Source organism: Macaca mulatta, chromosome 17, assembly GCF_049350105.2.
Source record: "Macaca mulatta isolate MMU2019108-1 chromosome 17, T2T-MMU8v2.0, whole genome shotgun sequence".
Taxonomy (NCBI): domain Eukaryota; kingdom Metazoa; phylum Chordata; class Mammalia; order Primates; family Cercopithecidae; genus Macaca; species Macaca mulatta.
In genome coordinates, this window is record NC_133422.1 from 30,548,570 (window position 1) to 30,803,446 (window position 254,877).

The window sequence follows — 254,877 nt, forward strand, 5'->3', positions numbered from 1 at the left end:
GCAACATTTATTTGGAACTCCCTAGCCTTTTATTATAAAAAGAATATAAAATCAAAAGAGTAAAAATATGGCTTAAAATGTTGGGTAGATACATTAATAATGATAGCACCAACTGCTAGAACATCCGCTGCCATCTCACTGCTTTCACCCAGCAGAAGCTTGTTTCTTGTTTTTGTGAAGCCCCATGGTAGTGGTGGCAGGGCAGATGGTGAGGTCCTGGGCCACATGCAGTCACTCAGAAACCCGGATCCACAGAGGCTCTGCCGTCTTCAATACATGGCATTTCCAAGATTGCCTTGGGTGTCAACATCCATGTTGTATAGGAGGAGAAGGGAGAGAAGAGCCTGCTTCTTCTTTGCTGCTCACATTACAGCCATGGACAGGAACCAGCCACACGGCCACACTTAGGTGCAAGGGTGGCTGGGAAAGAATGCGTCATGATGTGTGGGGGACAGTGGCCATCTCTGCCAAGCTGGCAATGTCACCTAGGGTGGCCACAATCTCAATTTGCTCAGAATTCTCCAGTTGGAGCACTGAAAGCCCCATGTCCTGGGAAACCCCCTCAGTCCCAGGCAAACGGGGACAGTTGTCATCCTATTAGTCAAAAATGAATTAACACTTTAAAATCATAATTTTTGGACAAAATTGGTTTCATATGAAATCAAGCATTTTGCAGATACAAAAACCTGAGTAAGTGATTGGAAAATTTTAAGAATTTATGAAAACAGTGACCAGCAAGTAAAAGAGTTACATTTGGCTGAAAGTAAATTGGAAATAAAATATTATAAAAAAAAAAAACTTCCAAAGCTATTGAAAATCTTCAATATGTGAGTACACGTGGACACAAGGAGTGGAACAACAGATACCAGGACTTCCTTGAGGGTGGAGCTGGGAGGAGGGTGAGGATGGAAAAACTCTTCATCGGGTGCTATGCTCACTACCTGGGTGACGAAATCAGTTGTACACCAAACCCCAGGGATTCACAAATTTGCCCATGTAACAAGCCTGCACATGTACCCCCTGAACTAAAATAAAAGTTGGAAGAAAAAAAATCTTCAATATGCGAGAAAATGAGCAAAAATGCTTAATAACACACACACACACAAAATTGCTGAACTGCCCATCTAGTAAAATAAAACCATCAATATCTGGAAAAAAAAACAGTACTATTCACTTTCCCCAAGACAATGTGTTATTTTAAATGACGTGTTTCAGCCAGTGTTTCCACCCATTTGTTTGATGCCCCCTCACCCCGTCCCTGCTCTGTGTTGACTGTAGAGTGGGTCCTGATTCTCTGAGAAGCCCTCCCAAACCAACCCACCCACAGGTGACCACTACCTGACCTCCTCCTCAGCTCCTTTTTGTTTTAACATCTTTAGTCAGCTTTGCCTCTCAAGGTCTCGTTCTCCTCACCTGCATTATCATTTCTCTCAAGCACAAAGGCAAAGTGTTTAAGTGTTTCCTTGGGGTGTACTCTCCTTCCCCACCCTCCAAAATGTCTCATTCCAAAAAGCAACACAAAGCAAAGAAAGTCTGAGAAGATCTAGTTCCCACATTCTCCCCAGAAGGAAGAGATGCTTCATTGAATACCCTGTTTCCCCCAACCCCTCTACACACACACACACACACACACACACACACACATATCAGAATTAATCTCTTCCTCCTGGCCGGGTGCGGTGGCTCACACCTGCAATCCCAGCACTTTGGGAGGCCAAGGCGGACGGATCACGAAGTCAGGAGATGGAGACCATCCTGGCTAACATGGTGAAACCCCGTCTCTACTAAATATACAAAATATTAGCCGGGCGAGGTGGCGGGCACCTGTAGTCCCAGCTACTCGGGAGGCTGAGGCAGGAGAATGGCGTGAACCCGGGAGGCGGAGCTTACAGTGAGCCGAGATCGTGCCCATGGACTCAAGCCTGGGTGACAGAGTGAGACTCTGTCTCAAAAAAAAACAACAACAACAACAAACAAACAAACAAAAAAATCTCCCTCCCAGATGCTTATACTCCCTTTGGGCTTCCTCTGAGTGCCTTTCATGGGCTGCCGGGAGCATGTGACTTCCCCTTTGCTACTCCTGAACTCCTTAAGGAATTCCACGTTGCACCTTACCCCTCTCAGGAGCTCAAAATGCATTGCATTGTGTTGAAGTTTGACTTGAAAATGCTAGATGAGGAATGGATCCACAAACTTTAGTCTCATGATAAAATAAAATTCTCTAGGGAGGTTGGAACAGCTATAGAATTTGCATTTAAACAATTTGGCAATTTCCGTGAGAAATTTGAGCTCTAGAAGGCCACATGGACAAATCCATAAATTCTGGCTCTCAGCTTCAGCTGCTGGGAACCATAAAATTTTCATTCTTGTTTGTGGCCTTTCAGTTTTCAGAGCACTGACTCCAGCTAAATTTCCCGGGCACTGGGGTTTATCTGCTTAGGTCATTGCTGATTTAAAGAAAGTGAGTGGGGCTGAACCAGCTTTTGCTTTTCACAGCTGTGAACCACAGCTGTGAATCGCCAGGGTGCTGAAATAACAGTACGGTACGCTAATCCAATCTGTGCTTTTCCTGGGGGCTGTCATTACTGCAAAATGAGGTGAGCTGGGTGGATGAAAAGCTCTAAGGTGGCTACAACACTGTACAGTTAGAAGTGATGCAAAACCATGTGTGGGGCTTCATGAAGGGTTGTGATCAGAGGAGAAGGTAGCTGGGGACCCAGGGGCTATTCTACTGTGACCACAATATGTGTTATACATACACACACACAGATATACACACACACACACTATAGCCTCTATACATACTAATATACCTACTATATACAGTGGTATGTGTATATATCAGTAATTACTTTGGCTACTACTGTAGTTAACTCCCTGCTGTATTGTCAATCTGTCCAGTGTTTGGCTCCCCTATTCCTACCACACTGGCCTCTTTCAGCACCTTGAGTGTGTCATGCTGCTCCCAGGCCAAATCGTATAGACAGGCCCCTTTCTTAAAGCCCATCTCGCCATGATGGGAGACAAGCCCCGCTTACAATACCAGGTGCCATAGTGATTGCTGGAGTGGTATCTCCATTACAAGCCCTTTTTGGTATATCAATGAATCTCACTGTTGTTGACTGAATTGTTTCCCTCCGAAATTCATATGTCACCCTCAGCACCTCAAAGTATGACTGTATTTGGAGATAGAGCCTTTAAAGAGGTGATGAAGTGAAAATGAGGTCATTAGGCTGGGGCCTAATCCAACATGACCAGTATCCTTATAAGAAGAGGAGATTAGGACAGGAGACAGGTACAGGGGAAAAGACCATGTGAGGACCCATTGAGAAGCCAGTCATCTAAAAGCCAGGGAGAGGGGCCTCAGAAGAAACCAACCCTGCTGATCAATCCACCTTGATCTTAGACTTCTAGCCTCCAGAACCGTGAGAAAATAAATTTCTGTTGTTTAAACCACCCCATCTATGGTATTTTGTTATGGCAGTCCAAGCAGACTAAGTAAGACGCTCATATAACATGGAACAGAATCCTCTCAAGACCTCTACTTGCACACAGCATTCCATGGCCCCAGCTTCCTACACTTGGCTCCACTGGGCTGAGGGACACTCTGCTGTTTTACCTTGGGCCAGCTAATCGGCCCCGGCAGATAATCCAGACTGGTTAATCTCCGGTACCTGGCAGCCCACTTCTGTTCAGTGACCAAATATTAAGAGGTAGGGGTTAATTGAGGCTCCCTTAATCCATGCTGACTGCCTGTCTCTGTGTCTACATGGTACCGAAGGTTAAAAAGTATTAAGAACCTTAACCATGAACTTGAGGTTCCAGGGTTACAGACTTGATGCCCAATCCTATCCTCAAACATAATACTTGCTTTCATCCCTGGAGCCAACTCATGGATCTGAAGTTTCTCAAAGAGAAAAGCTTGTCATAAGACTGGTCAGCTGTCTCATATCAAGGCCTTTTATGGGGATCAATCAATGATTATTCATCAGTTACCCCGGGCACTGTGGGAATTTCAAGGAAATATTATACTTGGCTCCTGTCCTCAACATGGTGACTGTATAGTTGGGATTGATGTGGTTTAAGATCTTCAAAAGTTAAACAAAAATAAAGGAGCTGAGTAACTAAGCAAAGATCAGAACTGAAGCCTGATTCTGTCTCTGGTTAGCTGTGTGATCAAAGCAAATTCTTCAACCTCTGAGTCTCAGGGGCCTTCCTTGGCCCAATGAGGATAAGAGAACCTTTCTCACAGGGTTATGGTGAGAATGAAATAAAACACCATACATAAGAAGTACCCAGGGCAGAAATGGTGGCTCACACCTATAATCCCAGTGCTTTGGGAAGCTGAAGTGGAGCATCACCTGAGGCCAAGAGTTCAAGATCAGCCTGGGCAACATAGCAAGACTCCGTATCTACAAAATAATTTTTAAATATAGCATGGCATGGTTGTGAGTCCCTGTAGTCTCAGCTACTCCGGAGGCCCAAGGGGAAGAATCTCTTGAGCCCAAGAGTTCAAGGTTACAGTGAGCTATGATTGCACTATTGCATTCCAGCCTGGGTGATAGATCAACATCCTGTCTCTAAAAAAAAAATTTAAAAAAAAAAGTGTTCAACTAAGTGTTTGGCACCTAGTAAGTGCTTCGTTTTAAAAAAAGAAAATCAACAAGTGCAGGCCGTGTATGCAACAGCAGTGAGTGGGGGATGGTCACAGGACCTTGTTCCTAGTATTCGCTCAGTATTTACTGGGAACTTAGTATGTGCTGGAAACCTAGCTCTGTGTTGGGAACACAAGAAAGACCTGGTCACAAGCTGCTCCCAGTCCGGTGGAGGCAGGCAGGTAAACAAGCAATAAGAGACCAGTACTGAGTAGGACTTGGGGTTTGTATAATCCTGACTCAGCAAGCCATTTACTGAAGAGGCTAAAATGAGCCCATGAGGCCAGGGATCATTTTGACACACATGCTCAGAAGGGTGTATTGAGGTTCCCACCTCACTTTGCAGTTTGGTGTTTTGTCTATAATGGCACCTTGGGGGTCTAATCTGGGCAAGGGCAAGACCTGAATTCAGGTGAAGATAGGTTGTAGTTTTCTGTGGTCCATCTGGATTGAGGTAGGGTCCCAAGCAGACCCAAGGGATTTCTGGAGTCATAGTCCAGCTCCTTGACAAGGGCTAGTGTACTAGTTGGTGTCCTCCAAACAGAACCAATAGGAGATATCTATCTATCTGTCTATCTATCTATACACACACACCCCTATTGAGAGACAGAGATTAAGAGATTTATTATAAGCTACTGGCTCACACAATTATGGAGGCTAAGTCACAAGATCTGCTGTCTGGAAGCTGGAGACCCAGGAAAGCCAGCAGTGTCGTTTGAAGGGCTGAGAGTGGGAGAGCTGATGGTATCGATTTTGGTCCAAATCTGAAGACCTGAGAAACAGGAGCACCGCAGGCTGGAGATCAATGTCCCAGCCCGAGCAGTCAGATGAAGAGCAACTTCAACCTTCCTCCATCTTTTTATGATTCAGGCTCACGATGCATTGGATGATACACACCCACGGTGGGGAGGGCCATCTGCTTTATGCAGTTCAACAGTTCCAATGCTAATCCCTCCTGGAGATGCCCTCACAGACACACCCAGAAAGAATGTTGAACCAGGTGTCTGGATATCTCATGCCCCAGGCAAGTTGACACACAAAATTAACCATCACAGCTAGGTAAACTGTCATCACTTAGACCAAGCACAGCCAGAATCCAAGGATAGTCACTATCTCAGAGAGGGGCCTGTACCTGAGATGGAAGCTTCAGAAACCCTAGGAACAAGGAGCATGTAACAGGAGGAGGGGAGGCATTAAAGACAGTGGTAGTTACTACTTAGTGGAGAATTTATTCTATGCCAAGTGCCTTCCAGGGGTCATCTCTCCTGAGCCTCACAGCAACCTCAAGGGGTAAGTCTTTATTACCCCTGTTTTACAGATGAGGAATCAGAGGCTTGGAGAAGTTAGGAAGCAACCCAAGATCTCATAGCTAGAGAGATCAGCAACCCAGCCCAGGCCCGATTGTGAAGTTCACATCTTTAACCTCTCCACCCCACTGCCTACAGGCGAAGCCCCTGGCATTCAGCAAACAAGGGCTCCGTCCAGCAACGCTCTCAGGATAACTAGAGCAAGACTAACTCAATTCCTTACCCACGGTGGAAGATAGATTCTTTCTGTATTTACTGACCTGGTCAGCACTGGCTTCTGAGCCAGGGAGGCAGAGTTCACAGGTGCCTTGCTTCAGTTACTTCTGCTGAGGAGGGCTGGGGGAGATAGCGGTTAAGACTAACAGCAATAATGGTAAGAAGTGAAAAATTCAGGGCCTACATTTCCTCCATTCAAATCTATAAAATAAACATTCGTATGGCAAACTGTGTTTTCTACTTCCTACCTGGATGCTTTGATAAACAAACTCTAAATTGTCTTCTTTTTCTCATGTTTAGGAATTTTCCAGTGCTTCACAGTCATTCTGATCATTCTTAATGATATGGTGAACTCTGAGTAGAAATGGCTTATGATTCTTCCTGCATGTCATCATCCATGTAGATTTCATGAAGAGTTTTTAGCTGGAAGAAGCAAGCCAGAGAATGCATCTCGTAGTACCAGTCACTAGAAATGTTTATTTCATAAGGAGAAGTGTAATGTTCACACCTATGACACCAGTTGAAGTGGGCTTCCTGCCAGGGGACAGCCAACAACGACCAACACAGTAGATGTGAGGATGTCCCGTATCCAGATACCAGATCTAGCCCCTATCTTTGGTACCAGAGGGAGGGACCCAGGCCCTCCCCTCAGTCATTGTGACTAGACTCCACTGGGACCTGCATTTGAGGGACTGTCCAAACCCCAGCAAGAAGGAAATCAAGGCTTAGGCCATGCTGGGGTTTCAGGCACAGGCACAGGGCGTGGGTATAGATAGAGCTAGCCCATAGCGGCACTGGAGTCAATCGATGGCCAGTGCAGGGCAGCATGGCAGGACTCAACACCCAATTCCAGAGATAAGACAGCAGATCTGCAGCAGAGTCTGGACGGCATGGAGTAAGCCAGGTGTGCCTGGAACAATGGCCAGAGGAGACAGGTGCATGGGCCAGGCTCTTTACAGCAACACCCTCACTGCCCACATGAGGCTCCAGGCTGGAGAAGAGAGGCCTGTGAGGAAAGCCCCCTTGTTTACACACATCCCAAAGCAGCTCCCTGGCTCTCCCAGCAGGGCTGGACATTGCGGCCGCTTTGCAGCAATCCTTGGTGTTCCTTGGCTGGTAGAGACATTGCCCCACCTCTGCCTTCATCTTCTCGTAGCCTGCCCCCATGTACTATCCCTGAGTTTCCCCTTCTTATGAGGACACCAGCCATATGGGATTAGGGTCAGCCCCAGTGACCTCATCTTAACTTGACCACATCTGCAAAGACCCTGTTTCCAAATAAGAGCACATACGGAGGTGCGAGGGGTTAGGACCTCAACATATCTTTTCACGGGGGGCGATACAGTTTAAGCCATAACCCCCCTCTTTACCATGCCTTTGAGCAATTGTTGTTTCTCAAACCCAGCTCCCATTAGGTATTGAAAAATACCCATGTCTCTATCGCATCCGCAGAGATTCTGACTCAGTTGAGCTTGGATGGGGCCCAGGTATCAGCAGTTTCTAAACGTTCCTCCAGGGGACCCAAAAGCACAGCAGGTTTGTGTACCTCCATCCTGGGGGTGAAACAAGGTGAGCAGCCAGAGACAGCAGGGCAGAGTCACCAGCGGGAGAACTGAGCCCATGCTGGCAGGGGCTAGCAGCCTTGGGGAGAGCACTTGGATTAAAATCATCAGCTCTTTGGAGCAATATTAAATGATGGCTCTCAGTATCTTGGGATGAGGGAGTCCAGGGCTTTTTGGGCTTTCGAATCACTAAATAAAAAAGGCATAACTAATCTTTCTCTCCATGAAGATCCATTTGCCTGGGCCAACCCTGAGGAGAGTCCTGGTGTTTTTAGAGCATACAATTGCCTGCCAAGCTAAAAAGCCAAGGGTTTTAAGTCAAGCTGAATATTACAGAGAAGACTGAGGCTGGCTAACCTTGCTGCAAGGTAAAACAGGAGATCACAGCCATATGTCATCCAAGCAAGAGAAAAAGCAATGAAAATCTACACTCATGTGGCAAGCTCTTTCAACAGTCAGAGGCCTGATTATGTGCCAGTCAAAATAATTTTGCTCTATTTTTAAACACTGTTGACATGAAAACTGAATTAATAGGGGCTCAAATTTGAAGGGAGAAAAAGGCACCAAAATTCATAATAAACTGACAAGCTAATGAATGTATCTGAACAGAGGAAGGAAACCATAGAAACAGATTGGAAATCATGTGGATTTCATTCATATGAGGGAGAAAGCAATTGAAATATTCTCGTGCAAAATAATTAAATTTCTAATGCACCCAGAATGCAAGTTGTTCCAGCTCCCTGCTGAGTCCCATGGGAGATGCTTAACATTGCCTCCTGACCAATAAGAATGTCTAAAATGCATTCTGACAATGTTTTAGAAGAAAGAAAAGACACACATGCAATTGGATCATTGTCACTGAGCCTCCGTGGGCCTGAGCTTACAAGACCCTCAAATTCAGGTCCCAGTGGAGTCTAGTCACACCGACTGAGGGGTGGGCACTGTGGTGAGGATCGGGCCCACCCTGGCCTTTTCTTTCTCCCTGTGCCCTCCATCTCAAGCTCCAGCCTGGGCAGGTTCGTATTATACCCTGGGAATAACCAGGCCCCAGGGATGCTAAAGCCAGGATGTCTAGCCCATGTCAGAGCGGGTGGGTGGCACAAGACTTTAGCTTCCCTTCCATCATACCCCAGAGGCAGCTGCCAGCCTGGCCCCTGCTGAAAGCCACCTCCATGTCCAAGCCGAGGTGAGCAGGTGGTCTTAGAAGAATCACAAATTTTATAAGACTGAGAATGTAGATGTAATTTGGCTAAATCAACTTTTAGACAAGGTTTTCCAGAAGTACCTGAAATTAGCTCTAAAAGATATATTATTTTTGTTTTACAAATTCACGTTGGCTGGTATTAGTTAATATTATTTTGGTTACAAATAACAAAAACTCACTTAATGAGGGAAAAAAGAACTTTTTGGAAGGAGAATCTCAGAGAATTGGAAGGAGAGTTGAATAACTGGGGTTCAGAAAGGAATCCGTGACAGCTTGGGGCCCATAGTAGGAGACTCAGGTACTTCGCCCACTCCCAGCCTTTGGGTTTCTTACTTCTAATCAAGAGAGAAAAGCCTGTAAGGCAGTGTGGGCCAGGTGCTGTCTCCTGGCCAATTATCTAGGCCAGGGTTGCTGTGTAACAAGGTACAAACCTGGCTACCAGGGCCTGCCCCTGTCGATCTGAGCAGGCAATGGAAGGGCCTCTGCAGTTACCTCAACTGCTGTCTACCAGCCAGTAGGGGCTGGGAGAAAGCTGAGCGTGCCATATGCATTTATGCCCTTGGTCATGCCTGAGTTCTCTGCCTGGTGTGTGCCCTTGCCTCCCCACCCACTGCCAATCCTTCGCAGCAACTCCCGGGTGAACCCTGGTCCTGTCCCTCCAAGTCAGAACGAAGCGATTCTCCTTGAGGCTCCCGCAGGCCTTGCTTCTGCCCCTCCTGAGCACTAAGGACAGCCCTGTCTCACCCTTCTACATGCTCTTCTGCAGGCTGTCCTGTCCCTTTAGATTTACCCCCAACCCAGTCTCCACCTGCTCCATCCCACATGCAGCTCTGACGAGGGCACTCTACAGATCAGACACTTGAGGGATGGGATGCACTTTCCCTCTAAGAAAATAAGACCCCTCTCCCACCAAGCCCTTGCCTTGTCTAACATCCCCTCCCCTCCTGGAAACCGTTTCTTCCCAGCACTTGCTCTGCTGACATTAGGCACCCCTGCTCTAGGGCCCCAGGCATGGCTCCAACAGCACACTCGCCACATGATGGAAATGCAGTCTCCCTCCCGCTCAGACTTGATGCTACATGTGATTGCTTGATTTTTAAAACTCACTTGCACTTAGCCTAAGGCCTTCGCCCAAAATCTGTGCTGAAAAGGTAATAATTTTGGATGAACGGATGAATGAATTAATATATGCATGAGTGAATTAATATTTCTTGTTATAGTTAACTGATTTCAGGCTCTCTTCTCCACAAAGATGCTAAGTTTTCCAGATCAGACATGGTGTCTGAGTCAAATTCATTTTCAGTTTATACATACTAAGGAGTCCAGCAGTGCTTGTTCCTGTCCCCTTTCCACACGACTCCCTTTGTTGTGCCTTCAGCCCTGGAGCACTCCATAAATATTAGATGAAAGGATACTCTTCTGAGATTCTGTGACTGGTGCAGATGTGGCTTGTGTCCTTGAGGATAGGTCTGGGCTGGGAGCCCTTGCCTAATGCCAGATAGAAACAGCCTACGTGCTAGTATTAAAACTCCACAGTCATTCAGCTGGAGATTTTCCCTTAAGTCACAGTCATAGGTTCAGGAAATCCTTGATCACAACTTACCCAGGGAGGTGTTCGAATGTTCCCTCCCTTACCCCATACGGAGCAAGAACTGAGACTCAGGAGTCAGGGAACTGGGCCAGAGTCTCACCCTCTGCAGGACTTTGTCCGCACCTCCAGTTACTGTTCTCATCGCACCTGTCCTTTCCCTGCCATAACAGTAATTACATTGCTCTCCACACTATGATTCATGTGCTGACTATATGCCCACAGGACAGTGACTCCCTGTGCGGACAGGGATTATGCGCATCCTCTTCCCTGCCAACTCTCAGCACCATGCCTGGTACATGGAGATACTCAGGAAATATCTGTTTAATAAGCGAAAAAGAAGGAAGGAAAGACAGAAAGGCACAATGAGGGCAGAGGATGGACAGACCAACGGAGAGACAGAGGGGCAGAGAGAAGGCAGGCAAGAAGGAAGGAAGGAAATTTTTCTTACCTCAGTTTCCTCATCTGTGAAAATGAGCCAACAATTTCTGTCTCCCAGGGTTGCTAGGATGGTTAAACACATTGACTATTTTCTCCTTCTTCTATCTTCCTGTAACCGTTGTATGCACTATAATTACAAAACTTAACACAGATATTTGTTTGCACATCTGTCTCGCTGTTAAACTGTGAGCTTCTCTAGGCACGGGCTGTTTCTTCTTTCACTGGGTAAGCCCTGCATCAGCTGCTGGCACCCGGCACACAGTAAGCTCTTAGCACCACCTGTGTGCTTCCTGCCTTCTCCAGAGTACTGAGGCCTGCCAGGCACTCGCCCCAGGGGACCTGGCTGAGGCAGCCAACCCAGATGTCCACCCAGCACCCACCCTCCCACCGTGCCCCCACCAGCCCAGCTCCGTAGCCTCGGCTTCCTCCCTTAATGAACAGAGATGAACTGAATACCCTGCCCAGGCCTGCAGAGGGGCGCGCAATAGGAGAAGCAAAATGTGAGACCAGTGGGGAATCAGAACAGTGTTGTTGTTGTGGTAAGAACAAAGTGCCAGGACTCATGGGCCCACCTGCTATTTTGCATAAATTTGCATCCCAGACTCAGCAAGTTCTTCTCAAGCTTATTGTGCTGTCAAAGCACCCCTCACTGGTGGGCGTGGCCAGCCTCACTCTCACCCGGGGATTTCAGACCAGAGGGCCCTGCGGCTACCTCCAGTGCTTGGCTCACTCAGCCCTGACGCCCAGTGCTGTGGCTGTGGCCGTCCCTAGTAGGTGGAGGACTTCCCAGAACCGGCAGTGAGTTATGTTTCTCCAGGTTTACCTGGAGAAACCTTCCTATTGATGGCAGGTTTCGCCCTTGTTCAAACAAGTTTGCATTCCCAGCTTTTACAACAAGTAACAGCAGGATCGATTGGTCCCCCAGGTTTCAGGGGCATGGAGAAGGATCCGGAGGTTTCAGAAACTGAGATTCACCACCTGCACCATCCTTGCTATGATGGTTAATTTTATGTGCCAACTTTGCTGGACCATGAGGTGACCAGAGAGTTGGTCAGACATTTACTCTGAGTGTGTCTGTGAAGGTGTTTCTGGATGAGATGAACGTTTGAATTGGTTGATTATGGAAAGCAGACTGCCCTCCCGCATGTGGGTGGCCCTCCTCTCCTTTGGAAATCCTGAATAGAATAAAAGTTTGAGTAGGAGGGAACTTCAGCCTGAGTGCCTTGAGTTGGGACACTGAGATATTGGTGGTTTTCTGCCTTTGGACTCAAACTGAAACATTGGCTCTCTTCTCGGTCTCAAGACTGACATCCTTCAGACTGGAACTGCACCATTGGCTCTCCTTGGTCTCCAGCTGGCTGACTGCAGGTCTTGGGACTTCTCAGCCTACATAATCATATGAATCATATGATCCAATTCCTTCTCTCTCTCTCTCTCTCTCTCTCTCTCTCTCTCTCTCTCTCTAGCTCTCACTCTCTCTTCTGTGCTGTGTGTGTGTGTGTGTGCGCGCGCGCGCGTGGGTTGGTTCTATTTCTACGGAGAGCCATCTGTAATACACTTGCTGGGGAGAACATAGTGTGGTTATGGACAACAGGCTCAGGCCTGCCTTCCTGCCTTTCTGCATTCTCCTGAGGGTGCCACCACCCCACTGCCACCAGAGTCAGTGCTAGAGCACAGACACATGCATACCTTTGCACACACATACTTGTCCCCAGCCCTTCCCCCTCAACTCAAATTTCTTTCTTCCTCTGAAAGGGACAGCTTTCCAACAATACCCAACAAATATCACTGGATGAGGGGAATTTTAAGGACTTGTGGTTTTTCTCCTTTATATTGTTCTACTTTGTTCAAATATTTTTCTTTTTTTTTTATATGATGTTTGTTTGTTGAGACAGAGTTTGACTTTGTGCCCAGGTTGGAGTGCAGTGATGCGATTTCGACTCACTGTAACCTCCGCCTCCTGGGTTCAAGTAATTCTTGTGCCTCAGGCTTACGAGTATCTGGGACTACAGGCATGCAGCACCACGCCCAGCTAATGTTCATATTTTTGGTAGAGACGGGGGTTTCTCCATGTTGGCCAGGCTGGTCTCAAACTCTTGGCCTTAAGTGATTCCTCCAACGCTGCCTCCCAAAGTATTGAGATTAAAGGCATGAGCCACTGCACCCAGTCAAAAATATTTTTCAAATGACCACAAGGAACATTTACCTGACAGGATCGTTATAAAGATTAAATGAGATAATACTTGTAAAAGGCTTTGTGCAGCATTTCTCAATAAAAGTAGGCTCTTATTTTAGAAATCTAACTAAAAATAATAATACAGTTATGCACTGCCCAATAACATTTCAGTCAATGACAGACCACATACACGACAGTAGTCCTATGAGATTGTAATGGAGTTGAAACACTCCCGGCATCTAGTGATGTCATAGCCATCATAACATCACAGCATAACTCATTACTCTCATGTTTGTAGTAGTGCTGGTGTAAGCCAATCTGCTGTGCTGCCAGTCATATAAAAGTATAGCACATGCAATTATGAACAGTATGTAATACTTGATAATAAATTACTCTATTTCTAGTTTATGTATTTACTATACTGTACTTTTCATCCTTATTTTAGAGTGTACTCCTTCTACTCATGAAGAAAACAAGTTAGCCAGGTATAGCGGCCCATGCCTGTAGTCCCAGCCAGTCATGAGGCGGGAAGATCACTTGAGCCCAGGAAATGGAGGCCAATTTGGGTAATCTGGACAAGATACTGTCTCTACAAAAAGAAAACGTTTTTAAAGTCTATAAAACAGCCTTTGTCAGGTCCTTGAGGAGGTATCCAGAGGAAGGCATTGTTGTGATAGGAGGTGACAGCTCCATGCATGTTGTGGCCCCTGAAGACCTTCCAGTGGGACGAGACGTGGAGGAGGAAGACAGTGATATTGATGATCCTGACCCTGTGTAGGCTAAGGCTAATTGCAGGTGTTTATATCTTATATTTTTACAAAAATAATTTAGAGAGTAAAAAAAAATTTAAATAGAAAAAAGCATGTAGAATAAGGACATAAAGAAAATATGTTTGTATAGCTCTACAATGTATTTGTGTTTTAAAATAAGTGTTATTGCAAAAGAGTCAAAAGTAAAACAAAATTTAAGTTTATATAGTCAAAAAATTACAGGAAGCTAAAGTTAATTTATTATTGAAGATAGAAAAATATTTTCTAAATGGAGTGTAGCCTACGGGTACAGTGTTTACAAAGTCTACAGTAGTGTACAGTAATGTCTTAGGCCGTCACATTCCTTCGCCACTCACTCACTGACTCACCCAGAGTAAATTCCAGCCCTGCAAGCTCCATGCATGGTAAGTGCCCTGTACAGGTGCACCATTTTAAAATCTTTTATGCTGTATTTTTATTATGCCTTTTCTATGTTCATATTTGTTTAGGCACACAAATACTTCCCGTTGGGTTACAATTGTGTACAGCATTCAGTAGAGTAGCATGCTGTTCAGGTTTGTAGCCTAGGAGCAATAGGCTACACCATCTAGCCTGGGTGTAGAGTAGGCTCTACCATCTCGGTTTGTGTAAGTGCACTTTGTGAAGTTTGCACAATGATGAAATTGCCTAACAGTGCATTTCTCAGAACTTATCCTTGTTAAAGTGATGCATGATAGTATAAGTTTAAAGAACTTCAGGATTTACAAAGAACTTTCATATACATGATTTCACTTAAACACAAACTTGAGGCACACTTTTTATTTCTGGTTTACAGATTAGGAAACTGAGGCCCAAAGACATTAAAAAGACAGGGCCCAGGCAATTCAGCAAGGAGCAATGTGGCAGGGTCGGGATTAAGTTGTGGGACATGATGGGGCTCCTGCTCACTGACTTGACTTGTGGGGCCCCAGTGCAAATCCCCTGCTCCGTCAGCTCCTGCCACCTTAGTGGCACCACAGCGCACACCTGAGTCTCTCTGAAAAAGAAGCCCAGCATTCCCTGGCACTTTTCCCTGACTCTGGGCTCCCAGTTAACTCCTGAGTTTAGAAACCAGGCATTAGTTCCCCTAATCCCTACAAGCCCCTCCCACTCTGTGGAATCTGGATAAACCCCAGGCCTGAGAGATGCAGGAGGGAGGCACCTTCCCCAGTGTGACTGGCAGGATGCAAAGCCCCAGGGCTAGCATGGGACAGGAGGCTGCCTCTGGCAGGCAGGCAGGCAACCATCTCACAGCTGCCCCACCCGGCTGCTGGGCCAGTCCCCTTGAGCCTGGGATGAGGAGCCACAAATCCCCACTTTAACATGAATTCACCCAGGGCAAAGCTTCCTAAGTCTTTATTTTTTTCTGATTTGTACAATGGTTCAAATATCTGCTGTTTTCTTATCTCACAGGGAAAAAGGTTTTGAGTAAAAAATAAGATCTATGTGATACTGTAAACTCCTTGGCATGGAGAGTGGGATGATAAAGTGTCTGTTAAAAAGGCTACTGTCCCTTTCTTTGATTGATTCATTCATTTGTTCAATAACAAAGAATTAAGCACCTTCCATATGCCAGACTCTATTCTCAGAATTGGGAATACAGCTATGAACAAGAAAAAACTCCCCTCATCCTCATGGAGTATAATGTCCAGAAAATTCAAACCCCAAGCCACCAACAGTCAGTACAGTCAGAGCTCCATTATTCCTCTGAGTCTTTTCTACAGCATTTTTTCAATGGAGTGTTCCCAAATGAAAGCAGTGCTGCCCTGCTTCTAGGATGACAAGCCCGGTGTATTGGAAAATACAAATTAATCTCAATACACATTGAAACAAATAATAGGTACCAAGGGTAGTTCACTATCTAGTCTGTGATATGCAAAGTGAATTTTTGTAAAGGATATCTCATCCTACATTTTAACAGGCATAAATAAAAACCTGTTTGCTGTGCTTAAAACTGGTAAACAAGCTTTTCCACCAAAAAGATTCCTTTGCTTATAAACATGTTTTTCTCAAAAGTAGTTAAAATTATAAACGTGTTTACCCCATTCCCAATAAACATATGGCTACCTCCTTCAAAAGTGATAAACAGCTCTACCCCAAAGTCATAAACATGTTTTGGACTGTACAGAAAATTTATGGCATAAATTGGTAAGTTGTGATATAACTTGGAAACCACATATATAGGCAATGATGTAGTGGCTTAGGTAATTTTGGAGTACAACCAATATGGTAGATCCAACCACAAACCATTAAACTATGAGCAAGTTCAGAGTTTCCAGGCTCTGCGGTTAACACAGAGACCCGCTGCCAGACTGTGTGAGTGTTGATAACCCCCTACATCTTCCCGGTGTGTGCTGAGCTGGCTGCAGTTCACCACATGCCACCCATAAGGGACTCTGCCCAGGAGAAGATGGAGACCAAGATCTCTGCCAGTGGAGACCACTGGATGCATCAACCAAGAATGAGTGGCAGCCAAAGCCAAGGGGAAGATGGGCCACTCCCTGACAGGTGGCATATGCATTCCCCACTCAGCTCCCTCTTGCTGGCTCACAGGTGCCCCTTGGCTTGTTGAAGGAAATAAATAACTGAACCCTGTTTAAACTAGGCGGTGTTTTTGTGTCTGATGGTTCCCACTCATTGACATTCTTTTTAAAATCCTTTTTATTTTTATTTTTAGAGATGGGGTCTTGTTCTGTAGCAGACTGGAGAGCAGTGGCACAATCATAGCTCACTGCAGTAGCGAGCTCCTGGGCTCAGGCAATCCTCCCACCTAGGCCTCCCAAGCAGCTGGAACTACAGGCGTGCATACCACTCCTTGGCATGCTAACTCTAGGCTCTAGCTTTGACTAAAGGTATAATTCCTCAGAATAAAAAACCCATTTATACTACTGTGTGCATTGCCAATCCCAACAAAGAGGTTCTGGGAAGCCCACCATTCTTGAAATTTTCCATCTTTTATAAACAATCAGCTTTGGGCTCTGTTGGCGTGTAGCTGCTCCAAGGTGTAACACAGCGGGCCCTGAAGGTGGAACATTTTGCTCAAGGTAAGAACCCTGGGAGAGCCCCTGACTTGTCCACCAAGACCTCCATCCCTCATACCCTTGTCTAAGAGGCGAGCAGGACCAACGGTTTTCATCACCCGAAAGGGCAATCCACCAGCCTCCCAGGGAGGCCTCACTGTCTTCCATCAGCAACCTAGCTCTGACACCCTGCTTCTCAATTGGCTTGCTGGGTTCAGAGCACTGGGCACCAAGTCTGCGTTTTGGTGTCATTGCTATTCACACAGACATTGTGTCCAGGTTCCTGCATCCAGAAACATTCCAGAACAGTGCCAGCCTTTGTGGTTTCTCTGTGCTGCCTCTCCCACAGGACTCACTTCCCTCCAACCAAACCACATCACCATCACTCTTGTGACAAAAATAGAAATAACAAAGTTTAGAAATCTTAATCTCACAGCCTCCCACCTCCTCCCACCTCTGATCTCCTGTGGGGCATGTTCGCAGAATGTGTGTGCCGCAATTCTGCCTCTGCTTTTAAATTATCCTCCTTACCTTGTCCCTTAGGCCCTGATGCACTGTTCCAGGAATGGCCTGGAAAATGGAGGTGCAGCCTCCCTGGTACCCCAAGGGCAGAGCACGTCACACATCACAGTGCCAGGGGCCCACTTTCATTTGCAAAATGCTTTAAAACCAACTGTTGCTCTCTCCACCTCCTCCTTATCTTATTTCCCTCCTTTCCCAACTAAAAAACAAAACAAAACAAAACAAAAAATGGTCACCTTGCTTTATCTTCAACTTGAACTAGAATGGATCGTGTTGATGTATCAACATGGCATCCTGTCCCCAGGCTCTTCCCTGAAGTCTGCAGGGTCTGCCAGAGACCATGTGCCCCTCTCCCTCAGCCCTAATCTCTCCCTCAAGCAGAATTTGTTTAAAGCCACTATTGAAAGACTCACGGAATTCCCCCAGCCTTGCTGTTCTCACTCCCACTCATGAACTCCTGTGCAGCTTCATAGTGGCTCGTGATCTGTTTTCTGAGATTGTGACCTCAATGTGACCAGGAACAAATGTTTCTGATGTGTTTGGCTTGGGCCATAGCGTGTGGGAAATGAAAAGGATATACAGGAATACCAGCCAATGCAGTGGCTGACCTCAGCCCATGGCATCGCCTGGGAGCTCCCTCTCTGGGCTTCGGAGCTTCAGGGCCACCTGGGCATGCTTGTGACCTGTCAGTTTCTCCACTGTGTAATAACTCCACCAGGCGGCTTGCCCACATGCTGCCCAGCGTGTTGTCCAGTAGCCAGTGGAGTCCTATACTTTGTGGATTCACAGGAGGTCACGGAGTTTTCAGAGCTGAGCCAAAGGGCCCTTATGAAATAGTTCAGGCTACTTCAGGGATGGCAAATATGTTTCTTCTCACACACCAACTTTGACATATTGGAAGTGGCTCCCAGGTGCTACTGAGAAGAATTGCAGGTCATGGCCGAGCTCACTGGGAAGGACGATCATAACAAATCAGGGATGCCCCCACTCCTTGGAGAGAAGGAAAAACACATGCCCTGTGCCTACGGCCCCTGGGCTGCTTTTTCCTACTAACCAAGCTTGCCAATTTCTGAAGAGTGAGGCTGGCTTAGCGAGGACCAGCCTCACCTGTCTTGTTATCCAGCCTGGGTGCTAGGGAGAAAAATAGGGGATAACCCTAACTCTCCTTTTTTTTTTCTTCACTTTTAAAATCTAACTGTATAAAAGGCATCAAAGTGCAAATCATACAGAAATATATGAAAAAAATGGGATGGAAAGCACGACTTAAAAAACCAGAATATACCAAGTTTGATATATTTTTTCCATTTTCAACCTTAGTTACTTTCTGCTGAATTTTTTTCTGTTTTTAGGATTACTTGCCAAGCTAAATAATAATTGCTTTGAACTCATACCAAGGCCTTATTTGGAGCCAGAAAGTGTTTGAGGCAGAAGTGCTATTCACACTGGTTCACACAAATTCATCAATATCATGATGAGCCCTGAGCATGTGTCCCCAGCATTTGTAATGTCCCCGAAACACTTCTGCTATGGTCCTCCAAATTCATATGTTGAAACTTTATAGGAGGTGATTAAGAATTGAGGGCAGAGCCCTCATGAATGAGATTAGTGTCCGTATGAAAGGGCTCAAAGGAACTAGCTAGGCTTTTGTATCTCTTCTGCCATGTGGAGACACCTAGACACAATCATCTATGAGGAATGGGCCCTCACCAGACACCAAATTGGCCAATATCTTGATCTTGATCTTGATCTTGGACTTCCCAGCCTCCAGAACTGTGAGCAATACATTCATTTTGTTTATAAATTACCCAGTTTATGGTAGTTTGTTATAGCAGCAGGAGCAAAGACACCTTCCATCTCTTTGCCTTATTACTTAAGTCTTTTACTTATAGTTCACAGCATGTGGCTTCTCACACCACATCTACACTTTAAACTTCTCACAACCACAAATCCACTCTTTCTAATCAGGACCAAAATATGAGAATTTTAAAAATCACCATGCATGCCTCTAACATCTGCCCAACACTTTCTCTGATTTAGTGACATCCACCCTTCAAGACTGTCAACCAACCACCTGTTGATCTTATCACCTAAATTTCATTGACACTTGGCAGACATTTACCAGTTTACATTCTATAAATGTTAATAGAAATAAGTAATTCGTTAAGAGTTGAAAAGACTAGCCACAAACTGGGAGAAAAAAAATTTTAAAACCACCTACCTGAAAAAGGATATACATCCAAAATATACAAAGAATGCCTGAAACTCAACAATAAGAAAACAAACAACTCAATTAAAAAGTGGACAAAAGATCTGAACAAACATCTAACCAAAGAAGATATACAGATGGTAAATATGCATATGCAAAGATGTTGTCCCTCACATCATCTGGGAATTGCAAGTTGAAACAACGATGAGATACCACTACACACATATTAAAATGGCTAAAATACAAAACACCGACCACACCAAATGATAACGAGGATGGGGAACAACAGAAACTCCTATTCATTGCTGGTAGGAATGCAAAAAGGCACAGCCACTGTAGAAGACCGATGGGCCATTTATTACAAAGCTAAGCATAGTCTTACCATAAAGTCAAGCAACTGACTCTTAAGTATTTATCCAATTGAATTGAATACACAAAAACCTGCACACAAATGTTTATAGTAGCTTTCTTCATAATTGCCAAAACTTGGAAGCAACCAAAATGTCATTCAATAGGTGAATGAATAAATGAACTATAGTACATCCATATAATAGACTATTACTCAGTGATAAAAAGAAATGAGGTATCAAGCCTCAAAAACACATGGAAGAAACTTAAATGCATTTTGCTAAGTGAAAGAGACCAGTCTGAAAAGGCAACATACTGTATGATTCCAACTAAATGACATTCTGGAACAGGCAAAACTATAGAGACAGTAAAAAGGTCAGTGGTTCCCGGGATTGAGGGAAAGGGAGGAGGGAAGAATTAATGTATGGAGCACAGAGCAATTTTAGGGCAATGAAACTATTCTGTATGTTACTATCATGGTGGACACATGACATTATGTATTTGACGAAAGTCATAGAACTGTACAACAGAGTAAGCCCTGATGTAAACTGTTGACTCTATTTGACAATGTATCAATTATAACAAATATACCAAAATGCAATATGTTAATAATTGGGGAAACTGGGGACAGGGAAGAGGGGGTTTATGGGAACTCCATGCTTTCTACTCAATTTTTCTGGAAACCTAGCACTGCTCTTAAAACAGTCTATTAATAATAAAAAGAACATGGCAATAAGAGCACGAAGCATGGAAATTTAGTCAAGAATATACACAAGATCTCTATTTTTAAAACTTTAAAATTTTATTAAAACAATCTATGAAAGGAGATGATTTTAATAAATGGAAAGACATTCCATAGTCTTGGATGGGATAACTTATTAAGTTGTTAAAATTTTCCAGATTAATCAATAGATTAAATGCCATGATAATCCCATTTTAGTTGGATTTTTTTGAGGCGCTTAATAAACTTACTTTAAAATTGATTTGGAGAATCAATAAAAGTTTTTGAAAGCTAAATCAACTTTTAAAAAGAATAGTAAAGAGGGGAACTTGTCTATTATATAATAAGACATTTTTTGGCCAGGCACGGTGGCTCATGCCTATAATCCCAGCACTTTGGGAGGCCGAGGCGGGTGGATCACCTGAGGTCAGGAGTTCAAGACCAGCTTGGCCAACATGATGAAACCCCGTCTCTACTAAAAATACAAAAAATTAGCTGGGCATGGTGGTGGGCACCTGTAATCCCAGCTATTTGGGAAGCTGAGGCAGGAGAATTGCTTGAACCCAAGAGGTGGAGGTTGCAGTGAGCTGAGATCATGCCACTGAATTCCAGGCTGGGTGACAGAGCAAGATTCTATCTCCAAAAAATAAAAAAAGGACATATTTTAAAGCCATAGTTATGAAAACAATTTGGTAAAGAGAAATTGACGATGGAACGGAGTAGAGAACTGAGAGCATCCCCATGTGCATACGAGGATCTAACATACAAAAGAAGGGACACTACACATCAGTGGGAAAGAACAATATTAATAGAAATACATGAAAATTAAGGATTTCTCTTCAACAAAAGACATCATGAAGAGAGTAAATACATGATGGCCAAAAGGGGAGAAAATATTTGCAATATCTATAATTGGCAAGGGATGTATACTCTATATGGACTACAAATCAAGAAGAAAACAACACCCACAATATAGAAAAATGGATAAAGGGTATAAATAGGTAATTTCAGAAGAGGAAACACAGAAAAGTAACAAGCATATTATGAGATGCTCAAAATCACTGGTAACCCGCCAAATCCAAATTAACAGAATCAGATACGACTTTGCATCTATTAAAGTTGAAAAATAAAAGTGATGGGAAATACTTGGCAGAGATGCTGGGCTTTGGCGGGGTGCAGAAGGATGTAGATGTTCCAGAGCGTGGTGTGGAGCTACGTAGTAAAATTAAAGATATGAATAGTGTATAACCTCCAAATTCTCTTCCTGGGTAAACATCCTAAGGAAATTCCCGCACAGTCCACAAGAGCTGTCCAAGGGCTGTCTGCACTGGCGAGGAGTTAAAGGCGACCTGGATGTTCATCACTGGGAGAGCAGATAAAGAAAATGTGGCAGTTGCACACTATCGAGTATCGCCCAGAAGCTGGAAGCCAGGATCAGATGCATGCATAGCACCACACGGCTACATCTTAAAAAACGTAGCATTTACTGAAAAACATTAGGGAACATAACAAAATACATAACATAAAAGCAGGTATGTAAATGTAAAATGCATGCACATAAAACGACAATGTATCTTTTTCTTTTTTTCTTTTTTTTTTTTTTTTTGAGACGGAGTCTAGCTCTGTCACCCAGGCCGGAGTGCAGTGGCCAGATCTCAGCTCACTGCAAGCTCCGCCTCCTGGGTTCAAGCGATTCTCCTGCCTCAGCCTCCCGAGTAGCTGGGACTGCAGGCGCCCGCCACAGCGCCCGGCTAGTTTTTTGTATTTTTTAGTAGAGACGGGGTTTCACCATGTTAGCCAGGATGGTCTCGATCTCCTGACCTCGTGATCCACCCGACTCGGCCTCCCAAAGTGCAGGGATTACAGGCTTGAACCACTGCACCTAAGAGGAAACAAAATGACAAGCAAGAGAGAGCTGCTTGCATGGAACTATGTGGCATGAACTGAGGAGGAGGATTAACTCAACCCTCTGCACCTGAGACAGCAACAACTTATGTTAACATAATAACAAAGTAAATTATTAAACAACTTACTTTCTCCAAAGTTAGATTAAAAACTAGCTCTGAATTCAAGTTTAGAGACCTTTGTTAAAGTTTCCAACCTATTTCTTGCAGGACATTTAAAAACATACTTCCGGCTGGATGCGGTGGCTCACGCTTGTAATCCCAGCACTTTGGGAGACGGAAGCAGGTATCACTTGAGGCCAGGAGTTCAAGACCAGCCTGGCCAACATGGCGAAACCCCATGTCTACTAAAAATACAATATTAGCCAGGCATGGTGGCAGCCCCCTGTAATCCCAGTTACTCAAGAGGTGGAGGCAGGAGAATTGGTTGAACTGGGGAGGCAGAGGTTGCAGTGAGCCGAGGTCGTGCCACTGCACTGCAGCCTCAGAGACAGAGCAAAACCCCGTCTCAAAAAAAATAAAATTAATTAAAAAAAAACATGTTTCCGGATACAACAGCATAGATTCATAGTCCAGCCGGTTACATGACGATTCCCAAGCTCCTTCTTATGTGAGCATGAAAGGACCTCGATGGTAGTTTCTTAAGTAAGATGAGATGAGAGATGGGGATACAGTCCAAAGAAGCTGATGCTTTCAGCCTTTCCTGCTTATCAGGTGCCATGCTAAGGCTGTTTGCTGTCATCTTCACAGTGAGAGGGAGGTATTATACACCCACTTTGCAGAAGAGGCAACTAAAGCTCAGAGCAATTCAGTGACTTGCCCAAGGTCTGCAGTTAGTTTGAAACCAGCCCTCTGTGCTCTCTCCGGCACACCATTCTGAAAGGTATCAAAAAGTAGAGAAGCCCAGGTTCATTTTGAGTCTAAGCAGTGCATAGCTATGAAGAACTTGAGGGTCGTGTTGCAGCTATCAGCCAGGACAGCAGGAAGCCCAGCAGCAGCGCTTTGCCTTTGCCTTCCTGGAAGGACAGGTGGAGGCTCACCTGCACCATTTCCCATGAAGGACTTGCTAATTTCATCTGGCTCTGCAGCACCATGTGCTGGGCTACCTTGCATTGCCCTCTGGCTTGCTCTAGCTGTTCCCTGGGACTTCTTTTAGCAGTACCCATGTCTTCAGTGGGTGTGCTCTCTCTTCATGGCAAAATCCTCAAGGTCAGGGCTACAAATGGGACTCCCTCTGTACAACCCCAGACAGGCAGCCCATATAAACACAAAGGAGATGCCTACCTATTAATTATGTCCTAACTGAATTGAAATGCATGCTTCTATCCATCACATTAGTTTGGTAGACCTTTGGATTTGAAAGTAATTTGTTTATAAGAATCGGCTAGTGAAAAATGTTAAACCATAATTGTTAAAAGTGCTGGGCCTCATAGCAGTCTACCTACAGGTGATTCACCACAGCGTTCCTGGTAAATGCGGGCAAAGTGAACACACATTACGAGCGAAAGAGTCTGGGCTGGCCATCGAAAGACTTAGAATCCTACAGCCAAGAGGAATTTTAGGAGACCCCATCCCTTGGCTCCTGACAGCATCAAGACTGTGATGAAGGGCATATGCCTTAGCGTCAAGGTGGCCCTAGGTTCAAACCCCAACTTGACCTGGTGGGACCTTAGGCAAGATCTTAAGCTCTTCAGACTTAGTTTCTTCATCTGCAAAATACGAATGATAATACATTCCTCATAGGATTGCTGTGAGGATTCATTGCAATTGTGAATGGACAGGGTCTAATAGAGTAGCTAGAACACAGTAAGTGCTCAGTAATGCTCCCTATGTATGTTGTTAAAATTACAAATAAATGTCTCCAAGAATGGAGCCTCACTTAGCAGTATAATGAACATCCATCCCAGCAAGATAGAAATAAACATGATAATCTCTGCTTAAATGGTCAGAGGCCACAGTGACTTACCCAGGTTCACGGCCGAGTACATGGAAGAAAAATCACTTGCAGTTCATCTTTCATTCATTCACACTTTAAAATGTTTAGCCTATATAGAAAATATATCCTGTACGTTAAATTTCCCTAGCATTTTTCTGAAGGATGCTTCTTAAAAGCAAGTTAGAATGGTATATTCATAGAGTTAGAAAGAAATGTTTGTAGAAGTTACACAAACAATGTTTTTTTCAATCTGGGAAATCTTTTTATAAGCTTCTCTCCACTGCTGCCACTGGCAAATAGTGAATCAGCTGTTTCCCCCACAATTCCTGCTACAGGGAGCTCACAATGTGACAAGGCAGTCCTCACAAGTTACTGCGGCTCCATCACCATCAACATCTAAAATACGCAGGCAGTGAGCAAGACTCTAAGTCCCGTAGGAGCTGAGTCCGGGTAACTGGTTCACTGCCATATGCCCAGAACCTAGAAGCACAGTGATTTGTGACCAAGCAGGTGATCAAGATATATTTGTTGGATGGATGGATAGGTGGATGGATGGATAGATGGATGGATGCATGCATGCATGCATGCATGGACAGATGGATGGATGGACAGTCGGATGGACAGATGGATTGATGGATGAATGGATGAATGGATGGATGGACAGATGGATGAATGACATGCCCTCTCTGGGTGCTACAGAATAAGTTAAACCTGTTTATTCTCCTTTCATACTATGGCTTAGAGTCCAAGGCACTGAATCTAAAGTAAAGATTTGGGGATATTTTATGTGATGCAGTTATAGAATTGTAACTATCCTAAGACATGTAAACAATCCCAGGTTTGGGTGTCAGTAATAAAACTCCTTAAAGTGAATTACCCACTGATTACAGGGGTATGGGTAGTTGTCAAGTGAAAACAGTCCATTGATTTTCAAATATTAACACTTACAGATGCCTGAGACATAATTATTAAGAACTGCATTTAGTTCTTCTGTAATCTGTAACCAGATATAAGCTACCATCTATTTTGAACTTAATACAAGGCCTAAGTCCTTAATAGAAATGTATGTAATTCTGAATTGATCACAAGGACAGACTTTTGACAGAACCTGCTCATATTTTTCAAAAATATCTGTCTACTCATTGACAACATGGTCTCTTTCTCAAATTAGTTATTGGACTTACTAACTGTTGTATCTGAGAGGAACCAGATTATTAATAGCTCAAGTTATATATATGTTAGTGCATTCACTTTTATTAATAATAAATGAGGCAAGTCACCTTGCTCCAAACTGACTGTGCCATATCTTGCGTTGTTTTCTCTTTTGCAGAATTTCTTTTCATTTGCTGAATTAAGTCGTGCCCAATGACTGATTTATTGTTTTATTCACAAGAGGAGGGGGGAAGCATTAGGTACCTGGTACCCAGCAAAAGCCCAATAAGCAAAGTTATCAGTGGAATTCCTCAATGTGACAAAGGGCTGGATGAGGGGTTCCTTGCTGGTACAACCAGGTCACAAGCCTAAGAAGGCTTGACGGGTGTGGCTGGCTCCCCCCATGGCCCTGCTCTGTTTCTGATCTGGGCTTTGCTGCCCTGGGCTGGGCTGCTTCTCCTGGCTCTCTGCAGGACCTCCAGGCTCCAGGAATTTGGACCGAGTGGTAGAGACATCGCCGGCAGAGACGGCAATCGCCAGCTTCCTCTCTGCGCTGTCTTGTGATTCAAAGCAGATTCTGCTCCACTTTTTTAAAAGGGGAGCACATGAATGCTGGAGACCCACAAGAACAGAATTGAGCAAGGAAAGGTGCAACAGTGATACAAAAGTCCGTGAGTAAGTGGCTCATTCGAGGTGAGCCATGACAGGGATTTGTTCATGGGGAGCCCAGGGGCATCAAGGTCTGATTGCTGAGAGTGTTCTTGTGGGAGGTGGGAGGTTATAAGAGCTGCAATAACCCTGGGGCTTAAGAGTTTTGCAAATGATCCTGGGCTGGGACACAAACACACACACACACACACACACACACACACACACACATACACACACAGAGAGAGAGAGAGAGAGAGACCGAGACCTGTGTACCAAGGTCATCCAAGCACTGCATTTGTACTTGGCTGCAGGGAGGAAGGGTTGGAAAAAAGAGGATGTTTTCTATCTTGGACCTTTACCTAAAATAGGCACCATCATGCTCAGTGGCCTTGCTTGCAAACTTCTACAGCAGGATGAGCTGGAGAAGTGAGTGTGAATGTGAGCTGCAGGGTAATCCAGGAAGTGACTCTGGACCTCTTCTTACATCAGTCTGGTATGATACCACAGTTAGATAACTTAGCAAAAATTGCTGCTGGCTGGATGTGTGGCATGGTCATCGAAAACATTTTTTTGCTTTGCCTTTTTCTTCTTGCATTATTTTCTAGCTAATGATCTCTCTTCCTTGGAAGAGTACATTTCTGTGGTAGGAACTATCTTTGTGAAAATATTCTTTTTTAGAGACAAATTGGCATCTCAAGAATTCTGATATTCGAGGTACAATTAGTTCACGTATCAACATTTTAATGCACATTGGTATTCTCAAAATTGTATATACTACCATAGAAGAGCAGGATTTGAGTCACAGCCCTGTTTCTTTCCCCATATAAATGAGTCACTGAGCCTCAAAGGTTCAATCATCCCTTTATAGATGAAATGTAATAACAGATACTAGTGACATTGTTGGGACGATTAATTGCAAATGTACAAAGTCCTTTTTAACATAGTAGATAATTATTTATTATTATTCCTGATAGACACGGCACAGCTATAAGCTGGCTAAATACCAAGAACAATGAGTAGGATTACCTCTTACTATTCTTTTCCCAACACAATGCTTTGCTTCTGATCTGACCAGGGCTTTGCCAAAGTCACACATCCAGTAAGTGGCCGAAGCAGATCTTCAGACCCACAGTTTGGCTTCCAAAGGACCACAGTGAGTATTTCTAATGCTGAAACAAGAGGGTGCAGCTCTGCAGCCCAGGCGGGTGGGCCTCAGGGTGGGTAACCAAGACAGCTCAATGCATGTCTCCCTCAGCCGTCCCCAGCCCCTAAAAAGAGAGCTGGGGGTCCCAGTCCTCTGTGGGATACAGTCCTCTTTCATCACCAGTTTCCAGCCTACCCTGCATCTCTTCCCTCTGAATTGCAGAAACCCTCCCAGCCTCCATGCCACCTTTCCTGGTCACCCTCTTCCTCCTTCACTCTTGCTTCCTCCAAGCAAATGGCCACCTCCGTGAAGGAATGACATTGCTGAAGACCGAATTTGCACTTCGCCTCTACCAGAGTGTGGCCGCGTGTAGAAACGAGACGAACTTCGTCATCTCTCCTGCTGGTGTGTCCCTCCCCTTGGAGATCCTGCAGTTTGGAGCAGAAGGGAGCACTGGCCAGCAGCTGGCAGATGCCCTGGGGTACACTGTCCATGGTAAGAGGCCTGCCCACATGCACACTCACTCACCCTTCTGCTCACACTCACGCTCTCCAGCTCACCCTCCTGCTCACACTCACACTCACTCTCCAGCTCACCCTCCTGCTCACACTCACACTCACTCTCTCCAGCTCACCCTCCTGCTCACACTCACACTCACTCTCTCCAGCTTACCCTCCTGTCAAACTCACACTCACTCTCCAGCTCACCCTCCTGCTCACACTCACACTCTCTCCAGCTCACCCTCCTGCTCACACACACTCTCTCCAGCTCACCCTCCTGCTCACACTCACACTCTCTCCAGCTCACCCTCCTGCTCACACTCACACTCTCTCCAACTCACCCTCCTGCTCACACTCACACTCACTCTCTCCAGCTCACCCTCCTGCTCACACTCACACTCACTCTCTCCAGCTCACCCTCCTGCTCACACTCACACTCATTCTCTCCAGCTCACCCTCCTGCTCACACTCACACTCACACTCACTCTCTCCAGCTCACCCTCCTGCTCACACTCACACTCACTCTCTCCAGCTCACCCTCCTGCTCACACTCACACTCTCTCCAGCTCACCCTCCTGCTCACACTCACACTCACACTCACTCTCTCCAGCTCACCCTCCTGCTCACACTCACACTCACTCTCTCCAGCTCACCCTCCTGCTCACACTCACACTCACTCTCTCCAGCTCACCCTCCTGCTCACACTCACACTCATTCTCTCCAGCTCACCCTCCTGCTCACACTCACACTCACACTCACTCTCTCCAGCTCACCCTCGTGCTCACACTCACACTCACTCTCTGCAGCTCACCCTCCTGCTCACACTCACACTCTCTCCAGCTCACCCTCCTGCTCACACTCACACTCACACTCACTCACTCCAGCTCACCCTCCTGCTCACACTCACACTCACACTCACTCTCTCCAGCTCACCCTCCTGCTCACACTCACACTCTCTCCAGCTCACCCTCCTGCTCACACTCACACTCACTCTCTCCAGCTCACCCTCCTGCTCACACTCACACTCACTCTCTCCAGCTCACCCTGCTGCTCACAGTCACACTCACTCCAGCTCACCCTCCTGCTCACACTCACACTCACTCTCTCCAGCTCACCCTCCTGCTCACACTCACACTCACTCCAGCTCACCCTCCTGCTCACACTCACACTCACTCTCTCCAGCTCACCCTCCTGCTCACACTCACACTCTCCAGTTCACCCTCCTGCTCACACTCACACTCACTCTCTCCAGCTCACCCTCCTGCTCACACTCTCACTCCAGCTCACCCTCCTGCTCACACTCACACTCACTCTCTCCAGCTCACCCTCCTGCTCATACACTCACTCTCTCCAGCTCACCCTCCTGCTCACACTCACACTCACTCTCCAGCTCACCCTCCTGCTCACACTCACACTCTCCAGTTCACTCTCCTGCTCACACTCACACTCACTCTCTCCAGCTCACCCTCCTGCTCACACTCACACTCTCTCCAGCTCACCCTCGTGCTCACACTCACACTCACTCTCTCCAGCTCACCCTCCTGCTCACACTCACACTCTCTCCAGCTCACCCTCCTGCTCACACTCACACTCTCTCCAGCTCACCCTCCTGCTCATACTCACACTCACTCTCCAGCTCACCCTCCTCACACTCACACTCTCCAGTTCACTCTCCTGCTCACACTCACACTCACTCTCTCCAGCTCACCCTCCTGCTCACACTCACACTCTCTCCAGCTCACCCTCCTGCTCACACTCACACTCTCTCCAGCTCACCCTCCTGCTCATACTCACACTCACTCTCCAGCTCACCCTCCTCACACTCACACTCTCCAGTTCACTCTCCTGCTCACACTCACACTCACTCTCTCCAGCTCACCCTCCTGCTCATACTCACACTCTCTCCAGCTCACCCTCCTGCTCACACTCACACTCTCTCCAGCTCACCCTCGTGCTCACACTCACACTCACTCTCTCCAGCTCACCCTCCTGCTCACACTCACACTCACTCTCTCCAGCTCACCCTCGTGCTCACATTCACTCTCTCCAGCTCACCCTGCTGCTCACACTCACACTCACTCTCTCCAGCTCACCCTCCTGCTCACACTCACACTCACTCTCCAGCTCACCCTCCTGCTCACACTCACACTCACTCTCCAGCTCACCCTCCTGCTCACACTATCTCCAGCTCACCCTGCTGCTCACAGTCACACTCACTCTCTCCAGCTCACCCTCCTGCTCACACTGTCTCCAGCTCACCCTGCTGCTCACACTCACTCTCTCCAGCTCACCCTCCTGCTCACGCTCACACTCACTCTCTCCAGCTCACTCTGCTACTCAGGCTATCTGGGAGATAGGGAGCTCAGCTCCCTATGGCGTGCAAGTGGGGAATAGTGATCACTGGACAGGTCTGTGACAGAAGGCATTCAGACTTTGGAATAGTAGTGACCCTTGAATTTTAAGGTTTCCTTTTAACCTAACAGGTTTCGTGGCAATGTTTCAGTTTCATTTGACACGCCCTAGCATCGTGCTTTCCCAGGTGCCAGGCAGCGCTGGAGGCACTTACAAACATTAATTGAATTAATTGTCACAACAGCTCTGTTGAGGATAATTTTATTATCATCCTAATTTTAGAGATGGGCAAATAGGCACGGAGAGTTGAAGCAACTTGCTGAAGGTCACAGAGTCAATAAGCGGCAGAGTTGGGACTCAAGCCCAGGCTGCCTGGCTTCAGAGCCCATGCTTTTGACCAACCTGCTTTTATAAATCTGTGACTTCTAGCCAGTGCCAGATCTGCTAGCTTATTTCTATGGATTATGTATTTTAGAGCAGCTCTGCTGGCAGCAGCATGAGTCTTTCGAATGCCAGGTCAGCTTCACCTCTGCCTCTGCTCAGTGCCTCAGCTCAATGCTTGACCTCAGAACCAATCTACCAGCTCCAGCTAAAACAGACACTCACGCACATACTTTTTCCTTCCTAGACTAGTAGCTAGGAATTCAGCAAAGACAGAAAAAAAAAAAAAAGAGGCTATGAGCTCTGTGGCCTCACGTTCATTCCAAGTGGAATGAAGCTGTCCTAGGCAGGGTCGTCCCAGCCCACCCATTCCTCACCCTGGGGGTGGGCAGGGCAGTAAGGCCCCACCACCTATACCTGGGTGACACTGAGCACCTTTATTAATCTGTCTGGGCCTCTGCTCTCTCATCTATAAAATAGCGATAATAATAGCCCTCAATTCACAGGACTGTCAAAAGCATTCAGTGTGATCAGGAGTGTTGAGTGTTTAGCACAATGTCTATAAACACAGTTAACCTCCAGCATTTTTCACCCTGTCATTGCATATTCTGGTGGGTCTAAAAATGTTCTTCCTGTGTGCAAATATGCATGGACAAACTAGGCTAGGGCAGGAAAAGATTTCACACAAAAATTCACTTCAAGTCAACTTACTCTGCTATTGTAATATTTCTGACTAAAAGAATGTGGTCCCCTGGCCCAGAGAGGGTGGAAAGATGGAGAGGAGAGCTCTGTGACCATTCCTCAGGTCACATCACACTATGGACCAGGGAAGTGTTTCAGTTCTTCTCTGCAGACAGTCAATATTCCTAGGAATGTGATCTTAGAAATACATGTGACCTTCCTCGATAGAGTAAAATCTGATTATAAGTATGTTTTTATCCATTTTTTTTCTTACTACACTCAAATACAAGCACTTAAGTTAGGCTGATTCATGAGATAAAGATTCTGAGTCAATCTTTTGCAATTGTGGATTCTCAGAAGCAGCTTTGGTAGTGAACATATTGTGGACAAGTGATGTCTGCCTACTAATGTCCTCTGCAGCCTCGTGGCTAGGGGCCCTGGCAAGGGTAGACTCTGGGTTCCTGTGCCTCCAGAGAACATTAGCCAGGAAACTCGGGGGTCTGCTGCTGCCTCCTGGCTTGGCTTCTGCAACATGAAGGGTGTCAGAGGGGACAGACCCCAACTGAGTGAGAGTTTCAGCCCAGTGAAAACCAGCTGGAGCCAGGTAGTGGAGGAAAAGATACCCAGCATTTTGTCTCACAGGGAGGGTTTGTAGATAACTGCAGGGCTGTGCCTAAAAGGGAGTAGAAGTAGCCTAAGCAAGGGGGCTTCACTTCTGGAAACACTCAGCTTGCATGTGTCAGGAATGTGAAGCTTGGGGTATGCAACTGTGTCTGGACTCACCAGCAGGCAAGAGCCCTCGTTCCAGCCTAAGGGATGCCTGGGGGAGGATGGAAGCTGCAGCTTGTGAATAATAACATGAAAACAAAATCCACTATTGATCATGGAGAGAAGGACGCAATCTCCTGTATAAACAGTAAATAAATAGAAGTCCAGCTGCCATCCATGAAGGTGGAAGCTATCGACTCTCTCAAATGCTTATTATTTCCTTGACATTCTTGCAGCCTCTCACTGACATTAAAAACACAAGCTGTCTGCTGGGTCTTAGGGAAAGGGGGGATGGGAGGAGTTCTTACCTTTCCTCTGTATTTCTCAAATTGAAAGCATAGTTCTACACAAGGCTGAATCCAAATGTTACTCAGGCTCATGACACGCAGTTGTGGGAATGGATTTAAAGCCCTGAACAAGACATATTGACAGTACAACATCCTGGCCACCTACCATCATTGTCACTGTGACATTGCACATAAATCTCCTGATGTTGTGTTTGAAACCCCATCACCCTGCATGGTGGATCTGCTGTTTTCCCAGCCCTAGAAAATCTACTCCAGCACACATCAACCTTCCTAAGGCAGGAAATTAAGGAAGAACAACCTCTATTCATCTACAGGATGTTGGTAGTATTTTTCTATTTGACTTCATTGCAGCCTGATTTCTTTCAGATTCTAGCATGGTTTCTTCCCAACTTTTAATTGGTGGATCCAGGCTGATTCCTGAGCACATTAGCTATGACTTTTTCAAACTGGCTTTGTGTGGTAGATGAATTTTATGAGCAAGGGTGGAGTTGCTGGGGTTCCATCTCAATACAATGTGCGCTGGAGGTTGTGCTAACTCCTTACTCACACTCACCATTGTCAACTTATCCCAACTTGTTTTTCACAGACCAAAGGGTGAAAGATTTCTTGCATGCTGTTTATGCCACAATACCCACCTCCAGCCAAGGCGCCGAGATGGAGCTGGCCTGCAGCCTTTTTGTGCAAGTGGGAACACCGCTGTCCCCCTGCTTTGTGGAGCAGGTCTCCTGGTGGGCCAACAGCAGCCTGGAACCAGCCGACCTCGGTGAGCCCAACAGCACCGCCATCCAGACTAGCGAAGGGGCTTCCAGACAGACTGCAGGTAAAAGAAAACTGTCCATTTCAATAAGGCTAAGTCAGAGGGCTGCAGAGAAAGAGTCTCACCCATCACTTGTCAGAGGCCATGGTGCTCAGGCCATCTTCAATTTTAGCAGAAGTTTGTCCTCTTAGGAGATCCTACCCTTGAATGACAAGGGGACACTGAGTCCCTTTCTGCCACTTTTCCTGCTCTGACCCTCCCCCACACAAATATACACATGGGCACACATATACACACACATGAGCCACAAGAACACACAAGAACAAAGAAGTGTGCTCTTCAGAGCCTCCCAACTCAGAGGACCCCACAGGCTTTGTCCCATGCAACTGTTCGCCCACTGAGCTCTGCTGTCATCTATAATAAACTACCTGTGACAGCAAAATGCAATAGGAGCCAAAAAAAGGGTTTCCTGGGAATGTAGATTAAGGAAATAATTTAAGAAAAAGTTACACACAATAAGATGTTTAGCTCAGCGTTATTGAATAAAGAGACTTACAAACAGCCTCGCTGCCCTGCAATGAGGGGTGAATCAGTGTAGCACAGCACCTGCATGTTATGCAGTTGTAATTATTACAAAAGATAATTAAAATAATGAACGCTTACCGAGTGTTTAGTTTATTTAGTTAGCACTGCTCCAAGTTGATTATCTCAGTTCACCCTCACAATAATCCTAAGGGGTAGGCGCTATTACTCTCCCCATTCTATAATTGGAGAAACTGAGGCACAGAAAGCTCAGCCTCCTGCCCAGGGTCCACAGGCCAGAATTCTAACCCAGGTAGTCTGGCTCCAGCATCCTTGATCATTTCAAAAGTTTCACAGCAATGTGGAGAACATTCAAGACCCAGTGTTGATTAAAAAGCAGAATAGGATTGGGAGGCCAAGGCAGGCAGATCACGAGGTCAGGAGTTTGAGACCAGCCTGGCCAACATGGTGAAACTCCATCTCTACTAAAAAAACAAAAAATTAGCCGGGCATGGTGTCATGTTCCTGAAATCCCAGCTACTCGGGGAGGCTGAGGCAGGAGAATCACTTGAACCCGGGAGGCAGAGGTGGCAGTGAGCCAAGACTGTGTCACTGCACTCCAGCTTGGGCAACAGAGTGAGAGTTCGCCTCAAAAAAAAAAAAAAAAAAGCAGAATAGGAAGTGATATGTATACTGTGACTGAATGGAAAACGGTGAGTGTATGGACAAGGATGGCAGAATTAAATGCAAAAATTAACATCATTTGTGGTAAAGTTCTCTCTCTCGCTCTCATATTTTACCATGTCTTTTCAATTTACTTAAATATGTTTAATTCCCTGCTCAGATCCTTGTGCTGCCAGGGCATAAGGCCAGAGAAGCAGCTCCCAATGCAGGCTGATTGTCCTCTAAGAAAAAGGGGCAGTTGGCTCAGTTGCTCAGAGCACAAAGTCCAGAGCCAGGCTGCTTGGGTTCAAATCCAAGCTTTCCATGGAGCTGCTGGGGTTCTATTTCAATGCAATCCACATTGCATTGGCTAACTGGGTGGATGGTGGCTTCACCCCTCATAAGTATGTGACCTTGCCCAACTTCTCTGAGCCTCAGTTCCCTCACCTGTGAAATAGGGAATAACAATAGAACTGTTAGGAGGTGTTGGTGAGGATTTGCTAAAGCACTTAGAACAGAGCCTAGCATAAAGTGTGTGCTTATTAAACAAATAAACAGCTGGGACAAAAACTATCCCCTTAGGGGTGGTCTGCCTTCTCCTCTTTCTGGCACTGCATGAAATTTTAACTGCAGCCCTCCAAAGACCATACCTTGAATATTGTTGTCTAAGCAAAGGCTCAGTGAGAGATTCAGCTCAGCAGCAGGGCAGGGTGGGGACTGGGGGCGACATTGTGCAGGATCTCCCATCACAGCACATACTCCTTCCAAGGGTCTGCCTGGGGAGGGAATGTCTAATAATTCCTAGGAAATGGCCCCAAACAGAACCAGTAGCAGCATCCCAACCTGTTCAGAAAAGAATAAAAAGCAGGGTCTTCAGCAACAGCTGGTTATAAACACATATCGATTTGCAATTAACAGATTTTAATAAATATGCTACCAACTCAACTCCAGAGATGCCTCACTGCCCCCACCTCCCCTGAGTGGTCATGCAGGTGTCAGGACTTCTGAGTTCTCACTTCCATTTCCCTCTCCACACCCTCATCCCCCAGCAGGGGGTATCATTGTCACCCTCATATCCAGCCCTACAGAGCCTCTGACTCTGGCCCTGTGAGGGTATCTTAAAGACTCTATCTAGGTCTAGGATTTTTATAAAATGACCATATCACTCAACAGTCCCCAAAAGTTGAGAGCAGCTCCTGGTGCCTTGGGTCCTTGACAGCACAAGGAGCTGAGACAGGGAATTAAATATTCTTAAGTAAATTGAAAAGATATTGTAAGATGAAGAGAAACCACCTTAAGCAAAAAGACCTTCATTTTCACGTTTTAACTCTGCATTTAACTTTAGCATTTAACTCCTTGTCCACACATGCACTGGGTTCGGTTCAGTTTCAGTGCACATTTAACCCACGGCCCCCTTGCTTTCCTGCTTGCAGGTGAGGGCCCCAGTGAGGGCCCTGGTGGCTGGCCGTGGGAGCAAGTTGGTGCAGCATTTGCTCAGCTTGTGCTTGTGAGCACCATGTCCTTCCAAGGCACTTGGCGGAAGAGATTCTCCTCCACAGACACACAGATCCTGCCTTTCACCTGTGCCCACGGCCTCGTCCTTCAGGTCCCCATGATGCACCAAATGGCCGAGGTCAACTACGGTGAGCTCTGCCCCTGCTGGTTTGTCTAAAGGGAGAGGAAGCCCGGGCCGGAGGGCAGGAGAGAGGAGGCCAGGTCCCTGCTCCTAAGGGATCGGGATGTGTTTCTGCAGGGTCCATCTGCTGGACTGGGCGCACATGGTGGAAGGAAAGACTAGGGTGCCCGGAGACTTTAGAGAGGAGTGTTGGACAGTGTGCTCTGACAGGACGGTGAAAAGACACAGATGTGGAAGAGAAACTCAGTTTTATGCTTGACATTTCCTTCTGCACTAGTAGAATTTGGACCAAACTGCCACCCTGGCAGGCACAATAGGCCCGGATTGAATTGGCTGTTCCTTTAAGGCCGGGTACAGTAGTACCCTGTACCCTTATCCATGATTTTGCTTTTTGAAGTTTCAGTTATCCGCATCAGAAAATATTAAATGGAAAATTTCACAAATAATTCTCAAGTTTTAAATTGCACGCCCTTCTGAATAGTCTGGTGAAATCTCCTGATGTCCTTCTCTGTTCCACCTGAGATAGGAATCATCCCTTTGTCCAGCATCTCCAGGCTGTCTACAGTATGCTGATTAGTCACTTAGTAGCCATCTCGGTTATCAGATCGAGAAGACGTAGTATATGCAGGGCTCATTACCATACACAGGTTCAGGCCTCTACTGCGGTTCTTGGAGCATATCTGCCAAGGATAAGGTGGCACTACTCTATGTGGTTCTGCACGTGCCATCATCCCCCCCTACCCAGCCCTACAGAGCCTTTGGCTCTGGTCCTGTGAGGGTATCTTAAAGACTCTAGGTCTAGGATTTTTATAAAACGACCATATCACCCAACAGTCTTTGGCCTGAAACTGCCTCCTGAGGGTGGGGTGGATGCTCCGTTTTATTGTTTCCAGTCCTCTGAGCCAGCCTCTCTCAGGGTCTGGCACTGGTTCGTTCTCCTGGCTCGTGGGACAGAGCTGACCTCTGATCCACTGTACCCTCAGGTCAGTTCCAAGACACCGCAGGACATCAGGTGGGGGTGCTGGAGCTGCCTTACCTGGGAAGTGCAGTGAGTCTGTTCCTGGTGGTGCCCCGTGACAAAGACATCCCCCTGAGCCACACTGAGCCACACCTCACAGCCAGCACCATCCACCTCTGGACCACCAGCCTGAGGAGAGCCAGGATGGATGTGTTCCTGCCCAGGTGAGCAGCTGAGTCCCCCTCACAGGTGCTGTGCAGCCAGCAGTCAGAAGAGCGTAGATTTGCACACAGGTGGTCTGCCTCTAGGGTCTGTGCTTAGCCACTGGGATGACTTGTTTAATGTGTACCCCCAGAAGTTAGGCCAAGAGGAAGTGACCCTAGAGTTTGAGTCCATTTCAGAGCCACCGCTGGCTAGCTCACGGCACAGACTGAAATGAACTAACTTCCCAGAGTCTTCCCAGGACAAGATATTCTGCCTTCACTGGGCTGGACTGGAGCCCCCCGAGGACCCCTGATCCAGCCCTAGGCCACAACCAGTTTTTGGAGAGGAAATGCTCATGGTTCCCTTGTAGGAACGTTCCCCAAATCTTATCCCATCGTAAGAGTATACAACTGCCATTTTTCCAAAACCAAAGAGATAAGATGACTTATGTAACTGAGCAAGTACAGATAAAATTCTGATCAGATGCCAAATTAAGACATAAAAATATGACACTTTAAGTCTCTATGCAGAAGGTTCTCATTCTTTCTAAATGGAGGTGAACTCTCCTTTAAGAAGACCCAATAGGTACAAATACAAATCAAAAAGTGAAGTGGCAGCATTCTATTTTGCTTTTTCAAAACAAAATATATTAGCGAAACTCATAACTTTACAAAAAGATTCCTCTTAGGGCTTCTTTAAATGATGAGCTTCTGTGATATATTTGAAATCAGAGTACATTTATAACCATTTTTTGACCAGCATTAAGCAAGGAATGTTGTCCAGTAGCCACTAGCTGCCTTGGCCTCTCTCCACTGCCTGGGCTTCCAGTAGGCAAAGGCAAAGTCCTCGGCAGTACTCCCTCAAGGAGTTAAAAATAAATCTATGCACTAGAAGGAAAACATACAAAGAGAGACCCAGCAAGTTAAGGGCCAAGGTCTAAAGTGAGATCTGGCATAGCCCAGGGCAAAAGGTGCACTTAACTCTAAGGTAAAGTGTATCTCTCAAAACGAAATATTTGGAACCCAAACCAAAACACAAAGACTGAATATTTCAACAGATCTCTCAGGGAGGGAGCAGAAGCAACCCTAATCTTCCTATTATATTTGAGAGAAACTTGGCAAGGGAAGGAAGAGCAGCGTTCTATGTCAAAAGTAGAGAGAAAAGGAGGCTGCTGCGGGAATTTGCCACAACCTTTTTGGGTTTAAGAGACAGATGGTGGGCCTCATCTTGGAGCAGCTCTTCCCTGGAAGAGACCCCAGGGAAATGCCCAGCTCCACTGAGAACTCTCCACTGTCCTGATTCTGCTTTTAGAAGTCTCAAACCCTCAAGCAGTGATCCTGAAAAACGCTGGCAGGCGGGGAAGGCAAGCCAAGGCAGAAATCTTAGTAACACAACTATTAGTTAGCACTTAACCTCATTCTGATAATTTTTTAAAAAAAATCTCCTTAAGACTACCAAGACTGCTGTCCAAGGATAGAGGTTTTTAGGAAAATTAAGTTATTTCACAAGTAAAACTAACCAAGTTTTTATTTGTTTGTTTTTAAGCTAGCTTTAAATCCTTTGGGGAACAAAACAGAAAAAGTAAAAACTGTCTTAGGTCTAGATTTAGGTATAAGCTTTGGATCATGAAAGACACAAAGTCAGCTTTTAGGCAGGAATTTACCTCTCATTCTCTCAAATCACTCATTCTTCTTTTAGTATGACCTGCTCTACAATCAGCAGGCATTTTTTGTTTAACAAGAGCAAAAAATTTTGCACACTGTGGGTAGCAATGCAAAATTGTGTGACTATGAGATGTGCTTTCAGGTTACACATCACCAAGCAGTGCACTGGTAGATTCTGGATGAATTATGGTGTCTAGCTTCCAAAGTAACCTTTTATGTATAAATAAATAAAAAAGTGCATAGGGACTGTTAATCTTCATGAGGGATGCTTAGCATACTAAAGAAATAATCAAGAAAACCAAGAATGTGTTAAGGGTTATTTATAACCACAATCATGTGATGTCCCACAAGAAAGACTAATAATGTCAAATATGTATGTAATGAATAAAACATTTGATTATTAGGTCAACATAGAAGGCTGAACAGCGTTTTGATATTAGACATAATATATATCTTCTTAAAATCCACCAGATCCCACATACTCAAAAAGAGTTTTGCCCTTCCTCCCAGGAGCTGCTGATTATCATGGTGTGTGGTTTATGCTTTTCTAGGGGTGTTTCTTTTTTAAAAAATCAAGATATAATTCACATATTATAAAATTCACCCTTTTAAAGTACACAATTCAGAGGTTTTTAGTATATTCACAAAGTTGTGTAACCATCACTACTAATTCCAGAACCTTTTCATCACCTCAAAAAGAAACCCCATATCCATTAGCAGTCACTCCCAACTCCCCTCCCCACCTCCCAACAACCTCTGATACTTGCTCTCAATAGATTTGCCTATTCCAGAATTTCATGTAAGTGAAATTATACTATATGTGGCCTTTTGTGTCTGGCTTCTTTGCATAATATTTTCAAGGTTCATAGTAGCATGAATCAATACTATCTTCCTTTTTATGACTGAATAATATTCCATTGTATTGATATACTACATTTTGTTTACCTATTCATCAATTTATAGATATTTGGGTGCCTAGACACATTTTGACTTGTTTTAACTTGTTGGCAACTAGAAACAATCAAGTGCACATTTTTTGTGTGTATATATATTTTCAATTATCTTGGATATACACCTGAGAATGCAATTACTAGGTCATGTGGTAACCCTACATTTTACCTTTTGAAGAACTACCAGACTGTTTTCCAAGTCACTGCAGCATTTTACATTCCTACCAGCAATGTGTGTGGAATCCAGTTTCTCCACATCCTTGTCAACACTTCTTAATGACCATCTTTTTATTTTAGTCATTCTAGTTGGTGTGAAGTAGTATCTCATTGTGCACTTCATTTGCATTTCCCTAATGACTAATGCGGTAGAGCATCTTTTCACGTACTTGGAGAAATGTCTTTTTTGTAGAAATGTCTATTTCAGATGATTTACCCATATTTAAATTGGTTGTCTTTTTGTTATTGAGTTGTAATAGTTCTTTATTCTGGATACTAGTACCTTAACAGATTTACGATTTGTAAATATTTTCTGTCATTCTGTGGTTTTTCTTTTCACTTCTCAATGCTGTCCTTTGAAGCACAAAAGTTGTTAATTTGGATGAAGCTCAATTAATCTATGTTTCCTTTTGTTTCTTGTGCTTTTGATGCCATATTCTTTTGAATAGACACCATTGTCTAGTTAGGGTCACAAAAATTTAGGTTTATGTTTTTTTCTAAGAACTTTATAGGCTTAGCTCTTATATGTAGGTCTTTAATCCATTTTGAATTAATCATTGTATATCATATGAGGTAGGGATTCCACTTCATTCTTTTTTGTGTATCTATCCCTTTGTCCCAAAATCATTTGTTAAAATGATTTTTCTTTCCTCCACTGAATTTTCTTGGCATCTTTTTCAAAATCAATTGCCCATAAATGTGTAAGTTTATTTCTGGACTTTCAATTCTATCCTATAGTCATAGATGTTTGTTTGCCAGTTCCACACAGTATTCATTACTGTAGCTTTGTAGTGACTTTAGAAATCGGGAGTGTGAGTCTTTCAACTTTCTTCTTTTTCAAGAGTGTTTTAGCTATTCTGGGCCCCTTGCATTTTCATATACATTTTAGGATCAGCTTGTCAATTTCTGCCAAAAAGGCAGGAGGGATTTAGACAGGGATTGTGTTGAATCTATAGATCAATTTGGCGAGTATTACTTTCTAACAATATTAAGTGTTCTGAGCCATGAACTCAGAATATCTTTCCTTTAAGTTTTTCTTTCTTTCAACAATGTTTTGTAGTTTTCCATATGCAAGTCTTGCACTTCTTTTATTAAATTTATTCTAAGTATTTGACTCCTTTGAATTTTTACTTATTTTCAGATTGTTCTATAGTGTATACAAACACAATTGATTTTTGTATCTTAAACTTGTATGCTGCACTTCAGTGAATTCATTTATTAGCTCTAATAGGTTTTTTTTGTGTGTGTGTGTGGATTCTTTAGGGTTTTCTATGTATAGGACCAAGTCATCTGTGAACAGAGATAGATTTACTTCTTTCTTTCTAACCTGGATGCCTTCTATTTCTTTTTCTCATGTAATTGTCCTACTCACCCTCCAGTAGCATGTGAAATAGAAGGGGTCAGAGTGGACATTCTTATCTTGTTCCTGATCTTAGGGGGAAACCTTTCAGTCTTTTACTGTAAAGTGTGATACTAGCTGTGGGGATTTTGTAGATGCCCTTCATCAATTTAAGGAAGTTACCTTCTATCCAAAGTTTGTTGTATGTTTGATGTTTGTTTGTTTGTTTTTAATCATGAAAGGGTGTTGGACTTTGTCAAATGCTTTTTCTGCATCTATTGAGATGGTGGTGTGGCCTTTGTCCTTTATTCTATCAATATGGTATAGTATATTAATTGGTTTTCATATGTTGAACCCACCTTGCATTCCTGGGATAAATCCCACTTTGTCATGGTGAGATTTATATGGTGTTGGATTCAATTTGCTAATATTTTGTTGAAGATTTTGCATCTATATTCATAAGGTATATTGGTCTGTAATTTGTCTTTCTTGTAATATCCTTGTCTGGTATTGGTAAAGGGTATTTTTTTAATCAAGTTATTTTTGTAGCATTTCTTCTGGATCTGCCTTCATAGCCATACAAGACAATCACTCTAAGCTTTTATAGTCATACCTCACTTTTACTGCTGTTTTTAGTTTACAAAAAATGTATCACCCACCAAAAATCACATTTAGTTTCAAATAGCCCTTAATTAACTCTTTCTCAATATAATTGAAAAATAATTTAAAAATCACAATGGTAACAGTAAGTGCATGGGCTGTGCTGGGGATTGTTCCAAGCACTTTACAAGGATTCATTCATTTAATCTTTACAACCCTACAAACACGCATTACAATTATGGTCATTTCACAAATGAGGACTGAGACAAACAGAAGTAAAGTAACTTCCCACGGAGGTTACTAGTTATGCAGGTAGTTACTTGATCCAGGATTCAAACTCAGACATTGGATTCCCAAGTTCATGCTCATAACCACTGTTTCAGCAACTGGAGGTTTCAAAAAGGATGTGTTTTCAGTATTTAAGAAAATTTCATAAGAGATGGTCCAAAAATTTTTTTGAGAAATGTCAGCATATTTGGAGAAAGTATATTTCTTTTTTGGAAACTATTCTGAAGATTCAAAATATACCTTTATGAGAAAGTATGATATTTTTGGTTAAAGTATGAGTCACACTGTCTTGTATAGCAATGAAGACCTTTGATATTAAATGGTCTTATTCAATATTTTTACTCTCCTACAAGTTCTGTATTATTTATAGAAAAAGACCATCTAATTTTCATTTTGATCTTTTATATTCTCAAAGAAAAATAATATCAGCAGCTCTTTTAAAGGATTTTTCAACAGTAAACCTTTAAATGCCTTGTTCCTGGGGAAATATAAAATTGGTGTGCTGATTCTTTATGCTCAAAGGGTTTACTAGGAAAACCAAGGCTTTAAGTTCCATTCTTTTCCTACTGTGCTCCAAAGGCATAAACTGCACACGGCAAATATGAAAATATATTTTATCCAGTATAAACACTCTATTAAATAAAATACTCTATTAATTGTCAATAAGGCAATTAGTCAACAGCCTCTTTTCTGCACCTACTATAAGTGAGATGCCACACGAGATGGGAGGTAGCAAAATGTAGGTGATTAGAGCATGGACTCTGCACACACACAGGCTTGATTTGAATCGAGGTCCATCACATACTCATTATGTCATCTTGGGCAAGTTTCTTAAACTCTTTAAGTCTTGATTTTCCCATCTGTAAAATGAGGATAATAATAACATAGTTATATGAAGATGAAATGAGATAATCCACATAAAGCTCTTATAGTATCTAGCATAATGTAAGCACTCATTAAATATTAATTCTTATTAAGAAATAATAACAAATTGGAGCCTGGCACAGTGGGGCACACCTGTAGTCCCAGCTACTCAGGAAGCTAAGGCAGGTGGATCACTTGAGGCCAGAAGTTCGAGTCTAGCCTGGCAACATAGGGAGACCCCCATCTCAAAAAAAAAAAAGTGTTTAAAAAATGAATTGGGATAGCCACTCTTCTCAGGTAGTTTACAATATCATAAATGACGCTAATAGGAAGCAGAATGTTCTATATATCATAAGAGCAAAACAAGGTGTTAATGGGGCTTTAAGAACCAAAGGTAACAAAATAGCTGAAGAAAAGGAGGAGGAGGTAACAACTGAAAAATGGATAATAACTAAAAGATAATCAAAGTCAATGGGAAGACTTAGAATGAACAGCAGGAACAAGAGTACAGAGGTGGGGAAGAGCTCTGTGTGGTCAGATTAGGGCTTATGGGAAGGCACCATGGAAGATGAAGCTGGAAATAAATCTGGTGGAGCCAGCCTGACTTCCAAGTTAGGGACTTCGGACTTCATGTGGTGTGCACAAAAGCATATTGAGTGAGAATTTTGAAAGTTGATGGTTTGTTTTTGCTTTTCAGGTTTAGGATCCAAAATCAATTCAACTTAAAAAGCATTTTAAATTCTTGGGGAGTCACTGATCTTTTCGATCCACTCAAAGCTAACTTAAAAGGAATTTCAGGTAAAAATGGTTCTTCTTCCAAACTTTCTAGCCTTGTGTTTGGGGCAGTTTTATAATACTTTGATTAAGGGATTCTCGTTTCCACAGAGCCTTCAGTGGTAAACAATCAGAGTCAACATTATGTAAAAGATTAAGAAAGGTGCTCTGTTTGATATAAAAATGTGTTGCTTCTACTAACAGTCAAATTTGGGTCAGATCTTGTGAGGAAGGGATGTTTCTTCAGGCCTTAATCACGGTTTTCAGATACCACCTTCACCATGGGGTCAATGTCCACAGTACACAATAAAGAGACCCTCCCTCTAACCATCATGACTAGGAGTGGACCCAAGGCATTGCTGCAGTAATAGATTCTTCATTATGACCTCCTGCTGTTCCATCAGCTTCACAGGCACCCTTTGTTTCTACACCCTTTTCCTCTCTCCTTCCCTATACCTTCTCTGTCCTCTTCTAATAAGCTAGTCTTGAAACCTTCCCTCATCTGTCCAATTTCCTTTCTTCAAATTACCCAGGCTCTTACAACCTTGCCTTAAAATGTTCTCCTTTCCACCAACCATGTTGAATTTCTTTGCACATAGTTGAATTGCTACTACCAATCAATACATGCTGTTTGCTTATGATAGGGAATTTATATCAAATATAAACAGGGAGTGAATGCCAGAACCTATGTTCTACAATCCTCTCAAGACACCATTAACTAAACTATTGCCAACTGAGAGGCTCAGGTTTGTTTCTACTCTGGATATTAAATTATCTGTGCAAAGATGATACTGTAGCTGGTATTTCCATTGGCCTTGACATTTCCCTTACCTGAAGAGCTTGAAAATCACTATTTTGAATTCTAGAACATCATAATATGGACTTTTCTAAATTTTGGCTCAGAATCTTCCTTCTTAAGCAATCACAGGAAAATTGAGATTTTGACCCACAAAAGAAGTCTTGGTTTGGGCTTTAGATGTGACCAGATTGACAGAGTTACTTATCAAATAAAACACAGGAGTGAGAATCTATTATACAGAGTTTAAAATCTACCAGCTCTGTACTCATTGCCTGAACACGCGAAGAGATAAGCAAAGCAATAGTCAAGTTTGGGCATAGTGTCCACAACGATGCTGGGCACACAGTGGGATACCAAGTAAATATTGTTGACTTGGTCAAATGACTCAAACAGAAACTTTCCTTACTGACACAGGCATAATCTGACATTTCAGGGAAAGGAGGAATACTGAAGAGAAAAGATCAGAGGGCAAGGAAAGAGCAAGGGATGAAGAACTTAAGAGAATTCTATGTTTGATAATGTGCAAAATGTAACCAGTGTCTTCTTGCAACTCCAGAGCTCAGTCATGGCATCCCTGTTGTTGGTGGTGATTTTGAAAATCAGAGTTCAAAACTTTAAGACCATTCTTGACCTTTCCTTCTACATCACTATATTCAGTGAATCACTAGGGCTTACTGACTGTCCCTTCATAACTCCTAAAGCTCTCCCTTTTATGTCCTAAAAGTACATTCTAATGTGCCATCAACCCTGTGTTCTCAAACAGGACTGATCTTAACACACATCATGTAGCTCCCCTATTGGTGAAGACTTCCAAGGTCCACAAACTCCTCTGGCAAGATCTAATAAGTAACTTGGTTTTAAAAGTACCTTTTGATACCAAACCTTTTTTTTTTTTTTTTAAATGCAATTCAAATCTACTTATATTTGCTCAAACCAGCAGAAAGGTAGGCAGGCAGATCTGGCTTATTTAATAATTATCAAGCAATTATCATGTGCCAAGTGATGGCACATTTCCTACTGACAAAACGTGCCAGCCTGGTAATTTTCTCTCGTGAAGTTTTGTTCCTCTAAAGCAGGGGTCAGCAAACAATGGCCTACCACCTACTTTTCTAAAGTTTAATTAAAACACAGCCACTCTCATTCATTCATAAATCATCTATGGCTGCTTTCCTGCTACAACAGCAAAATTGAGTAGTTGAGATCTCAGACACCATATGGCCTGCAGTGGCTAAAATATTTAATATCTGGACCTTTATAGAAAAAGATTGCCAACCAAAGTATTGCTTCTTAATGTCCTTCTTTAAACATAATCAAGAGACTAACCACTTCTCTGCCCAAATTGGCTTTCATCTTAATATTCTAGAGACAGGGCCACCAAATCTCTCCAAGAAATAGTTTCCTCATTCTTAAAATGGGGGTAGCTACCACTCACCACACACCTTAATTGTAGAAACAAAATCATTTACATAAAGTATGGCATCAGCAGAGACCTTGCCAGAGAGTAAGTGATCAGAAAATGCTGGCCTCTCTTCTTCCAGTTTACAAGGGATTACCAAGCAGTTTTGTGCTATTGATGGAACTGCAACAACCACAGCAGACATTTGGCCTTTCGGTCCCAGAATCATTTTACTCAAGTTCTCTTTCCCCATTTACAAGTCACTCATCTCTTCCTTCTTGGCATCAAATATTTTTTTTGCTGCCTGAAGGACTCATTAAATATTATTTCAAGGCCCAACTGAAACCAGAGTGTAATTTCCCCCCAGTCTCCTTGATACTAGATGTTATGCAGCTTTTAAGAGTAATTCCCGTTTCACTCACACTGAAGATGCCAGCTAAAGGTACTCTTCTTAAGCAATCCCGCTGGCTTTAGGATCAGCAGGCTTTGATATAGACCCATGCCTCCTAGTCCACAAAATACTCCTTGTGCACAAACTTGAAACTCTGAAGAAACTGTCTTCTTCTTGGCTTTTGTAAGTAGGTAGTTTTCAATCTCTGCTCGGTAAGAAGTACAAGTTCTCTGTTACTATGACTTAAATGAACAAACTACCAGAGTTGTTTGGTTGAGTATGGAAGTTACATAAGTTAACTCATGCCACACCAGATGTCTGGTCAGAATTGCAATAGAAAGAGGTGCGGAGTGGGCTAGAGGAGACAAATGGAGAAAGCAACTAACCATAGCCTAATTTCAAAGGCCATTTCAGATTCTTCTTAGCACTCTCTCTCTCTATCCTGGGCCGGGTACTATGTCTCTCTCTCTCTCTCTCCTCCTCTCCCCAACACTTAGTGTTAGCAACTAAGTGACAAGATGAAAAAGATAAACTAGAAACAAGTTCTGGCAATAACATTTTAAAAGCCACTAACTCTGCCTACAGAAAATAATAATTGTAAAGACAAAACAGCAAATGATATGTTTATCCTGATTTATGAGAAGCTGAGGATTAAATGTAGGGACACAATGTTTATACAACATCATGTTACGAAGTATGACCAGCCACACCTTTTAAACTTTTGAGTATGACCAGCCACACACAAAGAATAATGGTCTCCACCAACAAAGCACTGAAACAATCATTTGGCTGAGACTTGCAGATGACCCATCCTATGCCATGCCTTTATGGTTCTACAAACACCAATCGGCATTTCCTTACAAGTTTAACAAGGTTAAAGAACATTAAGGCCATTTGTATAGTGGTAAGGGGTGTCTATTATTAATTCATCCAGCATTTACTAAACACATTTATGTACCAAGTATTCTTAATGTAAGTTGGGCAAAGAAATATTTAAAATGATTAAGACATCATTTACGCTTTCTAGGAGCTAATAGTCTAAAAAGGAAGATAAACACCCTAGAAGATGTTACAGAAGAGTGGAGAGTATGCCAGCAAGGAGGGTAGGAAGAGTATCACCCCTTTGCTTTGTATACAGAATGTATTGTAGGAGCAAGGGGGTTTATGGTGGGCTACAGTTTCCCACAGTATGTTCCCAAAATGCTAATCCTGTAAATCTGGGACAGAGAATGGTGTGGGTGGTTCCATGGTTTAACACCACGTATTATAATTGTCCCGTAGAGATCCACTATAAAAGTTAGCAGATTAGCAGCTCTAAGAAGTCCCCTACTGAAAACACGAGTGCAAAACTGTTTAGTATCTCCCACATATAATTAATCATGGAATCCTTTTATAGAATGCCACCTGTAAACAATCTTGAGAACAACTTTTGGGAAAACAGGGTGTATGCCCCTCAATGGCATTAAGCAGCTGTCAACACTTCAGGGGAGTAGAAAAAGACCAGGAGAATCCCTTTGTGCTTGACTTCTTCTAGGTTCATTAGTTGTGAAATATTTCAAAAGGTACTCAATAAAAAATAATAAGAATCTGTAATATAAGATCAAGCAGTAGGAAAAATGCAAAACCACAGATGACTCCCAAATTCTCATTTTTATCACATATGTTGGTCTTTTGAAATGTCAACTCTTACCAGAGATAATATTTAAAAGATGCTGATGCTGGGGCATGGCATGCATAGGCTATGGACCTTGGTTTATGGCTGTGCAAACATATGTCAATTATTGGACCACTCTTATAGTCTGATGGAGAGAAACCATTTAAATGAAACTCTTCAGTTGCAGTTTCAAAATACTGAAATAGCCTGGACCATCTAACCAGACTCATCCACATCAACTGGTCCCATTTCTCACACTGCCAAGGTGCCCAGACTAACACAGAGACATGTTAGCTGATAAGGGGTTTTGTAGTGAATCTCTGCTTATATCACCAACATTCATTTAAAATGTTCAGACACCATCCTATATGGTAATGAAGTCATGGAAATTAGTAAAACCCTCTCATGACTCTCATAAAATAACCATTCTTTAACCCTAAAGCTCTCTTTGTAACTTTGGCACTGCATTTCAGTTTGCTTAATTAGCTAGTAAGAGGGGATAATTATTAATGATAGTGAAATTTGTTTCTTAAAGACCCTACAGAAAAATACCAACTGCTAAAATAAATCAAATTCTTCACTGGTTTTAGGACAAGTGACACTAGTGAATGTTTCTATTGATTTTTACTTCCTCTGGCCCTTCCTGTCCCCTTCACTGATGCTGGAAAATACCTGTTCCTTACAGTGAATATAGCCAACTCACAACATTCTGTGCACACCTTACTTACAAGATGGATGGAATGCCGCATATTCTTTACCTTGGTCTGGTTTTATTCTCTCATGGCATTCATGGGCTATCTCCCGTATGTGCGTGACAAACACAAACCAATTTAAGCGTTAAGTCTAAGATGAAACAAAGCTCCCTCACATATGTGTTCATCAAACTGATTATTTTAACATTCATGCCACAGATACCTCCCAGTGGCATGTTGGAGTTGACTAGCATACACTTTCTGAAAGGTGGGAATGTTTGAGTGGAGTGGAGGGGTGGGATGGGAGTGGGCTTTCAATCAGAATATTCTCAACTCTGCTTTTCAGGTGTGTGATCTCAGATGAGTTAACAGCTCACTCTAAAATGAAAGGATTGGACTGAATGATTTCTTAAGTTTCTTTTGGTTCTAAATCTTTCATTTTTTACTGTGTCATCAAGTATCCTTTCGTCTTTGGAGCTGTTTAAAAATGGCTAATGATTAGCTTACAAAAATCAGCCAATTCCTCTAAATTATCACTTAGTCCTATTTGCTAAACTTATAATCTGTGAAACTTAGCACATAGAACATTTATACTAACTGCTCTGCTTTGTAGATTCTAGCCCATGAGGCATATTAATTGCATAACTGATACACCTAAGTATACAGAATGCAGTCATGCAACACTAGACACATTCATATTACTCTGAATTGTGCCTCAATAAAGCCTGTGATAAAATCCTGTGACTTTGTCATTTTAAAGTGGCTCTTAAAATGCAGTCCAAAAAGACACTCAAGGGAAATGATCTCTGAAGCTTGGTGAAAATGATTCCTGGGCTACAGAATCTGCATTTTAACACGTAGCTGGGTGATTCTTATGATCACTGAAGTTTTGGAAATACTGGCTGAAGGAGGGATTGTAGTATTAACTAGAAATCATTTCTGAAAATGAACCACCAAAAAAAAAAATGGGGCAGTGCTCTGAATATTATTTTGGGAGAGATTACATATATTTAACAAATTAAAAGCTTTGAAAGTTTGGTAACATATTGAACCTTAAGAATTTTCCAAACAGCTACCTGAGCCTCCAGTAAAAACAAAAACGAGAATTTTCCACTCTTTCCCTAGCTACACAGTAAGCAGCATTGGATACTATAAATTTTGTAAGTACATTTTTAAAGAATGTGTTCTAAATGTGTTAGAAAAATGTTAATGAGCAATTCACATTTCTATCATTTTCTGCGGTTAGGCCAAGATGGCTTTTATGTTTCTGAAGCAATCCACAAGGCCAAGATTGAAGTTTTGGAGGAAGGCACCAAGGCATCTGGAGCCACAGGTATGTTCAAACAGAGAATACCCAGTCACACTGCTCACCCATATCTACCTTTCTTAAATTTACCTAGTTGAATCTTCACACTTCTGAATCTTTCCATAACCCCCAAGTTCAGGTGTGGTATAGCACTTTTTAAAAAGGAACACTAAAGAAAATAAAAAGTTTTTGAAAAATGATGGGGAAGAGGAGATACCCATCCTATAAAAATCATTCTGAAAGTTACCTTCAATAAGGAATTTATTCCATGGAATGTGTTCAAAACAGGAGACAGGATTGGCTAGATGGCATCTTTTAATTTTCCCATTTGCACCCCCATCACAACAGTAAACAATGAAATGCCATTAGGATGCTTTGATTTCTTTTAAAAAATGGTATATAACTTACTTCATAACCAATAGTTATTTTCTTAAAAATGCACAGAAAATGCAATGGGATTCTTCTTTCTTTCCTGCAGCTCTGCTGTTATTGAAAAGGTCTCGGATTCCTACTTTTAAAGCAGATCGGCCATTCATCTATTTCCTGAGAGAACCTAACACAGGTATTACAGTGTTTTTGACAGGATTCAGATAAATTATTTATCAGTGTCTCTCTAGCAACAAGGGCTCATTTGTCCACTATCCCCTCAAAAATAAGCATTCTTTCTAGCTGTTTTTATGGTGCTTCAGAAGCTTCCCAGTTGCTGTCTTGTATCCTAAGAAAGGGAACTATTTCATAAGTACAAAGAAACTTATCCTCCATGTTTTTTACCTTCTCATTCTCTCAGCTCATATATAGTTAATGTAGATTTTTAAAAAATGCTATAGATTTCTACTTCTGAAGATACTTGGAAAAATTATGAAAGCAAAATAAATTATAAATCTTTCCCTTTTTTTCCCCTTTGTCCCCTAGCTTTCTTATCATTTTAGAGTTTTTTTTTCAGGTCACTAGAGTATACCAGAGTAGTCCTCTTGTGATCCTAGTATTCTAATGAATGCACCTGGATTTCTATACTGTTCTGTTGATCTTTCTCAAAAATCAAATGTTTGCCCTAGTACTTTTAAGTACTACTACATAACCTTATGGTAATCCAAAGATGGTGTGGTACCGGCAAAGCCTCAGTACATCAGAAGGACACACAAATATCCTTAGGCTTCGACAACATTGAACAGTCTTTAGATTATTTCTCTTAATGTTCTTCCTCCCCCACTCACAATTACTTAGCCTAGGAAGGAAAAGAGATTCTCAGTTAAGAGTTGTTGGCAAGTCTAAACAGTGTATTAAAAAGAAATAGGATAGAACAAGACTAATAAAATCAAGCAAAGGTGGATCTACTTTAACTAAACATCAGGCATTATTTTTATTTATGGAGAAAAAATGTCAGAAGTTAGGATAATGAAAATTATGCATAGTTTTACATAAATTGTTAAGGAAATACTGTCAACATCATTTTATCTGAGAATCATTTGCATCCTGCTGTACCTCGTGCTAGAAATCAAAGGAACATTTTTGTGACGAGAAAGATATAAATCATTCACTAGAAAATAATCTATTTGGGATTATTTGGGGAGAAAAAGTCCATCAACAGAATATGTCTTCCTAGTATTTCACCATGATCATCCCAACCCCATAATGATTAGATGAAAATATCACTTATCACCCAGAACAGGCAGCAGAGAGCCTTCTCTCAGAAAGGACACATCAAAAAAATGAAAGATCAAAAAAAGGACAGGTTCTACTCCCTAAAGAAACAAAGAGACAGGACTACATTTGAACAGAAAGGTCATTGCCAAAAGCCAATAGCCAATAAAGGTTGATAGGTAAAAGAGAGATTCTGATTTTGGAATTCAAGTGCATAAAAATGATGTAAAATCCTTAAACAAGGAAAAGACACACCACTATTTCAATGGTAGGCGTTTTCAGAACTGCCTCAGTAATCAGAATGAAAATATAAGGATAATCCAAAACCAGTTCCACAATCCACCGGAATTCTAATAGCCCTTGTGACTTTATTTACCTCTATCTGGGAGGCATTAGCTCACATCACACAACACAGTGGCTGCTTTTCTGGTGATGGTTATGGAAGAGTTTAGAAATGAGTCTCAGCCTTCATTATTCCAAACTGACAAATCTTACTAAGACCAACTAATGAATCAATCAGCAAATGGGAAACATGGGAGACATTTAAAAAAAAAAGATTTGAAAACCTCAAGATTAAACTTTCCAAGAATATCATTTGTCGAGCCATAAGTCATTCAGTGACATAAAGGGCCTAAAAGACATGATGTTCCCCCTAGATGTAATCCCCTTCCGACAGTAATTATACAATAAGTATTTTCACTAATTTAATATACCCATAGTTTTTTGTTTTTAAATGAAAAAAGTCTGAGGGAGATGGGATATTAACCTTTGGTTCTAATAGGTTTCAAACTCTCCTGACCAGGTTTTAGGATGAGGTGAGAACAGTGGCAGAGAGATAAAGGACAAAAAGAAGAGATGAACAAAACTGCTACTTTTCACCTCCCTCCAGGGTTCATTCAGAAAAATGTATTAAAGGTCATGAGCAATCTGTGAAAAAGAAAATAAAACTTTCTTATAAGGAAAGCTGCTAAATACTGGGATAGGCTGAATCTCTTTCCTAGATACTCTTGTTAAGCATGAATTTTTATCTGAATGACTTCTAATCCCTCCTACTAATCCCAGAATCTAAATACATATAATTTAGGAACAGACAATATATTCTGGATTTTGTGTAACTCTCATTGAATTTAGCAATGTGACTACAGGCAATTACCTTAACAATTCCACCTAGTAAATGTTATCTTGCATTACTTAAAAGTATTTTTATAGACGTAAACAAAGCTTAAAGAACTGCATATGAAAATACTATATAATATTAAATTCTTTTTCTTGACAGGGTTTGTCTTCAGTATCGGGAGAGTTTCAAATCCCCTAGACTAAATGCATGTTCTCCACTTTCATCGATGCTTTTCTTCATAAAGTTATAATTTTGCTATACCCTTGAAATTTAAAAAATGTTCTGATAAAGTGTAAAAAGCTAAGGGTATGTGGTTTTCAATATCATAAACCTAAAAATACTTCAGTTTTTAAATTTTATAAGTTTATTTTGCCTACTCTTAATCCAAATCTATTTTGACCTTCTTTTCTACCAGTTACCCCCAAACCACTAAAAGGCACAGCAGTGATCTATGAATGGTGAGTGAGTCAGGCCATAAGATCGCTTCCTCAGTAAGGATATTCTAGGCCATGTTGAATTGAGGGTGGAGAATGAATACTGTGGTTTTCCTTATCCTGTGAAACTCAGGGGGGGATGCAAAATGAGGAAAGTCATCTTAAAGGTGTTTCCTTTCCATTTAGCTTATAAATAAAACAGAGTTTAAGTGTGAGAACAGCAGAGCAGAACAAAGAGGCCTCCAATTTGTTGTGGGCTTTTGCAAGCATGGCATAAAACTGCTAAAGGCTAGATATTTCAGAGTATGTAGTGCACTCCAAACCTACCACTCCCTAACAGCTTCAACTTTGTGCCACCCACAATCCTAGTGAGAAACGAAAAGGTGTTGAAGGAAACCAATAATATCCAAAGTTGTCTGCTTTTTAAATAGCTTTTAAAGTATCTATCTGCCCCAGACAAAGTCATTCCCATAATCTAGGCAGAAATGGGAGTATGTTGGCATGGCCAACAAAAACTACAAACATATAGTAAAAAGGCAATGCAGATTATGTAACATGTAATTACAGTTAGGCTTAACAAACATGAACTTCAAGTGGTGTATTTTTCCAATGCTAAAAAGCAAGGCCTTTAAAATTCCATTATCTTAGGACGTTTTTAAATGATTACTTTAAATGTGATTATTTCCTAAACCACACAAGAGTAAAATAGAGCATTTATTGATGGAATAACAAAAGTGCTTTTCTTAAATATTCTTCAAAATACATTTGTACAACTTACAATAATATATCCAAAATAACTGTATATACAAAACATTACCTAGTTTTAATGTATGTGCTTTTTTCCCCAAAAATTACAAAGTAACTTCTTTTTAATTTTTTTTGGCAAAGTTCAACCTTAACAGAGGTGACAATTTTAAAGGTTGGTTTAAGAAAATAGAACCTGAGGGAAATTGACACGCAAGAGTCAATGACAAGCAAGAGATTTGGAGGAATATTTTTAGTTTGTTAAATAAAAATGTTTTTTAGAGTGATACTTTTCACATTACAAAAATAAACCAAAATGAAGAAAAGGTCACTGTAAAATGATGGAAAAAGGATCTGTAGATTTGCTTTTAGTATTTCAAATAGCCAACAATGCATGTCAGAAAATGAATGCAAGATCACAACAGTCTTGTATTTACTTTGTATTTGAAGAAGATAGTGAAATAAGTGGCCACATTCTATTTTCTTTTAATTGCTATTAATATGGTTGATCTGATTGGCTCTTCGATGAATTTCATCCAAGAAGTTCTCCAGTTGTTCTATTAGCATTCGTTTTTTAAACCTGTATGAAAAAATAAATAGTACTCTCAATTACTTTTTAATGAATAGTATATATCAGTATAATTTTTTTAAAAAAGGAGAGAAAATTGCTTGGGGAAGATTTTTCAAAGTGAAATGAAAATAGAAAAATCAATACTATGAAAATAGAAAATATGTTGAAAGATTAGCAAATTATTATACCAGTACAGTATTTTAGTTTGTCCCTAAAACACTCTATACCTAAACAATGGGAAAGAGGTTGTTCCTTCCACAACTGAAAAGAAAAAGGAAAAAAACAAACAAAAAAATCAAAAAACTAATATATTCAAAATATATTCAAGGGCTGCAAACACTCTGGTGAAATCTGGGCTCCCAAAGCAAATACTTCAATAGCTTCTTCTCATGCTCTTTGTAAGCTGAATGTTGAAAGGAATGTGAACAAAGTATGAATATAAACTCCCACAAAATGGAAGAAGAAATGAAAATTGGGCAGTAGCATTTAAAAACCATGGTATTCTATTATAATTTGAAAGCTAGCAAATCAAGGATAGACATCTATAATACAGAGTATAGCAAGCAGTTAAAGTTCAAGTTACAACTTTTAAAGATTTTCAGTAACAAATATGGGCAGACTAAAATTGCGTCTACATAATTGCCGATGGTTATAAGAATATCCCAAGACACTGGACATTTTATTCCTACTTCCTTGCTAGTTGGAAGCTAATATAAATAGCCACTGTAATACTACACAATTCCCTAAAAGGTGGCAGAAGTGAAGTACAGATACCGGGAATATAAATTCCTAATGAGGTTTTAGCTGACAGAATGTTACCATAAAGACCATAATAGGTTAAATACTCAAAAGTATATGAAAAGTTATAGCCTTATCTTGATCCTGCAAACTGGCCTATGCTCTAGCCACTCCAAAAGTATGAAAAGAAAAGAAAACTAGAAACAAAAACCAACTTTATCTAAAATCTTCACGTGTAGCATAGAAGAGACAGGGGGACAAGGTGTGTGTTTACATTTAGAAGGTCAAATAAGATAAGCCCCAAGTTTTCTTATAATACTAAAATCCCCAAAATATTGAAGGGAAAATAAAAAAATGTTTTTAAACTCATACAACTATGTTTTCCAGTTAATTGCACTTCTTAATTACCATTTATAACCTTTATCCACCTTCTTTATACAGTGATCCCTCTGTATCCATGGAGGATCGATCGATTCTAGGCCTCCCTATGAACACCAAAATCCATGAATGCTCAAGTCGCTTGTATAAAATGGCCCAATATTTACATGTAACCTGTGTACATTCTCCCATATGCTCTAAGTAATCTCCAGATTATTTATAATACTAACACAGTGTAAATACTATATGAATTAGACTGAATTATTTAGAGAATGACAAGAAAAAAAAAAGCCTGTACATATTCAATACAGACACAACCATCCATTTCCCCACCTCCAAATACTTTCAATCTGTGGTTGCTTGAATTCAGTGAATGTGGAACCCAGGGATACAGAGGGCCAATGTACTAATGATCCTGGGCTACTGAAACAATCAGAATAAGGCCCATTTGTCCAATTCTGGTCCCCTTAATTACGCTTTCCCATGTAAAAATAAATGACATTCAAATATGTTATTTTTAGTCACCAATATTAATGCATAAAGGAGAAAAATTAAAGGTTGCAAAATATTAATGTAAAGATATCAAAAAGCTACAGAGAAGAATAAACAAGAATTCTCCAAGTATCTAGTAATTTGCAGGGAGAAAAGGTTCATAATTCCTGAAGAATGTGTGTGTGGCTGTTTTCTAAGTGAACTTCTTTCAATAAACTAAAAAAGAGTAAGAATTTATTTATATGTTGGTATGCCATATACATTTATAAACAACACAAGTGCAAAACAGATACTGTTAAAATACTGCCTGTATAAACTGCGGACTCATTTATTCACCATTTCATTATATGCAATAATTTATTTACCTTGATGCTTCTTTAATGACATTTTGTAAAAATATTAGTCTTGTTTGTAAGCTGCCTTGCACATGCTTCAGTAAAGTGAAGATTCTTTCATATTCTTAAAGCAAAAGAAGCAAAAAGAAAAATTAAGTGCCTTTCATTTGTATTCTTATTCAATATTCTTCTTTTGCAATTTATTATATTAAGATATACTGAGACAAAAACATTCTACATAAAAATTTCACCACTCATTAGAGATTTTATATTTTAACATATATGTAAAAGTACATAGCAACAAAGATAAAACAACTAATCAAACACTGCTTTGTAAGTAAAAGTTCCTATTAAGTTATCAAACATAAAGCTTAAAAGGATGAGTAAATAGCTTTTTGGTAGTATCACTAAAAAATAAGAACAAGTGGCCTTTACAAAACTCCATCCTTACAGTTTAAAATTCTAACAGCTAACATGGGGTAAGTGGGAAGTGGGAGTAAAAACCAAACAGGTTAAGAGTGTTATTCCAGTTTAAAGTTTTCATATGAAACTCTGCAAGGGCTATAAACATCTAAACTCCAAGGACTGATTTGTACCCATTTCTGGACCACCCAGGTCACTGTACTACCCCAGGGCAAGTGATGTGTTAACATCCTCTAAATGAATGCCAATAATACTGAACTTTTTCCCACGAAGGTCTTTTGTGTTCATATACCAGATAGCTTTCGTAACTTTAGTTTTTCGGCCTAAACATATCCTATAATATCACTATCATAGTTTAACTATTAAACATAGTGGTAGGCGCTATGACAAGAACTTTACAGACATGAAGTAATTTAATTTTCAGTATATCGTTTGTGAGCTAGCTGCTATATTAAATTCCATTGTTGGTCAGAAGAATATTCAAGATTATGGGTTCCTGTCATGGTAGGAACTATATGTAATTTATCTGTACAGTGTTGCTCTGCTCTTAGTCCCTGCTGCCTACCATACCTAGTACCTTGGAAATAGAAGATATTCAGTGTTGGTCAGATGAATAAAGAATCTTAACTGAGATGTTGTTCAAGACAGATCTAGAATCATATCTATTCTTTTACTACAGTTACTTGACCTTTTTTTTTTTTTTTTTTTTGCTTTTTTGAGCACATACAGAAATCAGATCTGATGTTCGTCTCTTATTATACATACTTCTTCCTGGCTTTCGGATCTCTTTCATTATTTGTGCTTTTAATTCGGTATTGACCTCTTCATGGCTTCTGCAATGCATCAATTTCTTTCCTTTGTTGAGTGAAGATGCTGGTATGTTCTCTTCAGCACATTGTTCTTTATCTCTTGGCTCCTCATGATTTTCTAAAAATCCACCAACAGTGAGGTCATTGGTTCCTAAATGGTCATGACCAAGAGCCTCCATATGATTGGTTGGCCGTTCCAGTAAACCAGCTGGAGAAGATGTTGAAAATTCAGTATCCATAGCATTTGGTGTAATGTCTGATGAAAGTTGGTCTGCAACATGATTTTCAACCACATCATGTATTATTGAATCATTAGTGGTCTCTGAAACTAAAAACAAAGATATGGGGAAAAAATTATGAGGCCCAGTCTCAAAGCATACAGTAAATAAAGCTACAAAAGAACATTATTACAGCAAGTCACAACTGATTTCCTTGACTAATGCAAGTTAACAAATAATGTGATACAGTTCTTAAGCATTGCCAAAGATACAGTAGATTTCAATGTGACACATACACAGTATTTACAAAATATTTACAATTTTTGCCCTTAGAGGAAAAAATAAAGTCGATTTCAAGTAGTTTAGTTTTCTGGTTTATTCTATGGCAATTTTATTGAAACAAGTAGGTTGATACTTCAATGAAATATCTATGATCAAAATTATCACGGTCATCTATCTCTACCTTAGAGAGCCCTAACTCAATATGCCTTATACATCTGGTATCATTTAGAGGTAAAAGTAAATACTGGGTAGTTTTTACTTTCTACTTATACTTCTGCCTTTAAGTTCCAAATTCTGCAGGGAACATACCACCAAACAGGTAATGTTTTATAGTATACCCTTCTAACTACAGAATCTAGTCATCATTTATTCACCAGTGCAGAGCAACCTGGTGCCCACTTCAGTTCATTAGACTACTAAAATTGAAAGCTCGCAAGCCTTCCTCTTAACACCAGATTATGAGACTTGCCCCACAGAAAGCAGCTGAATTTTAAGTTCTCTGATTGCTTACCAACCTCCAGGATACCAGCTGATTTCATCTCTACTGTCCTCATTTCCTGTCCAAACTATTAACTCAATTTACTCATATTCCCCTATACATTCATTTCCACAAATCCCTCAAATTCCTGACTCTCTCCTAAATTTGATTCCATGATTTGCAAACTCCCCTTTACTGAATATTCTGTACAACTTATGCTTTAACTGAAACCCAGCTCTCCTGTATGCAGACTGCTCTCCTTTCCAGACCAAAAGTAGAAATTGCTTTCTCTTGCACCCTCTCCATAGGCATAAAAGGACATGCAGTCACTGAATCCTTCACTTCCTAGTGCTATTGCAAAATTACTCCCTTGTACTCTTGTGAGACTCAACCATGCCACTCACACTGTCTCTCCTTATCACTATCTTATGCCAACCTCCAGGGCACAAGCCTGTAAGACACTGTTGTCTCTGGCACTCAGTTACAGCCTTCCTTCTGTTGTGCTGAGCTCCTATCAACTCCAGTGGGGAAGGCGCCAAGTTCAAGAAGGCAAAGAAGAGATCTAGAGCCAGTAAACAAGACAAGGGGTTTTGTCGGGGGCTTACATAAAGGGGAGCGACCCCAGTGGTGGCAAGCTAGGCAGGAGAACCACCTTACGTACAGTCCAATGGCAGTGGGCTGGACAGGATAACTGCACGGCCCAGTGGCAGCAGGCTGGACAAAAAAAAGGCAACTGCTTGCAAAAAGTATGCAGTTTATATTGTATTTTCACTTAGCACTCTTCCCCCTAACAACCTCCACCTGGCAACCTTCATTTAACCCAAAACAAAGGGCCTCAATCCCCTGTCTGGCCTGCATTCACTTCACAATGGGCTAGGGGCTCAGATGTTCCTCATAGATAGGGAATGGATCTTTCGGTTAGCCACCCTATTCCCTAGCTCAGAACTCCCAACCGCCTGCAGGTGTGTCTGCACGCAGGGTCATTCTCAGGGTATGCTTCAGTTATTGCTATCAAGTGCATCTGCCATGCACATTCCACCCCCAGAGCCCTTGTCACTTCATTCTTGGTCCTTACTACTACTTGAAATGTGGTGTGTGGACAAGCAGCAGCAACACCAACAGAGAGCTTGCTAGAAATGCTCATCTGCCTCAGACTGAGTAAATGAGAATCTGTAGTTTAACTAGACCTCCCAGGTGATTCACATGCATATTCAAGTCTGAGAAGTGCTGTGGACTTCAATGTTTAAGCAGATCATCTGGTAAGAACCTGGCCTCCCCGTTCCCCAGCTTCTCTCTAAAGAACTTACATTTACACCTTCGCCTTTCACATCCAGACAAATTCAGAGATGGAGGAGTATAACCCTCGTCTTCAAAGTACTCCTGCTACTGCTCCTTAACTCAGCCAGACTTTGACTCCAGCAATTCCTCTACTTTCTTTCTCCTATTAACCATATCCCTTCTAAGCAGCCAATTCTGTATCAGGCTTATATCCGATGATACATCACTTTTACTAATGTCTTAATTTCTCTTGTTCTACTGTCTTCCCATAACATCTGCCAAGCAAAATCCCATCTCTTGACTCACTCTATCTGCTTGCCCCAGACTCACTCTATCTGCTTGCCCCAGACTTGCATTTGGAATCATGAGCACTGCTGAAGAAATAGGGTCCAGCTCTACAGAGTGGTCACAATCACCATCTCTACTTGGGTCCTAGGCACTGTCTAGCAATCTTATCACAACCTTTTCTCTCTCCCACAGAGATTGTTAAGCTCCCTCACTCTCTTCAAACCCCTGACTTTCCCAATATCCCCTTCCGTCTCAGCAGTATACTTCACCTTGTACCTCACAGAGCTCAAAAGAAAAGCAAAGCCATGATTAAGAGACTTCCTTTACCTCCCTCTTAACTAAATTACACCCTCGCCACCACGCTTCCCCCACATTCTGCATCAACTGAGGGAGCATTCTTCTGTGCTCTAGACCATTCCCTCTTGCGTTCTCAGTAATTTTGTGCTGAGTATGCCTTTTCTCATTTTCATTTTCAACTTCTCCCTATTTACTGGTTCCATCACCAGCACTGAAACATGCTCAAGCATCTCTGATCTTAAAAACAAAGAAAAATCACCATTTTCAAAACCCCGTGAACTCTTCCAGGTACCATGCTCTTTTCCCATCTTCCTTTTACAACTAAACTTAACTAGCTGTTTATACTCATACTCATTGTTTCCATTTTCTCACCTCTCACTCCTCCCATAACCCCTTATTAGGCTCTGCCCCTTTACCCCACAGAAATTGCTCTTGCTAAGATCACCAAAGACCACAGAATTTTTCTATTTCTCTTGATTGAACTGTTTTTGTTGTTGTTATTGTTTTGTTTGTTTTTTAAGTATTTGGGACAACTACCCACCCAATTATCTTGCCCTTTAGCTTCCATGACATTAAATTCTTCCCTATTTTCTCCTATCTCTAAAATTCTTCCTTCTCAATCTCCTTTTCTGCTTTCTTATCTTAACTTTGGCACTTTCGAGGTTCTGTTCTGAGCTTTTTTTTTCTTGTGTTTGCCTCGGTGAGATTTTATTCAGTGCAATGGGCAGTAATCTGCCTCTCATACTACCCCTCTAGCCCAATCCTCTTCTCCTGAGTCCCAAACTCAATATGCATCTTCTAACTTAGGATCTCCACTTGATGACCTAATATGCACTTCTAAACTAAACTCATTTATTATTTATTCTTCCACCCACCCAGTGTCTCTCAAGACAGACGCCTGACTCCTCCCACCCTGCTCTGGTCCCAACATCCAACCAGTAACCAAATCCTTTAGTGGTGTGTCCAAGTATTTCTCAAATACATATTCTTCTTCAAACCCCTCTGTCAGGTCACCAGCATCTGTTCCCCAGGTTTCCTAACTGATTCCTGTGCATGCACAATTATTTAACAACATCAAATATACAGTCTGTGTCCATACTCTCCAACATGTTTTCTGTTTGTGGAAAAGTTTGATTTTGTTTGATTCTGAGTAGAGTTAAGGCCTATACATTGCAACTGGCTTATGTATCTCTTAAACTACATTTGCATCTGTAAAATCCTGCTGTACCTCTTTTACTATGTATTTTTCTGGGAAAAAACCAACAGATTCTTTGTCCCACAGAGTTTTCTACAATCTGGATTTTACTAATTGTATCCCACATGTTTCTCTGCCCCCTGTATTTCCTATAAATTGGTTTGATTACATTGATGTTCAACTTTGGTTTTTGGGGTTTTTTGGTAAGACAACTTCAAAGGCAGTATTGGATACTTCCATCAGCAGTCATAAAATATTTTGTTTCTCTTCAGTTAATATGCTGTAAGTATGACCACTATCTATAAGTGATAAGTCCATTAATTCATTAGGGTTTCCCTATATTCATTCTTGCTCCTCTCTGATAATATTCCACACACATTACAGTCAACCTGGTCTTCATAAAATGCTAATCAGATTAGGTCACCTTCATTTTAAAACCTTTCAGTGGATTCTCACTGTTCTTTAGAATAAAGTTGAAAACAGCTTCCAAGGCCTTCCATCATCTGGCTTCTGTCTTTCAGTTCTCACATTACCTCATGCCCAACACCCTTGCTATACTGGAATTCTTTAAATTCCCTTAATGCCTTTCTCTTTATGCCACTGCACATACTATTGCTCTAGTATAAGCAAATGCACAGCTTTTGGCTTCGGCATTAACTTCCTCAGTAAAGTGCCTTGACTTCATTGACTTAAATCCTCTTGCCAAATGCTTCCACAATATACTTGACATCTTTTCTGTAATATTCAACATACTTCTAGTATCTGTTCAATGACTGATCTTCCTTGCTGATTATAAATGAGGGCAGAGATCACTCCTATCTTCAGTGGTATACCTCAAAGCACAGCATTATCCAAAACAGCATACATATTTAATAATTAGTTGACTTCAACTGAAATTGAAAACCATCTTTCTGTGGATAGTGATAATGCTCCTTTCAAAAGTATTATTTTGAAAGATTTGCAAATGATATGTTAGAACATTATAGCTAATAAAGCATCATAAATATAAGAAATGTTCAAATGTTCATTAAGACATACAAAAATGATCATATGCTCATTTAAACAAATATCTTCTCTACACATTCATTCACTCATTGTACTACTAATCAATTTCCTTCTATAATCTATAACAAAAATCTCTTCCTTGAAAAGGAAGCAGCAAATAATGTTTAAGAAAAAAACAATTCTTACTTTTATGAAGAGGAAGAGGTTTAATAAGATCTGGCTGTGCTTGAGTTGTAGGTGCAGGTGGTCCTTTTCCCCCGATATGATTGTTTACAACAGGATTCTGCTGTCTGCCTCTTAGTAGTGGAGACATACACCGACGTCTTTTAGGGATCCCTTGCATATTTGGTTCTCCAGGTCGTTTATGTTTATTTTGAGGTCCAGCCACAAATTCATCTGCTTCATCTATCATCATACCCTTTAGCAAAAAAGAATACAATTTTCTTGAATTTACAAACAATGTTTAAATGGCACAACCAGTGTCAATTCCAATGAAAGTAACTATATTCTAATTATGTTGACATTTATTAGATACTCTACCAGGAAAATAGCTTCAGCTTACTTTAGTCAAATTAAGAACAATAAAACTGACAATGCCTACCACAAACAAATTACATAACAGAACATTTCAAAATTACCTTCTTATCCAGCTTAAAGGGGTTGCCAAATGTATGCAACCTTCGCGGCTGATCAGGATCAAGTTCTCTTAGTGGAGAAGGTACTTGCTTGAGGTATTCCTGGTAGTTCCCCATTTGTGCTATAGGAACACTGTGCACTTGATCTTTCAAAAAGAACACAACAGCAACAAAAGTTAACCTCACTAAGACTATACTCCAATTATTTCTCAAATAATGTTTCCTTATATATGAATGCTACCTAGTGTTATTCTAGACAGTCTTCTTTACCAACATATTCTAAATTCGTTTGGTGCAATTATAACCACTGCGACAAAATATTTTAAAATAAAACTTAAAACACTGATTTCATCATCTAAACAAAACAAAAATTGCCATTAATTTCAGTACACAGAAAGTATGTGTGGCTGGGCGCAGTGGCTCATGCCTGTAATCCAAGCACTTCGGGAGGCTGAGGCAGGCGGATCACTTGAGGTCAGGAGTTTGAGACCAGCCTGGCCAATATGGCAAAACCCCATCTCTACTAAAAATACAAAAATTAGCAGGGCATGGTGGCACGTGCCTGTAATCGCAGTTATTAGGGAGGCTAAGGAGGAGAATCGCTTGAACCCACCCAGGAGGCGGAGGTTGCAGTGAGCCGAGATCACACCACTGCACTCCAGCCTGGGCGACAGAGCAAGGCTCTGACTCAAAAAAAAAAAAAAAAAAAAGTATGTGTGATCTTACCGTGAAAGGTGTATCTCTTCTCTTCTATGCTATTCCAAATAAACAGAATTTAATTATAGTAGAATTTGTAGAAAACGGAAGTACAGTATGGAAAAGAGAAGCCACATAGCTAACCCTTTTTATATAAAATTATTGTTAGAACACTTAAATCAGAGGTGGCAAAGCTTTAAAGTCTCATCTGACTTGATTTATAGTAGGTGCCATGGAAAAAGGTGAAGGAATTATCAGAACATGTCATGAAACTGGCCATCCGGAGTTAAACCATCAGATACTGGTATATCTCAAGAAAATGACTGAGATAAGAAAAATCACTTATTTTAAGTATACAGTTTGACAACTGGTGCGCGCGTGTGTGTGTGCATGCACGCATGAATGCATGAGAAAAGCTATAAAAGGAAACTAAACTGTTAAGAAAGGTTGTTACCTCTAGGGAAGAGAATTTGGGGCAACAGTGATGGTAGGAAGAAAGGTAGAGAGTCAGGGATGATTCACCTTTTACTTCATTTGAACTTACAATAAGAATGTTATACTACTATAATAATTCTTTGAAATTTACATCACCATGCTATGCTTTTTCAGACTATAAAGAAAAAAAACATTAAAAATACCAGTATTAAACTATGATCTAACCTTCATCCTGTCCTTTAAGAAATCTGCGAGTGCTCTTCAAAAGATTAGATCTCATTCTTGTTAAGTGATCCAAAAGATTTCGTCTTGGTATGTCATAAGCATTTCTAAATGTCTGTGGCTTCAAATCCTATTAAACAACATTCAAGGACAAATTTATTGTCAAACATAGAATTAAAAGAGACTAAAATCTCTAACCTGCAGCACAGGTTTGGAAATAAGATATATAAACTAGTTAGCTTAAAAAAAAAAATAAAGACATATGACATAATCTTAATGTACTGGTTCAGGGCCAAAAGATGAATATTTGGTAGTGAGATCAACCAAACAATCTCAATTCACCATCTAACTCTAAAGATTTTATTATATATTCTGGATAAAAGAAGTAAACTCATTTAAGTAAAAACCAATTTCCAAATTTTAAAAACCAAAGTTTTTTTAGAAAACAGCTTTAATGTGTGATTTATGTACCATAAAATCACCTATTTTAAGTATATAGTTTGATGTGTATTAGCAAATTCATAGTTGTGAAACCATCATCATAATCCATTTCTACCATCCCCAAAAGTTCCTTGTACCCACTTGCAGTCAATCACTATTCCTGTCCCCAGGCAACCACATGATTTGCTTTCTTTCTATGCTCCATTTTATAAATGGAATTTTGCAGTGTCCAATCTTTTTTACTTGGCTTCTTTCAATTAGTGTGATGTTTTTGAGATTCATTGACATTATTCGTGTATCAGTAGTTTGTTCCTTTTTATTCCAAGTAGTCTATTATATGGACACACCACATCTTCTTTATCTATTCACCAGTTGATAGGCACTTGGACTGTTTCAAGTTTTTGGTTATTATGAAAAATGTTGCTATGAATTGGCATACTAAGCCTACAAGTAGATGACTGATTGTACAACAAATTTATGTTTACCTTCTTAGGAAAATACCAACTATTTTGTATCAGTAATGTTAGGAGGGTTGCTCCACATTCTCATCAATACCTGTATTTTTTGTCTTTTAAATCTGTCATTCTAGCAGTTACGAAGTAGTATCTTGTTATGGTTTTAATTTGCATTTCCCTAATGGCTGATAAGGCTGAGCATTACTTCATGTTCTTACTTGTATTTGCATATTTTCTTTGGTGAAATGTCTGTTCAAGTATTTTGCCCATGTTTGTCTTTTTGAGTTATGAGTTCTTTATATATTTTGATACAAGTCCTTCATTTGATATGTGCTTTTCTCCCAAGCTGTAGTTTGCCACTTCATTTTTCATGTTTCTTTTAAAGAGCAAAGTTTTTTTATTTTAATGAAATTCAATTTATCAACATTTTTGGTATGTGCTTTTAGAAATCTTTGCTAAGTCAACATCATGAAGATTTTTTCCTATGTTTTGTTCTATAAGTTTATAGTTTTAGTTCTTACATTTAAGATCATGACCACTTCAAATAATATGAGGTAATGGTCAAATTCATTATTTTGCATATGGATATCCAATTGTTCCATTTGTTTAAAAGACTGTCTTCTTATCCACTAACTTATTTTTCTATCTTTGTTAAGAATTTACTGTGTGTGTGAGGGCCTACATCTAGACTCAATTCTGTTCCACTAATTTCTATGTTTATCCTTATGATAGCACCACACTGCATGGATCACTGTAGTAAGTTTTACAGTAAGTTTTAAAATCAGATGATATAAGTCTTCCAACTTTATTCTTCTAAAATTGTTTTAGCTATTCTAGGACCTTTACATTTCCATATAAATTTTAGAACCAGCTTGCCCATTTCTACAAAAAGGCTGCTGGGATAAAGATATCTGTAACCATGAGTACTCACAAAGCATTTTTGGACCATGCTGTGGGCCTAATAGGGTCATCAGTTTAAGTACAAAACTATAGTGAATTCTACCATCCACTATTGCAACTTAAAGCAATTTCTAAATCTCTGTTTTCTCATCTATAAAATAAACAAGCTGGTTTACTCTTCATCAATCTATCCATTCATTCACACACCATGTACACTGTTTTAATTCTAGCAGTGACAGTATAATCATTATTCTGCAAGGGTACAGAAGTACTCTTTAAAGTCTGGATAAAATGAATGTCAGAATTAGCAGAAAATGTGATTTATCCAGTAACAGAACAGAACAGAACTACAGTAGTACTAAATTCATATGATTATTACCTTATTCAGCAAAGCAACTTGGAATCCAGTGTATTCCTTCATATTAAGGTCTAGCAGTCTGTGAGGGACATCCTCTGAAATTCCCTGGAGGAGTTGTTGAAAATCTTTCCTATACGCCATTGATAAACCATGTGATCGGCTCCGGACTTTTATTCCAGTTTCCTGTACTACTTTTTTGCCTACAGATCCAATGACTCGATCAGATTCTATTTTGGCCTAAAGTAAAAATAAGAATTATCTTGATAAAATCTAAATTAATAAATCAGATACTAATGGTTATGATCTTCTATAAATTAAATATATATTTTTTAAGTATATAAGAAGTTAAAAACTCAAGTAGCATAGTTTATGTCAAGTATTGGGTAAATTAAACATAGTAAACAACAACATCTTATGATTTTAAATCATTACAACTCTAAACTTTTGGAACAGGACAAACACACTTTCAACTTATTGTTTTATTTATTAATACCCATTATACTTAAACCATGAAATGTAAATGCACACTAAATGAAATGTGTATTTCCAATTCAGGAGTGATAGAAAATTATTTTTTAAAAATCATCGTTACATAAGACATTTTTATTAGCACATCAATATGGCAAATAATTATGCAGTTCTTCCCTGGAAAGCAAGAAGCAATGTTTTGACTCCTCCCAAACTGCTTTTTGATTTGTAGTTAAGGTAGTGAGTCAGAAGTACTGGAAAAATAAAGTATTTCATAGGACATTAACAATTTCAGTCAGTTAAACTATATACTGCTTGACTACTATGGTATTTATTAATGTGATTTTTGGCCAGAATGACAAACTTCAGTGTTTTCTACAAACATTTCAAAGAAACTCCCATTCTGAAAGAAAAATCTACAGGTTTCAAAACATAAAGAAGTTTTTTTTTTCTTTTTTAAGGAAAAATGACTTTCTAATCTAAATTTCTCAAAAGATAAATAATGTTCACATATAGGAAGTCTAGGACCACACTCACGAAGCCATTTTCATAAATTAGGAATTATTATACAATTTTCTTTTTTCTTTTTTTTTTTTTGAGATAGAGTCTCGCTCTGTCGCCCAGGCTGGAGTGCAGTGGCACAATCTTGGCTCACTGCAAGCTCCACCTCCTGGGTTCACGCCATTCTCCTGCCTCAGCCTCCTGAGTAGCTGGGACTATAGGCGCCCGTCACCACGTCCGGCTAATTTTTTGGATTTTTAGTAGAGACGGAGGTTTCACCGTGTTAGCCAGGATGGTCTCGATCTTCTGACCTCATGATCCGCCTGCCCTGGCCTCCCAAAGTGCTGGGATTACAGGCGCGAGTCACCGTGCCCAGCCTATTATACAATTTTCAAATTAACATTTCAAACCATAGCACACCATGGGCGTGAGACAGAATTATGTAATATATGGCTCTAAAATGTAATATATTAATATAATGGAATTCCATTAGAACCATCAAGAACCAGCTTTAACCTGTTTAACTATCTTAGCCCAAACCATTCAAAATACTTAACGGCTCACTCTATTTCTTGATATTACCTGTTGACTCAGTTTTTTGAGGTATGAAATGACACTGTAACTAAGTCCATATTCCATACTGTCTGCTATTAGGTTAGGTGCTCCCATCATCCTAACAGCTTTCTTCAAGGGCTATAGGAAAAAAGAAAACATCATTCAATATTAAGCTTATTAAAAACTTATGGTTCCATGTATAGTCTGTCTTAAAATTTTCTCCAAAAAATTATTTCCCCTTCTTCTCCTCAATAAGGAAGTAACACAATCATATTTATGTTTCAGTAAAATGTTTGTCAGTGGGATGAAAGGCCATCTGAAGTAGTTAAAAAGGATTTAGAGGCCATAACAACTCCCCAAGACAAGAAGGATAAAATACTGGACTTCCTTGGTACCACTGGGAGATACTAGGAGATACTGGAAGAAATGGACAGAAGACACATTATAGAGGTAGCTCTGGGTAGTAAGTGAAAAACACTCAAGGAAAATGCAAGATTTCCACTTTGAGTAATTAGCTGCTCAACCACTCACTAGTTACATGATTCTAGATCAGATTATAAATAAGCTCTCTGTGGCTTAGTTTCTCATTTGTAAAATGAGGATAATAACAATACCTACCCCTTACAGGGTTGTCATGGGATTAAATGAGTTAATACACATAAAGCATTTTATAAAACCATTGGGTACAAAGTATTAATCATTACTATTATTATAATATGCTGAGCTGAAAAAAACAAGCTCTGAAGGAAACATAAGCAGGAGGAAAAAACAATCTAATATTTATTATGGATGTGGTAACTGAAAGTTACCTTTCAATTTTAAGGAGAGACTGAGAACTACTCTGTATGACAAAAAATATCACTACCAAGAGTGTCTAGCATATGTGAATGGGATAGAGCCAGAAAAAGGATGATAACCATTGACACATTAGAGTGTATAAGCACTGGTGTCAAACTGAAATCAAATCCCAGCCCTGATATTTAACACCTATCTGGCATGGCTAAATCCTCAGGGTTGCTACGAAACATAAATGAGTCAACATATGTAACAGTTCCTATTCAAAGTGTTTGTTCTTTTTTGCCCTTCTACTTGCCAGGCACTGTGTGCTAGACACATTCAATACAACTTATCTCTTAGAACTATAAAATGTCATGATTTTCAAAGCTCAAGAAATTAATCTCCTAATTATATTAGGGATGATTTAGAAAGATTATTTATAGCCAAATGCTATAATATTCCTGCATCAAAAACAGAAGTAATACATAAGTGATTTTAAGTACTTTTGTTAAAAGGTTACCTTTCACAAACTAAATCATGTATTTAATAAAATGCATGTTATTGGTTTTACCTACTATGATACACTAGTTTTGAAGTAATGAACTCCTCTAAAGCATATGGTTCTATGAGAATATACACTTATCCACCTTACAAGGTGTTTCTAGAGATTTGGGAAATAATACAACAAAAACTATTGTGCACCCTTAAAAAGAAATATAGTAGGCCCTACATATCTGTGGATTCCGTATTCTGTGAATTCAACCAACCACAGACTGAAAACGTTAGGAAAAAAAAAAATGGAACGTTGCATCTGTACTGAACATATACAGACTCTTTTTTCCTTGACATTATTCCTTAATCAATATAGTATAATAAGTACATACATATTAAGTAACCTAGAAATGGTTTAAAGTATACAAAAGAATGTGTGTAGGTTATATGCAAATACTACGCCATTTTATATGAGGGACTTGAGCATCTGTGACTTTTGGTGTCCATAGGTGATCCTGGAGCCAATCCTTCACAGATACTGAGAGACAACTATAATCATAAAACTATAATTTAAAAAGGTAGTACAACACTCGAGGTTAAAAGCCTAAATCTAAGCCAGACTGAATTTCAGGCCCCTCATCCCCTCACATGTTAGCTATGTAGCCTTGTGCAAATTATTTAATTTTTAATGCTTTAGTTTCCTCATCTGTGTAACAGAACCAATAATCATTTCTACCTCATAGGGTAACTGTATAAATTACTGATGTTGCTTAGGACAGTACCTGGTCTGAGTAAGCAGTACATAAATGTTCTCGTGATCATGATCATCATCACTACTCTGCAAATCACTGAAACCTCTCTTTACCTTTACATCTATAGTGGTCATTTGTATACTCAATTTTCATGTCATTTAATCTACAAAAGCAATAAATAAAAGTTTACAATACCCACAATAAACCATAAGCATAATATAATTAACAAGTTCTTCTTTTTTTTTTTTTTTTGGAGATGGAGTTTCGCTCTTGTTGCCCAGGCTGGAGTGCAGTGGCACAATCTTGGCTCATTGCAACCTCTGCCTTCCGGTTTCGAGCGATTCTCCTGCCTCAGCCTCCCGAGTAGCTGGGATTACAGGCGCCCGCCACCACGCCCAGCTAATTTTTGTATTTTTAGTAGAGACGGGTTTCACCATGTCAGCCAGGCTGGTCTTGATCTCCTGACCTCAAGATCCGCCCGCCTCGGCCTCCCAAAGTGCTGGGATTACAGGCGTGAGCCACTGCGCCCGGCCAACAAGTTCTTTTAAATAATATTCTTACCCCGAGATAGTAGGGAGGCATTGTCTTCAAATAACTTTCAAATGACTGTCTCCACTTCAATGTTGGTTTTGCTTTATGCACTTTAAACAAGTCATCTAGAAATGTATAATGTGAACAAACTATCACTACTCATTATTTTCACACATAGAAGTCAAGTCAAAGACGCTTCCTTTTTAAAGTCTGCCTTGTTATTTTTGAGAGAGTAACATCAGACTTTTCTTTAACATGAAAGGCAGTAAGATTTATGGTTTTGTCATTTTCTATAAAATGAAAAGATGTCAATTATGGTCTAAAAGTACATGTAGGAATTAAGTTAGAAACAGAAAATACACAAGGAAAATCTATGCTCTCCCTAGACCTAGACACAAAGCAGATTTGAAGACAGAAACAAAGCATGCATAATGTTTTCTATAAAATATATCTACTAATATTTTGGCTATAACTTTTAAATTTAAAGTGATTTCATGGAGCGTAAGTTTTCTCCAACAGCATTTCTCAAAAGTGATAGCTAGATGGTACCTAGAAACTAACTTTAGGCTTTTATCATATTATTTTGGAACAAACTCCTTTATTTAAAAAATATTTGCCAAATGAAAATTAAAGTATAGATAAATTCTTAGAAAATGCACTCAGATCTTGTTAACTATACTATGCTTCTACAAAATGTCTCATTTCAAATGGAAAGCCTACATTACCAATTCTGTTAGAAATCTAACCTGCAGAAAAGTTAGAATATTTAATTAAAAAATTTAAAATGTAATACCTTTGGCTGGGCACAGTGGCCCATGCCTGTAATCCCAGAACTTTGGGAGGCCAAGGCGGGCAGATCACCTGAAGTCAGGAGTTCAAGACCAGCCTGGTCAACATGGTGAAACCCTGCCTCTACTAAAAATAAAAAACTTAGCTGGGCATGGTGGTATATGCCTATAGTCCCAGCTACTTGGGAGGGAGGCAGAGGCAGGAGAATCGCTTGAACCTGGGAGACGGAGGTTGCAGCGAGCCAAGAATACGCCACTGCACTCCAGCCTGGGCGACAGAGCAAGACTCTATCCCCAAAAAGCTAAAAAAAAAAAAAACAAAAAAAAACCTTCATTAAATTGCAGACTAAAAAGTGTTACAGTATCATCTTTTAATTTACTATAAACACAAACAGGTTGTTATCTTTTCTTCAAGATGTTCAATATTTTAGAATATTCGAAATATTTTCATTGATTTCCAAAAGACAAGAAAATCTATAAGGAAATGCTCTTTAGGAGAACCTTTACATGCTAAGCCAAGGAGAATGTGACAAGAATGACTTACCTAAGAGGGGAAGAAGGACTGGATAATTGTAAGGCATCACAAATAAGTTGACACAGTTCAGTGCTGTACTGGCTTTCAAGTAACCAAAAGGATGACCAAGTTCACTATATTTTGCACTATTGCTCACGTACACCTGTTAGAAAGGAGCAATTAAAACTTTAATAACCTTTAAAGAATGTTATATAAACTACTGATTCAATTCAGCTTTTTAAGAAACACCTCATTTAAATTTTGGGGTCACTGTAAGTTGTTCAGCTCACCTGCCAACAAGTTTGAGGAGATTTCCTTTCCAGGATAAATTGAGTCAGTGGTGAAGGTTCCAACTCATATTTGTCAAAAGGAAGTTTATCAATAACCATTGGTTCACAGTCTGTACAGGAAAACTTCACTACAGGATGAGATGTACGAGGTGGCTAAAGGGGAAAGTCTTGTAATTACTATTTACATGAAATTCCAGAAACAAAACTAAGTATCCCTCATTATCAAAATTTACTCAGTTCCTCCATCTTGCTAATAAGAGTTTGATTTACTGTTAAAAGCAACATTAAGCTGAAAGAAAACACTTGAAAATGTAATGCTAAAGTTATTGCTAATATTCAAAAGAAAAAGACAAACACTTGAAAATCTGTAGAAATGAAAATAGTTTTAGGTCTTATGCAAAATTTAGTAATTGAGTATTCATTAATTTTTACATCCAAAAAATGAGAAATGTATATGGAAACTGTCACAAGTCTTCATTTGTAGCAATTTACTTATAGAGAGTAGTGACTTCCAACGTAATCATAGATATTGATCGGTTTTTGAATATACATTATATATTTCTAATTATATAAATTATAAATGTAGATGTGCATAAAAAAATATATGCCAAAATGGTATTAAAATAGGAGAAAAACAACCATAAATAGAACTTCTAATGCTTCCTTCCCTATTCCAGCAATTATTTTGGTAAACTCTATAGGATATACACCCTGTTCTAGAGGTATAAAAAAGAAATACTTTTTTAAAAAAGGCACGTTACCTCCCATCTACCTCTTAATAGTCCTCTTTCTAAAAATCTCACCAATTGTGAGATTTTGTGAACAAAATGAGCTATAAGGAAGTAATTTCAAATTTCATAGCTACTGGCTCAGTTACTGCTTATACCCTGGTGGTTCACAAATCTACTGTGTTGGGGTCAGATGGCTCTCATTTCTCTGCTGTATCTAACTATCTACTGGACATAACCTGAATCTTCCACAGGTCCCTCAGACACAATATGTACAATTTGTTATTTCTCCCCCAAGCTACAAAACCTGTTCTAAAAACCTAGTCATTATTCTTGATATCTTCCCATCATCCTCCATATTTAACTGTCACAAAGACCTGGATAAACCGATAACACAAATTCTAAGGCACTTACCAGAACACATAAACATGGTAGGTAGTTAGTCCTAGTTGCTGCCTTCTGTTAATACTAAACTCTCATCTCTCGAGAAATGTATCTTCTATTTCTTACCACTTTAATTTGGGCCTTCATCATTTCTCAGATTAGACTAGTACAACTGCCTTTTGCTTTGTTTAGTCTCTAATCAGCCCCCCTCTGATCAATCCTATGGCAGTGAAATATAAATAGGATCATATAACTTCCCTATCTAAAATTATTCAGTAAAAGTAACAGCCAAACACCTAAAAATAGTGTCTAGACTCTCAATATCACATACAAAGATCTTCAATGATCTGGTCCCTGCCTTCCCACACCACGCCATACAGACTCCACGCTTCTGCCATGCCAAGTACTTATTTTCTCCTTTGTGTATTGCAAACAAAGTTTAGAAGAATGAGTTGGCATGTAACAACCTCTAAAAGACTTCTTCCCTCATACCCCTTCCCACTCTGTACTCCAAAAACACACCAGGCTGTCAGGCCCACCTCCTCTGGCTCTGCCCCACCCCTCTATGACAGTTGGCACACTGTATTCTATGATGTGTACATGTCTGACCTGCCCATCGACGCATAATGTTCAAGAGGCGAAGCACTATGTTTTACTCATCTTGTGCTCCTGTGCCTAGCATGCACCTGATACACAGTTTATTCAATCAGTCCACGAAACACACTTATTCTGTGAATAAAAGTACTGAGATCCAAGATGGAAAGTGGAGGGAAAGATCCTCTAGAACTTGGCAAATAAAATTTTGCATATATGATTTTGTTTAATCCTCAAAACAACCCAGTAAGATGGAGCTATAAGCCACTTAACAGATGGGAAATTGAAGCTTACAAAAGATAACCAAAGGCACTAGTTAGTAACTAGTAGTGCTGTGATTCAAATTCACATCTTGTAACTTACATTTAACTTCATTAGCAATATTTCTTCAATATTACAATTTATGAAAATTTCACTTCCCCTAATATCCTTCAGTTACTAAAGTTTGCCAGTTCTTTCCAATATTATTTATTATTCTGTCTTCCATCATCATAATTCAACCACTTAAAATCTCTTACATGAACCATATCAATAGCCCTCTAGGTAACCTACCTGCCTTTCAGCTCATCTCCCCCTTCTAATTTTTCTGCATATAACCACTACCAAATCAATTTTTCTAAAGATGTCTGTTAAAAACATCTTCAACTGTTCTTTGAATTCCACTGTTAAAAAGCTAATATTCCTTAACCCTGCATTTAAAGTCATAAAAAATTTGGTTAGTTTAATAGTACTCTCAATGTCCTATATACATGTTATGATCCACCCATACTCAGCTACTTGTTACTCCTCTAAACATACCTTGTTCTTTTTCACTTCCATATTTTTTTCTCATACTACTTCCTTCTCCAATTGAAGTCCTACCCACCCTCTATGGCTTGTAAGAATTTGTGATAGACTGCTAGAGCAGCATTAATAGATAAGGGTTGTGATACTGGTTTTGGATTTCTTTCCATTACGACTCAGGTACTGTATGTTCTCCTGTACGTGTTAAATAAATACAATAGAATAAATAACCAACATGACAGTATTTCATACAAATAAGGTATCTGTTCTGTAAGAGTTGAAAGACCTCCAGAAGAGAAAGTAAAATGACCAAAGAAATTGTAAGTTTCTCCATAAAGCCTGACTAAAAAACTATGATGGTTCTATCAGAAAAAAGGTATGAAGAAGATACTTCAATGAAATTTAGAAAACCTTAACTTCATGCACTACTTTATTAAATCCCTAATGAATAAAGGAAATATCACTTTATAAATTCAAAATAAAAATTAACCTGAAGAGCTGATACAGGTTTGAAGTGCAAAAGGTTTCAAAAAGGTTTTGTTGTATGAAACATTACTAAAGACTGCTTAATGATCTCTGAAATACAATTCTTATTTTCTAAGGGTAAAATCAAGGAGAACCACTGCCATGCTCTCCCATAAAATATCCCTTAATGCCCTCAGATACTTGGGGAAAAAAATATGGAAAGAAAAGAGTACACTAACACAACTAAATGGATATTAATCTGTATAAATGTACCCTGTTATTTTAAGAATTATATAATGAATACTGATAATTCACCATGATCACTGAGCAAACTTCATTGTTCCTAAAAATAATTCAGGTAAACAAAATCAGAAAATCTGTTCTAGCTTAAACCTCCAATCTGCAACACTGTATATAACTAAAACCATACACATCAATATGAATTTAAGACTAAGTCCTAAAAAATTGCAGGCAAACTATTAAAATTATTTTCTAAACTTTCATTTAAATCCTAAATTGTGTCCCAGAGACAAATCCTCATTTAGAGTTCAAAGAGGAAATTTTGTACCCAGAAGCCAAGAATAAAAAACGTGAGCATAGTATTAGATTCTAAAGGAAGGAGATGCCTTTCTTTTTTCTATTACTTCATAATAAACAATACAGCACACTAAAGCAAGTAACAGGGTATCATAGCACTTTGAACATCTGTCTAATCCCCATAAATTAATCACAGCTTTCACAACAGAATTTAAAACTAATAGGAAAGGCAGCTGAATGGTTACTGTTACATAGTTACAGTCTCTCTGGTACTTACTAGTGTTGGCGAATTTTGATCTGGCCAAAAAGACTCTGGAACAGGCCAATGACCTATAGGAACCCCAGTTTTAGGATTTGGTCTGACATATATGAGTTTGTGACAGCTATGCCAAGGCTGAGATCCAAAAGGCCTTGATATATCTGGCTGCCCATCTACAGCAAAGAAATTAAGACAAAGAAAGCATGTATCATAAGTGGGGGATAAGCATAAAAAGTTAAATTATATCCATTATTACTTAATAAAAAATTCCTAATATTTGTTCTTTTCTAGGTTTTCCTATTTTTCTTAAATGGCAGAACGCTATGTCCGCTTAATATTTAGACTAGATTGTAATTCATTAAACAATAAGTACAAATTCCAACTATGAGTTCGCCAGTTCAAAGGAGGTCCGCAGCATCCTTTGCTTTCCCAACTGGAACACATAAAACATGCTTTACAGTGAATATCTGTTTGATGAATGACATGTTTTCTTCATCAGATGATAAGAGCAAGCACCCAATTTGCCACCTTTATCATCATATCCCAAATGTCAAAAACAGTGCCAGGCGCACAATAAATACTAGAATAAATAAGTATTGCAAATTGACTATTTTTTAGAAATCATTTTAACTGAAGCCTAAAAAAAACTTAATAAGCAAATCTAGACGAAAGCACCTACCTTTAATCTAAAATAACTTCAGCAAAACACCAACTATCTTCAACAATTTAGTGAACATTTACTAGTACCAAACTCTAAACAAAGCATTAAAATAATTTAAAAATAAATACATTGTAACAATTCAATTAAATTTTTTTTTAAGTCTGGTTTTGCTAAAGAAGACATGACACAACTTATTGTTATCACCCTTTCCTTCCCTACAGTACTCTCTCAGTGCCCCCATTCTTTCATTCATCTCTATGATCTTTCTCTTTTCCCAGGTACCTACTTTAGTGGACCACCTCTGCCAATTATCATTAAATGACTCTCTAAATCTTTGTGTGTGTGTGTGTGTGTGTGTGTGCGTTTTGAGACAGAGTTTCGCTCTTATTGCCCAGGCTGGAGTGCAATGGCGCCATCTTCGCTCACTGCAACCTCAGCCTCCTGGCCTCTGCTCCCAAGTTCAAGCAATTCTCCTGCCTCAGCCTCCCAAATAGCTGGGATTACAGGCATGCGCCACCACGCCTCGCCTGGCTAATTTTGTATTTTTAGTAGACACGGGGTGTCTCCATGTTGGTCAGGCTGGTCTCAAACTCCAAACCTCAGGTGATCCACCCGCCTTGGCCTCCCAAAGTGCTGGGATTAGAGGTGTGAGCCACCACGCCCAGCCATGACTCTCTAAATCTTGAAATAGGTAACATACAATGCAGAGGGTCTCAGCTATAAACCATCCATTGGTTGTACTATAACTCCTTATATCCACTGGCTATTGGAAATAGTTCATGATACAGAAGCTAAGAAAAAGCCATGTGGGACTCAGCTAGAGTTAGAAGAATCAAGCTTAATAAAGCCTGGTTCCTCATTTTTGACCCACATACACCATTTAGTTTCAATCAGTTTGATCCTTGGTCCAAAAGTAGCTAAGGAGTTAAACATCTAGGATTGAACACTTTGGGAATTAAACAGCATAGGAGAAGCATATATATGTTGACAGGCAATTGTATAATACTACAAAGAAATTATACATTTGCTTATCTATAAATACTTTAAAAGGCTTTTGACTCATCAAAATGTCAGGCAATAAACAATCATTAATACAAAAAGGTGATGCTAATAGACCACCGTTAGTTTACCTTGACTTTCCTATTTAATCTTCCCTCTTTACCAACAGCCTGTCTTAATAATTTAGTCTTGCCAATCTTAAGGCCAAATCACAGTAAGTTTTCAGTTCTAGTTGAATAAACAATAAAGCAAGTTTTGAATGTCTAAAACAAAAGTGCAATAATACCTTCTACGGGGGAAGGATCTGGTCCTGCTTTTTCAAAGTTTATTACCACCCCACTTTGTACTTTCTGCACCAAGGACTCCAGACACTGATTAAGCATTCTTGGAGAACACACAGAATATGAACGGCCTGAGATTTAAAAGAAAAAAAAAAAAAAGAAGAAGAATATAGTAAACTAGTTAGTTGCAAGAATTCCTATCTTTAGCAAGAAAAAAACAACTGTGGGGTTTCTGACAGTACTAATTAACAAAAGTTCAATGGTAGAAGTTGACTAATTTCATTATCTTATGAAAGTGCACAAAAAATCCTTATTTCCAACCAACCAACAATCCCATTTTGTGAGAGTATGTATTTTCTTCTAATTATAGGTATTTGGAACATAGAATTCTTGGTCTGAACAACACACAATGAAAACAAGTCACATATTTTATGTTTTTAAAAACATATACAAAAAACACACTATCTCCAATTATTATGCAATATAATTTATCTTTAACACATATACACACACACATCTAGTAACTGTCTCCCCAAAATCTTATTCCTGCTTAACAAAAGTATTATCACTAAGATTTACTGTGCACATAGTAGATATGTAATAACTACTTAACTAGTTCATTGGCAGTTTTTAAGTATTTTAAATATTTGCGTTTTAATATACAGATGGTAGCGTGTGCTTTTCTGAATTTCACTTAGCTTACATACTTGGGAATTACCTATCTTACGTGAATTCCCTTTTTGCACATTTTAACCTATACTACTTTTGGTTCAGAAGCATTAAATACTAGTGATTTTTTTAAAAGATACGAGTGAAAAGATTTTTTAAAGAGGAATTTTCAACAAAAATATCTAGACCTTAGCTATATAATACTTTATATACTAGACACATGTAGCTATTGAGAACTTGAAATATAGCTAGTCTGAATTGAAATGTATAGTAAGTATAAAATATACACCTGATTTTGTTGACTTAGTATTAAAAAAACTCAGTAATTTTAAAATATCAATCTCATACTGAAGTAATATTATGGATATATTGATTTAAGTAAAATATATTATTACAATTAATTTCATCTATTTTTAATTTTTAAAGTGGCTACTATGAAATTTTTAATTACATATGAAACTTGAATCAGATTTCTATTATACAGTTCTGATTCAGACCAACACTAAAAACCTAAAAACCTTGACAGCTAAAACTCAATCTTTGGCCAAATATTTTGCAGTATTATTTATAATAAGCTCAATATGAAGCCCTACTCTTTTACACATTCAACCAATTATTTCAGAACACAAGCTACATCATTACATTTGACACATCAAATTACTCATATCAACTTATATTTAAGGTGATTTGTTAAAGGCTACTCAGAAAAGAGAACATTATAGACAATGGTGATTCAAATCCTCAAAGTCAGCTTTACTTAGAAAAAATAAGTATCATATAACAACTGTATAAAATAATGATGACTGTAACCTTAACAAATATCTACCAATTACTGAGTATCTATTTGCCTGGCACTGTTCCAATCATTTTATGATATTAATTTCTTTAATCCTAGCAACAATTGTATGGGTTATTTTCCCCATTTTACAAATGAGAAAACTAAAGCACAGAGAGGTTAACTAACTTTTCCAAGTTAGCATAGTGATACAGCTACAATTCAAATCCTTACAGGGTATCAGAAACTATTCTGGATATCCTTTGTCCCTTGGAAATCCTCTGTTAATTTGAAATCATACTTAAAATAGAGCATTTATATGAAGTCATACTTATCTGAAAGAATTGGTAAATTTAAATCTTTTTTCTAAGTCAATTTAAGTATATACAAAAAGCAATCCATAAAAAGGTTAACCATCTTTACATGCAAAATATTAGAAGTTTACATAAAAGCTGAGTATCTTATTTCATGAAATTTAAGCATATTCCTAAGATGTCATTAAAAAGCAAAAGTATATAAACTATGACAATTATCTCTGCTCTCCTAAGTTGTGTCATCAATTATTAAGAAAACATAAGCAAATCAATCTTAACATGAAATAAAATTACTAATCAGTACATTTTACAAAAATTGGAGAAAAAGAATAAAATGAGTCATTTGGCAAATTAAAATCAATTATCTTAAAAGTTAAAGAGAAATAGCAAATTTTGCTTTCTTTACAAAGTGAGCCTATATCCTACGTAATGTTCCTCAAGCGAACTTATTGTCTATGTCAAAACTTACTCTTTGGAATATACAACACTTTGCGCTAATGCATAAAGTTTCTAGGATCACTACTTCTATTTGTGAAAAAAGTTATATTAGCATACACCTTCAAGTCAAGAAGCTGTCTCACTTTGGGTTATGTGGAGTCCACAAAAAAGCCAAACTAAATATAGTGAGTCTAAAGGTAGTATTAGCATCTTTGTCAAATAGAGAAGAAGCAAATGAATATTTCTAAGTTGGTCAATAGTCCTTACAGAGGCTAAGAAAGTTAAATGTATTTAATCTAGAAATATCTATAAATAATTTTTATAAAATACTTTAAAAATTCCTGATATATTCAACAACATGTCTATCAAACATTTAAAAATTTATTATCGTCCTTGCACCTCCCCCAAACCTGCTTCTCCCTAGTCTACCATCTCAGTCCTTGGCACAGCCATCCATCTCTAGTGGTTCAGAACAACTGAATCATCTGGGAACCATCCTTGATTGCTTCTTCCCTTATTGTCCTCATCTTTGGTTCTCTTTTACGTTAAGCCACCTCTCACCACCTCCAAAGCTAGAACAAAGTACTACTACTAGTCTTCCTGCTTTCATTCTTGCCACTCTGTATTCTCATCTAACAGGTGAAGTGGTATTTCAGAAATAGAAATCAGATGTCACCGCCTATAAAAAGCCTTCAAAAGGCTTCCCATCATACTTGGAAAATAAAAAAAACATTTATTGTAGCCTAAAGAGCCATTCAATATTTGGCCCCTGCCTACCTCTCTAAACCTAGCTACTATTCTATTCCTCCCTATGTAAGCTCCAGCCATGCCAGCCTTCCTGTCGCTTCCAAATATACAGAGAGCATGTCCCTTTCCTTGCCATTTCCCTCGCCTAGATATATGTGTAATTAACTCCATTATTCAGGTCTCTGCTCAAATGTTACCTCCTCAGAAGAAAACTTAGAATATTCCTTCTCTGCCTCAAGTTAGACTCTATTCCCTTACTCTGTTTTGTCTTCAAAGTAGGTAGCACCCTACTATGTACTACAATACTAGTAGGTAGTACTAGTACAAAATATCATTTATTTATTTTACATGATTATTATCTGTCACTCAGTACAAAGATGTAAGCTTTCTATTGTTCCTGCTGTACTCCGAACACCTAGTAACAGTTATTTGGTATAGAGTTACCTTTACCTGGTATCAAAATAAAAATGCTTACAATGACTATAATTATGTAATTAAAAAAATACATAGAAAGAAATATATTATTATTTTGGCAATACAGGTGAATTTTTTCCAATATTTCCTTAGTGAACATGAATTACTCTATAATGGGAAAAATAAAGTACACAAATACACACATGAACAATTACTTAAAAAAATTTTTTTTTTTTTTTGAGACAGAGTCTGGCTCTATCAGCCAGGCTGGAGCGCAGTGGTACGATCTCGACTCACTGCAACTTCCACCTCCCGGGCTCAAGCAATTCTCCTGCCTCAGCCGCCCAAAAAGCTGGGATTACAGGCATGTGCCACCATGCCCAGCTAATTTTTGTATTTTATTAGAGATGGGGTTTCACCATGTTGGCCAGGCTGGTCTCAAACTCCTGACCTCAGGTAATCCGCCTGCCTTGGCCTCCCAAAGTGTTGGGGTTACAGGCGTGAGCCACCGCGCCCAGCCAACCTCAAGTTTTAAAAATGCACAGGAATTGTTAGCAGTGATTACATATTTGGATAGTGCAATACCAGTGGGTATTATCTTTTTTGTTCTTTCTACTTTTCTGGTGTTTCCCAAAACTTTCTTTAGTGAACATCCTTTAAAAAAGAAAGAAAACACATTATTCAGAGATATGAAAAGGTGAGTGACATTTGAGCGGCTTACCTTATTGCTAGTAAGAGCATGAAAAGGGGCAAATAAACTATCACATCAGGAAGGATTTAGAATGTATATTTAGAGAAGACTTCCTAATTTCTTGTCTAAGATTTCTGCATCATTGAAAGATATCACCAAGGATGACTTTGGAACTTCTCCTCTAGAGATGTTCCTTTGAAAGAATAAGCAAAGTAGCTTTAATATATTACTGCCTAAAGGCAAGGATATAACTGCTACATGATATATCTCATGGTTCTTTTCAGACTCTTTGATTATACCACTCACTTCACTTCACACTGTGAATATTCCTGATCCTAGTGACAAAGTTATAGTATATTTAAGTCCCAAAAGTTCATCGTAATTCTAAGTTCAAATTAAGTAATTCACAGTAAGGAATTTCCAATGTGAGAATGTTATAGCCTCCAAGCCTTCCAGAATCTGTTAAGTAAAATCCCCAGTTAAAAAAAAAATTTTTTTAAATCAGAATTTTTAACAAGGGTGCCAGTTCAAAGCTGGAAACTGAAATTTCATGAATATAAATGTGCACCCTGCCACAGAAAAAAATACAACTGTCACCGAAAAATATTATCTATGTAAAGAGAACTGTTAGTAATTTTCAAATTTAGATGACAGGTTGTCCCTTAAAAAAAATTACATATATGCCTTTTTTGCCCTTTGTTAATTAAATTGTGAAGGCATTACAAAAGTTCACAAAAAGCATTTCTAGAAAATGAAAGCATTTAATGACATGAATAACAGTTTTCTAACTTATCTATTTCACACACCTGTGTAAGGTTAATCCCTTTTTGTCTGTGAATTTTGCAGATTTCCAAAACCCATAGAATTTTAGAAAAAATGCACCTAAAATATTAATTAGAACTTATATTTTCTCTTATGTAGCTGGCTATGATGAATCTCATTAGAGCACCAACTGTGTCTGCAGACTATGTCACAGGCCCTAATCGTAAGTAAAACAGTGGAATGCTAGACTTGCACGTTTTAATATCAAATACAGAATTTGATATTAAAATTACTTTAATAAAATTTTTAGGTGAGAACTGAAATGCTCCATGAAAGCAAAAATGCCATGTCTGTCTTACTGACTACTGAAAGCCAAAAGCATGGAACAATACTTGGTACACAGTAGGCACGCAATACATACCTATATGAAATTAATCCACCTGTTAGCTAATTCTACATTAAATGAGTTCTGAGTTGATTACATATGTATTTCACAATTTCCCTTGCTGTTCACTTAGCATAGTACCTATCTAATCTGATGTATAAGTGAAACAGAAGCTGGATAAGACCTCACTATCTGTTTCCTTTAATCTATCAATCTCTTTGCCTCTGGGAAAAATTGCACTTAACCAAGCATATCCCATCAAATATAGAGATGATCCTCAAAACATTTTTTGCAAAAAATAATGCTATGGTACTTCTAAATCATTGGCAATCTTTCTAGATAAGAAAATTACTTTAACAACTTCAAATACTAGCATTTTCTATACAAGTAGAAAAAATATTACCATTCCTTGTCATATCCAATAGTAACCACATTCTATTAAAATGAAGATCATAGACCATTATCAATAAATGTACTGTTAAAACCATATATGCCTATTAATTCCTAATATTAACTTGTTAAATAAAAACAAACATGGATGTTTGTTTTTGTACACTTTTAAAACATTCAGATAAAATCTGCTTTAAGTTACCGAATTACTGCCAGCAAAAAAACTTACCACCTGTCACTTCACACATTGGTGTGATTGCAGAGTCATCTAAAGGCACACCTGTCAACTGTTCTGATTCTACTGACATGGTGCCAGGCAACCGCAGCACTAATGCAAAGAGTCTCTGATCCCAACGAAAAGGTTCCTTGGTCAATTCACTTCCAGGCAAAGGAGAATTAAGAGGTAAATGAAGCTGAAAGTAGGGGGGAAAAAAACAGTAATAAGAATTCCACAGGCTATTTTTTCAAAAAGCCTACTTTAACTACACTTATGTTAAAACTCCATCAACTCTCCTATCACTTGAAAAACAAGCTCAAATATAAAAGCTTATTCAGACATAGCTAAAACAGCACATGATACTGTTAATTTTCTATAGACTGAAAAATATCTGTATTGTTGGAATGAATTTCAGATTTAGACTCAGTTAATTACTGGGTGCTGAATTGCTTCCCAATAAATCATTTCAATTATTCATTAAAACAACCCTGTGATAGATATGTTATTATTCTTTTCTTTTTCTTTTTTTTTTCTTTCTTTCTTTTTTTTATTAGGTGGAGTCTCACTCTATTTCCCAGGCTGGAGTGCAGAGGCACGATCTTGGCTCACTGCAACCTCTGCCTCCCGGGTTCAAGCGATTCTCCTGCCTCAGCCTCCCGAGTAGCTGGGATTACAGGTATGCACCACCTCGCCCAGCTAGTTTTTGTATTTTTAGTAGAGACAGGGTTTTGCCATGTTGGCCAGGCTGGTCTCAAACTCCTGATCTCAGGTGACCCTCACCTCGGCCTCTCAAAGTGCTGGGATTACAGGCGTGAGCCACTGTGTCCAGTCTTATTATTTTCTAAATGTAAAAAAAAAAAAATATACCTCAAAAACATGATTTGGCCTCCTGTGTCCAGAGTTAGTTCTTTTTTATTACACCACAGCAATCTGAAACATCTTCACAGCTCTTAACATTTTTAAATATGCTTCATTTTATACAAGATAAACAATCTTAAAGCATTTGTAGAAGAGTAAATTTTGTCACTCTAATTACATTTTAAATGTAGTGATTCTTACCATATCTGAGTAAATGTAGAGAGGTTTGGGAGGTTTTGTATGTGTTGCATGTTTTATTAATAATAGATGTTTCTTCCCTTAGACCTGCTAAGTTAGAATCTTTTCTGAGATTCTTAAGCATCTTACAAAGCTTTAAATGACTATAATGGGCCCTTCTATACCAACAGAGTAACAGTGTACAAACAGAATCCACATATTCATCTCAGTATCACTCAATGAGGATGACCAGACACTATGTTTCTCATGACATGATGCAGTACCACAACATCAACTATAAAGGATTCTTACTCAAAAAGAGGAAGAAAGAAAAGATTCAACCTGAATTGAATCAAGCCTTCAGTTCTACCAGTTTGCAGGGAATAGTGGGGATATAGGATCAAGTTAAACACCAGCACAAGGAAGCAATCAGTCAAATCCAGAGTGTAGGACATTATACAGGACAAATGACCTGGTTTCTCCAATAAATTAGTGGCATAAAAAAGCAAGGGAAGGGAATCCGAGGAGTTAAAACTGTTATAAAAGAGACAAAAGCAAAGATTTTTGAGACAATCAGGAAATTTCAAAATTACATTACTGGAATTGCTAATAATCTTTTAAGTGTGATAATGGTACTTAAGTATATGGTGCTTAGGAAAACAAAAATCCTTACCACTTACAGATTTTTTAAAAATAAAGTCAAGACTCAGTTTAGGGCTTTTTTCTACAAATACTGGAGTATATTTTCATACAGAACATGCTTTAAAATGATCACTTCTAAATTGTCATTTTTTATACTAATTTCTTCACAAGCAAGACCTAATTGTATTGTGTACAGCCTTTCTAAATCTCACATAGAGAAGACTTCCAAACTTGATGGGGGTTGAAGTCATTCTACACTAAAATAGATTCAAGTTTCTTCATTGACTTACATCAAACCATTAAAAAAAGAAATCCAATTCTATTCTAGGAAGAGTTTTCCTAGTGAAGCTATGTTATACTGGCACCTCTCTTCAAAAGATTCATGCCATGAGAATATGCTGCAAGACTCCATCAAGATCAGCCAAGATTTTGTGACTCTGGACAGAAGTCATGAGCTCTTTCTCTGGCACGTAAGGCAGAAGGCAGAAGCAACAGAGAAGGAATGCTGAAGAAATCTGGGCCAGGATATTCTCGAAGGTTTCCTAGCCTCACAGGCTCTGTGACAGTTGTAAACAGCTCAGGAACTCCAGGCCCTTACTGCTATTACCACATCCTGACAGAAGACAAATAAGCAAGCACTATTTACATCATCTCCTATTACCCCAGACCAACCAACCACCTTTAAAGTATTTGGGAAACACAGCTACCAAGTGCTTGGTCATTTTCTCTCTAATATCACAGAAATGTCAAAGCACCAGTGGTACTAGGTGAAGTTTCAACTGTTAATGCAGTTGCTTTGCAGAGTAATGGATACATGGAACTGTCTTGAGAATCTGGGGGAAAACAGGCACTGCGTGGACCACACACACACACACACACACACACACACACACACACACACACACACACACACAAACTAATCATGTAATGATGAGCATCTGCAACACAGACAATATAAAATGAAATAAATTGCCTTTGGCTGTACAATGCTGAATCTAGACTGAATTTCAAATATATTAAAAAAAACCCAGCAAGCATCACAAGCATATTCTAAGCATTTTATACATAGCTGTATCAATTTTATAAATTTTAGGCAAATTTTTATTTTTCTATTGCTTTTCATTTCTCCCTCCCCAAATCACCACCAACCTCTCAAAAAGAAAAAAGGGGGAAAATCCACTGTAGTTTAAATGAATTAAATAGAATAAAGAGTAATGGCAGGCAAACAGAAATAGGAAAAAGATTAAAATCTGAAGGAAAAATCTCAGGAGGATTGACTTACTCCAGGTTTAAAGTTTACAGGTGAAATTCCAGTAATGTCTTAAAAATCAAAGGGGGTGGGGAGGTCTTCCTGAATATATGGACTTTGAGAATCAAGGAAAATTGTACATAAATGAAGAAAAATATAGTTAGTCCCTAGAAAAATATGCAATAAAAATAGACAATTCCCAAAAGCAAAAAATGGGCAATAGATAAGGATACCTAAAAGGAAATCCATATGACCTATAAACATGTAGAAAGATGATCAAATACACTAGTTAACAGATAACACGAATTAAAATATTGATGAGATACCATTTCACACCCAATAAGATTAGCAAAAAACTTTTTAAGTTTGACAATACCAAGTGGTGACAAGAATATACAACAACAGGAACTCTCCAACACTTCTAGTGACCCTATAATTATATTACTGTTTGGAGAACAATTTGATAGTATCTGATATAGCTAAACATGAGCATACCCTAAAACCCAACAATGCCACCTCCTAGAAGAACTCTCATATATTTGTATAAGATGTTTTTAAAAAAAAAAAAAAAAAAAAGCAATTGACTACAGCATTATTTGAAACAGAGGAAAACTAGAAATAATTTAGAAATCCAATAAGGGAATCAATAAATAAGCTGCAGTCTGTTCACACACAAGTGAAATGAATACACTAGAACTCCTAACATCCAACATGGATAGATCTCAAAACAATGTTTTGTGGGTAATATAGCATACATACATATAAGAACATATATCCAGAAAGCACAGCTTAACAAATTTTCACAAGTTGAATGCCTTTGTGTAACTAAAATTTGTATCAAGAAAGGTAACTTTACTAACTTATGCTTCTCTCCAACTGAGTTGTTTTGCCTGATTATGAACTTTATAAAAATGGAGTATTGTCTCTTTGGTTTATGGCTTCTTTCATCATTGTAAAGGTAAGAATCACCTATATTGCTACACAGAATAGTAGATTGTTCATTCCTATTGCCAAATTGTTTATCTGTGTGCCATAATATATTTATTTTTATTTTTCAGAGACAAGTTCTTGTTCTATCACCCAGGCTGGAATGCAGTCACATGGTCATAGTTCACAGCACCCTCAAACTCCTAGACTCAAGAGATCTTCCTGCCTCAGCCTCCCAAGTAGGTAGGACTACAGCACGTGCCACCACACTCAGCTCACTTTTTAATATTTTGTAGAGAAGGGATCTCACCAGGCTGGTCTCAAACTCCATAACTATCCTTTTGAATTGTTTGGGTATATTATGAATAGTATAACTATGAAATTACAGTACATGTCTTTGTGGAAAATATATGTATGCATTTCTGTTGAGTATATACCTAGTTGTGGAATTGCTGGATATGAATATGTTTACTTTCATCAAATACTGCCAGTTTTCCAAAGTGGTTATACCAATTTATACTCCTACTAGCAATGTATGACAGAACCAGTTGCTCTGTGTCTCCTTCATCAACACTTAGTTTTAGCTGTCTTTTCCATGTTAGCCATTTTGGGGTGTGTGTGTGTGTGTGTGTGTGTGTGTGTGTGTGTGTGTGTGTAGTGGGGTTTTAATTTTCCTGATGTTTATGGAAGTGGAATACCTTTTCATATGCTTATTGGTTATTCCCACTTGCTCTTTTGTGAAGTGACTATTAAAGTCTTCTGCTTATTATTTTTAATTGGGTTGTATAGCTTTGTCTTATTGATTTGGAGGATTGTTAATCTATTCCAGAAATCTTTTATTGCAGGGATCCCCAAGTCTGTGGCCTGTTAGGAATGGGGCCGCACAGCAGGAGGTGAGCAGTGGGCAAGCAAGCATTACCGCCTGAGCTCCACCTCCTGTCAGATCAGCAGTGGCATTAGATTCTCATAGGAGCATGAACCCTATTGTGAACTGCACATGCAAGGAATCTAGGTTGTGCGCTCCTTATATGAGAATCTAAAGCCTGATAATCTGAGGTGGAACAGTTTCATTCCAAAACCATACCTACCTGTGTCCATGGAAGAACTGTCTTCCAGGAAACCAGTCCCTGGTGCCAAAAAGGTTGGGGACCGCTGCTTTATTGGATACATTACAGTATTGCAAATATCTTCTATTCTGTTACCTCCTCCATTATTTTAGTGGTATATTTTGATAAATGGAATTTATCTTATTTTTTCCTTTCACAGTTAGTGCTTTTGTCTCCTCACAGATAATGAAGACGCTCTCCCATGTTTTCTTCTAAAAGCTTATTATTTTCCCACTTAAAATCAAACCTGAAATACATCTGAAATTGAGTTTGCAGTATGGTCCAAAATAGGGGCAAAGACACATTTTTTCCCCAAATGGATATCCAATTGATATAAGCCATCCCTTCTATGCTGCACAAGAATGTTACCTCTTTCTTGTATCAGGTGACCGTACACGTGGTAGTCTATTTCTGTGTCAAAAACAGTATTACATGGAAGGAAAAAAAGTGCAAAATGGTGCACAGAATAGCATCTCTACACATTGTTAAAAGTAATGTTTAGAATAGTTTTACATATGTGTAGTAAAAATAAGAAAACGTGGACTAAATGACTATAAATCAAATTTGCAATTGTTGATTACGGGAAGGGAAAAAGGGAGGAAAGTGACAGTAGGGGAACAAGGGAGACTACACACTATCAATCTGCAATGTTCTGTTTCATTTATTAAATTTTTAAAAATCCAAAACAAAAAAGAATAAGGCAAATATGGCAGAAACTTTATATTCCTTATTCTTATCCAAAGTACTGAAACATATTAATATGAAGATAATTGTCAAAAGTCAGTAGTAGTTATCTATACCTCTTTTACAATAATGTCATTATTTTATACAAATCCAAAGACAAGAAAACTTACTATATGCCTCAACCCAACAAGAGAAAGATTAAATACAGTAATTACTAACTCCAAAGCTCAGACATTTGTAAGAATCCGTAACAAAGAGTTATTCTTGATCAGCCATTAAAATACATTGCAAGAAGGTAGACTACTTCCTGAAAACTATACATGCATTCACTCATCACTTTTTATGTACTACCAAATATCAGGCATGTTTAGGCTCTGAGGATTTAAAGATAAATAATAAAATACACCCAGTACTTTAAGAGTTCTAAACAGAAGGATCATGTTCCTGAAGGAATCTGTTTCAGAGCTGTATTTAAAGATAAGCCAACACACAGAAAGAAGAAAACTGAGAATCACAGTACTAGCTAACAAGATATTTAATAGGATTTTTATTTCTGAACACTGAATGGGATTAAGAGTTTCATAAGAGCTGTTTTCTGAGACTTAATCCCAAGAAACTCTAGTACGAGTATTCAAATGGAAGTGTCTGAACTAATGATGCTTTAAAAAACCTAGCTATTAATAACAATAATACTTTTATAGTGTTTACTATTAGATGCCACAAGTTATTCTAAACCCTTTATATATATTAACCCATTTAACCCACAAAACAAACATATGAGATAGGCACTATTATAATCCTCATTTACAAACGACAAACAGAGAGCTTCAGGACTTGTCAGAAGGTACACCGTAAGTGGTGAGGAGACAATTCAAACCCAGGTAAGTCTGGCTCTTAAACACTGTGCTCTTAAACACTGTTATTATATTGCCTAACCAGGAGTGGAAATACAATCTGCATTTTAAAAAAATCAAATGTTGAATTATTAATATAAAAAAACTAATTATATTCAATGAAAAAAGAAAATCTTAATTATAAAAATAACTTTTAGAAAAAAAAGTTAAATTAATTTCTATATCAATCTAGTGATTTTTAAGTCCCTAATTAATACATCTTATAAACACTGTAGGTTATTTTTATAATGCATAGCCCTATGCTTTTTCCCTAGTTACTCTTGATACAAAGGAGTGGCAATGTATTTTTCTCCCTCTTGCGTTTCCCTTCCATTTCTTAAAACACAGGCAATAACAATAAACAATAGCTAGCATATTCTGAACACTTATTATGTGCCAAGCACCATGCCATGAGCTTTACATACAATATTTACAACAAGCAAATGGGGTAGATACTATTATTATCCCCTTTTCAGAGATGAACTGTAATATAAGATTGTTAGGAGACATCTGTTTGGAGAACACACTCAAGTAACCCATGCTATATCATCAACTCTAGAACATCTAGGGAGGGAGGACTGCAATTTTAAGAACTGAATAAATCATGTGTGATTCAATAATATAGTAATTTTCCTATAACCATGATATTGTGAGCCTTTATTAGAATCTTATAAAATTATACTGGGCAAAGTTTCAGTCTAATGGACTAATAAGCAGAGAAAATTATTGTTTATATTCAGTTTATTTTTTGCTTGAATACAAGTGAGGTTTTCCATATTGTTATTTTAAATGATTAATTTTAGTAATATTGCCAACTCAAATATCTTATGTCAACATCTTGGTAGCCAACAGAAAAGGAAATGCAACTTCAATTTAAATTTGGGAAGACTGTCCTATTTTTCCTAGTTTCCCTTGCAGAGCCTTACTGCCCCTTCACCTTTGAGTCCTTCCTCAACTTCTTACCAAAAGAAAAGGAATAAAACCTACTTCTCCATTGGTCTGAAAAACAAATGGCAGATTAGGCAGGTGACAGTTATCACCAGGTATGCTCAAATTTTATGTACTTACAAAAGTGCAATTTCCTTTTTGATTGTTTTATATTTGATTATGGTACAGACTCTAATTATTTGTGACTTTGCTAAAATTAGACTAAAGCGCAACTTAAATTTTAATTATTTAGTTATTCATGGAGCACTGACCATAAACATAGCACGATTTCAGGACTTAATGTAGATAAATTATGCCCAATAAACAAGATTTGAGATTACATTTTAGCTAGCTCACTGTAAGAAAAGCTATTATAAAACCTCAGATAACCAAAATTCTCATACATTATTACTTATTTTTTAAACTGTAGCATGTAAAAAATAGAAACCAACAAACAGTAAAAAAAGATAAAAGAAGTTTATTTTTAAAACATCTTCAATTCAGTAATCTAAACAGATGTCTCCTAGCATACAACCTAATTGGCTGGATGAGGATCAAACCTGAGCCCACCATGAGTCAGGACTAATCTGTACCAACGCAAGATTTCCCCTAGCTGGGCACAAGATTTCCCCTAGCTGGGCACAAGATTTCCCCTTAGCTGGGATACACCTGTAATCCCAGCACTTTGGGAGCCCAAGGTCACGGATGACGAGATCAGCAGATCGAGACCATCCTGGCTAACACGGTGAAACTCCATTTCTACTAAAAATACAAAAAATTATCCGGGCGTGGTGGCACGTGCCTGTAGACCCAGCTACTCGGGAGGCTGAGGCAGGAGAATCGCTTGAACCCGGGAGGTGGAGGTTGCAGTGAGCCCAGATCGCACCACTGCACTCCAGCCTGAAGGACAGAATGAGACTCCACCTCAAAAAGAAAAAAGGAAAGAAAAAGATTTCCCCTTTCTTGAACTTGGAAGTTCTGCCAACTGGTTATATTACCAAAGTAATTCAAATGATATGTACTCTCATAATCATGCTTCCAACTTAAGTTTTAATGACCTATTTACTTCGCAGCCTATCCCACCAGTTTGGAAAAGGGAAAGAAGGATCTGATACTTTTGTTTCCCCCACAGCATTTGTCATATGAAATAATAAATGAGGTTCCACTCACACAGTCATAGTAAAAGAGATGCAAAGCTGGAGTTATAATCAGATCACAAGCACCTCTCAGTGTCCTGCCAATAAAAATTGTGCTCCTGGCCAAATATGGTGGTTCACACCTGTCATCCTAGCACTTTGGGAGGCTGAGGCGTGGAGGACTGCATGAGGCCAGGATTTCAAGACTAGCCTGGGCAACATAGTGAGACCCAATCTCTACAAATACACACACATGCACACACACACACGGACAACCCAGGTGTGGTGATGCACACCTGTAGTCCCAGCTACTTGGGAGGCTGCAGCAGGAGGACAGCTTGAGCCCAGGAGGTTGAGGTTGCAGTGAGTCATGACAGCACCACTGCACTCCTGCCTGAGTGACATAGGGAGACTCCATCTCAAAACAAGCAAAAACTAAACAAAAAAACAAAAAAAAACAAAAAACAAAAAAAACCCTGTGCTCCCTCCACCCCAACACACATACACATACACACATAGATACCAAGCTTCCATGCTAATGTAAGTCCTGAGTCACAGAACCAGTCTTATCTCCAAGAGCTGGAAGTCTTATTCTTTCCTTGTGTGTGTAACCAGTTCATCTCTATGGCCTTTGCATGTGCCCATACATAGAGAATACAAACACATGAGCTGCAAAGCCTACCTGACACCTTGAGCAAGGGGTGGAAAAACATATTCCATAAGCTCGCACCATAACAAACACTCCATCCAGCTCAATATATAAGATGCATACTGAGAATTTATATATGTACATACTTCCACTGAAAACATAACCTCATATATTCATTCTTGCTTTATTAAGAGATATAAAAAACTTGACCATATATTATTTCTCGTACTTTTTTACTTCATATACCAAATCATAACTTTTCTTTATAGTTTACTGCAGTGACCTAGTACCAATGAACTCAGCACAGTATCAAAGAAATAATTAGGTCATCATAAATACATATATTTTATTGTTAACATGTGGGGCCTTTTAAAAAAAAGTAAGAATGGGGATCAGAAATCAAGCTATAACTCAGGAGTTATTTAATGAAAGGCAACACATTAGACATTGTAATTTTCTACTTTCAAGACATGTAAGTAAACAATTATGTGTTATGATATACAACAATAAAAATATGCATAAAGTACAAAACAATAAATGATTAGGGGATAAACCAGGGAAGACTTCTCAGAGGAAGTAGCACCTGAGCAAGTGTGAAGAATAATAAGTTTACTGAGAACTTCATGCAAGTTAGGGAGCAATGAAGAGTGAAGATCATGATCAAACACACAGGAGACAAGAAATAATAATAAATATTGGGTTGAAAACTAAATTAAACTTCAGAACTAGCGGAGAATAAGTGCAAAAGAGGAGAGAAAGATTTTTAAGAAAGACTTTAATCCTCTAAAGGCGGGTTGGATTTTAATATAGAGAGATAGAGAAATAACGTCCAGGGAGAAGGAGTACATGAGGAAAGAAAGAGGAAGTGTTCAGGAAATTAGTAGCCCAGGTGAGGTCAAACTTAAAGAAAATGCAGAGGAGTAATTAGGAAATTTTCTTCATTCCCCAGTCCTCTCACTCAATGTATCTGTCTTTTGGAGTTATACTTAGCCTATCAATTATTGGATTTCCCTACTGTTAGTTTTTTTTTTCACAAACAACTCTCACACTAGACTCATCAATGGGTTTTGTTTCGTTTTGGCTTGGTTACTCTGGTAGATGGCATAGTACTCTGAAGTACTCAAAGGTATTCAGAGTCTAAGTCTTACTAGGCCTAGCAGCTTTATTTCCACTTCCATAGAAGCTGGCTACCATGCTTAAAGGCTTGAATTATGCTACTAAATGATGGAGACAGAAGCCACACGGATGAGAAGCAAAGTCCCCCAGAAAACAGGCAGTACCAAAGCCCCAGACATATAATTAAGACCATCTTGTATGTTCCAGTACTGGATAAGCCTGGGGCTTATGTAAGCAACTAACAAATTCTTAAGAAATAATAAACTGTTGTTTTAAGTCACTGAGTTTTGGGATGGTTTGTTACACAGCAGCAGATCTCTCCTTGAGTCATTAAATCTATTGGACATTTTCAAATCTGGCTTCCAAGCAGCATTCAAAACTACTTCCCAGCCTTTTGAAAGGAATCTTCCTTTGGCTTTCATGCTGAAATATTTTCATGGTTTTCCTTCTCTCCTCTGGCTGCTCCTCCCTTCCATCCTCACCCCTAACCTAGACACAACCTCCAATACCTAACTAGTAAGTGCTGCAAATCCTCAAGAATCAGTCTTAGGTCTTGCCCAATGTATAGTCTCAACCGTCAACCCTACTACTGTCAGCTTCAATTTCTATCAATAATCAAATAATAATAGTAATAACTTGTATGTTGAGCCTCTTTCTCTCTCTCTTTTGAGCACCAAATATTCTGCCTAGTGACACACCCTCCCGAATGGCTCAAAGGGTGTGTCAAACTAAACATGTTCAAAACTGAACTTAAGATTTTCCTCTACCCAGAATGGTCCTCTTCCAATATTCCCTAACTCAGTAAAATGGCATCATTATTTATCCAGTTTTGCAGGACGCCATCTCCTCCCTGTTTCTTACACCTCCAACTGTATTATATGTCAGCAGGTTTTACTGATTGAACCTCCTAAATATCTCTTGAAACTGAAACTCTTCTACCATCACCAACCTCCTTGACCAAGCTATTGTCAAGACTAAACAACAATGCTCCAACAACCACTTTTATCTCCCTCTCCTCCACCCCTATTTCTAAATAAAACCCTTGAATGGCTTCTTATTGCTTTTATATTAATAATATTCCTCAGCATGGCCTGGAAGCCCCTTGTACAGTCAAGTCCAACCTTCTTTTCCATCTTGTACTACGATCCCTCTTCTTTTATGCTCTAAGCCAAGCATGTCCAACCCGTGGTCCACAGGCTGCATGTAGCCCAGGACGCCTTTGAAAGCGGCCCAATACAAATTTGTAAACTTTCTTAAAACATTATGAGTGAGTGTGTGTGTGTGTGTGTGTGTGTGTGTGTGTGTGTGTTTAGCTCATCAGCTATTATTAGCGTTAGTGTATTTTATGTGTGGCCCAAGACAATTGTTCTTCCTTCCAAAGTGCCCCAGGGAAGCCAAAAGATTGGACACCCCTGTGTCTAAGCCACATTAGCCTTCTTTCAGTTTTTCATTCTCAAAATATACTCCCTTCACAAAAAAAAAAAAAAAAAAGCGTTTGGACATGCTATTCCCTCTGTCTGGTATAATCCTCTTTTCTATTTTTTGAGTAACAAATCCTACTCTCTTCAGATCTTGGCCCTTCAATGACCTCCTTGACCATATCTAATTCATTATAAGCTCTCATAGCACATATTCCTCCCTCTTGTAGAATGTATGATGACTGAAAGTTTACTTTCATCTATGTGGTATTTTGATTAATGTTTGCCTTCTCCAGACCCATGGGGCAGGGCTCCTTTTTGTTTTTGCTCACCATTTTATCCTCAGAACCTAGCATCCTATCTGGTTCATAGAAGAAGCTAATAAATATGGCTGAATGAATAAACGGATGGATGAATAAATAATGTGACTGGCTAAGTTGTGAAGGGCAATGAGCAACCTAGTGGACAATGGAAGGCAATGCAACATTTTGAACAGTAGAGTAATACACTCAAGTGGTATGCTTTAAAATAATTTTGCAACATGCAGGACAGACTGAAAGCAGCCAAGACAAGCTAGAAAGCTAATGCAATAATTTTAAAAAGCACTAGGATGATTGATAACAAAAATAATAGGAATGAAAGAAACAGACTCATAAAAGCAAAAATCCAGGGACTGATACCAAAGACAAATACAGAGGAAAAAATACAGAATATGGTATGTCCCAATGTTCTGTCTACCTCAACTATTATAGTATTAACATGTTCAAAATAACAACGTACTATAATAAAGTATGATTTTTAAAAAAGACTACAAAACTAAGTTCCAAATAGATACACACATACACCATAAGAGAGTTTCTGTATGGTATGGCCAGGCACAGTGGTTCATGCCTAAATCCCAGCACTTTGGGAATTGAGGCCAGGGTTTGAGACCAGTCTGACCAACATAGCAAAACCTCGTCTGTACTAAAAATATAAAAATTAGCCGGGCATGGCGGCACATGCCTGTAATCCCAGCTACTCGGGAGGCTGACGCTGGAGAATCACTTGAACACGGGAGGCAGAGGTTGCAGTGAGCCAAGATCGCACCACTGCACTCCAGCCTGGGCAACAGAGTGAGATTCGGTCTCAAAAGAAAAAAAGAAAGTACAATAACATTATCAATGCTAAAGTATAACTATAGATAATTGTTAAATAATAGCCCAGATTATTCCGAATCTACCATAAAACATTTAGACTAGAATAAACCATTGAGGTGGGGTTTTTTTGAGATGGAGTTTCGCTCTTGTTGCCCAGGCTGGAGTGGAGTGGTGCAATCTTGGCTCACTGCAACCTCTGCCTCCTGGGTTCAAGTGATTCTCCTGCTTCAGCCTCCCAAGTAGCTGGGATTACAGGCACCTGCCACCAGGCCCAGCTAACTTTTTGTATTTTAAGTAGAGACAGGGTTTCACTATGTTGGCCAGGCTGGTCTTAAACTCCTGACCTCAGGTGATCCACCCTCCTTGGTGTCCCAAAGTGCTGGGATTACAGGCAAGAGCCACTGTGCCCAGTCACTGAGTTTTATTAATAAGTCAGAAGGTTCATTTAAAGCACATTGGCAAGGAATCTTAAAAATTATAAAGGAAAAGCTTTGAATCATTTCAGAGCCATTATTTTTCCAGGTAACTGAGAGCACTTAATGCCTCAAGCACAAAAAGATCAACAGAAACTTTCTGTAATACGTTATATATGTCCCCATTTATGAAACTAGATTGCATTAAAAAATAATCTTTCTTGGTAACTCAAAGAAGTAGGGAGACAGAAAAAAACTTAAAGACCTCTTGACCACACCAAATATTGCCCATAATCACACAAGTTAAGAGATTGATAATTCATCATTTACTGAATGCTTATAATGTGACAAGGTTTCAGTGAGTTACCTTGCTTTAATCATCTTATTTAATCCTCCAACAGACCTATAACCTATAACTTAAATTCTAAGGTGTATCATCAATTTAATATATTTCTTTGCTTCCCCAAATTTAACATTAAATGTGCATAAAAATTTTTTCCAACAATAGCATAAAATGATCTAGGCAGCGGCATATCCCTTTCTTCTTCCATATCATAGCTTCATAGCATTTGAGTATCATAGAGTTTCGAGTCTAAGCCTTCCCCAGACTGAGTCTACTAATTAAATTCCTTTTGGCCCTTAGAAGTTAAGCAGAGCGTCAGGGTCATATTTTATAATGTGTGCTTAATGATCTTGACCTTTTTAGCACCTTTAGTTTGAAAAGTATAATTTCAACCGGGCACAGTGGCTCACGCCTATAATCACAGCACTTTGGGAGGCCAAGTTGGGCAGATAGCTTGAGGTCTGGAGTTCAAGACCAGCCTGGCCAACATGGTGAAAACCTGTCTCTACTAAAAATACAAAAATTAGCCAGGCATGGTGGCACATGCCTGTAGTCCCAGCTACTCGGGAGGCGGAGGGTTGACACCAGGAGGTGGAGGTTGTAGTGAGCCAAGATCATACCACTGCCCTTCAGCCTGGGTGACAGAGCGAGAATCCGTCTCAAATAATAATAATAATAGTATTTTTATTTATGATAAATATTTATGATAATTATTATTATTATTATCAAGGTATACTAAAGACTGAGTATTTCATTTGCACTATTAGAATACTTTATATTCTTATTTCAATTACAAACTATCAGCCAATATAACACTTATCTTTTAAATGTTGGTTTTGGAGAGATATTTGATTCCTCAGTAACAGTTTTTCACAGTCAGTGAAACAGTTATAATACCATCTCATAGCTTTGATAGCTTTATCTCTTTTCTCAGAAATTTGGCAAAGTCAACTGCCTTTATTTGTGCTGTCTGATATAGGTTAGGTAATTTATTATTGGTATTGTATTTGTTACAATGCTAATTCATCATAGGTAGTATTTTATTTTAATTTTAAGGAACAATTAGTGTTCCTTAAAATTAAATGTTAATGTTAACAAATTAATGTTAAGCTTCTGGATTTCAAGAACAAGACAACAATGTCCATTCTCACTACTTCCACCAGTACTTAATTTAAGCAAGAAAAAGAAATAAGAGGCAGACAGATTTGGAAAGGAAGAAGTGTAACTGTATATATTCAGTCAAGATGATTTTGTATGTAAAAAGCTTCAAGGAATCTAGAAAAGCTACTAGATAACAAGAAAATTTAGAAAGGTCACAGGATACCAGGTAAAGATGCAAAAAAATCAACGGTTTATGTACTAACAACAAATAATCAGAAGTTGAAAGTAAAAAGACCAATTAATAATAACATCAAAATAGGCCAGGCGCGGGGGCTCATGCCTGTAATCTCAGCACTTTGGGAGGCCAAGGCAGGTGGATCACAAGGTCAGTTGATCGAGAACATCCTGGCTAACATGGTGAAACCCTGTCTCTACTAAAAATACAAAAAAAATTAGCCGGGCGCGGTGGCGGGCGCCTGTAGTCCCAGCTACTCGGGAGGCTGAGGCAGGAGAATGGCGTGAACCCGGGAGGCAGAGTTTGCAGTGAGCAGAGATCACGCCACTGCACTCCAGCTTGGGCAACAGAGTGAGACTTTGTCTCAAATAATAATAATAATAATAACATCAAAATATATAAAATACCTAACATATGTATAAACTCCCATCTGAAAACTACAAATATTGCTGAGAAAATCAAACACTTAAATCTGAAAAACATGCCATGCTCATGGATCAGAATAGTCAATAAGGTAAAAAGTATCAATTTTCCCTCAAACTGATTTATAGATTCACAATGTAATTCTAATCAAAATTGCAGTAGGCTTTCTTATAAAAACTAATAAGCCTGATTCTAAATTTACATGTAAACTCAAAGGACCTAGAACAAACAAGGCAATTTGGATAACAACAAAGTTGGGGCCGGGCGCGGTGGCTCAAGCCTGTAATCCCAGCACTTTGGGAGACCGAGACGGGCGGATCACGAGGTCAGGAGATCGAGACCATCCTGGCTAACCCGGTGAAACCCCGTCTCTACTAAAAAGTACAAAAAACCAGCCAGGCGAGGTGGCGGGCGCCTGTAGTCCCAGCTACTCGGGAGGCTGAGGCAGGAGAATGGCGTAAACCCGGGAGGCGGAGCTTGTAGTGAGCTGAGATCTGGCCACTGCACTCCAGCCTGGGCGACAGAGCGAGACTCCGTCTCAAAAAAACAAAAAAAACAAAAAAAAACAACAAAGTTGGAGACTTAACTAAATGATTTCAAGACTCGTTATAAAACCACAGTAGTTGAGACCATGTTGTACTGCCAAAGACACAGGTATCAACAAAACAGAATAGCAAGTCCAGAAACAGCCACACAAAAACATGGCTAATTGACTCAACAAAGATGCTTCAGCAATGAGGAAAGGATAATCTCTCCAATAAAAATGCTGATACAATTAATTATCCATATGTCAAAAATAAACCTCAACACTTTCCTCCCATCATACACCGAAATTCTAAATGAACTATTACCCTCAAAGTAAAGGCACAAACTATAAAACTCCTTGGAGAAAATACAGGAGAAAATCCTTAGTATCTCAGACTAGGAAAAGATTTCTTAAATAAAGACACAGAAAACACAAACTAAAAGGAAAAAATAAATTTAAAACTTTACTCTTCAAAAGACACTCTAAAATATAAAAAGGCAGCTAGAGACTGGGAAAAAATATTTGAAAACCATATATCTAATAAAGAACTTGTATCCTATCCAGAATATGTAAAAAATTCTTGTAACTCATTAACAAGAAGACAGACTACCCAATAAAAAACAGCGAAGAGGTCAGGATGCTCACTTCACCAAAGAGATACAGATAGAAAATAAGCACATGGGGCTGGGCACTGTGACTCACACCTGTAATCCCAGCACTTTGGGAGGCCGAGGTGGGTGGATCACCTGAGGTCAGGAGTTTGAGACCAGCCTGGCCAACATGGTGAAACCCTGTCTCTATTAAAAATACAAAAATTAGAGGGGTGTGGTGGCAGGCGCCTGTAATCCTAGCTACTTGGGAGGCTGAGGCACAAGAATCACTTGAACCTGGGAAGTGGAGGTTGTAGTGAGCCGAGATCGCGCTACTGCACTCCAGCCTGGGTGACAGAGTCAGACTTTGTCTCATAAATAAATAAATAAGCAAGCACATGGGCCAGGTGCAGTGGCTCACGCCTGTAATCCCAGCACTTTGAGAGACTGAGGAGGGTGGATCACCTGAGGTCAGGAGTTCGAGACCAGCCTGGCCAACCTGGTGAAACCTGTCTCTACTAAAAATACACAAATTAGTTGGGCATGGTGGCGGGCACCTGTAACCCCAGCTACTAGGGAGGCTGAGACAGGAGAATCACTTGAACCTGGGAGGCAGAGGTTGCAGTGAGCTGAGATTGCACCATTGCACTCCAGCCTGGGTGGCAGAGTGAGACTCCGTCTCAGAAAAAAAAAAAAAAAAAAAAGAGAAGAAACACATAAAAAGATTTTCAATATATTTAGTCACTTGGGAAATGCAAACTAAAACCAAAAAGAGATAATAAAACTTTAAAAACTGAAAAAACTCAAGTGTTGGAAAGATGTAGAGTAACTAGGACTCTCATACATTCCTGGTGGGAACACAAAATAGTACACACACTTTGGTAAACAATTTGCAGTTTCTTATAAAGCTAGATATACACTTATCATATGACCCACCAATTATGCTCGTAGGTATACACTCGAGAGAAATAAAACACAGGTCTATAAAAAGACTTGTATACCAATGTTCACAGTAGCTTATTCATAATGGTCAAAAAACCCAAATGTTCCCTCTGGTGAATGGATAAGCAAACTGTTGCATAGCCATACAATGGAATATGGCTCAGCAATAAAAAGAAACAATCTACTGACATATGCAACAAGAACGAATCTCAAGAGCATTACGCTAAGTGAAAGAAGCCAGCCACATATTATACAGTGTATAGTATTTTACAGTGCATAATTATGTCCACTGTATAATTCCAAATTCTAGAGAAGATAAAACTATAGTGACAGAAAGCGGGTCAGCTGTCAAGGCTGACAGGAACTACAAAGGGGCGTGAGAAAATTTCTTTGGAGTAACATGTATTTTATATTATTGTAGTATTAAATACATGACTTACATTTGTCAGAATTCATGAAGTTTTACACTTGAAATTGCTATGTTTTGTTAGATATAAATTATACCTCAACAAAGGGGACAATAACAACAACAAAAATAAGCATATGCAAAATTTGAGTGTCATGTATTTCGTAGCCAAACAAGAAAAGGCTCTAGAATGCAAATGCCATTTGACTTAGGATCTAGTGTCTTATACTGTACCATGTTGACCCCTTTCTCAGAATACTTCCCTAAAGATCCAGGTGAGAATTCTCATTCTGAATCTTTCCACACGGACACAAAAGATGCATGCGCAGAGGTGCTGAGGCTCACAAGCGCACAGGTGAGCTCTCTCTCTCTCTCCCATGGGAGTACTACAGGTAATTCTTGGGAGAATAATCTGTATGTGCAGCTCTCTCCCTCTTAAGGCAACATAACAAAATGGAAACACCAAAGTGGTTTCATTATAAGGGATACCTGAAGTATTTTAAACTCTTGTTAACAATAAATTACTTGGCACACATTTCATAACATACCAGTATATCCACATTGTGGCTGAGAACCTGATCCAAACAGACTGGAACACCAGCAAATTCATTCGTTTACTCTTTCAATAAAAATTGATAAAGAACTAATGCTATTAAGCATGCAAAATTCTCCAGAGTAATTAAAGTTATTGACTTGGAAGAAACTAGATCAACTAGTAGGAAACCCTCAGTAGGTAACAATGAAATAAATGCAGAATTATTTATGTATATAATCAAATGCAAATTTTTGTGATATTTATAAATGCTTCAAAATTTTATTCAGGGTCTGAACATCAACTGTATGACATTTATGTGGCAGGCACTGGAGGTATAATGGTAATCAAAAAGAAAGGATAGTCCTTCCTTGTCATTGTGGGGCATAAAGGCAGTCAGACAGTAAGCAAATAAGCACACAAACTACTAGTTCATTACACACTATGATAAATACTATCAGAAAAAAGATCGTTTTTTTAAAAGGGTCAAAATAGAATCCTATGCACCAGCCTTGACAAACGCAGATCACAGCCTCCACTGGGTCCCTTACCTGGATATTTCTTTTTACTAAACCTCCACAGCCCATTTAAAACAATCTTCCCTGATGACACAAGTGTCTCTGTCTTCTCTAACCCCTGTAAGAAGAATTAGGAGTCTCTCCTTTTTGTATTGTGATAGAGAATAATAAAATCAGTAAAAATTTCTGAGCACTTGTCTCATTTAATCATATGACAACCACGAGATGTAGTTATTATCCCCATTGTAAATATGAGAAAACTGCAATTCAAAATGAGCAAAAAAAAATGATACCTCTAATAAGTTGCAGAACCAGGAATCAAACTTTGGCCTTTATGACAGAAACACATTCTTATGTGTTTCTTTATGACAGAAAAACATTTTAAGTACCTACCTTAAAAGTGAAATGCAAATAGTAGTATGGATTCATGACCTAACCTATTTTCTCTTTCAGAAAAACATATTTCCTAGCTCTGTACCGAAAAAGCCTGAAAATGATTAACTCAATGGCAATGCACCCTTTTCTAAAACCCATGCTATGGTCTCCATATACCATGTCCTAATACATGGAACCTGACCTGATTTCAGGTCTGAAGCAAAAATGTACAAGATAAGCTTAGAACAAGCAGTTACACTTGAAAGCAAAGAAGCTTTCAAGCTTACTTTCTTTACCACCTCTGTAATTTCTGATAACTGCCCCTCCACATCTAGTCTCTCCTTCTTCCTTCTACTAATTTAACCCCCCAGATTTTAACTGGACTCACAGTCACCCAAGCAGGGATTAGTTTCCACTCTGCCTTACAGCTAAGTGTGGCCAAATTCTAGTTGACTCTCATCGCAATTGTCATTTATGTTTTAGGTCATGCTTATATTAGGAAGTTGTGTGCCTTCTACACTCTTTACTCCTTCCCACAGGCTGAAATCCAGTTGTATGATGTGCTGTGAAACCAGCATCAACCATTCAGATAAAAGCAAAGACAGAGAGCAACAAAGTAGAGGAAACCTGGAACCCTAGACAATAGCTTGGAGCAAAACCACTCCACCTCCCTGACTACTAACCAGTTCTATCTTTGATGTGCAAGGAAAAGCCTTCTGTATTTTTAAACCAGCTATTTTTGTCCCAAATAGAGAAGCTGAACCAATATCCTAAAAAATATACCTTGCCAGAAGCTTTTCAGAATCCTTGAAGGCTCAACTAGATGTTTGTCAATTTGTTTTTCTTTGTTGCAGAAAATATGCACTCAAAGAGGCATTGTATATATGTTAAGGGTAGGAAAGCGCCCATTCTAACCAAACTAATGCTAAATCTTCCCGTGTTTTAATAAATAGAAAGTTGGTCCCTCCAACATCTAGTCCAACTCTAGTCCCAATTATTCAGATTTGCTTGGATAATGTAGATGGAAAAGAAGCTTAATAAAAGCTTTTTTTAAAGCAAACAAAATTTTAACATTTTTGGTAATTTTAACATTTTTGGTGAAACTTAGTGGGTATTTCTTAAATCCTATTTCTCAAATATAATACAGCCACAGGTCCTATTCATAACATAACAGATAATAACAAGAAAATACGTAAGTACTCTCAGGCCTTTATAGATTCATTTCTGTTTCTTCCTTCCATATATATATATATGTAGTTCTTCCATATATATATACACACACATACACACACACACACGCACACACACGTAGTTCTAAGATGCAAGACTGAATTCCTCAACTTCCTTTCTCTCCCTATGGTTTCACCCTCCAACAATCCCAATCCCTAGTTTTTTCTAATTATTTCCAAGAACAATTCAAAAGTCAAGAATATCCAAACTGAAATGATGCAGTAGAAAAAAGGTATACAAAACAGATCTGCCTATCCTAGAATATATAAGAAACTCACAATTAAAGAACCACTGCATTCTGTTATAGCAGCTTAATACCCTGACAAGTATGACTTTTTTTTTTTTTTTTTAAAGGAAAGGATGTACTAAATGGCACAGAACTCTGTTCACTTAAAAAAAATTCTCTAGGCCGGGTGCGGTGGCTCAAGCCTGTAATCCCAGCACTTTGGGAGGCCGAGACGGGCGGATCACAAGGTCAGGAGATCGAGACCATCCTGGCTAACATGGTGAAACCCCGTCTCTACTAAAACATACAAAAAAAAAAACTAGCCAGGCATGGTGGCAGGCACCTGTAGTCCCAGCTACTCGGGAAGCTGAGGCAGGAGAATGGCATAAACCTGGGAGCTTGCAGTGAGCCGAGATCCGACCACTGCACTCCAGCCTGGGTGACAGAGCAAGACTCCATCTCAAAAAAAAAAAAAAAAAATTATCTAAAAATCTCTCTATTTGAAAAATGTCAATCTCACAGAGAAGTTGCAGTGATTGTACTATGAGCTCCAGGGTCCCATTCATCTAGATTCATAGACAGTTTACATTTTGTCACATTTCTTTCTTTCTCTTTTATATAACAACAATAATAATGGTGATTGATATGGTTTGGCTGTGTCCCTACCCAAATCTCATCTTGAATTGGAACTCCCACAATTCCCACATTTTGTGGGAGAAACCCCATGGGAGGTAATTGTATCATGGGGGCAGGTCTCTGCCATGCTGTTCTCGTGATAGGGAATAAGTCTCACAAGATCTGATGGTTTTAAAAACAGGAGTTTCCCTGCACAAGCTCTCTCTCTTTGCCTGCTGCCACCCATGTAAGACATGACTTGCTCCTCTTTGCCTTCCACCAGGATTGTGAGGACCTCCCAGCCATGTAGAACTTTAAATCCATTAAACTGCTTTCATTAATTGCCCAGTCTTGGGTATGTCTTTACCAGCAGCATGAAAATGGAGTAGTACAGTAATATATAATTATTAATATTTGACAAACTATTTGAGAGTAAGTTGAGTCACCAAGACTTTTGGACCAAATGCACACACTTCTATGCAGATGAACATGGACAAAGCCACGGGAATGAAATTGTCCAAGAGTATGTCAGTAAATATGTAAGAAAATCTAAGACTAAACCAGTAACACTTAGGGACAGGCAAATACACTAAGGTCAAGGATGGAAAGTAAAACAAAATAAAAAGCCAAAGCAGAGCCAGGAAAGTGTAAACACAGAAGAGAAGCTTTAAAAAGAGTGTTCAATAGTGTTGGCAAAACATGAAAGAAAACCTAAAAAGCAAACTTGGATTTGGAAGATAAGGACATTATTAATGATCTTATTAACAAAGGTAGAATCAAAAGTCAGACTGTAATAGATTTAAAAGGAGGTAGGGAAGTCAAGGAGATAACAGAAATGATCTCTAAATTTGTTGCAAAAGGAAATAAAGAAGATAGGCACCAGAGAGGAAAACAGTGTGAGTGTATGAGAGTAAAGATACAAGTTCTTCCATGTTTTTCATTTATTTAGAGTGGCTGAACCAGGAAGTCAGAGTTGTACAATCACCACCACTGTCTACTTTCAGAACATTTTGATCACCTGAAAAGGAAACCCTTCTATATACATTAGCATCCTACCCTTACCCCAAGCCTCTGGCAACCACTTATTTCTGTTTCTATGAATTTGCCTATTCTAGATACTTCATATAAATGGAAACTTGCAGTAAGTAAGTAGCCTTTTGTGTCTGGCTTTCACTTAGCATGTTTTCAAGGTTCATCCATGTTGCACTATGTGAGATAATTTTATTCCTTTTTAAGGCTGAATAATATTCCATTGTATGGATATATCATATTTTGTTTATCCATTCATCAGGTAATAGATATTTGGGTTGTTTCCACCTTTTGACTATTATGAATGACATTAATACGATGTTCACTTACAGGTTTTTGTGTAGACATGTTTTCATTTCTTTAGGTATATACCCCAGAATAGAATTACTGGAGTTACCACAAGGTAACTCTACGTTTAACTTTTTGAAGAACCACCAAACTATTTCCCAAAGCAGCTGCATCATTTTACATCCTCACTAGCAAAGTATAAGGGTTACAGTTTCTCTACGTTCTCACCAACATTTGTTACTATCCATCTTTTTTATTATATGTCATTATAGTAGGTGTAAACTGCTATCTCATTATGCATTTCCCTCATGACTAATAATGGTGAGCATCTTTTCATGTACTTACTGGCCATTTGTATATCTTCTCTGGAGAAATGTCTAATCAAATCCTTTGACCATTTTTAAATTAGGTTGTCTTTTTATTTTTATGTTGTTATAGTTCTTTATATATTCTGGATATCATGCCCTTCACAGATAAATTATCTGCAAATATTTTCTCTCATTCTGTCACTATCTTTTCACTTTCTTGATAGTATCCTTTGAAACAAAAGTTTTAAATTCTGAAGTCTAATTTGTCTAGTTGTTCTTTGTGCTTCTGATGTCATGTCTAAAACTTGCCTAATCCTAGGTCAGGAAAATTAAGCCTATGTTTTCTTCTAAGTTTTAGCTCTCATATTTGGGTCCTTGACCCATTTTGATCTAATTTTTGTATATAAGGTGGAGGTTAAGTTTCCTTCTCTTGCATGTGCATGCATATTCAGTTGGCTCAAAACCATTTGCTAAGAAAATTATTCCTTTTTTTTTTTTTGAGACGGAGTCTCGCTCTATCACCCAGGCTGGAGTGCAATGGCGTGATCTTGGCTCACTGCAACCTCCCGGGTTCAAGCGATTCTCCTGTCTCAGCCTCCCAAGTAGCTGGGATTATAAGCGCATGCCACCACACCTGGCTAATTTTTTGTATTTTTTAGTAGAGATGGGGTTCCACCAGGTTGGCCAGGCTGGTCTCGAACTCCTGAGCTCAGGCAATCCACCTGCCTCGGCCTCCCAAAGTCTAGGATTACAGGCGTGAGCTACTGCGCCTGGCCAGAAAATTATTATTTTCTCATTAAACTCTTAACTCTTGCCAAAAATTGACTGACTATAAATGCATGGGTTTTACTGCTAGACTCTCAATTCTATCTCACTGGCCTATATGACTGTTCTTATGCAGTACAATACTGTTGCTTTTTTTTCTTTTGATCCCGCACTAGAGTGTGAAGAGCAATGGACCCAAAAACATAAAACAGTCAAGTCCTAGCTCTGCTTCTTAGGTAGAAATTAGCCTAAGACATTTTCCTCACGGTCACAGAATTGAGAATTACAGGAGATGTGAAATTACCTTGTAAACAATAAAAGTTAAATATTTAAGTTTACACATTTTTTTAAATGATTAAGCTCAACCTCATACATTATTTTGGTAGCCAGGAATAAAAGAAAGTAATATAGTAAGAGTCCTTCACAATCTGTTTCTAAGAACAGTGCCTAGGCACATGGTAGGCCCTAAATACATATTTATTGAATGAAATTAACCATTTTCCAATTGTTTTTTATTCTTTTTATTCATTTCCTATAACTGCTAAGATTATGAGGAAACAATTTACAAATTTAAAAGCATCCTATATCAGCGTTTTCTTTAGCATATTTCCTTGAAGAAAATAATCAAGTAAATTTCCCGTAGGCTATTTCTAACTTTAATACTATTATCCAATATAAGCAATGAAGAAGGTTCTCCTCATATCGTATTTATTAAGGAAAGGAAAATTAAGAAATTCTATGCAACAAAGCAGGATCCTGTCTCAAAAACAATTACTAAAGTCAAAGTGAATTCCATAAAACGTAATACCAACCTGATTATTTATTGTTAGTTCCTATTGTTACACTCTACAGTTAAAACGTGTATCCTTAGGAATGTCCAATGTACATCCAAAAGGAATTTTTGATTAAAAAATCAAAACTTTGTTTTAGCTTCTAGTAGTTTAAGGTCAGTATTTGTTCAGAGGAAAAAGCAATCACTTGACAACCTGCAATATGGAAATACTTTCTTCAATAAAGTTTTACCCAACAAATTGCAAAGGCAAAGTCCTTCTAATTTTTTAACAACTTTATTGAGGCATGATTACCTACCATAAAATTCATCCATTTTATATGTTCATTGATTTTTAGTAAATTTACAGTGTACAACCATCACCATCATGCCATTTCAGAACATTTCCAACATCTTAAAAAGATCCCTGTGCCCATCTGTAGTCAGTCTCCCAAACATGTCCAGGCAAGCACTCATCGACTTTACGGACATTCCATATAAATGGAATAATGCTATATGAGGTCCTTTGCATCTAGGATAATGTTTTTGAGGTTCATCCATGTTGTAGCATGTCACCAGTTCATTCCTTTGTTTCTTAATTTTATGTCTGGTATAGTTCAACCTACAATCATGTCCTCTTTTATGAGGAAGTGAAAACAGATGAGGTGCCAAAAAAAACCCTGCTCTTTGTACAGTCCACGCTACTGCCACTATCTTTCTAAAATGCAAATCTAATAACTTTCTCCTCTACTAAAATCTCTTCAATGGTTCCCATCCATCTATAAGGCAAAGTTCAAGCTCCTCGGCAGAGAATACGGGATGGGCCACGCCAATCTATCTAGTCTCATTTCCTGCTGCTGTTTCTCTTGAACACTTTGCCAGCTATCAATACTGAGGCACATATAGTTCTCCCAAACTCTCTTCAGTGACCTTTATGTCTTTGCATCCATCTACTTCACAAACTTGAATTAACCTTTCAAAATCCAACTCAAGACATTTCCTAGAGCCAGCTCCAGCCTCACTTTCTCAACTGTACCATCTTATCAGCTTGTGCTTTAATAATTTTATATCTCACACTATGCCATAACTGTGTATCTCATATCAAACTCATAAGCCAGCATCTAACCCTGTCTGAACTTCACTACTGTTCAATAAGCATCTGTTCACTTTAACTGAATACACTCTGACTACTAGTGGTGTTCCACCCACTTCATAAAGGAAAAATCAATTCTATAGATAAAGTCCACTCTCTAAAACTAATGTGAAAAGGATCTAACAAAAGTAGTATAATACAACTCCAAGGTCTAGAGCAGTAGTCTACAAAACAGGATATACACCAGCGATCAGCAAACTATAGCCCACCAACCAAATCCAGCCCAGAGCCTAATTTTTGTAAATAAAATTTTATTGAACATGGCCACACTCATTCATTTAACATACTGTCTATGGCTGCTTTTGTCCTCCAACAGCGGAGTAGTTCCAACAGACACCATATAGGCTGAAAAACCTAAAATGTTCACTATCTGGCCCTTCAAAGAAAATGTTTGCTGACCCCTAGTATAAATCATGATCCATGTTATACAAGAAGCAAAGATCAGAATTTCCTTTGTATAAATTTTTTCATCTCATCTTTTTAAAGTTCTATGTTTATATATGTTTTTAACGTAATAATATTAATACAGTAGTCACATATATAATTTCTAAACTTAAAAATATGCATACAATGGGAATGGTACATACCCAACTTTTTTTTTTTTTTTTTTTTTTACCAATACAGGTGGTTCAATTAAAAAAAAAAAAGTTAAGTCTTAGGACAAGCTTTAGCATTTAAATTTAGTAATCAAGGTTATTAGCAATCAATGTTATTACATGAATAACTGAGTTCTGTAAGTGCTTCAAATCACAGAGAAAGAGGCCTAGAATTAAACTTTTTCCAAAATACTCAAAACATCTCTGGAGAATCTTTTTCTGGTGCTAAAAATGTCATTGAAATGATGCAGGTAGTACTAATATTCTTCAACAGAATGCAATAAAATATGAGCTACATAAATCCAAACTTGGTTCAAAGGTAGCTATGTTTTTTAGAAAAGTTTATTATAACAGACAAAGCAAATGCAAACTTATCCTTCCAAACCCTGATAAATAACTGCCTGATAAATAATTGGTATCTAATAAATATACAAATCAAGAGAATACCTTGCTAGCTAAATTAAAAAAGAAAAAAAAAACTATCCATACTTAACAACCATGTGCAATGTTGTAACCAAAGTGTTCCTTAGCTATAATAGCAATGCTATTTCTGTCTAAGACAAGATACTAACCTAAAGCTGTGAAGAGCCCCAGGAAATACCAAGTCCCTCACTTATAGATCTTAAGCTTAGCAAGGTGGTTCTACTAACTCAAAAGTTGGGATCGGATAATCATCAACCAATTTATAAGCTCAAAGTTAAATTACCAATTGAACCTGGATTTATCAGGTTAGGGTTGTCATTCTGTGTTGAATCAGAATCTCCAACAAATAGTCATAGCCCCCAGAGAGAACTACACTCTACTCTGCTCACCTTTAAGGCTTTTTCTGAGGCCTTCCGAGATGACTAGCATCAGACTTTTGAGGAAGGCTAGCCATTAGACAAGGCTTTTCCCCACGATCTGACTGCTTGAAGTGACATCCAGGATCAGGTCGATCCTGTATCCAGGAATCATGACCCTCCCTGAGGCACCAGTCATCATGAGACAGTCAGTGCACTTTGGCACTTCTTGAAAACCACTGGGCTGCTCCTTTAGCTGAAAGGAAAAAAAACATCAAAACCACAACAAACAAAACAAAGGGGGAAAAATCAGTAATTCAATCTGAAAAGACAGAGCGTGGGGAAAAATATACCAAAATAGCCTTGTCTAGAACAAAATGCAGCCTTGCCTTGATGTAAAGCCCATAGTTTCAATGTCTTTGTAGTAACTACACTAAGGTTATTCCTAATATAAAAGTCTAAAGTTTGATATCTACGGTATTACATCTGAAAAGAACAAGTGAAAGTGGAAGTTAAATAAAATCACTATGGAAATACAGCTAAATAAGTAAAATCAAGGTATTTATAAATGACTAGCAGCCTAAGAGTTATTTACAGGAGAGTGCAACATCAGAAGACCACATACTCAACATTTTCATTCTCTCAAAATTGAAATCTAATGTGGAGAAGCATGAAACACCGAAACAGGCTAAGTTTAACAGAAAACTGCCAATCTATTAAATAAAAAATTAGGCTAGTGTCCTCTAACTTACTTGACATTAGTACACAGAGTAAAATGCACATACACACACTGCTCTTAAACTAGCACTCTGTAGAATTTTCAATGTTTGCTTGAAATAACAATTTTAAATGTTCATATCATATGTCCTTAAATTTCAAACAAACTTTAAAAGCTGATTTAAGGCTTATTTAAATCTGCTTCAAAGTAAAAAAAAATTTAACTATCAGAATCTGCTCATTTCAATTTTTAAATACAAAATATTTTCCTAAAACATAATGTTAAAAGGCAAGAAAAAAATCTTTGACGTAATTGTTTTAAATGTTAGATTATAACTCCCTTAAAACATCCTTACCCAAAAGGTAATGATACTTTGTGCGTCAATTACTTTACCTTCCTTTCTCTTTTATTTTTTATCACCCACATCTTAGTTAACACTACCAAATATCCACATAGATGCCCAAGTCGGAAAGTGGAAAATAATACTAAACCAGTATATTTTTACTTATTTGAGAATATGATTAAAGGTATGGATCTCTTTACCCAGAAAAATGTTCATGCACACAGATGGACAATGTGTAGACAGGATGTCAGGGAATCCACAGAACTCTCTTCAGACAAAGCATGGGCCCTAGGGTTCAGGACTCCTGTCAAATACTTTGCCTTTTTTCTCCTATCTTACAAATCATCTTTGAAAACCTGCCTAGCTTACCTACCAAATCTCTCAGAATTCTGCCTTCCTGTCCAGCACTAGCTAAGTTTTGGCATTCCCCATTATCTTCTAGGTTGTTACATGTAGTTTGCTAACTCTTCCCATCTTACCACCCTCCAGTCCATCTTTCACCTTGCTGGCACAGTAACCTTACTAAAATGCAAATCTGATCATGTGACTCACCTGTTTAAAATCTTCAATACCTTCCCTGCAAATGCTAACAGAATGAAGTCCTGTTTCCTTAGGGTGCTATTATCTGCTCTCTACCTACATTTCAAGCTTCTACTCTTCCTACCTATACTTTCCATACTCCAGGTGCACAATTTATAATCTCCTGATACACTGTTTTCAAGTCTTCATGCTTTTGCATACTGTTTCCACTTCCTGAAATGTCATGGCTCAATTCCTTACTCTTCCCTCAACACTTTACTCCTTTCTTTATGCTGTCTCAGAACCTTCTGTTTATTTCTGCCATGAGATTTATCTTAATGTATTTACAAATGTTTATTTACTTGCCTGTCTTCAAAGATAATACGTTTTCTAGCCTTGCTTAATTCCATCTGTGTGTCCCCAGTACCTAGAACATAAATATAGAACTAAATATAAATGTATGGAGCTGCCACTATTCTTATACACAGCCAAAGTTACTATGTATCACAAGGAAAACCGTTGCTGAATTAATTTAAAATATACTTTCACAATTCAACATCTAAAGAATTCATTCTGGAAAGGTATTTTTGCAGCAACCGTCTAGAAAATTAAGTGTAAGTATCAACAATTCTGTATAAACTGCTCTCATCTGGTAAGGTAGGGTATGTGGGTGTGGATGTGGGTGTGGGTGTGGGTGTGTGTGTGTAATGCTAATTACATGGACCTCTCTCCTCATACATGAGGTCTAAAGAGAGTCCTCAATACAGCACACTGTAAGCAGTAACTGCAGATTGACTGCAGTCAGCACAGAAGTTAATTTTGGGGGGCTATTCAATAACCTATTCTAAAATACCAAGCAAATTAGAAATTATCCTATTAAAAATATTCACAGAAGGCCAGTTCCATATCCCTTGGAAACCCATTCCCAAATTTAACAATTCTAAAGGTCAATAATTATTTTTATCCTAAAAAAATATTTTGATGGCCTTCTAAGTCAAAAACATTTCTAACTTTCTAACCTGTTTTGTTAAAAGTTGTTCATTTTGGCCAGGCGCGGTGGCTCACGCCTGTAATCCCAGCACTTTGGGAGGCCGAGGCGGGCGGATCACAAGGTCAGGAGATCGAGACCACGGTGAAACCCCGTCTCTACTAAAAATACAAAAAAAAAATTAGCCGGGCGCGGTTGTGGGTGCCTCTAGTCCCAGCTACTCGGGAGGCTGAGGCAGGAGAATGGCGTGAACCCGGGAGGCGGAGCTTGCAGTGAGCCGAGATCGCGTCACTGCACTCCAGCCTGGGCAACAGAGCGAGACTCCGTCTCAAAAAAAAAAAAAAAAAAAAGTTGTTCATTTTCACATGCTTTGTGTAGCTTAAAAAAAATTGTGGTTACATTGTGCTCTAAAACTATAGTTTCTAAATTTGACTGTACATCAGAATCACATGGGCTACTCTGAAAATGCAGATTCCCAGGTCCTTACCCAGATCAACTGAAACAAAATTTCCAGAATAAGAACAAAGGCATGTGTATTTTATAAGGCACAACAGGTGATTTTGATGCAGCCATTTTAAAACTACTGTTCTAAATACCACAGTACTTTATATATATAAGAGCTAGAATTGGATAATAGAAACATCTCTAAATAAAATTTTCCTTACATATGTAGAATCTCTTATTGCTTACTGGTTCTGACAGGCTAATAAACACAGGGTGAAATTGCTTCACCCTCTGAATAAAAACTATTTTGATGTATCTTAACAAGGAATTCTAGAAAGCAGATTAGTTACTGTAGCCATACAGCTTTGTTAGAATGATCAACCATCATTTCTTTTAAATTTCTCCATTGTTGTGTTTGTCTAGAAGTACTCAAAGAGTCTTTCTTACTACACAATCTTGAAGAAAAGCATATCAATAAGAGTACTGCAAATGTAAATTGCTGAAAATTTACTATAATATTAAATTGAAATATTTCATCAACTTCTTTATGCATTATTATAATTACATATTTTTAAACTACTAATAATTGCAGATGTATATATTCCTATAACATACCAGCAGTATCCAGGGGTTGAGAGAACAGGGCCAAAAATATGAGTAGAAAAAGAAATACAAATAATCTACATTCAACATATTCTTATTAAATGTTTTTAGAAAGATGAATTGACAGAGACTAACATATACAGTAGTGTTATGCATATATTTAGAACATCTGAATCCCAAATCAGTAAGACTAGAGCTAATCTTCAGATTGTTACTGAGTCCCTAGTAATATCACCTTGAAGAGGCTACTACAGGATAAACATGAAAATTTCAACACATGTAAACACAGATAAAACGTTTGATATTTTCTATCACATCACTATGGCATCCCTCAAAATTCCTTACAGATCTTTTTAAAAAAGAGAAAGTTCTCCAAAATTCTAAGTGTCTTGGGAAAACCAACTATTTTAAATATATGTTTAAAAGTCTTTATGCAATGAAATCAGAGTTTTGATACCCTTTGGCACATATTTTTAGTGATTTTAGTGAATAAAAACCCATTTACACTGCCTAGAATGATTCGTATGTCAAAGAATGGTGGACTTTTGAATCAATTTTTGAGAACCGACAAGTTGGAACAGAAGACCCCAATCTACAGCCATTTGAATACACAGCTGAGACTACTCATTCTCTTTATGAAGACATGCCCTTCTGAATATCTATCCCATGAAGTTGTAAAAGTAGTTGTCCTAGTTAGGCTTAAAAAAGCAGGGACAGCTAATAAGAAAGTAAAACTCTTCCCAACAGATTACTTTGGCTGCAAATATCTTCTCAATGTTAGCCTCCGCGGCAATCATAACGTTGGTAACGAGATGCAGAAGAACTCATCAGCATATAGAAATCTCAATATTTGAAAGACAATACTACTATTAGCACTTTCAAGGAAGAGAAAAATAACTGCTACACTATCCTGGAATGTCATTCATCGCTAAGAAAGTACTGGCAGGATTTCTTCTGGGCTCCTTTATTGAGCAATATTCATTAGCCATGTGTTCCTGGAATCATAGTACAGAATAGTTTTCCATTGCAAAGCAGTACTAGAGAGGATTATCTGCAGATAGCAGAAGAAAATCCTTTTCAATAACTCTAATTATAATTTGTTGATTCTACCAAAACATCTGATATATATATATCAGTTATATAACATAACAAACACTACTGAGTATCTGGACACAGGTATGTTTATCAACATCAAAGGTAACTACTAAGGAAATAAGTAATATAGTTTTCTCATGTTTCAGAATTCAAAGTCCTATCTAACACACTCCTCATAAGTGAAAATGCTGCAAACAACCAGTTTTATCAAATAGTTGCATTAAAAGAAAGGCCAAATATATACACATAAAATTCAATCCAAGCAATCATCAAAAATCCTAGACAGTTATCCAAAAATACTACACTAGAAACACATTCATGACACCTCAGACAATGGCTTGGACTTTGATTAAATGAGGCCCAAGGATATAACTAAAATCATAAATTAATGTAAAATGATCATATACAGCTCAAGATTTTCATTCATAATATAGCTATTACTTTTCTTTCCTAATTCATAACACATTGCTAAGTGACGAGCTGTCCCAGAGAACAGTATTCCTACATTTTTCTGACAAACAAGGTGTAAGAAATTGGTTCATTTGGGCCTATATATACTTAGCCAGGTCAAGAGACAACAAGGCACCACATTTTTCCTACAGTTACAAAAACTATTTTCTAGGCTCAAAACAACTTTACACTGAGCTTCTTCCTAAAATTCACAGATATAAGGTAGAAGCCACACCCTATGCCAAATCATTCGTAAGATCCTTGAATTCAGTCATTCAAAAATGAAATTATACTATAAAAATTCACATTATACAAGATTTGACACACTAAAGGTAATATTAACCCTTCCCCTGCTTTAGTACTCCCATGCACTTAGTATGTATCCCTATTTTATCATTCATAAAACCATTTAATAGGTGATTTCCCCCATAATACTGTGAACTTAAATATTAAGAACCAGATACGTTCTGTTTATCTTTGTTATCCTCATTGCCTAGAAATGCTCTGGTCATAATAGTTTTTCATGGAACACTGAATAAGAACAGAATACCAAAAAGACACTTATATAGAAAACTGAAGTAGACAAATAAAAAAATCAGGTAAATAGAAGGTAAATTTTAAGAACACACAAAATTAGAATCAAGCAAAAAGGCAGTAGCCATATCAGGAAGAAAGCACTGGTCTGGAGGTGCTGGAATGTCTTTGGAATTGATAAATTCTAATCTAGATTTTGGCAGTAACAAATGTTATAACCTAAGCAAATCACTCCGACTCCCTGGATCTCAATTTCCTCATTTGTAAAATATAAGACTAAATGAGTTCTATATTTCCTCAGATGATATAAGGATGATTTTAAAGCAGCAAGAACATTTACTCCTGACAAACAGCACCAACAGAACAGATATAATATACGATGTTGGATGACATGACTCTTAAGCAAAGGATATCATACAGGTGGAATATACAACTCGATAACAAGTAGTAGGTCATACTAACAGCAGCCACAAGCCAACCAAGAATTAAGCACACACATCTCTAATGTGGAAATTAATGACACATTCACACACTGAATAAATCTAAAAAAGAATCAAGTTCTGCCAGAGGCAAAGGTTGAGAGATGTGAAAAGACAGAGATATAAAGGCAAAATTGTTATTCCCTAGTAGGAACCAGAATACAGATCACATCTAGCATTCATGCACATGCACAATACACACACACAAGAACAATACAAAAAGCATCTTTATGCTTTTCTATGAATTGAAAAGCTCCTTAAAACAAATCACATAATTATTTAGGCTACACTATTTCACAATATCTCACAACATTTAGCAAAAATTAATCTAGGATAACTTTCTCTTTGCTCCAACAAGAGAGTCTTGTTGGTACATTAAGAAAACGTGCAGGGGATCAAAGACATTCCTAACCTCAATGGCCTATGTTCCTTCCAACTTCAAAATAATTTACTTTTGCTTTAAAACAAATGCACCTTCCACCTCAGATAATAAGTTGCAATGGTAATCAGTTTGGAACTTGATGACTACCAGATTCGATACACCAATGTTTATAATCAATACTTTTTAAAAATATAGGCTCTGTTGTCGGTACTATGCTAGAATTGTAAAAGATAAAAGAGAACTAAAAGGTATGATCTCTGCCCACAGGAAAATCTTTCTAACCTTACTAGCAAGGTAGTTTCAGGTTATTATAAACACATTGCCCTATTTTTTCAAAATCCTTCCCAAGGAAGACATAGGAAGAAAGGTGAGCAATTCCAATACACATGTATATTTCCAGATATTTTTAAGCTAGAAGAGGTCCCCACAAAACAAATTTTACAAACAAAACAGATCCAAACATATGGAAACAAAATACATGCCCCCTAAAAGGCATTTCTACAAAGGCAGTAGACAGTACCTCAAATTGATCACCTCACACATAAGAATACTTTACAACAGAAAACAGAAATGACTTCTCAACCAAAATCATTAAGGATAAAACAAACATTCAAAAGACTTCTAATTTATTAATATGTAAAGTTGAATAAAACGGTTAACTATTATGGGTCCTATTAAGAAGAAAAATTAATTTAAGAGCTTCAAATTTAAAATGACTTTCTTCTTTTTTGTTTTGAGACGGAGTCTCACTCTGTTGCCCAGGCTGGAGTGCAGTGGCACAATCTCAGTTCACTGCAACCTGCGCCTCCCAGGTTCAAGTGATTCTCCTGCCTTAGCCTGCTGAGTAGATGGGATTACAAGCGCGCGCCACCATACCCAGCTAATTTTTTTGTATTTTTGGTAGAGACGGGGTTTCACCATGTTGGTCAGGCTGGACTCAAACTCCTGACCTCATGATCTGCCCGCCTTAGCCTCCCAAAGTGCTGGGATTAGAGGCGTGAGCCACCACGCCCAGCTAAAATGACATTTTTACATTTTTATTGCTTGCTTTTTATATAATCCACGTCTACCTGTTTCTGAAAGTAGCAGGACCATAATTAGCTGTACATGTCAACTAATCTAAGAAATCCCAAAAGCCCATCAAGTTCAGCTATGGAGCATTCCAAGGCCACTAATTATATATAGACTATAAATTATTGAATCATGGATTATAATCTACCTAAATATTTCAGCTCTATCTCCATGAATTACATCCTAAATTAACTTTAATATCAACTGTTCAAATAAAACAATTTTAGCTCTTTTCCCCCAAATAAGAGCAGAGAAATATGTTTCTTTAGTGGTTCCAATGGCTCATGAAAGAACAATACTATGTACTTTTCTTTACAGCCTACTAAGTACTTTCATATACATTATTTCAGATTTCAAATAACCCATAACCCTAGGAAGTAAGGCAAATGTTATTCTCTTTATTTCATGGAGAAGGATAGAGATTAGGAAGTTAAGTCACTGGTACAAAGTTTACTGCTAGAAAGTAGTTAAACAAAGACTAGGACCTACATGCCCTGACTCCATGTCCAATTTATATTCCACAATGTCACACAAATAAAATAATTCTAAAAGCTACTGAACTTAAAATGTATAGTTTTCCTGCTTAATTAAACCCTTAAAAATATCATGGGAATTAAGATACTAAAGCACATGCAAACCATAAAGTGCTATCGAAACAATCACCTTTCTTTATCAGCCCAAGTTAAAGAGCAGTTCAAATACTATAGTAAAAACACCTTAAAATTAAAAAAATCTATTATATTCATTATACCACACCACACACAACTCTGCATAACGAATGTTGGTGCAGAATAGGTAAGGTTAGCTATAAATTTTTTATACAGCTGGGTGCAGTGGCTCATGCCTGTAATCCCAACACTTTGAGAGGTCGACGCGGGTGGATCCTGAGGTCAGGAGTTCGAGACCAACCAGGCCAACATGGCAAGACCCCATCTCTACTAAAAATACAAAAATTAGCCGGACATGGTGGCTCATGCCTGTAATCCCAGTTACTCGGGAGGCTGAGGCACAAGAATCGCTTGAACCCGGGAAGTGGAGGCTGCAGTGAGCCGAGATCGTGCCACTGTACTCTAGCTGGGGCAACAGAGTGAGACTCTGTCTCAAAAAAAAAAAAAAATTTTTTTTTAATAATACATTTGACTTAGAGAAAACAAAAATGTCCAAAAACCTTACTTTTCCTAGTCTTAACACCTCTTCTCGGCTTTGCTATACTCTAGCCAAGGAGTTTCCACAGTCATTGGACTGCCAACGACAATCCACTGAAATATAGGGAGAAATTATTAGAATGCTGTTTCTCTTTTTTTAAATCTGAAAAAACAAAGGAATTCATTTTACTATTTATGATACAGACTGACACTGTCACCCTCACATAACTCATAAATACACATGCAAACAGGGTGTGGGTAATGCTCAAACATTTGTCATAGAAGAGATTCTTATTCAAGAAAATAGGAACACTGCTACAAACAAAGATGGGCCATAGGAGACAGATGACTCTAAACTGCATCATATAATCAACAAGAGAACCTATTAAAGGTGTTCAATATCCTACACAAATAAAGGATTGTTCAACTGCATTTGCATAATCCACGTAACATAAGCACAACTTACCTCATCCTGGACTCCACTGGTGGTAGTCAACTTGCTTCCATCAGTAATTGTGATAATTATTGCTGGCTCCAAGAAAAAAGGGTTTCTTCCCTAAGGTCAAAAAACACATTGATCATACAAAGGTTTAGACTTTGGCTTAAAAAGTAAAAAGTCAATTCTCAGAACAGCATATATACGATCTCCCTTTCTAGTTTCATTTTACATGTGGTATATACCTGTTTGTACGTTTTAAGAAAAGATATAGAAGGACACATAAACTAAACAGTGATTAACCCTGAGAAAGAGGGATTAGGTAAAGAAAAAGATGGATTTTTCACTTCTTTATAAATTTGTGTATTGCTTTCATTTTTAGAGGGAGTATATTTATGTAACTAAGAGTATTTAATTTGTTAAAAGGGATCCCAGTAGTTCAATTCTAATAATTTTATTTTTGTAGATGTTATAAATTACAATAAAAAAAGAACATTTCCTGAGAAACTTTCTTAAAAAGGAAGGCAAGACAGTAGGTGAATATTACCATAAGGTATGCATATAATCAAAATGTCTAAGCAAATAACTAGGTAAATGGTTTGAAAGATTTTAAGAGTTCTATGGAAATAGTAGGGCTACTCTAAACTCGGCAAAAGTTTAACAGTACAAGATGAAAAGTTAAAATTAAAAATGGTTACCTAAAGAAAATGCTTGGAGAGAAAAGTATAAAAATAGTGGTAGCAAAAGCAATGGAACAGAGTAGCACGGGCTCTCAAATGCTCTACACAGAAGGTGACATAACTTCAATAGCTTCCATTCAAATCTCTGGCCAACCCACTCTACTAGCACAATGATCAGTTCTAGGTGACATATCTGGTAAGGGACTAAGACAAACATAAGCTTGCCTTTTACACACAAATAGCTCCCAATTGAAGGACTGACAGAACTAAGACCAAAGGATATAAATTTCAAGAGGGTAAACCTTGCATTTGAAATCAAAGGTATCAAATTCTCTGCCACTAACAGTACCAAGAATTGAATGAAGCTTTCTTGGATTAAATGTAGAACTGTGTATGACGATTTTTTAATGTGCATATGAGTCACCTGGAGATCTTAAAAACAAAATGCAGTTTCTGATTATATCTGGGATGAAGACTAAGATTCTTCATTTCTAACAAGACTGGCAGCTAGAAGACACTAATAGCCACAGACCATACTTAGAACAACAAAAATGTAGAACAGTTATAAGCATATAATATTCTATGGTCCTATAACCTTTCTAACTCTCAATTCCTATTATAATACATACATAACATGTGTCGAAAGAATTCAGTTAATTATATGATTATAACCTAATCATCCTAAAGTGGGAGTGGGGGAGATGTAATAGATCGTCTTGATCAAACCATTCAACTTGTAAGTGACACATGCACTTTTCTAACTGGTACCCAAGAAAAAAATGGTTCCAGGGGGAGAAAGATTCCTTTGGTTAAATAAACTTAAAATATGTTAGATATAATCTCTAGAAGATTCTAAATGCATAGCAGCATTAAAACATCACAGGAGTCTTGCAGGGAGAAAACATGAATTTATCCCTCCTTCTCTGTAATATTCATGTTAAATAGACCTCATTTTGGGGAATTATTATATTATATTGTCTCTCATACCATTCACCCCCAAAATATATAATAAATTCTAATAATATGTCTTCTCAGGCAATGATCATTCCCAACTCTTAGCTTTAATTGTTTATCCCTAAAGTAGAATGTTTTTCCTCTTCCCTCCTCAAAGCTACCCAACTCATACTCATTCCTTAAGGCCCAGTTAAAATCTTCGTATTTTCCACAAAGCCTTCACTGATTACTCTGGCCTTTAGTAATCACCTTTCCCTCTCCATATTCTAATAGTGGTAGTTTTCACACTTTAAATTAAATAAATAAGAAGGTAAAGAAAATGTTTCTATAAATAAAGTTAGATTTGAGTGGTTTCATGGAGCACAGTTTGAATACCACTTCCCTACAACATCCTCTCACCTTTTTGAATGATTTTTAATTTAAATATGAATTTAAATACACACCATCTTACACAATGTGAATATACCTAACACTGCAGAACTATACACTTAAAAATGGTTAAGACAGTAAATTTTGTTGTGTTTTTTACAATTAAAAAAAAAATACACCATCTTGTATTGTTTGCTATTTTTTCATGTGTTTGAATACGCTGAAGGCAAAGAGTATGTCGTATTTCTTTCCACACCACTAAGCAGGCACTGGGCACAAAACACTTCAACTTATTCACTGACTCACTGATTATAGCTTAATACAAATCGGCCTGGGTTCACAGAACCATTTACAATTACTCAAACTTCAACAAGATTCAAAAAATGTATGTTACCTTTACCTCAATATAAATATGTACTCCCCAAACTCAATGCATAACAACTCATGAATTTGCTGGGCTACCAGGGTATAAAAAGGAGCACTATCTCCCTCTTGTGTCTTTCAGTCATCCACTATCTACTCATTCACACTGGCCATTCAAAGATTTATTGAGTGGTTACTATATATCAGGTATTGTATTAACTGTATGATACATAATCTCTACTCTCATACATAATAAACATATGTACATATGACAATAAATCTCTCTCTTTGTCTCTACCAGTAGTATTTTAGCTCAAAAATTGCCTACGGGAGATAAAAAAAACAAGAGGTCCTAATAGCTTCGAAACTATTTTATCTTGCTTCCACCCTTAAGCTAAACTACTTCTGTTGACTTGGTGCCTTTCAAAAACAAATCAGCAAAGCTCTAAAAGCCACCACAGCATGGATCCAATACTTGTAGTAGGGTCTTCTATATCACTTCTACATTTTAACATAAAACAAAAACAAAAACATAAAACGCGGTGGCTCCTGCCTGCAATCCCAGCACTCTGGGAGGCCAAAGCACACGGATCACTTGACGTCAGGACGGCAAGACCAGCCTGGGCAACACCATGAAACCTCGTCTCCGTCAAAAAATACAAAAATTAGCCAGGTGTGGTGGCACATGCCTGTAGCGCCCAGCTACTCAGGAGGCCAAAGCAGGAGAATCCCCTGAACCCAGGAGGCAGAGGTTGCAGTGAGTCAAGATCGTGCCACCGCACTCCTGCCTGGGTGACAGAGTGAGACTCTGTCTCAAAAAAAAAAATCAGACTTTCTGACCAAAAGTCTGACACCCATTCACTTTTATTCCTGTATAAGCACAGAGAATTAGTCATACTTCTAATTAAAGAAAAATAATCTACCATGTAGCAGACTCATATAAATGACGACATCTACCCGAAAGGTAGTACTTTTTAAAGCCCCATAATATCTACAAAATCAAGTTAAAATATATTAAAACTTGACAGAAAGTCTGTTATTAAATTTAATTAAGCTAAATTCAAACACTAAAACCAAAGTTATTTTTTCTTAGACAACAAAACAAAGCTTTTAGTTGAAACTTGACTAGTCTTACACAAAATAACTCTCCAGAGGCTACCCTTAAACGGGCCTGAAATTACCATAATAACAGTAACATTACTGTTATTATATTGTCTTGATAATAACAATAAAGCACTTATCTCATTTGACCCTAAAAAACCTTAGTGAGGTAAAATATTCAGGGAGATTAAATGATATAACTCAAGGTGGCCTAGATGGTAAGTGGCAAAGCCAGAACCTTATTAAGATGTTCTAATTCTAAAATCCACATGGTCTTTCTGCACCATCTGGAGGTCCTACTGGCAGCTGCTAAATTCTCTTGGACATAATTCCATACCAACCTGGATTGTGCCATATTTACCCAACAAGGAATGGTGTTACAATCAGATTGTTTTGTTTTTAATATATTCTTTCTGCAATAAAAATAACTATAGTAAGATTATTCCTTTACTTGGTAGATTCCTGTGATTCTGTAATTACTTAGCCATCAATTTCTTTATGTATAAAATCAATGTATCCTCCCCCAACACAAACACACTAAAACAAACCACTATATATAACAATGTTTACTTTTAAAAACGATATAACTTCAACTTTCAGAGAGTATACACACAAACACAAGATAAAATAATAAGTTCTGTAGTGACTTTAAATTTTGGAAAAGTCAGATAAAGATCAAACATAGAAAAGAAAAAAGAAAAATACAATCATCCTCACTGTACCAACTATCCCCTGCCAAGCCCAAGATTCTTTCCTCTCTAAGATTAAAGAGCTTAGTCAAGAATCACACTAAGAAAAGCAATAATCAGTTACTATAAAAATTAGAATAATGATTAAATGAATGTAATTTATACACATAAGGTTTTATTATTTCTTCAGGAAAAATGTATCCCCATCTCTATTATATAAACGTTTGACATTAACAAATTTATTTAAGCATGAATCTCTAAATCACTAGCAGAAAGTGAACATGTAGCTCCAAGAAAGTTTCCTTATATACTATTTTACACTGTTCCTCGCTGCATAATCCCATCTTTTTCTGTCAACATTGTTTACCCAGCAAATTAAAAAAGTTTTAGTTGTCTGCCAGTACTGTAAGATTTTTGTCATGTTTTAAAAAAAATAAAGTTTTAATACCTCCAAAGTCTAAAAGAGAGTTACAACTTAATTACTGCAATATAATGTTATTCACTATCTGGTGTCAAGCCTATGCAATTTAATAATTCCCAAATCCTTATATTTATGAGCAATTATTTTACATTGTTATTCCTAAGTATGTTTATAAAGTCACTCAGCTGGGAGACAATCCTTTAGAATTTATGTCAATATTCACCTTGGCCATAAAGTTATAAATAGCTTTTATCATAATTACAATAAGATATATTAAAAAAAAAACAAAAACAAACAAACAAAAAAACTAAGCTCTGCTACAACAAAGACAGCCAGTAGAGGGACTAAAAGTTTACTTTTGCTATTAGCAGAATAAATTCACATGTTTTACTCTCAGAGCAGTGGTTCCTATCATAAAGAAATCCAAACATATCACTAGAAAATACAATGCAAAACATAATGTTCTAGCTCTAGAGCTACTTACTAATGGGAGTCAATCTTTCTGTCATTAAAAATTTTTCATTTTAATTTTGGTCAAAAAACTCAAGTAAGAGTTCTGCCACAGGATAATATAAAGCAAAACCTTTTACTTCACTTAAAATTTCCTATTACAGTTCCCTCAACAACCAGTTACCATGGTGTTAAATTACTCAGTTAAAGCATAAAAATCTCAATAAGAAAATTTAAAGAATATAATTAACATAAACAGATATTATCTATTAGAACCTATGTTATTTTTGAAAGAAAATGCTTTTGAAATGTTACAAATTATTCTGGAAAAAAATTTGAAAATATTAAAAAAAGGTAATTTCCTCCAAATATAAACTAACCTGATCTCAAGAAAAGAATTATTTTCACTTACCTAAGAAACTGAAAAATGTAGTGGAGGAGCGGCATAGGAATGTTACCATACCCTTAAACAGGTCATAAAATCCTCTGATGTGCTAATCATGTTTGTCAAGTCAATAATTCATTGTCATTAATACTGTTAATTTTTTTAAAGGTGGAAGAGGTTCATTAAATTATGGCGATAAACACACTAACTGGGTAATAACATACTACAAACAAAATAGAATTACTTAAGTCAATAAAGGCCTGACGGGCTTACATTTAAATCAATATTCCAAGGCCAGAATTACAAATTTTATGTTTGTTTTAGATTTCAGTAAGATTATTACTTTTATTGTTAAAATCTCAAGTAGTGTAGTATAAATGAGTCTTTTGATGTCAAACTCTAAAATATTCATCTTAAGACATTAACGCTTGTAAAATAATACCTTTGACCACATAAAAAAGATCTCTGAAGGATACATTAGAAACTGGTTAGCAATGATTGCCTCCATAGAAAAGAAGTAAACAACTGTGTGACTTTTTATAATACTTCAACTTTTTTTAACCATGTGCATTTATTATACGTTCAAAACAAATACTCTTCAAAATTAAAGTGTTTAGTATTCTAAAATAAAACCTGCTAGTATATGAAAATCTGGTAACAGAATACATTAAGGTCTACAGTTACAGCAAAACATGTTAGAATTCCACAATATAAGAAATATATTTTTAGTTTCAAGTAACTCCGTTACACGAGTGTGTTCCAATACAATTCCTTTATTCAACCACATAATTCCTTATGTTAAAAATACAACAGCATTAAAAACAGATGGAATACTACTACTTGAACAAAAGTAGGGGGGAATTCCATACATTTGTTTTAATGTAATGACTAAGGAACTCCATCCTGGAATTTGATTTAATAATAGACTGAAGAGTAACAATGTAAGAAATCAAAAGTCACCATAAGAACTGCAGAATTACTAAAGTTTGACTTTGTAAAAAAAAATTAACATTAGGGAAATTCAATAATTGATAGGACTAAGTATAACTGCAAAAGACAGTAACATAAACTCACTGTATCTGAAATATTAATAATTTGGCAGAATTTGAGTTTTATACTTGAACTGGAATCTAAAGTTTGAATAAAATTAATAAACTGTCTGGGGAATACCTAAAAAGTAGTGCCAGGCAAATAGTGTTTACGCTGGCATATAAGGAGTAATTAAGCTATCAGAAATATAACTTTACTTAATAAATAGTAATATTATAAGAATCTAACACATACATTACATGAACTGGGGCCAGGCACGGTGGCTCACACCTATAATCCTAGCACTTTGGGAGGCCAAGGTGGGAGGACTGCTTGAGGCCAACATTTCAGGATGAACTGGATAATAACAACTTGGGAAAATTTTGTTCTAGTGAAGCATGTAATAAAAAACATGTTAGAAATATGCTTTTTTTAAAAAAAGTATACATAAAAGCCAAGATGTAAACATATTTTCAAAAGATAGGTGAATAGAGTTATACAGCAATAATGGTAAAATTTTATTTGACCTAAAAGAAATCTGTCCAGTCTCTCATGATTAATCACCTCCTTGGGTTGCTGACTGCCACAAAATCTACAGATACCACCTTTGTAGAAGTCTGGTTAAATCCCATCTTGAACTCAGCACTGAATTCAATTTTAAACACTATCACAAGCAGACCCTGAATGTAGGGCAAAGAAGCAGATGAAAACCATTCCGGTTACTTCCTTCTAAACATCACACTACAAATATGGTCTCAAAAATAAAAAATAAAAAATCAATTTCCACACACAACTGTCCTACAAAAGAAGATGGCATTCTTTGACAGCCTTCTACATAGATACCTTAAAAGACTACAACTGAAAATGAAGAACTGCCTAATAAGTGTTTCAGATCAGAAAAGTTAGCAATAAAGCATTAAATTTTAAAAAGAAAAAAAGTTCATGATAAGCACTTGGAAAACTCTGACAGTATATTGTTTCCCATATGCTATGGCTGAAGGCCAATCTGAAAATAATCGGTAAGGCATAAGATGAGGCCAGGCGTGATGGTTCACACCTGTAATCGAAAACTCTGGGAGGCTGAGGCAGGAGGATCACTTGAGGTCAGGAGTTCCAGACCAGCCTGGCCAATATGGTGAAACCTTGTCTCTACTAAAAACACAAAAATTAGTCAGGTGTGGTAGCACTTGCCTGTAATCCCAGCTACTGGGAAGGCTGAGGCACAATAATTGTTTGAACCTGAAAGGCAGAGATTACAGTGAGCCAAGATCATGCCACTACACTCTAGCCTGGGCGATAGAGCGAGACTGTGTCTCAAAAATAATAATAACAAAAAAAAGACATAATGTGAAATTAGTTTTAAGGGGCCCTGGTTTGTAAAAAACGTGGATTTTTTGTTTTCAAGGAAAGAAATGGTACTAACCCAACTTCGCTAAGATTTTTTAGGAGGAAACAAATTTCTCTAAATCCATTACACAAGTATATGTACGTGAGTAAAAGTTTTTAAGAATCCATTCTTGCTAGATTCTGACTGAAACATGTATTGATGCTTGTGCTAAACACCTTCCCATGTGTTTGTAGATTTAAAATTTTCAAAGCAGATAACATTTTCAGGAAACAAAAAAATTGTACTACATAATACTTGTGCTTATCATTTAAAAAAATGTTTTATAAGCCTTCCTAACTATACATACAAATCCACCAATAGTTTTACCTTAGAAATGCACTTCATGAAGCAGCAGATGTCACATATGGATGACTGCACAGATTGCTACATGTTTTAGAATGTTACTATAGCTCATTAAAATGGAAACTTTAAGAACATGGCAAGATAATCATTTGTTACATTAAGATTTCTATTCACTATAATCTCATTTGTGATTAGATACTACCCATTCTGAATTAACAATAAAATTTAGAATAAAGACCTTCTATTCTTTCTACTACCTATTTAGGCCTGATTTTGTGGATGCAATCTCTTGGTTTTCCTTTCTAACTTATTGGTTTAAGAAATGTGATTGCACAGAATTCAAAATTTTACATTCATTATTTCATTATCTGCCAAAGTATGTAAATGAGCAAGATAGTTCACAACTCAGAAATTACCAGAGGACACCAAGACATCATTTTGCTAATTCCTGATAATCCAAAAGTAATGTACCCTTGTCATTATCTTGCAACATCACCGTCATTTGCAGCCTAACCTTTCACACTACATATTCAACTATCTTCAATTCCTTATTTAAAAGAGATTGTTTTCAATTATTTCAGAATAATTCTGCTATTAGATGTTTCCAGTGTTGAAACCCCAGAATAACCATAAGACTGTTGTTGTTTCCTAGTATGTAACAAGGTTCACTCACTTTAAGACAAAGTTTTACTCTAACACACCAGCATCCATCCTGTCATTTCCTAGCTACAAATTGCATCACCTAATAGTACTACAATTACTTTTTCTCACATATTCAGAACTGTTTTCATGTCCATAATAAACCTTTATAGAAAATATAATCCTTCCAAGGACCTTCACTGAGTCCCACACCTCATTTGGGCAAAACTAATAGAAAGATGTCAAAATGTCACAGATAAAACAGGCAATAAAAACAGGTATGTAAAGGCTCGAATAATTGTTGATAGGACTAATCACTAGACTGACATAAATTTGTCTGTTGGTTACAACTAATCCTCTTAACTGTGAGATTTTTTAAGTTATAGTACTTTCCATGTACAATTATCTCTCTCCATATACCAATAATCATATTTCCAATCATATATGCCCTTTAAAAAAAATCTTCATACAAAAAAATCCTTCCTAGGCCTATCCTATTATGTCTTTTCCTACATAAATCTACACAACAAACAAAATGAATTATACATTTTACACTTGACATTTCTTCTGGAGAAAAGCACCTCCCCTACACCCCCATCCCAACCATCACCAGTGTGAATTCTAAAATATACAAAGTCCTAGAAATAAACTCTAAATTTTCTTAAAGAAGTTTAAAACCTTTCTTGCTCTGAAAATTACTTTAGCTAGAAAAACTGGATAGCTACTTAAGTCTTCTCATGATGGATGTACAGTAACACACCACATAACATTTTGGTCAATGACAGACCACCACATGCATGACAGTGGTCCTGTAGGATTATAACACAGCTGAAAAATTCCTATCACTTCCTGACATTTTAATGATCCTGACCCTGTGTGAGCCTAGGATAATGAGTGAGTCTTAGTTTTTAACAAAGGTCGGGCGCGGTGGCTCACGCCTGTAATCCTAGCACTTTGGGAGGCCAAGGCAGGCGCATCATGAGGTCAGGAGATCGAGGCCATCCTGGCTAACATGGTGAAACCCGTCTCTACTAAAAATACAAAAAAAAAAAAAACAAAACTAGCCGGGTGTGGTGGCAGGCGCCTGTAGTCCCAGCTACTTAGGAGGCTGAGGTGGGAGAATGGCGTGAACCCAGGAGGCGGAGCTTGCAGTGAGCAGAGATCGCGCCACTGCCCTGCAGCCTGGGTGACAGAGCGAGACTCTGTCTCAAAAAAAAAACAAAAGTTGTTTTTTTTTTTTAAAAACAAAAATTTAAAAAATAGAAAAACACAGAAGAAGGATATAAATATTTTTTACAGCTGTGTTTGTATCTTAACTCTTACTAAAAAAGGTTAAAAAGTTTTAAAACTTTAAAAGTTTATAAAGTTACAGTAAGCTAAGGTTAATTTATTATTGCAGAGAGAAAATTTTCCTTAATAAATTTAGTGTAGCCTAAGTGTACAGTAAGTCTACAGCAGTGTACTGTTCCAGGCCTTCACTTCATTCACCACGAACTCACCCACCCAGAGCAACTGCCAGTGTGCAAGCTATGTTCATGGTAAGTGCCCTATCCAGGTATACCATTTTTTAATCTTTCATACCATATTTCTACTGTATTTGTCAATGTTTATATCTGTTCAGAGACATGAATGCTTGCAAGCGTTAAAAACTGCCTACAGCAATCAGTACAGTTACATGTTATACGGGTAGATGTAGAGCCTAGGAGCAATGGGTCATACACCATACAGCCTAGGTATATAGTCGTCTATCCCATCTAGGTTTCTGTAGGTATACTATATGATGTTCCCACAACAGATCTGCCTAATGGTGCAGTTCTCAGAACATATCTCCATTGTTAAGCGATACATGACTATATGATGGGTTATGGAACAACCTTAATTCTGTTTTTGTCAAAAGTTTCAGACTAAAAAGCTTTTATCCTGTTAAGTGTTTACCATAATATTGGAGATGATGGTCATCATCATAAATGAGCTCCTACCATGTGCCTCGCAAGCACTTTCGCGAGATGATTAACAAATATTACTTCGAATCCTCACAAAATTTAAGGGTTGGTATAATCACAATTCTATGGATGAGAAACTTGATGCTCAGAGAGGTTAAGGGACTTTTCAATACAATACAAGCTAGTGAGTGACAGAACAAGGCACAGTCAGTTCTAATACAGCAGGTCTTTCCATATCACCATGCTCCTTGTTCTGAAAAAAGCAACATTAAAAAAACCTCTAGTACCCCATAATTTTAATTTTTAAAATTCAAATGAGAAAATTCATAAAAATGATTAATAGGTTGTATTACAATAATGAATTATGTTGTACATCCCTTAATCTTTATCACAATTCCGCAAGATAGGTCTTTTCATTCTATTTGTCTAGTGGGGAAAGTGAGGCTGAGAGGTTATATGACTTGTCAGGTCACGAATGGAATGGAAATTCGTAAGTGGATCTGGTCTTATTTTTCTGAATCTTAAGACATAATGCTTAGAAATTTTCGAAACTACCTAAAGTTAAATGAAAATATGGTAGTTAATTCATTAAAAAACTCTCCAGGCAAAAAGTTATAAATGTAACCCTAATACTAGTTGGCATACTACATTGGAAAAATCGACTAATGAACAAGGTTAATAGCCCTATATTAACTAGCTACACATCAGAAACTTAAACTAAGAAGCACAAAATCAAAAAGTGCCATTAAATACATATGTATATTATTAGAATCTAGGCCTTAATTACAGTATAAAATCCTGTCAACTATCCCTTACGTCCCCAGGTCTCTCCCCACTTTTTTTGTTTTTATTATTTTTGAGACAGAGTCCCACTCTGTCACCCAGGCTGGAGTGCAGTGGCACAATCTTGGCTCACAGCAACCTCCACCTCCTAGGTTCAAGCGACTCTCCTGCCTCAGCCACCTGAGTAGCTGGGATTGCAGGAATGTACCACCATGCCTGGCTAATTTTTGTGTTTTGGGTAGAGATGGGGTTTCACTAGGTTGGCCAGGCTGGACTTGAACTCCTGGCCTCTAGTGATCCTCCCTCCTCAACCTCCCAAAGTGCTGAGATTACAGGTGTGAGCCACAGGGACAGCCCCTCCTATGTTTCTGACCAGGAATTTTTTTTTTGAGATGGAGTTTCGTTCTTGTCGGCCAGGCTGGAGTGCAATGGTACAATCTCAGCTCACTGCAACCTTCGCCTCCTGGGTTCAAGCGATTCTCCTGCCTCAGCTTCCTGAGGGTGCCTGTAGCTGGGATTACAGGCACCCGCCACCATGCCTGGCTAATTTTTGTATTTTTAGTAGAGACAGTGTTTCACCACGTTGGCCAGGCTGGTCTCGAACATCTGACCTCAGGTGATCCACCTGCCTCAACCTCCCAAAGTGCTGGGATTACTAGGCATGAGCTACCGCATCTGGCCATTGATCATGATCTTCACTCTGCATTGTCTCCTAACCTGCAAATGGTTCTGCGTTCTCAGTAAACTTTTATTCTTCAGATGCCACTAAGAAGTCTTCCCTAGTTTATTCCCTATATCGGGGTCCCCAACCCCCGGACCCTATTAGGAATGGGCAGCACAGCAGGTGAGCAGTGGGCAAGTGAGCATTACCGTTTGGGCTCCTCCTGTTAGATCAGCAGCAGCATTAGATTCTTATAGAAGCACAAACCCTACTGTGAACTGTGCATGCAAGGGGTCTAGGTTATGCGCTCCTATGAGACTCTAATGCCTGATGACCTGAGGTGGAAAAGTTTCATCTGAAACCATCCCAACCACCTCTACCAATCCATCGAAAAACTGTCTTTCACAAAACCAGCCTGGTGCCAAAAAGGCTGGGGACGGCTGCCCTAAATTCATTTACTTTCTGCCAAACAAAGGGAGGAAGGAATCCAACTAAAGTTAATTTTGTAACAAATAGTATTTAGATAGAATGTTACAAGAAAGACTAAATGTAACAGAGACAAAATGAGAAGTGTAACTTTCAAACAAGAACTGAAAGAAATCATACTGCATTATAGAACTATAGACAAAACTGAAGAAAGCAAATCAGATCCACTGGTTATACATTTAAATAAAATGTTATTAAATAATATACAAATCCTTAATAAAATCTGCATAACTGTTCTATCACCAATTACAATTTTTTAAAATATTTCATAAATGTGTAGAAATTAAGCCTCTTAACCTTTCTAGGCCTTTTCTTTACCAACAAAATGAGAAAAATTGAGTAAACTTCTAAAATAATTTCCATTGTAAAGCCCTATGAAAATAATCATAATAAAACTACTGACAGTAATTAAAACTTGTCAGTAGATGCAAATGTTCAATTTTTTTTAAGAGTGTATATTTTAAAATTCACTAAGCTTCACACTTCAGATTTGTGTATTTAAATTACATCTCAGTAAAAATGTTAGAGAAAGATCAGAAAATACAAACCAAAACAAAATTCTTTTAAAAATTAGTATTTTGTTTAAAGTCTGGCAACCATGGCAAACTTTTATAGACTAATAGTAAGACTAAACAAATATAAAGTTTATATGAGGGAATTACTTTTTTAAGCTGAGTACAATGGCAAGAGCCTGCAGTCCCAGCTCCTCCAAAGGCTATGGTGGGAAGACTGCTTAAGCCCAGGAGTTCAAGACCAGCCTAGGTAACAGAGAGGGACTTTGTATCTAAGAATTTTTTAAATTAAAAAACCCCAAAAAACAAGAAAAGTCCACCAAGACTAATTGTAGAGTATAAATCTGAGTCAAGGTTATCATAGCCAAAAATCATATATTTGAGAAACATTTATATATTTGAGAAACATTTCAAATTATAAAATATTATATAATCTCTTTGGAGAAATTTGACATGAACATGACTAAACAAGACTAAATAATCCTTTTAACTAATTTTGACCACAAATGACCTTAATTCAAAATACATAAGTTCAATTCTGTCAAATATTAGATTTGTTCCTGATCTTTTAATTTCCAGCTGTATATAATTTAATACATAATTATCAACATTCTCCTATATCTCAAGAAAGTAAAACGTTCTTTAAAGGAGAAGTAGAATCTATTATTTGATTTTTTGTTTGTTTTTTTGTTTTTAGACAGCCTATTGCCCAAGCTGGAGTGCAGTGACACCATCTAAGCTCACTGCAATCTCCACCTCCGGGGTTCAAGGGATTCTCCAACTGAGAAAGTCCTGAGTAGCTAGGACTACGAGCACATGCCACCACACCCAGCTAATATATATATATTTTTTTCCCAGTAGAGACAGGGTTTCACCACATTGTCTAGGCTGGTCTCAAACTCCTGACCTCAAGTGATCCATCTGCCTTAGCCTCCCAAAGTGCTGGGATTACAGGCGTGAACCATGGCACCCAGCCTATTTTTGACTTTTGCATTTAAGATTTGTTTCAAACAATTTCTAATTAAGAATGCAATAATGGCCGGGCGCACTGGCTCATGCCTGTAAATCCCAGCCCTTTGGGAAGCCGAGGTGGGCGGATCACCTGAGGTCAGGAGTTTGAGACCAGCTTGGCCAACATGGCGAAACCCCGTCTCTGCTAAAAATACATAAAAATTAGCTGGGGGTGGTGGTGGGAGCCTGTGATCCCAGCTACTCATGAGGCTGAAGCAGAATTGCTTGAACCTGGGAGGCAGAGGTTGCAGCGAGCCAAGATTACGCCATTGCAGTCCAGCCTAGGCAACAAGAGTGAAACGCCACCTAAAAAAAAAAAAGGTGGCAGTAACGTCCTTAGGATAGTTCATTTTTCTTTTCCTTTTTTTTTTTTTTTTTTTTAGTTCATGACTGGAGAATTTTTTTCTTTTACAAAACAGATTTAGAGTATAAAATTCTGAAGAAATATTGTAGCAAATATTTTGAAAGAAAATAAAATCTGGGTTTGGGGATATTCCTTTCCATTTAAATTATAGCACCATTAAATTAATGCTCTATAGGAAATAAATCATATTCATTTTGTACTACTTTGAGCTCAGTTAAATCTTATTAAAACATCCCTTGATTTACCCAACAGATGTGCTCCTAAAAGGTTCCCTGCAAATAAAACTTGTGTAAATCTCATCTAAAACGCACTAGGGGGAGCTCCCTATTTGAAAGAATCCTAAAGCATGTGCTTTTTTCACATAAGTATTCTTGCAAAAGAATAACTTTCTGATTTATCTGCTAAATCATTTAAATTGTTTTCATTTAACACTTCTTTAAAAACACCATCCTATGCTTATTAAATGCCACTGAGACAACTTTGGCCAAGTTATATTACTTTTCTTTCACAGCTGCTTTTCTGGGATATAATACAAAGCTCAAGTCAAAATATACACTTCATGATACTAACAGATTTTTAAAGCAAGTAATAATCAGCTTTAAAGACTTTTATAATTTTAATTTCAAATTTAAAGCTGAAAAAAATAGAAAATGAGGTAAATATACTAATCTTTTGGGGGAAAAGGATGCTTTTGTCTAGTGAGCACATCCTAATTTTTAAAGTACATTTTAAATATATCATCCCATTTAAATCTCTCATCAATTCTATATTAAAGGTACAATGGCTTCATTATTGCCAACTTGGAATAAGAAGCAGCAGAGGCTCAAAATAGTAATGTGAATGCTCAATGTTACATAATAATTCAATGGCAAGGCCAAGATTGGGATTCCAATTTTCACATTTCCAGCCATTGCTCTTTTACACAATAAAGATGGGGAAAAAACATTTAAGCAAGTTTGACAGGAGAGTGTCCTCTCCACCAACAATAATTATTGAGGTTCAAAAGTTCAGGGATTTGCAGGGACCATTCAACGAGGAAAGGGCAGCCTCTTCAACATATGGTGGAGGAGACCGGCTATCTACATGCAAAAGAATGAAGTTGGACCCTTACCTTATACCATATACAAAAATTAATTCAAAATAGATTAAAGACCTAAACAGAAGATCTAAAGCTATAAAACTCTTAAAACACAGGAGAAAAGCTTCAGTGACATTGGATTTAGCAATGATTTTGTGGAAGACACCAAAGGTACAGGCAATAAAAGTAAAAATACATAAATTGGACCATATAAAAATTAAAAACTTTGTGTATTGAAGAAACAACAGAGTGAAAAAGCAAACTACATAATGGGAGAAAATATTTGCAAATCATATATCTGATACGGGATTAATATCCAGAAAATATAAAGAAATCCTAAAACTCAACAACAAAAAACAATTTTAAAATGGGCAAAGGACTTGTCTTCAAAGACGGTGTACAAATGGCCAACAAGTGTATGTTGATGCTTAACATAAATAATTAGGGAAATGTAAATAAAAACCACAGTGAGATACAACCTCACACCCATTAGGATGGCTAATGTCAAAGAAAAATAGAAAATTGTGTTAGTGAAGATATATCGAAAGTGTAACCCTTGTGCACTGTTGGTAGGAATGTAAAATGGTACAACTGCTATAAAAAACGGTATGGTACTTCCTCAAAAAATTTAAAATAGAATTACAATATGATCCAGTAATTTCATTTCAGGGTATATATCCAAAAGAACTAGAAGCAGGATCTCAAAAAAGTTATTTACACACACATGTTCATTGCAGTATTATTCACAACAGCCAAGAAGTGGAAGCAACCCAAGTGACTATCAAGGGATATGTAGACAAGCAAAACGTGGTACATACAATAGAGTATTATTCAGCCTTAAAAAGGATGAAAATCCTGACATGCTAAAACATAAATGAATGTTGAGAACATTATGATAAGTGAAATGAGCCTGTCTAAAAGGCAAATACTGTACGATTTCACTTAACTGTGATATCCAGAGTAGACAAATTCATAAAAACAGAAATTAGAATAGAGGTTTCCAGGGACTGGGAGTTACTCGACACAGAGTTTCAATTTTGCAAGATAAAAAAGTTCTGGATATTGGTTGCACAGCAATATGAATATACTTAACACTACTGAACTCCACACTTAAAAATGGTAAATTTTGTCAGGTGTTTCTTACCACAATTAAAAAAAAAATTTTAATTAAAGGAATTTAAAAATTTACAATACACCATTCATCATTGTGTTTCCAGTTTATATTCAACACAGCAGTATTTCAGGTATAGTAATTAACTGACTTTCATTTGAAAAGATGTCTATAGCTTAATAAATATCAAACTCTTATTCATATATTTGTTGATAATCTAAGAGAAACCAAACACCTAAATGGAAATGGAGTTCTCACTACTTCACCTGCCAGCCTTCAAAGCCTGTATTTCACACCATCTATTAAATGGGTACTATTTAGGTAAAGGAAAAAAAAGTAGTATTAGAACTATAACTGTATTATCTCCTAAGTTTACAAAGTAGACCTTTATGCTCAAAATAAAATTCTTTAAAATTCTTTTCCCCGAGAATCATTAAATTTGACATTGTCTGAAAGTCACCATTTTTCAATGAGGTAAACATTCACCACAGAAACTCCTGAAAAAATTAAGCACATATTTTATCTCCTTTTAAGGTATCTGTCAAGGATTGTCTTCACCAAGGGCATATAGTAGGAAAGGTGCCATTCTAACTCCTGGAACAATTTAATTAGTACTAGTATACTTCAGGTAGCGGGGGTGTGGAGTCAGGTCAGTAACAAAAATGGACTTGGCAGGCCAGAGTAAGATTTATTGGCTAATTTTTTTTTTTTTTTTTTTTTTGAGACGGAGTCTCGCTCTGTCACCCAGGCTGGAGTGCAGTGGCCGGATCTCAGCTCACTGCAAGCTCCGCCTCCCGAGTTTACGCCATTCTCCTGCCTCAGCCTCCCCAGTAGCTGGGACTACAGGCGCCCGCCACCTTGCCCGGCTAGTTTTTTGTATTTTTTAGTAGAGACGGGGTTTCACCGGGTTAGCCAGGATGGTCTCGATCTCCTGACCTTGTGATCCGCCCGTCTCGGCCTCCCAAAGTGCTGGGATTACAGGCCTGAGCCACCGCGCCCGGCCTTATTGGCTAATCTTAACTAACCTAATTTACTGAAAAGAAGACAATGTTGAAAATACTGGACTGCGCACTGTGGCTCACGCCTGTAATCCTAGCACTCTGGGAGGCCAAGGCAGGCGGATCACCTGAGTTCAGGAGTTCAAGACCAGCCTGACCAGAAACCCAGTCTCCACTAAAAATTCAAAATTAACCAGACATGGTGGCTCAAGCCTGTAATCTCAGCTGCTCAAGGAGGCTGAAGCACGAGAATGGCTTGAACCCGGGAGGAGGAGGCTGCGGTAAGCCGAGATCACACCATTGTACTCCATTCTCGGCAACAAGAGAGAAACTCTGTCTCAAAAAATATACATATATATATTGATGGAAAACAGGATGACCTGTAACAATATGAAAATTAACTCATCTACGTATAAAACTTTAATCAGATCTCTCACATTTTATACATTTCCTAATTTCAGATATTAAGGCTGGTTCAGACTTTCAGCAGCTCTCAAAGGATCAGCGTTATTTGAAACTCTGTTGAACACATGTGAAAAAATTATGTATCAAATTTATCTGCAATTATATGCAATTTAATAAAGTACTGCTATAAAGGAAAAGATTGACTAAAGGCTACACATTGTTCCATTACTGTAGAAATATCAGTAAATGGTACTGATTATCAAAATTAAATATTTATAAGAACATCTATAGGCATGGAATTTTTTAGTAGGATATCCAAAGTGCTTGAGGAAAACATTCACTAAGAACCATTCTTTTTTCTCAGCTACTTTAACCTTACTAATGCCCTGCAAATTCTGACAGCATCCTAGCTAATAATTCAAAGATGTTTTATCTGTAGGTATGTTAACTAAGTTAACAAATGCAATATAGGTTTAATAGTCTTGTAATTAGTTATGAAAAATCATATATGTGTATATATGTGGCAGAATGGTGGATATCTATATAAATATACAAATATATATATATTAACCCATAGACATTTAAGAAAGTAACTCAGAACATTAAAGTTTTTAGATATTCTATAAAATATATATGTTCTATCTTCCACCTAATCTTTTCTCATTTCCTTCAACTACTAACATTACATACAAGTAGTACTGTGAACGCCACAGATCCTAGTATAGAGCAGGAAACGGGAAATACTTATGTAAAAACATTGAAGTTACAAAATAAAAGTATTCCACAGAAAACAGGCAGATACAAAGTACTTTTACAAAGAAGAAAACACATGAACAATATTTAGTATTAAATATTTGAGACATCCAAAATTCCTAATCATTTATCCTTTTTGTGAACAGAAAACGTGAAATGTTTAAATCAGATAAGTTTTATGATGAAAAAAATCTTCTGGAAGAATGTTTTCTTCCAATTAAATACTCTTTACTCAAATTATCATTTTCGTTTGAAAACAGTGGCTTATTTTAAGGCTAGTGTCATTTTTAATGTGCCAATTCAAGACATAAGCAATAAAATTATGCCTTGCAATCTTTGCTGATTCATCAAAATAAGTGAGAAGCATCATCTCTCCCTGTTGTTGAATAAATCCTAACATGCAAAAACATCCCAATCTCCAGGTTTTTCTCTTGGTCAAAGTGGTAACAGCACAGGACCACCTTTCCCTCAAAGTTTTTATAAGCCTTACAGACAAGAACTAAAGTGTTCTCTGGGGGCAGACATCAACTGGGAAAAGGAAAATACAGGTTTAAATTACAAATGTCCTCAGCCTCTCCATGACAAGCAGTTTTTCGAAGGAAGCAATCTAAGAAGTATTTGTACTAGGTAGTAGGAGGTGAATGTGTCCAAATGCCTTGACCACTTATGAAATGTGATGCAGAAAAAGAGGAAACTAATAGTTCTGCCATAACACTAACAACATGACAACCAAATCAAGGTAACCAAATAATGGCAAGTTTTAAATATCTCTTTGAACTCAAAGAGGTAAGGATGAAAACTTTAAGCAATAAGACTGTGTTGCGCTACATATCACAAAGAAATATAAAAGAGAAAGAAATCTACTACTATTTCACAGAAACAAACCAAAAAGTTCATTGCAAATATACCTAAATTACTAAAAGTTGCAAAAATAAAAGCAGCAGAGATGGGAAAAACATAAAAGTATTAATGTAGTAAGAAAGTACATATTTACCTAATTAAACGATGGAAGTTCAATTTGGTAAGCTCACTCTGAATTTCAATGTATACTTTAAATGTTCTAGAACTAAATTCAGCTATTTCCAAAGATACTTAAGCACTGAAGTTATCCCTAAGGAGCTTAAAATTTCCTAAAACAGAAACAAGTTCATTTCCTTCAATAGGAAGCAAATAAACGTTGTAGTCACAGAAAGAATTTCCCTGAAATGTATGAAACTCACAAAACTAGGGACTGTGGGACTTGGGAAAAGAACACAACATATACCCAATATATAATTACAGGAATAGTGCTTTTCACTACAACGTAAGAATTGAGCTCCTTGGAAATAATATTCCTTTGTTACATGTAACATTATATGTTGTTCAGTATCTCTTATTTCCAGGGCAAAGATATCATAAAATGTTACAATAGACCACCTTGCATTCTTCCTTAGTGAATTGTTGTTGATTTAAAGCTCCTCTCACCCTCAAATAGATGAAAGTAAGTGAAATAAAAGGACCTGTGGGGGTTAAGAAACGAAGGGTTCTTTCATATTTTCCAGCAGTCTTTTTTGCAAAGGGTTTGGAGTTTAAATTAAAACTCTAGGCCTGAAATTTAATTCAGAATTCTTCCTGCAATAGTTAACTGTGTATGCTTCAAAAGGAGAAAACTTAATGTTCTCAGCCAGTGACTGTATTCCAGTGAAAATCTTCTTACCTTTCAGAATAGTTATACAGCATGATCACATTAAACCCTGATGCAACAAACAGATTAATTTCCTCTAACATCTTTACTAATATAGAAATGAAGACCACTAACTAGTGTCTGTAAGTCACTACAATAGTTGCACACACAACTTGAGTGTGGTGAGATAGGACGCTTTCCCTTTTAGGTCTTTAGTGAACTTTCAAGGGATTAAAATCAATGTATGTCAAATTTTTAGCAAAAGATTCAGATTCTAATCCTGAATACAAATGTATTTTAAAAGGGGAAAAAATGAGGGACATAAAATATATATAGTAGGGTAAGAGTTTTGCCTTTGAACAATGTGCATATTCTATTTTAATCTGGAATGTTTTATACGTGCATTTCATGTTATGTAGTTTTTGGATTGGACTGTGTTTCCACAAAATGAAAAATCAACTATTTTGCCACCTTATTATTCAACCTACCTGCCCATAGTTGTCTATGCCAGTTACTAATCTATTTAAATTTAATAAATCAAAAGCTGTCCTTAGGGATTGGCCAAGAGTCGTAAGTCCTTCAGCCTGAAGGTTTTTCAGTTCATTCATAAACGTTGCATGGTTTTCTTTCCATCCAGCCTGAAAAGAAAAATGTAAGATTTTTTTTTTTTTCATTTTTTAAAGCCATGTACACACAGCGGTTATAATCTGACAGTCACCAAGTAGCAGCTTCACTTTTGGTTGGTTTGGCTTGGTTAACGTGTTAATACTGTACCACTGCTGAGGAAACTCTCCTCCAAAGGTGGCCCAGGAATAAACCTGCTTCCTCTCTAGGTTTTGGTAGTTAACAACCTTAATACTTTATAACTTCACTGACAAATTTACTACCTAATCTAATACCCAAAATGTGGATATGTGAACGTACTAGTGGAAGCAGACGGGAGCCAGACTTAGGAAGTTAACCTGCAGCTGTCCCACCGGCCCTCTTAGGACGAATTTGACAAGACCAATCCTGGCAGCCCCGTATTTGGCTCCCGTGCCGGCCGGACCGATTCCCCTTTAATGCAAACCGGGGCTGTGCGCGGCCGGGCCCGGCTGTCACTCCGGCTAACTTGAATAAATATCCCCCACAGTTCATTGCTGCCGCTCACGCCGCGGAGGGGAAATGTCGGCCATGTTGATCGCAGCGCCGCCGCCGCCGCCGCAGCCGCCGGGCCGGGCCGGGCCGGGAGGGGACGGCGGTGGCCCCGCGACTCCGCGCCGCGCTAGGACGCTGCCGAGCGGGGGAGGGGGTGGGAGCCCGCAGGGAAGAGACCTCAGCGGCTGGGAGCGCAGCGGGTGGGGGAGGGGAGCATAATGAAGGGTGAATGGGGGGGCGGGGAGGGCGAGCGAGGAAGGAACAGGGAAGGGAAGAGAGGAAAGGGGGAGGGCGAGGGCTGTTACCTTGATAGCATAGGGCGGCTCTTCGAAAGTGACCAGCATATACCTGTCTCCTCTGCTGGCAGGGTCCCGGGCACGGAGCTGCGGGACGGGAAGAGGAACAGGGCGGGCGAGAGGGAAGCACAGAGGCGAGGTTACGAGGCGGAGAAGGGGCGCCCAGCTGCCCCGCCGCCCCCACAGTACCGCACACGCAGCGGCCACCCCTCCACGCCGCCCCCAACACACAGATCGCTCCCCACACACCGCCCGGGGCCGGAATCCGGGCCCCGGCCGAGCCCGGCTCGCAGCGCCCGCCCGCCCGCCCGCCCGCGCGGTGGGGGAGGGGGTCCCCGAGCCCGGCAGCTCCCGCAGTCAGGTCCCCGACACCCCCGCCCTGGCTGCCCTCCCCCACCCTGCCTCCCGCGGGCCGCCGGGCCGGGGTCGCCGCCCGGACTCGGTCAGTCGGTACCTTCATGAAGGTCTCTACCGCGCCTTTGGCCGTGTCCAGGTAGGTGGTGCCCAGATGGCTGCGCTGGTTCATAGAGGCAGACGTGTCTATCAGGAACAGTAAGATGGGCATAGTGCTGGCCAGGGACACCGGGGCCCGAGGTGGTGGAGAAAGAGGAGATGGTAGAGGTGGAGGCGCCGGTGGCGGCGACCGCCGCTACGCGGGGCGGGGGTGCGCGGCCCCCGGGAGGAAAACACCGTCTGGGTCTTTCCTCCGGCTGCGGGGAGTTTCTCCCCCGATAGTTGAGAGGAAACTCCCCAGACCCAGTCCTCCCCGTCGTACCCCCGCCTCCGCCTCCTCCTGCCTGCCTGCCCGCTGGGGCGGGCGCCCAGCCGTCTGTCTGTCGGTCCGTCCCCCCCGCCTCGGGGGTCCCGTCCCCGCTCCCGGCCCCTGTGTGTGTCCCAGCGGGAGACGGGCCTGGCTCCCCACCCCACCCCCGGTACAGGGAGTGGGGACCTGGGAGCTGGCGAAGAGGGGAGTGGGCTGAGGGGAGATTGGCCCTGGGGCTGTTGGGAGAAGTTTCAGGGACTCCCTCCGCACCCCGGCAGTGTCACCACTTTCTCAGCCCCTCTCGCTACTGAAGCGCTTTTCTCTCTCACACTCCGATTTTAACTCGGGCAGGGGCTGCGGAGGCTCCGCCCCTGACACGTCCCCGAGCCACGTGATACATCGCCTCGCCGTTCTATTGGCTAGTCCCTGCCCTCTCATTAGCATATTTAAACAGCTCAGGGGCGGGGGAAGCTTGCAGGCCGGCTCCGGGGACAGTTATTGAGCACGCGCGGAGGCGGGGCGTCGGGTGCGCGCGAGCGGGCGGGCGGGCCGACCCGGAGGCGGGCTTCGGGAAGGGGCGGGGCCGAACCGCGGAAGATCCGCGAGGTGGGGGCGGGGGACGCGTCCGCGCGCGCGCCGGCCGCGGCGGTGAGCCTGCGCGTCAGGGCCGCCGGCCTCTGGCTGTTGGAGGTGATTGGGGTCGACAGAAGGAAAAAAGGGGCTGGCGTCAGCGCCCCCTCTGAGGTGGCTGTATTGTGGACGAGTAAGAAGGGCTGAGTAAAGTGGACAAACACCTGGTTAGGAGAAGAGGACAGGTCCGCAGCCGCCCTTCCGAGGAGGACTCGGGGCCTCGCGGGCGCTGGAGGAGGTTCCTGGGCCTCGTAGGGCCGCCCCGGCGCGGGCGGGCGCGGGGGAGGGGAAGTGAGAGGTTGTTTATGACCGGGGACTAATCTCCGCGAGTCACAGCGCTCCCTCTGGGGAGTGCGGTTGAGGGGCTGTCCTCGCCCAGAGCCTCGCTCGTCCTCCGGTGAGCGACGAGAGGTGGAAGTTGGACGCGCAGCGGGCCATGAACTCTGTCGTTGGAGGACCCGCCAAAAAGGAAGCAAACCTTCTTTTTCTTTATCCAGCCCCAAATAGGGCCTAGGGGACCATTCACATATCGATAAATGGTTTGTTGCCCGTTTTATTCTCTGGGAAATACAACTGATCCTACCAGAGAAATACCTGTCTCATGCCGTGTTTACCTAGAGCCATAGAATACCTGTTTCAGAGCTAAAGGGGACCTGAGCCCATCATAATCCATTACCTCGTGTGAAAGCGGAAACACTGACTTCAGCTTGTCCAGATGGCGCAGAGCATGGGTTTCCCGTAACCCCGCCTGTGTCTTTCCTTCAGTCTCGTCCCAAATGCCGTGGGAGGGAAGGCATTCTCTGTCAAGCTGCTGTCACCTTACCTGAAGTAAGGAGTCCACGCCTGCATGTCCGAGGAAAACAGTTTTCTCAAACACATTAGTTGAAAAACTGAAGAAACTGCCTTAAATACAAGCTGAGTTAGAGACAGCACTTGTAAGACTAGGTAGGTATTTATAGGGCCTCTCCCACTAGCCCTGTTTTTCCAGAGTTTGTTCTTTATCCGGAAATTCTTAGTTTGTCTACTGATCGTTTAAAGAAAGGGTTCTATTAACATTGACACAGAAGAGACACTTTGTGGCACTTTTAAAAAATCGTGAGTTTCGTGACTTGGAGTTTTAACTTTAAGATAACTTCTGAAACTTACTGTTAATTTATAGCAGAGCTATTTGAGTAATATACTCTTCTATAAGAGTATGGACAATAGAAGAAGTGTGATATTTTAAAGACATTTGGACTACAAAATAAGAGCATGGAATATAGGTTTTACAGCCAATACTTCCTGAGGACGTACTGTGTATTAGGTGTGGTGTATATAAAAAATAAATAAAATGTGGTCCCTGTATTCAAAGAGCTTGTGTTTTCTAGGAAAATACTAGATATTACTAGCTACTCCAACGCAGAAAGTTGTTAGACACCAAATCAGAAAAAATAAAAATGTATTAACTTGGGGTGATGCAGGAACATTTTCCAAGGTCGGTATGTTTCCGCTTTGCCTTAAAGTAGTGTTTCTTAAACATCATAGATCTGAAGATAAGAATCAGAGTTCTATGGCAAAATACAAGTTATTTTACCAATTATAAAGATAAAATTTTTCTTTCAACGTGATCATTTGTATAATTTTATACAATTGGTCTTTAGTTCTTATACAATAGTTCTTATATGTGTGCTTTTCAAACCGGTCTGTGGTCCCCAGCCTACTGAAAACATTCTCCAGGATCATAAGAATTTATTTTAGGAGTCTGTACATTATTCAGGTTTAAGAAACACTGTCTTAAAGGACTGGTAGGATTTGGATACGGGTAAAGGAAGGGGAAGCTGCTAGTGAAAAGATCTTCCCGACATTGAAAATGTGAAGAAAGGAAGTTAGGACAGCATTACCGAGGGCTTCCTGAGGAACAGTGAAGTTACAGCTAGGTTGGAGCATCACGTACATGTAGAATATTACAAGATCTAGAAACACAGGTGAGATCTAGACAGTAGAGGGCCTTTATTCCAATCTAAGGAAGTTTTTTTTCTTATGAATTGGAGATTTATTTTTCAGTTGGGTTGCTAAGTACAAAGCAATGTTTGAAAGGAATCAAACTAGACTACTGAAGATTAACATGCATTCACAATTACCTTACCTATTATTACAGTTATTCGAAATCATTTTTCAGTGGAGTCATTGTCGCAGGATCCTTGGAGTGTCACTTTTCCAGCTGGAAAAATGTCACCTTTGCCCGAGTTTTGGTCAGGCCTGCTGGGCTCATTCTGCCCCCAGGCCCAGCAGGCTGCGCTCTGCTCATACTCCCGGCCTGGATCCCACACCTGCCAAGTGCAAGCCAGGTGCGAAGCAGAGAGGGGTGTGTGAGCAAGCAAGCACGGAGTCCAGCCACTGCGCACAGCTAGGCATGCCAGCTGCAGCAGGGCAGGCAGCTCCAGGGGCTGGCTCCCTGCAAGGTTGTGGCTGGACCAGGTATACTGCAAGCAGCTTCCACAGCTGGCGCCAGGGAATGCAGTGGCACCTGGAAGCTTGGAGATGCCAGGAGCCGCAGAACCCCAAAGAGGGTGTCACAGGGAGCTCCTAGGTCTGGGCTCCCCCAAGGACCACAGCTCTTCTCTCCTCTCTTCCGTCCTCTCTTTTCTCTCCTTCTTATGTTGCCCGCAACATGGCAAGCAAGGGGCATATTTCAGCCCTGTTTGTGTTACACCTCTTTCAGCCATGCCATTTCGCAGGTCCTGAGTTCTTGTCCCACATCCAGGAAGAATGAGGTATGCGGACAAGTGGAGGGTGAGCAAGGCAAAGAGGTGCTTTGTTGAGCAGCAGAACAGCTCAGAGGAGACCTGAGGGTAATGGGTAGCTTCCTTCTGCAGGCAGGTCATCCCAGTAAGTGTCCAGCTCTCAGCAGAGAGGAGACCCACAGTGGGTAGTTCCTCTCAGCAGGCAGGTCGTCCTGCCATCTGCTCAGCTCTCCACAGAGAGGAAACCCACAGTGGGTAGCTCCTGTCTGCAAGCAGGTCATCCCATTGTCTGTCCAAGTCTGGCTCAGTCCAGGGTTTTTATGGGCTTCTGAGAGGAAGAAGTGTGTGCTGATTGGTCCATGGGTAACCATGGAGAAAGCACCATAAGTTCTCACTGCTTTGCATGAAACTGGCAACCTGGCCCCTGGCCTTACTGGGGATCTGCCCCTTTCCACCCAGGAGCCTGTTTGGCTCCTGCTGCCGTTAACCTGCCATCCACGGTGCCCATGGCGCCCAGGTTGTTCATGCTGAGTGGTACCTACAGGCCTGCACTGAGCTGCCCTTATTCCCCCCTCGGCCTGCCTCCCTCCTGTGCTCATCAGTGCCCAAAGTCCAGAGGGGACCGAGGCAGCAGGGGGCTTGCGTGTCAATGCTGCCCCAAGCACGTACACACCTGGACAGGTCGCGACAGCAGCCAGGCTCGGTCACAACTTTGTTCTGAAATCAGAGTGGGTGCTGGGAGCAGGGAGAGGCCAGGCAGTGGGAGCAGGCACTTCCAAGCTGGCGGGAGCAGGGAGCTTTCTGGTCCCTGAGAGTGCGGAGATGAATGGATCCACTGCCATGACTGGGTGGCTACAGCTGCACCCAGGAGGGCAGGACTCCCACTCTTCCAACTTGGAAGGGGGCAGGGCTTCTGCCTGTTCCCAGCTCTTGCTGGCTCCATGGAGCACCACGGCCCTAGCCATGCCTCCTGGATTGTAGCCAGCGTCAGGGCAGCAGCCACTTCAGACGGGCCACTGCCATCATCACCATCATGGCACTTTCTTCCCTGACTCGATGGTGTTAGCAGGTTTTCATACTAGGGTCATAAGTGAAAGTATGTAGTAGAGATAGGGTTAGACGCAAAGGTAAGGAAAGCCAAGTTCAGTGAGCCAGCCACAACCAGAACCTATGCTTATGATGATGACTTCTGAGATCAAAGATTACATGTCTAGTTCAGAAGTCCAGACGTAGTGGAAGGTGAGGCGCTGAGGCAGAATAGGGAAGAAATGAGGCCATACCTAGGCAGCAGTCAAAAACCAGGAAGCATTGACAAGCCGTCCCTAGACAAAGTTGTGAAATAAGCCAAGTTTATTATTAGTGACTCTGGTTGACTGTTTAGCTGTTGGTGTATGGTGGCTTAAAGCAGTGGTTATTAGCCAAGAAATGCACATCAGCATCACCTATAAGGCTTAAAAAAATAATGTACCAAGTGCCCATCCCCAGAGGAAAGGAATTCAGTAGATTTGAGATACGCTTTGGTCATTTCTTTTTTTTTCTTTAAAGTTCTTCAGGTGAATCTTATACATAATTCTGATTAGGAACCACATGCTTAATGTATAAGAATAATGTATGTATCTGGCATCTAGTAGTACTCAGTAAATAACTTTAAAAATTCACAAAACCTTAGAGTTAACTGCACTTTTAAATAGAATTCCTAAAATAAATCTGCACAGTAGAGGGAAAAAAAATACCCTGGGTGATCACCAATATATTTAACAATGGAATTGTATCATATGCATATTTATGAATTCAACTATGTTTGGTGAAAAAGAAAAAACCAAGTACTGCTGGAGATTCCCACTCTTCCCTCAGTGAGCTTAGGTCCTGGAGTGAGCAAAAGATGAAAAACATGAATCTCTTCTTCAGTCAACTTCTATCTGTGATTCTAGAAAGATGCTGGTTATATTCAGCCTTATTTTTCTAAAATATGGCCTCCAAATGCAAGACAAGTATTTCACCAGACTCACCTGAAGAAACAGTGAGCTCTTGCAGTGGTAGAGAGAAAACTAGTTAGAGTAGTCTGTGCTACGCCTTGTAATGTTGCAGTCTAAAGAATTAGGAAAGATTTTTCTGAGAGGGCAATGGTCCGAATAGGTGTATTGGAGAAAACTTCTTCTTTGCTGCTGTTTTTAAAGGAATGTTTTCTTAATGCTCTTGCTTCAATTTAAAAGGGAAAAATAAATTATATGAAAACCTTTGAAAGAATGGTGACCCTGGCTTAAATAATAACCTAAATTGTTGAAACGAAGCTATTCTAACAGAATTAAAACTGATGAATTAGATTCATTTGTAAGAGCCAACCAGAGCCCTTTTAAATTATTTTAAACCAATTAAGCAGGGTAACACAGTTTAAAAATAATTATGTGCCAATGACTTGGTTTATGGTATCCAGATGTGCCATCTGAGCAGAATAATCAGATGAACTTAGTGTTCCTCATATGTAACCTAACAGAGTTTCTTTTGGCTGTCTTACCATTTCCTTAGTGTTCTGCTATACTACTCTCTTTGAGATCACATTAGTCAATGATATGGAGAGGTTGAGAACATCAAATAACATATAAAAGTTTTAAGCATAAAAAAATTAGATGTGAAACTATCCAGCCAATGTAATCAGTTAATACATATCTAAGAAAATTTAATTTTGGTCATACTAATGTTATATCAGCCCTCGAAAGAAAATGCTAGTAGAGATGACTATTAGAAATTAGATCTTTCCAATGAGTGGTGTTTTACAGTAATAGTTGAAGTCTCAGACAATTCAAGATCAGCCCTGAAAATGGATATATCCAGATTGACAATTAGAATCAAAGTGGAACAGCAGAAGAACATAAACATTGCAGTCATTCTTTCAACCAGTATTAATTCCACACCTAATATGTGACAGCCACAGTGGTAGGTCCTCAGAGAATTTATAATCTAGTGGAAAGACAAGACAGATAAACAGAATGAGAATACAATATTATGTCAGCAGACCCCAGGCATAAAATAAGATGACTTATAAGGTTCGTTTGACAGTTCGAGGTAACATACCATATTTTATCAATTTTAAGAAAATGAGTTGTAACAAACACCATTATTTTTGGACGATGGAGGGGGCCAGAGGGAAATGCTGCTACTTAAACTATGACACAGTGGTTTTTTATCACATAGAATTTTTCCACATTGTATTGAATTCTGCTAAGAGCATTAGTGATGCAACATTTTTAAAAATAATATTCCACTATTATCTTTGGTATTTTTTTGCAAACTGTTGGGGTCCAACAGTTTTTGTTGCAAACTGTTGGAGTTTTAATGCTGGTGCTTTCTTATTCCAACTCAAAGGTATCAATGAAGGGTTTTCAGATCACAACCAGGGTTTTCAGATCACAACAAGGATTTAAATCCTTTCTCTGTCTTTTTTTTTTTTTTTTTTTTTTTTTTTTTTGAGACGGAGTCTCGCTCCAACGCCCAGGCTGGAGTGCAGGGGCGCGATCTCCACTCACTGCAAGCTCCGCCCCCCGGTTCTTGCCATTCTCCTGCCCCAGCCTCCAGAGTAGCTGGGACTACAGGCACCCGCCACCACGCCCGGCTAATTATTTTTGTATTTTTAGTAGAGATGGGGTTTCACTGTGTTCGCTAGGATGGTCTCGATCTCTTGACCTCGTGATCCGCTCTCCTTGGTCTCCCAAAGTGCTGGAATTACAGGCGTGAACCACTGCGCCCGGCTAAATCCTTTTTTAAATGATTAGTTGACTGAAATCTCAGGGGTTTGCAGTTGTCTAGTCATGCCACCAGGAATAACCAGGAAGTTTGCACATGTTCAGGCTAAGACAACTACATCACAACTGCCTTCTGGTGACAACATTGTAAGATGCCATGATTGTAAGATGCCATTCCAATTTTAGAAATATTGGAAAGAAATGTACGTCTTAGATTTGGCAAAATATCATTTATTGCTGGCAGCTATTAAAATATGTGTTATTAGGAGAATGTACAAAGAGCTCTGTGAGCACTGAGGATAGAGCACCTAACTCTCACAAAGGAAGTGATATTTGAGCAGTCAAGTCATGAGGATGCATGAGTGGGTAAGAAGGGGCAGTTTAGAGCTTCAACTACATGTGTGGGAGAGTGGTAGGACTGGATGCTGGGCCATGTCAAGAAGGGTTTCATGTGCTCAACTAAGAAATTTTGAATCTTATTATTGGGGTAATAAAAGTTTTGGGATCAGGGAGTGACCCTGATGATATAATTTGGCTATATCAAATCTCATGTGAAATCTGATCCCCAGTATTGATGGTGGGGTCTGGTGGAGGTGATTGGATCATGGGGACAAGTCCCTCATGAATGGCTCGGTGCTATTGTCTGAGGATTGAGTGAATTCTCACTCTTTGTTTCTGCAAGATCTGGTTGTTAAAAAGAGCCTGGGACTTTTCTCCCATTTCCCTCTTGCTTCCTCTCTCGTCATGTGACACACCACTCTCCTTCCCTTTCCATCATCATTGGAAGCTTCCAAAAGCAGCGGCTCACTCTTTCCTTGCCTAACGCAGCCGTGGCTTGTGGTCCCAAGAAGCATCTAAAGCGGGTAGCAACTCCAAAGCATTGGATGCTGGATAAATTGACCAGTATGTTTGTTCCTTGTCCATCCACCGGTCCCCACAAGTTGAGAGAGTGTCTCCCCCTCATCATTTTCCTAAGGAACAGACTTAAGTATGCCTTGACAGGAGATGAAGTAAAATTTGCATGCAGCGGTTTATTAAAATTGAAGGCAAGGTCTGAACTGATATAACCTACCCTGCTGGATTCACGGATGTCATTAGCATCGACAAGACAGAAGAGGATTTCCGTCTGATCTATGACACCAAGAGTCGCTTTGCTGTACATCATATTACACCTGAGGAGGCCAAGTACAAGTTGTACAAAGTGAGAAAAATCTTTGTGGGCACAAAAGGAATCCCTCATCTGGTGACTCATGATGGTCACACCATCCACCACCCTGATCCTCTCATCAAGGTGAATGATACCATTCAGATTGATTTGGAGACTGGCAAGATTACTGATTTCATCAAATTTGACACTGGTCACCTGTGTATGGTGACTGGCGATGCTAACCTGGGAAGAATTAGTGTGATCACCAACAGAGAGAGGCACCCTGGATCTTTTGACATGGTTCACATGAAAGATACCAATGGCAACAGCTTTACCACTTGACTTTCCAAGATTTTTGTTATTGGCAAGGGTGCCAAACTATGGATTTCTCTTCCCTGAGGAAAGGGTATCTGCCTCACCATTGCTGAAGAGAGAGACAAAAGACTGCCAAACAGAGCAGTGGGTGAATTGGTCCCAGGGTGACATGTTAGATCTTTGTACGTAATTAAAAATGTGGCATGATTAATAGAAAAGAAAAAAAAAAATCAGAGGCTCATGCCATGCATGCATCTTGTACAGCCTGCAGAACCATGCACCAAATAAACCTCTTTTCTTTTTTTTTTTTTTGATTTAGAGTCTTGCTCTGTCGCCCAGGCTGAAGTGCAATGGCACTATCTTGGCTCATTGCAACCTCTGCCTCCCAGGTTCAAGTGATTCTCCTGCCTCAGCCTCCCAGGTAGCTGAGATTATGGGCATCTGCCACCACGCCCAGCTAATTTTGTATTTTTAGTAGAGATGGGGTTTCACTATGTTGGCCGGGCTGGTCTCGAACTCCTGACCTCTGGTGATCTGCCTACCTCAGCCTCCCAAAGTGCTGGGATTATAGGCGTGAGCCACAGTGCCCGGTGTAAACCTTTTTTCTTTATAAATTACCCAGCCTTGGGTATTCTTTTATAGCAATGCAAAACACACCCAATAATCAGATTCTTATTTTAGAAAGATAAATTCAGTAGTGATTTGGAGAATGGATTAGAATGAGAAGACAATGGGTAAGGAGACTAGTTAGACAATTTTTTTTTTTTTTTTTTTTTTTAGGTGGAATCTCACTCTGTAACCTAGCCTGGAGTGCAGTGGCACAATCTCTGCTCACTACAACCTCCGCCTCTCAGGTTCAAGCAATTCTTGTGCCTCAGCCTTCCAAGTAGCTGGGATTACAGGCGTGCACCACCACACTCAGCTAATTTTTGTCTTTTTAGTAGAGCCAGGGTTTTGCCATGTTGCCCAGGCTGGTCTCAAACTCCTTGACTCGAGAGACCCACCCTCAGCCTCTCAAAGTGCTGGGATTACAGCCATGAGCCCCTGCGCCCAGTTGACAATTTCTGCATTAATCCACAGAACACATTAAAGCACTTAGGAAGTGGCAACAGGGAAGGTGAGAAGAGGATTATCAAAGACATTGTGATGATAGAATGGACAGGACTTGGTGAACTGAGTTGATGCAAGCAGAATCATGATATTGTGTGATTAAAGTCATCTTGTGTCATGTAAGGTGAATATCATCAAGCTACTGATAACTATATTCTAATAAGATGTATAACTCATTTCTAAAGGACAAATGGTGTTTATTCAGTCATTTGCTTAACAAATATTTATTGACTGTCTCCTATGTGTAGGAGCTGGGAATGTAGCAATGAATAAAACGGGAAATAATGCCTGTCCTTATGAAGTCTACATTCTGGTGAGAAAGATAGACAAATAAGTATAATATGTGGTATATTCACATTAAGTGTTAAAAAGGAAGAATAAAGCAGGGAAAGGAAATGAAGTGCTGCAGAAGGAGGAGGTTTGGAGTTTAAGACATGGAGAACAGGGAAAGGTGTCACTGAGGGTGTCAATGATGTTTCAGTAGAGACTGGACAGAGCTGTGCAGATACCTAAGGAAAACCCAATTTTATCTATTTATTTTACTGAAGTGCTGTAGTCTGAATGTTTGTGTCCCATCAAAATTCATATGTTCAAATCCTGACCCCCAAGGTAATGATATTAAGAGGCAGGACTTTTGGGAGGTGATTAGGCAGAGACCTCATGAATGAGATTAGTGCCTTTATAAAAGAGGCCTGGGGGAGCTCATTCACCTCACGTGAGGACAGAGCAAGAAGGCACCATCTACAAACCAGGTCCTCACCAGACAGTAAATCTGCCGGCACCTTGATCTTGGACTTCCTAGTCTCCACAAGTATGATAAATTTGTTTTTATAAACAATCTGGTTTATGGTTTGTTCGTTTTGTTTTGTTTTGTTTTGTTTTCGGCAGAGTCTTGCTCTGTCGTCCAGGCCAGAGTGCAGTGGCACAATCTTGGCTCACTGCAACCTCCACTTCCCAGGTTCAAGCAGTTCTCTTGCCTCAGCCTCCCAAGTAGCTGGAATTACAGGTGCCTGCCATGACGCCCAGCTGATTTTCTCATATTTTTAGTAAAGACGGGGTTTCACCATGTTGGCCAGGCTGATTTCGAACTCCTGACCTCAAGTGATCCACCCGCCTCGACCTCCCAAAGTGCTAGGATTACTGGCGTGAGCCACTGTGCCCGCCAGTTTTATGGTATTTTGTAATTGCAGCCTAAACTGACTAAGACATGAGCTTTAGTTAAACATTTGCAGTTTGCTATGCTGATACTAAATTATTATCTGTTGGTAAATATTCTTTGCTGATACTTAATAAGTATTCTTATTAATAACAAGTATTAATATGTATCCCTCACTAATGCTTAATACAAATCCTTATTAATAGCAGTATTAGTATTAATTAGTATTAATCAGTATTCTTTGCTAATAAGGGTTCTGATTGACAGAAAATCAATTATTCATTAAATGTTATTGAGATACTTCTTGATCTTATTTATAGTAGTCAGGTACTGTTTTAGATTCTGGGGATTCAGTCGTAACTGAGATAGATGGAATCACCACCCTCATAGGGTTGCCAGAGAAAACACAGGACTCAACTGAATTGGTATTTCAGATAAAAACACATAATTTTTTAGTATAAATATGTTTATGTGATACTTACACTAAACATACTGTGTGATATTTGGAATATACTTATACTAAAATGTATACCAAATGTGTTGATAATCTGAAATTCAAATTTGACTGGGCTTCCTGTGTTTTTATTTGCTGAGTCTGGCAATTCTATGCCCTCACTACACTTACAACCTAACATGCTGGAAGCAGAGATTTGTAAATACAAATAGCATACAGTGGACAATGCTGTATAACCTGGGAAGCCATAAATTAGAAGGCACTGGGACCCTAAATATGTGGAGAAAAACTGTCAGCCAACCAGGAACATCCACCCTTAAAGCAAGAAATAAACTTCTGTTGTATGTGAGTCATTATGTTTTGGATCCATTTGTGCCATGGTCTATTTGTTATGCCAGCTTAACTAACATAACCTAACTAACATAATGTGTCCTGAAATCTACCATTTCCAAATTTACTACAGAATCAAAAATTTTAATATAATGTATCAACAGATAATAAAATATATATAAATAAAGGCAACAGGAAGATGGGCCAAAACCTAAAAATGCTTATACTGCAGTCATCATTCTATTAATAATATAGCTTTAAACCTTAAATATTTCCAAATGGTCAAGAGGGACATCAGATCATTTTAGGAAAATTACGTAATTTGATGGCTTCCTTAAGCAACTAATACTACACATTTATACATTATTCCTGGCTATTAAAACATTTTCTTTCAGCTAATTATTGAATGTAGAGATAGGTTTTATAGGCTCTAAAATTGTAAATAAGACATGGTTTTTGCCTTCAGAAAGTATATGGCCTAATAGAGGAAATAAAGATACAAAACACTAGCAGAATATGATCAGTGCCAAAAGATATGTGCAAATTGTATCTCTAACTGGAGTGAGAAATTCATTCAGATTAGAGGGGATTAAAAATAAAATGAATGAGGAAACATTTTTTTTCCTCAAAGCTTTACAATTTTCTGTCTTTTTCGAATTTAAAAGAACTTATTGTCAAGCATTTGCAAATATAAATATAAGAGAGAAAAACAAATATCACTTCTAATCTCACTACCCAGATATAGCCACTAATAACATTTTTGTATATATTCCCTCCTCTATGTTTTAAATAAAAGTGGGGTTTTATTATATATTCTTTTTTTTCCTGTTTTTTCCACAGCATAAGGTGAGCATTTTTCATATCATTAAATAATTTATAAAATTATGACTTTTCATAAGTGCATAATTTATCCCATAGATATATTGTGATTTATTTTCCTCTTATGACAAGACATTTTGTTAATTTCTAAATGTTTTAGTTTTATAAATAACATTGCATTGGACAGCTCTATACATAGATATTTGTAATAATTCAACTACTATTCTTTGAACACTATTTACTGCTTTGGATGTTGGAGATACATTAGTGAACAAACAGTCCAAAGTCCCTGACCTCATGGGGAGGAGGAAAGAGAGACAATAAGGATGTAAACTATAAATTACATCAAATAGTGATGAGTACTCTGGAGAAAACTAAATCAGGGATGGGGAATAAGAAGTGATGATATAGGGGCCTTGGGATTATTTTTAAATAGGATGGTCAGGAAAGAAAGAGAAAATGACATTTGATCAAATACCTGAAGGTGGTGAGGCAGCAAACCAGGTGGATATTGGAGAAAAACATTCTAGGCAAAGAGAAGCATGTAAAGACCTTGAGTTTGGAGTGGATCTAGCATATTTAAGGAACAGCAGCAAGGAGGCCAGAATAGCTGACGCGGAGTTCATAGGAAAGCTGTAGGAGGTGAAGAAGTCCAAGAGGACCTTCTGATGCTAAGTGGAATTTGGCCTCTATGCCCAGAGATAGGAGAGCATTGGAGGGTTGTGCACAGAGGGCTATCTGATCATTTTGGCTATTCTGTGAGAGTAGACTATAGAGGGTAGAAACGGAAAAGTCAGGAGGTTATTGCTGTAATCCAGGTGGGCAATGATGTTGGCTTTTGGACAGTGGGGATAACAGTAAAGGTGGTGAGAAATGGGTTTTTATTGGCTTAGTGTGGGGTTTGAGAGAAAGGAGTCAGGGATGACTTAAGGCATCTCCAATTAGTTCCTTAGGATGAATGTCAAGAATGGGAATTTATTAATGGGTTTTTAGAGCTCTTTATACATATGGCCAGATTGTTCACCTGCAAAGTTAAGTCAGTTTATATATGCAGTATTCTCCGTGGAAAAACAGTTTACAAAAGTTTTTTAGAGAAACTGTTTCAGCTAGAATTTTTTGATAGCTTTGCAAATTACGTAAGCCTGCATAGAGAATTATTAGAGATCTGAACCATTCACTTAAAGCTTGCATGTATATGTTACAACATTTTAACCAGGAAAATCTTTCTGATAGAGATAGCCAAAGTCTAGGTGATTCCCTTTTGAGCCTATACTATTGAAATAACTAAAACATGGAGTGGAATTTGATAAATGCCTCCCCCCCCCAAAAAAAAAGAGTTCAAAATACTATAAGGAACGTTTACCCAAGGAAAAAGTACAAGAAAGAGGAACTTTAAAAATTAGCAGAGAAGACGGTATGGAACAAGGGACCTGACTTGTCAAAGCAAAGAGAAAAGAATAATTTCTCTTTTGCTCTTAGAAAAGCAAGTAGGTTTTTTAAAAAAAATTACCAAAACATCAAATGAAGCAAAGACTAAGACTGTTAGATTGATAAAGCCATTGTTGACTTTTATAAGTCTTTTTAATGGAATATAGATACAGAAGAAATAAGGTAAATTAGATCACTAGGAGTTTTAGTGAATGAAGTCAGAGAATATATAACTTCTCTTTTTGAACAAGAAAATATGAAGGAAAAACTTGAATATGTTTTTAGGTAGAAAAAGAGCAAGGAAAAACTGAGGCTGTGAGAAAGGTATAATTGGTATGGCAGCTCTCTGGAGCAGGAGAGAACAGGGTCAGCTTCATAGGTGGGGCCATTAGGATGTGAAAGATGGAGCAATGACTTCTCTGAGACCAGAAATAATGACAAGAATACGAGCAAAGTAACTAGCACAATTCCCAGTGTGATGGTTAATTTTATGTGCTGACTTGACTGGATCACAGGATACCCAGATATTTGCTCAAACATTATTCTTGGTGTGTCTATGAGGGTGTTTCTGGATGAGATTAACATTTGAATCTGTAGACTTAAGTAAAGCAAACTGCCATTCCTAATGTGGGTGGACCTCATGCAATCAGTTGAGGGCTAAATAGAACAAAAAGGCTAAGTAAGAGAGAGTTCTTTCTGCCTGACTGCCTTTGAGCTGGAACATTGGTGTTTTTCTGACTTCAGGCTCAAACTGTAATACTGGCTCTTCTCAGGCCTTGAGCCCACTTGCCTTCAGATGGCAATTTTACCATCTGCTCTCCTGGTTCTCAGGCCTTCGGGGAAGACTAGAACTATACCACTGACTCTCCTGGTCTCCAGTTTTCCAACTTCTAATCTTGGGATTTAGTCTCCATAATCATGTGAGTCAATTCCTTATAATAAACCTCCAGATGGATGATTTATAGATAGATAGATAGATAGATAGATAGATAGATAGATAGATAGATAGATAGATCTTTCATTGCTTTTTTTTCTCTGGAGAACCCTAATATAACCAGTATTTAGTAAATGTTTAATATGTGTTGAATGACAATTATAGAGGAAATCAGAGGTGGAGAGGATGTATGCAGAGGGAGCTGTGAGAAGTGGAGAGCTGCCCACACTAACCAGTGAGACTAAAAACCCAGCCAGGTTCTTCAGGGAGATTGCTTTGGTAGCTATGGGAATAATATGGACAAGCGAGTCATCTGAATTCTTGATGGGCAGATATGCCACGCTGGCAAGCAGGTGGTCAACCTCTAGGAGATTCAACAAGCATGCCTGTGAGGGTTCAGAGCGCTGTGTCAGGAATGTGATGGGAAGTAATAGGCAAAGGCAAAATATTACTGACATTAAGGAAATGGCATTAAAGAAAACAGACACTTCACTGTCTACTTGTGTTAGAGCTTCCCCAAGGTCATTTAATCTAACACACCTGTAAGCTAAGTGTTCCTACTTTTTCAGAAAAAGAAATGGAAACTAAGCAATATTAATTAACATAGTCCAAGGTCACAAAGCAAAATGGAACAAGAACCTGGATCTGAATTCAGAGGCAAGATGCTGGGTAAGTATGACAGTACTTATTGTTGGCCCACCTGTGGGAATTGGGGGTTAGGGACAGGTCTCCCAACCCTGTGATGACTATAGGAACCGGGATTCAAGGGAGATACAGGCATAAAGGAAAATGTCAGGGAGACCATCAACAAAGTATCTTGTAAGGCAGGAATTTGCTCACAGGAAAATGGGAAGGTTAAAGGGGATGTTAGTGAGAATATCATTTTAATATTCAGTTCACTAATCTCCAAAGACCCATGTTCTAAAAGTGTGAATAAAATAGCTTAATATCTTATTATGCAATATCTGTCACTGATGATAGGCACATAAGGAGCTCTCATTACATCTACTTAATTTGCCAGATTAACTGATGCTTCTTGTTCCTTTTTTACTTTTTCTTTTTAGAGATAGGGTCTTGTTCTGTCGCCCAGGCTTGGGTGCAATGGCATGATCATAGCTCACTGCAGCCTCGAACTCCTGGGGTCCAGTGATTCTCCTGCCTCAGCGTCCCTTGTAATTGGACTACAGGTACAAATCATCATGTCTGGCTCTTGTTCTTTAACACATGCTTGTAGCTCAAAACTAGTAGAATTCCCTCTGATACATTTGTGAACCTCTGCTTCCACTACAAGTTTCATGCTACTGAAGTCAGTTGCCTTTTTCTCAAACCTGCTTATACCAATTAAACTTGTTATTGAAATTAATTAGTTAAATATGTAAACCAGTGAAATATGAAACAAAAGTCAGTCACTAAAGAAATTACTGCCCAATTAAGTGTAAGCAAAACAACTGCAAAAGCCTCGAAAAAGTGAGTAGAAATCTACAGATATTTTGCTGGCAAATGAAATACATTTGTAGTTTAAGTTAAAATTTAAAATTAAAGATATATATGTATCATTTTTAAATTTCTCTATTTAAATTGACATTTTCCCTTCACCAATCACAATACCAGTGTTGGATAAGGGAACTTTCACTATATCCTGTGTTGTATTTTGTATGGTACTTTTGATCATTCTTTTAATAAAAACATAATCTATCTAGGAAAGCAAAAATAAAGACTGAAGTCCACATTCTTTTAGCACTTTCATGTGAATCCTCAATACTGCATCTAATACTACATATCTTCTTAAACTGTTCCTCTAAGTCTTAGGGAGAATATGATTGTTACATCCTAAAGTTTGTGTCATGAACATTTGTGGCTCACTTGTATTCACAAGATTATGAGGAATTATGCATTTAGGAGCAGGTTAGGTTATCATATCATTGTTTTTTCATGATAAGCCAATGTGTACAGCATGTTAATAGTCTTCTCTGTAAGGAATCTTAGAAATAATTGAGTGCACTTCTCTAGTATTAAAAATGAGTAAATGGACAGGCAGAGTGGTGTGCACTTTTAGTCTCAGCTACTCAGGTGGCTGAGACAGGAGAACTGTTTGAGCACAAGAGTTCTGGGCTATAGTGTGCTATGCCAAGCAGGTGTCTGCACTGTTTGGCATTAATATGGTAACTTCTCGTGACAGGGAACCACCAGGTTTCCTAAGGAGGGGTGAAACAGTCCAATCTGGAAATGGAGCAGGTCAAAATTCCCATGCTGATCAGTAGTGGGATGGCACCTGTGAATAGCCACTGCCCTCCAGCCTGGGCAACATAGCAAGACCCCATCTGTCTCTAATTTTTTAAAAATGAGTAAAGTGAGAACTAGGGTTAAAGAAACTTGCCCAAGGTAGAAACTTATTGAAATAAAATTAAGGGAAATGTTTATATAGCCCTTAACATTATGTCTTCTCCATGATATATAACACTTTAAATCCAAGGATCTCAAAACACTTTTAAATCAGATCATTAATTCTTCTGATATCTATGTATCAAATTATTCTATTTTCTACCAGCTGGGTTATCTCTTGTCAGACACTAATTTAAAAGTCAACATTTTCTTTGCAGATGAATCAATTGAGAGTTGCATTCATCTGGGAATAACAAGGGTTCACCTGAAAAACAAGTGTTATTTTTATCACATATGTCTGAGGTAGTCAGTCCAGGCCTCATCTGTCCACTGTATACTTCATAATGTCATCAGGAACATTAAGCTTTCTGTTTTCTTGTTCAGTCATTCTCAATATGTGCTTGTCAACTCATAATTACCTAATTCACCTCAAGTATTGTAGATTTGGTTTGGTAGAAGTAATAGGAAGGAGAAAAGAAAGCATACCAGCTGAGCTGGCCTTCCTTAAAAAAGAGATTTTCTGGCTCATGCCTGTAACCCCAGCACTTTGGGGAGGCCAAGGCGGGTGGATTGCCTGAGGTCAGGAGTTCGAGACTAGCCTGACCGACATGGTGAAAACCTCATCTCTACTAAACATACAAAAATTAGCCGGGTGTAGCAGTGGGTGCCTGTAATCCCAGCTACTTGGGAGGCTGAGGCAGGAGAATCACTTGAACCCAGGACACAGAGGTTGCAGTGAGCTGAGACCGGGCCATTGCACTCTAGTCTGGGCAACAAGAGCAAAACTTTGTCTCAAAAAAAAAAAGAGAGATTTTTCTAGAACTGTGTCTAAGTGGCCAATTATTGATCTGATTGGCCAACTATATCACATGGGCAATTCTATTTGCACAGGAGGCTGGGAAATGTAGTTTTTGGCTGCACATATGGCCACTTCCAACCAAACTCAGGGAATTAGTAAGGAAGGAGAGGATAGGTGTTGGGTGGGAGTGGGACTGACTGGTGATCTCTGTCACTGCAGGGCTGTTGCCAAGATTAGAAAGAATGTATGTGTGGTTCCTGGCTTATACCTGTCATCTAGTAGATGCTGAAAAATGGGGAGCTCTTATTGTGTTAGAAAAGATAAGTGATAATGTTTCCAAATTTCTTTCATAGTAATTGTGCAGTGTTTTCATACATGCAATGAATCCAATGTGGTAATAAGATAACTTTTAGTAGAAGAACAAATTTTTATGAAACTGCCATTTGGCACTAAAATACTGGTACTACAACTTTTAAAACTAATATGATTAACCAGATTATCATTTGGACAATGGATAATGAATGTGTACTATAGTCTCAAAAATTTAAAAATATAAGTAACTTTTTCCTCTACTTGTGTTTAATGAGTTGGAAAATATTTGTTTATTGTACATCATGGATGCACCACATGTACAACTGTTCCATAAGATTATAATGGAGCTGAAAAATTCTTAGGCCTAGTGACATCAATTGTAATGTCAGAGCACAACAGCTTACTCATATGTTTGTGGTGATAAATTGGTGTAAACAAACCTACTATACTGCCAGTCATATAAAAGTAAAGTACATACAGTTATGTGTAGTACATAATACTTGATCATTAATGACTATTACTGGTTTATATATTTAGTATATTAAACTTTTTACCATTATTTTAGAATATGTTCCTCTATTTATTAAAAAAAGGGTTAACTGTAAAATAACCTCAGGCAGCTCCTGCAGGAGGTATCCAAAGGCATTGTTATGGTGGGAGACGACAGCTCCATGCCTGTTATTGCCTCTGAAGACCATGCAGGATACCATGTGGAGATGGAAGATGATGACATTCAGGATCCTGACCTTGTGCTGGCCTAGGCTAATGTGTGTGTTTGTGTCTTAGTTTTTAGCAACAAGTTTATAAAGTAAATAAATAGAAAATAGCATATAGAATAAGGCTATAAAGAAGGGCAATATTTTTGTACAGGGATACAATGTGTGTGTGTTTGTTTTTTCTTTTGGGGAGTTTGTTTTGTTTTGAGACAGGATCTCACTCTGGTTGCCCAGGCAGATGTGGTGCCATCACACCTCACTGTAGCCTCAATTTCCTGGGCTCAGGTGATTCTTCCACCTCAGCCTGCCGAGTAGTTGGGACTACAGGCATGTACCACCATGCCTAGCTAATTTTTTGTGTGTTTAGTAGAGACAGGGTTTCACCATGTTGCCCAGGGTGGTCTCGAACTCCTGGACTCAAGCAATCCGCTTGCCTCAGCTTCCCAAAGTGCTGGGATTACAGGTGTGAGCCACTGCATCCAGCTGTGTGTGTGTGTGTGTGTGTGTGTGTGTGTGTGTGTTGGTTTGTTTTTTCTTTTTTTCTTTCTTTTTGAGACAGAGTCTCACTCTGTCACCAAGCTTGAGTGCAGTGGCATGATCTTAGCTCACTGCAACCTCTGCCTCCCGGGTTCAAATTATTCTCCTGCCTCAGCCTCCCGAGTAGCTGGGACTACAGGTGCAAGCCACCACCCCCAACTAATTTTTGTATTTCTAGTAGAGACAGGGTTGTACCATCTTAGCCATGATGGTCTCGGTCTCCTGACCTCCTGATCTGCCCGCCTCGGTCTTCCAAAGTGCTGGGATTACAGGCATGAGACACCAAGCCTGGCCATGTGATTTAATCTAAGTGTTATTACAGGTGAGTCAAAAAGTTAAAAAAGCCCAGGCGCAGTGGCTCACGTCTGTAATCCTAGCTCTTTGGGAGGCTGAGGCAGGTGGATCACCTGAGGTTACGAATTTAAGACCAGCCTGGCCAACATGGTGAAACCCCATCTCTACTAAAAATACAAAAAAATTAGCTGGGCATGGTGGCTCACGCCTGTAATCCCAGCACTTTGGGAGGCTGAGGCAGGTGGATCAGGAAGTCAGGAGATCCACACCATCCTGGCTAACACAGTGAAACCCCGTCTCTACTAAAAATACAAAAAATTAGCCAGGAATGGTGGTGAGCACCTGTAGTTCCAGCTACTCGGGAGGCTGAGGCAGGAGAATCACTTTAAACCTGGGAATTGGAGGTTGCCGTGAGTGGAGATTGCGCCACTGCACTCCAGCCTGGGCAACACAGTGAATCTGTCTAAAAAAAAAAAAAAAGCAGGTGCGCCCAAGATGGCCAAATAGAAACAGCTCCAGCCTCCAGCCCCCAGCATAAGTGACACAGAAGACAGGTGATTTCTGCATTTTCAACTGAGGTACCAGGTTCATCTCACTGGGGAGTGCCGGACAATTGGTGCTGGTCAGCTGGTGCAGCCTGACCAGAGACAGCTGAAGTAGGGCGAGGCATCGCCTCACCTGGGAAGCGCAAGGGGGAAGGGAATCCCTTTTCCTAGCCAAGAGAAACTGAGACACACAACACCTGGAAAATCTGGTAACTCCCACCCTAATACTGCACTTTACCAAGTGTCTTAGCAAACGGCACACCAGGAGATTATATCCCACACCTGGCCCAGAGGGTCCCACGCCCACGGAGCCTCCGTCATTGCTAGCACAGCAGTCTGAGATCTAACTGCAAGGCGGCAGCGAGGCTGGGGGAGGGGCGCCCGCCATTGCTGAGTCTTAAGTGGGTAAACAAAGCTGCTGGGAGGCTTGAATTGGGGTGGAGCCCACTGCAGCTCAAGGAGGCCGGCCTGCCTCTGTAGACTCCTCCTCTGGGGACAGGGCATAGCTAAACAAAAAGCAGCAGAAACCTTGGCAGAGGTAAATGCCCCTGTCTGACAGCTTTGAAGAGAGCAGTGGATCTCTCAGCACGGAGGTTGAGATCTGAGAACGGACACACTGCCTGCTCAAGTGGGTCCCTGACCCCTGAGTAGCCTAACTGGGAGACATCCCCCACTAGGTACAGACTGACACCTCACACCTCACACGGTGGGGTACACCCCTGAGACGAAGCTTCCAGAGCAAAAATCAGCAACACTCGCTGTTCAGCAATATTCTATCTTCTGCAGCCTCCGCTGCTGATACCCAGGCAAACAGGGTCTGGAGTGGACCTCAGGCAAACTCCAACAGAGCTATAGCTGAGGGTCCTGACTGTTAGAAGGAAAACTAACAAACAGAAAGGACACCCACACCAAAACCCCATCAGTACATCACCATCATCAAAGACCAAAGGCAGATAAAACCACAAAGATGGGGAAGAAGGAGTGCAGAAAAGCTGGAAATTCAAACAATCAGAGTGCATCTCCCCCTCCAAAGGAATGCAGCTCATCGCCAGCAATGGAACAAAGCTGGACAGAGAATGACTTTGACGAGCTAAGAGAAGAAGGCTTCAGTCGATCAAATTTCTCAGAGCTAAAGGAGGAACTACGTAACCAGTGCAAAGAAACTAAAAACCTTGAAAAAAGAATGGATGAATGGATAACTAGAATAATCAATGCAGAGAAGGCCTTAAAAGAACTGATAGAGATGAAAACCATAACACAAGAAATACATGACAAATGCACAAGCTTCAATAACCGACTCGATAAACTGGAAGAAAGAGTATCAGCAATTGAAGATCAGATGAATGAAATGAAGCAAGAAGAGAAGTGTGGAGAAAAAAAGAGTAAAAAGAAATGAACAAAGCCTCCAAGAAGTATGGGATTATGTGAAAAGACCAAATCTACGTCTGATTGGTGTGCCTGAAAGTGACGGGGAAAATGGAACCAAGTTGGAAAACACTCTACAGGATATCATCATCCAGGAGAACTTCCCCAACTTAGTAAATTCAGGAAATACAGAGAACATCCAAATCAGGAAATACAGAGAACGCCACAAAGATACTCCTCGAGAAGAGCAACTCCAAGACACATAATTGTCAGATTCACCAAAGTTGAAATGAAGGAAAAAATGTTAAGGGCAACCAGAGAGAAAGGTCAGGTTACACACAAAGGGAAGCCAGTTAGACTAACAGCAGATTTCTCAGCAGAAACTCTCCAAGCCAGAAGAGAGTGGGGGCTGATATTCAACATTGTTAAAGAAAAGAATTTTCAACCCAGAATTTCATATCCAGCCAAACTAAGTTTCGTAAGTGAAGGAGAAATAAAATCCTTTACAGACAAGCAAATGCTTAGAGATTTTGTCACCACCAGGCCTGTCCTACAAGAGATCCTGAAGGAAGCACTAAACATGGAAAGGAACAACAGGTACCAGCCATTGCAAAAACATGTCAGAATGTAAAGTCCATCGATGCTAGGAAGAAACTTCATCAACTAGCAAGCAAAATAACAAGCTAATATCATAATGACAGGATCAAGTTCACACATAACAATATTAACCTTAAATGTAAATGGACTAAATGGTCCAATTAAAAGACACAGACTGGCAAATTGAATAAAGAGTCAAGACCCATCAGTTTGCTGTATTCAGGAGACCCATCTCACATGCAGAGACACACATAGGCTCAAAATAAGGGGATGGAGGAAGATCTACCAAGCAAATGGAAAACAAAAAAAAAGCAGGGGTTACAGTCCTAGTCTCTGATAAAGCAGACTTTAAACCGTCAAAGATCAAAAGAGACAAAGAAGGCCACTACATAATGGTAAAGGGATCAATTCATCAGGAAGAGCTAACTATTCTAAATACATATGCACCAAATACAGGAGCACCCGGATTCATAAAGCAAGTCCTTAGAGACTTACAAAGAGACTTAGACTCCCATACAATAATAATGGGAGACTTTAACACCCCACTGTCAACATTAGACAGATCAACAAGACAGAAAGTTAACAAGGATATACAGGAATTGAACTCAATTCTGTACCAAGCGGACCTAATAGACATCTACAGAACTCTCCACCCCAAATCAACAGAATATACATTCTTCTCAGCACCACATTGCACTTATACCAAAATTGACCACATAGTTGGAAGTAAAGCACTCCTCAGCAAATGTAAAAGAACAGAAATTATAACAAACTGTCTCTCAGACCACAGTGCAATTAAACTAGAACTCAGGACTAAGAAACTCAACCAAAACCACTCAACTACATGGAAACTGAGCAACCTGCTCCTGAATGACTACTGGGTGCATAACGAAATGAAGGCAGAAATAAAGATGTTCTTTGAAACCAATGAGAACAAAGATACAACATACCAGAATCTCTGGGACACATTTAAAGCAGTGTGTAGAGGGAAATTTATAGCACTAAATGCCCACAAGAGAAAGCAGTGAAGATCTAAAACTGACACCCTAACAGCACAATTAAAAGAACTAGAGAAGCAAGAGCAAACACATTCAAAAGCTAGCAGAAGGTAAGAAATAACTGAGATCAGAGGAGAACTGAAGGAGATAGAGACACAAAAAACCCTCCAAAAAATCAATGAATCCAGGAGCTGGTTTTTTGAAAAGATCAACAAAATTGATAGACCGCTAGCAAGACTAATAAAGAAGAAAAGAGAGAAGAATCAAATAGATACAGTAAAAAATGATAAAGGGGATATCACCACCAACCCCACAGAAATACAAACTACCATGAGAGAATACCATAAACACCTCTACACAAATAAACTAGAAAGCCTAGAAGAAATGGATAATTTCCTGGACACTTACACTCTCCCAAGACTAAACCAGGAAGAAGTAGAATCCCTGAATAGACCAATAGCAGGCTCTGAAATTGAGGCAGTAATTAATAGCCTATCAACCAAAAAAGTCCAGGACCAGACGGATTCACAGCCGAATTCTACCAGAGGTACAAGGAGGAGTTGGTACCATTCCTTCTGAAACTATTCCAATCGATAGAAAAAGAGGGAATCCTCCCTAACTCATTTTACGAGGCCAACATCATCCTGATACCAAAGCCTGACAGAGACACATACAAAAAAAGAGAATTTTAGACCAATATCCCTGATGAACATCAATGCAAAAATCCTCAGTAAAATACTGGCAAACCAAATCCAGCAGCACATCAAAAAGCTTATCCACCATGATCAAGTGGGCTTCATCCCTGGGATGCAAGGCTGGTTCAACATACACAAATCAATAAACGTAATCCAGCATATAAACAGAACCAAAGACAAGAACCACATGATTATCTCAATAGATGCAGAAAAGGCCTTCGACAAAATTCAACACCCCTTCATGCTAAAAACTCTCAATAAATTCGGTATTGATGGAACGTATCTCAAAATAATAAGAGCTATTTATGACAAACCCACAGCCAATATCATACTGAATGGGCAAAAACTGGAAGCATTCCCTTTGAAAACTGGCACAAGACAGGGGTGCCCCCTCTCACCACTCCTATTCAATATAGTGTTGGAAGTTCTGGCCAGGGCAATTAGGCAAGAGAAAGAAATAAAGGGTATTCAGTTAGGAAAAGAAGAAGTCAAATTGTCCCTGTTTGCAGATGACATGATTGGCAATACCAGAAGTTTTATACTGGGTACTTGATTTTGTGAAGCAACAAGAGGAAAAAGATAAATATTTATTTGTCATTTTGTATATTTTTAAAATCATTTTTCACACATAAATAAAAAAGTTAGCAGAATTTCATAGATAAGAAAACAACTAGACTAACATCTCTCACAAGATACATGTGTGCAGTCAATACAATGATAAAACAAAAAGCTAAAAAAAATCCAATGTTTTGTTATACTGGACTTTAATCGTGTAAGTCATTGTTTTTAAATTTTTAAATAAGTGGGCAAAAGAGTTCATATAAAACCTTTGCCTAATTATTTTCTTTAATGTGAACTAAATAGGAAAGGAGTGGATGTATGTGTATGTGTAAAAAAGGAAGGGAATCTAGCCATTCTAAAAGTTCATTGAATTCATTCTGTAAGTGATGAATTCAATCAATGTATAAAGTTCAAACCCAAAGTTTTCCCCTTCATTGCAAGATTTATTTTTTCTACATAATTACTAAAATACTTGACTCCATTATCCAATTAATTAATATGCATATGTGTGTGTGTATATATATATCTCTCTCTCTCTTGAAATTGCAGTTTTTAAGCACCATAGTTCCACCAGTAAGTTGTACATGCTTTTTTCTTTTGAACTTTTTCTTGCTTATTTTTTCTTGACTTAGATTTTTCCCATCACCTGTAATTCAGCTTATTTTAGATAACCTTTGTCTTTCTTTAACTTATTTCATTTAGCCTAATTTCACTTCTTTCATACTGATGCCACAACCCCTGCTTTACCCCAATTTAGCGTGTGTCTTGTTCTTTCTAATGGTACTTATGTCAGCACTATCATTTCATTGGCAACATTCTCACTGCTTGAAGTCAGGCTCAACGATGAAGGAGAATTCGTTTAATTTTATTTTTTCTTGACAAATAGTAATTGTACATATTCATCATTGTGATGTTTGGATCCCTATAATCTATAGTGATCAGAGAGAGTAATTAGCATATCCATCATCCCAAACATTTATCATTTCTTTGTGTTGGGAACATTCAATATCCTCCTAGCTATTTGAAACTATGTTAGTGTTCACTACAGTCATCCTACATCTATACATGGTATAGAACACTAGAACTTATTCCTCCTGTCTAGCTGTAATTTTCTATCCTTTAACAAATATCTCCCTATTCCTCCCTTCCCCCTAATAATTTGCTTAGGTATAAATATATTTTAGAAATAACTGAAATAAAATGCACATGTTTAATTCTTTCCATTTTTTCCTAAATTTCTTAACCATTCAGATGGTACTTTTCTAACTTGTTTTCTTTACTCCTTCCATATTTATATTTCTTTCTAGTTTTTCATGATCTCCATTGTAGAATCTTTGTAATACCCAACTTGTTTTATGTTCCTTCCCTTCCCACATAAATAGAATGTGTACTCATTTCTCTAAGCTTAAATTGTAGTTTCTCAGGATAACTATATCCTTTCTGACTGCTAATACAGTTCTCTCCTTTCTGCATTGCCCTCTCCCCCAGAACTCCATTTGCCATCCTCAGCATCCCCTTATCTAGCTAGACTCCTTATCACTGTTCCAAACCCAGTTCAGAAAACCACTCCTGACTCTTGAGCCCTTGGTTCAATACTCAGTTCCAGTGCATAGCAGAGCTTGAGACCATGTCTTACTTATTGTAATATCTGCTCAAATATTTGTTGAATTAGTGAATGATTAGGTTACATGCCTTATTCTAAACTCCTAGTCCAGTTCATCTATATTTTTCTAGGTAGAACCCTCATTCTACAGTAATAGATTTTTTTTCATCTTGAGCTTCTCCTAAACATTTCACTCTTGTTATTCTGTCTCCCTTTAATCCATTCAGCCTTTTGCAGATAAAAAATTTTTATTTAAGGTAAAGTGCTCTTTATTTCTCACCAACAAGATTCTTTTATACTTTAAGGACCATTTTCACCTTCATAAGGAATCTGAAACCTATTCAGATCCAGTAGTTTGCTCTTTTTCACAGATCAAGTTAAGCAAACTCCCCTGGCAGGAAGCCACCAGAAATTCCAGTTACAGAATACTGCCATATTCTTTCACAAAAAAGGGCCTGGAAAGTGCAAGCAATGCCCTATTTCTCTTAGCTATCTCTAACCCTTACTCAAAGAAAGGGTAAGTAAAAATGGGTGACATGTTAGATGTTTAAAAATGAAATAAAAATGCATACACACATGGATAAGGTATTTTCTAAAGTATGATCTGCCTTATTTTCTCAGGTATAAAATTATTTTAGGGAAGTTTCAATAAATCAAATGTTAAGAAACTACTAAAACATTTTTTGTGAGTTGCTTTCATTTTGCCTGATTTATAATATGTATTTCAACACTCTGCTCTATCACAGGGTATGTAGGTTTGTCTGTCATATCATAGCTTTCAAAGGGATATTCTTATTTTAAATCTCAACGTCATCATTAAATGGTTCTAATAATAAGAGGCCTAAATTTTAAGTCCTCAGGGACATCAAGGCATCTCATCTGCTATGTTATTCAAGCACTGAGAGCATATTGCAAAACATCTAGGCAATAGAGGGCAAGAACAAAACCTAATGTTGTTATGTTATTGACAATTCCTAAGATACATCATAAAATTATAAAATATTTTGTTTAAAGCTGGTAGGCTAAGTGAAGAAAAGGGGATGGAACTTCTAAGTGTATCTATTTCAAGATACGTCTTATAATTGACCCTTTTTCCTCCTTAAATAAATGTATTCCTCCCAGTACATAGCTCAGAGCATTGTTATAACATCCTTGAGAATGAGTCATTTAAAAATGGAGTTAAGAAAAGTTCACATTTCAGCCTTGTAAGTGGTTTAGTTATGTGATGACCGTGAAGATTTAGCCCCAATTGTAAAGTCTCGTAAAGGGTACCTGGCATAACTTAGAAAAGACAAGACCCCAAAATTCATTTTTACTCTACTAAATATTTTTGCGTATTATGGTTTTGTTAAGGAAGGATTGGAGCTGATAAAAAGGCAACAGGCATTTGTGTAGTGGTCTGAAGTTTGACGGCCAATAATAAACATAGGAAAAAAATCATGACTTTCAGATGTGTGACTTTGAGATTTGGCACAGGCTGAATTTAAGTTTACCTTTGCACTATTAAAAAAAAAGTTTGCTTGGCAGATGGGTAAACAGTAGAGTTTATCTTACTTTATAATGAGTATTAAACTATACATGATCTTTAGCCTCAAAATTGTTTATTCACAAATAATAAAGAGGAGCATTGCAGCCATACCTAAAAAAGACCTAATTTTCATACCTGATTCTTTTATCTGCCTTTCATTTATGTTGCTGTGTTTTTAAAGTTATAGTAGTTGTTAAAAGTTATAAACTTATGTATAAAAACTTATGAAACTTTTGGAAAACTTCTGGTATACACACACACACACACACACACACACACACACACACACACACGAAGTAGGGGCTTATGCATTTATTTATTTTTAATTGATACAGGCTTTTCCCCCTGTAGATTCTCAGCCAGATACATTTAACTGGGAGACATTTGGAAAGGTATGAGGGCATTTTTCATTTCTCAATGATGGATGAAGGTCAGAGAGTGAACCACTGACTTTCAGTGCCAGGAACTAAGGATATGAAACAGTCTACAAAATGTGGGACTGACTGTCCTGCACAACCATGAATTATCCCGTCCAAAATGCCAATAATGCTCTCACCCTTAAGAAACTCAAAGGACTCAGCTATAAAAATAAGTGAAGTGTTCGTCTTGAGCAAGTACAGAAGCAGAGGAGTGTAAGAACTCCATGTAGACTGCGGAGAGCTTGAGTTCAAATCCAATTTATAGCTGTATGACCTGCGTGTTTAATAACATTTAATAATGGTTTGAGACTCAGTTGTCCTATCTGTAAAATGGGTATAACAGTAATACCTGACTCATATGCTTGTTTTAAGAATTAAACAAGTTAAAAGATAGAAAATGCTTGGCATATGGTAATCTCTCAACTGATGCTGGCTAGTGCTATTACAAGTTCATTCCAGTCTGTTTTATGTTAATTAGTATTGGTAAGAAAATATACAAATATATTTTCTGAAACCTGAAGCTTCTAAATTAAAAAATCTTTAGACCAGAATCCATTATGCATTAGAATATATTTCTTGATGATGATAATCATAATGTAAACATGTTCTAGGTCACTAAATGTATCCAGACAAAGCAGTAGGAAAGGGTTAAGGGGTGGAGGGAGCATTCCCAGGCTGAAAAAAATTTTTGTGATCTGTGGAAAAGGGAGGGTGTAAGGGGGATGCTTCACAGGGTGTAGAGATGCAGAGGAGGCCTAACTGAATTGTAACTGCGAGTTTGCACAGTGGTAAGCATAGCTGATGAGACGCAAGCAAAAAAAGATTATTGCTGACCTGGGACTGTGAGGAAAAACCAAATCCAAATTAGTCAAGTTGGAGGACATTTGTTGAAAACTCCGCACTTCCATGAGGTCTGTAGCCTTGAGCCTATCAGTGCCGACACAGAACATTCTGAATAGTTCAATGCCTCTTTCTGTAAAAGAGGAGACGCCTCACTCTGCCGCTAAATCTTGGACTTGTTTGTGCACAGAGGTCCTTGCTTATGTAACACTCGCTTTTAACTATAATTCACAGAGTCCTTTGAACACATAAAGGGAAAGCCACTTTCACTCCTGTTAAGGATTTATAAGCACAAAAAATGAACAGTGAATTAATCCTAGTGTTTTATACATTAAAAAAAAAAAAAAGAATCTAAGCTGGAATAGGTTACTGCCTGTGGGAAGAAGACAGCTCATCACAGGTGAGGGTAACACGTTTTTCATATGTACAAATTAAGCAGCCTGAAACAAAAAGCATTCAAAAGGTAAAAGAATACTAGTCACTCCTCTGATTTGTCAAATCAAAGTTCTGTCAACTGTTAGATGTGTTATGTGATAATGCAAATGATAAATGCCTTAATCACAAATAGGATTGGATAATATCACCATTAGTAGGAGACTTCCAAAAATAGCAATAATAGTACTATGTTGACTCATTCTCTTTAAAAGACTGAGTCACAAAGTACAAAATCTAGTGAGTTAGAACTGATGATGGCAAATATCCTATTCCCCTGTCACTCTTGCTTCCTCTTCCTACTCTCTAAACCTTCACATTGCTAAAGATTCAATCTCCTCCATTATGTTCCCTGGCTGTGTATTTACATCTTGTACACACACCCACTTTTCTTTTTATTATTATTATTATTATTGTACTTTAAGTTCTAGGGTACATGTGCACAATGTGCAGGTTTGTTACATATGTATACACGTGCCATGTTGGTGTGCTGCACCCATTAACTCGTCATTTACATTAGGTATATCTCCTAATACCAACCTTTCCCCCCCACCAAAATAGGACCCGATGTGTAATGTTCCCCTTCCTGTGTCCAAGTGATCTCATTGTTCAATTCCCACCTATGAGTGCTATGAGTGAGAACATGCGATATTTGGTTTTCTGTTCTTGCGATAGTTTGCTGAGAATGATGGCTTCCAGCTGCATCCATGTCCCTACAAAGGACACTAACTCATCCTTTTTTATGGCTGCATAGTATTCCATGGTATATATGTGCCACATTTTCTTAATCCAGTCTGTCACTGATGGACATTTGAGTTGATTCCAAGTCTTTGCTATTGTGAATAGTGCCACAATAAGCATACGTGTGCATGTGTCTTTATAGCAGCATGACTTATAATCCTTTGGGTATATGCCCAATAATGAGATGGCTGGGTCAAATGGTATTTCTAGTTCTAGATCCTTGAGGAATCGCCACACTGTTTTCCACAATGGTTGAACTAGTTTACAGTCCCACCAACAGTGTAAAAGTGTTCCTATTTCTCCACATCCTCTCCAGCACCTGTTGTTTCCTGATTTTTTAATGATTGCCACTCTAACTGGACACATGCACTTTTCTTCAGAGACCCTCTCTAATGTTTGCCTTACTTGGATGGCACTGCTGTAAATGTTTCTCAAATCTCTGTCTTCACTATTGTCCCCTTCCTCACACTCTAGTCTTAATGTTACTGGGAGCTTTTAGATAGTGCTACTTAAATACAAATATTCTACCCTGAAATGCACACATTTTCTTCTTACAGTTCACATTCAAATCTTCAACGTTTCTGGTCTGCTATTTACAAAATACATCTAGTATCTGACCATTTCTCACCACCTCCACCCCGGTCTAAGCCACCATTAACTCTTCCTGGGTTGTTATAGTAGCCTCCTCACTGATCTCGATGCTTCTGCCCTTATTCCACTTCTCTCTCTCTCTCTCTCTCTCTCTCTCTCTCTCTCTCTCATTTTTTTGGTTTTTGGTTTTTGGGTTTTTTTGTTTTTTGTTTTTTGAGACTGGGACCTCACTTCGTCACCCAGGCTGGAGTGCATGAACACCATGAGGTCTGTAGCCTTGAACCTATCAGTGCCGACACAGAACATTCTGAACATTCTCACTGAAGCCTCAGCCTCCTGAGCACTCCAGTACATCCCACCTCAGCCTCCCAGGTAGTTTGAACTACAGATGTGCACCACCATGCCCATCTCCACTTCACATTCTTTTAAACACAGCAGCCAAAGTGATGCTTTTAAAATAGAAGTCACATCCATGACACCAATCTTGTTCAGAATAAAAGCCAAATTCTTTACAATTTATAAGGTCCTACACAATGAGACCCTGACCTTGTCTGTTACTCTTCTTCCCCTCACTCTTCTTGTTCCCTCTGGCTAGAATGTGTCTCCCCCCACCCCCCAGGCATCCACATGACTTGTTTCCTCACCCCCTTGAGGTCTTCACTTGAATGAATTCTCCACGAGGTCTCCCCTGACTACCCTGACCCTAGCTTATTCCCCTTTCCCACTTTTCTCCACAATGCTTTCTGCTGACATAAACTTATTTACTTATTTATTTTTTGTCTCTCCACACTGGGAACTGTAGAGACAGGGGTGTTAGTCTGTTTTGTTCACTGACAGATCTCTAGGGCCTAGAATGATGCTTGGCACACAGTTGCCATTAAATGAACACTTCTTGAATAAATCCCAAATCTCTAACTCTTCTAAAACCACCTCCACATACGGACTATCCTACTTTTCCTGAAGATCCAGTTTTCTCCTGCTAAAAGTCTATCCAGTTTCAAAATTGTGCAGTTATCTCCTTGTCTCTGTCCATCACTAAGACTTATTAGTTGACAAATTCTTTCAATTCCATATTGTTATTAGAATCGGTTCTATTGCTGCTATCTTTTGTTACTAACAGCCTAGTTTGGTTCAGGCTTGAACTTGAATCCTATCTCCACCATTTACTAATCGTAAGAACTTGGGCAAGTTTATTTGGGCAGAGGGAGGGAGGAGGTCTCAGGTTTTCTTTCTTTATTATTATTGAGACAGGGTCTCACTCTTTTGCCCAGGCTAGAGTACAGTAGTGCAATTATAGCTCTCTGCCACCTTGAACTCCTAGGCTCAAGCAATCCTCCTGACTCAGCCTTCCAAGAAGCTAGGACGATATAGGTGACTGCCACCATGCCTGGCTAATTTTTAAAATTTTTTTGTAGACACGGAGTCTCACTTTGTTGCCCAGGCTGGTCTCTTACTCCTAGCTTCACGTGTTTCTCTGGCCTCGGCCTCCTAAAATGCTGGAATTACCGGTGTGAGCCACCATGCCCAGCCTCAGGTATTCATTGATCAGGTAGTATCTACTTTACAAAATGCTTATGAGCATTACATGAGATAATATTTCTAAATCACATACCTGACACATAGTAAGTGATCAATCTATTCCCTCATGCCTGATCCATGGCAATGGAGTTCTGTTATCCCTTCTCCTTGTCTTATTCTATTTCAATACATCATACCAATGCTACCAGTTTTTTTTTTGAGACAGAGTCTTGCTCTGTCGCCCAGGCTGGAGTGCAGTGGCCGGATCTCAGCTCACTGCACGCTCCGCCTCCCGGGTTTACGCCATTCTCCTGCCTCAGCCTCCCGAGTAGCTGGGACTACAGGCGCCCACCACCTCGCCCGGCTAGTTTTTTTTGGTATTTTTTAGTAGAGACGGGGTTTCACCGGGTTAGCCAGGATGGTCTCGATCTCTTGACCTTGTGATCCGCCCGTCTTGGCCTCCCAAAGTGCTGGGATTACAGGATTGAGCCACCGCGCCCGGCCAAAAAAGTCTTTTATAAGTGTTGCTTTGATCATGCTACTCAATTACCTACAACTTTCAAAATCTTTCTACAGAGAAACGGAATTATAATTTGTGTGCCTACTATGCCCCAGGTGCTATATGTACAGACATAATTTAAAATGCCAAATCATTCACCTAACATTTATAGCCTACCCAAGTCTGCCTTTCCTTTTTCTAGCTTCGATGGTTAATTTTATGTGTCAACTTGGGCAGGCCATGGTACCCAGATATTTGGTCAAGCACCTGTCTAGATGTCTCTGTGAAGGTATTTTTTAAATGAGATTAATATTTAAATCAGTAAACTTTGAGTAAAGCAAATTAGTCTTCATAATATGCGTGGACCTTATCCAATCAACTGAAGGCCTTAGGAGAAAGAGTTGAAATTCTTAAGATGAAAAGACTGAGGTCTCTCAAGGAACAAGGAAGTCTGCCTCCAGACTGCCATGGGACTCTGGCTGTAATATCAACTCTTCCCTCCCAGCCTGCCTTGCAGAATTCAGATTTGTCAGCACCCACAATTACATATGCCAATTTTTTAAGGCAATCTCTCTCTTCCTTCACTCCCATTCTCCACATCCACATATACATCCTATTGGTTCTCTGATTAATATACTAGCCACATAAAGACCTATCAGAATCCTATATGTTTCTTATGACCCGTCTCTTCACTAATCTGTAACTATTCCAGCCAGAAATTTATGTTTTACTCTAAATTCCTTGAACTCCTCAAACATCCTTCTTTGCATTGATGTAATTTGTATTTGTAATGATATCCCTACCAGGAAGTCTGCTGTCCCACCTCTACCACTGAGTTACCTAGGCAAAGCTATTTTTTTTTAATAGTAGAATAACTTTTTTTTATTATACTTTAAGTTCTGGAATACATGTGCAGAATGCACACATAGATATACACGTGCCATGGTGGTTTGCTGTAGCCATCAACCCGTCATCTACATTAGGTATTTCTCCTAATGCTATCCCTCCGATAGCCCCCCTACCCCCTGACAGGCCATGGTGTGTGATGTTCCCCTCCATGTGTCCATGTGTTCTCATTGTTCAACTCCCACTTATGAGTGAGAACATGCAGTGTTTGGTTTTCTGTTCCTGTGTTAGTTCGCTGAGAATGGTGGTTTCCAGATTCATCCATGTCCTTGCAAAGGACATGAGCTCATCCTTTTTAATGGCTGCATAATATTCCACAGTGTATATGTGCCACATTTTCTTTATCCAGTCTATCATTGATGGGCATTTGGGTTGGTTCCAAGTCTTTGCTATTGTGAATAGTGTTGCAATAAACATGCCACAAAGTTAAAAATCTTTTTAACTGTGATGTTAGGGTGTCGATTTTAGATATTTCTCGCTTTCTTCTTTGCTCATTTAGCATGATTTGGCTCTCTGCAATAAACATGCATGTGCATGTGTCTTTATAGTAATTGTTTGGGTATATACCCCCTAATGGAATTGCTGAGTCAAATGGTATTTCTTGTTCTAGATCCTTGAGGAACTAGGCCACACTGTCTTCCACAATGGTTGAACTAATTTACACTCCCACCAACAGTGTAAAACTGTTCCTATTTCATCACATCCTCTCCAGCATGTGGTGTTTCTTGACCTTTTAATGATTGCCATTCTAACTGGTGTGAGATGGTATCTCATTGTGGTTTTGATTTGCATTTCTCTAATGACCAGTGATGATGAGTTTTTTTTTTTTTTTTTTTTGAGATGTTTATTGGCCACATAAATGTCTTCTTATGAGAAGTGTCTGTTCATATCCTTCACCCACTTTTTGATAGGGTGGTTTGTTTTTTTCTTGTAAATTTGTTTAAGTTCCTTGTAGATTCTGGATATTAGCCCTTTGTCAGATGGATAGATTGCAAACATTTTCTCCCATTCTGTAGGTTGCCTGTTCACTCTGATGATAGTTTCTTTTGCTGTGCATAAGCTCTTTAGTTTAATTAGATCCCATTTGTCAATTTTGGCTTTTGTTGCCATTGCTTTTGGTGTTTTAGTCACAAAGTCTTTGCCCATGCCAATGTCCTGAATGGTATTGCCTAGGTTTTCTTCTATGATTTTTATTGTTTTAGGTCTTACATTTAAGTCTTTAATCCATCTTGAGTTAATTTTTGTGTAAGGTGTAAGGAAGGGATCCAGTTTCAGTTTTCTGCATATGGCTAGCCAGTTTTCCCAACACCATTTATTAAATAAAGACTCCTTCTCATCATTGCTTGTTTGTGTCAAGTTTGTCAAAGATCAGATGGTGGTAGATGTGTGGTGTTATTTCTGAGGCTTCTGTTCTGTTCCATTGGTCTATATATCTGTTTTGGTACCATTACCATGCTGTTTTGGTTACTGTAGCCTTGTAGTATAGTTTGAAGTCAGGTAGTGTGATGCCTCCAGCTTTGTTCTTTTTGCTTAGGATTGTCTTGGCTATGCGGGCTCTTTTTTGGTTCCATATGAAATTTAAAGTAGTTTTGTCTAATTCTGTGCAGAAAGTCAATGGTAGCTTGATGGGCATAGCGTTGAATCTATAAATTACTTTAGGCAGCATAGCCATTTTCACGATATTGATTCTTCCTATCCATAAGCATGGAATGTTTTTCCATTTGTTTGTGTCCTCTCTTATTTCCTTGAGCAGTGGTTTGTAGTTCTCCTTGAAGAGGTTCTTCACATCCCTTGTAAGTTGTATTCCTGGGTATTGTATTCTCTTTGTAGCAATTGTGAATGGGAGTTCACTCATGATTTGGCTCTCTGTCTATTATTGATGTATAGGACTGCTTGAGTTTTGCACATTGATTTTGTATCCTGAGACTTTGCTGAAGTTGCTTATCAGCTTAAGGAGATTTTGGGCTTAGTCGATGGGGTTTTCTAAATATACAGTCATGTCATCTGCAAACAGAGACAATTTGCCTTCCTCTCTTCCTATTTGGATACACTTTATTTCTTTTTCTTGCCTGATTACCCTAGCCAGAACTTCTAATACTATGCTGAATAGGAGTGGTGAGAGAGGACATCCTTGTCTTGTGCCGGTTTTCAAAGGTTATGCTTCCAGTTTTTGCCCATTCAGTATGATATTGGCTGTGGGTTTGTCATAAACAGCTCTTATTATTTTGAGATACGTCCCATCAATACCTAGTTTATTGAGAGTTTTTAGCATGAAGGGGTGTTGAATTTTACCAAACGCCTTTTCTGCATCTATTGAGATAATCATGTCGTTTTTGTCATTGATTCTGTTTATGTGATGGATTATGTTGATTGATTTGCATATGTTGAACCAGCCTTGCATCCCAGAGATGAAGCCTACTTGATAATCGTGGATAAGCTTTTTGATGTGCTGCTAGATTCGGTTTGCCAGTATTTTATTGAGAATTTTCACACTGATGTTCATCGGGGTGTTGGCCTGACATTTTTTGTTGTTGTTGTGTCTCTGCCAGATTTTGGCATCAGGATGATGCTGGTCTCATAAAATGACTTAGGGAGGAGTACGTCTTGTTCTATTGTTTGGAATAGTTTCAGAAGGAATGGTACCGGCTCCTCTTTGTATCTCTGGTAGAATTCGGCTGTGAATCCATCTGGTCCTGGGATTTCTTTTGGTTGGTAGGCTATTAATTACTGCCTCAATTTCAGAACTTGTTATTGGTCTATTCAGGGGTTCAAATTTTTCCTGGTTTAGTCTTGGGAGGGTGTATGTGTCCAGGAATTTATCCATTTCTTCTAGATTTTCTAGTTTATTTGCGCAGAGGTGTTTATAGTATTCTCTGATGGTAGTTCTTTTTTTTTTTTTTTTTTTGTATTTTTGTGGGATCAGTGGTGATATCCCCTTTATCATTTTTTATTATATCTATTTGATTCTTCTCTCTTTTCTTCTTTATTAGTCTGGCTAGTGGTCTATCTATTTTGTAATCTTTTCAAAAAACCAGCTCCTGGATTCATTGATTTTTTTTGAAGGGTTTTTTGTGTCTCTATCTCCTTCACTTCTGCTATGATCTTAGTTATTTCTTGTCTTCTGTTAGCTTTTGAATTTGTTTGCTCTTGCTTCTCTGGTTCTTTTTAACTGTAATGTTAGGGTGTCAATTTTAGATATTTCTCGCTTTCTCCTGTGCGCATTTAGTGCTATACATTTCCCTCTAAACACTGCTTTAGCTGTGTCCCAGAGATTCTGGTACATTGTGTTTTTATTCTCATTGGTTCCACAGAACTTATTTATTTCTGCCTTAATTTCAATATTTACCTAGTAGTCATTCAGGAGTAGGTTGTTCAGTTTCCATGGAGTTGTGTGGTTTCTAGTGAGTTTCTTAATCCTGAGTTCTAATTTGAGTGCACTGTGGTCTGAGAGACAGTTTGTTATGATTTCCATTCTTTTGCATTTGCTGAGGAGTGTTTTACTTCCAATTATGTGGTGAATTTTAGAATAAGTGTAATATAATGCTGAGAAAAATGCATATTCTGTTGATGTGGAGTGGAGAGTTCTGTAGATGTCTATTAGGTCTGCTTGGTCCAGAGCTGAGTTCAAGTCCTGAATATCCTTGTTAATTTTCTGTCTTATTGATCTGTCTAGTATTGACAGTGGGGGTATTAAAGTCTCCCACTACTATTGTGTGAGAGTCTAAGTCTCTTTGTAGGTCTCTAAGAACTTGCTTTATGATTCTGGGTGCTCCTGTATTGGGTGCATATATATTTAGGATAGTTAGCTAGCTGTTTTTGTTGCATCAATGCCTTTACCATTGTGTAATACTCTTCTTTATCTTTTTTGATCTTTGTTGGTTTAAAGTCTGTTTTATCAGAGACTAGGACTGCACCCCCTGCTTCTTCTTGCTTTCCATTTGCTTGGTAAATTTTTCTCCATCTCTTTATTTTGAGCCTAGGTGTCCCTGCATGTGAGATGGGTCTCCTGAATACAGCACACCCATGTGTCTTGACACTTTATCCAATTTGCCAGTCTGTGTTTTTTAATTGGGGCATTTAGCCTGTTTACATTTAAGATTAATATTGTTATGTGTGAATTTAATCCTGTCATTATGATGCTAGCTGGTTATTGTGCCCGTTAGTTGATGCAGTTTCTTGACAGTGTCAATGATCTTTACAATTTGGTATGTTTTTGCAGTGGCTGGTACCGGTTTTTCCTTTCCATATTTAGGGAAAGCTGTTTAACATATTGGAGCTTCTATTATTTCATGGTAAAACAAGAATAATAACTTCCTTATTGAATTGACATATGGGGAATGTCCATGCTTACAGTTTTGCAAAACACATAGCATAGTGTGAAAAATGTACTTAATACCACTAATCTCCTGGAAACCTTGTGTGGCAATGAAATGAGCCATATTATGTCCTGTCAGGTTCAGGAATGAAGACAGATCTGCTGGGTTAGATTGTAAGTGAGTCTCAGAGCACAGCAATCTGATTCTAAAATGAGCACATGAGGATGTAAGTGTCCAAGACAGATCCACAACCAAAAAGTTAGTCCAAGACAAAGACTGCTGACTAGACTCAGTACTCAAGATCCAGGGTATGCACCCATTTTGGGAGAGTGCAAGCAATCACCAGTGCTTTACATGGATGGAATGCTCAGGTCAAGAAATTCCAGCAGTAAAATTCAGAACCTGGAAGTGAAGGTACAAAGCAGGTAGGTACACAGTACTAGGGACTGAGTTCTCCACATCAATGCAGGATGAGGAGTAAGAGTGACTCAGTGTAGAATCAATGAATAACATTATGCCCACCTACCTAGGGCCAGAAATGGTTCTAGAAACAAGATTAAGGCTAACTGTAGGTGATAGATAGATGGCTTCAGCTGATTTGATTAAAACATTTAGAGGAAGAGAGTCAGTAAGCCTGAGGACTTCGTTGGTAGGATCTGGAGTGAATCAAGACCTAGGGATACCTCCCTTTTATCTGTGGGTGTACTTACTTTCTTCATGCATAAATCAGCATCTTTATAAAAGTGTGGGATTCACTTTAGGCAGCTCAATTTGATTACCAATGGCCCCCCTTACTCAGTTGCATGGCAGGATCTATACAGGAGTCCAAGGACTAGATAGAATTATGGTTGAAATTAAATTTTGCTGCTGATGCCAATCAGTAAAAGGAGCTATTGATTAAGGATAGAACAACCTCAGTATTCCCAGTCATAGGCCTAGTCAACACTTACTGTTCATGTTAGGATTTACCAGGTATAACAAGTATATCAGTCTGGGTTCCAACAGGAAACAGAACACTCAAATCAGGATAGTTTAGGAGAGTTTAGAAGGGACTAAATACAAGGCAGGGTTAAGGGAACAACAAGGGATAGAAATAATTCAGATAGCAACTGAGCAGTTACCTCTTGGGCCCAAAGGGAGGAGGAAAAGGAAAGTTGTGGAGCCTGTAAGGAGAGAGAATCAGGCCTTGCAGGTGCCTTGAGAGGAGCAATGAGTGACCTTTGGATAAGGACCACAGCCAGCTTACGGCAACCGCTCACTTTCCCCACTCCTTGATCCTCTCTGACTAGACGCATCCTGAAGACAAAGGTCATGATGCCATACAGGGTAGTAGCCTCTGGGGCTGACAGCAAAATGAAGAAGGGTAGAGAGTGAATCTGGAGGAGCAAACATAAGCTATCTGGCACCCCTGGATTTCCAAAGCACAGTAGGATCCCTTTCTTACTCCTCCAATCAATCAATCCTTGTCTCTTCTTCCTCAGGTTCTTCTTAAACATAGCCATTTGCCAAGGCTTCACTCTGAAAGGAGTCCCTTCAGAACTCCAGCTCCCTCTTGCTCCTACTCATGAATTTCATTCTCACCACTATGCGTGATTCCTGGGAACGTAGTCCTACCTCTAATCTAATCCAACTGCCTGCTCAGTAATGACCAGATGGCCATTGGCACCTTAAAATCAATAGATCCCAAACCAGACCTATAATCTCCCACCAGCTCACCTCCAGACTGACTTCTCCTCCTAACTCATGACTCCTAACTTCTGTTAATATTAGGTTGGTGCAAAAGTAATTGCAGTTTTTGCCATTAAAAGTAATGCTCTGCTAACTAGACAAGTAAGGGGGAGTTATCAAAGGCTTTTTAAAGCACTGGGTTTTGGAGGTAGGTGATGTGGACAAGCAGTTTCTCTGGGCCTCACGTTGTTACATGCAAAATGATTTGCACCATCATCCCTCCAATTACTCATCATTGCAAGCTCAGCCATGCTTATCTGTGCTTTCCTTCTTTTTTCCCCCTCCACCGCAAAGTCCTATACTTTTTCCTTCCCCTATGCTTTTCTAGTGTGGTCTAATCTCACACCTGTCCTAGTTGTGGGCCTCTACCTTTTACCTGGACAGTAGTAATAGATTTCTAAATATCACCCTGGCTCCAATCCATTCTATACCTATTCCAGTGCACAGACATGTTTGTTGCACCAAGTTACCTCACTGATACAGCCATACCTTTTGCCTCTGCCTTCTTGAAATGGGACATTTGAGGAGAGGGAACAATATATAAGATGAATCTTCAAGAAGCGTGTTACTCCTTTCAACGTGGAGCCTTTATAGTGTGTGTAGACTTAAAGAAGGAGTAGCACATTCCACCATTTTGCATGTAACAACCAGAGGCCCAGAGAAACTGCTTCTCCGCAACACCTGCCTCCAAAACCCAGTGCTTTAAAAAGCATTTGATAACTCCCCATTACCTGTCTAATTAGAAGAACATTGGCTCTGCAGCTTGTCATTCTGTATTATTTCCACAATGAGTTCCCAGCTCTTGTTTTTAGTTCTTTATCCTGCAGACACCCTATATATACAGACTATCCTCTACCTAAAGATGGCATTCGGGAATACCACTTGTGCTTGTCCTGATTAGTGTCTTTGCACATGCTTTCTCTTTACTTGTATTGGCCTTCTGTCCCCTCAATTCTTCAAATTCTAGCTGTTGAAAATCTATCTACCCTTCAAAGTATATGCATGGCACTTTTCCTTTAAAATATCTTTTTTTTTTTTTTTTTTTTGAGATGGAGTCTCACTCTGTCACCAGGCTGGAGTACAGTGGTGAGATCTCAGCTCACTGCAACCTCTGCCTCCCAGGTTCAAGCGATTCTCCTGCCTCAGCCTCCCAAGTAGCTGAGACTACAAGCATGCACCACCACACCCAGATAATCGTTGTAATTTTAGTAGAGATGGAGTTTCACCATGTTGGCCAGTATGGTCTTGATCTCTTGACCTCATGATCCACCCGCCTCGGCCTCCCAAAACGTTGGGATTACAGGCACGAGCCACAGTACCAGGTCCCTAAAATATCTTTTATGAAACCTTTCTGAATTTTCTTTGACCAAATATGATATTTTCCTCCTTTGAGTCTCTAAAAAACTTTCAGCACTGTTATTTTACCGTGATCTTTAGAGTATTCGTATTTCTTGTCTTAGCCCTGTATAATATTATAAGCTTCTTAAAAGCATGGCTTATGTTACCTTCTTCAACTGTATATTTCCTGTAGTATTAGTGCAGTGTACTTTACAAAAATATTTTTAATCCCCTAACCATTTAAAACCATGGAGTTGGCCGGGTGCGGTGGCTCACGCCTGTGATCCCAGCACTTTGGGAGGCCAAGGCAGGTGGATCATGAGGTCAGGAGATCAAGACCATCCCGGCTAACATGGTGAAACCCCGTCTCTACTAAAAATGCAAAAAATTAGCCAGGCGTGGTGGCGGGTGCCTGTAGCCCCAACTACTCAGGAGGCTGAGGCAGGAGAATGGCATGAACCCGGGAGGCAGAGCTTGCAGTGAGCCCAGATCGCACCACTGCACTCCAGCCTGGGCGACAGAGCGAGACTCCGTCTCAAAAAAAAAAAAAAACAACTGTGGACTTACGATATTTTTTCTCTTTAGAAAGAATTGACTCTGTCCATATACTTTCTCAACCATATCTCATGTATAATCCACTTGGCAGGAAGGGGTAAGATTTTATTTTTAGCGTTGGTCTCTTGTTTACTAAAATGACGATATTTACGAGAGCATGTCCCATTCCTCTGATTCCTTACCATCTTCCTTATCCAGTTGGTAGGAGATAAAGAAACAACTAGTCTGGTCTGTTTTGTAAGTGAAGTCTCTTTCTCATTAAATATTGTGTGCAATATATTTTGAAGTAATGAATGATCAAAAGATTTCATACATATTGTCTTAGTCTCTGTGCTGCTATAACAAAATACATGAGACTGGGTGACTTACAAAGAACAGAAATCTATGGGTCACACTTCTAGAGGCTGGAGGTCCAAGATCAAGACTCAGTTGGATGGCACCTTGCTGCTGCATCCTCCAAAGGGGAGGAACACTGGGTCTTCATGTGACAGAAGGGATGGAAGGGCAAGAGAGAGACCAAACTCCCTCTGGCAAGCCGTTTTATAATAGCATTAATCTATTCGTGAGGACAGAGCCCTCATGGCCTAAACAACTCCCACACAAAACAATATTAAAGTACAACTTTAAGCAGTTCAGGGTCAACATGGCAGTTTTGCAATGTCTGGGATCCAGGCTCTTGCTGTCTTATTGCTCTGCCATCCCAGAGTGTGGCATCCTTGTCACCTCCTAAAGGCCCCACCTACCTACCAACACTATTGCATTGGGGATCAAATTCCCAACACATGAATTTAGGGGGGCACATTCAGACCACAGAACATATCATGACAGGTATTAGGTATGCTTTCTGTCTCATTGGATATATTTCTGCTGTAATCCTACCTCTGCTACTACCTATCCAGAGTACCTTGGCAAAGTCATTTAATCTCTCTGAACTCTGGAGAGTACGGACTAGGTCTATATTTTCAAGATTTTCTTTTGAGATGAAGAATTCTTTCATCCCCCGCCCCAAAAAAATGACTTACTCAGATATGCACTATGTAAAACTGATGAAATCAGAGTTGATGTAGTTTGGTTGAAAACTGAGGAGGGAGTTTTGAAAAATGAGATGCGAAAAACCATAGACAAAGTGACCTCAAGAGTTCATTGATGTCTAGCTGCTCTATTGTTTAATCAAAGAATATAATCAGGGCTAGCAGATTCAAACTAGTACTGACTGGTAGGGGTTTCTAAAATGCTAACTGATTGAGGGCATTAACATTGAGAGGCAGATAGCACTTCATACCCATTAGAATGGCTGTTATGAAAAAAATAATAATCACAAATGTTGGTATGGATATGGAAAAATTAGAATCCTTGTGCATTGTTGGTGGGAACATAAAATGGTGCAGGCACTGTGGTAAACAATATGGTGGTCCTCAAAAATTAAATATAGAATTATCACATGATCTAGCAATTTTACTTCCAGATATACACCCAAAAGAATGGAAAGTAGGGACTTGAGCCAGTATTTGTATACATTATTACATTATTACAGCAGCATTATTTATAAAAGCCGAAAGGTGGAAGATACTCAAGTATCCTTTGACAGAAGTATGGATACATAATATATGATATTCGTGCAATGAATTTTTTTTTCTTCAATTTAAATTTTAAGTTCAGGGGTACGTGTGCAGGATGTGCAGATTTGTTACACAGGTGAACGTGTGTCATGGTGGTTTCCTGCACCTATCAACCCATCACCTAGGTATTAAGCCCAGCATGCCTTAGCTATTTTTCCTAATGCTCTCCCTCCCACCACCCCACCCCCAAAAGACCCCAGTGTGTGTTGTTTCTCCCTGCATGTGCCCATGTGTTCTCATCATTCAACTCCCACTTATAAGTGAGAACATGCAGTGTTTGGTTTTCTGTTCCTGCGTTACTTTGCTGAGGATAATGGCTTCCTACTCCATCCATGTCGCTGCAAATGTTGAACTAATTTACACTTCCACCAACAGTGTAAATTCGTTACTTTTTCTCCACAACTTTGCCAGCATCTGTTATTTTTTGACTTTTTAATAATAGCCATGCAGAAATATGTTTCAAGACCTCCAATGGATGCCTGAAACCTCAGATAGTACTGAACCTTATATATATCATATTTTTTTCCTCTACTACATACCTATAATAAAGTTTAATCTATAAATTAGGCACAGTAAGAGATTAACAACAAATAATAATAACAGAATAATCATAACAATATGCCAGCATCACCACTCTTGCACTTTAGGGCCATTATTAAGTAAAATAAGGGTTACTTGAACACTAGCACTGCTGTCCTGCAACAGTTGATCTGATAACCAAGAAGGCTAAGTGACTGATGGGCAGGGAACATCTACAGTGTGGCTCTTCTGAACAGAGTATTTACGTCTTGGGTGGGACAGAGCAGGGCAGTGCAAAATTTCATCATACTACTCAGAATGGTGCACAATTCAAAAATTTATTGATTATTTCTAGAATTTTCCATTAATATTTTTGAACTGTGGTAGACCCCAGGTAATTGAAACCTCAGAAAATGAAACTGCAAATAACAGGGGCTACTGTATTCCCAGTTTCATCTTAAGGTTTTTATTAATGAACATCTTATCCTAACCAGGCTTTGTTCATGAGTTAGACGAGGAGGAATGGTCCAAACTAGGAAAGTTAGAAACAAATGCATGACTTTAGGCAAAGACAAATAGTTAAATATTAAAGTACACCAGGACATTCTTGTGGCAGGGATAGCTTGCAGTCACATGAATTCAGAAAGTAGATCCACAATCAAGATGTAAATCCTAGATAGAAAGGTCCATTGAGAATATGAGTTCCTTTACCCAAAATAAACAGAGGTTAAGGATCCAGATATAGGCATTGAGACCACAAAAGAAATTTTTTTTCTGTCTAGAATGCATCTTTTCCTTACACTTAGAAATTTGTGACACAAAATAATGACTGTTGAAAGATATTCCATGTTCTACTGTTATGATTAGAATTAGAAGTTAAAAGTTGCACAGTGAAGCTTGGGACTTCTGCATCCATGGTGGTGAGTCTGGAGCCAGTGGGAGACTCCCATGTGGAGGCTGAGAATGGCATTAATAATAAGGAAATGAAGATAAGGTGTGGATCCTTGTGAATCTGGAGTTCTGGATCATACTGGAAGTAGACTAGCCTGAACTATTCATTCAAGTCAATAATTCCATTTTTTGCATAACCCATTTTGAGCTGAAATTTCTGTTTCTTGCAACCAAAAGACTTCTGTGTTGTATAATCACTGATATAACAAGCTATTTCTATATAGTTAGAACACTGTCACAAACTTTAGAGTAGAAAAACCTATATTCATGACATAAATATATAATATGTGTTTCTATAAATGGAAGATATATTTCACTGATTTTGTATCTTCTATCAAATAGTGATATAGAACTGATGTTGACTTAAATAGTAACCATGCTACATATATATATTTTTTATGTGGTTGACATAATTACTTATAAATGTTAGATCTGAAAGGGACTTTAATCCAACTGTCTTATTTTATACATGAGGAAACAAGATTCAGAGAAAATGAGTAAATCTTCAAAGGTCATAAAGACAGTTCTAGAACCCAGGAGGTTTCTGGGTATGTAGTTGAGACCTCTCTCCAGTACATTGAATTAGTAGGACATGATTTGACTTACTTACATTTAAGTCGATGCCATAACATGCCACATATTATCTTAACATCACAATACATTAAATCAAATACCAAGTTGTAATGACCAGTTTTATGTGTCATTTGTCCCAAGTTATTCAATCAAACACGAATCTAGGATTTGCTGTGAAGGTATTTTGTAGATGTGTAACATCTACAGCTGACTTTAAGTGAGGGAGAATATCTTAGATAGTCTGGTTGTGAGTCAGTCAGTTGAAAAGTGTGAGCAGCAGAGCCAAGATTTCTCAGAAGAAGAAGAAATTCTGCTTATGGACTGCCTGCGTCTTTCTGACAGCCTGCCCTATAAATTTCACACTTGTCTAGCCAGCCACTGTAATCATGTAAGCCAATTCATTGTAATAAATCTCAATATATATATATCCTATTGGTTGGCTTCTCTGATTAAACCCTGACTGACACACACAAGTACTATAAAGTCATTTTAGTAAACTTTTTAAAGAAGAAATCATCAAGTAACATATTTTAAGTATATTATGAATAATTATTAAAATTATAATTAACTACAATAGCTTTAATGAGCTTAAAAATATTATTCTACTATAGCACACCATGAATGATAATATTAAAAACTACTGAATTTACATTTATACCCTGACTTCATGCTCCTTTTTAAAAATAATGAATTTTAAGAATTTTAAGCCCTAGCCATATAATTCAGTAATTTTGATGGAAAAGACATCATCTCTTTTTATTTTTAAAAATAAGTTTCTTGAAATCTTGTCACTGGCCTGCGTTAATGTTCTCATTTTCCTTGTGGTAAATTTATAATCTTTTCTAAACTCTCCATAAAAATAAAAACTCATAGTCTTTCCTTAATGTTTCGATCTCATTTTCACTGCCTTAATTTTACTTTCACTGTAAAATGAAATAGAATTGCTATGGTAAGCAATAATGAATCTTTGATGCATTGCTTTTTTTTCATTGACATTTTTAATTCTGTCTTAATAGAAACTGATTTCGTGCTCTGTTCTGTGGCCTACAGATATTCTAAGATGGTTTAAACAGTTTGATTAAGCAATAAATTTCAATATATTGATTACCTGAGTATATATATCTATTTATTAATTGTGAATAATGACATATTATGTTATTTCACATGCTCTTCACTTCTCCGAGTGAGTAGTTCTCAATTATCCATACTCAGAGAAAAAACAGTGGAATGAAAAATCCAAAATGGCAGATCTTCCAAAAATTACTTACATTTGACCTCATATTTAAACACATGGAATTAAACCAGACAGACATTGTAAAGGGCCTGGGATAACACTTAGCATTTTACATATCTGTGGTTCTCAATCTTGGCTATGCGGCAAAATCAAATGTGGAAGTTTTAACATGCATGCCAAAGTCTTGCTCCCAGCGTTATTTCATTCAGTAGGTTTGGAGGGGAGTCTTGGCTTGAGAACTTGCTTGCTTTCCTCTTCCACAGGCTCAGCTAATCCATTGAGGCTCTTCACGTTACTCTGGAATCACAAAATGTAAGAATAAAAAGGGTAGAAAGTCCTGTTGTCCAACCACTCATTCAGTACTCAAGAATCCTAAGCAACAGCCCACAGTGGTCACCCAGCCTTGCTTAAATCCCTCCAGTGACAGCAGATTAACTTCTTCCTAAGGCAAGCTGCCGCATTCTGAAGATTGCTAGAATCTCCCTGAATTTTACATTCATACTTCCCTTTTCAGTCCCCAACTTAGGATGCCTTACTGTCTTTCTTTTTTTGTTTTGTTTTGTTTTTGACTGTTACAAAAGTTTACTTACAAAAAGTTTTATATGAAAATACACATGACCCAATATTTACATCACAGTAAAACAGGCCCTTTGGAGAGGGGACATAAATGTCTCTCCTGAACACAGTCATTATATATCCTTGTTCCAAGGTTTCTAACAAGATGACACCATTTCCTTGTATTACCACCACTCCATTATTGCTCTGTTGCCCACCAGCTGCCATCTCTACACATTCATCTATCACAAGATTGATGAAGGGATGGAATCCCCCACAATATTCCTTGGACATGTCTGCCACCATTTAATTTCAGTGATAACGTTTTGCCCATAAATAATTTCAACATGGAAAGGTAAGCTTTGCTCATAGTGTCTACTCCATGGACTCACAGAGGTCTTGAAACAGAATTCCCCTTCCTGTCATTCTGTCACATATACTCCTACTCTATCAAATGTTGCTGCAGGAAGTCACAAAAAAAGTGTTGATTGGATCATTCCATATCTGAGTTACTCACTATTGCTTGCCAACTCTTGTATTCATATTTTTTGTCTGCTTCTCAAATTCCCCATAGCAGCTGAACAAAAACTTTATATATTCTTAAACCCCATCCCCATTCCCACATTCCCAAAAGATGATCTCACCTCCCAGTTTTTTGTTTGTTTGCTTAGATATTAAGACTATCTTTTTGTATTTGTCTTTTCCATCTCTACAATTGCCTATTTTCACCATTTAAGATGATACTTATGATGACCCTCTATTGTCAAGAAATGTCCATATTTTTCCAACTCTTAACAAATTCACTTATGTCCATCACAGTCTTTCATGCCTTGTATGGAACATTTTTCCATAATTTGCCTATTCTTTATTACATATTTACTCTTTCTCATTGCCCAAAATTCTACTTGGGTCTCCTGTATTTTAAAAACAAAATGAAAAATTTTTTTCAGCCCCGACATCCATTCAATCTACTATTCTCTCTTCCCTTTTTTACACAACATATTTCCATTAATCTCTATTAGCTTCCTTGAGTTCCTCACTACTTCATGGTACACTGTCCTCTCCACCTCTGCCATGGTATTGACTTTCTGCTCTACTACAATAGACTGTTCTCAGCCTCATCTTCTGTGACCTCTTCCCAGAATGTTATGTGCCTCCCTTGATGTGATTTCTGCTTTCTCTGGCCTTTCTAGCCCTCAGTTGATATGCATTCCTGCTACAGCACCTAACCCCTTCTAATAGGTGTTACAGTATCTGCTGCTTGTCTGATCTGTCCCATTAGACAGGAGGCCACATATAGCAGGGACTTACACAGAGAAGGCAATCTGTATGTATTTGATGAACAACATTCAACATTTTAGAAATTTGTAAGATTTTAAGTAACAACAAAGCCACATAGTAAAAATATGTCTGGGTAGCCAGCCTCCCTTTTTCCAATTTTCCCTCTTCTTGCTGCTCTTCACTTTCCTCTTCACATTAAAAATAGCTTTTATAGCTGATAAAATTTATGTGAGAAACCAAGCTGAAGCCCAGCTTAACCTCCCTCAACTTTCTCTTCTTCTTTCTGAGGTAGGATACATTTATTATTCATTAAATCATATCTGTGTGTGTGTGTGTGTGTGTGTGTGTGTGTACACACGTGATACGTTCTCATAAAGGATTCTCACCAAACAAACTAAAACATAAAGCCTCCTGCCACTGACAGTTTGATGGGTATATTTTAAGTTATTTCATCTATGCAATTAATACCTTCAAAAAAATGCAAGCCAAGATTTGCTATAAATAATCCTGATCAGGATAATCAAACACTGTAGTCATGTGACTTCCTATTTTTCTTTCACTTTGATTTATATCTGCCATGTTTGTTAGATACAGCTACTACTGTTTATTGCTGTTAATTCCTTGACACCAAATCTTTCTGAAGGGTGTGTAGGATTTTCCATTTTTCCCAAATGTACATGTATGTTACAAATCTTTCCTCTAAGTGGGGAAATTTATAGCAAAAAATAAATGTTGCATCTGTTCAAATTGTCAAAGAAATTCTGAAAGAATGGAAGTGAGTACATTTAGCTGAGCAACAACACCAAAATGATAAATTCTGGGGAAAAATAATGACTTGGGAAAATGAGATTACAATATATGGACAAAGTCTCAAATGGAGCTCTGTGACATGAATGCAGTACATAATTCATTTTCAATCATAAATTGTTCCTTTGCATAAGCACTTATTAAGTATCAGGCACTGTTCTAAGCACATTGCATGGATGATGGGATTCAATCTTCACTCCATCACTAAGAGGTAGATACTGTCATTATTCACATTTTATCGATGAGGAAACTGTGCCCAAGTCACACTATTTGTAAGTAATAGATCAAGTACTCAAATTCAGATCTGTCTAACTTGAAAGCTCACTATTTCATTTCTTCAACAAATATTAATTGAACACCTACTCTGAGCCAGACATTGAGAAACAAGCAGACAATGATTGCTGTCCACATGGAGTTTACAATCTAACAATGTAGAGAGGCATTAATTAGTTAGTAAAACAAATCATTATTTGGATTAAAATTGTCCTACACACCACAGGCAAAGGCATATTATGTGATCTATTCCAAACTTCTAGACAGTGACTGTTAGAGGTCCAATAAATTTGGTTGAATATTGAATAAGATTGCTTTGAAAGTAAAATGTGGTGGACTTAACCCTGTCTTAGTGGAGGCCAGGCAAGGCTTCCTGAGAAGGTGACATTTAAGCTGAGACTTGGAAGATGATTTGAGCCGATAGCAGGTAGGAAAAGCTTGCAGGGAAAGGGTGTTTTAAGCTGTGTGCCTACAGTGCTTGATTCAAGGAAGAACCTTGGTAGATAGAAGGATGGAAAGTAGACTAGTAAAGCGGAAGCATAGTCGGCAGGTGAGCATGAGTACGTAAGGGCGACCCAAGACAAATGGAGGAGACAAGAAAACTATGGTCACCAGAGGCACACGAGCAATATAAAGATTTTCATCTTACTTTTAAAAGCAATATGTTGCTGGGCGCAATGGCTCACGCCTGTAATCCCAGCACTTTGGGAGGCCAAGGCAGGCAGATCATTAGGTCAGATAGAGACCATCCTGGCTATCTTAGTAGAGACAGTGAAACCCCGTCTCTACTAAAAATACAAAAAATTATCCAGGCATGGTGGTGGGCACCCGTAGTCCCAGCTACTTGGGAGGCTGAGGCAGGAGAATGGCGTGAACCCGGGAGGCGGAGCTTGCAGTGAGCCGAGATGGCGCCACTGTACTCCAGCCTAGGCAATAGAGTGGGACTCCATCAAAGAAAAGAAAAGAAAAGAGAAAAGAAAAGAAGAAAAGAAAAGAGAAAAGAGAAGAAAAGAGAGGAGAGGAGAGGAGAGGAAAGGAAAGAGAAGGGAGGAAGGCAGTATGTTGCCAGGAAAGGGTTTTAATAAGAAGAATGTCAGCAACAGATTTCCACGGATCACTGTAGCTAGAGTGTGGTCAGTGAGGAAGTCAGTTAGTTGCAGCAGCAGTTCAGTCTTGGACAAGGATGCCAGCAGCAGAGAAGAGGAGAAGTGAACAGATGAGTCTTGCTTAGGAGATGAGTGTCTAGATATGAAGGCTAAGACAGAGTGCATCAGTCAGGGTGCCTGTGTTAGTTTTCTATTGCTGTGTAACAAATTACTCCAAATGTAGCAACTTCAAACAACATTTATTATCTCACACAGTGTCTTCAAAGGTCAAGAAACTGGGAGCAGCTTACCTAGTTCTAGCTCAGTCTTTCAAGAGGTTGCCGTCAGGCTGTTGGCAGGTGTTGTAGTCATCTAAGTTTGGACTAGGGCTGGAGGAGCTGCTTTCAGTCTCACTCACATGGTTGTTGCAGACCTTAGTTCCTTACCCTGTGGGTCTCTCCATGGGACTGCTTGACACAGAAGCTGGCTTCCCCAAAGTGAGAATTCCAGAGAGACTCTGAGACAGGGAGGTGATGGTGGGGAGTGGGGAGAGAGAAGGGGCAAGAAAAAGAGAGAGAGAGAGAGAGAGAGAGAGAGAGAGAGAGAGAGAGAGAGAGAATGTGAATGAGAAGGAAGCTGCAGTGATTTTTAGGATCTAATCTCAGAAGTAACACATCATGACTTCTGCCACATTCTACTGGTCACATTGACCAAGTCTGATACATCGTGGGAGAGGACTACACAAGTTCGTGAGTACCAGGAAAGATATCACTAGGGGCCACCTTGAAGGCTGGTTACCACCACCATGTGATGGCACTTTCAAATTAGGGTAATTTGTGAACTTTCTCATGCACACGTGAGTGTATGTGTATGAACAGTTTGTTTTCTTACAAAGGGACAATTTATAAATATATGTGCAAGGATTAGGCAGACCACAAAGGGATCATGCAAGTTCCTAGCACTCTAAGGAGAAAGAATCGTGGAGCGCAGGGACACCATGAGAGGAGTTGTGCTGGGAGACACACTCACAGTGATGTGCTGGAGCCACCTCATAGGACACACGAGAGCTGACTGCATCTGTTTCCAACTTGTATTCAATGATGTCACACTGGTAACCTAAAATAGGTCATGGTGGGAATACGGTACCATGGTAATCAGCAAATACTATAAACCAGAACTTTTGTTTTGTTTGGGTTTTTTTTTTTTTTTTTTTTTCAGAAAGCCAGTTGTTAAACATTTACTAGTACACCACCAAGCATAGACAGATGGAAGCAACCTCTTAAAGTGGTAGCTAAGAGAACTCACACCCAGATCCTACTGTCTCAAGGCAGAGGGAGGACAAAACTCAACCAGGAAGCCAGAGAACACAGGAGCCACTCTACATGCTCTGCACAAACCATCCCCTGGAAAAGATAGCAGAGCAGAGCAGGATATAGATTAGAACCGCATAGTAAGGCTACCTATCATGAATGCACTCCAGCCTGGGTGACAGAATGGCTCTTCAGTGTCTTCTTCAAGCAGGTGTGTGGACAGTGATTCAAGTAACTGAAAGAGAAACCAACAAAGTATCATTTGTCACAGTATCTCAATTATTCTCTCTTAACCATCCTTATCACTCTTGATTTCCCACATCAATGGGGGGAACTTTGGCAGACCATTGAAAACATTAAATTTTCTGGTCAGGTTAGTGAATGAGTTTTGCTTTGTTTTGGTATTTGTAAACAATGGAAACTAACTCTGGCTAAGTTAAGAGAGAAAAGAAAGATGTGGGATAGCTCCCAGAATGAAAAAAGAACCTGAAGAGTGAGACTCAGAAAGAGCAGCCCTGGGTTATCCAAGGGGTAGAAAGTGTTTGATCATCTCTTCAGAGCATCATTGTTGAAATCCTGGTCATAAAAATATATATATATATATATATATATATATATATATAAATTTTTTTTTTACACTGTCCTTGACTTACCCTGCTCAAGATACATTCGTCTAGAATAAAATTTGATTGGCCAACTCTCTTGGCAAGAAGCAAGTTTCCTTAACTAGTGGTCCCACTGGGACTGCCACAATGAGGAGCCATTAGTTCCCAACAAGCAACTCACAGTGCTCTTAAAAACAGGAACAGGAGCTGGGAAGCCAAGGAGCCGCAAACGTCCTCAACAATCTGGGACATGACCTTGCTCCAAGGTCCCTCTTAAGTCACAGGTAGAGGGGAGCAACATTCAGACCACTAAAGTGGAAGTAATTGAGAATTAATTGTTCTTTTAAAATCTTTAGCCATAATATCAATAATTCAGAATGCCATAGAATTTGACATTAGAAGTTAACATTTAAAAATCAAAGGTATATAAATAAACATTGGAATGAAAATAAATAGGAAACTGGAAGAAAAGCTGAAATGTGCTCCTGTATAAAAGGTAAATCAAAGCCACTGTTGTGTCATATCTGATGACCACATAAGTATGTTCCAGTAGCATTGGGAATAAGTGGAAAATTTACAGTTAAAATAGAGACAGGATGTAAGCATTGTGAGTTTGTAGGTGACTTTCTGGTACACATTGGTTGTAAATATGAGGTCAGAGAAAATTCTTGGCCTTGGCGGGACATAGCGGCTCACGCCTAAGAGGCCAAGGGGATTGGATCACATGAGGTCAGGAGTTCGAGACCAGCCCAGCCAACATGGTGAAACCCCGTCTCTACTAAAAACACAAAAATTAGCCAGGCATGGTGGTACATGCCTGTAATCCCAGCTACTTAGGAGGCTGAGGCACGAGAATTACTTGAACCCAGGAGGCGGAGGTTACAGTGAGCTGAGATTGCACCACTGTACTCCAGCCTAGGTGACAGAGTGAGTCTCCATCTCAGAAAAAAAGAAAGAAAGAAAGAGAGAAAGAGAGAAAAGGAAGGAAGGAAGGAAGGAAGGAAGGAAGGAAGGAAGGAAGGAAGGAAGGAAGGAAGGAAAAATTCTTGGCCTTTAGGGCTGTGGGTCCCCCTGGTCTGCATTGTTCTGCTCTTTCCACTCCTCCAAGCCCTGCTGTCCTTCAAGACTCAGCCCACATGTTTTCCCTCTGAGTCTTCCTGGACCAAATCCAGCCCAATCCGTGATTAAGTAGTGTTTGTCATGTATGCCAAGTACTTGGCACTTTTCAAATATCCCCTTAGCTTGTTACACACATCTTTTTAGGTAGGAGTCCTGATCTTCATTTAGGGTTCAAGAATATTGGAGGCAGGATCTTGATAAGTTGGCTGTTGGAGGTTTACTACAACTTTATAAAAGCTTGATCTTTCTACCTTTTTCTAGTTCCTCTTCTTCCTAAACCTCAAAAATATGGACCTTCACAAAGGTTTGCCCCTCTTCTCTCTTCTTTCTACCTCACAATGTTATGTGTTAAAGATTGATTAATGAGAGTATACATATGAAAGCCCAGGAAGGACTTAGGTGCAGATGTTTTAATTTTGTTTGATGCCCTTCCCACTACAAGGTCCCCCAAGCACATGCACATCCCTGTAATGCTTACTAATATTGATAGTATTTGCCTCATGCTACATGTACTTTCTCAATGATCTCATCTACTTGGGTAGTTTCACTGTGATCTTTTAGGGGACAACTCCCCTTCTGCCTCCAGCTGACTCATCTCCCAGCTTCAGGCCCGTATTTCCAATCGAATGTTCTGTATACATCTCAGACTCAGCACATCCTAAATTGAACTTATCCTTCCATACAAACCTAGTCCTTTTCTTTATGGAAGCACTTGATCTCAAGTCATAACTGTTCTAGATGTGAGTCATACTTGAAGTCTCAGAAACATTTCAGCTCCAGAATCCCCCTCTCACCCCCTCCTACCCAATATTGGTTGCCAAATCCTGGTTGAGCCTCCCAGTCTTCCTAATGTTCTGTTTCTCTGGATCCCCATGTCTGACCTTCATTAAATTTCAACTCAAATCCTGCTAGAACATCCCAACTAGTTCCTCTCTCTGTTCCCCACTTCAGCCCATCCTTTATACTAACTATCACCAGAGTTCTTCCCCTAAATCACCAATCAGATTATGCCAAACCCAGGAACCACCACTGCCCCACAACCATAGATCCAAGTTTTTAGGCCTCCTGCTGTTACATGTCAACAAGCTATCCACAATTTGTAGCACCAACCAAGCTGTCTGCCCTCATCTCTTCTGAAATCCTCAAACCTAGTGCCATCTCCATATTTCACATTCCCAGAATATGCCCTCCACCATCATACGATTAACTTGGCTGAAACGATTTCCTTTGTCTTGAGTGGTCTTGCCACCAAGATCTTTATAATCCTGCATCCTCCAAGACACCTTACAAATTTTACCAACTAAAATTAATTATTCCTTCTAACAGTAATAACTGCCCATTATAGAGAACTGAATATGTACCAGGGCCTTGACAAACACCATCACATTTAATCCAGACCACAACCCAGCAAGTTAGTTATTACAGACCCCCAATCCTTTATCTAAAACCATGAGGCCAGCTGTGCTTTCAAATTTAAAATGTCTTGTTTTTCAGAAGGGTAATACACTGGTATGTATATCAGTTTCACCACCTGTAAAATGGAGGATAAATACAAGAACAGCACGTCCCTTATGGTATTGTCGTGAAACAGGCAAGGTGTCCCTTCTAGAAGACCCAAATGAAATGCCCATTCAAATGCATTTTTTGGGTCTATTTGTTTGACTGTTATTTTAGCTTTTGAATAATGTGTTACTAGGGAAATAAACACATTATTGTGTGTTTATTTATGGCTCTAACTTTACAGTTTCCTAGTATGTAGCAGGAAGGTGATTTTGGCCTTCATTTTGTTGCATGTTGTGTTTCTTTTTTATTTTTTATTTGCAACTGTTACTTCTTTCTGCTACTTAGCCTAACCCCCCCTGTACTCAGCATTTTCTATCAAAAGCCCAGGCCTCCTGCCACCCCAGTTACAACCCTTTCTTCACTTTTCTGGCCTATTTTATTATTAATTCCTAACTTTCTCTGGCAAAAGAAAAATTATTTAGACAATGATTCGCTTCTCTGACAAAACCACTTCATGACAATTATATTAAGTTTTAGGAATTCAATGTAAGCACCACCAATACATTTTTTCCTTTTATATCACCATGGGTCTGGATGCAGAAGAGACCAAGAATTTAGTACTGGAAGAGACCTTGAATCTCAGCTAGCACATATGACCTGGGTTTGTTTAATTATCTACTATATTCGCGGAAACGAGGGAGCGGGAAGTTGTAGTGACCTGCTCAAGCTCATGCAACGAGTTAGCAAGACAACACTGGCTAGATCCTAGCTGATTTCACCCTGCATCTGTTTTCCATTACTATTGATTAGTTTGTTTTTCCTAAAATTTCAAATAGGATCATGCAGTGTGTATTTTTTGTATCTGGCTTCTTTCACTCAGCATAATGTTGTTGAGATTCATCCACATGGTTGCATACATTGGAAGAATATGCTTTTTTATTATTGAGTAATATTTTTTTGTAAAGACATACCACAATTTATTTAGCAATTCTTCTACTGATGAACATTCGGGTTATTTCCAGGTTTTGCCTATTATAAATAAAGCTGCTATGAACATTCTTGTAATGGTGTTTTGTGAACATATATTTTTATTTCCCTTGGGTAATAAATACTTATGAGTAAGTTTGATGGGCTATAGTGTGGGTGCACATTTTATTTTATAAGAAATTGGTGGTGGCTTTACATCCTTACCCACAGTTGGGGTTGCCAGTTTTTTAAATTGTAGTCTTTCTAATGGACTCGAAGTTATATCTTATTATGATTTGGATTTACATTCTCTTGATGATTAAGTTGCATTTCCCTGATGGATTTTCATGCACTTACCAGCCATTCCCCATGCCTTCCTTTGTGAGGTGTTGGTTCAAATCTTTTGCCTATTTAATTGGGCTGTTTTTCTTCTTATTTGTGAGTGGTAAAAGTTTGTTTTATATGCTCAATAAAGTCCTTTGTCAGAGGTAAGCGTTATAAATGTATTTTTCCAGTCTGTGGCTTGCATTTTTGTATTTTAAAAGAAGTCATTAGAAGAGCTAATTAAAAACAAAATTTAATGAGATCAAATTTGTCATTATTTTCTTGTATGGATTGTGCTTTTAAAATTTCATTTTACTTTATTTTATTATATTTATTCAGTATTTGTGTCATAGCATGAATCATGCTTTTTTTGTATCTTATCAAAAACATATTTTTTTTGCATACTCCACTGCCACAAAGATTCTCTCCTATTTTTTCCAGAAGTTTTATCATTTTAGCTTTCATATTTATGTCTTTAATCCACTTTGAGTAAATTTTTATGGACAGTGTCAGATGAGGGTTGAGGTTCATTTTTTTTCATGTAGATTTCTAGTTGCTTTGGTACCATTTTTGAAAAGACCATACTTTCCCATTGAATTATCTTTGTACTATTGCTGAATATCAGTTACCACAGGTGTATGTGTTTACTTGTGTATTCTATTTTATTGTGCCCATTGTTTGGACAAATCATGCTGTCTTGATTACTACAGCTTCTTGAAATCAGGTAGAGTAATTTCTCCAATTGTTTCTTTTGCAAAATTATTTTGACTATCCTTGGTTCTTTTAGAATTCGTTTGTCAGTTTTTACAAAAAGTCTGATATACCATAAATAAGATATATCACATCATTTATTTAGACCTTCTTAAAATTCTTTCAGCAGTCTTCTGTATTTTTCAGTCTATAGGTTTTGTGTATATTTAATTTTCCATAAGTATTTCATGTTTAATGTTATCATAAACAGAATTTTAATTTCACTTTGCAATTGTTCATTGCTTGTTATATTCTTTATTTCCTTGTATAGAAATACAATGGACTTTTGTATATTAACCTTATATCTTTTCTCTTTTTAATTTGAGACAGAGACTTGCTATATTGCCCAAACTCCCCCCGAACTTCTAGGTGCCAGCGATTCTCCTGCCTCAGCCTCTTAAGTAGCTGGGATTATAGGCACATGCCACCATGCTAAACTGTGGCCTTATTTTTTGAGATTTCATTAGTTCTATTATATTTTTTCTTGGTTCTTAGGGATTTTCTATGAATACAATAATTTTATCTGTGAATAAAGCCAGTTTTATTTCTTTATTCAAATTTATGTTTCTTCTGTTTCTTCCCTTCTTTTTCCTCCCTCACTCTCCTTATTGTTTTGACAGATCTCTAGTACAGTGTTGAATAGAAATGGTGATAGTGGACAAGTTTTCTGTATTCCCAGTGTTAGGAAAAAAACATTCAATCTTTCAACGTTAAAGATGATCTTAGCCTTAAGTTTTTTGTTTTTGTTTCTGTCTTGTAGATGTCCTTTATTAGGTTGAGAAAGTCACCTTCTAATCCAAATTTACTGAGAGACTTTTATCTCTCAGTAAATGATGAGTTACACTGATTAATGTTCAAATGTTAACCAACCTTGTATTCCTGGAATAAGCCCTCACTTGTTCACTATGTATTATCTCCTTTTTATATCTGCTGAATTTGATTTGCCAAAATTTTGTCTTGAACTTCTTAGGCCTGAGAATCAGGAGAGTCAATAGTGTTAGTGCTGGTCCAGAAGCCATCATGCTTCAAAACCAAGAAGAGCTGATTTTCCAGTTGGAGTCTAAAGGCAAGAAAAGACTGATGTCTCAGGTTACGCAGTCAGGCAAGAGGAGTTCCCTCTCAGGGTTTTTGTTCTATTCAGGTCTGGAATTTATTGGATGAAGTCCACCCACATTAGGGAGGGCAATCTGCTTTATTCAGTCTTCCAGTTAGATATTATTCTCACCAGAAACTCCTCACAGGTACATCCAGAGTAATGTTTGATAAAGTGTCAGGACATCCCATGGCCTGGCCAAGTTGATACATAAAAGTAACTATCACACCTCTGAAACAAACATTTGGAACCTTTAAATTTCAAAGTTGAAAGAGAATTAAAAATTCTCTAGTCAGAATTTTTTTGTTAATTGTTTTGCGTGCAATTAAGTGATGTCTAGAGATGTAATGGGCTGACCTAAAAATCACTACATTCATTCGTTTACTTAAAAATTCAACATTTATTTTAAAAACATTATTAAGCGTTAACCATATAATTGTCATTGAAGATATAAAATTAGTAAAAACAAAAAGTCATTGAATTGTGTATTTAAACAAGTCAGTATTATGGTACATAAATTATACTTCACATAAAGCTGTTATAAGAAATAAGATCCGGTTCTTTCCATCACAGAGATGACAGTTTAGTGGAAGTGTGAGGCAAGCATAAATGATTACAATAACTTGTGAACATGCTATAACAGCTGCATGCTTAGCCGCTTAGCACTGGAGTACCAGGGCTCAGGCCTTGGACCTTTTATATTTTCTTCCCATAACCAGTCCCTTCATGATTTCATTCATGGCTTTAAAAATCAATTGCATTTTGATGACTCTCAAATTTTTATCTTCAGCAGATATCACTCCAAATTCTGAGTTCTTATCCAACTGACAACCTATTATCTCTCTTTTAAAGGCTAAAGAGCATCTCAAACTCAATATGTGCAAAACCAAATTCTTAGCCTTCCCCTCCAAATTTGCTCCCTTCTACAACCTTCAGCTCACTTCATTAGCAGCTTCATCTTTCCAGTTGCTCAGGCCAAAAAACCTTTGAGTCATCTTTAATTTCTTCCTTTCTCTCATACACTGCGTTTAATCCATCATGAAATCCTATTGGGTCTACCCTTAACATATATCCAGAATCTGACCACATCCAACTACCTCCCCTGCTACAATCCTGGCCCAGGTCATCATCTTCTCTTGTCTGATTTATTATCTTACTCCCTAACAATCCATATTCTGTAACAACGAAAGATTCTGGGAACCTCTGAAAATGTAACCCAGATCAAGTCAGTTCTCTGATCAAATTCTCCAACAGCTTCCTATCTCACTCCTAGTAAAAGCCAAAGTCTCCAGGCATGGTGGCTCACACCTGTAATCCCAGCACTTTGGGAGGCCGAGGCAGTCGGTCACCTGAGGTCAGGAGTTTGAGACCAGCCTTGTCAACATGGTGAAACCCCACCTCTACCAAAAATAGAAAATTTAGCCAGGTGTGGTGGCGGGCGCCTGTAATCCCAGCTACTCAGGAGGCTGAGGCAGGAGAATCACTTGAACCCAGGAGGCGGAGATTGCAGTGAGCAGAAATCATGCCATTGCACTCCAGCCTGGGCTACAAGAGCAAAACTCTGTCAAAGAAAAAAAAAAAAAAAAAAGCCAAAGTCCTCACAGTGGTCTGCAAGACCCCATAAGATCTGGGCCTCCAACTCTACTACCTTTTGCCAATCTAGTCTTCATTTCTCTTATTTCTGTTCACTCTATTCCATCCATATGGCTTTCTTGCTATTCTTGAAATATTGGCAAGCTCCTGCTGAAGGACCTTTGCATTTTCTGTTCCCTTTGCCTGGAACTGTCTTCATCCCCATTGGCCACCCCCTCACCTCCTTCAAGCCTTAACTCCCATGTTACCTTCTCACTGAGGTCCTCCCTGACTACCCTATTTCACTTGGTAAGCACCCCCTCTACTTCCCACACACCCCCTCCCCTAGCACTTCTTTCCCCCTTCCCTGCTCTATTTTCTCCATAAACACTTACCATCTTCTAACATCCTACATAAATAATTTACTTATTTAGTTCATTGTCTGTTTATCCCCATGAGGCCAAAACCCCCATGGAGGCTTGTCTGTTTTGTTCACCACTATTTTCCTAGCATTCAGAACAGTAGGCATTTACAAAATATTTGGGTAGTGAAATAATATATACTCCTCCAGAACTCTTAAGAGAAGAAAATGAGTGGTTTTCTTCTGTGACCAGGTCAGAGTGTTTTTTCGGGCAAGGATTGCTAAGATGAGGGAAAGGTTGCTGGTTGTTAAGGAAGAGTTAACTGTAGAAGTGACAGTTTAATTGAGTTGTGAAAGATAATCAGGAATTTTCCAGGTGGAGAAGTAGATGGCATTACAGTTAGATGGAACAGTGTGTACAAGGCCAGAACATTTTGCAAAAGCACAGCATGGTCAGAAAATGCTGAAGAGTTGAGTATTGGATTGGGGAATTGTGGAGGGGTGAAAGAGAAATTGTGGGACCGGAAAGGAGGGCTGGGAGGCCATTCAGAGCAAGCTATGGAAGACAAAGGCAGATTAGACCCCAGTCTCCCAACATCCTCTCCAGCACCTTGTCTATTGCTTCATACAGCCTCCCTTTTAAGTCTAAAACACATTTTTCTTTTGGCTACTATAGGTTAATACCTTCACTACCCATGTCTTCCTTTAGAAAAAAGAATGCTTCATGACCCCAGAGTGTTGAAATTTAAGGCAGGTAATTTAAAAAATATGCACATTTTTAAAAGCAAAAAGCTGAAAGAATTTATATTTTAAAATAGATTATAGATTTTTGATTACTCAAATCCAAAAGACTAAAATAATGGAAACTTCAAAAGAAATGACAGCTGATGCCTAGTGCCAGCCTATTTTCATAATCAATTTTACTCTATAGAAAATAAAGTGCCATAGAGGACTGTGGAAATAAATGTAAATTTGGGGGGATTAAAAAAGTGTCCTTTAAATTTTTTAGCAACAGGCAACTGTTAAACTGACATTGATTTTATATTATTACCATTATGATTTGAATTTTTAAATTAAGCAATGAGGGATGGGAAATTGTGTGTAGTGAACTGATCGTGGACTATAATATTAGTTTTTTATTTCTTAAAAGTACTTTAATTCTCTTTAATTTGATTTGTCAATTTGAAGATCGGGTACCTTTTATTATATTAAAAATAGACAGCCTGGGCAACATGGTGAAACCCCATCTGTACAAAAAAATACAGAAAACAGTTAGCTGGGCATGGTGGTATGAGCCTGTGGTCCCAGCTACTCAGGAGGCTGACGTAGGAGGAACACTTGAGCCCAGGAGGCAGAGGTTTGCAGTGAACCAAGATTGCACCACTGCACTTGACCTGTACAACAGAGTGAGACCCCGGCTCAAAAATAAATAAAAAATAAAAATAAAAACAATGAGCAGAACAATTATACATTCATTCATTTAACAATTTTTCTACATCAGTCTGTGAGCAAGAAATGTAATTTAGTTTTGGATTCCAAGTGACCACAAAAGCAAGCAGTTATTTCTCCTTTATTAAAATTCCCATGAGGAATGCATTGAGCTATAGTGTGGAGAACAACCATTCATATGAATTTTTGAGTGTACAGTCTTATTTTATTAAGATAAAACAGTCATGAGAATCTTCCAAAATTCCCATGGAAATCATATCATTTCCATTGACTTGTGTGTATAAAACTGACTAAAATGTTGTTAATTTCAGATTCTTATAGAAACCTGTATTTGCCTTCAAATGTCTCTAAGACTTCCTACGTTGGAGTACACTAGCCCTCATCCAGCTTATGCAGGCCTGATACTACTATAACAAGACCTATTTTTCTATACCTAAGCAAATATATTCATAGTATTTTAAAAATTGCTTTTTTTGCAACATTTAGCAAGAGTCACATAGTTGTTCTGTCACTCTGACCCAGAAATCCTGCTCCTAGGAACTTACCCATGAGAACTAATTCCACAAAAGCAAAAATCCAGTTGCACAAAGATTTTAACACTATCTATAACAGCCAAAATCTGAAAGCAAAATCATTTTCTACAACAGGAAAATGACTTAGAAAAGCATAGTGCATCAACAAGGTGTCGTATATGTGATCATTAAAAAGGAGTCTAGGAAGTGGCAGAAATGTCAAAAATATTTTTGATAAACTTAAAAAGCAGTATTTTTAAAATCACATTTATGTTGTGATTATAAATATACAAAAATCGATGAGCTAGTGGAGGACTAGAACACAATATGGAAAATAAAAACAATTGTTCAGATTAGGATATCGGAAATTAGGAGTTTATTTTACTTCTTATAAAAATGTCTCAAGTTTTGTTTTACATCAGCTTTTCAATTAAAGAAATATAACTACTTGCTATGCAGAATCAATTTATACCATAAAAACACGTCCACATAGGTCACAAATAAAAGCTGGACTTGTATAGAAACGATCCATTTGTGTACTCTGTGCATTTCCTCCTGTAGCTAACTTTCTAGTGCCATCATTTTTACCAATGTCTTTAAACTGTGTGGAGTTGCTTCCAAGATCATGTTGGACCCCTCTCAAACCTATGAAACCAAAATCTCTGGGGATTGGGCCTAGGTGTATATGTATCTTAATTCCACCCTCCCATCCTCAGGTAATTCTAACATGCAATTAGGTTCAGAATCAGCGGCCTTGAAGATGACCTTTCCAAATCGGAAATTTAAAAACAAAACAAAACCTCATTTTAAAGAAATACAAAAGTTATAGTCAACATTCAGGTGACTACTTTCAATTTTGATTTCTTGGGATGTAGAAATGAGTGGCATATATGTTCATAGTACTACAATCCCAGGCATGATTTTGTGCTGTCCTTGGAAAGCACCAGACTAAAGAAGACCCTGCAGAACGTAGGTGATCCCATCCCAGACCATATCCTCAAGGAACTGGCTCCTGTGTCCACGTGGCCTTGCCAAAAGGCAGCTAGAGGTTCTCAGGAATTTCCCAGAAGGCAAATATTCCTTTTCTCATTAAATTTGCATATGGTGCTCAAAATGTTCTAGGTATCCCAGAATTTCTATTATTTTGATTTCTAGCCATTTTCAGATGCCCAGCTGCTCCCCTCAGGCACATACAACTCCGTAGTCACCAGGATTAACATAGCAGAGTGGATGGAGGCAGTAGAGCTTGCAGGAGGTGCAGAGGAACAGAGCCCACCATAAATGGTTCTCTCAGTTCTAGCCTGATGCAACGGGGCCTGCCTCTCAATCTGCCTTTTTCTCCAAAATGAGTACATTGTAATCCATCTTGGCCCTTCCCTTTTCTCTGCTTTGTGGGTTATATGTTATTTTCCCTCACTTTACAAAAGCAGTCCATTGTCACAATTTAATATTAATTTAGAAGGAGGCTGGCCCAACAAATTTGAGAAAACCAAGTCCCAGAGAGGATAAATGACTTGCCCACAGTCACGTAACTTGATGAGGCCAAGCTGATTTCCTGTCTCAAAAGCCACTTTTCATTATCATGAGGAAATGCATACGATTAACCCATAGTCTGGGGGGCATATTCTTTAGGTTGCTCTCATAGCAGGGACGATTGGCAGTGACTTCATCCACACCCTCCTACCCAGCCATCCTGGACGGGTGACACACAGCTGAGACATCTGCCGTGGAGTATGGAAGGCTTCATACTGGGGCACACTGGAGAGACACTTGGGAGATACAGAACCTGTGGTGCTCTCCTTGTTAACAGCACACATTCTTAAGATTAGAGCATCTTAGAGTGGAAAAGGAGAAGTGAGATTCATTTGTGTCTCCAGCCTACCCTAGGTCGCATGTTAAACCACTCACCACAACATGCAGAGTGGGAGGTAAATAATTCAGTGTATACAGGCTGTGCATATATGTCATCAAAGATTGATATGTTTTTATATTCAGGTAGTTGTCAATATATGAATGAGATATAGCCTATATTACTCCAAAGAATTTAGTATTTAAAATTCTATATCCATTTTTGTTAGAGAAGATATTACTGTACAAAGACCTACTTAGCCTCATATTGCTGGATGTGACACTGATGGTTTCAGGAAACTTAACTGCTAAGGACTGAATTATGTCCTGCACCCAAAATTCTACAGGTTGAAGCCCTAACCCCCTATGTGATGATATTTGAAGATAGGGCCTTTGGGAGGTAATCAGGGTTAGATGATGTCATGAAGGTAGGGTCCTCCTGATGGGCTTAATGCCCTTCTAAGAAGAGACATCATAGATTTTGCTGTCTCTCCCCCATATGAGTACACAGGGGGAAGATGGCCAACTGCAACCTGGAAGAGGGCCCTCCCTAGTACCCGCCCAGGCTGGCACTGTGATCTCAGACTTCCAGTCTCCGAAACTGTGGGATAATGCATTTCTGCTCTTTAAGCCACCCAGTCTATGGTGTTTATTTTTTATTATTTTTATTTTTTTGCCTAAGCAGACTAATACACCGACCTCCAAGAACCATACTGATTCTGTTGGCACACAGCATGGGTACTAGGAACACCAGATGCTCCTTGCTCTGGGCTGCCAAATGTCCAGTTTTGGAGGGAGGTCAAGGATCCGAAACAGTAGTGTAAGTTCTAATGCTAGCTCTGGAAGCTATTCCTGTGCAAGGTATCCAGAAATTAGGCATGTCATAGATAAACAAAAGAGTACAATTGCACAACAGTGTATTCATTCACTCATCCAACAAATATTTATTGAGCATCAGCTATGTGGCAGGCACATAGGTACTGGGGATATAGCAGTGAACAGAACAGACACAAATCTCTGTCTGCTGGGGAGGACAGACAATCCATGAAATAAGTAAGTAAAATATATAATCTAAGGAGTGACAAGAGCTAAGGAGAAAATTTAAGCTGCAAGGGTGCTAAGGGATACTGGTGGTGATGTTATATAGAGAGGTTAGGGAAAGTCTTATTAAATAGGTGCTGGGAGAGGTGAGCTAGGGAGCTGTCTGTATATCACCAAAAGAACATTCCAGAATGGACAGAAAAGCAAAGGGCATGAGGTGTGTTGGGAAAATATCAAAAAGGCAAGTGTGGCAAAAAAGACATGACAGGAAGTAAGAGAGGGCAGTGGGTGGAATAGATCATGTAGCATTCATACCATTCCATCGACTCCCCTTCTCCTCGGAGCAGAGCTGCAGCACGATCTGCTCCACATTTCAGCACAGTCTCCCAGGCTGCTGTGTGTGCAGGGTTGCTCAAGTAAAGGCAGCTTTGAAATGTGTGCTGCGTGGGTGTCCTAGGGCTGCCAAAACAAACTGCCACAAACTGGTGGCTCAAAACAACAGAAATGTATGAGCTCATATTTCTGGAGGCTGCAAGTCTGAAATCCAGGTGTCTGAAGGGCTGATTTCTTCTGGAGCCTCTGCCTGAGAATCTGCTCCATACCTGTCTCCCAGGTTCTTGTGGTGGCTGGCAATCCTTGGCTTGTGGCTACATCATTCCAAGCTCTGCCTCCATCTTTAGGCAGACTTTTATTCCCCTGTGTGTGTTTCTGTATCTCTGGGTCTCAATGTCCCACTCCTTTCTCTTATAAAGACACCAGTCATTGGATTTAAAGCCCATCCTAATCCAGTGTGACCTCATCTTAATTAATTATATCTGCAAATATGCTATTTCCCAATAAGGGAACACAATGTTCTGGATGAGCATGAATTTTGGGGGGAACACTATTCAATTCATTACCCATCACTAAAATACAGCCTTTGGGTTTATAAACTGAAAAAAAAAATAGCCTTTAAAAATAATCAGTACTTAATTTTAGTCTGTTCCTGCAGTTTATAGGTATTTAGAGGGTAAATACCATATGAAATCAGGATTGGCCTCTCAGCAAGTTAGAATTGGCTGAAAACAAAGTATAATAAAGAAGGCCAGAGTCCAGGGACTCTGAGGGACTAATCTGGCTTTTTTTCAAATTAATAGTGAACATATATGAATATCTGAAAAGAAAAGAAAAAGATATTTTCATGGAACTTTCAGTAATGATGACTTCAGTCCTGGCCTTAGTGAATGGCCTTGACTCTGGCCAGGTCGTTCAGTAGACCTGTACCTGGGGTCTCCAGTATACAGTCAGGGTAAATTGCTGCCAATCCTTTACCAGTGACTTTTTAAAACGGAACATGTTTGTGCTCCATGAAACAAAAATGTGAAATAAATTCAACCTCTACAAATAGTAATCATCAAATCTGAATTCTTATACTGGCATATCTCTTCTCCAAACTCACCCTTGGGCACTTCTTTCTACAATGCATTCCAAGGCCAGGTCACCAAACGCCAGGCAGAAGTGCCTGGAGAGAAGATCAACAAGCATGGGGTACTGCTTCTTTTTCCTGTCCAGTTTGCTGTGGACAGCCATGCTCCCCTAAAGGCATTGTCTGAATATGTTTTTATACGGCTGTGCACCCCTCAGAATAATGTCCTTCTGGGGAGGTTATTTCACCCCCAGCGCCTGGCCTTGTCAAAGGCCTGCCCCTCAGCCTAATGCTGCCTACCTGATGATACCCAAGCATGCTCCTGCCCCCTTCCCATTTGCTGATGTGGCATATAGAGCTTTGGCTGGATCACACATGAAATCAAATTGCCTGCAGGACAGCTCCATGTACAATCCACAGTATGTTGAGAGAGAGGCATCCCACCAAAGCTTCCAGCGCAGCACCCGTGGAAACCAGCAGTACAGATATCCTGCATCGCCCTTCTCCCCATAGGCTACCACCCCCAGGCCCTGTGCTCATATTTTGGCATGTTAATACTAAGCCCAGAGACACTGAAAGCATTTATTTATTTGCATGCCTTTTCATTAAAGTTCAGTCTTTTTTGCCTTTCTCTTTGGTTTCCCACTTTTTCATTTAAATGGTAACATATTAAATACACTATTGTATATCCGGCTTTTTATATAACTGTATTGCATATCATATAATTTACCCATCTCAAATGTGTACAATTGAAAGATATATATATGTGTGTGTGTGTGTTTATTTATTTATTTATTTATTTATTTATTTTTGAGACAGAGTCTTGCTCTGTTGCCAGGCTGGAGTGCAATGGCACAATCTCAGCTCACTGCAACCTCCACCTCCCGGGTTCAAGTGACTCCCCTGCCTCAGCCTCCCGAGTAGTTGGGACTACAGGCACACACCACCACGCTCGACTAACTTTTTGTATTTTAGTAGAGACGGGGTTTCACCATGTTGGCCAGGATGGTCTCAATCTCCTGATGTTGTGATCTGCCCACCTCGGACTCTCAAAGTGCTGGAATTACAGGCATGAGCCACCGCGCCTGGCCTTCACTTATTAATATTATTATTATTTTGAAATAAGTCTTGCTCTGTGGCCCAGGCTGGAGTGCAGTGGTGTGATCTCGGCTCACTGCAACCTCCGCCTCCCAGGTTTAAGCAATTCTCCTGCCTCAGCCTCCTGGGTAGCTGGGATTATAGGCACATGCCACCACACCTGGCTAATTTTTGTTTTGTGCTTTTTGTTTTTTGAGGTTTTTTGTTTGTTTGTTTTTTGTTTTTTTGTAGAGATGGGATTTCACTATCTCTACCAAAAGATGATCTTGAACTCCTGACCTCAGGTGGATGGCCAGGCTGGTCTCAAACTTCTGACCTCAGGTGATCTGCCTGCTTTGGCCTCCTAAAGTGCTGGGATTACAGGCATGAGCCACAGAGCCCGGCCTGAATGATTTGTTTTTTGTTTTTAGTGAATTTACCAGGTTGTGCAACCACACACCATGAATCAGCTTTTGATCATTTTCATCCCTCAATAAGAGCCCTCATGCCCATTTACAGTTACCAGTCCCCTCCTCCCCCAGCCCCAGGTAACCTCCTTTGCTCCTGAAGAGCAACTGTGATAAAGTAGTTCTTGGTGTTGTCATCACAGTCTAAATGGATTTGGCCAGTTTCCCTCCCATCCTAGGAACCAGGCATTTTCACCATGGCTGTCTTTCTGGTCTGAGCCAGAGGGCAGTCACAGCGGTGACGCCAAAGGCTGGGGGAGGAAGGAAGGAAGCTGTGGCTGGCACACCTCCATGTGCTTGAATCCACAGGCCCCTCTGCCCCAAACCAAACCACACCGTCTGCCTCCTATTTCAGCTCTGCTGAGAACAACTTTTTAAAAAACTTTAAAACAAAATTTTCAAGAAAAATGACTAAATGCCTCAGTCTTAAATCTTCTCTAATTTTTTTAAAAAATTAATGTATTTTTTTTAAATCCTGGATTATAATGACCTAAAAGGTTTTTCCTAAGTAAAAAACACAAAGTTGAGGTAAAATAACACATTACCATGCTCAGGTACACAAGGTTATGCCTGTCACTGACCATTTGGAGTTTTGGTTTTGTTTATTAAGGAAAAATCAGAGCAAACACAGGAATCAAGAACCACTGAACTTGAATGATGCCTCTATCAAGGCCTTTTTGAAGAGCAATGTTCAATCACAGAATTAAAAGGAAGGCAATCAGGTCAAGTTGTAATGCAGTTTGACTTAAAATGCACGTGCACAAAACAGCTATCTCTGCCTTCACTTTCCCCTATGCTCTGTGAGAACAGGAACATATAAGGTCTTCTATTAATATTTCCCTAAAGAATGAATAAACAAATAAGGGCCTATTGTGTCCTAAGCATTGTGTAGCCCTGATGTCAAGAAATCCAAGTATAATGGAGAAGTGGACCTATAAACAAATAATTTCTATATGCAGTAGTCCTCCCTTATCCATAGGGAATACATTCCAAGACCCCCAGTGGATGCCTGAAACCACAGATAGTACCAAACTCTGTCTATACAATACACAAATTTATTTTTCCTTTTTCACAATATCACAGAAGTTTCATTCTTACTGTAGATTTTAGCAACCTTAGCATATGAGTTTTTTCCCTTAGTAATCCAAGAACTTTCACCTTTTCACTTAAAGGAAGCGCTTGATGGCATATCCAAATCGCCAGCATCACTACTCTTTCACTATGGGACCATCATTACGTAAATTAAGGGTGACGTGGACACAAGCACTGTGATACTGTGACAGTCGATCTGATAACAGAGAGGGCAAATAAAGTGACTCAGGGGCAGGGAGTGTCAACAGTGTGGATCTGCTGGACAAAGTGAGGATTTCCATCCTGGGCAGGACGGAGAAGGATGGTGCAAGATTTCATCATGCAGCTCAGAGTGGTGGACAATTTAAGACTTATCTTAGTAAATTGTTTATTTCTAGAATTTTCCATATATTTTCCAACCACGGTTGACCACTGGTAACAAAATCGCTGAAAGCAAAGCTGTGGATAAGGGGGACTACTGTAGTATGATAATCAACAGAAGTAATGTCAAGGTATCATGATAGCTCACCATGAGCAGGGGTTAATTTGGGTTGAGGAGGGGGGCAAATGATGAGGGAAACTTTGCATATGCGAAATGCAAACTTTTTGGGAGAAATAAGCATTCTCCAGGAAAGCAAAGACAAAGAAGGTCATTCCAGGCAGAGGAAATAGCCTATGCAGAGGGAAGAAATAGTTTAGTCTAGTCAGAGCATAAAACATAGATAAGTTTCCCCCTGTAGCCATGAGGCACAGGGTAAGCCTGAAAGAATGAAGTCCTGGGTGAGGTCAGATGTGGGAAGCAAAAAACAGTTTGATGGTTGTATTAGTCAGGGCTCTCTAGAAAAGTGGAGCCAATAGTATATATCTATACATTACGACACTGCTTAATGATGGGGATACATTCTAAGATGCTTCGTTAGGCACTTTTGCATTGTGTGAACATCCCAGAGTGTACCTACAGAAACCTAGATGGTATAGCCTACTACACACCCAAGCTATCTGGTATAACCCATTGCTCCTAGGCCACAAGCCTAACATGTTACTGTACTGAATACCATGCACATTTGTAACATAATAGTGAGTAATTGTGTTTCTAAACATAGAAAAGTTACAGTGAACATGCAGTATTATAATCTTACGGGACCATTGTTGAATATGCTGCTTGTTAACTGAAATGTATTATGTGGCACAGTGACTGCATATATATTCATATAGAGAGAGACAAAGAGACTGTATCAGGCTGTTCTTGAATTGCTACAAAGAAATACCTGAGGCTGGATAATTCACAAAGAAAATAGATTTAATTTGTTCATGGTTCTGCAGGCTCCAACATCTGCTTCTGGTGAAGCCCGAGGAAGTTTCCAATCATGGCAGAAGGTAAAGAGGGAGCAGGCATGTCACGTGGTGAGAGCCGCAGCAAGATACAGAGGGAGGAGGTGTCACACATTTTTAAACAACCAGATCTTACATGAATCAGAGCAAGAACTCACTCATCACCAAGGGGCTGGTGCTAAACCTTTCATGAGGGATCCACTCTTGTCATCTAATCACCTCCCACCAAGCTCCACTCCAACACTGGGTATCACATTTCAACATGAGATTTGGAGGGGAAAAATATTCAAACAATATCAGAGATTGATTATAGGAATTGGCTCATGTGATTATGAAGGCCAAGTCCCACAATCTTCCATCTGCAAGCTGGAGAACCAAGAAAGCTGGTGTTGTGATTCAGCATCAGTTTAAAGGCCTGAGAACCAGGGAAAGCTGATGATGTCAAGTTTCAGTCTGAGGCTGAAGTCCCAAGAACCAGCAGCACGAATGTCTGAGGCAGGAAAAGATGGATGTCTCAGCTAAAAAAGGAAGAAAATTTGCCCTGCCTCAACTTTTTTGTTTTATTTAGACCCTCAACCACTTGGATGATGCCTGCCCCTATTGGGGAGGATGGATCTTCTTTGTTCAGCTGCTGATTCAAATGCTAATCTCTTCCAGAAATGCCCTCACAGACACATCCAGAAAGGTTTTACCAGCTACCTGGGAATCCCTTAGCCCAGTCAAGTTGACACATAACACTGACTATCACAATGTTCAAATTCAAGGGAGTTGGAGGAAGCAAGAACTGGGCATAAAGCAAAGGGTCCTCAATAGAGGACAGAATGGACAGTGTGAGCAATGGTGCAGAATAATGAAGCAAAATTTTTGTACTAATTCGCCTGCAACTGAGAGCTGAGAATGTAAGGAAGTGGCAGTTGTAGAAGCTATAGTTTTGATGGACTAGGTGGCATATGGAATTGTTGTATGTGAATTTGGGGATGGGGAGGCAGGTGTACCAGATAAAAGTAAAGCAAGGCAAATACTCTTCAAATATTCAGTCGGTCAATATTTTGTGGATAGGGTTAGTGAATGGGTAAATGTGGACTTGAAGAAATTTTAACAATATCCCTAAAACCAGTAGAAAAACAAGATACTTGAATTATAAGTCAGGTATAAGGACAATTAAGGTGGGCTGAGTCAGGATAAATTAGTATCATGTGAGATCTGCAAACAGTTGCCTTTGTGGTTAAGATATACTCCCCTACCTCGGCATCCACCATTGCTGAGGCTTGAGTATCTCACAGTGTAAACAAAGAGTAAGGGAAGCATGAATTGGGCAAAGCCCACTGCAGCTCAGCAAGGCCTACTGCCTCTGTATATTGCACCTCTGAGGGCACAGCATAGTAGAATAAAAGGCAGCAGACAGCTTCTGCAGACTTAAACATCCCTGTCTGACAACTCTGAAGAGAGCAGTGGTTCCCTCAGCATGGCGTTCAAGCTCCAAGAATGGACAGACTGCCTCCTCAAGCAGGTCCCTGACCCTCAAGTAGCCTGACTGGGAAACACCTCCCAGTAGGGGCCAACAGACACCTCAAACAGGAGGGTGCCCCTCTGGGACGAAGCTTCCAGAGGAAGGATCAGGCAGCAATATTTGCTGTTCTGCAGCCTCTGCTGGTGATACCCAGGAAAACAGGGTCTGGAGTGAACCTTCAGCAAACTGCAACAGACCTGCAGCTGAGAGGTCTGACTGTTAGAAGGAAAACAAACAGAAAGGAATAGCATCAACATCAACGAAAAGGACATCCGCACCAAAACCCCATCTGTAGGTCACCAACATCAAAGACCAAAGGTAGATAAAACCACAAAGATAGGGAGAAACCAGAGCAGAAAGGCTGAAAATTCAAAAAAACAGAGCACCTCTTCTCCTCCAAAGGATCACAGCTCCTCACCAGCAAGGGAACAAAACTAGATGGAGAATGAGGTTGATGAGTTGACAGAAGTAGGCTTCAGAAGATCGGTAATAGCAAACTTCTCTGAGCTAAAAGAGCATGTTCTAACCCATTGCAAGGAAGCTAAAAACCTTGAAAAAAGGTTAGATAAATGGTTAACTAGAATAAAGAGTGTAGAGAAGACCTTACATGACCTGATGGAGCTGAAAACCATGGCACGAGAACTTCGTGACATATGCACAAGCTTCGAAAGCCAATTCAATCAAGTGGAAGAAAGGGAATCAGTGATAGAAGATCAAATAAATTAAATGAAGCGAGAAGAGAAGTCTAGAGAAAAAAGAGTGAAAAGAAATGAACAAAGCTTCCAAGATTTATGGGACTACTGAAAAGACAAAATATACGTTTGATTGGTGTACCGGAAAGTGATGGGAAGAATGGAACCGAGTTGGAAAACACTCTTCAGGAAATTTATAGTACTAAATGCCCACAAGAGAAAGCAGGAAAGATCTAAAATCGACACCCTAACATCACAATTAAAAGAACTAGAGAAGCAAGAGCAAACAAATTCAAAAGCTAGCAGAAGGCAAGAAATAACTGAGATCAGAGCAAAACTGAAGGATATAGAGACACAAAATACCCTTCAAAAAAGCAATGAATCCAGGAGCTGGTTTTTTGAAAAGATCAACAAAATTGATAGACCTCTAGTAAGACTAATAAAGAAGAAAAGAGAGAAGAATCAAATAGATGCAATAAAAAATGATAAAGAAGCAATCACCACTGATCCCACAGAAATACAAACTACCATCAGAGAATACTATCAACACCTCTATGCAAATAAACTAGAAAATCTAGAAGAAATGGACAAATTCCTGGACACTTACACCCTCCCAAGACTAAACCAGGAAGAAATTGAATCTCTGAATAGACGAATAACAGGTTCCGAAATTGAGGCAAATTATTGGTAGGCAATAATTAATAGCCTACCAAACCAAAAAAGCCCAGAACCAGACGGATTCACAGACGAATTCTATCAGAGGTACAAAGAGGAGCTGGTACCATTGCTTCTGAAACTATTTTAAACAATAGAAAAAGAGGGACTCCTCCCTAACTCATTTTATGAGACTAGCATCATCCTGATACCAAAGCCTGGTAAAGACACACACAAAAGAAGAGAATTTTAGGCCAATCCCTGATGAATATTGATGCAAAAATCCTCAATAAAATACTGGCAAACTGAATTCAGCAGCACATCAAAAAGCTATCCACCATGGTCAAGTTAGCTTCATCCCTGGGATGCAAGGCTGGTTCAACATACACAAATCAATAAATGTAGTCCATCACACAAACAGAACCAATGACAAAAACCATATGATTATTTCAATAGATGCAGAGAAAGCCTTTGACAAAATTCAACACCCCTTCATGCTAAAAACTCTGAGTAAACGAGGTATTGATGGAACGTATCTCAAAATCATAAGAGCTATTTATGACAAACCCACAACCAATATCATACTGAATGGGCAAAAACTGGAAGCATTCCCTTTGAAAACCGGTATAAGACAAGGATGCCCTCTCTCACTACTCCTATTCAACATAGTGTTGGAAGTTCTGGCCAGGGCAATCAGGCAAGAGAAAGAAGTAAAGCGTATTCAATTAGGAAAAGAGGAAGTCAAATTGTGTCTCTTTGCAGATGATATGATTGTATATTTAGAAAAGCCCATTGTCTCAGCCCAAAATCTCCTTAAGCTGATAAGCAGCTTCAGCAAAGTCTCAGGATACAAAATCAACATGCAAAAATCACAAGCATTCCTATACACCAATAGTAGAGAGCCAAATCATGAGTGAACTCCCATTCCCAGTTACTACAAAGAGAATAAAATACCTAGGAATCCAACTTACAAGGGATGTGAAGGACCTCTTCAAGAAGAACTACAAACCACTGCTCAACAAAATAAAAGAGGACACAAACAAATGGGAGAACATTCCATATTCATGGATAGGAAGAATCAATATCAAGAAAATGGTCATATTGCCTAAAGTAATTTACAGATTCAATGCTATCCCCATCAAGCTACCATTGACTTTCTTCACAGAATTGGAAAAAACTACTTTAAAGTTCATATGGAACCAAAAAAGAGCCCACATAGCTAAGACAATCCTAAGCAAAAAGAACAAAGCTGGAGGCATCGCACTACCTGACTTCAAACTATACTACAAGGCTACTGGTACTGGTACCAAAACAGATATATAGACTAATGGAACAGAACAGAGGCCTCAGAAATAACACCACACATCTACAACCATCTGATCTTTTGACAAACCTGACAAAAACAGGCAATGGGGAAAGGATTCCCTATTTAATAAATGGTGCTGGGGAAACTGGCTAGCTATATGTAGAAAGCTGAAACTGGATTAAAGACTTAAATATAAGACCTAACACCATAAAAACCCTAGAAGGAAACCTAGGCAATACCATTCAGGACATCGGCATGGGCAAAGTCTTCATGACTAAAACACCAAAAGCAATGGCAACAAAAGCCAAAATTGACAAATGGGATATAATTAAACTAAAGAGCTTCTGCACAGCAAAAGAAACTATCATCAGAGTGAACAGGCAACCTACAGAATGGGAGAAAATCTTTGCAATCTACCCATCTGACAAAGGGCTAATATCCAGAATCTACAAAGAACTTAAACAAATTTACAAGAAAAAAACAAACAACCCCATCAAAAAGTGGGCAAAGGATATGAATAGACACTTCTCAAAAGAAGACATTTATGCAGCCAACAGACATATGAAAAAAATGCTCATCCTCACTGGTCTTCGGAGAAACACAAATCAAAACCACAATGAGATGCCATCTCATGCCAGTTAGAATAGTGATCATTAAAAAGTCAGGAAACAACACATGCTGAGAGGATGTGGAGAAACACGAACGCTTTTACACTGTTGGTGGGAGTGTAAATTAGTTCACCCATTGTGGAAGACAGTGTGGCGATTCCTCAAGGATATAGAACCAGAAATACCATTTGACCCAGTAATCTCATTACTGCGTATATGCCCAAACAATTATAAATCATGCTACTATAAAGATACATGCACACGTATGTTTATTGTGGCACTGTTCACAATAGCAAAGACTTGGAACCAACCCAAATGCCCATCAGTGATAGACTGGATTAAGAAAATGTGGCACATATACACCATGGAATACTATGCAGCCATAAAAAAGGATGAGTTCATGTCTTTGCAGGGACATGGATGAAGCTGGAAACCATCATTCTCAGCAAACTAACACAAGAACAGAAAACCAAGTACGGCACGTTCTCACTCATAAGTGGGAGTTGAACAATGAGAATGCCTGGACACAGGGCGGGGAACATCACACACTGGGCCTGTTGGGTGGTGGGGGGCAGGGGAAGGGATAGCATTAGGATAAATACCTAATGTAGATGACGGGTTGATGGGTGCAGCAAACCACCATGACACATGTACACCTATGTAACAAACCTGCATATTGTGCACATGTACCCTAGAACTTAAAGTATAATTAAAAAAAAAAAAAAAAAGACATACTCTCCTCCCTCTAGAAGAATTCAACTGTAAGAATTATAAGAGCAAAAAGAGTAGAAAGTCCTGCCTTCAATATCTGGTGCCTCTTGGGATGCACTGGAAAAATTCTAATTGACATTGAATAGGGAGAGAGCAGCTTCTACTCCCAAACTTGTGGTGCTTTGTCCAGCACACACAGAATTCTTTTGGATAGATAGGATGTGGTTGATACACTCTTAAAGTGGGTTCTTGAAACCCCATTTCTCTGAATTTGCCAGGGTTCAATGCTATAGACAGTGGTTAAGAACTTTCCAGACCAGAGGACTATGAGATGTGTGAATCATCACTTTCCACTACCAAGTATCACACAAAATGCTGGGCATTAACCCACAATTTCAGAGAATGCTTTGTTGCAAGTGGAGAATCCAGTTGACTTGAGTTAGGGTACAGAGACTCAGAACTGGGTGTGGGAGCATGGCCTTCAGCAGTTGAATACCAGAAAAAGGGAAACACAGTCTCTGGCTCAGGCAGTAGTGAACTTGGGGAGGAAGGTACAGTCTGAGGTATCAAATTGCAAGGGCACAAGAATTAGATTACAAAGGAAGTGAAGATCAGAAAGATTCCCGAGACTGTGGTATGCAGAGGAGGGAACTTACTGTGGAGTCCTGTGGTCTGGTCCAACGACAATTTGAGAGCTGTTTAAGATGTTACTGATTGAAATTCCTCTCTCCTCACCCTTCCAACACTGTTGGAAGGTTTTCAGTTCTTTCAAAACTGTTCTGAGAGATCTCACTAGAAAGATATGGAGAATATCAGAAACCTTTAAATTTGTTTGGGAGAAAAATAATGCAAAGAAAATGGCATATTTCTATGAAATACAGTTCTAATTATAGAGAGTAACTTCATTGTCAACAAATCTTTTGTGGTTTTTATAAACTTCTAAGTTAATAAACTCTTCTGGTGTTATTTATTATTATTGTTATTTTAATTTTTGAGACAGAGTCTTGCTCTGTCACCCAATCTGGAGTGCAGCAGCACCATCTTGGCTCACTGCAACCTGTGCCTCCCAGGTTCAAGCGATTCTCCTACATCAGCCTCCTAGGTAGCTGGAAGTACAGGTGCATGCTGCCATGCCAGGCTAATTTTCGTATCATTTGTAGAGACAGGGTTTCACCATGTTGCCTGAGCTGTTCTCAAACTCCTGGGCTCAAGCAATCCACCTCCCTCAGCCTCCCAAAGTGCTGGGATTACAGATATGAGCCACTGTGCCCAGCCCGTATTATTATATATTTTTGGCCAATGTGAGCAATATCTATTTGAGTCCAGGTCTACATTTCTGGAGTAGACAAACCCAAGTAAACAGTTCTGTTGCAGAATTCTTTTCTAAAAGTTTTTAAAGGGCTTTTTTGTTTTATTTTGTTGGTCTAGATATGCACTTATTCATGTACATAATGCCATAATAACTTGTAGACAAGATAATCACTTGGTGACTTTGTCTACAGGAAAACAAATCATGAATAGTTCTATTTTCATGTTGACACACTCCTGATAAAGGAAAGATATTGGGGACTAGAGTGAAGGCAGCTCAGTTGATACATTAATGTCTCATTCAAAGAAAAGGGAAGCAGGAAAATGTGGACTGTGACTTCATTACATGAGTGAAGTGTGGTAGTTTAGGGAGATGAGGTGAGGATATTTGCCCTATTTCTCATTGCTATAGCATACATTGATTCTGGAATCCCAGCAAAGGTCCTTGTAGGTCACCATGCCCTCTCCGACCCACAGGAAGTCACCACCTTTTCTTTGCATCATAAATTATTTAGCAAACTATTCACAAAAGCAAAAAATTATAGACTTCCATGAAAATTATTTTGAGCTCTGAATGACTATATCCAAATCAATACTATTTTATTGTACACGATATTCTTAAAAGGTAAAGCTCAGCTGAAGCTTCAACGAGTTGATTATTTGGCATTTTGAGAAGTCAGGGAATAGAAGAGACAGCCTCTTGCTTTACACCACTAACCCTGAGACAGCCACAACCACTTCCCGGGTGAGGTTTCCTGAGGCCACTCCTTTAGGCCCATGACTGAGACATGATGTCCTGCGTCCTGGAAAGGGGGCATGGCCTCACTTTGGCACATCTGCCCCATTCGAATGCTCCCGAAATGTTAACAGCTGCAGCTGGGCCTGCCAAGGGGCTGCTTTAGTGACACAAAAAGCCATTCATTACAGTTCTCAATGCAATTTGTGATGTTTTAGTTCTTCTGTTGTTACTGTTATTCTTGAAGGTTGCTTCTTGTTTGGAGCACTGGTTAAAACTTGGGGATGTCTTTTCCTTAGACCAAAATTATTTTGTGCACACAGACAGTAGTATATAAGTACAATAAATATTCCTTTGGCACAAATGATCTTCCAGATGGAATGAAAACACCTGAGCTATTCAATACAAACCTACATTTTTAATGTGACATACCATGTCTTATATTTTAGTGTTGTATCCTTCTGACTTCAAGTCTTCATCCTGCTTTAAATGTGAAGATTTTTCTTTAATCCAATTTCTTAATGAAACAAGAAATAGGGAGATAAAAAGTTTAGGATTTTTAAATGTATGTTCCAGGGATATTGACTTATTCACTTTGTACCCCTTGGTGATACAAATGAAAAAAGGATATCAAGCTAACTTAGAAGTTAGCAGGGGGTTTCCCTCATAGGATTCTGTGCAATTAATTAGGACAACAGGGAAGCCTTTCATGAAAGTCCTATCTTTGGGTTTACCCTCATGTTCTTTCATCTTAACACAACATGTTGGTTTTTAATCCCCTCCACCCCACACACACGATGGTGTGGCTTAAAAGCCAATCAAAAAGCAAAGAGGCTTTCTAATATTCAGATTTTAATATATTTAACATGATAAATCATATTTCTAATTTCAAATTATAGCTTTAATTAAGAGGGGGAATGTCTTTATAAAAGTTACTATCTTCAGGCCAGGTGCGGTGACCCATGCCTGTAATCCCAGCACTTTGGGAGGCCGACCGCGGGCGGATCACCTGAGGTCAGGAGTTTGAGACCAGCCTGGCCAACATGGCAAAACCCTGTCTCTACTAAAAATACAAAAAATTAGCTGGGTGTCGTGGCATACGCCTGTAGTCCCAGCTACTTGGGAGGCTGAGGCACGAGAATCATTTGAACCTGGATACAGAGGTTGCAGTGAGCTGAGACGACACCACTGCACTTCAACCTGGGCAACAGAGTGAGACTCTGTCTCAAAAAAAGAAGTTACCGTCTTCAAATCACAGTTAATGTTTTGATTAATTTCTTTTATCTTTATCTGTCAAAAATATTATTGAGTTCCTAATAGCATCTTAGCAATATGATACATTTTATACTTCTTTTGAGCCCAGTATAAAATGGGGATCTGTTGATAAGGATCTTGTTAACTAGTGGGAGAAATCATGTATGAAGACAACATTACCAAGCTCTTCTTTGGCATTATAGCAGAAGCTGCGGAGCCTTCTGAAGGACTGTGGTGCTCACTTCTCCAGTTGCTCGGAGTGAGGGTGACAGAGCACCTTCAGTGAAGCTCTTCTCCCAGAATTGCCCCCAGAATTGCCACCTTGCCCAAGGTCATGCTGCCCCCATGAAAGCAGCCTGTATCAATGACTGGTTGGTTAGAGAGGGGGCGTAGAGGCCCCCGGCCCTTGCCTTAAGGCAGAGTGACTCAGAGGGGTCATTCCAGCTCTGAGCACATGGGGGATCATTTGAGCAGCTCAACTCCTTCATCTGCCCAGCCCTAAGTCCTTCACTCCCCGATAGGTATTTACCCCAAAGTCACTCCCCATTGTATTTCTTGCAAGGAAATCTTTGTCAGGGTCTGGTTTCTGGGAGGTACCCAGCCACAGTGGCATTAAATACTTATATAATAGAATTTGGAGGCCTAGGTTTTGTCTTGCTCTGGCCGCCATGTTAAGTTACCTCTCTCAGCTGCATTTAAAGCTAAAGGTTGGACTAGATCCCCAAAGTAACTTACATCTCTAAAAGTCTATGATGTGTCACAACAAGCGCTCAATCTTGATTGCTCTTCTAAAAATCATAACTATTATCAATGGAAAAGAATGTGGAATCAAAATTCAATGACTTGATGGCCGGCATGGCAGCTTATGCCTGCTATCTCAATGCTTTGGGAGACCAAGGTGGGAGGATCACTTGAGGCCAGGAGTTCAAGACCAACCTGGGCAATATAGTGAAACCCCCATTTATTTAAAAAAAAAAAAAAAAAAAAAAGCCCAAAAATTCAGTACTTCAATTCGGTTACTAGTGTGTCTGGCAATACAAAATAGATTTTCCCACAAATATCCAAATATCCCTTTGACAAAACAAGATATGACTGTAAGTCATCCATATTCTGAGTTTAATTCCACAGCTTTCAGCTCCTTTCTTTTCTCTGAAAGGTTTGTAGGTACAGAGGTAAAACCACTCAATATCTCATTTCCATTTAGAATATGGCTAATGGTCTCATAGACGGTTGGTTAAATCCATCTGGAATCAGATATTTCAGAATCAAATAATACTGTATTAGTATTCTTAAGTGGTGAATTTTAAAAGAAAGAAAGGACTCTTTTATAACAATTTAACAAAGATAATATGAAAACAATTGTGACCAGTTTACGGAATGAAATACACATATATGAGCTACGAGATCACTAATTATGCTACATGACTCCACTACTTAAGGCTTCACATCCTTTGTGTCTTGTTTTATCCTCTTGCTTTTTCTGATGTAGATGTATTAAAGCCATCGCAGTGCTTGCATCAACCCTCTCCTTCTTGGTAGGTAGCTTAAGAGAACTTAAACTTCCTCTGAAAGAGGCACATTGTCAGCTACCACCACCAGCACCAGGTCATTCTTGCTAGGATAAAGTGGGGCTTTTCTTTGTTATCATTGTTGTGTTTTTGTTTTTATAGTGATGAGAAAGAATCTTGGTCCCTGTCCTATAGAGGCAAAGACAAATGGGAAAATATGTTCTCTCCTTTGTTTCTTTGCATATGCTGTTCCCTCTGCCTGGAACACTTCTCCACCATTTTTTCATCTGGTTAATTCTTTTCCCAGATTCAAGCAATTCTCCATCTTCAGCCTCCCAAGTAGCTGGGATTACGGGTGCCCACCACCACGCCCAGCTATTTTTGTATTTTTACTAGAGATGAGGTTTCGCCGGGTTGGCCAGGCTGCTCTCAAACTCCTGACCTCGAGTGATCCACCCATCTCAGCCTCCCAAAGTTCTGGGATTACAGATGTGAGCCACTGTGCTTGGCCCTTCTGGTTAATTCTTAACATTTTTCACATCCTTAAAACTCTCAACTCTGACATGATATCCCCACAGAAAAGCTTTCTGATGCCCCAGCATGGGTTAGGAGGCTTCCACAGTCTCCCACAAACTCCTGTCATGTTCTTACGCAGACAGTCATTTGTCTGTCTCTTTGCTCTGACTAGGCTGAGCAACTTAAGGCCAGGATGGCAGACCTCAGCTTTTTAGCCTTAGTACCTAGCACTTAGGTGTCTGCTACATAATATGTGCTAAATATGGGGTAATTAAATTAATGATGATGAAAAAACCCAGTAATCTTTACAAACCAGGAGGACTCTTTTCGAACAGCCATGCCATTGCTCTAACAAGCAAAGATATGTACTGTACTGAAAATCGTCATTTAAAAATGGCATAATAAGCCAAATTTTATTAGAGCCCTTTTTCTCTCTTCCTGGGTACTAAATTGCTATGGAAGTTACATAAAAGAACACAACTAAGTTAAATGGTGAGAAATTAAAATAAAATGTCATATTGTCTCAATGAGGTAACCATGGAGCTAGTAATACTGGTCCAAAAAGTCTAACAGACAACAGCCAGGCTGGAGTCATTTTTACACAGCAGCACTGATTTTACTCCTTTATAGAACTGTGGGGGAGAAACATTAATTCCTCCACATTATAAGTATTTTACAGAATACCTTTTAAAACGACAAAGACATTGTCTCTGGTTGTTACGGAGAAACAAGAGATGTTAATCAAAGTTAAGTGAGTGGTTTTGGTTAATGCTGGGGGATTTACTGCTATGATAATCCAGGCTATGGTTTAGGGTCACCTGAGAGTCAGGTGTGTGGGTTTTTTTAGGATCACGTTACCATATCAACCTTCAGTAGGCAGGGAAGGAAGACTTTAGTAAGAATGCGTAAAAATGGTCCCTCCCCAGGAAAAGAGTTTCAGCTTTTCTTTCTGCTTTACCTCCCACTCTGATGATCTTTGGTATATTCACCACGCACGGGTGTCTGCAGCTCCCTCTCCCATCACACATACAGCCTCATCTTCACCCAGCCAGAGGCCTCATGCTTTCTCCCGAGCCTGTTAGACCTGGAGCCAGTGAGGCTATAACCGTGAGGGTAAAAATGGTCCAGAAAGTTGAACTTGTGATCCTAGGCAGGGCCATCAGTATTCTAATAGATAAGGTCTTAATCCAAGAAAACAAATTCCTGATTTTCAAAGTTTCAGGCATCAATAAGCAAGCAATGGAAAGGGTTTTTGGGCCTTGCCCATGGCAGCTTAGACTTAGATGGCTGATGCACCATACATTTTAGGTTCTTTTCTCTTTTTTTTTTTTTTTTTTTCTATTTTTTAAAAATGTCTCTTCCTTCCTCCGTAAAAATTTGCCTAGGGTTGTGGCCCCTTAAAAAATTATAATCGGCTGGTCATGGTGGCTCATGCCTGTAATCTGGGAGGCCGAGGCAGGTGGATCACGAGGTCAGGAGTTCAATACCAACTTGGCCAAGATGATGAAACCCCATCTCTACTAAAAATACAAAAATTAGCCAGGCTTGGTGGCGGGTGCCTTTAATCCCAGCTACTCGGGAGGCTGAGGCAGAGAATTGCTTGAAGCCGTGAGGCGGAGGTTGCAGTGAGCCGAGATCGTGCCACTGCACTCCAGCCTGGGCAACAGAGCAAGATTCTGTCTCACAAAAAATAAAAATAAAAATTTGCAATCACGTGTACTGCTTTGAGGAAAATTCACAGTTATGAAAACCTCAGGGTAATCTTTCATCCCAACATTTCACATTATCTGAAATTATCAAAAATTAATATGGTTACAACCGTATTAATACTATTAATACTATAATAATATTACAACCATGTGGTTACAACCTCCTACTCCCCAAATCTGATCAGAGTTTTGAAGTTAACAGTGTTTCCCCAGCTAATATCATTCTGGAAAAAAAAAATCAGCATTCAATCAAGTTTAGACAAGATTTTTTTTGGTTGTTGTTTAAGATTGCTGCAGTGGTTTCATATTAGACTCCCTTACCCCTTTCCAAATTGTTTACAATCACCCCTCCTTCCCCAGGGGTTTTAGAATGACTCATCAACTTTCCTTTTTCAACTACACTATTAAATTAGGATACAGCCTGGAACCTAACATTTATTCTTACAAGCATTTCTTTCATGTCATCAGCTGTAATAGAAACCAGAAATTCAGTAGGCAGGCCTTATCTCCAACAAAGCAGAAGCGGGACATCCAGGCCTGCACGTCTGCCATTGTACACCATTTAAATACACTTAAGATTCATTTTTAAGGGTTGGAGAACTAGTGCTAAAATAGAAAAAGGCTCAATTAAATGTATATGAAAATTCGTAATTTAATTCAGAAGAAACATACGTCATTTATACTGAGTAAAAAGTTCAAAACAGCTTCTTCCTCTGATTGTTAATCTTATGTCCAATGCCTTTAAAAGACATCCACATGTTAAACAGTGATTTTCAAAATCCAGCTTCAAGAAATTAAAGACGCTTTTAATCCTTTTTTTTTCTTTTCTTGAGACGGAGTTTCCCTCTTGTCACCCAGGCTGGAGTGCAGTGGCATAATCTTGGCTCACTGCACTGAACCTCTGCCTCTCAGGTTCAAGCGATTCTCCTGCCTAAGCCTCCCAAGTAGCTGGGAATACAGGCGCCCACCACCATGCCCAGCTAATTTTTTTGTATTTTTACCCAGCTAATTTTTTTATATTTTTAGTAGAAATGGGGTTTCACCATATTGGCTAGACTGATCTCGAACTCCTGACCTCAGGTGATCTGCCCACCTCGGCCTCTATAAAAATCCATGATTATAATAACAGCTGCCATTTAGTGGCATATTATTATGAAAATCAAACCTTTATCAAAAGATATAACTGAGATGTAAAAGCACCTAGCATCATTCATGAATTCATTCATCTATTCCACAAATAATGCTCTCACTCTGCCACTATCCTAGGGACTAGGGATGTAGCAGTGGACACAATGTACCAAAACCCCTGTCATGTGGAGCTTTTATTACAGAGAGGGTGAAGTGAGAGAGATTATAAACAAAATACATCAATAAATATACAGTAAGTTAGATAGTGAAATGCTATAGAGAAAATAGAGGTGGGAAGAAAACTACTGAGTAATGGGAGTGGGGAGGAAGTTAGAACTTTAAGTAGGGTGGTCAGGGAAGGTGGTATTTGAGTAAGCCATGCAGGAGATATGACTTTGAAGGAGAGGAGGACTCCAGGCAGAGGACACCATAAATACCAAGGTTGTAAGGCAGGAATGCCTGGCAAGTTAAGTGACAGAACAGTCCAGTTTGCAGAATGAGTAAGAGGGAGAGAGTTAAGAGATAAAGTCATAGGAGGTGCCGAGGAGTGGGGGTGAGCAGGTTATATAAGCTTTGTAGAGTATTATGAAGACGTTGGTTTTTACTTTGAATGAGGTGGGAAGATTCTGAACAGAGAAGTGACATGATCGAACTTGATCCTTTAGAAGATTATTTTGACTGCTGTTTTGCAAATAGATTTCAGAAAGGCAAGAATGGAAGCAGGTAGATACTAGCTGCTCCAGAAACACTTGCTTATTGTAAATTGTATTTTTACATTAAGTTCTCTCTCCTTTTCTTTTTTAACTTACTCTACCTTTAAACAAATTTATTTATTTTCTTATTCTCCATGTATTTGGAGTGCAATATATTCACATTTGGAAGCAATACAATTGCATTTCTTTAAAACATGGAATAAGTTTCAGACTTTTCACCATCAGGTCAAACTGGTCTCTCATTTGATGTTTCAATTTCTTTTTCCTAATTTGGGCAAAGGGTTAAAAATAGTTTATTCTTCCTGAGCAGAAACAACTGCAAATAAACAGAAGTAGATAGGAGTAGCCATAACACTAATGGCCAACAACTTTTGAGTGTTCTACATACACTAGGCACAGCGCTAGGTGTTCAGCAATGAATTAGCTCCTTTAATCTTCACAGTGACTTGCTGAGGTTGGTACTATTTATCATTCCCATTTTCATAGACAAGGAAGAGAAAAGTTAAAGAACTACTTGAGGTTACCCAGCTGGCACATGGCCAGGTGAAGATTGGAACAAAGCCTGTGGAGCTCAGAACTAGAACAGTTGACTGTCACATTTTATTACTCTTACCTCCCAGCAATCTAGTAAGGCCCCCACCAAGAGACTGAGGAGAGAGGGAAGACTTCAGGAAACTTGGACTGGAGAGTACGCTGTAAAGTGAGTCTGGTCCACATGATATTATCGTGGTCCATATCTGGAGGAATGATATGTTAACAGAAGGGACTGGAATGAAAAGACAAAAAGAGTCGAGACCACAGGATAACATATATCAGGGTTTTCCCAGCATTGCCCAGGGAATAGAGGGCTGTATTTATTGACCAGGAGTACCCTGATCACGCAGAGTAAGTATACTCTATTGCAGAATGGGACAGCACATTAGGTTTTTCTGCAGAGTGAATAAAACACTCCTCTAATCCCCCTGTGCTGGTTAATGAACAAATGGCATTTCTGTTTATAAATCAGCCTTTTGTGAGTTTGGTTTGCTTGAATCAGCACCTCCCCCTTCCCTATAACCCCCTCTCCCCCTCAATCCCCTACTATTCCTCTCCCATCTGCCTCCACTGCCCAGAGCTTCATCAGTTCCTCCACTTCCCCCCACCCTTGGGCTGAACTACAGTGACTATGAAAGCTGCCGGCTTGCACCAGTCAGCTAGCTCGCCAGCTTTACACACCACCATTCTGAGCGGCTGCTCTGAGTTGTTTACAGCATAATACAAATTTATCTGGGGAACGGCTTTTAAGTTATTTTTGTGCCATGGTTTTGATTTATTTAAGCTTATCCCATCTAATTGAAGAAGCTTAGTACATTTTGGTACAGAAATTTGATTTGTCATTTTGTGCTCTTGATCTGTTGCCTCCCAGGAATGTGTGGTTCCTATCTTATTTGCCATCTGACGCAGGGGAAAGCTTAGGTGGTGGACATTTATATTTTGTGCAGTTAATGTGGCATGGATTCTAGATTTATCTTTTGCTGTAACTTGGTGAGAAAATGCATTTGGAGTTTAAATAAACTGGTAACTGACAATATTGGAAAAGTACCAGAGTTTTTTCATCTGCTTCTCTCTCTGTTTTTGAACAGACTCCCAGACTCCTTCTCAGGTCTTAGCCTTCCATTTGACTCCTTAAAAGTACTTAGCACATTGTTTTGTTCACATAGATATATTTTTGTATATACTGCATATATTTCATATATCTGTCTCCCTGTGTGTGTGTGTGTGTATTATACAGGTATATACTTTTAAAATTTGTTTGTTTTTAAAACTCTGCTCTAACAGAATACAGCAGTTGCTTGCAGGGAGAAGAACATGGTGGCCAGGGAGCAGGGTGAAAGGAGATTTTATTTCATTGTGTATACTATTAACATTTTGACTTTTTGAAATTTGCATGGTATTTGTGAACCAGCTATTCAAGTTTACTAGTTGATTTACTTTCGAAATAAAACTATTTCAGATTGAAAGAAATTAATTTTCTCTTTATGCAGGGTCAAAAGCACCATATAATTTATGAATAAGAACTTGTTTTTTTTAAAAAAAAAATTGGAATAATAGGGAGGCTGAGGCAGGAGGGTCGCTTGAGCCCATGAGTTCAAGACCAGCCTGGTCAACAACAAGACCTCATCTTCACACACAAAAAATTTTTAATTAACTGGGAGGCTGAGGTGGAAGGATCGCTTGAACCCAGAAGTTTGAGGCTGCAGAGAGTTATGATTACACCACTGCACTCCAACTTGGGGGACAGAGCAAGATTCTATCTCAAACAAATAAATAAAAGAATGAACTGAACATGAAATGTGGTAGGCCTGTGCAAAGAATCTACAAATCCTGACCGAGAGTCATAAAGACATAAATAAACGGAAGGATAAACTCTGTTTCTGAACATTTTAATATTGTAATAAGTAAGTTCTTCCTAAATTCAAATATAAATTAAATGGTATCTCAATGAAAATCCCCCCAAAAATCTGGGAGGTGGAGGAAAAGGGGAAATGTGCCAAAATTGATATTTTAGAAATATTCAGGAATAAATGTGTAAGAATAATGGACATTTTGACAAAGAAGAGTACAGCTAAACATAAAATATAATTTTTAAAAATATAAAGAAGAGATAAGTCATATCAGATATCAAAATGCATTATAATTAATTTAATTAAAAGTATTGTACAGGTATAGAACTCACAGACAAAACAGGCAATTAAAATAAAAAGTCCAGAACTGATTTTAATTTACTGAAGAATTTTTATTTATTAAAGACAGCATTTCGATTGAGAAGAGAAAGGAATGGATTATTTTGTAAATGTTGGAATTGCCAAATAATGGGAAAAACTAAAATTAGAGTCCCATCTCAGAGCTATAATCAAAAGTTTAGTAGGTTAAATATTTAAATAAAATTTGTTTTTAATGAATCCATAAATTGCTGAGAGAAAGTATAGTTTCCTGTTAGATCATTATCTTAGATGTCGGGTACAGAATGTCTTTTTTTAAGCAATGCAACATAGGTAGAATTATAAATAAAAAATGTTATACGTTTGACTACTTGAAAACTCTTTGTGCCCAGAAAATCAAATTTAAAGTTAAGAAAAATTGGAGAAAAACTCATTAGATTATATGTAATTTTACATATATGATAAATATGTAGACAGAGCTCTTAAAACTCAATCAGAGAAATATTAGCATTCAATATTTTATGTTCAGAGGACATGAAAAGACAATTCACAAAAAAAGCAATATGCATAGCCAATATGCATTTTATTTAAAAATTCAGGCTTACTAGAAATCAAAGAAATGCATCCAAAACCAAGATCTTGCTTTTCATCTATTTCACTAGCTAAGATGAAAAATAATTATGTATTCAGGGTGATAAGGGTGTGGGGAAAGGGTGTTCTCAACTACTGCTGGTGGGAATATAAATGGAAACAATTTAGCAATGAGTGTTTTTAAAAATCTTAAATATGTACATACTCTTGGATCTAGAAATCCCACGTCTAAGAATTTGTTCTAGGGAAATAACCAGCTAAGTATACACAGATTTATTCACAGGGATGTCCACTGATGCACTGTTTATATAAATAAAAAAAAGTTAACATTAAAACATTAACAATATGTTTAAGAGCAAGTTATTGACAAAATAAGTTATGATGTATCCATACTATAAAATAACATGCTTTTTTTTTTTTTTTTTTTTTTTTTTTTGAGACAGGTTCTTGCTCTGTCACCCATGCTGGAGTGCAGTGGTGCAAACATGGCTCACTGTGGTCTCCACCTTTTTCTTTTTTTTTATTGTATTTTAAGTTCTGGGGTACATGTGCACAATATGCAGGTTTGTTACATAGGTGTACATGTGTCATGGTGGTTTGCTGCACCCATCAACCCGTCATCTACATTAGGTATTTATCCTAATGCTATCCCTTCCCCTGCTCCCCACCACCCAACAGGCCCAGTGTGTGATGTTCCCCGCCCTGTATCCATGCGTTCTCATTGTTCAACTCCCACTTATGAGTGAGAACGTGCCGTGCTTGGTTTTCTGTTCTTGTGTTAGTTTGCTGAGAATGATGGTTTCCAGCTTCATCCATGTCCCTGCAAAGACATGAACTCATCCTTTTTTATGGCTGCATAGTATTCCATGGTGTATATGTGCCACATTTTCTTAATCCAGTCTATCACTGATGGGCATTTGGGTTGGTTCCAAGGCTTTGCTATTGTGAACAGTGCCACAATAAACGTACGTGTGCTTGTGTCTTTATAGTAGCATGATTTACAGTCGTTTGGGTATATACCCAGTAATGGGATCCCTGGGTCAAATGATATTTCTAGTTCTAGATCCTTGAGGAATCGCCACACTGTCTTCCACCATGGTTGAACTAATTTACACTCCCACCAACAGTGTAAAAGCGTTCGTGTTTCTCCACATCCTCTCCAGCATGTTGTTTCCTGACCTTTTAAAGATCGCCCTTTTAACTGGCATGAGATGGTATCTCATTGTAGATTTGATTTGCATTTCTCTGAAGATGAGTAATGATGAGCTTTTTTTTAATATGTCTGTTGGTTGCATAAATGTCTTCTTTTGAGAAGTGTCTGTTCATATACTCTGCCCACTTTTTGATGGGTTTTTTTTTTCTTGTAAATTTGTTTAAGTTCTTTGTAGATTCTGGGTGTTAGCCCTTTGTCAGAAGGATAGATTGCAAAGATTTTCTCCCATTCTGTAGGTTGCCTGTTCACTCTAATGATAGTTTATTTTGCTGTGCAGAAGCTCTTTAGTTTAATTAGATCCCATTTGTCAATTTTGGCTTTTGTTGCTGTTGCTTTTGGTGTTTTAGTCATGAAGTCTTTGTCTATGCCTATGTCCTGAATGGCATTGCCTAGGTTTTCTTCTAGGGTTTTTATGGTGTTAGATCTCGTGTTTAAGTCATTAATCCATCTTGAGTTAATTTTTGTATAAGGTGTAAGGAAGGGATCCAGTTTCAGCTTTTTGCATATGGCTAGCCAATTTTCCCAATATCATTTATTAAATAGGGAATCCTTTCCCCATTGCCTGTTTTTGTCAGGTTTGTCAAAGACCACGTGGTTGTAGATGTGTGGTGTTATTTCTGAGGCCTCTGTTCTGTTCCATTGGTCTATATATCTGTCTTGGTACCAGTACCATGCTATTTTGGTTACTGTAGCCTTGTAGTATAGTTTGAAGTCAGGTAATGTGATGCCTCCAGCTTTGTTCTTTTTGCTTATCATTGTCTTGGCTATCTCGGCTCTTTTTTTGGCTCCATATGAAATTTAAAGTAGTTTTTTCCAATTCTGTGAAGAAAGTCAGTGGTAGTTTGATGGAGATAACATTGAATCTATAAATTACTTTGGGCAGTATGGCCATTTTCACAATATTGATTCTTCGTGAAAGAAAAATCAGTACTGTGACAATGTGGAGTCTCACACTATCACCCAGGCTGGAGTGCAGTGGCGTGATCTTGGCTCACTGTAACCTCCGCCTCCTGGGATCAAGCGATTCTCTTGCCTTAGCCTCCTGAGTAGCTGTGGTTATAGGTGCCCTCCACCACGCCCAGCTAATTTTTTGTATTTTTAGTAGAGATGGGGTTTCACGATGTTGTTCAGGCTGGTCTCGAACTCCTGACCTCTTGATTTGCCTGCCTCGGCCTCCCAAAGTGCTGGCATTATAGGTGTGAGCCACCACACCTGGCCAATTCTCCACCTTTATGCATCTATTACATAATATTTTAATGGTGTGCTTATGGCATGGACTATATTTGTTATATTTTGGTAAGTTAAATTATAAAATGAGAAATATAGTTAAAAATTATAAAATCTATATGCATTATTTTGGCAAAAGTATGAAAGCAAATAAATTACCATGATATATGCTTTATGAATTATGGATAATTTTTCTTTTTCATTTATCTTATTTACATCTTTCTACAATTATGTAGTAAAAATGACTTTCGGCATGGTGCAAAGGTTCACGTCTGTAATCCCAGCTCTTTGAGAGGCCAAGGCAGACAGATCGCTTGAGCTCAGGAGTTCAAGGCCAGCCTGGGCAACATGATGAAACCTTGTCTCTACAAAAATACAAAAGAAAATTAGCCGGGAGTGGTGGCACACGCCTGTAGTCCCAGCTATTCAGGAGGCTGAGGTGGGAGACTCGCCTGAACCTGGGGAGATAGAGGCTGCAGTGAGCCATGATGGTGCCAATGCAACTCCAGCCTCAGTGACAGAATGAGAGCCTGTCTCAAAACAAAACAAAAAAAACCTTTCAACAAGAATGACAAAATTCAAAGACTGAAAAGGAAATAATGGGGAAATAACCATCAAAAATAGGAGAATCCTGAAGACAGATCCTCTTTGTAATTGAATCTCTGAATGTAAGCTAGGCTATGTTGGTGCTATGTAAAAATACTTTTGACTTTGCCAAACACTGAGCTACAGCTACCCAAGTGGCATAAGGGAAAAGTCTGAACATACTTTGCGAATTTCTACTTCCACAGCATTATTTAAATGTCTAACTAATTTTTATTACATAATTGTAGAAAGATGTAAATAAGATAAATGAAAATAAATATTACCTGTAAGTCATAAACCACATATCATGGTGATTTATTTACTTCCATACTTTTGCCAAAATGTTGTTTATAGAATTTATAAATTTTTAACTATTTTTTCATTTTATAATTTAACTTACCAATATATAATAAATATAGTCCATGCCAATAAGCACACCATTAAAATATTATGTAATAGATGCATGAAAGTGGAGAGTGCAGTGAGCTGTGTTTGCACCACTGCACTCCAGCCTGCGTGATAGAGCAAGGCCCTGTCTCAGAAAAAAAAAAAAAAAAGGATGCATGATATTTATAGTATGGATACATCATAACTTACTTCATCAATAACTTGCTATTAAACATACCATTAATGTTTTAATGTTATCTTTTTTTAAGTTGTTGTAAAGAATCTCAAAAAGTGAAGCCTCAATAAGTTTCGATGATGGAAACGAATTAGTAGAAAGGATCTATGATCTAGGAATTGTTACGTGTATGATAAATCAACTCAGCATCAAAGGCCTGTATTTTAGATGCAGCCACAGAATCCACACTGAGGAATTCTTAAGGAGCTCTGCTGAAGTGGCAAACTCATTTTATTTACTCTCCATTTTTTCCAACTATACTCTGCCTGAAGCTGGGCTCCCTGTTGTTATACATCTTTAAGAAACAAAAATAAATTCTAGCATAATGGGATCAAAACTTGGTAGTCTCTTATGGTGATGAATTCAGAGATCAGTTATAATGAGCAAAGAGACTACTTCCTGCGACAGCCAAAATCATATGGTACCAAACAGACCTAAGATATTTCTCTTCCATGAATGTATGTGTGATATATGCAAAGTGCATACAGCAAGCCCTGGGAGTGTCTGATCATGTATTCTGTATTTTGAGCATTATCCACCATGTTTGCTTTTTTTGCACTGTGGCTTAACCTACACAAAATATAGAGAAATCTGCATCGTTTGATTATTGATTGCTTGAATATGCTATTAATGAGGTCTTCTACTGTCTTAGGTTGGGTTCCCCAGGAAGTAGATTCTGAGACAGAGAGTTGTGTGCAGGAGTCTATTGGGAAAACATTTGTGAGGGCATGAGGAAGTAGGACAGTGGCAGAGTTTGGCCTGAGGTGACCTCTTGGGGAGGGGCGCTCAGGAGGTGGGATGGCTCATTCAGGTTGTGTGGAATTGAGTCAAGAGGACTGGGTCTTTGCATCTCCCACGCCTGTTGCAGCCACCCCCTCACCCCTATGGATAGGAGACCTTGGGAGAGGCCACTTCCTTCATCGAAGGCAAGTCTTTGGGAGGCCTCAGTTGTAACCTGTCAGCAGCCAACACTCTCTGCACCAGAGAGTAAGAGGGTCTCCAGCCTGAAGGGGAATCTGGGCTGGGTGCTATGCGATGGACCAAATGTTTGTGTTCTTCCAAAATGTATATGTTGAAACCCTAATCCTCAGTGTGGTGGTATTTGGAAATGAGGCTTTGAAAGGTAATTAGGTTTAAATTAAGTTATGAGGGTGAAGCCCCTGTGATGAGATTAATGCCCTTATAAAAGAGGAGTAGACAAGAACACATACTCTCTCTCTCTCTCTCTGCACGCGAGGACCAAGCAAAGGCCTTGTGAGGACGTAACCAGGAAGAGAGTGCTCACCAGAACCTGACCATACCAGCACCTTGATCTCAAACTTCCAGCTTCCAGAACCATGAGAAATCAATGTTTGTTGTTTTAACCACCCAGTCTATAGAAATTTGTTATAGCCACCCCAGCTGACTACCACATTGGGCATCACAGCAAACACTACAACCAGTAAGTCTCTGCTTGTATTAACAGTGGGACATTTCCAAAGCCTGTCCTACTCAGGATAAATGCACAAAAGAAAAATTAGTAGTTTCAGGCAGAATTCTTAAGAGAGCAGTTTTGCGTTTTTTACCAAGTAATACTTATTTAACTTCTAGGGCAGTAAAATAAGAAAAATTATTACTCTCCACCTCCTGCCATTATGAATTTAGGAAATGTAGAAAGGTATTCTGTTAATAAAGATGTGAACTTGTTGTTAAAGAGAAAATGTTTATGTTGCATCTGTTTCCCTGTGTTTTGGCCACTGCAAGATTCTGTCCTGTAATTTATAAAGCACAGAAGTTTATTTTTCGCAATTCCAGAGGTTGAGAAGTCCAACATCAAGCCTCTGGCAGGTTTGTTGTCTGGTAAGGGGCAGGTTCTCTGCTTCCAAGACTGTGCTCTTTTGCTGCATCTTCTGAAGGGAAGGACAAGAGGGCCGAAGGCTACGTGAAACCTCTTTTATGAGTTCCTTAATTCCATTCTTGAGGGGAGGAGCCTTTATAGACTAATCATCTTTTAAATGCACCAACTCTTAATGCCATCACATGAGCCATTATGTTTCAACACCCAAATTTTGGAGGGGACACACTCAAACTATAGCAGTCCTTTTGCATTTTGTTCAGGATATCAAAAAGGCCACTTATATTTCATAGGAAATAGTGGGAAAGCTTGCATTCAAACTTTATCTTGAAAAATGCAATACAAATTGTGAAATCATGTTTATTATATTTCATATGTAATGAAATGTAGGCTATAATGATATCTAGATACTTATTCCTAGAACTAAGAATAAATGGATTGGAATTTGGGGATGTAATTTTTCCAATGAAATTTTATAATAGCCCAAATGACATTCTTCACTTTATAGTTTATTTGTACAGCATGATAGTGAAGATGGACATTTTGACAAAAATGTTCGAGGATTTTATGAACTTTTCCCAGGGGCTCTCAGTCCTTTAATTTTGAACTCATTATTTTTGGAAACATCTCTGCTGTCATTATCCTCCTTGATGTTTCTCTAGTTGTAGACATGTTTACTTCGACACCTAAGAGGCATGCCAGTATTAAAAATGTGTCCAGAACAGAAACCTTGATTCTGTTTTCCTTGCACTCTCTTCCTACCTTCACTCTAACTTCTCTTCTCCTCCAGTTGCTGAAGACAAATATCTAGGAATTATTCTTTATTTCTTTTTTTCTCTCACACACTATATCCACCAGCAAGTCCAGTTGGCACCACACCCCTGAACTCACCATTTCTCACCAGCTCCATTGCTACCTCCAAGTAATTGCCAGCCACCTTCAGCCCTTGCCTGAACTACTTTGGTGACTTCCTAAATGGGCTCCAGCTTCTACTCTATTTCCCTACAATCTACTCTCCTTAGAGCTGCCAGAGTGATTTTTAAATGGATTTGTTTGTATTAACTACTACATTGACAAGGTTCAAAATTTCACACACTGTAAAAAGAGATGTTCAGAGAAGTCTTGCATTCACTCCTGCACTTCTCACCCCTACCCTCCCTCCAATGATATCCCTTCCATCCATATACTTTTAAAATCCTCCTTGGGTTTTTAAGGCAATTACAAGCATATTCAAATATATTTTCTCCCACCTTATTACACAAAAGATAGCCTACCATATACACTGTTCTACATCTTGCTTTCTTTCCCTTGCCATATGTCCTAAAGCTCTTTCCATATGTATCACTACATAGAGAGCTTCCTTATTTGTTTTGACAGCTGCATGTCATACCATTGTTTATTTAACCAGGCCCCTTTTGCTGAATATGGGAGTCATATCCATTTTTTGCTCTTACAAATAATACAGCAATAAATAACCTTATACATGTGTTGTTTCTACATGTGGATATGCATCTATGAGATAGAATCATAGAAATACAATTGCCAGATTATATATTTTATTGTATTTGCCAATTTCAAAATGAAAATTTTAAAGGTGAATCTGATGATCAGTTCTTCTGCTTAAAAGACAATCTGAATGAAAACCATTAGTGAAACCCGTAAGGCCTCCCTAATTTGGCCCTTGTCTACCTCTTCAATACTGAAACTATGCCCAAAAGAGTTAAAGAAACCAATGACTAACAAATTCTTGACTTTGCAGGATGACAGACTAAAAAAAGAAACAACCTGCTGAAAAGCTGAAACGCCCTCTGCTTATCACATAAAAGAAATGGCTGAAATCCTTTGGAACCAATATGACCAACTGGAGTCGGTGCAGAAGGAGCTTGCTGACAGCACAGCCTGAATTTCCACCGTATGTTTCATACCAACTCCCCCTGAATTTGCACATGTGACACATGAGATAGCATGAAGAGATAACTGAGCATGCCCAAAGACTTTCCAGACTTTTGCTTTCCTTCCACCAATCACCTGCTAATCTCAGAATCCACCCCCTGAAACTTTTCTAATAAAAATACTGCTTTGAAGCCAGTACAGGGAGACAGATTTGAGCTTGACTTCTGTCTCCTTGGGATTGACTTTCAATACAAAGCTTTTCTTTTCTCAAAAACATGGTGTCATAGCATGGGCTTCTAGTGCATTGGACAGTGAGCCCCTTTTACTCGATAACAATATCAGCTATGTTTTTCTCCCTCTTTCACTGTGGACTAAACATTCAACTTTCTTTTATTAATCCTATAAAATCCTATACCATTTGCAAGATTTGCTTTATGCACATTGGCAATACAGTACAAATACAGTGTGTTTGATTTGCACTGTAGTTGTACTGTATTGCCACTCTGTATAAAAATCCAGTCACCAGCTAGATACCTACCTAACAAAAAAGTTGCTCCTAGAAGGAAGGAAGCAAAGCTAATATTTAATGGATATGACTGTTTGAGTGGCTTTTATAAGCAGTCATTTGATAAATAAACATTTCTAGGTTATGATGACTTTTAGTCTCCTATACTGCTTCAGACTTCAGGGACTCAGATAATGAATGCTGAGATAATGTGGATGTTTTATCATTCTGTAGCATTCTGATCATGGATTCCAGATACATAAAGGTAAAGTTCTAACCTTATAAAGAAACAACATGGTCAGTGAAAGAGCACTGGGCTGGAAATTACAAGTTCCACGTCCCAGTGCAGAATCTGCCACTAAGTAAGCTGTGAAGGCTTAGGCAAGCCATTTCACTTTTCTCTGGCCCATTTTATTTGTATGAAGAGAAAGAGAAAGGAATTCATTGTGATTCTCAACCTTTTCACTCCCCAAAGATTCCCTTTATTCCTCCCCCCATTTTCATATGTTGAGAAATTGTGTCTACTAAAATATATTCATTAGTAGTTTGTTCATGTTCTCATGTTCATTGCTTATTATTAGTATAGTCATGTTCATTGTTAATTTATCATATATATATATATAATTTCCAATTCAGCTTAGCATTAAAAAATCAATTGACATTGGTTGAGTTGATGTAATACCCTCCAAGGCAAAGAAACCAGATTAATTTGTCTGGGTGGTTAATCTTAATTCCTAAGAATTAAGAGGCTGCAGGTTGGGACTCTCTGCATCCAGTTGATTGTAATTTTTTTGTTTTGTTTTGTTTTGTTTTTACAAGTCTGAGAGTCAATGCTATTTATATTTGTATTTCTATTCAGTCCAGTGCTTGTACAAATGGTACTTCAGAGGGTCCTGTGGGTTCAGCAAAGTAGCTCGGGAGCAGAAATGGGTGTGGGAAAAGAGGAGTCTTAGGACCCCGAAACCTATTTCATCTAGAGCAGCCTCACTTTTCTCTGCTCTAAATGCTAGATTCTGCTTAAGATTTTCTTTTTCGTTTCCTTTTTTTTTTTTTTTTTTTTTTGAGACAGAGTCTGGCTCTGTTGCCCAGGCTGGAGTGCAATGGTGCAATCTTGACTCACTACCACCTCCCCTTCCTAGGTTCAAGTGATTCTCCTGCCTCAGCCTCCCAAATAGCTGGGATTACAGGTGTGTGCCACCACGCCCAGCTGATTTTTGTATTTTTAATAGAGACAGATTTTCACAATGTTAGCCAGGCTGGTCTCGAACTCCTGGCCTCAAGTGATCCACCCGCCTCAGCCTCCCAAAGTGCTGGGATTACAAGTGTGAGCCACCAAGCCTGGCCTTAAGATTTACTTTGAAGGAAGGGTTTAAACCATCAAAATAATTTGAAAAATATAACTTAAACTCAATTATATAGATGAGAATAATGAGGCATAGAAAAATTAAATGAAACTGTTCCAAGGTTACAGAGTTAATTAATGGCAAAATACTCATTCAGTCAATCAACAAATATTTATTGAACACTGTAGAAATAAAAATTGTAAAGCTAAAGCTTTGATTTGGTCTTAGTTGAAAAACAATCTCTGAGTCACTGTATTGGATCAGAAGCATTAGGATGAAAGAATCTTGTTTTCATAAATTGATGGAGAACTGACATTATCATGTATGTTACTATTGTTCAATAAGACAAGGAAGAGAGGGCAGGGGCATATTTGCATTCAGGTGACCACAGCAGGCTGGGGACAGGCCAGGTTTGGTAAAGGGCTTGTTTCAATTTAAATCTATGGTGGCTCAGGCTCTGATGGTCATACTATTGCTCTCATTAATGTGCACAGGGAAGGAGCCAAGAGCCCCACTTGACCTAAGATTAACATTCAGGTTTTGTTTCATTTCCCAGAGAAAATATGTGATTAGCACCAAACCTGGAAAAACCCGTGGCTATAGAATATGTGTGATTTAATCTATAAAATATGTTTGTAGAAGTCAATTGGTTGTACTTGTTCAACTTAAGAAGTTCACTGGCATTATAATAACTTATCCATGACTGGGTATTGCATATGTTCTCCTGGTAGTCCAAGAGTTATAGCCCTTCTGATTTTAACTTTCTCTTTACGAACTGTTTGCAATAAAGCTCATCATTAGCAGATTCAAATCCAAATATAACACAAAGCTTTGTTCTTGGCCAGCACCAGTCAAGAGCCAGCCCTTCTTCTAGGCACGGAGGATACAGCAATGAACATGTTGGGAGAGTTTCCTGTTTCTATGAACTAGCCCCGGGTCTCTTGCTTTCTGGTCCAATTCTGTTTCCAACACAGCCTGCAAGGTTGAAGACGCATTCTACTGTTCTGCAAATACCTGTCATTACAGCCTATGTTTATATCTCCACATTATTTATTCATTTATTCAACAAATATTTGTTGAATAGCTTCCATTACCAGACTTTACTAAGTGCTGGGCATCTTGATATGAATTAGCTTTCAAGGTGCTCACAGACTTATGAGAACATAGACTCGGACACAAATTTTAAACCAGCATAGTGAGTACAACAGTGGGAGGGGAACAAGGTTCAGTCATAATACACAGCAGCAACTGATTAACTCCCGGTGGCATGATATCCGTGCTTGATTTTGAAAGGTTACTAGAGGTTTCCTGGGCAAACCAATGATAGTGGGAGTGCGAATGGCATATGGAAAGCGACAGAGGCAAGAGAGAACATGGCTCATTCGGAGAACCACACCCTGGTTTGAAGGAATATAAAGTACAAGGTGGCAGGCAATTGATGACAGGCAGGCAACTGATGGAATTTCAATCTAATGGCCTCTGTTTTCTCTGTGAGATAAGAGTGACAGGATATTTTGAAACGTAGGCAAAAGCTGGGTAGGAAACTTGGAGGGAGGTTTAAAAGGACTGCTGAATTGTTTGTAAAACAGAAAAGATTGGGAAAAACCTAAAGGCCCATCAATAGGGAACTGGCTTAACAGATTACAGTCCACCCATGCAATGGAATGCCACACAGCCAGGAAAAAAGATATGTATTGATAGATATTGATATGAGAAGATCTGTAAGACATAAATTGTTTAGTGAAAAAAAAGAACACATATGTGTTCCTTTACGTTTTATGCAAAAGGCAGTAAAAGAAAAAAAATTTCCTAATATGCATAAAATGTCCCTGGAAGAATGCAGCGGTAAGTCACAGTGTTGGTGGCCCAGGGATAGAGAATCTGGATGGCTAGGAGAAAACGGTTGAGAGAATTGACACTGTACACTTCTGAATTTTTGAGTCATAGAACTGTATTATTTATTCAAAATGAATTAAAAACAAAAATCTCTAAAATCCATTTGGTAAAATATAAAAGAATAATTGCTGAGGTCAATGGAAAATCAAATTACTAAATTTTGGTCTAATGGCTATGTTCCTCTGGGACCTTGTACTTAAGCCTAACTTGGGAAGATATGAAGGAAATATTTCTTTTCATTAGGAGTTTCTGTTTGGGAAAGGTGACTTGGTTGAGTTATGGGGATCAGAGCTGGAGAGAGATTTACAGAGAAACCTAACCAAGGTTGCTGATTTGGCCCCTCATAGCAGGATCCCCAGCCAGGGTCTCTTCAGCATCCTAGCAAAGCTGCTTTGGTTACATCAAAGCAGCACCTTAAAAAGGATTTAAAATACTTTACTGTACCTGTTGTTGCAAACTCCTGTTGGTAGTAAGTGAGTTAAACCCAAACTCTGGCCTTTAGGAGCTAGGAAGTGGAATGGACACCAATTATTGCTTGACACATTAACAAATAATAACCAAGACTGACTTTTGTGTGTGAATTGTTGAATCAGATTCATTACCTGATAGTCATACCCTTTTATCTCTAACTAAATACAGAAATAAATATTCTGGGTGTTCGACAAGGAGCCTGTGAAGTATTGTCTCTGTGCCAGAAAATGTTAGGCATTGGCAACACAAGGACGACTAAACCATTGTCCTTAGTGTCTGGGACCGTATAGAGAAAGATACAAAGAGAAAATTAGAATAAAATGTGATCTATCAGAGAGGCATGAAGAGAATTCTGTGGGAACCCCGAAGAGGGAGGGAGTAACTCTACTTGGGAGGAGTGGGGAAGGGGCTTCATTGAGGAGAAAATATGTAAACTGAGTCTTAAATGGGGAGTTGAAGTTGAGGGAGGATGATTGGGACATTCCAAGCAAAGAGAATGCAGTGTGCTAAAACAACAAGGCTCAAAATAACACAGTGTGTTCGCGGGACACCATGCAGCTGGCTCTGACTCCAAAATCAGGTGTCTTTCAGGGAGTGGTAAGAGCTGAGGCTGGACAGGCAGGTTGGGACAGGGTTACGAAGTACCTCAAGGGCCTGGCTAACAAATTTAGGCTTCGTCCTGTCGGCAAAACACTAAGTTCTCAATCAACGTGCTAAGAGATGGATTCCTTTGCCATTGCTGTCTAGCCTCTTTTCAAGCAGGCGTCTTTCTGTCAGCTTCCATATTCTTGTTAAAGGCAGAACCATAATATGGAAGGCAGGTTTGCAGACTTGGTGTTACCTTTTCCATTCTTCTTTTGTATTATTCTTTCACATCTAATTAGTTCTCAGAGTCTGTGACCCTTCTGTCGCAAGATCTTTCTGTTTTCTTAGCTCCACCATTTAGTAACCATGGCAGGTACAGAACTAAGCGCTTTATATGAGCCATCTTATTCAATCCCCAAAGCAACCCAGTGAGGTTGTATTCCAGTCAAGGCTCTTGGTGGCAAGCAGCAGGTAACTCAAGCAGAAAAGGAACTTACTGGAAGTGTATCAGGCAACACGCAGCGTACATAGAAGGTGGAGCACTGGGAGCCAAGGGAAGAAGCAGAGCACAGAGTTGAGGTTCTACCTCTGCAACAATTTCCCAGGACATGTTCCACCATGTCTCTGGACTCTCATGCCCACCACAGCAGCCTTGAAAATCTCAAACTGATCACAGTGCCTTTGCATCACTACCCCTAAGTACAGAGAGATGTGTGCACACCAACTGGCCCTGCTCAGGGCATGTGTCTATGCCCTAGCTGCCAGAGGGAGGCAGGGAATGTTTCCCCTTTGTGGCTTCCCACTTACGTTGAAATTCACTCAAGTCAGGAAGAATTTTCAGATACCGGACAGCAAAAATGACAAACTTCTACTAGTGTATTAGTATTTCCTGCATTTGTGGATGATGGGATAGACTTAGAGCCGGTAGGTTAGTTACCCAATTACCCAAGTAACACAGTCAGTCAGTAGTTGAGCCAGGATTGAAACCCAAGTCAGTTTATCTGAAAAGCCCACACTGTTATGCAATCAGCTGCATTCCCTGCTCTAAACCATTCCAGCTTTATTTCACAGCCCACACACGAGTCCAGGCTCCCCACAGCTCGTTTGCATTACTGCCTCCTCCCTGGTCTTTCTGCTTTGTGTTCCCCCATCTCAGTTCATCCTCTACTCAGTTGCTAAGATAATATTTTTTGAGTACCAACTACATCATGTCAGCCTCTTGTTCAAAAAACCTGTGACTCACCCCTTCAAAAGCCTGCCCTGACTAATATGATTTCACACTGATCACTCCCTCCATAATCAGTCAAATAATGTTGCTGCTGTGCCATCACAAATGTATAATTCATACTATACTATTTTGTACTTATTAATAGTCTCTAGTCATTACATTTATATGTGACTTCGCTGAGGTCATGGAGCCTGTCTTCTGCTGCCTTTGTGACTTTAATGACAGATACTAGCATCTAACACAGTGCATGTCTTCTCATCTTGGAATCCCAGGACCCTCCAGAATATTTGCATTATGCTCATTAATGTTATTCTTTGCTGAGCACTTCTCATTTGTTAATTCGTTATTAGCTTTACTGAAGTTGCCCAATTTCTTTCTACGTTTCTTTGCCACATGTACTGTGCCCTACCAGGAATAAGTATATTTAAAAATTGTTGCTAATGATGATAGTTTTATTTCACCTTTTGTAAAGGTTTAACTGTTCGATAGTGTAAGTTGAGGAAAGGCTAAAGTGGTATGTTTTTCTCAGAACAGTGAAGGGAAACAAAATAGTATTTGGGGCATCCTTGCTCCCTTCCTTTTGATTAGGAATGATAAAGGGATCCTAAGCATGGAGCGTAACATGCAACTAGGTCATCTGGCTGGCCAGGTTACCAGCTTGAGGTTCCTATTGAGAAGCTTCTCGCTTAGTTCCTACCTTCACAGGGCAGAGGTCATCTTTAGCAACTAATAATGCCCTGCACCCTCAAAGACTTTTAGATTCCTCCGAATCCAGACCAAGAGAACCAAGACCAGAGAGAGACAGCCACTTCACCTTCCATCTGCCTGTGCTCCTGTCTGCAGATACTTCTTCTGAGAACCCATCTCTTTTTCAAGTTTATGATGTCAGGTAAGGTCACACCTACACACAAAGCATACAACTTGGTGATCAATATTTAACTTATGAATCAGAATTCATAATACCTGAATTTATCCAAAGGATGTTCACATGTGCTCTGGGCATTTCATAGGTGCCAAGAGTAAAGAGAAATAAGAGTTTCTGCCCCCAAGGTGTTAAGCTTCTATCTGGGAAGACAAATCATTAAACAAATAATTGATGAACAATGGGAAAAAACAAATTAATTCTGTACTGGGTATAAGAATGGTACATGGAAGGGTGTGATCTATTGTATTTGGGCGAGAGACCCAAAAAGCTTTACAGAGGATGAGATGCTTGAGCTGGGGTTGAGGGAAGAATAAGAGTTATCTAGACAGTGGGGAATAGCATTCCAGGAAGAGGGCAGGGACATGTACTTTGGAATAAAAGAATTAGGCCAGGCGCGGTGGCTCACGCCTGTAATCCCAGCACTTTGGGAGGCAGAGGCAGGCAGATCACGAGGTCAGGAGATCGAGAACATCCTGACCAACATGGCGAAACCCCATCTCTACTAAAATTACAAAAATTAGCCAGGCATGGTGGCACATACCTGTAGTCCCAGCTACTCAGGAGGCTGAGGCAGGAAAATCACTTGAACCCAGGAGGCGGAGGTTGCAGAGAGCCGAGATCATGCCACTGTCCTCCAGCCTGGCAACAGAGCGAGACTCAGTCTCAAAATAAATAAATAAAAATAAAATAAAAATAATCGTAAGTAGTTTGAATTCTGAAGCATCCATTCTTTCCTTCCCTCAAAATTTCCCAGCCATGGAATTGAGGCTGGAATTGTATGATTGATCTCCTGCCCAGCTCCAGGGATGGGCCCTGATTGTCCTTAGCCAGTCCACATAATCCACTTGCTTGCCACAGTTGGTTCTCAGACAGACATGTCCTCCAGGCCTAAGCAAATTCACCCTGGCATTCCTCAGGGATATTAGTTCAGGGCTGGATATGTGTAACCAGAAAGAAGCCCAGAACTTTGGTTTGATGGTTGGGGAGAGATGCACTCACAGTTATTGGACATAGAAGAGGAAGAGGAAGCACATAAACATGAGCTGTTGGTTTCCATTTTCTTACCCTATGAGAAGCCAACCAGAAGACAAGGGAATTGTAGAGAAATGGAGCCAATGACCTAATCAAACTCTGACTAAGTGGCTGCTGGTCTCCCTTTTATTGTTTAAAAAGATTAGGCGAATGACTTGCAACTAAAATCACTGAATTTAGGGCTTGGTGGGGTAGAAGGTAGGAAATGGGACTGTAGAAGGAGGCATGGGCCAGATGATGACTATAGATTCCATTCTAGAGACATGGAAAGCTCTCAAAGCTTTTAGGCCATGGTAGGGAGTAACATGATTTGATGTCAGTTTTAGAAAGATTATTCCAGTGCAATAAGAAGGATGGCTTGGAGGGAGCAAGGCTGGGGACAGCAAGACTACTGTGAAAACAAAGCCACATTTCCACTTCCTTCATCATGTCACTCAAGGTGCTAGTTATACTTCCTTTTTACCAACCTCAAAAGGGAACCATCTTTTAAAAAATACTTAATTCATGGACATATGTTATAGGATATAAGTTCTTTAGAATCTTATGCCCTGGAAGGAAAGATGCATGTTTTAGAAGCCCATGGAATTTTCCAGGATTTAATGTAGGAGATCAAAGATTGGGTTATACTAACTGGGTTATCAGTTATATCTTGGTCTCTTTCTGTTTCTGCTTAGGACTTCCAGTTTGTTCTATACTGCATCGGAGCTCTTTTTATTTATTTGTGGATGCCGAGTTTTTTTCTTGTTGTTTTAGAGTTTTTTGTTTGTTGGTTTTAGTCCTTTTTCCCTAGAGACAGAATGGCAATTGAAGGGAAAGAATAACATTAAGTCCTTTGGCACAAAAGCCCTTTTCCCTAGGTGTGTGCTGCTCTTGAGGGAAATTAATCTGATCCTAACCAATTTTCCTCAAGGGAAGGCATCTTTGATAACAAACATTTATCCTGATCTCTTTGGCTTCCAGTATTAACTGCCAAGTAAATTCTGTTGATAGGAGAAATATGGGTATGTGACTCTTCTCTGCTCCATTTCACTGGAAACTGTTGTGCAAAGCTCCTAAGAGTCAATCAGTCTTTCTACTGACTTGTCATTACTGAGCCCCTTTTTCATGCCTTGCACAGTGCTGGATACTTGGGGCACTACAACAGGAGAGGAAAGGTGAGTCTTGTCTTAGAAAGGGCTTACAAGATGGAATGTGAGTTTGGGAAGCGCTTTTCCTAAAAGCATGTCTGTGAGACCTAAGCATACACAACAACAGCTGGTTCATCTACAGAATGGTTGTACTGTGTTAACCCTTGATGCTTATAAAAAAGTTTTTAAAAGTATCATCAGATATATCCAAGGAATTTCAGATGTCATTCTGCCAGGACTCCAGTGACCGCATTAGAATTTTGGTCATTAACCACTGACCTTTAATCACAGTCCTTGAGGATAAAGATAGTCTCATTCTTTGTTAACAGAATCATTTATCTTCCTCATGTGTATAATTTTAGGTGGTATATCAAACCAAAAGCAGACATTAGTTGGAAACTATGTTATCTCCAAAAGTTGTAGAAAGATACAAATCGTCCATTCCTTTGTAAAGCAACTTTTGTTATAGATGAGAGTTTGGGACAGACTCCTTCCATGTGAATAGATCATTTTGCCTAAATGGCAGTATATCTCATTCTGCCCCCCATTTCACTATTTCATATGGCAATCTTCATTCTCCATAGGTCCCATTTAATTCCTTTACACATTCTATTAAACATTATTTGATGCAGAAGACTCACTGCAGATCTGACCACACAGTTATGCTCTAGAACTTTGACATAAACATGGCCTTTACTTTTAAAGCAAATGCTTGTCATGCTAACTCCTCTTTTCTACTTGCTCATTGTGCCCTAGAGTCAGTGGCCCTCTAATGATAAACTCAGCATGTGAGCTACATTGAGCTCTGCCCTTGACTGTATAAGGGAGTTAATCACATCCAGCACCCAGCTCACTCCCCGGCACATAGCAGGCTCTGAAGAAATATTTTCTGGAAGAATGAATGATTTCAGAACCTCAAATGGCAATCTGAGGAAGAGCTGAGGTTTTCATTCATGGTTTCAGTTAATATTTTTTGAGAGAAAGCTTGTTCTGAGAATAGCAGATCCAATTCCTCTTAACCAGATGCACTTGGGGTTCCCCTGCTCTCGGTCTCCTAAGGAAACCTCACCAGCCACAGTCCTTGTCTCTGACTTTAGCCCAGTTCAGGACTAGTGTATGGGTGTGTCTGTGGTGGCATGGAAGTTATTAGTAAACAGAAAGCAACGAAAGAACAGAAACATAAGCTCCCTTCCTTCCATCTTTTTTGTTACTATTTTACCCTATCACCACTTCCTTAGATTGGTTCCCACTCCCACTTCATCCTGCTTTACTCTCCTCGTTCCTCTGCAGAAAATTCCAGGAGAGCTGGATTTCCTCTGAAATTTAGATAAACCCCTCATTCACTGCTGGTGGGAATGCACAATGGTATACCCCCTTTGGAAGGCAGTTTGGCAGTTTCTTATAAAACTAAACATACTCTTTCCTATGATCCGGCAATCACACTGCTTGGTATTTACCCAAATGAGTAGAAAACATATGTCCACCACACAAAGACCTGTATACAGATGTTTAGAGTGGCTTGATTCATAGATGCCAAAATTTCAGAGCAACCAAGATGTCCTTCAGTAAGTGAATGGATAAATAAACTATAGTACATCCAGGTGATGGAATATTATTCAATGCTAAAAATAAATGAGCCATCAAGGCATGAAAAACGTGGAGGAACCTTAAATCCACATTACTAAGTGAAAGAAGCAAATCTGAAAAGGCTCTATATGGTGTGATTTCATCTGTACGGAATTCTGGAAAAGGCAAAACTATGGAGACAATTGAAAAAAACATTTGGCTGGGCATGGTGGCTTATGCCTGTAATGCCAGCACTTTGGGAAGCCAAGACAAGAGGACTGCTTGAGTCCAAAAATTCGAGACCAACCTGGGAAATATAGCAAAACCCTCATTTCTATTAAAAAAAAAAAAAAAAAGCAGAAAAAGATAAAAAGAAAAAAAATCAGTGGTTGCCAGAAGTTATGGGGAGATAGGGGTGAATAGATGGAACACAAAGGATTTTTAGGACAGTGAAACTACTCTGTATGATACTACAGTGGTGAATACATGTCATTATACACTTGTCCAAACCCATGGAATGTACAACACCAAGAGTGGATCTTAACATAAACTACAAACTTTAGATGATAATGTATATCAGTGCAGGTTCATTGATTAACAAATGTACCACTGTGGTGGAGGGGGTGTTGGCAGTGTGCTTGGGGAGTGGGCAGGAGGTGGCACATGGCAACTCTGCACTTTCTGCTTAATGGCGCTGTGAATCTAAATCTGCTCTTAGAATATAAAGTCCATTAAAAAGGATAGATAAATAAGCGTTAATTAAGCCCTTTATGTATTTGAAAACCTATTGTTAGCACACACTTGCCTAGGTTAAAGAGGAATGGGGAAGACTGGAAAGGTGGAGAAAGTATAGACGGAAGCCTTGCAAAAACCTTAGGTGGCTTCCAGCACAGGTGAGTAGGGGGAAAGCTGCAGCCTGTGTTGTGTTACTCAATGGTCAACGGGAAAGAGAAACTTGCTGCCAATAGTGGAAAAGCTGGTAGGCTGGCCAGTCCCTCATGCTGGGAAATAAAAGGAAATAAGAGATGTATCCTGTGGTTGGAGGCCTTGCCCTGCATACTGCTGGTCACTCTTCCTGCACACTTCCATTGGATTCCCAGGTCCACAGTTTCCACATTAGATGAAGCATGGAGATGAAGCCATTTGCATTAGAATAATCTGGAAATACTTTATAAAAATTCAGGTTCTAAGGCCAAGCTCCTGCAAAACCAAATTCAGTCATTTGGAAGAGAGTCCAGGAGTCTGTATTTTCAAAAAGTTCCCAGGCATTCTGGTGTGCAGCCAGGCATCAGAACCACAAAACCTTATTGCTGAAGGAGCTACATGTCTGCTGCCAGAGAACCAGGAAAGGAAGAGGAAGACAAACTGGAAGATGTTTATCTGATCTTCCTGGTTGTAATTAAAAGACATTCTTCTCGAGAAGCATTATTCATCATGATAATTAAATGCCAAGTGACCATTAGTTTTATACCGTAGGGATTCTATGGGCACGTCTGAGAACTACCAAGGCATAATTAAGTCAGCAAGAATATTCACCTGAGTTCATTCTAAACACCTGACTTAAAAATGAAGGTGGAAGTTATCTGTAACTCTCTAGTCTCAGAATTTTGATCTTTGGAAGGTTGGGCCTTCCACAGCAAGATGGCCTGGCCTTGACCTATGACTCAGTTCTGATTATTAGATTTCTTCCTAGTTTTGTGACATCATCTCTACTCCCTTTCTTCTCTCTGTCTTCCCCATGGTTCCCTTCCAACTCTTTCTCATATTTCTCCTCTTCCCTTGGAGTAGCTATTTGTAGCTATTTGCCAATACTGGGTTTATTCCCTCCAATGAATGATCATAGTTACATTCACAATTCTGTAGGATTGGTGCTGTGATTATCCACATGCTACAGATGAAGAAAAGGCAGGGTTCCAATTGATTAAGTGATTTGCTACAGGACACCCTATTAAGTGGTTCTACTCCTACTTTGTTCCTAGTTCTGACCCCTAAGATCATGCCTAGGCCTCCTGCTCAGAACACCAGTTCCATGAGCCCCAGGGCCCTGCATTGATTTCCTAAGCTATCATCACAGATTTGAATCTTGCCCGTGATCCTAGCCTGGAGGTTGGTGCACAGTCTGCTGACTGACTGCCTAACTGGGTCTCAGAACACTGTCTGCTCCTAGCTTCCTCTTGCTATGTGTGGTTTCATCTGATGAAGCCAGGAGTCCCAGATCCCAGCCCAGCCTTCTGTTGCCAGTTCGGGTTGCTGAGGATGTGCCAGAAAAATGCACGATCTTTACTAGCAGCAAGGGCTTTTGACTCTGCTATGGGACTTCTTTTCTCCAGCCTCACACCATTTCCTAATTGGCCTTCCAAGGGCGAGGAGTTGATCCAAAAGCAATTACCTTAGTCCAGCTATTGAGAATAATCCCTTTAGTCTTCCCCCTACCAAAAAGCTCCAACCACCACTAGAACTGCGGCCCCACTTTCTGTTTCCTAGACTAGAGTTGTCCAAACTGTGGCCAGTGTAGTGTGACTCAGGTCTGTGAAAACTTGTCAAGTGGTCCACCAACAAGCCTCATTATAAGAATATTCATTTCCAGTGCTCGCTTTGGCAGCACGTATTCTAAAATTGGGAAGACAGAAAATTAGCATGGTTTCTGTGCAAAAAAATAAATACAAGCAAATATAAATCTGTTTCCAGATCTTTAATCTTTTTATTTTTATTTTTTTAGACAGAGTTTCTCTCTGCCGCCCAGGCTGGAGTGAAGTGGCATGATCTCAGCTCACTCAACCTCCGCCCCCGGGTTCAAGTGATTCTCCTGCCTCAGCCTCCCGAGTAGCTGGGATTATAGGAGCCTGCCACTATGCCTGGCTAATTTTTGTATTTTTACTAAAGACAGACAGGGTTTCGCCATGTTGGCCAGGCTGGTCTCAAACTCCTGACCTCAGATGATCCACCCACCTTGGCCTCCCAAAGGGCTGGGATTACAGGTGTGAGCCACATCGCCCGGCCGGATGTTTAATTTTTATCGGTACTTTTTCCTAAAACTAGTTTGCCTGAGGATGTGCTAACATTCACATCAGACATTCTCCCAATTTCATGGCTTTTATCCATCCTAGAATGTACTGTGATGCATTCATTGCCCTGGGTAAGAGAAAAAAAAAACCTCTTGGGAAACAACAACAAATACCAAAATATTGATTTGCAGGAAACTGTGATGATTAATAAGGAAATTGAACCTATAGATCTTTCTGGTGTTCCTTGCCTTTTAAATATTTCTGTTAGGGGAGAAAAAAACAAGGATATTCTGACTCTTCCTTGGAGGTTCTGAATATAAGTATAAGGTAAGTAGAGTGGTGAGAATAAAGGCAGTTTTTGTTTAATGACTTTGTTTTCTATTGGTCTGCTGTTAAAAAAAAAAAAAAAATGCATCATTCCGGAAGGAGAGTGCTGTGAGGGTGAAGCTAAGTGACCTGCAGTAGTAAGACTGAATGGCCCAAAGACTTTTTCTCAAGTATTTTAAACTAAGCAGCTCTTTTCAGATATTCTCAATACTACTCATCTCTAGCATGAGGAATTAGAAAAAAAAAACTTCACAAAAGCCAAATTAGACAAAATTAGTGATGCTGATTCTTTTCTGTGCAATGGGAAGATATTTTAATACTACCAAGTTTTCAAAATATATTGTAAACAGAACTTACTGTTAAACTTATTATTTTAGATTCAGTTATTTATTCGATAAGGTACAACCTAGTTATCAAACCATATGAAATACTTATTTATGATCAATCACCAGCTTATTTTATTCTATAAAATGATTAATAGTTTCTACTTCCTATTAACAAAAAATTAAATTATATGCTACTCCCAGACCAATCACTTTTTTTTTTGAGACAGAGTTTTGCTCTTGTTGCCCAGGCTGGAGTGCAATGGTGCCATCTTGGCTCACACAACCTCTGCCTCCCGGGTTCAAGAGCCAATTACTTTTAGTGTATTTATTATTTGGTGAATATATTTATGTGTATATCTTTCCTTAAATATATAAGAAAAGTGTATATCTTTCCTTAAATATATAATAAATATTTATTATGATTTCTAACCAAATTAATGGAATCATTTATGATTTTTATATTTGATACTTATTTAATTATTCATAAAATTACGACACAAGAGTTCAACACACACACAGTTGCTAAAAGAATATCATATCGCATCTTTTATTTTTCTTGTTTACCAAACATTTATAACTTAAGCCACACATTATATTATATTAAGTAATAAGAAAAGCATATTGGTTTACTATTTTAATAAATTATTAAAAATTGATAATTAATTATTATATATATCATTGAAATCTTGACTACATTTAATAGTCCATCTTAAAAGATGCATTCTATTATATTTTTACAGTATTCTTCAAAATGATATTAATATTTTTTGGATGGAAAAAACAAAGTTGGAATTTTTATAACAGAAAATAAATCTGATTTACCTAGTTGGTTTGACAATAGCATTTTGGTAAGTAGGCTACACAGTGGATTTTTCCATAAAAATCTGCAGCTCTAAAATTTGAAGGAAAATATATAAGAATGTGATGCCACCAGGTGTGGTGGCTCACACCTGCAGTCCCAGCACTTAGAGAGACCAAGGCAGTAGTATCACTTGAGCCCACAAGCTCAGGACTAACCTGAGAATGAGACCCTATTTCTACAAAAAATTTTAAAAGTTAGTGGGGCATGATAGTGTGTGCCAGTAGGCCTAGCTACTTGGGAGGCTGAGGTGGGAAGATCGCTTTAACCAAGGAGTTTGAAGCTACAATAAACTATGATTGTGCCTCTGCACTTCAGTCTGGGTGACAGAGTGAGAATCTATCTCAAAAAAGAAAACAAAATTATTTTTATTGCTGAATAATATCACACTGTATGGATATATCACTTTTTTTTGTTTGTTTGTTTAGACAGAGTCTTGCTCTTGTTGCCCAGGCTAGAGTGCAATGGCACAATCTCAGCTCACTGCAACCTCCACCTCCAGGGGTTCGAGAGATTCTCCTGCCTCAGCCTCCTGAGTAGCTGGGATTACAGGCGCCCACCACCACACCTGGCTAATTCTTGTATTTTTAGTAGAGACAGGGTTTTGCCATGTTGGCCAGGCAGATCTCGAACTCCTGACCTCGTGATCCACCCGCCTCAGCCTCTCAAAGTGCTGGGATTACAGGTGTGAGCCACCGTGCCCGGCCGGATATACCACATTTTATCCATGTATCAGTTGATGGACATTTAGGTTATTTCTACTTTTTGGCTATTACGAATAATGCTGCTTTGGACATTTACGTTCAGGCTTTTATATGAACCTAAGTTTTTACTTCTCTTGGGTATATAGCTAGAAGTAGAATTGCTGGGTCATATGGTAACACTATGTTTAACATTTTGAAGAATTGCCAGACTGTTTTCCAAAGAGGCAGTACCATTTTACATTCCCACCAGCAGTGAAAGAAAGAAATTTCACCATATCCTTTCCAATATTTGTTGTTATGTATCTTTTTTATTATAGCCATTCTAGTAGTTGTAAAGTGCTATCTCATTGGTTTTGACTTGCATTTCCTTGATGGCTAATGATATTGAGCATCTTTTCATG

General features: G+C 39.2%; 2 protein-coding genes, 2 long non-coding RNA genes, 1 other non-coding gene and 2 pseudogenes across 8 annotated transcripts; 4 read left to right on the forward strand and 3 right to left on the reverse strand.

Annotated features, from left to right (window-relative positions):
- Positions 1 to 5,257: 5,257 nt before the first annotated feature.
- Positions 5,258 to 6,564, reverse strand: LOC106994269 (uncharacterized). The gene is made up of 3 exons (XR_001440797.3): positions 6,427 to 6,564; positions 6,223 to 6,298; positions 5,258 to 5,427 (listed from the first exon to the last, which is right to left on the reverse strand). It is a non-coding gene; the product is annotated as an uncharacterized LOC106994269 (long non-coding RNA).
- Positions 6,565 to 20,814: 14,250 nt separating this feature from the next.
- On the reverse strand, positions 20,815 to 143,568 carry INTS6 (integrator complex subunit 6). Of its 4 annotated transcripts, none has more exons than XR_003724325.2 (22): positions 142,946 to 143,568; positions 142,501 to 142,578; positions 141,547 to 141,696; positions 120,551 to 120,640; positions 84,243 to 84,426; positions 78,434 to 78,559; positions 76,506 to 76,660; positions 72,738 to 72,890; positions 72,478 to 72,610; positions 71,176 to 71,270; positions 68,621 to 68,731; positions 67,091 to 67,306; positions 64,919 to 65,045; positions 63,566 to 63,708; positions 63,114 to 63,345; positions 57,843 to 58,214; positions 56,685 to 56,778; positions 54,578 to 54,720; positions 43,029 to 43,188; positions 35,124 to 35,316; positions 33,167 to 33,345; positions 20,815 to 22,240 (listed from the first exon to the last, which is right to left on the reverse strand). XR_003724325.2 is itself a non-coding variant. In XM_015121104.3 (18 exons), exons 1-18 carry the CDS (start codon positions 143,054 to 143,056, stop codon positions 54,627 to 54,629), a joined length of 2,664 nt encoding a protein of 887 aa, XP_014976590.1. In that variant the 5' UTR covers positions 143,057 to 143,568; the 3' UTR covers positions 54,098 to 54,626. The 4 variants fall into 4 exon arrangements, 2 of the variants coding, with proteins under 2 accessions (XP_014976590.1, XP_077829958.1); XR_003724324.2 differs by lacking the exon at positions 20,815 to 22,240 and adding an exon at positions 27,330 to 27,969; XM_015121104.3 differs by lacking the exons at positions 20,815 to 22,240; positions 33,167 to 33,345; positions 35,124 to 35,316; positions 43,029 to 43,188 and having other exon boundaries at positions 54,098 to 54,720.
- On the forward strand, positions 27,770 to 50,873 carry SERPINE3 (serpin family E member 3). Its single transcript, XM_028837558.2, is given in 7 exon segments — positions 27,770 to 28,036; positions 33,118 to 33,351; positions 35,907 to 36,116; positions 37,093 to 37,291; positions 43,890 to 43,990; positions 50,145 to 50,231; positions 50,683 to 50,873. Coding segments are annotated over 7 exon segments (1,278 nt in total). The 5' UTR covers positions 27,770 to 27,780.
- LOC144336145 (uncharacterized) lies at positions 142,752 to 239,635 on the forward strand. Its single transcript, XR_013407650.1, has 4 exons — positions 142,752 to 142,984; positions 158,610 to 158,709; positions 159,105 to 159,227; positions 238,444 to 239,635. It is a non-coding gene; the product is annotated as an uncharacterized LOC144336145 (long non-coding RNA).
- On the forward strand, positions 151,155 to 152,103 carry LOC713256 (small ribosomal subunit protein eS4, X isoform-like; annotated as a pseudogene).
- LOC100430501 (small nuclear ribonucleoprotein G pseudogene) lies at positions 189,953 to 190,676 on the reverse strand (annotated as a pseudogene).
- MIR4703 (microRNA mir-4703) lies at positions 239,020 to 239,080 on the forward strand. The gene has a single exon (NR_128347.1). It is a non-coding gene; the product is annotated as a microRNA mir-4703 (primary transcript).
- Positions 239,636 to 254,877: the final 15,242 nt, after the last annotated feature.

Coding starts and splice junctions, on each gene's coding strand:
- INTS6 (XM_015121104.3), bottom strand. CDS start 143,056: ATGCCCATCTTACTGTTCCTGATAGACACGTCTGCCTCTATGAACCAG. Junction 84,427..120,550: donor CCAGTGGAGTCCAGGATGAG/GTAAGTTGTGCT, acceptor CCCTACTTTCAG/CTTCATTTACCTCTTAATTC. Junction 72,611..72,737: donor CTCCTCAAACTTGTTGGCAG/GTGAGCTGAACA, acceptor CCTTTCTAACAG/GTGTACGTGAGCAATAGTGC.